Below are 229,966 nucleotides of genomic sequence, written 5' to 3'. Positions count from 1 at the left end.
TGGGGTTGCCCCACCTTCCCTGGGCAACCTGTTCCACTCTCACGGTGAAGAAATTCCTCCCTGTGTCTAGCCTAAATCTGCCCTTCTCCAGTTTATACCCATTACCCCTAGTCCTATCACTACACGCGTTTGTAAACAGTCCCTCCCAGCTTTCTTGTAGCCCTTTTCAGGCACTGGAAGGTCGCTATAAGATCTCGGAGCCTTCTCTTCTCCTGGTGGAACAAACCTAACTCTCAGCCTGTCCTCGTACGGGAGGCGCTCCAGCCCTCTGATCATCTTTGTAGCCTCCTGTGGACCCCTTCCAACATCGTCAGGTTTGGTGCCGTGACTACTTCCCTTAGGACCCTGTTCCAGTGCTCCACCACCCTCTGGGGGAAGAACTTTTTCCCTATGCCCACCCTGTCCCTGTCCCGGCACATCCTCCTGCCATTCCCTCGGGTGCCCTGGCGGCACGGGAGGGGGTGTGCGGGTGCCGGCGGTGCCGCTGCCAGGGAAGCGGCCGCACGGCAGCCCTGTCTCCTCTCCTCCGCGCTGGGAACTCTTCCTGCGAGGCGGCGGCAACGCCGGTCTGGGGCGCGGGGCGGCGCGCGAGGAGCGCGGGGAGCGAGGGACGGAGAGGGGGCGCCTCCTTCTCTAGTCACTGCTCTCACTCTCTGTTCACTCCGGTAAGATCCTGACTGGGGTCTTGTGTCAAGTTCTGGAATCCTCAACATAAGAAGGATGTGGAGCTGTTGGAACAGATCTAGAGGAGGGCTACAAGGATGATCGGAGGGCTGGAGCACCTTCCATACGACGACAGGCTGAGGGAGTTCGGCTTGTTCAGCCTGGAGAAGAGAAGGCTCTGAGGAGATCTTATAGCGACCTTCCAGTACCTGAAAGGGCTGCAGGAAAGCTGGAGAGGGACTGCTCACAAAGGCTTGTGGGGATAGGATGAGGGGCAATGGGTATAAACTGGAGAGGGGCAGATTTAGACTAGACATGGGGAGGAATTTCTTCACCGTGAGAGTGGAACAGCTTGCCCAGGGAAGTTGTGGCTGTCCCATCCCTGGAGGTGTTCAAAGCCAGGTTGGATGGGGCCTTGGGCAGCCTGATCCAATGAGAGGTGTCCCTGCCTGTGGCAGGAGGGTTGGAACTGGGTAGGCTTTAAGGTCCCATATCATTCTATGATTCTATGATTTCACACCTAGAGCATCCAGTACCAAGGATTCCTAGAGCCTACGAAGCAGCAGCTTTATCCCCACTATAGCTTTATCCTCAACTCTCTCAGCCTGTGCTCATAGGCTGAGATCTCTCATCTCGTAGCCTCCTCTGGACACATTCCAAATGAAATGTTGGTATTGGTTAACAAAAACCCTTGAACAAGTCTGTTTATGGAAGACAACCCCATTCAATTTGACACACCCCTGGGACAGGGCAGGTACAGCGATGCTGCTCAGTGCCTGCAGTTTCCTCGAGTATCATGGATGGGCGGTTGCTGGAGATAGGATGGGTGGGGATGAACCTTGGGTGCCACTCGTAGAATCACTGAGGTTGGAAAAGGCCTGTAAGATCATCCAGTCCAACTGTCAGCCCAAACCCACCATGCCTACTAAACTGTGTCCCGAAGTGAAGCAGTGTTTCTTTCATCGCTGAGCTGCCTCCTTTCGGGGAAAGCACCCTTTCCACAGACCCTCTGCAGGTGTCAGAGCAGCATCACTGTGTATTTCCCCAATGACATCCAGGAAATCATACATACCATTTTTTTATTTCCATGCTGAATATTTAATTACATTTGCACACTGTTGCAATCACTTGCGTATTGCCACTTCTCACAGCCCAGCTCCACCTTTATGACCCCCTTGGGTGGCATCTCCACAACATTTTACAAAGTAAACCCGCATCAAATTTCTTCCCACCCCTCCTTTGCTGGCATATATTGTGTCCCTGCAGCTCAGTTTTTGGGAACACGCTCCAGCCTGTGACTGTGCTGCATCTTCACGTTACTGGGCAGCCAGGTATTGGCTGTGTCTGTCCTTTGGGACCCTGAACTTGGCACTGGAAGGAGGAGATCATGCTTAGTAGAGCAAGATGCAGATAGCACCCCTTGTGTTGGTAGTCTGTTGTTCTACCGCAGAGATATAATGAGCAAAAATTGTGTTTATCCTTTCTGGTAGACTGCGGGGGCAGCTGAGCACGGGCTATTGAAAACCATAGCTGTGGTATTTTAAAAGTCTGCTTTATTGTTATTCCTGGAAATATCAGCCTCACATTTTTATTTTAAATCTCATAAATACATTTATACCAATCTTTATTATTCTTTCTTCAATCACTGCTGTTAGCAATATGCGATGAGATAATTGGATATGGCATGTGCTAGGAGCCTTAAGTCTCAACCCACCACATGGAAAGTACCTTTGAATACTTCAGCAACAACAGAGCATTCAGTGTAGGAAAATTTAGTTTGCATTAGCTACGGAAAGTAGTCAGCCTCTTTGCTACAACCAGCTGACAAACAGCCCAAGTAGTTTGATGCTCATGGCAACGGTGACCAATTCCCACAGCCACTTTCTCCACCCCACCCTTCTAGAAAATGAAGCTTTGAGTGTGGCTTGCTCTCTAACCAAGGGAGTTCGGACTGGAAGGGTTGCATTGAGGCAGCCCCCTCTGCTCTTCTGCAGTCATTGGGGTTGTCCTCACCTCCAAACTGTCTCAGACTCAAGTGCATTCAAAAGAGCTCTGGCTATTGGGGTAGAGATTCCTGAAGAAAAACACATGCTGTAGGAAGCCAGGTACTTTCTTCTCCTCAATGCGTGACTTCATGGGATGAGAGCAAGGAGGCTTTTTGCCCTCCTCTGAGGCATCCATGCTTACCCACTGCTGGAAATAAAGCCTGTGGTGCAGCTTGTTGTTGTTCCTGGCAGTGGTATTGAAATCATTCTTGTCTGGCTTGTGGGCTGTGTTCCTATATTTAGGGTTAAATGGCTATCTGTGTGTATATGGGAAGACTGGGAAGACAGCCTGGCTTTTGTCTGTAGCATCTGCTGAAGTGGATCCTGAGCTCCCTGGTTTTGCAGGACGAGCAACACCAGCAATGCCCCTGTCCTCTCCTCTGGTACACGTATCTATTGCTGGGACCAGGGAGGGTCTTCTGCCCGTATGATCCTTCTGTGGCTAATGCAGACTTTCTGCTCACGGTCTTTCTAGTCAGACATGGACAGAGGGCTCCCATAATCCCTTTGTTAAAAGTGCTAATGGGTTACAAGATGCATTTTTGGAAGCTCCCATTCTTGCTATGGTCAAGAAAGAAAGGCCAGTGACCCAGGTGAGTACATTAAGGCCGGTGAGGTACCTGGGACCAGGTGGACAGTTATCAGTATTGCTGTCTTTGACCGTATTTCTCACAGGTGTTGCAGTACACGACAAGATCTTTTTAAAACCTCTGCTCCCTGAGTCATGCTTTTGTGCAAGGTTCACATCTTGTAAGAGAGAAAAACAAGGAATCATTCCCAGCCTATATGGCTAAAGGGAAAACTCAGCATTAGGACTGTTCAAAGGGCCTCTGCCAGAAGAGCAATAAAGGGATGCCCAGGTATAGGTGTGGTTTGAACCTCTAGATCCAAACTCAGGCTTGCAAAATGCTTTGGGGCTGGGGGTGCAAACATGGGACTGTGTGCCTGCCAGTCCCAGCCCAGCCCAGCCCAGCACTGGCATCCAGCTAGCCACGTTCTGCAGCAGGGGATGAGCGGCAGGGTTTGCTTTGGGAGCAGCTGGGTACAATTTGGCTTAACATTTGCACTGCAAATAATAGAGAGGGTACAAACCACTGCTTTACAATCTGCTTCAAAACAAACCACTTTGAGATCCAAAGCAGAATTGCTGCTGAAAAATATAGGGCTATCATGCTAAGGGAGAGCTCTGCAGCTGTGGGGCTGATTTTATCCTCTTTTCAGAATAAACAGAGGAGCGCAGTAGCTCTTGAAGGCTGCCTTTCCTAGGCACACTGCCAGAGTATTGGCTGAGCTTTCAGAAAACCCAGCACCTTTAAGGCTAACAAATTTTAATTTAAAGACTCCCCAAAGCTGGTGCCCAAGACTGCTGCTACTACCACTCTGCCCCTGCTTTGTTGATGCTGTCCTGCAGCCTGAGAGCTGCCTCTCTACCTTCAGGCAGGTGCCCACAAAGCTCCAAGTACAATGTCTTCCCATGTAGAGGATGTGTGGATAAAACGCAGAGCGTCATGAAACACAGTGACAGCAGAAACAGCTGCTTCAGTGATGACATTCTAGGTGTGGAGAAGCATGTGGTAGTTTCTGGTGTCCCTCAGCTGTTCTCCTCTGCCCAAGAACAGGGGCCAGAAAGGGTTACTGGTAGCTCAGGTGTTTTCCTTGCTGCAGCTGGTAGCAAGTCCAGGTGGAGGGTACTACAAAGGAAGCAATCAAGGTCCAGGAAATCAGTTCCCTTCTGAGGAGAAGAGCCAGGGAAAGGAGAAGGTCTCTGTAGACTTCTCTGGGAGAAGTTACAAGCAGGCTGCAGTGTCATGGTTCTATGGATAAGCTGCCCAGGAGAGAAGTAAGGAGGGGCCAGTTGGGGTGGTGGGGAAGGGCTTGCTTGTCCAAATGTTGTTCAATTTAGGAGTCATAAGCAGTTGCTAGGATGGGGCCTGGAAACTGCTTCTTCCTTCCACTTACCTGCCATGACCTAGTGTTAAACTTGCTGACTCTTCCTCAGGATGTGCTGGTGTAAAGAATAACTTGCAAGGACTTCAGGCAGCAATAGTATGAGTGAAGATGGCAGTAACACAGCAGGACCTTGATAAATGTCTCCTATGATCACTGCATTATTAGGCCAGGGCTTATTTTACCTCTGACTGTCCTTACTTTATCTCATCTATGGATCTTGTCCTGCCTGGAGCTTGAGGCTTTCCTAGGAGAGAGTCTCTGTAGTCTCAGTCTCTTGGGCTGCAGAGGACCATGGCCTCATGTGTGTTAATTGTCTAACAGCGTCCTCTCCCAGGGCACATATCCTGTGGTTGCCAAATCCAAGTTCCTGGAAGCCTAGCTGTCCTGGCTAAAGGCAATTTGCTGTTGCCTGTGCACCACTAGGCTTGCCTGTGAATGGGCAGTGAGACCTCCCCTCCCTCAGTCTTGGCTTGGTCTGTTCTGCAGAGAGATCACCTTACCATACCATGGCAATGCATGGCTCACTTCAAGAATCATAGAATCATTGAATCACCAGGTTGGAAAGGACCTACTGGATCATGGAGTCCAACCATTCCTAACACTCCCTTAAACCATGTCCCTAAGCACTTCATCCACCTGTTCCTTAAACACCTCCAGGAAAGGCGATTCGGCCACCTCCCTGGGCAGCCTGTTCCAGTGCCTGATGACTCTTTCCATGAAGAATTTTTTTCTGATATCCAGCCTGAACCTCCCCTGGTGGAGCTTCAGGCCATCTCCCCTTGTCCTGTCCTCTGCCACCTGGGAGAAGAGGCCAGCTCCCTCCTCTCCACAACCTCCTTTCAGGTAGTTGTAGAGAGTAATAAGGCACAGCAGGAGCATACCTGTGAGCGAGTGTGGGTGCTCACCTCCAACAAGAGGAGGTGGATGCCTCCTGGAAGTATAAGCATGGAGGAGGTAGCTGAATTTGACCAGAGGTAACGCCTGTAGCTACTTCTAAGTTCATACAAGATCCACACCGGACTTGATGCAGTCCTGGTGATGCAGGAGGCAGTAGCTGTGTGCCCATCTTCCCCAAGTACCACATTTTCCTGATACGTAACTTGACTAGAGAAGTTTTTTTAACAGGATTTCAGGCACTGCTCTATTCTCACCAGGAGGAGCTCTCCCAGGACCTGAGTGAGCAGTGATTGTGCAGGTAGCTCCCTCCTCTTCCTCTGCCTCAGGTCTTCATGCAACTTCACACTTTTACATTTACATTATTGAGCAGTTCTTGTGCTTTTTCTCTGTATACTTTGGAGCTGAGCTGGGATGAGTTGCACCTGGGATTGCAAAGATGATGGTTTGATGTGCCAGGATTTATGGGACTGAGGTAGAAGGGGTTAAGACAAACCTGCTCATGCTGAAAAACTGTAGGCCTCTTGCTTGCATCCCATGTCCTGAAAGTGGCTGCTCTGAGTTACCTGCAGTTATGTTTTGAGTTGGAAGGGACCTTAAAGATCATGTAGTTCCAACCCCTGTGCCAAGGGCAGTGACACCTCCCACTAGATCAGGCTGCTCAAGTCCCCATCCAACCTGGCCTTGTTTTTGGTTTGTTTGTTTTTTTCTTAATTCCTCTCTCTTTGTTCATGTGGAGGTGATGCTGGTGAACATGCAGGTACAGCTTCTTGTGTTCAGGCATCACAGCCTCATCCTGCTTCTTGCTGTTGCAAAAGCTCTGTCGAATTTAGCAAGTAAATTGTATCTGGTAAGGAAGCAGAAGTCAGGCTCGGGTCTGACTATGTGCATTTTCTTTTTTCCCTTTGCATTCCCTGTAGCATGTTCCCCACATCACAGCTGCTGGCCTGGTAGCTGGTGTGGACAGTTTCAGAGATTTCATGAGCCGAGGTAAGAGGAGAGGTATAAAGTGCAATGGGGCATCACTGTAGTGTTTTGGCTGATCTAAGGGGCTTGCTGTCAAGAGGTGTTTTCTCATTGTATTAGGTAGTGAACAGTAGCAAAAGATACTGCTGTAACCTCCAGCTGGCACATGCCCACAGTGAATATACAACAGCTTTTCGCAAAAAAAAAAAAAGACATTACAAAGCCTTTCTTCTGGATGGAGACTGGGAAGGCAGCAGATAGAGCACATCTCTCCATAAAACACCATCATGGGTCCTGTCCAGAGGGATGATGCCCTTTATGGTCCCATGCTTTCTCTGGAGGTAGCCTGAGTAATGGCTTTTGCAGGGCCTGGTACCTTCTCAGCATCCAGTTTGTAGTTCCTCTGGATTGAGCCATGTGCCATCTCTGTGAGGTGTCCCCATTTAACTTACTGCAATACAGAATTACCTCTTTTGAACTTTGTTCCATCTCTGTGGGGAAGTTCTTCCCATAAATCAGACACTATGAAATAACTTGCCAGATCTGTCTTCCTAAGCTCAGTCGTGTTAGAGAGTGCTAAGACCAGCAGCATATTAAGCACCAGCTGGACCTTCTCCATGGATTCAGCCTTGGCAGCTGACCCAGAAAGGAGCTGGAGGAGTAGCCCATGCTGCTCCAGCTAAGTAGTGTGTGCATGAGTTCATGCATCCACCCACCTCAGACAGGACTTGGAAGATGGGTCAGGAGAAAAGGGGTGCAGATGCCTGCATCTCAAGTACAGATGAAACTCGTCAGAGCAAGTGTAATGTACATTGTGTCCAGAACGTCAGCACAGCCTGGCCAAAGCATGTAGGGCTGGAAGTATTGGAGGCCAGTGGCTAAAGCATAAAGAAGGACTGCTTGCTAATGTGTTGGCTGCTTTGCAAAATGCTTTCATTTCTGAAGCCTGTTGTGAGCTTAACCCCAAGCTTGTGCTATTCCAAATGCCACTTCAGAGCATGTAGGGGGCAGAGTCCGTGTGTGTGCGTGCTCAGAAAGATGTGGAGGTGGCTCAGACTGCTAAAACTCCAAACCTCTGAAGTGAGGGGGAAAGTATCGTTTTCTGTCTCTTGGATCTTCAAAGCTTTTGGTGTGGCTTCCAAAGCTTTTTATAGTAGAGGGGTGGGAGTTCCTTTGTTGTTTTGTTTTTATTTTTGTTTAGAAGAGGGAAAGAACTGGTTAGTAAAGTCCAGAGGAAAATGAGAGGGAAAACCACTCCTGGTACTTGCCTTTCCGTGAACTGCTGGACAGTGACTCATCCCAGCCAGGACAGTAATTTCCTGTAACAATTTCCCCTGTATAAGAAGGGGAGGAGGGTACATGTGTTGGAGGAGATGCTTGCAAGCATGAAGCTGGAAGAGCTGGAAGAACATGGGGCTGATAATTCAGCCTAACTGTGGTTCCCCAGGGAAACAAGCACAAGGCTGCAAGTCTGTGGATAAGTTGCACAAATCTCATGTTGCTGGAGTTTGATAACTGTGGATTTTTTTCCCACGTTGTTTCTATGAAAGATGATGCTAAATACTTGGTCCTGATAGCTGGAACACTGCAATTCTCTTGTTTTGTTGCTGAATTTAGGCCCTGGTGTTTGAATAGCTAGTGCTGACATCTGAATATCTCTGGTCACTTGATTATTTAAGCATTTCATCAGGTTTTATGATGTCTTTAGAGATGTGTCATGTACAGGAGGTGAAATTAGAGCACCGCATCATGTCATTGGCATATTGAGTTTGGGACTCCTTTTCTAAATGCTTTGTCTGATCAATCTCAGACTCTTGGTTATGGGGAAGAAGGATCATCTCTTTTTTTCTTTATCTGAGAACTTAGGCAAAAACATGGGTGGAGGGGAATGTTGTCATAAAGTAAGGGGGCAGTTAAGATCAACTCTTACAGCCCAAAAGCTCAGAGAGGGATGTGGGGTAGAACACAAAGAAGCATGAGCCAGTGGCTTCAGCACTCTCTGTGCAGCCCTACGCAGTTCCTACTGCGTGTCAGCACCGTCAGGGAGACCAGACTGTAGCGTACTCCTGAAACAAATGGTGCCTATGTGCTTCTGCAGCCACCGACCCGGTCCCTGGCACCAGCTTATTGCCAGGCACAAACCGAAACATTTTGAGTGCTGCAGTGCCCCATCCTATTTGCTGTGTTAGCTCTCCCTGCCCCTACGGGTGTGCAGTGAAATGCTCACCTCTAAGTGTTGCCAAGGAATATTTCAATGCAGCTTTGGGACAGCTATTGTCTGGATATGTTGCCAACATTAGTCAAGACTGCAAGCACCTTTTCCACTTATTAAAGAGGAATTCAAACAAACAAAACTGAACGCAGCTGTCCACTCCTCCAGCCTCCTTGCACATTCTTGCATGAGTTCAAGAAGGATCAAATTTTATCTTAGATTATTTCATCTCCCTTTATGTAAATGATATTAAAAGGAACAAATGCATTGTGAGCTGGTTTGATAAAAATGGATATAAGGAAAAAGAATTGTAGGCAATGTCTCCCTTCAGTCGTGCCTTTCAATTAGATCACCCTGTGCCCTCCTTTGTGTGGTATGTGGCTTGCATTTTTGTCTGGCTGGGGCCATGGTTGATGACGTTTCTCAAACGCTAGGTTGGTCTTGTGAAAAGCTGCGGTACCTTTGGTGTTCCCGCATTCCAGACCCATCTGCTCCTCCGTGAGCAGATGCTGCTGCCTCTTCCTCTCGTTGGAACGGGCTTGGAAGCCCATCAGCTCTCCTTGTCCACAGCAGGAGTTGAAAGCCTTTCCTGATAAACGTTCCATTCTGCCTGTGCCTTGCATTCTGCAGAGGTTTGGAAGAATGCTACATAAAATGAAATTGGAAATTTAGTAACAAATCAAACAATTTTGTGAACTTTCCAATGCTAATTATGGTTTTCCTAGGCCAGCTAAAACCAAGTGCAGCCTCTCTTTATGGTGTGGCTGTTGCCAAGGCATGAAGCCACATGTGGAAATTAAATATGTAATTTTCAAGCGTCAGCATAGGTCAAGGTTTGTTTAAGAATGGGCCAAAGGTGCTGGCTGGTTTAATTACTGCTTTTTTTTTATGCCGTGATGAGATGCAGCACTGTTAAGCAAGAGTGGATCACGCTGTTTCCTTGGGCTCTGCTGATAAAAGTACTCCTAGGTGGTGAGAAAGATTAATAGATTGTCTGCAGAGAGTGCAGAGTGTTTGTTATGAACCGCAGTGTGAATTTACAGCCGTCGCGTGCTTGGCATGGGGCAACTCTTGCAGCGTGGTAAACTGTCCTCGGAAAGGCATTCCCTGCGGGCGGTAAATGAAACATCCGTACAGGGACCTGATAAGGAGCAACTCCTGTGCCATATGCTCTTGCTCTGCCCCATTGCACACTGCCTTCCCCTGTGTTGAAAGCCAGGTGCTGCAAGTGAATTTGGGACAGATTTGCAAAGGCTGAAAGAAGTTTTGGACCAGCGCTGTAGAGCTTAATGTTAGACCTGGGTAGGTGTGGTAGCAATTGAGGTTTATCAGAATAAGTGAAAAAGCCCCACAGTAGTTGTATGTCCTTCAAAACTGGTCTTTGAGCAATGAATTTTCATGACTGTGGCAAACAGAATTTGGGCTCTAAACCCTTTGCCTAGATTCCTTTGCTAGAGTTGGGAGGCAGAAGTGATTGCTGAAAGTGGATCTCTCCTGTTAATCCCTTTCCCTTGGCTGCAAGAGGAACAAAAAATTGGAGTTGACAAATTCAATCTGCAATAATAAACTACAGAGAAATATAGGCACCAAGCTGTACTTGTGGGTCAAACTTTGGACTTGTACCTTGAAAGCTATTGTCTGATCCTAGATTTGCCTAGATTTCTCCTGCTATTTTTGTGTAGGTCTATGTGTACAAGTATCTGTGTATTTTGTCCTAGATGAGCCCTTGCTGCTATTAGGACCTGGGGATTGGTCTGGTTGAGTCCTATTTTCTCTGCCCCATGTCTAGATCTGCTGGGTGTCCTACAAGCCAGGGCATTCACTTGTGTGGGGAGACACAAGCTCAAATACTTTTTCTTTGAACCAGATCCAAATTTTCTGCTTTCTGGAAGGGTGTTTGGTCCATGGATTAGCAGATTGAGGGAGAAGCAGCTGAGGGATGCTTGCTGTGCAGAAACAGCTTCCACCTTAGGTAGGGTGATTGGGGTACATTGGTGTGAATACCAGACCCTGGCCCTCGCAGGCAGCTGCTGCGCTGGTCAGGCTTCACACCATTGACTCTTTGGCCAACTTGACACTAAACCACAATGCTGAATACTGATGTATTCACAAGAACAGATTCTCTCGTGCTTGCCGTGGTTTCAGTAATGGATAGGCTTTTTGATGAGGAGGTGGAGGCTCCTAGCTACTGTTGCTAAAATGGGTTTGCTCGACTCAACTGCAGGGCAAGAAAGAAGGTATAGTAAATTTGAGAGGGGCATCTGAAGGCCACCCCAATGGATATCTGGGGTTTGTGATACCTTGCATTGCTGCATGATGAAAGTGGGCACCCAGGGAAGGAGAATGAGAGCCCAGCAGTGAGTAGTTAACGTGTTGACTTCCACCAAGGCATGCTGACAGGAGAGAGGATGCCCTATACTGAGCAGCCCTCCCTCCAAAACAGTGACCCAGTCACCCAGAAGGGGTGTAAACTGGAAGGGGGTAGAGCAGGATTGATAGGTCTCACTTCAATGCACCAAAAGACCACGTGAGCTCTGGATTACAGCCTCGTGGGCTTCACTGAAAGGAATTTTTCCTGATGTATGCAGTTTTTACTCTCATTTGTTTGCATCCCTGCCCTCTCAAAAAGCAAATCTATAGTAGCAAATAGACTACATCGGCACTCTTAAATTAAAACAACCACCATTCCCCTGGTGCTTACGACCTTCTATCTCAATTTTCAAGTATCACTTTCTTTCATTTTCCCAGTGTTAGTATGTGTGTTTCAGGTTTATAGGGTCAAGGTGATGAGGACTGGTTTATCAGGATAGGTTTTAATCAATAGAGGGAACCTTAAAGTCGCACCTTCTTTTTTTATTATAGTTGTCATTTCAAAGCTAGAAAGAGCTGAAAACAGCCCTGCACATGCTGTTTTCCTTGCTCCTCAGGACTATAGTAACAAGTCTGAAGATCCCTGCCTCTCCTTTAGCAGGTCCAAGTGAATCTTCAGGAAGAAGACTAGTCAGCTTAGACACTGGAATAAAGCCATTTAACCCTCACATAGTTTACCCTTACTGGGTAGACTGGGATTGAGCAATCACATCTCTCTAGCCCAGGAAATACAAAGCCTGAAGGCTCTTAAAGCAAAATGTTAAATTTGCTGCCCTGCATTTCCTGTACAGTTCATTGTGTAGGTTAACCAGGAAGTGATATGCTAGGCTGACAAGGAAAACAGGAATAGGGAATCCTGCGTATGCACAATTTGGCAGAATTAGTGCTAATGAAGAAATTTAAACTTCTGATATTTGAGGGATTTATTTTTGAGCCCTAACAATAAGTATTGCTGCTTTTTCCTACCACACAGATTGTAAATAAATGCCAAGTTTCAAAGAGAAGCTCCAGAAAAGAAAATGCAGTTCACGACAAATTACAGTTCCATGTAACACTAAAGAATGCCAAATCCTTAAAAATACTAGAGGAACTTACTTAAAAATGCTGTCAGCTAGCCCTCCCTTGTCACTTAAACTCTTTTAGAGGTCTAATCCAGGCTGCTTTAGTAGCCTAGGAGACAGGAGGCAAAGATGTGCTTGAAGCTGACTGTTCCTGCCTTTCATTCACTAGGCTTAACATTCCTTGTTCTAACACTTTCTCAACTAAGATTGCTTTAGTGATCATTCAGCTTCTTAAGGTCCTGTGTCCGGATCCTTTTCCTACCCATCTATTACTCCCGGAATCAGGTAAAGTTAAGGCATTTTTAACCTCATGACATTTTTTAGGAAAACAAGTATTATTACAGCTCTCTGGTCACAGTGTTAATGTTCTGAGCACCAGAGCACTGCATGCAACACAGCAGCTGTTATATATTCAAGGGTGAAATTCCAATAATAGTATGCTATATAATCTCTAGATAAATATTTATGCTTGTGAAGGTTAAGTGACTCGAGTACTATAAACTCCAGCCTTTTGGGCAGACCACTGCAATTTAAGCCTTCTTGCAGTGACCTACCAATGACCTCTCCCAGGCTACAACACAGAGTTGGTGCTGGAGGTAAAAATTCAGAGTGGATCCTGAGGCCTCCACTGAGCAGTAACACAATGCACAGAACACACCAGATGTTATCTGAACTCAACTACGTATCTCAGGACCGATTCTCATCTCTAACATTGCTTAAATTTCCTTGCAACTTCTCCAGTGTAGCCTTATTCACAAGCCCTGCATGAAGTTGTCTCAACATTAGTGTAAGACGGTGAAAGCCTCTTGAAGATGACAAGCATCACATCACAAGTTCATTTTTGGTATTTTATTCATGTAATGGATGCAAAGCATGAGGATGTAGTTAACCTTTCCTAATGTGCAGGCACATCTTCAAGGCTGAGATGTGTTTTAACTTGTTTCAGAAATGCAAGTGAAATAACAAGCCAGACTTCTACTAAAACAGTTGTACAAGTTAGGTCCCATTTGCTGTTCAGATCTGAAGGTCAGGGCCTTTTAGCACTCATGGAGCAAAGAAAAAACAAAACCCACCCCAAACAGGCAAAGCTATAGTCTTGATGAACTCAGCGGAGCTGGGATTTGCTGCAACCAGTTAAGCCAAGTGTGTTTTCAAAATGTTTTATAATCCTTCTTTTGCTCCCTGAACTACATTCCAGAGGGATAGCAGATATACCCTTACTCCTTTTTCTCCATCTCACTAGTGCCATTATTTCCTACCTAAAAACAGAGAACAAGTCTCATATTAATCCAAGGTGGGATGAATTATTTCATTTGCTGCTTGGAGGCACTGGAATGATACTCAGACTTCTGCCTTCAACTGACAGAACAGAATGCACCCTGGGCCTGTCAGAAGTGAGCCATCCTAAATCACAGCTCTGTTGACTTAGTTCTACTTGCCCAAAGGAAACGTATCACAAAAAACATGTCTTCAAGTAGCTTTCCTAAAAAAGCCTGATTTATTTCTATGTCATTCCACCATGGCTGGTAGCTGTTGTCAATACTTGCATTATCTTTGGAGCAAGAACTTTATCAGCAGTTTATGGCTTACTAATGCCATGTTGAAGATAGTTTATTTTGCCTGGCAGTTGATATCTAGAAAAAGGGCTTTAGGACAACAATGTACATTTCAGTCTGAGGAACTCATTAATAATACTTTAATCCACAGGAGTCTAAGGTTTTATTTTGCTTTGCTCGGAACTGGGAAATTTTTTTTCTTGAGTTGTCCTCTCTGAACTTGTCGAGCACGAGTTCCAAATCCCAGAGTCTGCATTGATTCCGTTAAGTATTTCTGGTCAGGAGAGATGCACAGCATCACCAGTAGTTTGGCATCACCGCCTAAAAGCAGGAAAAAGGCAAAACATACATGCTTATTTACCTCATTATTTTTGGTAAGTTATACGCTGCCAGGGTATAACTGCCCTGCACAACAACAAGCACAGGCTACCACTGCTTTCATGAAGCAGAAGACTACTTAAAGAGGGCTGTTAACATGTGGCTCCTTCAGGGCAAGTCTGTATCTCACAATGTGATATCTACCCCAGCAGGATAAATGTTTCGTAAGTTGTAATGTAGATTTCCCCTCACCCCCTTACAGCTTCATTGGTTAGTGTGCATTGTATGTTGCAGGCCTGAGCACTTCATTAAGCTTTGTCAAATGTTTGTAAATTCAGGGTAATGGCAAAATAGCTTACTTGTGTGACAATAAAACAAAACAAACTTCTTAGAAGTTCACAGAGAATAATTAAACAAACAAAAAAATTCATACTTTCAACACATCACCTAAACATCCAATTCATACACCAGGTGTGGTTAAAACCAGGCTCGGTGCCCATGCAACGTAGCTTCTAAACTCGCTTCTTTCTTTGGCTTTACCTTTTCACAGAAGGGACTCCAGCACTAGGTGAAATTCAAAGTTCAAGCAAAAATTACTAGTCTTTCAGAAGCTTTGAAGAACTGTCACCTCAGTCGCTGTCAATGCCTTGAACTAGAGAATATGAAGCTGATGCTTTCTGGCTGAAGAAAAATGGACTAATGTACAATACAGATAGACACAAAGCTGACATTACTGCAGGAATTACACTTGCTTGAAAACTATTTCTGCATAGATGAGGAGCTAGAGAAGAGCAGGTAATCACAACACAAAAAGAAGTTGTAGCACAGTACATGAATATGTTCCTCCTTTGTCTTACTGGAAACAGGTTTAAACTGCAAGGTTTAGCCAAATTCAGGAGGCGTTCAGAACTCTTACTGTGTACTCACACTATTCCAAAGCCAGAATCTTTGAATAGAGGTCCACATACAAAGGAGGAGTTCAAGACCGTCTTCTTATTTGACACAAGAAAGGCGAGGAAAGATTGGGAAATCTACAGTTAAAAAAAAAGCCAGGATAGACCCTCACCTAAAGAGTCCTGAAGCAAATGTGTAAGTTTGCTGTTTCGATATGGCACATGAGATCGCTGTTCTGCTATTGCTCCCAGAACGTCTGCTAGGGCAGACAAGCTGCGGTTAATATATGATGTCTCCCTGAGTGCTGCACCCGTCACTCCAGACATACCTAGTACAGAGCAGAAAAAGGCAACAGTAAGACTAAGCAAAGCTGCTGCAACTGTCATTGTGAAAAGTTCTGTTGCTGTATCATCTACTTTTGTCACAGCATTTTGGAACATGAATTCTGAACCATGACCTTCAGTCCACCAATGCCAAAAGCAGGATGCAGTGACTGTTTACTCCAGACTGCCAATACACTGTTCAGTGTTTCTGCTCTTTGAAGGAAGCATGAAGAAGATTCAGTGCCTGCAAATGGTCTGAAGTATCTCAGTTAAAGTTGATCTCTTCAGCTGTACAATGCATCTTGGCCCCTTATGTATTATGGAACTGAGAAAGTCAGAACACCACATGGTCAGACAAGACTAAACTGCTTTAGAAAATACCAGTCCACACTGTCTGCAGAGAGAAGCATCTTAGAATAGTCAACTATTTTGGTCTACAAATCAAGATGCAACAATTTCAAGAGGTGCTGCAAGCTCAACTTGTGATCAGTTTGGATGAGTGTGCAGTTGAGAGTAATTAATTCCTCCTGTCCCTACCTCTGCTGTTTGGGGAAGAGAAACTTACTAGTACCATTTAGCATCACATTATTCAAATTTAACCTTTCTTCAGCATAGTGGATGAGCCACAGGCACACCTGAAATGACTGCTCATTATGCAGAGCATAATCCACACTAGGCAGAGCTATTTGTAGTGGGATGGTCAGAAGGGGCTAACAGTTTCTGTAACTGCCTTCTATACCACCTCTACAGAGACAAAGAGGCTGTAGAGAGAGGCTAAGGTTCTGGTTTTCCCTTTAGTCCATAATTTTCCCAAGTGAGAGAACAAGAGAGGTGTTCAAGAAGCAAGTCTGAAAAGGCACAGTTACAGAAAATAAAGCCCCAGAAGCCTGCACAGTGAGAGCTGAAGAAATGTGACTGTAGGACAGGATGGGTCTGGAATGCTAGAGTCTCTTTGCAGAGAAGCACAAAGCAAAACAGTTTGGAAGACTCCACCACAGAGTGTCAATTATCATAGAATAATAGAGTGGGTTTGGTTGGAAGGGAACTTAAAGCCCATCCAGTTCCAACCCCCTGCCATAGGCAGGGACACCTCCCACTGGACCAGGCTGCTCAAGACCCCATCCAACTTGGCCTTGAACACTTCCAGGGATGGGGTATCCACAGCTTCCCTTGGCAACCTGTCCCAGTGCCTCACCACTCTCATAGTGAAGAAATTATTCCTAGTGTCTAGTTTAAATCTTACCTTCTCCAATTTAGAACCGTTCCCCCTTGTCCTCTCACTATATGCCCTCGAAAAAGTCTCTCCCCAGCTTTCTTGTAGCCCCCTTTAGGTACTGGAAGGCTGCTGTAAGGTCTTCACAGAGCTTTCTCTTCTCCAGGCTGAACAACCCACTGTCTCAGCTTGTCCTTATAGCAGAGGTGCTCCAGCCCTCTGATCATCTTTGTAGCGCTCCTCTGGACCCATTCCAACAGTTCCATATCTTTCTTATGTTGGGGATTCCATAAGTGGACACAATACTCCAGCCTAGACTCAGACTAACTTTACTGGGGTCTGTTTCTACAGCCAGCCCCAGGCTTCTTATATACTCAGAGAAGGCAGACTACTGAGACAATAAATATCACCCTAAATCAGAAAACTGCAAATAGGTGAAGGGGTACATGTTTAAACTGCTGATTATCTACATTTGGTCAGATGAACTTCCATAAAGCATTTAGCCAAGTTTTCTAACTGAAACCTAGTTTGCTAAAAAGGGACCACTTAGTAAGTGCTGTAAATGATGCAGGATGGAAGTGGAGCTAACAAGGCTGGATGCTGATGTACATTCCAAGCGTGTGAGATGCCTGCTACTGCTGCTCACTTCTATCACAGTAAATCCAACATCTTCAAGCCTCCACCAGCGTAGCTGATGGCAAAGGTTAGTCTGCTGCATGTGCTAGCCCACATCTGACACCGATGTAAATGAGCTCAGTTCTTCCGGACTTCACTGGAGGATCTGGCCCACCAAGCCATAAACCAAGTAAATGTTAGTCCTGGTTAAACTGAGAAAACAAGCACACACACTCTTGGTCAATTACACATTTACCAAACAGTTTTCAGCACTTACAGCAAATGAAAAAAGTAATGTATTATATTAGGTTACTCTGTAGAACAAAAGTTTAACAGTGAGCAACAGCAAGAATTTCTGGCAGTAAAGTAAAAGTCTCTTTCATAATAGTGGTTCAGTTTTCAAAACATTGTTTCTGGAATGGTACATTTGGCTGCATGGCTTTTCTTGGTAAGAAAGCTTGTCCTTTAGGAAATAATCAAATTTTTGAAATTGTTGTGTGCATAGAGGAGGAGGGAGGAGGAAAATGCTTTGAAGAAACAAAGGAAACAGTATTATCTTTTCAACACTAACTTTCTCCAAGAATTTTTCCACATAAAGGCAGAAAAACCCACATATAGTGATATCAATTATTACGGATATTTGTAATATTTAAATAATTTATGTATTTTAAATATTTCTGTACAAAGACATGCTAATTTTAAGAGTAGAAAAACAGGCCTAATAAAACCAGCCTGAGAAAATAATATACCTATGATATGAATCACTGCCCTGGGCTTATTTTGGGCTTATGCAGTCAGATTTTCAGTTAAACTGTATTGGTATATAACTGGAACAGTCAGGACCACAAATTTTGTTTATGTCTGGATCTGTGGGTTTAAATCACACCCTGTGTGAAAGCAGCACATATGCCTACCTAAAGACGTAAAGGCAACTATTGTAACCTAGATCTGGGAGGATCCTTGCCCATAAACAGATGTGTTTGCTTACCAACACACTCACTACCAGCCAGATCCACCAGCTGCAATCTAGTTTTGACTTTCTTCAGTTTCTCGGTGGCTTCAAGTTGTGTTGGCGAGGAGGCTCTGGAAGAAGAGGTGGATTTATTCTCTCTCATTTTTTGTGGAAAGGTGCAGGAAACCTCTTTATTTAGTCTCTGACTGGTTTGTTCATCTTCCCATGAAGTACCTGGTTATTGGAAAAACAAACAAGGGGAGCTTTTCACTGACACTGGAAATTGAGAAGGGGAAAAACTGGGCATCAAGAGAGCGAAACACAATATCTGCTGGTTTAGACTACTCTAACAGAAGCAATATACAAGTTAGAACCAATGGCACTGGCAGGCTAAATGACTTTTTCCATCATATTTAAGGTTTTATTCATCAAACCAATCGTACCAGTTCATTACAATGCTTGGGTGCAGATTGTGTTGTATCTGATATCTCTATTGTTCACACTTCTATGTGGAAAACAGGAAACAGGAGTCCAGTAATGACTTTAAAGGGTATCTTTTCATATTTTAGATTGACTGCAACCAAAGTGAGATTTTAAATGTTTAGGAGCAGTAAGCTCTTAAGTCTGTTTCTACGTATTTGAAACATCACCTGCTGGTGCTCTGGGAAAATAAAAAAGTTTATCTTGCCTCTTCTATTTTATCATTTGCTGCTATTCCCTCTAGATGTCCTTCAGCCCTCATATGCTACTGCTCCATCTCTAACAGCATGATGAGCTGTTTGCCTCAATAGCGTTACTCCCATTTGTTCAGGACGAGTACCTATTGCTCCTGGCAGTTCTATAGCTGCAATAGACTATTTCATATCCTTCCTCTTCCTCAGCAGCAGCATCTGGCTTTCACTCTGTGCTAGGAAGAAAGAGGAAGATAGATTCTCTGGAAAGCTACTTTGACAGAGTGTAAGTTAGCTTAGCAGGATTGTATGCAAAAGGACTTTCCCAAAACAATTTTGCTTTCTTTCTTCAGTGTTTTGCTTTTCATCCATCTCCCCCTCTGAAAGACAGAAAAGAATAAAAGGCGTGCATTGTGCTACAGGTAACAGAGACAATACTATCCTGGGGACTTAAAAAGTTGCGATAGTACAAAGTTCCCAGCTGCAAAACTTGAGTAAGGAATAGACCGAATCGGGTTGCAGAGCTCTGTACCTCTCCAGCTAGGCTGTTGCTAAAACTGACTTCACAGTGTAGATAGAGCAGCTGTGTTGGTTTACACAGACTAAATGACTTCAGGCCATACAGTGTTAAAAAAAGTGTTCTCGCTCCTCTTTAATTTGAGACAAGGAGATAAAGAAACTGCTGTCCTCAAACAACAGATACTACCGGGAAAAAAAATGCTGAAACCTGAAAAAGTCCTGGCTTGTAAACCCTGGCTTTAGGTGCAGAACTCAGCACAGACTTTACATCTTTTTATTTAGTGACTTACATTTCTGGTATTGACATATTTGACAATTGCACTTAGCATTTAAATCAGGAGTTTCTCCTTTCAAACAGGATAGAATGCACTGTCACACTGCTATGGATTGGGCCCATTTGCATTGCTGCTCTCCCTCTCAATATTGCTCATTTTCATCCATGCACTATGAGCTGAGAGCCTAAGCCTGTACTCAATAAAAATTAGACCTTTCTCTGGAACTTTGCTGCCAGACAACACAGCGCAGTGCGGTGACTGCAAGTGAAAATGGCAAAGGGAAGACTGGACTAGAGAAGATGGCCGGTGAGCTAATGGTGCAAACACTGTTTTGAAAAGTAACATCTGTCTTATTGACAAGAATCTGGAACTGGCTAGAGCTAACATCTGGAATGTTGGAGTTGCAGCTTGTGAAGTAACCGTGTCTTCTGGCAAGGTCCACAGGTGAGCGAGGGCACTGTTTGTTCTGTTTTGCTAATATTGTCAGTTTAATTTCTGATAGCAATCTACGGGAAAAAATGTTAAATATTTTCCACTTTTGAAAACCATAATGTTGTTACAAAGTATGAAGGAGATAGACCACAGCACTGGAAGCAGAGAGCCTAATTACAAGCATGAGCAAAAGTAAACAAAATTAACTCCCCAAAGCTGAAGTTATTCCTAAAGTAATAAACTGTAAGTCTTGGTGTGGTAATGAAAAGTAGAAATATGGGGTTTGCCGTAGTAAATAAGACAACTATGTTGTCTGTTCTTACAATGTCCTATTATTAACAATTCAAGAGACTTTGAATTTAATGGGTATTTTTGCTAGGCAGCAGGTAAAAAAATAATACTCTCTCACTCAAAAGCATATGACAATCCCTAAAATCCATGGTTAGTTCTACCACAAACTTAGCATGACTAATTATATGATACGTTACAGGGAGAGATTTATCTATTGTATTTCAGCATCTATCTCACAGATATCTTTTCCATCTTACACCTCATCTTATGACTTATTGATAAAATTAATTTCATTAATTGTTTAATGCTATAAAACTTCAAGAACTCTGTAAGTCAAGACACAAAGAAAAGTGAAAATTTTTTATCAAAGTGAAAATTTCAGTAGCATTCAGACATCAAACTGGTCAGTTACTAAAGGAGGTAAATGGAAGCTAAACAGTGAAAAAGAACCAAGAGAAATATGGGTAAAAGGAGGAAAAATCAAGATTAAAATCTCTCGGGCCACAGACTTTGTCAAAAAGCAACTAGCTGAAGATGTATTTCAGTAACGTTCTGCTCACCAAAGTTATCTCCAGAGATGATTGTGTTTATGGTCAATGTAACTACCAGATGAGAACGAGAGGAATGAGCATGCACCAGAGTTGGGTGCCTGACTCTCAGCTGTACGCCTTTGTTGACTAAATGCAAAAACTCAGCTGCATTTTCAACAGTCCTAGGAAGCAAAGAAAGAAACAGAAGGTTTAAATGACTCTCAGACAAAATCACACAACAAAGCTGACAACTTAGATGTGAATCTGAGCATTTCTACTTCCCTGCTCTTCTAAGTCCTTATAGTAGTCTCAGGTTTGATCTGCACAAACAACTGTATATAGAATTTTTCAGGTGGGATATAGTCCAAAATGAAAATTCAAGACAAAGATGTGATGTAGTACTGAAAGTATTGAAGACTGACCTTGCCAGCCTTGCAGGTCTATAGGTACTGTAGCTCAGCTGTGGAAGTGACTGAAATTTATTCTAAAGTGTGGAGGTGTAGAAATTATACAAATCTAGATAGTCCTTGAATCTCTGGTCTTACAGAAGTGGAGTCACCCAGTTTATGTTAAGGTATCTCCTGTTTGGGAGGTACAGAACTGGGGGGAGGGAGAGAAGAAATTTCTCTGGGCCTTTGGAAATCGTATTTCACATTTGGAATTAAATCAATAATTTTTGGAAAAAAGTTCTATTCCACTGTTCAATGAGCAGGGACTCCAGCACAGTGTCAGAATAGAGAGGCATAAGCTTCTATAGACCATTTTATCTCATACTATCCATTTTATTTTCCATTTGAAGGAAATATTGTAAATATACCAATCAAAGGACAAAACCTTAACACAGAAAGTGGAATAAATTCATTAGGTAAAGAAAACACACATTGTGATTTCCCCCAGGTTTCCAACATTTAAAACAAATGAGGCAAGATTGCCTACCCTTTCCTTTCACTCCTCTGCCTTCTTCAGTAATCACTCAATTTACATCACCTAAACATGAGTTTCTAGATGGGGTTATAAATTATTTTAACTGCCTATCACAGCCTGCTTACTGAATGCTGTGTACCACCAGCACCACTTATAACCCTCCTGACAGGATACAGGCTTCATTCCACATCACTGCAGTCAGCAAAATCAACGTGATAAAAGGCAAGGCAAGGCCTTAATTACTTAGATTTGGCTGATTTCAGTGAAAGTCACACTGGACAAAAACCTGTTTTATGCTAAGAAGAACCAGACGTGACGAGTTAGAGACAAAAGAGCTATACCCAACTAAAACAATTTCCTCTGAATATAAAACAAGGGGCATCTGAAGAACAGAAACACACTTAACCACACCATGCTTATAGACACTTAAGAAAATGAGCCCCCTAAAAGCCGTTCACTGTGTAAGCAGGGCTGCAGGAGCCAAATGATCACTGTAGTTAGCCTATCAATCCTGAGCCCCACATGCTGGCCTCTCCTGTAATACCTCTGTATCCACTGGGAATGTCTCTCTGTTAGTTTGAGCTTGCACCAGCAGGAAAGCAGTGACTCTAGTTCCTGCTGTCAGAGAAGGCAGAGGCTCACACTGGGGTGATCAGACTATTGCCTCAAGTCCAAGGAGGTAGATCCTACCTTCCTAAGTTTTGAACTGCATCTTCCAGTAGCTGCTCAGCCGGGACTGGACAACTTGAAAGATAAGCAGCCTCTGGTAGGATGCAGCAACAGGCGATCGCCTTCGGCAACCTGCTGCTGTGCACTGGCAAGGGGTCAGTGCTACAAGCTGCTGTCTCCTCGCTATCATTTGCACAAAAAGATATGCCTCAGGGTGTGCTGTCAGTGCTGGTCACCTACTGGGAAACTGCCGTTGACTTTGGAATTAAAAAGCATCTCCTGCCCAGTGCCGCAAGCTTGGCACAGTAGCTTCTCAGCAGGACTGAAAGTAATAATTTTTTAGTATAATCTCTACAACTTTATCACGCTGTATGCACTGCACGTTCCAGGACCAGATTCTGCAAAGAGAAGCCCTGTTGTGGTTAGGTTAAAAACTTGATGCTGAATGTTCTCCAAAGTCAACCAAGAAGAAAGAGACTGAGGTTTTTGTGATTCACTAAGATGTACGTATTAGCAAGAAAGAGACTACTGCACTTTAATGGATATATGGAGAAGCCAATGAGACCCACCAGGCCAATACATTCTAGATGAAATATTATCACAAAAGAGGATGTGTTTTTATTCAAAGCACCAGCTGTTTACTTTAGATTTCAGGCAGCTGGGTGGCCTCATTCCATGATTCCCTTACTTTGTTTGCATTTGCTTTTTCTTATTAACCTTTCTGTGTAATTATTAATATAATCTGTTTATGAATTGGATTTTTTTCACTGCTTGCATAGTAATTGAGCTACAAGCCCATATTCTTATTTATATTTGCATTAGAATTGAGTATTTATCAATTGATTGAGATAAGTGTTTTTTAAGAGATGTTTAGTTCAAGGCATCAGGTTCCTTTACTATAAGTTAAAATTTACAGAAATATACAGAGCAGCCATTTCATTAGCTAGAAGGACAATATCATAGCTTCTAGTTCTTGTGTCTATGGCACAAGTCCAGCTACATCTCACCTTTCCCTTCCCCAAAGCCTAGGAAAAAAAAATGGGTCACCCACTAACTCCGCAAAGCTCCCTTGTGTAGGCATATTTTTAGGAATGAAACCAGGCCAGTATCTGAAATACCATAATTAAAAATTACTTGGATGTTCTGATCAAGCAGGAAACATTCAACTCCCATCATACTCATACTGTATGCACTCATCTTCATTTACTAAGTCATACAGTTCCTTTCTTCTCTAGTCAAAGTAAAAAGGTTAGCTTCTTCAAGAAAGACAGAATACACATAGGTTAGGCTTTGCTCCCAACTTCTTCTTGAAGGAGTTTTTCATTCCCTTTACAGACACTAATTCCCTTAACCAGACACCAAAAGCTGGAACACAGTCACAACTGGGAAAATGCAAGAAGAGTGACTGAAAGGAACCCACCAGTCAGCATAATACAGACAGAGAAGGCAGAAGGATACATCACTTAAACTCCAGTCATTTTTAATTCATTCCATGCTCTTATGGAGCATGCAAAGTATAATCAAGGATGAAGAATTTCTCTGGAAATCAAATTTAACCTCAAGACTGAAGAGCAGGCATAACCCAGATACAAATGTTAATCCTTCCTAGAATATTGCAGTGATTATTATTTCACAGAAAGAAAGGAAGGCTATATAGCCCCTGTGGTGAAGAAAGACACTTCACAATTTCTCTGGGGTCCCACTTTTCTATGAGCAACTCAATGGCTAAAAAATATAAGTCAATAAATGCATATAACTAGGTAGAAATAAAAGCATGTTTGCACAACCCTCCAGTACATTCTTGTACTGTTATCAAGGCTTTCTGGCAATAGCATAAACCCACATAAACAAACAACTACTAGTCTGCTTATGTGATTAAGTCCCACAAGACAAAAATACTGCCTTCAGTTATTTCCACTAAGGGTGCCTTTTATTTTAATTGGGGTGGGGAGGGAATGCTTTTCATATCTGACTTCTAATTCTTCCTGGAAAAGCAGAGATTAGATCATGACAAGCATTATTATAGAGAAGTGAAGAAAAACATCATGTTTCCCCCAGAAACGGAAAACATTGTACTACTGTGCTAAACACGTCAATAAGGCAAGATGTTTCTTTTCAAAAAAAACTTATTTGCTCAAGGAGCAGAACATTTTTTCTAAGTTTCTAGTCCTCTTTGTAGTGCACAAGCAGAAATGCTCCCTTCTGGAATCTGTTCACACGCAGGGCACTCACAGGGAGATGTCCAGTTCCTTAATTCCAACAGGCAATATCACCTCTCTGGTGTCACTAGTATTGCTTGTCATAAATTTTTTTACTAATGTTGATTTAATACCAGCATAAACAACACAGGCATTAATAAAAGGAAGCATTTGAAACAGATTCACTCTTGTTAGTGGATGAATTGTTACGAACATGTGATTTTTCATATAAAATTTTCATACACGGTATTATACATTTGCTTTGTATACTACATGTATGTAACACAAAGAATCATTACTATGTGTACTAGTAATTCTTAGTAAGTACAAGAAGGCATTAAAATAAATATAGCTGTAGCCTTGAATTCCTTAGCTCTCTCTGCACTGTGAAGATGTGTAAAGAATCTAACTTACCATAAACCAGCGTTGGAAAGGTACATATCTTAAAACTGAATGGGTAGAAGCTTAGCTACCTCTTAGCTTTTAGTTTGAAGAACCTGGATTTTCAAGAACTATGGGTTCAGATGCCAGCATATCAATTCCCACTTTAATGCCTTCAGTTAAGAAAACAGAATACTACATGTATGTTGGGAAGGCAGAGGCGATGCAGGAAGTGTTATAATCTCTAAATTTTATAATTTGGTAATACTGCAGGAACAGTTCTTTGTGACTGGGTTAGCTCTTCTTTTTCTACAGCTGACAAGGTGCCCTAGATCCAGCAACAACGAAATACACAGCTATCATCAGGCATTCTGAGTGAAAAGCGCTTACTACTAGCGTGTAACCCAAACTAATTGTACTGTTATTTCTGAAAGTATTTTGACATTTGCAGGCAACTGCAGTCTAATAGACTGAGCTAATAGAAACAGCGAGAACAGCTCTTTTGTATATGGTAAGCACTGGATGATTAGAAGCAATAACTGGTGCCTATGATGTTATTTTGTGACAGCTTTACATTGCATTGACACCAGATCATGGCTGGATAAGGATCACATTGTGTACTTACTCATGCATAAGCAATGGAACATCACTCTTTCCTTCTCTGGTTGTGACAACCTCGCGTTTGACACCAAATACTTTTCCATAATTGTCCTTGGCCAAAAGATCGAAAATTTCATTGTTATACACTTCTACAACAGAAACCTCAACCCAGTAACTTCCTGGTGGTTTTTCTGAAAGAAGCCTGGAGAATAAAAATGGGGGGAAACAACAAGGAAAAAGACAAAAAACATTGAAATCAAACCCCTAGTGAACAATCTGTAAATAAAGATCTATTCTTTAATTATAATCTAATTACACTCTCATAAAAGCACTTATTAAATATCCACAGCTGTGGCTTTGCCTCAGCCATATGCTAATGTTAAGCAGGAGAATCAGAATATACAGCTAAATTATACGTGAAACAGTAAAAAACCCTTCCTTTTCTGAACAGTTGTGCCAGCTTACATTGGTTTTCTCCACTAGCCTCCCTGAAGTATTTTTTATACTATTTCTCTCTGGACATTATTGCATTCAGAGCTCCAAGTATGATAAACTCTGGCAGAGTGCAAGCAATGAACACACAGTGATGGTAAACTGCCTAGCTAGATCTGTCCACAGCCTCAGAAAATTCAAAAATTAAGGGCTTGTCTATTTAGGAGAGTATTTACATTTAGACACAGTTATTCTGGTAGAAGATTGGATCTTTGATTTCTCCTATAATATTCTCCAAAAGAAATAGTCTTACTTGGAAAAATGTCTAGTGGCTCTTCTATTATAGCAAAGCATCAGTTCAAAACATATATTAGGTTCAACTAAAAAAGTATGAGAATTTTCAAAGCAAGAACAGATTGTCTCTAAAAAAATCTACCACCATTCTTCCGGGATACTGGGTTCTAATCTGAATCTTTTTCATTTATTCCAATTGTCAATTTTCACAAAACTTGTAAGAACTTATCTTTTGGACTCCTGCAACTTTGGTTGAAACATATTAAAAAGCTAATTAGAAGTCTGAAAGACAGACAGGTAACACAAAGCAAGACAGGATAATACTATTTTCTTATAAGATCTGACTAAGCAGGAGAAAGACTAGAAATCTATATCAAAACTCAAATATTAAATGGCAATTAGAGAAGCCAGAAATATTAATCATTGGGAAGCTGAAATCTATAATGACAAATACGTTACACACATTATTTCATCCTTTCTATAAAGTTTAAGATGACTGCCACTGAAATGAGCCTTTAATTAGTAGTTACCTGAATACTTCTTGGGTAGCTCGAGGAATTATTCCAAGTTCTGATTCATCTTCTATGGAGAATGCGAAGTTCTCCTCTAACTGTGGTCCCAACATTGTGTATGTCTTCCCACTTCCAGTTTGCCCATAAGCCATGATACACACATTGTACCTGAAAATTAAAAGGGCCTTCATTTATTCTACCATTAATGAATACGTGTGTTAGGTGGCAGGTCAAACCACAAACAATTTGGGAATGCAAACTAAAACAAAAAAATAAATACACTGCCCCTGCAGATTCCTTTCTGGAGATCTCATAATCTGTCGGAAATTAGAGTACTGCTCATAACATTATCTAAACAGATTTTATTTTTAAAGCAGAGTTGAAGGGATGCTTGTCTTGGAATGACTGATGAGGTTAGACCTCCTGTCTGCCCAGCTTCCAGTTCACACCGTACTGAGCTGCTTGTTAATCAGCTCCTGAACCACTGCAGTTTACAGTACAGCATTTTAAAGTAAACCATTGCTGGGTTTGATTTGTCTTACAGTTCTGTGCTGCAAACCACAGTACTGATTTCTTAACAGCTGGGAATAGTAAACTCTTCAGCTCCCGTATTCTTTTTCAGGCTGGTACTTCGGTAATAGCCCTCAGTCGCTGGAAAAGATAAGGGACTCCTAATAATAAGAAGCATAAATCTTACACCAAATGCATTAGTTCGGTATAACTATGCACACAAAAACTGCTCTGGAATAACGGTGGCAGGAACTGCTCTGGTATGGACTCGCAGAAGGTGAAAATGTAGAGGTACAGGCACCTATGAAACACAATTCATCACCTTCTAAGTAGACATGTAAAATACATCTAATGAACAGAACTCTGAAAATGCCCATTTCTCTGCACTGAAAATAATACAAAGTAATTCGCATCTGAGAGCTCCATTGTGCATGTCTCTGCTGCGGGGTTCTGAATTAAGATGTATGAATCCTATCCAGAAAGTGTGTTTCTAACACAGTCGGATCAAAGTCAACATCCTAAGCAAAACAAGTGGGTGGATATAAATACATCCAGCCACAGTACTACTTTGTGTTGAGGACCAGTCTGTACTGTGCAGCTGAAGGTGTTTGGCTGCGCCTGCTCTGCAGCATCTGCCAGTACCTTGGTGTTGACCAGAGCGGTGCCAGCAAAAAATGCAGTTATGCTGACAGGACTGCTCTGTCCCTGGATTCAGAGACATAACATTAGCAGCATCTCCGTATGTGGCGAGCGCTTTGCAGTCCGCTGAAATTTCTCCTCTACTACATCTGCAAGAATGGGCTTGCTCCTCTTCTGCCAGGGAGTAAAATTTCACTGCCTAAGCTACACTTCCTCTGTGGGCAGAACTGAACAGCTGCTTTTGGTTATCCGATGATTTTCCTCATATCAAAAATGTTGTTTCAAGCACATGCCAGCAAATTTCAACGAACGCCCCTCATCTAATTGTTTTAAATTTATGGTTTCATGTCATGAACTACTTACATGACCATTGCAGAGAAATATATTTGCATATTAAACATGCCTAGAAACAATTATTTTTGGAGGATTATTTACAAAGCCTTCTCTTGTTAGAAAGAAATGTGGGCAGATAAGCAACTCAGCAAATACCTGAGTACCCCTTCCAGGGATGTTAAATCAAAGTTGCAGTCAGTGAATCTACAGTAAGTTCCCCTCCATGTTTCAAGATGCAGAGTATAAAACAGAAGTTTAGTTACAGATTTGATAAAATAAAGGAGATAACTATAACTGAAAATAAAGAGCACTACATCTAAATGAAATGTGCTAGAAATTAGGACTGTAAAGCTGAAGCAGGGGATTTCTTTAAATATTCACTGCTGACACAACTCTACTTGCATTTATGTCACTGGAAAGCTCCAACTAATTTTGGTAGTTTTAGCTAGGGTAACAATGAGCAATTTTCACAATTCCACCCCTAAGTATTGTATTGTATCTAAGTAGGAGAATGAATTGTTGGGAGATTCACCAAGAAGACTAGCAACAGACTAGTTTATATTTACCTGGTTTACTTTGTTGGTGTTCTGGAACCAACATAAGGTTTTCCAATACAGCAATCTGAATATTTTAGACTATGATTCACCTATGTGCCCTGGCCCTTCTTCTCCACTCTGCTTCATTAGTTATACTCTTGTTTCAAAAAAGTTCTTATCATTAAGCTAGAATAACAATAGTTTCATAGCATTTCTCTCCTGAAAAGAGTGTGAGTGTTCGGTATAGCAAAGTTTTCACCCGGAGAAAACACTCTTAAAGGAAATCAAAGGAGGAAAAATGTATTCTTTAAAATAAATAAACAAATTTGATTCTTCAGTGCTGTAAAGAAAATAAATGTTATCTTACTCTCTTGCTGGGCCTGTATGGCTAACTGTAAATTTTGAAGCCCGCTGTACTTTGTCTGTTTTGCATATGGAACAATCTTTTCTTCCTGTATATTTATACAGAAAAATGAAATAATTCATTAAGAAAGAAAAATAAAGAAAAAGTAAAGAAAAGGAGTGGAACACTCTTTTCTACTTAAGCTAGAAGTTGTTACAGACCGCTTAGTAGCCCAGACTGAAACAATAAGGAGCAGCAAAAAGGTTCAAGGTTCAGACTAAGTATGTCTGTTTCCCATTTCCAATAGGAAGGCTGCTGTATGCACAGCCTTGCCTTCTCTGAAAATCTGATTCTGTTTAAATGTTGCTTCTGGAAGAACAAGAAAACTCCTTTGTTTTCAATAACAGAACATTTCCTAACTGAATATAAAAGTCCTAGTGTTTAGGATGAGATTCTCTTAATGTGGAAATCAGAAAGTGGGAAGTATGGCAGATCAAGGTATATGTCAGATATGCCTGAAGATACAGAGGCAACATCTTGAGCCTAAGCAAACTTCTGTTCATTGCAAAAGGAAAAGCAGAGAGAAAATAGTGTTTATAAGGACTTCTTCAAACTCCTCCAACATAGCGGGGTCCCTGGGCTGCTTGGCTATGGAAACTATGGTTACTTATCCTTGGTAAACTACAATAATGTCATATCAGCCATGCAGGACTTCCGTTAGGCACAGGCAGCCCTTTCGGGTCCCTCTGTGGCCTGTGTAAAGTGATGGCTGGAATTTCCCAATATCCACAATATCCTGATATGCCTCTTTTAGGCTGCTTTTAAGAAAAGGGGACTTGGAAACTGCAGTGTGCAGACTGCTAGGAACAAGGATTGACACTGTTTCACTATGCCACTCTGGATGGAAAGAGAGTGGCTTTTGGGAGGGAAATGTCCATGACAGCTCTACAACCACCATCTACAATTGACTGGAATTGGAGCAGAAAGAGAAGTTTTGAATGAATGTTCTTTGAGAAAGGAAATTTTGTATGAATCTCAGTTCAGGCCTCAAGGCTTATAACAACATGCACTTCAAGCGTTCTTCACAAGAGTAGATTAAGTTTGCTGTAGCATAATGAAGAATCACTTTATGAACTATAGTGACTAGAAGTAATTACACATATTTGTTAGTGGTTGTTACTGATCAGTTTTGTATTCAAACCAGAATTCTGTTTTAACCCAGTGCCCAAAGAAGTGTTAGAACTATAACTGAGGATGCTCAGTTCTGGTTCAACCAGGAACTGATTAAATCACCTCCCATGGCCTGTGCTGTACACAAAAGCAGAACAGAGGATCAGAGAGTGGTCCTGGCAGGCCTTTCAGATATGAATACGCTGTTGAAAAAGATGCAGGATACTGTGTCTACAATTGAAGAACAGTTATAAAACATAACTTACCAAAATATAAAAAATACGATATTCTCCATTAGAAGCAATGCTTAAGTTTTCCAGAAAGAGACCAGAGAAAAAAATCAAAACCTATTTCATTTTCTCCCAGATTTGTGTGTTCAACTAAATTTTGTAAACAGTGTTTTCCTTGTTTATATGGAGAAACAACATTCACTTGGTGTTGAGTAGAAAGAAAACAGGAAAATGCAACTGCAAAGCCACAAAACTTGACAGAACCACTGCTATTATGTAATTTTTTTAATTGATGGACTTCAGTAGGTTATTGCTCCTTAGCTTTCTTACTCCCAGTCTTTTAACTTACCCATCCAGAAGAGATGTTAGTAAAGGGGCCACATCCGCAAATACTATGTCTTGAGACTCCAAAGCATTGTAAACTCTGAGAAGCAAAACGCGATGATTAGATGAAGAAAAAATATAAATATTTTGTTACAATACAAGAATACAGACTAGGGAAAATGTAGGCTAGTGACATAAATCTTGTGACCTGCCAACATTGCTGTGTCAGGGAACTGAAAATTAGAACTCCAAGGTTCTCACTTACTTTTTGGAAGTGGCTGTAATGGAGGGAATAACCCACAGTTGCACACTCATGGCTCTCTGAGCTCATCCTAATCTTTCTGCCTGGCTGTCTGGCAGATGGGAGTCTTTTTTGAGCCTATACTGGATCCCTGTTACTTCCTCCTACCTACCAGACTCTGAAATATCCCTGCTGCCCGAGTCTCCTTTGTGTCACACTAAAGAAGGGAGAGGTCAGGTTGTGCTTCCCTATATATGCGGATTAGTGTTGGGGAGGAGGGCAGAAATAGGTACAGAGGCTGCAAACTTGCCTCAGGACTTGTCTCAGAACCTTCAGTGGCACAGCAAAACCAGAAAGCCTCCGAGGGCCATTTTTAAGGATGCGCTGTCTCTGTGGGCAGCATCAGCTTTATGTATTTTTATCCTCACTTCTGCTGAACTATCTACTCTGAAACACTTCTCACTCGAGGAAAGACTTTCTTTTATATTGTGATGTGGATTTCAGACTAATTTTCAAACAATATATAAATAAAAGACAACTGTATTCAATGAGTTACTCTACCTCTTAGAAAAGAGCAAAGACAGTACAGTCCTTGGGCCACGACAACGATGTTTAAAACTCCTGCATACATTTTTTCAGATTCAAGGGGAAAGAAAGTTAACACAAGGCTTTCCAAAGAAATTTTTCCTTCAAACCTTTCAACTATCAAGTTTGTACATCATAAAATATCAAGACCTGAAAATAGGAAATCATCAAAGGGAGGAAATTCTAATCATAAAACTTGGACATCCTAACTTATTCTTCTTTAGCACACCATAAATGTAATCTCCTCAAGATTACAGCCTGCAGCAAGTACTGTTTATACAAGATGAACAGTATCTAAACCATGAATGCCATTAAGTATTTGAGGTATGAATGTTTATCTTTGGGAAAAGCTTCCTTTTCTGATATCTTTGTGTTGTGATTCTTTCTGTTGTTGTTGAGCTGTATTTTCCAAGGAGTGATGCATGTTCTTTATAGCTTATAGCAAAACAAATGAGAAACAGGAATTGTGGTAGCAGTAAACATTAAAAAGCATAGTTACTTCCCTCTGTATACAATATATGAATATATTTCACTTAGCAGTTTATATATGATACAAGTTTAACTCAATTAAGACTCTTTGTGCTCTTTAGCATTTACTCCAGTCTATTTGTATATTTGACCAGGATCTGGCACTAGTCTATAGCCTACACAAATGCAGATTTTGTATTCATGTTCTCCATAAATACGACTGTACAGAGGGATCAGTGATAAACAGATACCAAATTAGAACCAACCCACTTAATTCAGCATTTTGTTCCTGACAATAGCCAGGGGAAGAAGTAAAAAAACACTATGGTGGCTGGAAACACAATAATTCATCTCTGTGTCTCATCCTAATCCTTAAAAGCTGTAAACTGGTCTCAAAATTGAAATATGAGTTGCGTCTCTGTTTCAAAAAAAATATTATTAGAATTAGTATTCAGTTTCTTTTTGCATCTCGCTGAATTCTTGGCCTGGAGTAACATCCTGTGGCAACATGTTCCACAGTCTAATTGTAAGTTGCATGAAAATGTACTTTCTTTATTCAGGAAAGGCGCACTTGTCTGGCTTGATGTACAAATACTGCTTGTCTTGCCATTCCACTGTTGTCCTGATATACTACACTGAGAAACCAACACATATGCAGAGATGTGGCACAGTTTGTACTGGGAAGAGACAGAAACTGAGCAGCAATATTCCCATCCTTGCTTTGCATGTGTGTTTCAGTAAACTTTGCACACCAAATCTGTAAGGTCAGTATAAGAAAGAAAAAACACTTCCAAACATTTCTCTCTGCTTCATTATCATCTGCAATTGATTAAATATTCATTAGCATCAAGTCCTCCATCTTAACCAACTAGGGCTCCAACTCAATATGTGTTGAAATTATTTTTTTTCAGTTAACATCTCAAAACACCTCAGAGCTACTACACAAAAAAAAACCCAAAACCCAAACAACCTAAAAAATGTATTTTAGAGATTAAAACATTTATACTGTCTTCACTTGCTTTTGATAGGTTTTACTGCCTAATAAAGCAAATAGATTGCTACCACCCACAACCAGGGCTAGAATCAACCAATCCTGGTAGTCTGTTTGCACTGCAAAGTAGTATAGCCACAGCTAACTATGCCAGCTTCAGGTTCTAGTCGCCCCTCAGAGGAAAGGCACAGGTCTCCATGTTACAGTAACTACTCCAAATATTTACTCAACTTCCTAAAGGAGTTTTACTGCCACTACTTAGCTGTGGTGGTTTAAATGCTACCAGTACCAAAATGAAATAGTTTAAAATTGGCTTGAAATAGTTTAAAATTGGCTTGAACTAGTTTATGCTACACTGTAATCACAGCGCTGGCTGAAGCGTGGACACCCACTTACTTAGCTATCTAAGACCATGAAAGATGTAGCAAAGCCAGAGAATCTCTCTCCTAATATTGTTACCAAAATGATGACAGATTTTTCCCTGTGCAGCAATCAATGTTATTTTCACCTTGAAAAATCTGAATTTGTGTTTTATTTTGCTAACTGATTTGCCAATACAATTTAAAAACCATAACATGCCAAAAGCTGGAATTTTCTTCCTGAGCTGAAATCAAATATTTTGACATTTATTAGTTCCATAAAACTTTGCTAAAAAAATAAACATTTTTGAGTTCATAAGAACCATATGCTCTTCTGTTTATAAAAAAGAGCTGTGCTGGGACACTGAAAAAACACTGCCCAAGAACTGCATTCTTTGGGGGATCTACATTTTTTTAACCCTCTTCCTGATTATTAGAATCTACACCACATGTACAGTCACAGTTCCTCTGGAGTTGTGTGTCAATACCATTAACTGGATTGCTCTACAAGGTTGAATTTCAGCACCATTCTGCATCTATTTCAACTAGTATAGCTGCTCTAGGTATGCTGGAAGGTGAAAGGAATGACATCACAGGTTTCCAGTTTAGGTATATCAGTAATCTTCACTGAGAAGGAGAACTAAATGGGACATCTACATCCTGAAGTGCATTAGTCTGTCCTGGGAATAACATGAATACCACATAAAAAAAAAAAAACCCAAACAAACCCATGAACATTACCTTCTAGTCAATACCTACTAAAAAATTAGCCTTCACTATACAAATCTTCCAGCAATACTCACCTCTCGAACTGAAAAGTCCTGTTTATTGATGCATGACCAGGACGGCTGCACTTTATGAGGACAGTTTCCTAAAAGAAAAACAAAATACTTACAATAATATCGTAGGCACACACACACACACAAATAAATATTTGTCAATGTTCCAGGTGACAGTAACAATTAAGTATGGTGAAGTCCAAGGTCCTTCTCCAGCAGTCACCACCAATACAGGATGCTCTAGAGCCTGTATACTGCAGTGAGCTAGCAAGACCACACGAAAGGATCTCAAAACACATTCAGGTTATTAAAGAACAATAACAAACACAGAATATGAGAACCTAAGTTCACAAGAAGGATCCAAACCCTTACCTGAACTTCTTACGTAACTAGAAATCCACCGAGAAGCAAACCCAACATCTCCAACTGCTACCACAAGTAGAAAACATGGCTAAAAGAGCCCTTTTTTATTATATGGCCAGTTTTCACAGTGCCTTTTCAGATTGATTTCATATATATCTGTGGTTAGAACTGAGCAGAAGATGCACCTTTCATAGAATAACATGCTAGCCCACAACTGTGAGAAAGAACTGCACTAGTACAATTGACAGAATTCCATGAATTTTTAGTGGAATCCACTTTCCAGATGGATTATATAGTAGTTCTGTAAGTCTGACAGATATGTAAGTTGCTCTTTAAACTATTACTAGAGTGTAATGACAGCAGTCTGGCATGCCTTACATAGCAACTTCTGTGCCCTTCTGTTCCTCATAGCATACGTTGATTAATTACAGAGAAAAGTAAAGTGAAAAAAAATATGGGACTTTACAGCACTTTGGGTGGAAGCTCACTAGCACACAAAAGAAGGTTTCCTTGCTTTCCTAGCTTATTAACCTACATTATAGCATTTAATGAGAGTGCTGAAATTTCTACTCTGCTTCAGATAAATAGTTTGGAGTGCCAACCTAATGGCCTTCAAATGAGCATTGCCATGGAAAGAAGTCTTAAAGAGCTGAGCAAATAAATAATGCATAACAGTATGTCCAGCATGCAAACGGCTGTTTTGAGTTTACAAGTTACAGGTATTTCTTCCTCTTTGGAGAAGGCCAATGTATCATTATCAACCTAATGATGACAGCACTCATTCTACAGAATGAGCTATGTTACCCATGCCAGTAACTGGCAAATCTAGCAGCGATCCAGAGGAGTACAACACTTCACTACAAAATGGCCTGACAAAGGAATTCTAATAGGATCAGTAACCAAAAGCCTAATGAGGGAATTAAAAAAAAAAAAAAAAAAATAAAATGGGAAAAGGATACAGAATTATGGAACACATTTGTTATAGAGAGATCACATTGACTTGCTGACCAGCTTTCCCTAAGGTGAGAAACAGGACAGAAAAAACTCCATTTGCATAATACAGAAACAATAGAATTGCTAGTAGGCAGAAGTTTTGTATAAGCACTGTTAATAACCTTCCTTTCTCAGGAAATCAGTGTGGCTTAACATATCCACCACAGCTGCTGATCAACAAGATTTCATCAGGTTTCCCTGTCAATAGTGCTTTTAAAATCCATACAGCTGTCTCACATGAATACTGAAGAATCCTTTTTTCACCCCAGAGTTACACAACACTCCCAACCTGAGTTCTTTCAGGGCAATATGAATCGTGGAAATGACAAAAGGATACATCATACATATTCACAATCTGTCCTGACACCCAAGTCTGAATCTCTTTGCTTGGGGAGAAGTTTAGTGAGTGAAATTCAGGAAGGCAGAGAAATAATCCTAAGTGAGTTATATGGAATATCAGATATAGACATGATTACAGACTCCAGCTGCGATAACTATAATTTCTTATCACTTGTTACTGCATATCTGCTGAAGGCTATGCCCCCTTTCCCAAGACTACTGCTCCACAGCAGAGCCTGCAACTGCTCCTTATGTTTCACTGTCAACTTCAGTGCAGCCAGCTAGCACAGGACAGCTTAAAGGATTCCCCACAGTGGCTAAGCATCAGAGGAAAAGAGATCTAGCTTGGGATGGTGATAAGCAATTGAGGAGCAATAATGGCTCCAACTTCTATAGCTACATCCATCTGATGTATTACAAAATTATCTCCCAGGAAAAGGAGGGTCTTGGCTATGTCAATTAATGTTTTCCCTGTCCTACCTTGAAACAGCAGAATCTTGCACCTTCCCTAATGGCAGCCTCTTTGCCATCCCCTTTTGGCCTCAACTACTCACAAGTGAAAACGTTCTCAAAATGATTTGAAAGGACCTAATCACTTAGAGGCAGACAGTTTCTTTACTCTGTGACAAAGGAAGCTGGATTCCTACATTCATTAGCACATTCAGCACACACTGCCCGAGATGGACGGATAAAATTACAGAAAAGTAAGATGCAAGTGGAATCCTAGATGAGAATCACAGAATTGCTAAGGCAGGAAGGGACTTGGAGATTGATGAGGCCAACCCCATGCTCAGAGCAGAGTCAGCTACAGCAGGTTGCCCAAGACCATGTCCAGCCAGATTTTGAGTGTCTCCAAAGATGGAGACTCCACATTTTGTCTGGACAGTCTGTTCCTGTGTTTAACTACCCTCACAGCTTTTCATGTTTAAGCTGAATTTCCTGTACTTCAATTTGTGCCCATTCCTCCTGTCATCATCATGAAGATTCTGAGCATTCAATATCTCATCTACTCATTTTCCCTGGTAGCAAAAGTACCAGCCCTGCTCAATGTCCTGATTTACGTGAAGTAGTTCAACCAGATGTGTAGTGTCTATTCACTCTCCACCATTATTGCACAACAAACATCAGGAGAAAGGCTCAAACAGTTGTTACTGTTACACTGAGGAGCTGGATGTACGGGAAAGCAAACAGCAAATGTCAAGGTTTTCCAAGTAGCTCAACAACAGAAATTAAATACTCTTCTGTATGTTCAGTAAAATCCTACGCCTTTTTAGGCTTAGAATCGGAATAATGATTCCCTAGACAAGATGAGTGAAATTATAGAAAAGATCACGTCTTTTCAAGTATGTTATATCTCTAAATAAACAAAAGAAAAAACACTCAAAATACTAAATAGGATTCACATAGTCTTAGTCTCGCAAAAAGATACAACACTGTTCTGTCTGTCAGTTCTGCCCATCAACGGACAGTTTAGAGACAGTCTTACACAGCTTCTGGCAGAGGAGAAGCAAAGCTACTTTATACTGCAGTTTCTGTTGTGGTCTTTCACTACGAAACAGATGTTCTCCCTATTCTAGTTAACATGACAAAGTTGTAGCACAGATGAGATGGATCGGCATATTACTAGAGTGCCAGTCCAATTCGGGAATAATATCAAGCAGAAGCTTCTCCAGAAGATCCAACCATAATGCACAATATGTATTCTGGACTGTGTTGTGACTGTAGATCTCAAATGCAGCTCTGGTTTCTGATGCACATTATCTCTAAAATTATCATGTCAGAAAACTGCCCAGTTATGGTATATGTATGAAGTATTTTCAAGGAATAATCTGAACAGACAACTACGATTTAAAAAGTAAAACTAATAAACTCAGTCCTCTATCACAGACAGTCTTCCTTCACCTCGATCTAAAATTTCCTTTAAATCATAAATACTTGTCTGGAAAATGGTTAACCATTTGACCTTGTTAAGAGCTTTGACTGTGTTGCAACTAAAAGCTCTATAACAAATCAAGCCCCATAATTTTATCTGAAAATTGCATATTTACCCTAGCCACAAGTGTAACTCCTTTAGTTGTTAAAAGCAAAACAAACACACAATAATCATTGTTTTCCTTTACTTTTGTTAGATTAGTCTAAATTGACTGCTTTTTGTAAGAAGTCAGCTGTGTTTCTATCCTCCATCATGAACTTGGATACTTGAAGCAAAAATATTTATTTTCTTCTTAAAAATCATTTATATTAAGAAATGAACACAAAGACTTAAGGTGTTTCATGAAGCCTGGAAAACATTTTAACCAAACAAATATCAAGACAAACCAATAAAACATTGGAAGTCAATGCTGTGTTTTCCAAAACCAGGACGATTGTAAAATGAAATTTGCAAGATACTATCAAGTCCAGGCATATATTTCTTTTCCTGGAGTATTTCATAAGAACTTTTAAGCTTGAGAAGAGGTTAGCATATTGAAGGTTACCAGAGTAAGCAAGCAGACACTGCTTTGCCTGTAGACATATAGATACTGTAACCTATCAATATCTCTATGAAATAATCCAAAACCTAAATATTATCCAATTTCATCTTCATGCAATAAACTTTAACAGGTCAAACCATTACAGACCTGTTTTTTTATCTCCTGGCATATTTATCCTCCTTTGCTGACTCTTCATTGTGCTCCTTTAGTTTCCTAATTGCACATATATCTCCAAGTATCCACGTTGTGCAACTGAAATGGGCCTAATGAAGCTATAATTTGGGAGATTTAAATGCATAACAGTGTAGGTCACTTCAGTGATATATTAAGCACTATACTATAGAGGAGAATTTGGCTAGTCACCACATAAGTAACAGGGAGCAGTCGACTAAGAACTATTGTCACTAAGAAAATTAAAAACCAAATCAATACTTTAACCTTAGCGTACACCACTGTGCCTTTTAAAATATGATATCTTGGTAATGGCCTTAATTATTGCTAGAATGTCATCTGGATTTGCAGCCTCAATGCTCATTCTCCTTTCCTCTGATGGATCTAAACCAGGAGCTTGACTGCAGTACCATGTAGGGCTGTTGTGGTTCATGAGGTGACAGCGCATTTCTCTCCTAATGCATTAGTTGTGTTGCAATAATAAAATGAAAAAATCCTGACATAATTTTAGAAATAGCTACAGTAAATACAAGCAGCTCAAAGCTACTGACCGCAGGAAGCCTGCAGCAATTTGACTACTGCAAACACACAACCTCCTGTTCATGGATGACTGCACCAGCTGAAGCTCCAAGCTATTACTACTACAAAGAGTTGGAGTGATAATAGCACAAATCTCCTGCTATTGCACCCTTGGTTGATCAAAGCTGGGCACTGACAGACAAGAGAGTATGTAATTTATTTTTTTTTTAAGCCTATGGTTCACAGGTCCTACTTGTTTCCCCTTCCTAGTATCTGCAAATGTGCTTTTGAATTTCACCACCAAATACTCACATCATCAGCTGCATATGCCACTTTCTCTGGAAAGTTTCTTTGTCTGTAAGAAAAAAAAAAACAATTGGGTAAAAAAAGGTATCTTTCAAACCATGAATGTTCCATTTGTCTCAGGAAAGTCAGTGCTTAAAATGTCTGTGAACTACACACTGTCTGAAAAGCAGCTTTCAGAATTGCCATGATTATTGTACCCCATGTACATACTAACACCACAGTTAATTATGAATTTAAAAAAAAAGTGCAATCAAGCAAAATAATCTTTAAAAAAGAAATTTAGAACAAACCCAATTAAGACTAATTCACATGTAAACCATTTTATTTTAACGTGAGCTTGTAACAAGAGGCTTTCACTTTAGAACGTTAAAAGTGAAAATCACCTTCTTTTTAGGTATTTGGCCCTTACTTTGCATCCGTTATTAGTCCAAAATCTGACTGAGATTTTTAAGGTGTATAAATTCATTCATGTGTGTAAGTGTTCGCAGAATCAGTCCTTAGCTTTACAACTAAGTTCTTGATGAATTAAGAAAAGTTAATCTTAATGACTGCTTGTTTGGCCCAGTCCATCCTGTTTTACACTGCAATTCAGCACCTGATTGCTCTGTTCTATAAAGGAACAAAACCAGCAAGTGGGTTCCTTCCCATGTATATCAAGCAGAGGTTAACGCAAGTTTCCCCTTCAGGATTCTTGAAATTTTTATACTATCTTTGATGTTGCTGTAATGAAAACAAGTCTATATTTTTTAAAGATTTGCCAAAAATTAATAAACTTTAAAACACTGAATGTAGCCTTTTAGAATTACTAGCCATCAAAAGTAAAACAATGCCCCAAATCAGTTATTTACTGATAGAGCAAATGTTAATGCTAGCAGTTTCGAGCCACCCACCTAGTTTTCCCCTTCTTTCTTTCTTTGTGTGTTTCAGTTCCTTTCCTGTTAGTCATTTATGGAGAATTCAGCTTGTTATACCACATACTTGCATCTACTCCCTCTTTTCCTTTTGGATCGTTGAATATTTTGACACTTCAGTTACAGAAAGTGTATTATAAATTAGGGATGCAGAGCCAAATTATACTGAGAGAGAATTATCAGTGTTTGTGCTAGCAGCAAATCTGCTCTACAGCATTACAAAACAACTGTAATGCTGAGTGTGTTTCTCTACCCATGGCTTTTGACAGTCATTACATTACTGTATTCCATAATTTGTATATGATAGCAAATATACTCTAAACTGATTGCTGCTATGTTACTTCTGCCAGGGATAGCCCTGGCTTGGCAGAACAGCTATGGCTTCCTGTTCAGGTAGACATACTTTTAAACAAGGGGAAAAAAATGGCTAAAGCTAACTTAGCAGGAGAAAGAAAAGGAAACAGCAGTTAGTTTTTATGATACCATGATTGTCTCCCCCCACACATAAAACCAGAAATATCAAGAATACAGTTGTTCTCACATAAATATAACTACTTTTTTTTTTTTTTCTCTGTATCATAGAACAGAATCATAGAATAGTTTGGGTTGGAAGGGACCGTAAAGATCATCTTCTTCCAACCCCCCTGCCATGGGCAGAGACATCACCCTAAATCAGGCTGCCCACAGCCCCATCCAACCTCGCCTAGAATACCTCCAGGGATGGGGCATCCACAGCTTCCCTGGGCAACCTGTTCCAGTGTCTCACTACTCTCATAGTGAAAAAATTCTTCCTAATGCCTAGTCTAAATCTGCCCCTCTCCAGTTTATATCTGATCCCCCTGGTCCTATCCCACAAGCCTTTATGAACAGCCCCTCTCCAGCTTTCCTGCAGGCCCCCTTCAGGTACTGGAAGATCGCTATAAGATCTCCTCTGAGCCTTCTCTTCTCCAGGCTGAACAAGGCCAACTCTCTCAGCCTGTCCTCGTAGGGAAGGTGCTCCAGCCCTCCAATCATCTTTGTAGCCCTCCTCTGGACCCGTTCCAACAGCTCCATATCCTTCTTATGTTGAGGATTACAGAACTGGACACAGTATTCCAGATGCAGTCTCATAAGCGAGGAACAGAGGGGCAGAATCACCTCCCTCGACCTGCTGGCCATGCTTCTTTTGATGCAGCCCAGGACACGGTTGGCCTTCTGGGCTGTGAGTGCACATTGCCGGCTCATGTTGAGCTTCTCATCGACCAGCACCCCCAAGTCCTTCTCTGCAAGGCTGCTCTCAAGCACGTCATGCCCCATCGTGTACTGAAAATGAGGATTGCCCCGACCCAGGTGCAGGACCCTACACCTGGCCTTGCTGAACCTCATGAGGTTCTCAGAGGCCCACTTCTCCGGTCTGTCCAGATCCCTCTGAATGACATCCCACCCTTCTGGTGTGGCAACTACACCACTCAACTTGGTGTCACCTGCAAACTTGCTGAAGGTGCACTCAATCTCGTTGTCAATATCATTGATAAAGATACTGAACAGCACCAGTCCCAGTATGGACCCCTGAGGGACACCACTCGTCATGGATCTCCATACAGACTTTGAGCCATAGACCACCATTACCTCTGTATATTAAGTCATCTAAGATCTATCACAGCCAAAATAAGTTACCTGTCTTCTGATATTGAATGTCCAGAAGCAGCATCAAACGGTAGTAATGGTCGGATCCTGCAGTGGACTCTGATATTTCCTCTCAGTTCCTAGGGTTAGAATATTAAGACGTATTTAACACAAACTACTGCAGAGGTCAAATACAGTGGAATTTGTGAAGCAGACATGAACACATTTAAGTAAGCAGGTGTTTAAAATCTCAAAGCTTTAGACTCAGGAAAGAGAATTAGTATCAATATCATCTGAGAAGTTAGGAGAAAGTACTTGAGGAAGTACAAGCTCTTCAGAGCTCTGGAAAAGTGTAGCCCTCTCCAGTCTCTATGGGAAAAATAAGACTTTCACTCCAAGCCATTTTCCCCTCTTCAGTCTCCTCCCTCTTTGCTTGAGCTTCTTCAGACACCTGTATTAACTCAACAGACAAGATTACGCACCCCTTTTCTCTTCCACCAGCCTTGAGGAAGATGTGGAATATAAAGTATTGTGTACCTTTTCCTCGCCACTGTGTTCATACACGACTTAAAAGCCAGTAACTGATTTTTCTCTATGGGCTGTTTCAGACTTTAGTTTATCTAATGTGATGTTTTCCCTTCCTTTCTATTAGCGATCAGTTCTTCTCGTTTTGTATGGTAGTGATTACTGGCATTAACTCCCCACTGCCTTCGGGAACATCTTGTCAGTAAACTGCAACACAAGGCAGAGTCTGGAATTTAAGTACATTTTAACAGAGTTTCATTTTCCCAGGTAGAAAAATATATAATGCTGTTTGAAGGTGGCTAGTGTTTCTGAAAGTCAGGTTCTGAATCAGGCAACCCAAAACTAGTCATCTGGGGAGGTGGGCAGAAGAGTAAAGGTAGAAAAAAAATAATCCCAAACCATCACTAACAACTGAGCAGGATACATGTAGATATGTTTGGAAAAAAAATTAAAAGAAAACCAATTTAAAACTTCAAGTTAATAATTTTAAGAATTCTAAAACATCAGAAGCTGCTAGTTTAAAGAAACTCAAGTTTTCTTCACTGTTCAAAATGGATGATACACCTTAGTGCAATATGCTCCAGGAGTACATTTGGAAGACGCTTGTGTAAAAAACATGGGCTGGGACTTATTGTAAGACAAATCTTACCAAAGAAATGCATCATGTATAAACAGCTGTGAAAAACATGATATATCCATGAAAAGTATATTCATTAGTTTTATTGCTAAGGAAATTATTGGCATAGTTCCGAAACAAGAAAATGTTCTGACATTAAAGATACTTACAACTAAGCTGTTATGTAGAGCTCTCCTCTTTTGCTTTTCTTTTTCATATCTCTCTGTCACCTCTTGTAGAGACTGCTCGAGATCAAAAGCTTTTATCTGAAACACTGGATGAAGAAAGCTCTTTCAAACAACTAAATTCTGTGACTTCACAAAACAAATTTCCGAGTAGCACCTCGTCAAATATAAGCCTTTAAACCTTTTAAACTTCTATCAAACTTAAATTAAGAGGGTTAATTCCTGATTTACTAGACACCTCTGAAAAATCCTATCATAGTTCTGGCTATCAAATAGCTAGGCAAAGTTACAGATAATTACCACAGGTATACATGTGAAATCTTGAAAAACAATCAAAAAGACAAAGTATTTAAAGGCAGTTCAAATGTGTCAGTTTAGTTAGAGCAATGTTTTATGTCAGTGAAGCCTGAAACCCCAACTTGAACCCACCTGCCTCTGGATGGACCTGTCACTTGCAAGGCTCATGCCATATTTACAGATATTCGATTCATTCCAGTAAACCTTACAAGAAGTTAACCTGTCATTTATCTTCAGTCTCATTTACGGTGCTCAAGTGCCAAATTCAGCTTCCCAGCTGTTCATTTAGCTCCCTGCTTCAATAAGGGAAACCTTCAAGTTTATCTGGGGTTAATTTTTCACTTCCTTTTATTCCATTGTAAGAACAACTTGATTAAGCATTTTTTCTACAGGGGTAACACAGTAATCAAATAAATTTTAATCACAACTGAGCATAACTTTAGACTAGACATAGGGAAGAATTTCACCACGAGAGTGGTGAGGCATTGGCACAGGTTTCCCAGGGAAGCTGTGGATGCCCTATCCCTGGAGGTGTTCAAGATCAGGTTAGATGAGGCCTTGGACAGCCTGATCTAATGGGACGTTCCTGCCCATGGCAGGGGGGTTGGAACTGGATGATCTTTAAGGTCCCTTCCAACCCAAACTATGCTATGATTCTATGATTCTATATAACATACAGGGACAAGTTCTGCAAACAGACATCACTGAGAATGCAGCTTGCTGCTATTGACATGAGTAGTCCCATCAAAACCAAATCAGTCCCATAATTAAATATTTCAACCAAAAAGTAAAGCAGGAGAAAAACATACCTTTTAAATGGCAACACATGGCTATCAGAGCACCACCCATGGACTCTGATCATTTGTTGTTAGTTCATTAGGCTGCTAAGGTTCCAAACAATTTAAGCTGCATATGTCTCATATGCTGCTTGGGCCTGGTAGGAGCTCCACCAGAATCAGGAATATTGAAGGCAGGTGCAAAGATCCTTGCCAAGAGACCAGGTGCAGGACCAATGCACTTACTCCTCTGTGATGAGGGCAGAGAGTACTACTGCACTGCAGAGTCTGCTTTATACATACAACGACGGACTTTAATTCCAACACAGTAGTCTGTGGTGTTATTATCGACAGTCTAGCGAGTTAAACTGCTTTTGATTTGGAAATAAAATTGTCTCCATGAAAACACAGAAATATCAAAATTCCAGTCTATCCTAATTTCAGGCAGTATTTTCAGAAATCTCAGAAATCACTTAAATCATTTTCAGGTATAGTCAAAATTTGACACGTTTCAGCTAGAGCAATACATTCTTTATTCAGCTGTTTTAAAACAGTCAAGATATAAAGCCCTAGAACTTCAGATAAAAAATGTTACGGCTCAGCTAACTCAGCAGCAGTCTAATAGCAGCTGCAATCAACACCAAAACTGAATCAGTCATAAACTCTGCAGAGATATTTATGCTCCTTCTAACACTTCAGAACTCCTTGATGGTCTAGTGATGTTAAACAACAAACAAGTGCTACAACTTCAGAGACACATTTCTCAAAAATCAAACTCAACCTTTTAATGTCCCTAATATTTAACAATGATATTGTTGATATTACATGCTTGAAATGTGAGTGCAATGAGCCTTACTTTGCATTGCTTCATTTTCCAGCTGTATCCCTTGGACTGCTGTTAAAATTTGGTAAAGATAAGTCTTGCTTTGACGCTGAAAATCTTTTGAAAGTTCAAGAACAAATGAACGGAGTCTTTTCAGGTCTTGCTTCAGCCTCTTCTCAGCAAGAAGGAAAAATACATTATAAAGATACAAAAACAGTAGTTAAGGAAGAATCAATATAACACTACCACAAATAATTATGGTGAGATATCGCAGTCAGGAAGAAAGCTTCTACTTGATGAAAGGAAGTATTCAGGAGTGTATCTTCCAGTATGTTTTAAAATGGATCCTGCAAGATATGTAGTGATGTAATTTCCTTAACTTCTTACGGTACATACTTCAACAATAACACATCTTCAGGTGTAACCAACGCTCTTTCTTATTTCATCAAACAAAAATAAGAGTGTGTAAGCATGTGCGTGTGCTGTCCACTTATAAGATGTATCCAGAATTAGCGATGAAAATGTGTGATTCATATTGCTTAATGCATTCATTTTCTGCCCTTTGATCAGGAGGTGCTTGCTAAGCCTCACTCTCACTCTAAGTCATTTCTTAAATAAGGCAGTTCTATGCCTTCCTATGAGAACAGATAATATTTTGAAGAGATCAGAAACCTTTATATTTTGGGTATTTGCATTATAGATAAAACTATCTATAGACAGAATGTCTATAGAGAGACAAAAGTTTATAAGAACAGCTTCTATTCACTTAAAAGCCCAAATAAAGTGAAAAAAAAAAATTTAGTATTAGTAGGTTTCTTGACATTTAAGTCTTGGAACAAATATGTAAAGCCATCTGTAAGATGAACTTAATACCTTGTCTCACAGAAGCACCATGAAGTTTCATTAGTCACCCTGATACAAAGTGTCACACATATTACACTTTATTTTACCAACTGTGGTACTGATCTTGAATTGATGACTAGTTTCAATGACAAAACAATCTAAACAAAAGGGAGAAAAATCACTGCACTTCGCACTCTCAAAAGCCACAGAACATAACTAAGAAGAAATATATTTTTTTTATTATGGGTATAGGATTACCATTAATCTAGACTTTTATTTGAAGAGCTTTGCTCTCTCCTGACATTAACTGATCTCTGATAGCAAACCATCTCTATCCACTGGTATTCCATCACAAGCAGTTCTGCCATTCTATCTAATCTAACAACATTGTCACACAGTTTACTGAGCATAATCATTATTATTAAAATATAACAGGATAGTTCAGTTGGAAGGGACCTACAACAATCATCTAGCCCAACTCTGCCACAAATAAGCTACATCCTTCTGCCTGTTAGGAATCAGATTTCTTTCCCGAGATACTTTTCAGTTACTTTATGCAGGAATTCAGTGCTGCCCTGAGAAAAGCTGACATTTGGTAGTGTCCCGAAAACAAACTCACTACTCTAAGGAGTAAGTTAAGGAGTAAGTACTTGAACAAAGTGGTACTGCAGAACAGTTCCAATCTCTGTGATGCAAAATTAAGACAATTTCAGTAAGCATAAACTACTACCTCTTGTGCGGTCCACCAGAGCAGAACTCCTAGTGAAACCAAGAGCTCTCCAATGCTTTTTTTTTAAAGGATCTGACTACCTAGTTAAAGTATATCATAATTACAGATTTTTGAGGGATGTCTATATGGTGTGTATATATATAGAGAGAGTGTGTGTACATATATAGTGTATATAAAGATTGTGAGGTTCTGATCACAAAAATACCCATCTTGGGTGCCAATAGCAGCCTATACATAAGAAACTGCAGCTCAGAAGCAGCCACTTTTACCAGCTTCTCAGGCAACTTTGCAGTCTATTGCAGCAAAACCACTATAAATTTTAAGCAAACTCAAGCATGCTACACTTCACTGCAAGCACTACTGTGAATAAAATAAAGCCATAGATCAGGTTCATATGTAACAATTTTCTGAGTTTTGCTATATTTGATAAGCATGTAAATGTTTAGAGCATAGATTATGACCACATTATTACTAAATGTCTTTACCTTTACTGTTCCATGCAGCTGTGTTACAACAGAAGTCCTCTGCAATTTCTGCTGCTGGCCATGAGCAGAATAGAGCTGCAATACTTCACTAGTGCTTCTTCCAGCCAACCCTTGATACTATTTAAAAAAAAAAAACCACAAATAAACAAAAAAAACCAAAAAATCACCCTAAAAATCACTTTAAAGCACTGATGTTTATTGTTTCGTTCTGTCCCTTTTGTCCCTTTAAACATTTGTAACTCAACTATCTCATTACATGTGATGTTATAAACAGACAATTCCTTTGCTTTTACTTTTTTCTGAGTCATGTGAAGGATTACCTTGAGGTAACTGGCTAACATCACAGTATTCTACTCCCATAGGGTGGTAAACCTCAGCATTCGATTACTAAAATGCTTTCATAGTACCTAAAGCCACTTAATTACACTTGAGGTAGATCTAAATGGTTAAAACTATGCCTTATCTTAGGGAAAAGCGCTGCTTATGTAGCTGTAAAAGAGTCTTCTTTTAACTATGTTTAATATAGAAAGTTCTCTGAAACAATATTGAGCATAATGAGGATGCACATAGGCCTGTGTTAACTAACGGCTGAAGTCCTGAAGGAGGTGGTAGCACACAGCCCCCAACTCAGTCTTCATTGCTCTACCTTCCTGCTAACACTGACTCCATTACATTCAGTAGAGTTGCAAGGGTGCAAAACAGTACCAATAAAGCACTAAACTGGGTCTTTGGAGATCAAAGCAAGCAAAGCAATTTTTAAAGTATGTGGAGAAAAACATTTTCTAATAATCTAAAAATAACTATTATGCAAAACCAGTTTTTATGGCCAAATGTTTTTGAGATGTTGAAATCAAAAGAAAAATAGAAATAGTGCCACTTTAAATGTTTACAGGCAAGAACACACAAAAAAATCTCTGTAGAGTACTTGTGAAATTCTCCACTATGACAGAACCTGCATTATATTAAAACCTGTATTTTCATAATTTACTGACACCCCTGGTGCTTGAAATGAGTTGCAACTTCACCTACTTTCCTCTCCAGCCTGCTGATATTTATCATTCCTTAACCAGTACTAATAGCCTCTTTCCTTACTTTTGGAATGTGTTTGTCTCTAACGAGACATAGCTGCTAGTTTATTCAAGCCATAAATTCTGTGCCTGCAGTTCCCTATTATTTGAGCTAACAGAGCATAAACGAGTACAATGACATGGAAGAGCTAAATCTACTCACATAACAGGCTTGATTTAATTCCAATCATCTGATAGTGATACATAAAAAATAAACATTTAATAGCAGTTTACCTACAAATGATATCTGCAAGAACAACGATGTCCTGAAGCTGCTAGAAGAAAGAAAGCTATTTTCCAAGAAAAATACTTTCACTTATCTAAACTTATCTAAATCAGCCTCTTAATGTGGCTTTTCCACCTTCACAAAGCATGCATCTTCTATTTAGAAATGCAGCCTGAGGTCTTGTACAGCTATGCATCACCTTAGCACTAATACAGAAAGTTCTTATGTAGAAAAGAAATAGCAGGAAGAGATTATTTCAAAAGACCTCTCATTGTTTTGTTGTGGGCTTTAAGCTCCCAGAAATTGAGACCAGTTCTGCACAGCATTCACGGGGCCTTTTGCTCTGAGGATTTTCAAGACTCGTGTTAGTCAGATGTAATATTTACAAACATACTTAAAAAAAATACATACAAGTAATTCACGAGAATTAGTATCTCTAATCACATATGAAAAGTTAGGCATATATATAAGCAATTGCAATACTCAAGCCCTATTACTAAATAAGCTTAAGCCAGTTAAAACCTACTTTTAACATCTAATCCATTTTCTACCATCTGCACAGCTTCCCCGTGACTCCCCCATTTTTCTCAACATGGACAATAAAAGCAGAATGGCTAATTCTACTTTCATTGCAGTTAACTTCTCATCACCTCGCTATCAAGTTTATCTTTATTGCAAAGGTTGCCCTTGGTTCCCTTAAGCCAGGGAGGGTCTATAGCAAGAGATAACATTTTTATTAGACTGATGCAAGCTACAGACAAAGATTTACACTGCAAATCCTAATTTATGGCCATCTTCATAAGTTTGTCTCCAAAGCTTCCTCACTCACTTCAGCCAAAATGAATCCAATTAGCTTTTACAAGTTAAGAATGAGACCTCTGTTAACCCCGGTCACTGTGAGTGACTTGTAATCTGAAGGGTCAGTGACTGATAGCTGAGCAGTAATTTTTTTTCACTAGCATAACTGGTGAAATATTCGGAGATACGGTGCAACACTGCACAACCTTAAATTCATCTAATTAAAATTAGTATTCCTTTTAATAGAGACTCTTCAATTAAGGTAAAACTATTTCATGTCAGCTTAGCTCACGTTTTCAGACTGCTGAGGGAAATTAATCAAGGAGAGGCAGAAGTCTTTTAAACACATTTAAATAACCACCTGAATAGAAGTGGAAGGTTAAAGGCAAAGTATTTTTAGCAATCATTTGCCACGCTCCTCATGTATCTGTAGGTTCTTGTATCTTCCAGCACATTTTGCAATAAATCAAAATAGTGTGTAGAATGTAGAAACATTTTCTCAGAATCAATGTCAGTATTCCTCTATATACCTTGCAAAACTGTTTTCAGATGTACCATCTGCTTCCAGTCAGGCTTTGAAAAATGTTAAACCCACTTTTATCCACAGGTGTTAATAAACCCACAGGAAGGGCAAATGGCTTTCCTGAGGTCACCCAGCCATTTAATGTTTCAGCTCAGATTAGAAACTCTTGGCCAATAGTCTCTATCACAGCTAATACAGCTAGCTCTGGTCTAGGAGTGTAGATCAATGTTCAAAATTCTGTAAATCTCTAAAATCCTATCTTTGAAGACCCCAAACATTATCACAGGCTGCTCCTTGTTTCAATAATGGTCTAGGAACAGCATATTCTTCTGTAGAAGGGTATAAGAGAATGAGAGCATCCAGTAGTTTCTGTATGCTCTTGTGACCAAGTTCTGCAACAGAACCTTGCCTTTTCTAGACAAGCGTAACACAAGCGCGATGCAGACATACAACAAGGCATCTTTAGTAAGTCTATTCATAAGAAATGTCTTTCCTACACTCCATGAAGTCTTTTTTTAAATGATCATCCTAATTAGTCTTGTCTTTTAGAAAAACATTTTCCCTGCAAGCAGAAAGCAATATTCCATATTTAATACTCACAGAGTCGTTCCCTCACTTCAGTTATGAAATTTAAAACAATGGCAAGTATATAAATGTATGTGAACTTCTAGTTACCTAATCAGCCTATCATTATTGCCTATTCAAAAAAAAAAAAATAATAAAAAAATCAACAAAGAAACACACTGAGGCTTAATCCCTTCATAGATTTCCCCAACAGGCAAAGAGTGCAAAACTTGGAAACAGGAAGGTGGATTTCGGTGCCTTTTTTTCTATTTTCATAAGAATTCATTTTGGATAAACAAACAACAGTTACCTCTGCAAGTTTTAGGTGAAGAGCAGCATTTTCAGTTTCCAGGACAACTATTCTTTCTTCTTTGGCCTAAGGAAAAAAAAAAACAACCAAACCCACAAAAGTAAAAATGAAATAAATGAGTCTGAGGAATGTTATTTCATTATAATAGTGTTATTACATTCTCCTGTTTCTCTGTCTCCCAGAATCAAAGGACTGCCTATTCCCAGTCTCCTCAGCGTAATGTTTGTCTATAAGCACACGAAAATTAGGATGAACTTGAACATCCCGTGATCACTGACAGCCTGTACAGACTTCTATCCATGTGTAATAATGATTGCTTAGACTGCTGTGCATCTTTGTATGCTTCAGCTGCGTAGATCAAAAGAAAGGAGTACTTTGTGACTAGAAAGCCAGAATTGGCTGGCTGGAGGATACCAACTTGAATAGAAGACAAGTTGTACAATATCACCTTAACAAGGCATGCTCAACAGGCCTGTGGGACAAAGAGATACTTGGAAGTGATTCCTGAATACCACCAGAGAGACCCTGCTAGTAGAAATGCCAAGCATAACGAGCATGGCTTTATTAAAATTAGTTCTGAGAAATAGTGTGAATATGTAAAACCTTTCCAAGAAATAAGATACATATGTATGCAATGAGAAGATAAAAAACTCTAGTATTAGTACCTGGGTGTGCGTGTCTTAGGAGATGCCAACCCCCGTGTACCTCGTGCTGAATGCCTTAAATTCATCTCGTTTAAATTAGTATTGCCTTTAACAAGAGACGCTTCAAGCAAAGTAAAACTATTTTGTCGGTTTAGCTCACGTTTTCCGACTGCTGGGGCAAATTAATCAGGGAAAAGCTGAAGTCTTTTAAATGTATTTCTATAACCATCTGATAGAAACAGCAGTAGAAGGTTAAAGGCAAAACGCTTTCACCAATCATTTGCCGCCTTCCTCATGGTCTGTGGGTTCTCGTGTCACCCAGCACATTTTGCAATAAACTGAAAGATGCTGTACTTGGAAAGGGCGGCTTCGCCATCCAATACGCAGATAAACACCTGCTACGTCTGAACCGTACTGACTGAAATAACTTCTTTCTCATGTTTGTGAGTGTTAAAAGAAACAACAAAACCAAACAACAGTGGAAATGCTTTTACTTTTGGTAAATATTATGAAGCAGAACAAAAATAATAGACTGGCTGATTTATCAGACACCAAAAAAAGAGCTTTTGAAGGTTTTATTTTGGCCAACGTTTATGGTAGCAATACCTAGGCTGTCACTTTGCCTGCTTACACAGAAATGCACGTGCACAAGCATTTAAACTGCTTTTTCTTTACAAAACCCTCTCCTAGCGTTTCCCAGAACGCCAAGATTGCCCTAATTGTATTTATTTATAAGCCACCACACCGCCCCCCCCCTTCTCCTGGGCGGCACCGCCTCAGCCCTCCACCTCTCATCCCTAGAAACGTGCTTTTAGAGGGAAGCGCGGGGGGGGCGGGGAGCGGGAACGGCCCGAGGACACCGCGGCCCGAGACCCCGCCCCGACACACGCCCCCGCTAGGCCACGCCCTCTTTCGCACCCGCTTACAGCCAGACAGGCCACGCCCACTTCTCCCTTATATACTTGGCAGGCCACGCCCCATCGGCCTGCGTATGGACTGACGGGCCACGCCCCCAGACCGCGGCCAGACCACGCCCTTTGTATCCCTTACCGATCCGGACAGGCCACTCACCCTCCACCCACACTGATAGACCCGGCCACGCCCCCTTCGCCCCACTAACAAACACGGGCAGGCCACGCCCCTTTGACCCCAGCCTATCTACCCGGTCAGGCCCCGCCCCCAGACTCGGGAAAACCACGCCCCCTTCCCCTGCTTACCGCCCCCGGCAGGCCACGCCTCTTCACCCCCCCACTTATGGACCCGGGCAGTCCGCGCCCCATCGCATCGCCCACAGACCAGATCAGGCCACGCCCCTTCCTCCCCGCCTCCATACCTGGGCAGGCCACGCCCCCTTTCACGTTCCCCTTACAGATCCGAGCAATCCACGCCCCCAGATCGGACCCAAGTCACACCCCCCACACTTAAAGACCAGACAGGCCTCACCCCAGATCAGATGTGGCCACGCCTCTTTCGCCTCACTTATGCACTGGCGCAGGCCACGCCCCCAGAGCTGACAAAGCCACGCCCTCTTCGCCCCGGCCACGCCCCGGCCCCGTCCTCCCCCTCCGCCCGTCCCGGCGCGGGGCTCACGCGCAGGCGCTGCTCCAGCTGCCGCAGCCGCTGCGCCCAGACGGAGCCCGGGTCGAGCCCGCGCCGCGGCCTCATCGTCCTCCGCGCCGAGCCCGCTCAGGGATCTGCCTTGGTCGCTGCCCCTCGCCCAATGAAAAACGCCCTTAAGGCGTCTGCCCCGTTGCCATGGTGACAGGGCCCGCCTTCTTCCTCCCCCGGCGTCGCTGCGATTGGCTGTGCCCTCCCCCCTCCCCCCGCCGCCACCAATCGCCCTGCAGCCAAGGCGCGGGTTATAAATCCCTGCGGCCTCAGCTGGGATGAGCGACCCCGGGGGGCTGAGGTTAAGGAGGTTGAAGCCGGCAGGGACAGAAGCGAAGGCCGGAGCAGCCTCACACGTTCAGGCTGAGCGGCCACGACAAAGGAGGAGGAGGAGGAGAGCAGAGCCTGGAGCTCCGTCTGGAAATCCTGTGTGGGATTTCTGCCCTGAGCACTTGGTCTAAAGGCTGCAAAGGTCACAAAGAAGATTAAGGGATAGGAACATCTGTTACAGAGCGTGCGGCGTGGCTCAGCCTGGAGGAGGGGTGGCCGAGAGGGTGCTGATAGTCTTCCTAAAGGGAGAGTATAAACACAGAGCCAGAGTCTTTTCTGTGGTGCCCAGTCACAGAAGAAGGGGTGATAGGAGTAAACTGAGACAAAAATCCCTCTAAACCTTTCTTTTTTCCTTAGCATGAGTAGTCAGATACTGGCAGAGGCTGCCCGGAGCTGCTGTGGAGGCTCCATCCTTGGAGAGACTCAAAACCCAGCTAGGCACAGTCCTAGGGAACTGGCTGTAGCTGACTGTGGAAGAGGTGCCTTCCAACCTCAACTGTTCAGTAACTCTGTGAACAAAGTCAGTGTCTAGGCAAGTCTTCAGAGGTGGACAAAGACTGCAGCTCCAGCTGGTGTGGGCGTGGCAAGAGGCTGCTCAAGAAAGGAGCCCCTAATTCAGGCTGTGGCTGGGGGTCTTATAGCAAGGTTGCCAAGACCAGTGTGTCACACCTGTTAGTAGCGCTACTCAGTGATGTAACCTTATTGTACTGAAAGATTAATGCTATCTCAATTTTTTTCTGAATACTGTTTAGCTACCAAATGTGAAAGTGTGCCAGAATCAAACACATCAGCATCTTGGATGTGGGAAATACTGCTACTTTTGCATGACAGGGTTTGAGTTTTGGGTTTGGTCTTAACTGAAGCAAACATCATAATTACAGAGGAATCCAGTTCTGCAAAACAGCAGTCTCAAGTTACTGACTCCTGAACGTGGTGAATGTGCTGTCATACAGGCAGCAGAAAATCCAAAGACATACAGCAGTAAATCTTGCCATCTTTGGCACAAAAGGGATAGCAATCCTTTACAGAGGAACCAGATAAAGCCCATCTCTCTCAGTCCAAACCAAACATCTCTCTGCAGCTCTCTCTAGTCTTCCATGATGCTGCAGCATCCTCCTATGAACAGTAATCTCAGTTTTTTTAAAAAAACAAACTGACTGGAAGCCCCTCAGCAGTTCATCCTTGCAACTAGTTCTGCATTGGTAGAAGAATGAAAAGTGACAAGTGGATTTAGGCTTAAAAAAAAAAAAACAAACCAAAACCGAAAGAGTTGCAAACTACTGCAGCACTGAGGATGTTGGAAGTTGTTGGCACTAAGTAAGCCAGACAGGATTGTATCAACATTGTCTATTTTTGGGGTAATATTTTGGTAGCTTGAGGCATATGACTCACTTTTTGACACTGAGCTGTGATTTTTATATGTAATGCTTATCCTGCAGCAGCAGTCAAGTCAGAACACTGTTGTTTTCCAACGTAAATCAGCCTAATCTTAGTAAGATCATCTCTGAAGGTTAATGTCTCCCTTGCTGTGGGTTTTACCCACTATGAATGAGATTAAGAACCTGGTTTTCATAGGCTGCAACAGAGAAGACTTAGTTTACTATCACTCTAACTAACCTAGTAACCTAAAACTAAGCATACCTTATTTAGTGTATTTTTCTATGTAGACCTGAAAGTTGGATACTACTGAAAGGTCAGAGCCATCTGTACTAAACAAAAAACACCAAACCCCTCAATGTGATCTGTGACTCGGCATAACAGCATCAATTCTCTTTTGGGAACATCCTTCTATTTCCAGAACTCAGAAGTTGCTTGATGGGCAGGGAACAAAACAGGCTGTCAGTGAGACCTGGGCAAGGAAAAAATGGTAAAATCAAGCTATCTTCTGGAAATGCTGCAAGGCTGTATTCCAGGTCACCTTTCTAAATGATTCTCTGCTTTGAAGAATCTTAGTTTTCCCCCAAACTGCTACCAAGTTGATCCTATCGTCTTCCTCCCCTCAAATGCAGAGCCCTGCCTTACTACAGATCATACTGGGGAACCGGAAAGCCAGAAATTTAATGAAATTTCCGGAATCCACATTTTACTCCATTAATTTTAGTATCAGTGAAATATCATGGTAGATTATAAATCTTAAGATACTATGAAGTAACCACTGTCTTGAATACTTGAGATGCATTTCACATTAACCCCAGTAGTGGAATCAACAGGACTAACGAGGTCCCAGCTTCAGTAATCTGACAGGAGTCATCCATTACAGCATTCCTAAAAGCAGTTAGTAGAAACAAAATGTGTAGAAAAACACTTGGAAAAATACCATGAGAGAAGACTGTTATCCTTCTTGTTGCAGATACGGAGAGACGCATCGCTGTGTGCCTTTGGATTTCTCAGCCGGTATGAGAGCACATTTGCTGTGTTCAGCAGACAGTAACGTGAGACTGCTGTATTGCACACACTTTTATCATCTGAGTTTCCGAAAACATTATTCAGTGAAGCTCTAAATATTTCATTTCACATTTTTAACAAGACATTTGCTTCAGTAACTAAGAGTCAGTTCTAAACATCCATATGTTACTAAGAATAAAAAGCTTCTCTGAGCAGGTGTGTTGCATTTTGTTCTTCTTACAGGAGTTTACCTCCCACTGCAGCTGCAAAAGAAGTCAGCTGAATCTGAATTACCTGTGAGGCTTTGCCTTCTACACCACAGCCACTAAGTGACCGTTTGAGACCGTAACATCATTTGACAAAACAGGAGGAAGAGCCAAATGTTCTCCCATTCTTACTACCAAATACACAGTTACTGTTTTAAGATACTCTTGGTAAAGCTATTTTTGTTATGATTTATCTAATTGAATTAGCAGGTAAGGAATGATCTCATTTGTTCTGCTGCTTGTGTACTCATTGCTTGACCTACAAACAGCAATCTGTACAATCACATACATAATTATTTCAGTAAACAAGTACTTTGACTGACTGACTTTGCCAATTTCTTCATTTCCCTGCCTTTTCCTCAGCTACCAGCAAGACTGTAGTACAAAAAACATGTAAAAGCAGTGTGTGTGTATGACAGGTGCTAAAAGGGAGAATTTGACAGAGGTTTCAAATAATTGGAGTCTTCGCTGGGAGCAGCAGACCTGGCTGCATATGCAATGTAATTTCACAGAATTATCACCACAAGGATAATTATTAGTTGAAGTACAAAGAGCTATGCTACTAAGAATGACAACTCATGTCCCTAAAGCAAAGCAGTGAGCACCTCACTTAGCACACCTCATCTGAACTGTGCAAGGAATAGCTCAAAACTTGTTTTCCCACTTGAAAATGCGTTACTGCTGTTGCAGATCACACAGGTCCTCCCCCCAAACCCTTGGACTACTTTAGTCTGGAAATGTCTGTTTCTGTGACACAGTTCACAGTTGCAACTGCAGTCTCAAACAAATCACTTTTTGCTTGTACCAGTTCCTTCCTCTTGCTTAGACCGAAGGACCACCATACAGAAGGACAGTGGATTGTTTCCTTTTTCTTCTACACTACACATTTTATATTCAAAGTTTCGCTTTAGTCTGTTCTCATAGGCAAAAGCTACAGACTGAAAACATGGATAAAAGAGGCCACTCAGCCATTCCTTCAGGTCCTGACAGTCATTTCCTTGCAATATACTACACAGCACTTCTGGCATTCTGGGGTTTATTTAGCTTCCTCCCTGCCTCTATATATACATCTCACACTAAAATCCAGAATGTCTTCATTAATGATTTTGAAAACTCAAGAGCATGGACTCAACAATTCAAGAGACTAAGGTACTCACCTGGGAAGAGATGTAGGTGACTCTCAGTCCTGGCACCAGTGGACATTGGGCTACAGCGGAAGGCACCTAGAGCTCTTCACCAGGGCCTGGTTCCCACCACCACTCTTCTCAAGCAGAAATGCTGTGTCCCATCAACAGTCAAGTCATCTAACCTTATCAACCCAATGAGAGAACAAGAGCATCACCATTCTTAAGTCCTTTAACTCACCTTCATTCAAAACTACACACTGAATTTGAGTCCAACCCCCTAAACTTCCAGGTCAGCCAAAATGATTTTTTTTCCAGAGATTTGACAAAAAAGTTATCCTGTCTTTGCGTTCAAAATAAAGAGAGCAAATGACTTTTTATCATAGCAATTCCAACGGAGACTCTGGTTGTAATGTTATTTACTTTTCAAAAGAAGCTGTATTTCAGGTTCCTCTTCTCTGTTAGAAATACAGGAGCTTACAAACACAGTAGGACTGCCTGCATAATTCACCCCACCAATATTTACTGTTTCCTGCGTTGCTGGTTAAGCTATAAAAATCACCACTTCTTTCAAGACACTGCTGCAGACACTGAATTCTCCTCTCCCAAGAAATTCTCCTCTCTGATAAATAAGAATCAGTGTCCTCTGTTGACTCTCCATGTAAAATTTTGAAAGGATTAGAAAGGCAAAACACATAAAAAGGAACCCTTTTGGTTATGGCAACACTGTTACAAATGCAGAATTAAATAACAAACAGTAAACATTTAATGCAAAGTTAAATACAATACAAACTTTATTAAAAATAGTTGCAAGTGAAATACAGTAGAAATGGGAAACTACAGCAGTTTTGATGTTTTTCATAATAATGCACAGACAAATATGAAAAGCACTTTTACACATATTCACACTTGACCCGAATGCCCAATAGCGGCCAAATCCACTCAACTGAAGGTTATAGGTATATTTTTGCTAAGCCTTTTTCAGATTCTAGCAGAAACAGTAATTCAGCCACAGCATAAGTTTTTTCCTTAAGAAAAATTTGTAACTGTAAGGCTGCTAGTGTTCTCAAGATAAATTGGGAGAGGCTTGCTTTTCCTGATTAACAGACATAGCAAGCATGCAGATCCTTCATTAACACTTCGAACCAGTTTAATCTTCTACTTCATATTTAACAGGTGAAACGGTAAAAGCACACTTTCAAATAAGAAACCTGAAACACGTAAAAAATATTTACACTCCAATTTTCATTAACTTGCATTTATTTATCATACAGCTCTTATTAAAAGTGATTTCTTTCCTAAGGCAGTGAAAGTCTACCCCTTTGTATTTGGAAGTGTGCACAATTCCCTAAATATATATTTATAAGAGAACAATATGATACAGGAAAAAAAAATCATCTAAAGCCAGTAAAGGGCTTTGTCAAATAGAAAATTTGTTTGGAATCACAATATATACTGTCTTAACATCACACAATGAGAAAAACTCTGATGAGGTCCTTAATCCCAACATCATCAGCCACATACGCATAGCTGAAGAAATAGTGGGAGGAAAAAGAATAAGAATTTAAAATTAAATAAGGCTATTACAGTGTGGAAAAATAGCTTGAACTGCCAAAAAGATTTTCAGTACAACAGTAACAGGATGACAGTAAAGCCAGTGTGACTAAAGAAGAGCTTGCTAGCACTGCTTCCTCAGCTTGAGCAGAGATGGTTTGTTGCCAGCACACCAGGTCTGTTAACGACCTTACTAACATTCCCACTCCCATATAGCAATGCTGTATCCCAGACTTTCTCTCCAGTATGTCAGTTCACTACTCCATAGGGACAAAAAGGATATTGTTGAACTGGTAACAGCAGACTTATCAATACTGTTCCATACCTAATAACTTCTCATCTACCTTTATCAGAAAACGTACGTATCTGTTCTGCTCACCTTGGAACTGGAATCATTACTCCTGTCCTTTGACACATTACTAACATTTTGGTCCTAGCTGATGAAGGGCCACTAGTGTAGCCTGCTATCTATTGCTTATGTAAAACAATTATCCACATGTTTTATCTTCACGTTTTTCAGAGTCTGAAGCACATACAGTGGGGATGCATCAACACAGAAACTTCTCCACAACCACAGATAAATTCTTATGCAACCATTTGAGACCCAACAACTACATAGGACTAGAAATGTTTTTATTCCATGGTTATACCTATAGATTGTGTGTAATACCAGTAGTAAGTAATGGTAAGATCTGTATTGATATGTTGCTCATTGTATGAATGCCATACAGCATGTCAAACTTGCATATGAAGCTTTATTTAAGGTGGCCCAGGTATTGTCTTCTTATCAAACAAACTAAATACTAATTTCTAGTGCACAGTTTACTTTAGGCAGTTCAAGCTATTCTCACTCTCTCTGCTCAGCAGCTAAAACAAAAGTGTGTCTGTAAAACACCAGGAAACAGAACTTATCTTTGACAAGTGCTACTTGGTCTGGTGTACAAGTACTTAGCCCCCAAAACAGAAAGAAAGAAGGAAAAAAAAGAAAAGAGTTACCTTCACGTGATTCATATCTTTAAAATTTTACAGTGCTTTCATTGCATAAACCACAAGCTCCTGGCAAAGTAATCAGTTTTCTTGCTATTGCAACATCTCTAAATCTTAATTAACAGTCTTGGATATAGAGGAATCAAAGTCACTCCTTTCAGAAAACATTCATTTTCTGTTCACTAGTAGTGTGCCCCCATCTCAATCCCTCAATTTAGAGATCTTCAGGTTACATCTGATAAGGTGCTTTCATCTTATTTTGTGTTCAACTCATTTTCCAGTTCCATTAATTTTCTCGAAGCTTTTACTTTATTGGATACATCCTGACCCTGTGAAAAAAGTCGCTGGCGTTCCCTAAATGTCAAGTTTTCAGGTGCTCCAGGTAAATCTGTATCTTGACTGGAAAGGTAAAAAAAAAAAAAAAAAAAAAAAAAAAAAAGAGGTCTTTGTTATAATTCTTATCTACAATATCCTTAAATACAGAAATTCTTAACAACATGTACTAACCAGTAGCTTTTCTGTCTACAGCACAAGATTCTCCATTCAGTGTTCTGCAAGGTTTCGTTCTCACACATACCTTTAATTCTGACGTTGTGCTACCACTTAAGACGAAGTAATGGCTCATAACCACCTGCACATTGACATGAATTAAACTGTTTGCCAGTGTTCAAAGTGAAGTGGAGATGTAAACTAGGGTATCATCTATATTAGCTCAGCACTGCTGTTATGGCTAAATCAGCAAGCCTTTGTGTGGCAGCACGTGTCTAGGAATCTAGGAATAAGCACCGGAATAGAAAGCTTTTATGTCTTGGTAAACAAGGCTAGTAGTACTGAGGTACGCTGTGGCAGCCCTAACACTTCTGTATTTCATTTTATACAGGCAAAGGTTCCACGTGCAATAGTTACCTGAGCTCTTGCACTTATCTCTTACCTTTGTAGCAAACCAGATTTTATATTACAAGTTCCTGACCACCACAGTGAAGATCTGAATTCTTAGTCGTAGCTGTAACAACCCTTTATATATGCAATTAAGCCTCATATAGTAAAGCTTTAATATATATTTGAATTTCTTGATCAGGAGGGGTTTCCCTTTTCGCCCAAAGATGTCTCTGCTCTGCACGCTCCAACAAAACATTAGCTATATTTTAAAATGCAGGAACTGGGCTAAAAACTTCAACAGAATACTAGCCAAGCCCAGTCACATCTTCAATATGCTACACAGTAAAGCTTGCCACTCACATACAAAGTACAGACTGTATTATTTATGCTTCTTACAAATTTGGTAAGAATCTCACTTGAGCTGTACTGTTCAGATTTATAAATACACCTACAGCAGCTGAAGTTGTTCGTTTACTGAGTTGATTCAGTTGTGGCACTCAAATTTGCTGCTGTGAAACAGTCCTCTTGATCACCTAAAGACTTGTGGAAAATGTATTTGTATTTTATAGCAACCGAAAATACTTTAGAGCCATCTGCAGAACTCTTAAATAGCCCGTGGAGATACAACAACAAAAAAATATTGCAGAAGTTAGACAAATCAGGTGTGTAAAAGTCAATGGTCTCCCACATGTCACCTTTTAGATCTTTTGTCTCTTGGATCCCGATAAACTTCATGGGCCCCGACAGCTGCTCCTGTAGATCCAGTGTATGAATTTATTCCTTATGCAAAAGAAAAAGTAAGTTGAAGGACTGCAGTTACAACACAGAATCTTTATACTGTATGTCTTAAAAAAGGTGCAGTGCTTCTTTCAAAAAATAATATCGAACTAAAATAACAAATAAATTTAGAGGGTCATCTGATCTGTAGAATATTTTAAACCCGTATTACTAAATTCCACCTGGTCTCAAAACAGTTGTAATTTTTTTATTCCTAATTTTGAGTCAGAACATCTTTTGTTCAGGCTGTCCAGACCATATGAAATCATGGTCTTCATCTTATTATGGCATACTGTTACATAGCTATTCGAAGTTGTTCAAGGAGACTGACGGAAAGAGCAGAACACTTCATTATCCTGTAACAAGCTCCACAGGAAAGAAGTTAGTTGCAGCTGCTCTTTTTACAAGCACAGATTAGTATATACCACTTTAGCAATTCAGCAGTCAGAATTTTTATCTCTGTTTAAGTAAACAGTATCACACAGAAAGGGCCCCCTCTCCTTTTAAATCTCAATTTCAAGCAAATATCTTGCAGCACTGCACCTTTAGTTTAAGTTGACATAACACACAGGCTTTACGCATTATATTAATCCTTTCTAAAGGCCACAAGACAAAACTTTTTCTTTCCAATCAAAAAGTTTAATAATTTGATGTGTATTTAAGACCATATTCTTTTAATAACTGTCAGGCAAAGAGTAAAAATAAGTGTCAGCACAATACTTGGATTTGTCTTTAGACAGTTCTGATCTCAATATTTTATGCGTTATGTCTTGTGAACCTTCTTTGGTACAGAAGAAAATGTTTGCTTCTTCCACTGGTATATGTAACTTGTCATAAATATTCAATAAAGGATACATATGTTGCTGGAACACACCAGCGAAATTAGCCAGAGTGTTGCAGGCAAAATATTTTCCATCAAAAATCTGTAACAGACCAAATCATGCTAAGTATGCCAGGCACACCAAGACTTTTTTCCTCTAAGACACATCTTACATGCATACAAGTACTATCTTCCCTACTTCAAAAAGTCTGGTTCCACATGCTGTGGCTCATACTTTCACCCACTTTAGCGCAGTAGTTTTGATGTGGGTGTTGGCTTTTTTCTTGGTTGACACACCCAAAGGTCTTAAGAGACCCAGTGGAAGAAGGTACGAGAACAAAATTTGCAGAAGCATGGTTTACTAGAGTTAACACCGAGAACAGAAGAGAGCTGTAAAGGACAGTAATGTAAGAGAGTCAGAGAGATGGGAGATGGTAAACTGCACAGTGAATTCTGCATTTTGTGCAAACGGCTTTGTACGTTACGCAGGCAGTCTTCTTAGAAGCTTGAGCAATCAGGTGAAGTTAACCTGTTCTCATGGCTATTTTAAAAATTATGAAATAAGAGTATTCAAAATTAGTTGTATGGTTTATGAATTAGGTTATTAAAGCCGAAGCATCATACTACAACATTCCTTAATTGTTACCAAAACCCTAATCAAAGCTTTGTAGATTGTGTGCATGTAAAAAGTATCACTGAACGTTTCATTTTCCTGACATTCATTTTTCCATTCAAATTAACAGCAGGATTGCAATTACATATGAAAGAGCATTCCGGGTTGTGGATGATGGGAGGTAGGAAGAGTGGTGGTGACAGTACTGACTGATGGGTCTAAAGTTACTTAATTCATTATATGCACAGCCTCCAAAGTGCCAAATAAGGCAAGGAAGCAAGGGCCTTTGGAAGCCTGTATGTTGTGATGGAAGGCATATTTTACACTGTATTATAGTCAGTTTCAAGTAAGAATTTCTAGAAAAAGAAAGTCCTTTGAAAGCACAAGAACTCAGTACAGACATACAGTTTGATGTCAGATGCCTGCTGTTTCAGAATATTCCTAACACTATGACAAAATAGTCATAGTGTTTAAGGGGAACCTCTTCCACACATTTCCTGTCTTTCTTTAATGTTATTTTAACTCATTAATTGTGTGATATAAGGTGCTCAAAAGCTAGAGTCCTCCTGGTACAAACTCATGATGTGAGTTCACTGGTTGAGAGTTTATCAGTGGACTCATTTGCACGGTATGCAGGCATGGAATTATTAGCATTCCAACGGTAGCACACAGCAAGTAGTGCACAGTGTGTCCGTTCAGACTCCAGTCGAATGACACCACACTGAAAAGCTAAAACTTTCCTTCATCTCCCTTTAAAATTTGGAACCTATGACAGAGCCAGACAGGAGTGATAAGACAGGCTTGCGGAATCCATAGGGACTCCTACATCACAAGATCTCACAGGCAACACCAGGGTAAATAAACACTGTTGGGTTTTTTTCTTTCTTTTAAACTAATATCAGCGTGCATACTTTTTACACAACTTGGGTGCCATATTCACTTCTAACAGTGAAACTGCTAAGCATCAGCTATTATCAATTGGACAATAATTACTACTGAGCTAAACTACCATCCCTGCAGCAATATTAAAACTACACAATGCTGTGCAGTTTGCTTTGACACTGGAACCAGTCCAATTGTAGTAGAAGCTCATTTGTTCTGCAAAGGAATGGATGTCTTGCTGGAAAACGATGACTTAAGCCTTCATTGAAATGGATGCAGACAGGAAGCTCAGAGTATGATGTACCTGTATGGCCTTATAAATACCCTAAATCAGATGGATACACTACTGCAGCTGGATCAGAAGTGCTTCTGATAGATGAAATCTATTCTGAGGCTCATATGCTCCCTATGACCAGGGGCACACCAACACCCCTAAATAAAGAAAGTAAGTGCTTTTCATAATTCCTTAGAGGGCCCAAAAAGGTGATCAGGGATATACCATAATGTAGGCCTCCACATTTGCCAACAAGACTTGAATCTAATAAACAAGTTAGCCATTTGGCTAGAAGCCAGCATAAACACTTTCACTTGCTATCTCCGGTGACTTGCTAGCCCTTGCATTTTAGAAGGACGATTTGATCAGCTGGAGTTGGTTGTGTCAGGCATTTGTTGGCTTCCAGCACAACTAAAAAGAATTAACTAGGGCAATGCCATGGCCATCATTGTCTTCAGAAGATTATAGAAGAAAACAAATGTAGGGGAAGCACTGGAAGATGCTGCTATTTAAAGACTCCTACAAATTTATCAGAGCGAGATCTACACTGACAGCAGTTAAAAAAATTAGCATGGAACTTTGGACTTAAATCAGCTTTAAATTCTGGAGTATAGCTAAACTAGTATTCTGCAGATAAAATATGGTGCTGAAGTTACTAGCCGGTAGAGACCTACTTGAAATTAAACTCCATTATGGTTGCCCACTGGGAGTTATACAAGAAACAAGGTGAGAAGACTAAGAACTACAGGGAAAGCACCGTAAAGGCAAAAAGCACTAAGATGAAATTTATATTATTGTCTTTCTTTGCAAGAAATTGGCACTGTACAAATCTGAAGTACAGGAATGGGCCTAATACACAAAACTAACTGCATGTCCAATACATCTGTTGATACTTGTATATTTAATAACTACATCTACCAAGGCCATTTTTAAAGCCATTTGCACACACTATTTAAGAGAGAACCCCAGCACCAATAATGAAAGCGGAAGATAAGCTCTGTCCGTGAACCCATTAGAAAAGGTTTCCTGTGTTCAAGAAAGGTGCACTTTCAGATGCCCTGAGTAACCAGTGGTCAGTCATACAAAACAAATCACTTGAAAGCTACAGAGTGAAAGCCAAAACCAACAGTACTTTGAATTGATTGAGTAAGAGTTAATATAATTTCTGATCAATTGTGTGAAAGATGGAATTTTTGTAAGGAACAAAGAAATCTGAGAGATAAAAACAATTAAAAATCGGAGGATTCACATTAATATCAGGATTTAAGTTAGATCACCATAGTGAAAATAGTGATTAAGTGGGAAAAAAATAAATCACAAAGTAAAGTGATTCAATCTACAGCACCAGAGTTGAAAACACAAGGATAGTTCTGTAGAGATGATTGATTTCATAGTGTCTACCTTTCGAGCTGCTGGCATGGATGAAACTCTGTTTGTTTGGTGGGGGAGGGGGCTGGCTTTTTTTGGCAATAGTACTGTTGGCATTGACTGCAGATGACTGGAATGAGTTGGAAAGGAAGAGGCCATCTGAAACTGGACGAGGCTGGCGGGAGGGCTGCTGTGGCTTAAGGGTGGCAGAAGGAAAGTCACCATAAGATTTTCTTGTGCTGGAGTACTTATCCTGACCTGCTAGATTGGAATCCTCCTCCTCCTCATCATCATCATTGTATGCAACAAACTTGGCAGTATAAATCGTGTCAGGGGAGAGGACCTGTGTTTTGAGGTAAGAGGTGTTTCGCTGAGGTGGGGGAGGAGGAGCGTTAGATGAAGGGGTTGGGGTTGGGAGTTCATATTCCCGTGGAAGTGGAGGTCTGTACAGACCAGGCTCGTCAGGTTCCAGTAATCTTCGTTCTGCTTCATCGTGCTGCCTGCGCCTTTCAGCCTCTAAGCGACTGTAATACTCCTCTTCCTGTCGCCTCTGTAAGGCCAGAGGAAACAAACACAGTGATCAGAAAGACAGGCATTTCAATTGAAGAGAAATTTAAGTTTTCCATCACCAAGCTGCAAACATTTTTATTTTTTTTGTCTCCTTTTGTGGCAATGAGCAGGACATCTATATGGACTCATACAAAGAATATTTAGTGCTATGAAAAAAATGGCAGTTGTCCTGTAACATGGTGTTGCTGTTATTGATGTTACCACTCCCTGTGGTAACAACTAAGGCAACTGCCTGTGTGAACCAAGGGCAATTCCAGCAGTTATTACTCAAAATGTAACTACAGGTAATACGAGGTAGATTTATTGAAACTGCAAATTAGTGGGAGAAGAAAATAAATAAAATTAATTACCATCTCAAAATAGGAACTTTGTAATTTTGCTGCGTGCTTATGCAATGCAAACTAATCAACAAATCCTTAGAATAGATGACTCCTAAGAAAGCTTCTAGTATAAATACTAGGAAAAGTACTTATACCACTGAAATCAAATAACAAAACTTCTCTAAAACATCAACTAACTGTTTTTAAAAACGATTACTACAAAACCCAACAAGCCTATGCTAATGATATTTGTATGAGGCTACTGACCATTTAAAAAGCCATAAAATATCTCCTATGTATTTTTTCAGTTTAAAAGATTTTTACTGGTTTTAAACTAAATAGCATTTAATTCTGTTCATGTGCTGCCACATCGTAAACTAAGACAAGGGTCTATTCAGTAGCTATTTTAATAAGAAATGAAAACGTGTATTTAGAAAACACACATTACAAAAATCTTTTGTCTAAACCTTGCATGACTTTTGTTGAGAATACATGATGTTTTGGAAAAAAAAAAATCACCTGTGTTTAATGCATGTGTTTGAACAAAAAATCCACCTTATCTGCTCAACAGTGCATCAGTTATCCTAAAAAACCCAAACAAAACTAAAACCTGATCTTCTTCATTTAGAGGAAAGACATGGAACTCGTCTCCTTTTACTACTTCTTTAAAACCACTGCAGAAGTCAGATGGTAGTTCTGAATTGGTAGATGTGCAAGTGTCTCAGTCAAGATCTGTCACTGAAAACCCATTCAGGAAGTGTGAGATCCAAATGTCATCCTATCATCACCCCCAGATTAGCTTCTTTCTGCTCATCTACCCATACTGCTAATAAAAAACAGTCTAAAAAAACCTTGAAAACAATCTAATAGAAGTAATTAACAAGGTGAATATATTTGGGTTTGTTTGTTTTTTTTTAAATATATTTGCTCAAGCTTTCAGGATGAAATTTCTCCCAACAGTAAAAGCTAGTTCTCTTTCTTCATTCTGAAGTCAGTGTTACTAACTGGCAGGTCTTCAACCTGAACAAAAGTAACCGTTCTTTCTCTCGGAAGAAGAGGGTCTTAATACACATGCTAAGAGTCAAACGAGGTGCTTTGTTATCCATTTTGGATTAGTAAAGCTTCTCAAATTCATGTATAATGTTTTGAAGGACCCTAGAAGCCTGAACTTTTAGAATCTGATTCCACAATGACTAATCTGCTGAAATAATTTATTTTCCTTCTAGAAACTAATTAAGCAAGTTCCTTTTCTTCCCATAGTCTAAACATAAAAGATAATACGGAGTATTCCCTCTCCACTCAGCCATTATAACAAAGAAGGGGGGCAAGTCACATTGTGGGGCTCAAGAAAACGAAGAGTTAAGATTTCTGCTGCAACTTTCAGGAAAGGCTCTGAAGGCAAGCCCTTGCCATGGCAGCCGGCAAGCCTACAGTACTATTTCTGCAATAGGAGTCAACTCCAGCCACAACAAACAGGATATTTGTTTAATTGCTTTTTGTTTTATATTGGGTAAACTGAAGCCTTGGGCCATGACTGTTATCACTAGGGCTAGTGCGTTTAACCCCTCCTGACCCAGCACTGGGCTGTTACTAGTCAGGCTGAAGAGCAGAGGCCTGTAAGAATTTCTGCATCACTCAGAAGACCACAACCTTTTCTTCAGCCTCTCTTCTGGTCCGCTCCTCCTCTTGCTGTCGCCGCTCTTCTTCCTGCCTGGCCCTGTCTTCTGCTTCTCGCTTGCGCATTTCTTCCAACTGTTGCTGCCGTCTGCGTTCTTCATCCTGTAACTAACAGAGACACGTGTTTAATATTTTCATTACTCACGTGAGTAAGATCGGTCTAAAACAGTGTAACCAGAGTATTTGCATCTAAAAATAACTAATTTGGTAGAAAATGCTATACTATAAATCAATCGATATAATTTTCAGCTGTTAAGAGTATGCTTTGTTACACTGGTTTCCCTACTCCCCCCAAAGACTAAAAAAAGGAGGGGGAAAAAAAAAAGGCACAGAACGACATAAATAAAAGCACAAAACACACAGGGAGACACTTTTAGCAGTCATATATAAACCCCTAGCAGAAGACTGAGGTGACTCATGTTCCAGACAGCTACAGCAACTATAGTCCCAGGTACAGTAAAATGAAATTGAATACTTGGAACCAACAGTCTACAGCTCCAGCAGCCAACAGGTTTTTCATTTTGGATTAGTATTTAAGCACTAGAAAAATCAGGACTCATTAGTCAAGGGGCCAATCCATTTAAAATAACAGGCTCATTCAGCAAGTCTGCAAATAGTCTCTGGAGATAAATAAAATCTCCCACTGTATCTGCAACAGATGTGTTACAGAAAAAGCAGAGTGAGGCAAAGAAATCTTTGAGTACTGAGATCAAACGGCTCACATGAGCAACTGATGTCCAACAAAACATTAATTTATATATGCCCAAGATAAACACTGCACCCATAAGAAACTGAGCAACAATCCCTACTTTGCATGATTCTCTAAACCTAATACTATCTGAACCCTTGAAGGATAGGAGTATTCATGGGCACAATAATATTCACAAACAGAAATTAATTTGACTACATGCTGTGTTATTTCTTTCTGCAGCATATGTTTTATAGTGACTTTCCACCCCTCAAGATCTTCTGTACTCATTGGTGTATCTTGCTATAAGCTGCATGTAACATAGATACTTCTCTACTCCTGGATTTGTTTTTACAATCCAGCTTCATTTACCGAGAAGGACCCTTGAGAAACAAAGCAGTAATGATATAAGTAGGAGAAATTAAATTTTAATATACTTTGTGAAGACAATCTTCATACTGTTATCTCTTCCCCACAAAAAATTACCAGGAGGCGTGCTTTAAAGCAGTTTAGATTTCCTAATAAATTTTCCAATCAGTTCTAAACCCAAACTTTTTGTAGTTTAAAATAAATAATTTTCTGGTAATTATTTCCCCCCTCTGTTCATGCAGTATTTGTTATGGGTATCTTATGACTTGTGCAACAGGTCATTTTGAAAACATTTACCTTCTGCATCTTCAAGCAGCTATACAAACTAACTGAAGTGAAAACACCTCTAATTTGAAGTGTTAAAACCCACCATTTTGGAGCATGAAGGGTAAAGAACAAAATTCATTTCATTTAGGCAGGAATTTGGCAAATATATACTAGAGGATGCTCCCTCCAAGTAAATTACCCTTATTTAGGGCTAAAACTTCTTGTAATTCCTGAGTGAAAATGACTGAGAGATCAAGCTCAGTATATGGTAGCACAGGGAATAAACAAGTTAACCAGCTCCCTGCTTAGATTAAGACATCATCTTGGTTATTAAAAAGATGTTATTTTAGCAAAGGAGGTAATATTGCTGTCAAAAGGAAAGACAGATAGTAATTCGAGTTTATAGAAGACCAGTAATTTCCTCTTAAAAAAAAGGCAAAAACTGCACAGTGAAAAAAACAGAGGAAAACTCAACTCTGGCCCAACTACACTTCAAGAAAAACTCTGAACATGGCAGTTACTGATTCCAGGTCACAGCATGGGTGCCTTTTTGCTTAGTAGCAAATTTTCCTGTTCAAATGCACTTAAACAAGAAAATATTTCAAACTAAATTAAAGAGGAAGTTTTATTTTCTTGTGAGTTTAACTGAAGAGAGACGGGAAAACTGGACAGGGTGCCCACCTAGGGACTGTTGTCAACATCTGAACCACAATAATTGCAAAGACAACTGTATCCCAGCCCAAGGCTGTTCTAAACATAATACCTAGTAAAAAGGCCAAAAATTATATAAAAGGAACAAGCAGGAAAACAACACTATTACAGAGTGGCATTTCATTTCTTTGTGATTAGTAACTCATTTCTACTTTGGAATATTCCCAGACCAAGGCAGGGAACAGTGGGATGACAAGGCACCCAGAGTGCTTGCAGACATTTGTGTTTGTGAGTGTGTAAAACAGTACCCAGCTCAAACCAGCTCTCTAATTTTCCAGACACTAAGGAAAGCCAGCTTCACGTCACGCTTCTAGTAAGAGGGCTATTAAATTGCCAGGTTGAATATTTGGATTCAGTACTTCTCTATCCCAATTAGTTTTCCACCTAGTTTAAAAATCATGTTGTCTTGCGATTTACTGTACTTCCAGGGCTGCTCCAAAGCGGCACATGTTTCTGTTGTAATATGTAGAAATAACAGAGCTGTACAGCCAGAATGACAGAAAAGAGTGTTCTTCCAGCTGTAACTGTGCAAAGCAGCTAAGCACAAAGTGCTAATTCTTTCCCCCCGCTTTGTCCCAGCTCTACTACAAACTGCCAACATTTTGCTCAGCTGTAGAACTGTCTCTCTATTGCCAACATATGCTTGGAGCACTATTCCTACCTAGAAGGCCAAAAAAAGGCCATCTTTCTTCTCAGCTATTGCTCCTTGTAAAGGAGCTGAAGGGCTGATCCATATCAAAAACGTTAAGATATTCATGGGACTGGCAGGCACCCAGGAAGTCCCAGATAGCAGAGAAAATTAAATTTTTCCGAGCAGTGCTTAAAACTCTTCAAAATATGTTTCAGAAGAACTTCAAATTTATACCTATTTCAGACATCTAAAGCTGGCTCAGATCTGTTAGTGACCCAGGGAATTTAAGAAGACAAGCACTACCCAAGTTCACAATTCATCCATTAACTATTCACCAGCTTTCACCAGCTTTGTAACTCTCTATCACCAATGCTCACATCAGACACACGTAAAAAGCACTGAGCATTCAGAAGCGTATTCTTTTTTTTCCTCGAGAAATAAAGACATAACTGTCATGGTATATGAACTGGTAAAGGATAGAGGCAACTATGCCCAGAAAGTCATGTGAACAGTATGAATAGAATGAACTTAGGAAAAAGAGGTATTTGCTGGGTATAGCATTCAACATGACCTATTTCAGAATTAGCTTACCTTTTCTTTTAAAGCTAAATTTATGAACATAATAAATCCTCGACTGATTCAGGCCATGGATCCATCCAATGCAGTATTCTGTCTCTGATCATAGAATCACCAGGTTGAAAAAGACCTCTTAGGAATGGCTGGACTCGATGATTTATCTGCCACTAAACCATGTCACTGAGCATCTCATCTACCCATCTTTTAAATACCTCCAGGGATAGGGACTCCACCGCCTCCCTGGGCAGCCTCTGCCAGTGCCTGATGACACTTTCTGTGACAAGTTTTTTCCTGATATCCAGCCTGAACCTCCCCTGGTGCAGCTTGAGGCCATTCCCCCTTGTCCTATCACCTGTCACTTGGGAGAAGAGGCCAGCTCCCTCCTCTATACAACTTCCTTTCAGGCAGTTGTAGAGAGCAATAAGGTCTCAGCCTCCTCTTCTCAAGGCTAAACAACCCCAGTTCCCTCATCTGTTCCTCATAAGACTTGCTCTTGACCATGTCAAGACGAACTGCACACAAGCCTGACCGTTTCCTCAGCATTCAGCACACTAGAGATATCAGCTAGTACAGCCTTGTGTAATCCTTTGAGTAGCTGTTTACAGGCGTGATGTCTATGAATCTGTCTAATCCATTTTTTAAGCTGACAATACTGTCTGCCTTCACAACTTCCTGTTGCAGAAGATCCAGAAGTCTACAGCCTGCTTGGCAAAGGTCTTTATCTACCCAGCTGCAGCTCCAAGGGCCAAGGTTTAAGCAAAAAACATAGAGCAGTATTGATTTGTACTACATCTGAAAAATCCACGACTCACGGTTCATCCACTAATTGAGAAAGCTGGCACACTGCCTCTGGTTCCCTGCCGTCAACTGCTTAATGCTCATGTGCCACACAGATATAAAACCTAACAACTTAGGCATAATAAGTTATCTAAAGTACGCATTTGAAAAGATTATTATTTTTTAAATAAAGTGGTGCTGAATACCCAAGTCCGTATTTTGGACAGACATGCTTATAGCTTTTTCCAGTAGCACAAATTAATTATACGAACAGGACCTGCAAGCATTACCTTTCTCTCAAACTGATATAGTGATTATCTAGAAATACACTTTGAAGCAGATGTATTTTTCCTAGAGAAGACTAGAGAACTCTTTTTCCACGTACCCATTTCCAATGAGAGCAATAAAATAGAATATTAGTTTGAGTCATAGCAATTACTGCTCCAATTTGAAAGCCTGTCATGTTTTAGATGTAAGAGAATATTATTAACCAAGTGAAACTGAAATTACATGGTAGCTAAATTACTGCATGTTTCTGTGATCTACTTGGAAATATTATTCCAGAAGTCATTTCTGAGTTTACAATCCATTTTTAATTTAATGAGAAAACTGTAACACCTGTAATCAACAGGGTTTCATCATGTGCTGAAACAGTAGGCTAAAGTATCAGCATCTCAGGACAATTTCAGTTCAAATTGGAAAGGAATGGTGTTGCTAGAGCTCTTCTAAAACCTCCTAGGGTGGAGGAAGGGGGAAATCTTACCTCACAGCCTATTAATTCAAAATTATTAGTAAGATTTTATAAACACAACTGGACAAAACATCAAATACACAGTTATATATTAGGCCACTGCTACAACAAACAAATCAAGCCTGCAAGCAGAACACAACATCTAAGAGGAAGAAAACACAAGGAAAGGAGTCACCACAGCAGGAAACATTCAAATGCATGCTTACTGTTAACTTACTGCTTACGGTATCACAATGGTTTTTGAACACCCAAAGATGCCAAACCATCATCCAAAGCACACAGGGTGGTTAATAATATCAGGAATTGAAACGGGAAAGAGATATTGAAGAGAAAGAAACAAACATACCAAATCTAGAACAGAGATTGCTGGCACAGCAGTCTGCTGCAGGTAGTAAGAAAGGGGAAAAAAAGAAAGATGCACAGTGAAAATAAAGATAGGTTAGACTTGCACTATTTCAAAAGCATTTTCTTTTATTTGTTAAATCAGCTGCTTTAGAACGAGGAACTGAATTGATGTAATCCTGAAATACAGAAGTGAAAACAATCAAATAATCTGAAGGTTTTATCGTATCAATTTGACTCATTCAAAACCTTAGTATTTCTCCAGAGATGCTGCTTACTGCATCTCCAGTAGTATAGACAGTGAAATGTAACTAAAATGCAAATATTACTTCAAAACAACTGTTAGTTTTTAGTCTCAAAACGTTGCAAAATGATGCAAGAACCTTATGCACAAGTAGTATTTTAAAACCAGCACTTGCAGAGAAGACTAACTTAATGTTATGCAATACAATTAGCTTTCTATTAATGACATATGGCTTTTTAAGCCTTGCTACAGTAAAATTTTAAAGACATTGCTTGTTAAAATTACAGTTTTACATGGATATTTTTATGCGCATAGGTAATTGCCTATGTGCTACAAGTTATGTGTTAGCAATGCTGGGCTTTAACATAACCTGTTTGCCAAAGATATATTTAGCTTTTCCTTTCTTCAGTTTCCAAGTTTGAGGTATCTATTGTTTTACACAGTAGTAAAGTTAGCCACAAGAAAAAATGAAAGCAATACAGACTGCAGTAAATACAAGATGAGTAAGTTTAGGAAATCAAGATGTCAAAACAACCTTGAACACAAATACTACTCAAGCCGATAGCTATTTCCGAGTGTCAAAATAAGCACAAGCAAGCATTTCAAGAATTAAAACCTGCTTATCACAGAATTAAGTCAACTTTTGAAGATAAACAGAATACAGTCAATACATGACAGAGCTAGCTTTTAAGCCTTTCGAAGCATAGCTACTGGGATGTAACTGGTATTGTGCTATTATCCAGAACAGATATTATTATGGAAATTGTTTCCCGGTAACAATGCATGTAATAGATTCTGAGAGACAACAGCCAACAGCAGATTGATATAAACTTTATCACACTTTTCAGTTATATTATCTTATTACAGATATTATACCTTTTCAGAGTACCAAAACTAAGGTAAACAAACCTCGTCAGATACCGATTAAATTGGACACCATACAATATCCAGGTATTTAAGCCCTGGACAGGATATATCCAAACCACACGGCTCAGCCTAACCCCTCCCCCAACACTGTTGGGATCACCACTGCAGTGGTGGCAAAGGTAGACGCAGCACCTGCCTTACGCCCTAGTGTCTACTTGGACAAGACTAGCAAAGCAGAAACCTCGATTCAGTTCACTGTTCCCTGGAAACAGTGTGCATTCAGTGTCTGTGTTCAGGATCAAGACTGTAAATGATAACTCTTAAAGATAAATATATTGGTGTTGTGGAAAATCACACTATGTTTTGTTCCCAGAGTCTTCCTAGAATCTTCTACAATTTCAAATGTTTTTTGCTTACTTTCCTGTAAGCAAATTCCTACTATATTTAGCTTTCTAATCCTACTCCAACTACGTGGCAAAATCCAAAGCAAATTTCTTTCCCCACCACCAGAAAACTAAATTCAACTGCCAACTTGGATCCTAGAATAGGTAGCTATGATACTTTCATAATACATCACTTAACTGGTACACCTACTGCAAGTGAGCAATTTCAAAATTCAAGGTATTTTAGAACAATACTTCAGCCTCCTCTACCCTAAGAACATCAACAGACTCAGAAGAATCCAGAGAACCCACCAAAACATGTATTTACTATACTTTTCTTTAGAAAGGATTATCCTGTTTTACCCTTGCTCTCCTTTCTGCCTCCAGTCGCTGCATGATGAGCATAGTATCCACGTCATCATCCTCCTCTTCATCATCATCTTCATCTTTTTGCTTTGATTCTTGAAGTCGCTTTTGGAATTGCCACTCAAGCATGAGTTTGCGTAGGCGGTCATTTTCTTCCGCTGTGCGATCAGGCTTGTTCTGAAGTTCCTGAATCTCTTTACTCAGCATATCCACAATGTGCATCTGTTGCTGCTTCTCCAGTTTCTCCTTAGCATCCCGTTTCCAGGGATCTGGAGAGAGGCTGTCACTAGAGGATAGTTCTTCCTTGCTGATAGTAATGTACTGCAGGTCCCTCCGCTCAATAGTCCGAGGCTGCTGTTGGGGCTGCAACTCTCTAATGACCGTTTCTTGAGACCTTTGCAAAGTTGAAGGTTTTTCTGATTTCACTTGCTGAAGGGAAACAGGAGGAACCACTGGTTGAGAAGGAATTAGTGGCTGAGAACGCATTTGGCCCAGTTTTCTCTCCTGCTCACGACGTTTCCTTTCTCGTTCTTCTTCCAAACGTGCCTTTTCCTTTTCATACCACCTCTGATGCTCTTCTCTTTTTTTACGCTCAGCAGCAGCTACCTGGGAGGATGCTTGTGCTCCTATCTGATTTGGAGGAGGAGGAGGCGGCAGAGGCATATCCATTTGTAGTTCATCAAATTCAGCTGCATAATGCACCGGAGGAGGTGGTGGTGGAGGAGGAAGATCTGTTCTGATGGGCTGGGAAATGGCCACCGGAGTCGGCTGGCTAGTAGCTGGAGTTTTCCAACGGCCAGGTCCACTTTTACTTAAACAAGAACCAGGTGAGACCGGTTTGGATGAATGGTTCAGGTGTTCTTGGCTAGATGTGCTAGAATCCACAGATGAATTCATCCACTGATCGCTGTCTGACTTCCGATCAATGTACTCCACATCCTTCCGTATAACAACTTCCAAACGATTCCTCTCTGGCTGGAAAACTTTATCTCTGAGTTCTTCCTGGGAACGAGCTACACGCTGGAAAAAATTAAACAAGGCACATATTTCATAGTCCATCTATATTAAAACATATTTGAAAATGGCTCAAACTGCATTGTTTTCACCGAAGGTAATTATCTTCAGTGAATTTCAGGATTTTCACACCCAGTAAGCTTCCCAAAACCAAAAATAAAATATTTATTCTCGGTTGTCTTAACTCATTTGAGAGACGGAAGACTTTGCAACCTCCGAAATGCCTAGAAACCTGGAGTGGGAGGAAGGATGAATACAAAATGGAGTTGAAGCCTGAACTCACACAATTTCTCAGGACTGACACTCCCTCCCCCACATGTGAGCAATGGAGTCCTGCCAGCTCTGAACAGCAGCTCAGGCATACCAGCTCTGCCATTCAAGCTTCCAACTGGCTTGACTGAACGTTTCTCCTATTGGGAAAGCAAACAGAACGGCTGCTGAAGACAAGACAGCGGAGCCGCTGCCCACACTCCTTCACTAACAGCAAGCTCACCCGCGGAAAGCTCTCATTGCTATAGTGTCATTCACTAACATGGAATCCAGGCAGTCAGGTCTAATTCTACCTGCTCTTAGGGCACGGCAGTCTGTGCTTTTGTCACTTTTTTAGTGTGTCAAATGCCAAGTCTTTTTTTATACAAGCTCAGGATTTCATCTCCACTGTATGAGCATTTGAAAAGGAACACTGGATCATAAATTAAAAGCTTATCAAACCTGTTAATGATTTTCTTGAAGCAAATTTTCATACTCTGAATGTCAGGAACTACTCAGCACTAAACACAATGTACCAATTATCAACAACTGAGAGACGACTAACAAAGCAAAATCCTTTTCTTTTTCCTCCATCAATGACCTTAACCATGACCTCCAAAGAATGCCTTCTTTGAGATGAACAAGTGTATTTTTTATGCTCTATTAGTTCAGCAGAGCTGAACACACAGCTATGTGTGTCAGATTTGCTGTAAAGACGCACCTAGCCAAACAGTTTGCTAATGCCTTCAGAACAGAAAACAGGAGTTTAACGTCAGTCAGTAGCTTATGGCAACTTGTTTTGCAAGCTTAGTGCTCACTGTAAAAATTAAAAGTAAAAATATTTATTTTTAAGTATATTTTCCTCTAATTTTCAACTAATAAAAAGAGCTATTGTAGAGCAGAGGAAAATTGTGTATGCTTTCAATGATGGTAGGGAGCTAAAGCTTCTAGTCATTTGCTTTATGCAAATGCTTTTCTGCCCTGCATTCAGCCTTAAAAACATAGCTCAAATTCTGCGTTTATCAACAACTTTAACAGATGGGGTTCATCTCATCAGTTTTAACCCCTTCAGCTAAGCTACTCACTTGAGCTTGTCTTAAGCAGGGTAGAGACGCATGTCCAGGCAGCAATTCATCCCATTAAGATAAATAGGTAGGAACTACTCTCTGGAGATATTAGCCTCCCCCTGCCCCACCATCTACAGAGAGAGCCTAGATGTTGACTATGCAGCTGAGGTGGAATGAAATTACAAAACATGAAGGAGTTAATCAAGGAAATTCAGCAAAATCTTCCCATAACTATTTGCCACTATTATTTAACTTAATTCTCCTTCAAAATTAGCATAATGCTTTGGGTATAACATCTATTTTCCTAACAGCTGGCATAATTAGGATTTGCTAGCTATAACACTCAATTTAAAAAATAAAATTACACTAAGCTTTTATCAAATTGACTTTTCACTGAATTCACTTGACAATATAAGTATGGGTAATCGATAATCAATCTCTACTTTCTTTCTGTGATGCAATCTCAAGATAATTTAGATGATACTGCTTTTCCAAAATTAAAACACACTGAGTAAGGCTCTGCTTTTACACAAACAAAGAAATAGCAAAAAAAAAAAAAAAAAGCTTTCTGTTTATATTTAAGTCTCTGGTGGATTAGAGCAAAAGCTGATCCAGTCACTATATTTCATAGATCTAGATTTAATTTCCTGCATGGATTCGTCCTCAATTACAAAGAGTGGAAAAACCTTATTTTTTAAAATCATAAAGGTAAGAGGGCATAAATTCATTTCAGGTCAAGAATCATCTACACTTGAATAACAGGGAAGTATCAATGCAAGCAGGAAAATAAGTAACTTTATTATTTGGTTTAACTGTGAGAAGGAATGTTTTTCACTGAAGACTTTGGATTTGTCTCAGAACATAGTTTTATTTCATTTTTAATACTTCACTCTGTCACTTAAACAATGCCCCTGGCAGGCAAAGAGATTTTTTCCATGTAAAAGTTCTTGGAAGAGTGAAAGATTTAGTTTGCTTTTCAGTAAACCACAAAACATTTTACAAGACAAGCCCTACTACTGCCTTCATACCATCACCTCTAATGCGGGATTAGAGCATCCCAGATAAGTCTGCAGAACTTGATAATATAAATTCTTCAGAGGGAAGAGGTAGGGAATTATAGTTGACTGTTCTACAAAAATATCTCTGGCAGTCTGATAGTAGAAAGTGAGCAGTTGCTTTCTGGTTTGTTTTTTTTGGTTGTTGTTATTGGCAGGGTGCGTGTGTATGTGTTTCCCTCTTATACTGAAAGAAATTACTTTCTCACCTGCATTGTAGCATTGATCGAATGATTACTTTCTGCCTGGACCTGTGGTTTCTCTTCATAATTTGGCCACTGACCCTGAGCTGGACCCATTCGATCCTGTGACTTTGAAGCTGGGAATGTGAAATATTCTCTAGTATAGGTCTGTGTTGGGATAGGATAAGCTTCAGGTCGTGGGGGCAAAGTCTGTTCCTGAAAATGGCAGAAAGAACATAAGGTAGGATTTTCTAATCACACAGATCTGTAGAGAATATTATTCTAAACATGCATTTTTTCCAAATGTTCTCATTTGGCTCATAAAAGCATTATTTTTCCCAAAGAAGAGATACAAGAGGTTGTCTAGTATCAAATATAAATTGTGCTTATGAATCATTTTTTTATGGCCCGAAAACAAGTATGCCGTATCTGCACAAACCTAAGAAACCACAAGGACAACTTCTTTAACAAAATTTAATAAAATCACTCAAAGCTGTCTCAGTCTTCCATTAGCTCTAATAAGCTAACCCCCCCATTCAGTCACTAACATCTGCATTATGTTCAAATAGTTAAGCAAGACACTGCTTTGACTCAAGCACACTGACGCTATACATAGCTAAGGAAAGTTTAATAGCCAGCATTTTGCTTGCCACTTCTGACCTCTGTACAAAGATTTCCAGTAGAGACTGAGGTTATTTTGGTGGTAGTTCCAGTTGCATAAGCATTTTTCCCCCCGGGGCTTGGAGGCTGATCTGTTGGAAAGTTAAAGGAAGCATTTACATAATTGTTAATAATAATTTACACAACTTAATAAAATAATAGTGTCCACAAAGTAACTATGATTCTTCCTTTGAAGAGGTCTAATGAGGCTTGCTCCAAATGTTATTAATACATCGGCACTTCAGACTTAATTTTTAAAAACTATCATATCCTTTTCAATTCAACAGCCCCTAAAGACAGTGGAGGAGGCACCTACTGCTAAAAGAAGTATAATCTTTCTTACTTGCTACATTGGGACTGGAGCGATGATCGGCTCTGTTCTTCATCAATCTGTCATCCCCTGGCAGCTTCTTTGGTTCACTGTACTCCGTCCACGGCAGTTGAGGACTCTCAGGTGACCCATTTTGAGTGGAGTTGTTATACAGCTCAAAACCTTCACTCTTTGGTCGCGGTTTACCTGAGCCACGGCGGTCAGAAACTGTAACAGTTGGATATGCATTTTCCCCCTATCACTTATATTCTCTACTGTCTAGCATATTCTTTTTCAAACCAGAGCTACCTTGCATTTATAATTAAAGATGATTTCCAGGTAAAGCAAATGCTAAACTTTAAAACCTTTTCTTCCTCAGACACACTCCCACTCTTCTATCAACTCTATAGGATTCCTTTGATTTGTGGTATTCAAAACAGCTTTTGAAAAGGTACCACAGTATCTGGAAAAGCCAAATGTGCTTTGCTGAAAAATCTCTAGCTGACTCTCGGAGGCATATGGCATCTGGGATGGTGTTATAAACTGCGATAATAAGGATTTATTCTTTTAACCCATTCTTTTCTATACGGCAGTACTACCCTATATGTAGAAATGTCCTCCTTTACAAAATTATTTCCTTCACTACATTTTTTTTGCATAAAACTTAAAATTAAGTATATCTTTTGGAGTTAGTTCACTAAAATAGGATGACAAAACATAACACTGGAGAAACATCCAGGAACTCCTTACGATCAGACACAGAAGCGGAAGAAAATACGTTTCAATATTTCCAGTTTGAAAAAAAATATCTTCTAGTTTGAGAAAAACTATAAACAGAAATTAGTTTTTATTTATTTCCTTCTTAGTAATTACATTGTACTCCCTGGTTACATAGAAGTCATATTCCAAGAGCAGGAGAAGCTTTTATGATAGGGATAAAAAAGTCACTTAACACCTTTTGTATTTATTATATTCTACTTCTTAAAATAAAAATTACTTTAAACCAAAACTGTGTTTTAAATGTGTAATTTAATAATTAGACTATCATAATTTCAAATAATATTTAAAAACATGCACTTTAGATAAGAAAGGAAATGCTTTTCTGTGCCATTGTTTCTTTTCTGATTTAATAATTGGGTAATATTTGGAAACCTAGTGTCAACTATTATATTTTCTGTGTTCTAAGACTTATAAAGCTGTTATTAACATAAATAATATTAGCATTTTTACCTCTTTGCATCATTGGGGATGGCTGATTAAGCAGGGTTGCCAGCCCATGGTAAATTGCTCCTTGTTTTGCTACTTCTAGTGTTACCACAGAACCTGTCCTGGTCATAAGTTCTGCTGCCCTGCAATAAAAGCCAAAGCAAATAACCAAAATAAAATAAGACGCTGTATTACTTGGTTCTCCTTATTATCAGTTTGTACATCATGATTTCTCATGTTTATTCCAGTAATCTTTTGTTTGAGAAAACACTATTTCTGATTAATACTTAAAACCAATTTAAAGAGAATTAGGAGATGATGACTAGAAGAGACACTTATTAAACATACAACACCCACAGGCAAGTACTATTTCCAGTTTCTGCAGTTAAAGGTCAGAAGCCAAAATATTTTAAAAAGGTAGCTAAATAAACTTTGCTGAAAACGAAAGCCAAAATATGTAATACTATTTCTTCTAAACAGGTACCCATTTTTATACACAAACTGCCACATGAACAGTTGAAATTTCTAGTAAGGTTATTCAAAGGTAGTTATAAAAATCCACTACAAAGCCTAATATGTAAAAAAAGAGTTTTTCAGTGAAGTATTACTCTAGTATTTTCTTCATGTACAGATATCCAAGGAAAGAATTTCCTACCTCTCCTGGGACAGACCCACCAGACTTCGACCATCCACACTGAGCAGCTGATCCCCTGCAGCCAGACGACCATCCTAATTACATATTCAAGAGAGAAGCAAAGTCATACCAATGCTAACATGGTCTAAATGAAAACAATTATTCACTCATAGTAGTAAAAAAAGGATTTAAAAGCCTTTCCAAAGGATCTTTCCACTTTTGAACTTGTGATATTTAAGAGTATTACTAACCACATCTGCAGCACCTCCTTTCACAACAGACTTCACATATATTCCAAGTTTGTCTTGACCAGCACCCTAGAAAGAAAGAGGCATTACTTTATTACATCTACACTTAAGCATCCCACAAGTGTCAATCAGAATTTTACATGGCTGGGTAAACTTCTAAGTTCTCGTTACTTTTATATATTCCTAAATTGGAAAAAAATGATTACACAGAAATTCATTTAAAGTCAAAAGAAAATTTTAATACTAGGCCTATAGACCCTACAAGCACTATTAGAAGCAAAGAATATTTGGTCTTAATGCAAGTTTGAATACAAAAGAAAATACATTAACTAAAACTTACACTTTGGAAGTTTTTTCTAATCTCCTTCTAATAAGGAATACTTATTTGCACTTTTACATTCATGTTATTGTTTTTTATATCTCTATGTATTACGTTCCAAAAGACTCCCGTTTCCCCTGCTAATACCCAAATGAAACAAGATAAATTGCAGATTACAAGAAAAAGGAATTGAAATGCTTTTCACGTTCATTAGGACTGTAAAGAAGCTAGCATAAAGGAACAAACAGTGCCCCCAGTTTTACAATAAACAAGTAAAGTAGACATTATAATTAATAAGTCTTTTAGAGTTGACAGAGCCAACACTGAAGTCTACTGCAAATTCATGCAATGTTTTACAGAAAACATCTGCCTCAAAGTACGCCGCTTAAATTTTAAAAGGACTGTTAATAGTGAACTTCTTGCTAGACAACCAATAGCTTTAAGACATGAGAACATGAGCATCTATTCAAGCCATGCTGTTGCATCACCCGCATGCTCCACTTTACAAGACACCATACAAATCGCTCTAAATGTTAGTATCAAACCTCTCAATTATCACTTATGATGCAAGGCAATCACTTGTAATTGCATTATCTATTACAGCAAAATGTGCCATTTTACTCTGCAAGTCGCTTGGAAGAAGAGTGCCAAGTAAGTTTTCAACAGAGCACTGTTCTTAACGTAATGTTGTTTTCTAAGATAACTCCTCAAGTCGCTTTGATATTGAACCTGCAACTTCCTGCTCTGTTTTTTCCCCAGCTTTTCCAGCTCTACTTTTGGCAGCAAAAGCATTCATTGCTCCCATAATTATAATAAAGTAAAATAAAAATTAAAGTGCAGGTTATTCAAAAGCTAGTGTTCTACAGTCTTCTAAGCAAGTAAAGGACCTATTTTAATTCATTCAACCTAGAGTTAATCCCAAATGTTTATTCAAAAGTCATAGAAAAAGAATTACTCCCAGTCCCATGATTCTGGATTAACATTCCACATGTACAAATTTTTCAAAATGATTGCTTAAGTCATATATAAAGAAAAAAAAGAAAAAAGTGCAAGAAGTAAGTAAGGACGCTTTCTTTATCTGGAAAGAATATAAAAGGTAATTAAAAAAAGGTTTAGCTACTCTTTTATTTGTCTTTTAAAAGGCTTTATAGAAACATCAAGCTAACCAAAGAATATTTTAAACTTTATACCAGAAATATCAGTTAAAGTTGTGGAGAAACGCAAGTCAGAAGACAGTTAGATAAATATAATGAAAAATGAAAACATGCTTTGCAAATCTTTTTTCCCCCTATGGCAAAGGACGATCTGGTTGACAGAACACCTAGACTTCTAGGACACACGTGGCAAGATCTCTTACTGGGAGCTCAAGACTTGAAGGTGACACGGCATAAGAAGAAACTTGACCTTGTGTATTAATAACTGATTCAAAAATGGAAAAGAAGTTATTTGTCCTCACAAGGAATGGAAGTTATCAGAGAAGCCCTAAAGGAATAGGCTATTCACCATGCTCCCAAGTGTTCTAGAAAAAGGGCAAACAATTTAACTGAAATTGTAATACATAAAATTTATCAGGTAAGTCAAAACCAAGGGTTGGAGAAGGATCACACGATACTGAATACTGGAGCAATGATGGGGAGAAAATGCATTTCACTGGTCCAAATATGCAGCAATGCTCCAACCTTGTAAGGGACCAGTCCCCATCAGGGCACTGTGGGTAGGACCAGTTACCATCTCCATGCTGTTGGGAACTGAAAATTAAATGTTTGGGTTTATATACTCTGAGGCCACCTGGGATTACTGCTGCTTTTATTCAGTCCTAACTTAAAAGATGCTAGCAAGAAACTCATCTCCCTTGGGTCCAGTAAGTCAGGCAAAGATTTGCCTAATACAGTCAAATATCAGGTAAAATCAGCAAGCCTCCGGAAAAACACTGACACTTAAACCAGTGCATATATTAATCAAACAATTTTGGGATAATTTCTTTAGTACTCCTCAATTACATACACGCCACCTTTCATATGCTTGATTATGATTGTTAGCGCACACTGAATGAAGCTAAATCTTCTGTTTAAAGCCTCATGGTATATGCACTTGTTTGCAGACAGTGATAAGAAACAATTGCAATTGCACACATATCCATATAGTTTCTAAACTGGCTTTAACTCCTTCAGAAAGATCTTTTCAGTCACCGTTTTCAGAGCCATCTTCAGGTATCAGCTCAAATAGCTGGAAGCCAACATTAAAACTATTAGAAAAGAACAAACAAAACAGAAACCAGCATGGTCGCTAAATATCTAAAAGGTTCACGTTTGGAAAGTATTTTATAATTCTGATTACTCTGAGGCTTAGAGGATAACAAGGATGATCAGAAAACATGGAATAGCTTCCTTGAGACAGCTAACCAGATATGGACTTCTCATCTTAGTAATAACCAAAGAAGTGAAGGTCTAAGGGATTATGACTGGCATGGACTGGATTATTCACCATCCCTCTAATCAGCCAACAGACAAAGCTTTGTTATTCATGCTATCAGTGAGCATGTTTTAAAATAAGTAAAACCAAAACAAAAACAAAACTAAAACCCATCACAAATCCACCACAAATGAGCATTCCCCATGGGATTTCACAATTAAATTGGGTAACTGCCAGGAACAAGAATGCTGTCAATGCCAAAGTGTAAGCATGTACAAAAATGATCACCGATTCATGGTAAGCCCCTCAAGGGCTTTCAGAAAAGAATGATACAGATATAATACACTTTGAAAGAAATTCTTAAGTTGCAGAAAGCTAGAAACTAGGAGGGATCATCTTACAGTTGTTTTACGTTCTTTGGCTAAATATTTCACAGCTGGAGGATACCAGATCAAATGGATTTTTTCTCTGAGTACAACTGAGTAGAAGCCTTACAGTAATTCTTCATTATGATTTGAAGGAGCTGACATTCTACTCCTTGTTCCTTCTTATTAATATTAGCTTTTATGAAGCCTATAAAGTTTGTCTATCCCTTTCTAGTGCTTTTAAGAAAAGTTACAATCAGATGTGTCAGCTCCAAGTCATCCCACTCAATACAAAACTAATGCATTTTGAAAGTATAAAAAAAAAAATCTAAGTTTTCATTCAGAGTACATAAAATAATATTTATCAGCTACCACTTCTTCTCACATATTAGCAGGACAAATTAGTTCCTTCTCTAATTCACGTGCCATTTAATAGGATTCTAGCAACATGCCTGTACACGTTCTAACACATTCCCTTACACTTGGGAAGACCTCTCACTAAGCATCCTGAAAGGTAACTCCCCATCTTCCTTCAATGTTTACCCTAAACTCTATAGTCATTCAAATTCAAATTATTAATTTCTATTAAAAGAGACTTAATTTGGTTTTGGTTCCACCTTCCAGGAGACTGCATTAGAAGGAAATGTACAGTTATTAAGAACACAAAGAGGATGTTAATATATAGTCAGACATGCATACTGAACTCCAAAGCGAGTAAAATTCTCACACACACCACATGAATTTTTATCCTATCATTTATTGATATGACAACAAAACAGGTTTCTTTATAAACAGCTTGTTAATCTGCTTTTTTTCAGAAGGAATGTGAAAGTCAACATAACTAGAACTATTACCCCACAAACAAAACACAGCAATGACACTGGTGTATCAATAATACAGTAAACATTCTTTTCAGTTCATTTATTTTCTCCAATCTTGAATACTAAAAGCACATGTATCTGTAAAGTTGTTAGTCTGAACAGAAGAGCACAACTGTAGGGAAGTTAGAGGACTGTGGAAAGTAAGAACGTAGTAAGCATTAAAAGATGAGGTATTCCGCCAGGATGAACGTACTGAAACTTATAGCACATTTTCTCAAGTATAAAATGCCAAATACAAAAACCCCAATCATCTAAAGTTTTTTTTTTTTTAAAAAAAAGCAATAAATTCTAGAAGAGGAAAATAAACCCTACCCTCGTCTATAGTAGTAAACTTGCTAGTGCTGCCAATCTACCTGTTATATTTCTGCAGCTGAAACAACTTTTTCCCCACAATACTTGCAGAGAGTGAAGTGATAGTAGCCTTTTGAAGAACTATTTGGGAAAACCTGACCCTTGAGTAAAGGAAAATTTTCAAGTTGAACTGAAAAAAAAACCTAAACCTACTACTGCTGCTTCTTAATGCTTCCAAATTAGCAGTGACACTTTTTAGTCACAGCTTTCAACTGGAAAAACCACCTACAGAAAATGAGCACAATCATTACATCAAAAGCAATCAACGCAGGCTTCAGTTCATCTGGGTGACAATACTCCTGAAGTGAACTGCATGAGCATAACACTCTACTTTGAGGGCATCCTTTCTTTAGTTCTAAATGTTATGTATTGCAGAGAAGCATAGGGAAAAGGTTTTATAAGGAAGATACTAGCTATTCAGAATTAGACAAATAGTGAATTGTGGACCAAAAGAGAATTAGAAGATATTTAAAAATTCTGATACCTCAAGTACATTAGGACTAAACTTAAAAATGAGAAGCGTCTCCAATCTGTATTTTTGCAATACAGTCAAATAATCAGTATGAAAGAACAATCCTGTTAAAAACTGCATACAGCACAGAAAACCAAATTTGATGCCCAGCAGTGGAGCACTGTTTACGCATTTCAGTACTTCTTAAAATGACGTTATACTTGATTGATTACAATGACACTAGCAGTGAACTCAGAGTGACAGAAAGAAATCCATCTGCCTGCTCCCATGCTGTCTTGTGCTTTGACCTGCACAGGAATTAACTACTTTTTTTATGGCAGATCATACAATAGACCTGGCTGAAGACTAGGCTGAACTTTGGCCCAGCCTCTCTCTTTCCATATAAAAACTTTGTTTTCAACCATATCAGCTTCCTCAAATTGCTTACAGCATAGCATGACTGTTCATAGGGTAGATAGGAAGGGCCAGGATAAAGAAGGAGTGGCAACATTATTCTGGTTAGGCTGTTGTGCCACTTCTATTGGGTCACAGCAACTGTGTACCTGTGCCAAATGCACAATACATCAGGGGTTATGAAGATATAGAGCAAATATCAGGTAGGCTTATCATATTAGACCCCAAATAGGGTTTTTACTGCTAGAAACCCAAAAGTGCTCTTTAAGAAGGAGAACAAGAGCTGGGAATTATTCACCATTTAAGCATAAAAACAATTTACCCGTGTTTAGGCCACAGCTGTGGGTTTCCAGTAGGGAATTCTACTTTTTAACAAGCAAAACAAAAAAAACACCAATGAAGCTCGACCTAACAGAGAATGTTTCTGTTTAAGCATTGCTCATGCAATTCCCAAATGGGTTAAACCAGCATGATGTAAAATAATGAGTGTCTCTGCTGCAGGCTCAGACTCCAGTATTTGGTGAATGGTGTTATTTTTAACCCAATATTTAAACCATTTCAAATTCTAAGCTCTGTTACAGGTCACCTATTGACTTGTCAAGCAGCTCTGAGCAGTGTCTGCAGAGCGGAAGTATTCTAATAGAAACTGAGTTCCAAAAAAATCACAAAACTAGAAAAGCCACATAGATACAGATCCACACACCAGAAGCAAACTACGCAGGGGGGTGAAGTGATTGGGTGGGTAAGGAAGTTGTGAACCTTTCAAGTTTATCTTCATTCTAAACTTTTTGTAGTCTGCATGGCAAATGCACCCAAAGACACTTCTCAAATCTGCCAAGGACCACCTGTTGGCCACATAAACATAAAAAAATTCAAATCAACCTAACTTTAGCAAACAATAGAGATTAATAGCATATCAAGAACTGAACTTAATGCATCCTGTTAAAAAAAAACCCAACAAAACACCATTACTGATGTAATGACACAAAGGGATAAAAATGTTTCATTTTTTCTTCCAAGAAGCTTAATTACCCCTCTGAGTAAAAATGTCAACGATTCCTGAAAATTATCTTCTCCATGTTGGAGCTTATTCATCTTTAAGATGGATTTACACAGTCATCACACAGGGAAAAGTGACAAAAACAATTAAGTCCAGTTCTTAGAATGAAGCCACACATTCACATGAGATAAAATGCATCTGTATCAAGTTTTTCTTATCATCTTACACTTAAGTAATTTAATGCTTTCAAACAGCACAAGTTGAAAGATGTTAACATACTGCACTTGCAAGTTTTGCATGCACTTAAGTTTAGTCAGAGTAGGAGAATAATTAATCCTAAATTTGCTGTGACTTATAGAATTTCTACAGCAACCTGTAACAATAGGGAACATTCTCTCACATTTAGATGGAATTTTAATAGATCTAATCCTACTTGGGAGGTAAAGGTAAACACAGGAGGTAATTTCTGGATACAGAAGTCTGCTTAGAATGGTAACTGAGGGCTTTATCCTAAATCTCAATGAAGAAAAGAACAGATGGAAAAATGTTTAAAGGGATTAGACTACCTTGTAAAAAGTAAATGATCCATGAGTCTTTCTCATCGAGAGCAAGAATAAAAGGAGCTACAAGTCTAAGATCAGCAAAAAAAAATGAGGTATGAGGCATTATCAATAAATCCAGCAATTAAAACTCCCTAGATGCTCTCTTTTCCTTAGAACTGGCGTTATTGCATCTGTGAAGCCCATATACACTGTATAACAATATTTAAAGTGGGACAGAAGAAATATAGGTAAGCTTTCAGAAAAGAGGACTAGCTTTGTTTTCACTATATTATCCTAGCTTTTCGTCATATTACCCTAGCTCTTATCACAGAACAAAAACATGTTTAGAAAAGTCTTGGGAGATAAGAGTCTAAAATTACAATCCAAGGATATAAATAAAAGCAAGGAAATAAAACATAGAGTTTATAGTTAGGTTTATTACACATTTGGATGATGATGAGTATTGGGAGTTTTACATCAGTAATCTTCATAGGTTACGGGTTGTATAGCCCATGCAAACCTAACTCTTCATTTGAAAATAAATGAAAATTTTAAATTACTGAAGTTGTACTAATTAGGTCCTAGTTTAGTGTAAGCATTATTCAGCATGTTCTGTTATGATCTAATCTGTCTAATACGTATAAGAAAAACAAATTATAAGAGATGCTTATTTTTCTGGAGGGTTGTGGTTGAACTATCAAGAGACTTTTGCAAATAACTGAGCAGACCCTACCCAGGAACTGACACTGAATCTTCTGCACCTGAAGTCTACACATGCAATAAATATTGCAGTTCAACTCCCAAACACTATAAAATACATAAATATTCTATACGCAAATCCAAAATGCTGTAAAATGATCAGGAAAAAAGTTTATGTGCCTCCTCCAGTACCTAAGTGAGTATTTTAGAAAGTAAATCTGAAACTTCCTAATCAATTCTTTTCAAAGCAAAAAAACCTTGACCTGTTAGAAGAGACTAAAATTACAGACTATATTCCCAAACCATGAAGTAACACATATATTAACATATATATTAAAATAGCAGAGGATTTAACGAACAAGAAAGAAGTAGCTTATACCAATGCTGATATACTTAAAATACCAACAAAAGAACTTCATCTGAAAATACGGCCCCTTTCAAAAAAAAAACCTGTCTCAGAGATCAGAATTCAGACAGACAGCAGCCAAAAAACAAGGGTCAACATGAAAGTATATGCTGATGTATACGTTTTATATACACATACACATATATGTTCTTCTTTACTTATTCAGAAAAAGTATTTGTTAAGTACTTACACTTGGAAAATTAATAAGTAAGAAAACGTCTCTAAACTTTCATTTAAAAATGTCTTCTAAAGAAGAAATAGGACAACTGGAAAACTTAAGGTAGTATGCCAGGACATATCATCTAATATAAACAAATTTACTAAAGAATTTACAGAATAAACAATCAAATTAATTGAATAAATTACTTTCCTGAAGGGCCTGAAAGATAAGAAGAGTTCTGAAAATTCATTCAACTATGGCAATCCTATAATAGAAGTTAAAGAGCAAATTTTGGCACCTCTGGACAGCACAACTTAAAACATACTTTATCAACATTCTGGAAATACAAGAGTCATGGCACTGGCATTGGGGGGGCGCGGCAGACACGGGACCGCAAACAAAAACTGCCGAACACTGGAGTTCCTCATTAAAAGAGAATCTGGAAGGTGAAGAAAATACCCTCCCCCCTCAAGATTTACTAACTTTCTGGAAGAGAGGAAATTCTGTAAAGTCACACAGACTGCAACCTCAAGAAAAATCTGGAAATTTGCTGGGAGCAGGAGGATGGAAGGAAAACAAAGTTAATACAACAGAGTCAAGTCAATCACACATTTAATGTGACAAAAAAAAAATATAGCTAACTACAATATATGGAACACAAAGGCATATGAAGATTTCATACCTGTTGTCCAAATGGGTATTTGCCCCTTTTGAGTCTGGTACAATACTCTGCTTGACTACAAAAATTCTATCACAGTAAAGAAGTCAAAGGACCAAGTTAGATAATGCAATCTAACCTTGGCTTTTGAGAGCCTAACAAGAAACAAGTCATTTTCCATCACATCTGCTTATCATCTGGGCCATCTATCAAGTAAGACATCAGTGCACAGCAGTCCATACTTGTTTTCACAATTAGCATTATTTTGCAAACCCCTCCTTGTTCTAACAGGACTGGGCCCAAAATACTGTAGTTGCTTAAAAAATTATCTATGAGAACCATAGACATAAAAGAGGCAGCACTGAAAAAAATATTTACAGCTACCTCTACAGAGTAATCAGAACAAAAAAGAAAAGAACAAGATAACTACAGAGATCTGAAAAAAGAAGTACTCCTACATCAGAAGAATGTGAAATAAAGCATGTGCAAGACTACAGTAGCAATGAATTAATAAAAATGTCAAAATTAAAGAAGGTATTTAAGAAAAACAGACTTTACTGGTAGTGTTATGTTGCAAATGAGTTTCGTAAGACTTCCTTGTCTTATGAACAAACTGTTTAAATGTGTAACAAACACAGGAAACTTTGACTTACATACATTACATCAGTCATAAAATTGGAACATGCCATATACCACAACTCTACACAAAGCAGCAGTTTGACTAACAGGAACATCAGATAGAGCCTTCCTAATGGCAGCATCACAGCTAGCCCACAAACTGGTGACTCAGTCACCACAGAAGCATTAAAAGTAGTCCAAAGAAATCTTTCCCATTTGGTATTTGCCAGGACAAGCAGCTGTAATGGCATGGTGGAAACAACAGGCAGCTCCTTCCAGTGAGCGTCCACACACAGCTGGGTTTCCAGGTGAGCCACCCACGCCAGGCCACATGGGGACTTGCCACCAGCAGCGTGATGGGCTGGAGATTCTGAGACACCATGCAACTCTACCAGCACCCCAGTGTAAAGGTATGAGAGTGGGAATAAAGTTCTATCTGTCGATGAGGTGATAACCTCTCAACAGTTAAGCTATTCCCATCCTCAAACATCATGCCTTGCAACTAGCCTACGTGGATCACAAACTAGCTGTACCTTCTGCAAGTTTAGTAATATTCTGGCAGTTTCAGTAGATCTGTAGGATGACCTAGTTACTTCAATACCTATGATTAAAGTTAAAAATATGAAAACTATTACAAAAACACTTTTCCAGTTGTTAGGAATGACAGCAAAATTGCAGTATTAGGTAATTAAGAAAAAAATATGCAAGACATATCTGCAGGCACGGCACCTAACCAAACCGGTAATGCTCCAGTGAATTAACAGTAAAGTCTTGTCATTACTTGTTATAAACCATTATTTGCCCATACCTGCTTAGCTTTGCATACTTTGTTTATCACTTCAACACAACTGAAGCAATGAACAGCTTCCAATAAAGACTAGCAGAATTATGTTCGATTAAATTAAAAAACACACTTCAATGTCACAGGTATTAAAAACCATTTTTATTTAGGTAAAATGCACAAAAGCCGTCCTAATGACCTTTCAACACTGATTTGAAGATTTCTGTCTTAAATACATGAAAATTTAAATGGTTTCAAGTTTCACTTAACTAGCAATATGAAAAAGTAGTCCTGAAGTGAAAGCATCTTCCCTCTCCAATTATAGTTTGACTGAATCCACAAGAAAGTATCATATAGTTACCAAGCTTTTCAAAGTATTATTCCAATTTAAATGGCTCCAGATACCATGATTACATGTCAAAACATCCCATAAACCACTAAAAATTTCAAATAAATAATTTTCAAGACTTTCTTGGATTTTGCATAACTATGCAAACATTAAAAAATATATCATTGCAAGAATGTAGATATCATATATATCTATGTGACTACACATAAACAAATATATCTTGCTGAAACATTAGGACCTGGCATCTCTCATAACATTTCAAAGATGACACTGTCTCCACAAGTCGGCCTTTTTCATTAAGTTTCTGTTTATTTTACCTTTTTTATAAAAATTAAAACAGTTTAAAAGCAGAATTACCCCCTGCAACTAAATGTCTTTAATGAAACAGCTACATTTCTGTCCTATCAAGCCTGATACTAGCCATGAGGCCTGAAATCGTTTATCTGCCTACACTCAGAGTAGATTATACTGATTTTTATCAAAGCTGATAATTTCTCCGATTCCAGAATCTTAGGTTTACAGAGAAAACCTCTGTAAGTTTTTATAAACATCCTTAAAGGCAAGTTTATGCAACAGAATCAAGTCTCAGTTTGACCTCCCTGGCAAGTAACTAGTCTAGAAGTATTTAAATAACCCAAGATTCTAAGCATTTTAAAGAATACCAGTTTACTGATCTATGCAGTACAAATGTACTCTCTAGAAGGCAAAAGCAAAGGTTTCTGATCACCTAAGCACTCATTCCCCAGAGCTGCATGCATTTTGTAGGCTGTATCTGGATGGCTCCTATTTGCCTACTTTATGTACCCAACATATGCTTACGAATTGAACTACTTGCTGTCAGTCCAGAGGAATGAGAAAGACCAACTTTGTAGCTACTTGATGATTACGAAAAAATCCCACTTTGCAACAGGAAGTGAAGATCTCTGCTGCCTAAAGATGTAGAGACTTTGGAAATCTGTTGTTGAAGAATACTTCAGAACACACCCTATGTAATTTCCAAATATAAATGAGGTGAACCAGCCTACTGTATGTAGAACTGGCTGTTAGTTGTGGCTACAGCTGCTGTGTCACGTCATACCCTGACTCAAGACGAAAACTGACCCATGCTCCACATACGTAAGCTTCGGCTTTTCCCTCTCAAATTCTCCTCCATGTTGGGTGTGCGAGGAAATAAATATTGTTGGAGTTGGACAAACTATAGTCACAAGTGGACAAAACCAAAACAGGCAGTGGAGAGTCAAACTTTGTTGACAATCAATACTATTCACAGTCAAATAAATATACAGCATTTAACATCTGTGAACAATTCTGTTGTAGCTTTAAGTTACACTGGGCTGGAAAAAAGATTAAAAACAACAACCTTCCCATTCAGCGGGGAAAAATCTAGATTGCAAGCAGTGCAGTATCACAGGACTCTGAAGCATGTGACAGCTTGAAACTTCACATCCAGTATATCCAACAGCCCTATCTGCAAATAGCTTCAAAGGGAGCAAAGAGAAAGGACTAAAGAGTTTTGTTGTTCTCTTTTACAGCATAACAGCTACCTGTTACTTCTTTAGAGTCACAAAGAGCGCAAGTGAATATACCCTATGTCTTCCTAAAGCTTCTTCCAGGACGTAAATGACCAAAGAACCAAGCATGTTCTGCAATGGACTTCCTGAAATGGCATTAATAAAATATGCAGCAGTGTAGCCATGTGTGTACGTAGTCTTTTAAAATAAAATAAAAATATGGTAGTTAGAAATCTTAATAATGCAGTTAGTTAAACACGAAAAGCAGGCATGCTGACACAAACAGCCATGGTGTCTTCTGTGCTAGACAGAAGCATATAAATTTGTACCAATTTCGAGAGTGTGAGAGAAATTGAGTGTTGCTGATAGATATCTTCTTTGATGAAAACCACGGCAACTGAACAAACTAGCTAGAACAACTGGCCTAAAGTCTCACTCTGAGACTGGAATCAAGTATGCAACAGTTCATACCTAACTGTCCTTTAGTCTTGCTCTCATGGAACAGGAAAAATGGTCAATAAAAGGAAAATCCTTAATGGATGACATTGTAAAAGACTAAGTAAGTTTTATTCATTAGTCTTTCTTAACCTTTCTGAAAAGGAAGCTTCTTTTATTATTATAAATGCCGCAACTTAAGATTCAGATAACATTCTACAAATGCATAAAAGTATCCTTAATTTTTGACACAAGAAATTAGGTACATGAGCCTGTGTTCTTCCATTTCTTTTTTGTTTCAAAGGAAAAATATTTTGCTGAGCTCAAGGAAAATACATTGGCTGAACTCTATTTCTCCAAACAAGGGGTTAATTTTTTAATGTATGTTTCCTAGAAATACTTTATGAGCAGTGACACACTAAGGGATATTCAGAGTTAGGTACAATTTACAAGTACACTGTAGATCTGCGATGCTCTTTCCTGTTACGACAACTCTGAACTTACATCTCATCTTAATTAGGTCTGTAGAGAGGACTTTATGAGCAAGACATACCTGAGCAATCTGTTTTGGAAAAAAACCCACCATATCTCTGCACTTCTTCCATGAAATGACTCTTGGCTCTGTAGTTAAGGACAAATTACAACCAGGAAAAAACCCACCGCGCAATCTTCTACATAGTGCTGCTCTGCACTTTCATATGGATAGAACTTCACTCGCCATCAGCAGGTACACTATCAAGTATTACTAAGCACTTAAATTTCTACTCCAATCAAGAGTATTATTCATACACAAAAAAGTAAACACAGAATTTGTTAACTTCTGAAAGCCTTTTTCATTGATAGGAGTAAAAAGCTTAAAATTAAGATACTGTATTGACTGGTATCTAAATGGAGTCTTGGAAGTTCTAGAACGACAGAATTGAATGCAGTCTGGTAGAGCAATGCTAGCTAAAGCCTATGTGCACTTTTGTGGGCTTGCTAGCAATTGCCTGCATTCAGAACGTATTATTGCAAAGAGGAATGCACACATCAATTTTAAATCTCTCTCTGTTCCAGAGGGCATGGAATACCAAAGTCTGGGTGACCCATTTGCAATATAAATCCAAATACAAGCCAGTAAAAAAAGACGGGGAACACTACTTCAGCAGAGTTGCAGTCTCAGCTAGTGAGAAGAAAAATCACGCTGTGCTGGCATAAGCTTAAGTTTTTGCACTGCATATGAAAGCATTAGCAAAGTTTTATGGAACATCTACAAGGTACCAAAGTCTAACCAAAAATGCCACTGGAAGTTATGGATCAATAACAAACAAGCAATTACTAACACATTGCTACTTATTTGTTCATGATTAAGAGTAAGCTGGCAATTTATATACTATCTTACTCCTGTGGGACTGAGAAATCTGTGCTGGAAATTACAGTTAAATACTACATTGTTAGTTTAAGTTCCTCCTGAGCAGCACAGACCACTGATGATAATTAGAAGCAGATATAAAAAAAAAAATTAAATTAAAATCTGCTACATCACCTTACTCAAGCATTTCAATTACTCACATTACATGGAAAGGGCAAAGATTTCCCCTAAATACATAGAAAGCACAGACTCAAGAAGACTTCATATACTGAGGTATCTGAAATCTTAAGATCTTGAAAAGGAGATTTAACAGTTAAAAAATCCCCAAACTCTCAACTGTTTGCATTTGCAAACTCAGAGCAGTGATAATCAAATTTCTTTGTTATCAGTATTTTTTGCAACTATCAACCTAACTTTCAATTTTGGAAAGAAAAGTTATGGTTTTAAGTGAATATTTAAGCCTGCTCCTTCTACAAATTACCTACAAGACAGTTGTAGAACTAACTTTCAGAAAAATTTTACATCAAAATTGATATTCCTGGTAGTCTCAAAGTCTTCCTAAATTTAATATCTTAAACTGACTGTTAGATATAAAACAACAAACAATGGTTTAGAAAACATAGCAACTTAGAATGATTTAATTAAACCTTAGGAGCAAAGCAGGTTGCTGAATATTACATATTTTTGTGGCTAAGATACACCACATACTTATTTCCAGAAAAGTAAGCCACTTCGCCAGAATATTTATTGATGAACTGTGACACTCAAGACTTCGAAATGCTTCTATTACAAAAAACAAACCCACCCAAAACAACAAAACAAACTCCTCCCTCCCAAAAAAACCCAAACCAAACATCTTTTCACCATTTCATCTTATTTTAGCAAGTGCTATGAAAATATTTAATCTATCTTCTAAAAAATCCTAGAAAATATACTCTGACTTAATGCTGATAGCAGCATATACATATCTATCGTAAGGTGACTGGATGTATTTTAAGGCAACTTCTTCTATTATAGTAATAAAAGATGACAGAACAAGAAGTAGAAGTGTGGCACACTTTAAAGAACTAAATCATAGCATACTAGTGAATAAAAGCAGTATGGGAAGATTAATCAACAAAAGCTGTTCTATGTTCCTTGCAGAACACAGGAATCCTTTATTTTGTGCAGCAGCAATCTAAACAGAATTTAAATGCCTCTAGTCTGTGAATGTGTTGAACATAAGATATCCTAACTGCAATGTATTTACATGTTCTGATCTTTTCAGGAGGGTCTAGTGAGTATTAAAAATCTTATACGTACTGTTCGAGATGTCAATTACAATTATTCTACTAAGACTTTATAGGGGGAAAACATACTTTTAGAGGAACCTGGATTAAAACCAACTAATATGACAAGTAAACAGATCACAGCTCATGCTATTCATGCTCTGCCACGGTAAAACAGTAGTTATCACACCTGAAACTTTAAATATTAATAGTCACTTCCACAAATTTGAGAAGTGCATATGAAAAACAAGCTAAAAAATTAGTTTTCTTTCTAATTTTTAGACAGTTAGCTACTAACATCTGACTATATTTAACTGCATGCTGTATTACGTTGTTGCTACACGAACAAATAACTACTGGCAGGTTTAAACAAGCAAGAGAGCAAGAAAAAGTACAGGGATAGTATTTAAAACTTCAGAGAAAAAACAGTCCCAACAGAAACCTGAACAGACTTACCATGGATTCTGTTCTTCCAACAACAGAAAACCACATTTTGGTCTCCGGGACTACAGATCCTTGAAAGAAAAAAAAGAATTCTCCACTTCTCTTTCAGCCCTCAACAGAAACCACCGCTCTAGTCTGCTGGATTTTCCAAGATACCCATCAAGATAACTCGGAGCTGGGTGCTATGACACAGTGTAGTGTTTATCAACACCAGCTATAACCAATACAATATTCAGACTCTTACGTAATCAGTTATGCTGTTCTGACTTTCGTTTACTTTAGAGGCTTTATTAAACTTTGAAAACTGCTAGAAAAACCAAAAAGGGAGCCCTTTTGTACAAAAGACCAAAAACCCTCCAAATTAAACAGGAAGCAATGTGCTGACCCACAGATGGCTAAGAAGTCACATGCAAAAGCCCCCAAAAAGTGATATATTTTTAAAGTAAACTGCATGCACACGCTGCTTCCAAATCATCTGGATTTCATAAAAACTTAACCGCAACGTGGTTGGGAGTCAGGCAGCTTTTAACATCAAAACATCTTTCAGGGTTAGAGCAACCAAATTCTGCATACAACCTCAAAAAGCAATACTGTTCGCATTGCCCGACCACTCCTACCAACTACATTTCCATATACCTATTACAAAAGCTACTGCTAATAAAGCTACAGGAGCATTACTGCAAAAAATCATGCAACACCTACAAAAAGCTAAAACAAGAAGTTAAATTTGTGTCACATAACATCTGAAGCTATACAATTTAAAAAGAAAACAAAATCTATGTGTATTCAGTTTAAGAAGTGCTGTTAGTTTTTTTCCCCATTTGAAAAAAAACCAAACTAAACCCAAACAAACACAACACTGTTTACAGTGCTCTGGCAGCCAGCAGTTGTTTCATAACTAAACTTGTTTTTTTCTGGTATGTTTGCCTGTAGCATACATGCATACTACATGGTTGCTCAAAGCGTCTGTCCTGCCTCAGAAAACAGCTTTAGAGCAAAGTGAGGTGAACTAGGTGATGTACAGCATTTCTGCTCTCTCTGGCACTACTGGCAGGCCTTTAAAACTGCTGTTTCACAGCTACTCTTATTTTATTTAATTAGAAGTAATGCAATTAAACATTTTACCTGTCATTAGGTCAAAAGAGGATCAAATACAGGGTTCCCTAAGGACGTAACACTTTCAGAAGGGAGTAAAGCGGTCAGTAGGAATTATTTTTCTTTATGATCTCTAAGAATCTGCCCATGTCATCCATCTCTAGAATAATACCCATCTACTTTTGAACAAAATTCATCCAAAGTCAGGGACAAATATGAGGAGCCCATTAAGATTTAAAAAGAGGCAGGTCAGCACTGACATGCAAAGGGAGAGCAACTATTTTGTCATATCACAGGAAAAACACCAACTTTTCCTAACCAAAGCGCAACAGTTTCAGGGTTGTCTTTCACTGGTTGGAGCAGGGCAACCTATTGACCAGGCACTGTGTTTCTTTTACTACAGTACTTTAGAAGCACTCTAGAAACCAACAGTTCAATAAATGTAATTGGGTCAGCAATCAAACTGGGATTTTGCACATGGTGTCAGCCTGAAACTAAACACCAGTTTAATTTCTGCAGCTAGAAGGTATTTTCATGTAAGCATCTGATAGCCAACCTTTTACTACTAAAAAAATTAGAAAAAACTAAACCTGTTCTCACAGTTGTCTCTCCTCATTTTAGGTATTCTATCCTGTCAATGTTTAGAAGATTTCAAACAACAGACTACTGGACTTCTTCCTCCATTTTTCTCCAATAAAGGATAAAAAATGAGAATTTAAATTCATTTGCTGGTAAAAGATACATGAATTGAGATGTGTTGGAAAAGTTATTTGTAAAAGACAATAAGTTAGAAATAGAAAGAAAAAAAATCACCCGTTATTGCTAGCTTCTCAGTCACACTCGATCAATTTTCTAAACTGTTCTGCTCTGGCCAGATTGAGAAAATTAATGTCTCTGTATTCTTCCTTATTCTGTTTGTTTTATGAAGCCCATTATGGGAAAAACATAATATTAATTACTTAAAATAAGCAACTTTGAAGCCCTTGAAATAACCCCATTTAACTACTACAGTAACTTGTTCCAACACTTAATGCAAGACTATTATTTCTATCCAATGAAAACTTTGCTGGCTTCAAGTTAAGCAAAAGTTTCTATTTTACATACATTGAAACTAAAATAAAAATCTGTCCCTTGCTTATTTGAGATCAAGATTTAATACAAAGCCATTTTAAAATCATAATTCCAATACTGCGGCAGGCACCCAGCAGCAAGATGAAACAATTGCTGCCTGAACCAATGAGTGTTTCGGCAACCGTGCCAAGATGAAGACACTGCTTCCATCACTGATCATGTTAAAGAAACTATGAACTTGCAGAAGAATCTTTCAAATCAAGCTTACACACTGATAGTAGCACTGTTACGTAGTACTAAGTGAAATGTCAGTTGTTAAAAAGAATGTATAGAGGCCAGCCAGCTCGAGCGAAAATGGAAATTTTTTCCCATTTATATCCTGCTTCTCTCTGCATCAGACATCACATTAAGTGAAAAAACTCTTAATTTCCACTGCACAATTTTAAACATTTGACAGAAATGCAGACGGCAGTCAGAAGTCTGATACCTCTTTAATCTGGTGTATTGCAAGATCTAATATTTGCTTCTCAAATTATTAGCCCACTCCGAGAAAATAAGAGCAGAACATCGGGTTATATTTTTCAAATCCTGAATAGTTCCCTCGATAACTGCAGATTGTTAGCAACATACACCAAACACTTGGTATTCCTTTACAGATATCATAAATGAATCCTACGAGGTGACATCATGCAAGATTAAAATTTCAAGAACAGACTATGAAATGAGCAAAGTTGTAGGAAAAAAAAGTGTTGTTTAGAAGCAATTAACTATGTAAGATAACTTAAAAGCAGTAAAACAATCCTGTTTTCAGCCCATGCACTAAGTGCTAAGATGGACTACAGCATTCTGAAACTTCATGTACTACATAGTGAAAAGGCATTTAGACTTGTTCTATCTGTTGTACATCACATAAATAAAAGGACTTTTGGATATCACCGTTGCATAATTTATTACAAGCTTAAAATTCACAGAATATGTCTGTTATGTGAACCAGTTGATAGAGCAGAACCAACCAGCTAGTAGAGTCCTCCATCTGGTGGCTGGAGTTGTATATGCATTCTATACATTACTATCTAGTGCTACCAAGAGCAGCATACACGCACAATTTCAGTAAGCCAAGCAAGCGGTATACCCTTTTTCACCAAGCTACTTAATACACTGAGGCTCTCTACCACATACAGGCAAAACTGAAGTCATATATGATTCTGGACACCCTGCAAAAGATAACTTATCTTCATAGCAGAAAGTATACAAACTTTCATGTATATATGACTTATTCATCAAATTTAAAAAATAATACACATATTTAATACTATATATTTAGTGCTTTTCTTTCCTAGATACATCTGCTACTTTCCAGAAGTGCTAAATAAGTCTGTTTACTAATTCTGTTTAATAACTGCCAATTTTTGGTTCTGAAAAATTAATAAACCTAGAGTAGAGGTTTAAGCTTAAATGTCACAGTAACTGCATCCATATTACGTTTCCTCTTGTATTGGTCACATCTATGTATTTTACAGAAACACTCCCCAACAAGAATAGAAGTATGATCAACGTGACGTGACAATGAACTTGAAGGAAATAGATTTTTCCATTAGCATTTTCCATGGTAGGTTGACAAAAAAAAATAAATTTAACAACACTTAAACTGACTTCCATACCTTGGCAGCAACAATGCTCAGGCCCATTCCATTTTGTTTTTTAAGTGTTACAGTGATAATTTCAGGTTCTTTCCTCAAAGGCTGAGCCTATCAAACAGGAAAGGGGAAAGAAGAAAGTCAACAAGAGTTCATATTCTTTGCCAGTGTAGGAAAATTACTGCACAAAATAGTTCATCTACAATCAAAACTAAGTTGTTAGTGCAGCAGATCTCACACCCTAAGTAACATGCCTGGTACTCCATTTTAAAGGGAGAATCTCTAACACTTGGCTAATATGCATTCAGATTATCAAGTACAGCTGTGTTATGAACACTGACGAAGCTTTGGAGTCTACCAATTGGTTTTCCTTCTCTAATTCAGTAAAAAGATTATTAATGAAGCACAATTTGAAGCGTAGCAGGTCTATAAAACTAGTCATTTTGAATGAAAGCTGAAGTTCAGTCCCAGGAAGTCCCTATTAGCAATGTGAGGGTGATCTATACAGAGCTCAGTTTTCAGTGTTGCATCTACAAGACAGTAATTCTGCAAAGATATTGACAGGTCAATTAATTCCAAAGGAAGACTTAAAGTCTGGAATGAAAGTACCAAAAGGTGAGCCACTGGGCACATAACTTTGCTATTAGCCTACAGTGAATTTCTCACTTGGTCTAAGAATAAAAGCAATTCTTTGGTGAAAATTTGAGGAGGACTGCCTAGCCTGGGCGATTCCCCAGACTACTGACAGCAGTAGAATTGTGGGAACAGTTTTGGCTTGCAGAAGGGGGAAAAAAAACCACACCAGACCTCACATATATAAAATGGAATATTTACCTAGTATTTTATATTATGTAGACAAGTTGCACCAAGAGATGATTTGTTTACCGGCATTTAGAACACTGCTCAGACATCAGGAGCTTAGCACATTCAATTAACATACATGCACCAGAGAGAAGGATGATTCTACCAGATTTATCTGAACAGTTCTGCACAGTAATAATTTCCATGGATGAATGAAATCATAGCATCCACTCATACTGCATTTTTCCACAAAGCCTTTTTAAGGAAGGCTGGCCAGAATTCTACTACAGTTTTTCTTAGTGTAAAGAACAGCAAGCATAACTCCAGATTTTTGTTTAAACCAACTTCAAAAAATGCATTTCTTTAGAACACAAAAGGAGGAGGAAGAGCATGACATCTCAAGAACATCTCTGCTCTGTTTTCCCAAATCAAATGCCCATTACCAAAATACCAAGCCTGCAGAGCCTGGCTTATCATTTCATAGAATTATAGAATCATTAAGCTTGTGTCCAACCATATCTGTCTATTACCAAATCATATCCCTGAGCACCTCTTCTACACTTCTTTTAAATACCTTCAGGGATGGTGACTCAACCACCTGCCTGGACAGCCTGTTCCAGTGGCTGACAGCAGGCCTTTTGGTGAAGAAATTTTTCCTGATACCTAATCTGAACCTCCCCTGGCACAACGTGAGGCCATTTCCTCTCATCCTATCACTTGTTACTTGGGAGAAGAGATCAACACCGACCTTGCTACAACCTCCTTTCAGGTACTTGTAGACAGCAATATGGTATCCCCTCACCCTCCTTTTCTCTAGGCTGAACAATGCCAGCTCCCCAGCCACTCCTCTTAAGACTTGGGCTCCACCCCATTCACCAGCTTCGTTGCCCTTCTCTGGACATGCTCCAGTGGCTCCATGTCATTCTTATAGTGAGAGGCCCAAACCTGAGCACAGTATTTGAGGTGCAGCCTCAAGAGTTAAAGACTGGGTTGTGCCATACAGATTTAGGAGATGCTCACTTCTGTAAACACATTCTTTAGGCCACTGCAGCAAGACTGCACAACGTCATCTAACAAATGTTGGGTTCTGAGCAGAGTAAATGAAGTTCTCCAATACCCCTGAATAGCGAAGGGCAAGCATTTTTCATATGAGGTCTGAGGAACATAGGTAGATTCTAGTTTCACGTTGGCCCTGCAACAGGAAAAAAGCCACCTCATACTGAAGTGAAACCCTTCTTTAAGTAGAATGAAAAGGAAATCTAAAGAATTTTTCCTGAAAACCTAGCAGAAAAAGAAGTACCAGTTTACAACCCGATAATAAACATTTATAGTTGGCAACTGCCAGTTTATATATAAAAGCAGCCTGCTGCTCCATTCACACTGCAAATCGTTTACAGGTGCATGCCCATTTAAAGTTTTGCCCATGTTTAAAAGAAACTTCATCACTGTTTACCTCCAGGGTGGGGAAACACAACAGAAAGTTTACATGAGACCTGTATCATTCTGCAGCCTAGAAAAAACCTGACTTCCAAAAATGTGCTAACAGTTCCTTAAATTCACCAGACTACTAATGAACTATATGTTCATTATGTTCATCATATATATGATGAAGACTGTGTTTCCTAATAAAGGATTAAAACTCATCATGTAAAACACAGTGGCTAGACAAGAAATCACTTGACAGTTGTGACAACTATTCACTGAATCAATACTTACTAGCTCGGCATTCTCATGTGATAGGTGACTTTCATAGTCTGCACCTTCAAAATATATTGTCCATGTGCCTGGTGACCGTGGATGAGGTATTAGTCTACAAAAACCTAAAAGAAAAAGCAACATTAACATAGTCATGGTATTTTCTCAACAGATTAAATTAAATATCCTGCCACAAGGAAATACAAAATAACAACTATCTTTTTATATTCACTGGCCTGTTGAACTTTGCATCTTAGATGCCATTATGCACTTTACTGCCATTTTATATCTACAGAAACCTACGAGTTCTGTAACTGCTACGTATGGGAAACGTATTTAAAAACATGACAAGCTCATAGAAAACTCTCAGACTGCAAAATATTGCTTGTACAAACCAGACTCAAAAGAGACATGAAAGATCAAATCACGTTTTAACAAACAAATTATGAGAACTCTGAATAAGACAGCACCACAGAAATCTGCTTTGCAGAGTCTAGCTAATCAGTCTCAGCATACATTTGGCAGAGGTGAAGCTTTGCCCAGACGCATTACTTTTTTAATGAAACTATGCAATTAAAAGTGGGGTTTTGTTGAGGTATCCAACATTGTCTCCTAAATCAGCAACACTAAGAAACCACCACCACAGTCAAATTACACAATCACTCCATCCAAACAGATGAGATTCTTCTCCTCACAAAGACCATCTTTCAGCAATTCAGTCTGCACTGATTTACTGCAAACCAGTCCCTCAGCATAATTTAGGGGTTACCTAAAAAGTGAAATTTGAATGTATGCATTTACAAGGCCTTACCTGTAATAACTATATGTACATTTCAATGGCAAATGAATTATACCTACTGATTAAAGAATTTATTCTACTAGTCATCTTTAGTCTCAAAGCTACATCCTCTGTAACCCAGTGTGCTTTCCAAACAGTTTCATGCTGCTTTTTTTAAATGCAAGAATATAGCTTTTCTACAAACTAAGTTGAAACCAACAATTGCAAAACTTCACAGTAGAATTAAGTAAGCCTGCTTAGTCGATAGCCTCTGTTGCTGTCCCATGATACTCACGTGGAATTGTTTAAACTGCATCGTAAGCAGAAAATTATGTAAAAAAAAAAGCTTCCAATTAAACTGAGTAGCACAAGATAAGAACCATAACTTGTTCATTCACTCCCCATGCTCTGACAGATCCACTGCTTTACTTTCTCAAGTTTAAGTCACTTTCACTAAACAAGAGCTCTCCACTTGTCCTCTGAAATTTTGTTGATTACAAACGTCCAAACCACGCGTTCTTACACTGATGAATATTAAAAGAACTACTTTAAGCTTGTTTTTAAATATATGGAAGCAGCTGATGAATAAAATCAGTCTCTTAACTGTTTAATTCACATTAGCTTTAAAAGTTGACTGTGAAATTGTTCAAATACTGCGAAACTTATATTTTTGTACATTTTTGCTACTTTACCATAAAAATAAAAAACAAGTTCTAAAGTGAAGGCAAAATAAAGTTTCAGTAGGCACTAGTAATTCAGCACTGCTTACCTAGAACTTTGAAGGCGAATTAAAGAGACAGGGAGAAAGGGTAAAGATTAACAAATCCTACATACTTTTCTCAGTTGCAAAAGTAAACACTTTTACACTGTGTTTTTTGAAGCATACATAAAGAAAAAGTAGTGTAGATTTAATTAACAGATCTTGCATTCTGTGTTCCCAACACCAAAGAAAGAAGATAACTGTAAAACAACAGAAGAACCAACCTCTCTGACAGAGAGGATCTAAAAATTCTTGTAAACCACTTGGAACGTTTCTGACAACATCACAGGAATAGCCATCTTCTGGTAAAAGAAAAGGTAGCTGTAAGTCAGGATCCTCTTCCAGTTGGACTTCTCGGCCATCACTGCGAGCAAGTTCATCAGCCGTGTTTTCTGCAACAGTTACTACATTCTCTATCAATTCCTGAACAGAGGGCAGAAAGATAATGTTACTATAAGGGGATAATTTTAATTAAGGAAAAGAAAAACAACATTAAGAAAGCACTAAGTCTGACAAAAAATAAATAAAAGGAATCGAGAAAACACATCACCAGATTTCTTTGGCTCTACTGTGCACAGTCAGTATGCTGCATGGTTTTATATGATTAAACTCATTGGATTATGTAGTCACAGAATATAACAACAAAATTTACTTTTCCCTCAATATATTCAAAACTTGGGCTGCATCCTTTTACTTCATATGAGAATTGTATTAAAAATACATAGCAGAGAACATTCATATGCAGAGGAGGAATCACAGGGAGCTTTACAATTTAGACACTTTGTTGAATGTATATAAACACTTCTGTAAGACTATGTATGTAGAAGGGGAAAGGACAACTTGTGTAAAACAGGATTTTCAGCTCCATCAGGACACAAACACAGAAGAACACTGGCACATACAGTTCCCTCATTTAGAAGTTCTATAGATCTAATTTAATTCTAAACTTCCTGCGAGCTCAGCATAATGTGAAGGATCGCCTAAGGCAGGTATCTGCTTTTTAAATAGCACTGCAGAAGCACAGAACATGAGCAGGATCACTCAAAGTGCAGGAGGGAACTTTTTACATTTGGTACACAGCTGTTCCAGGTAGTATCACAAAATGCTCTATGAAACCAGTATACTTTTCACAATGTAGCGACTGTGGTTGCTTGTAGCACACAGTAGTGTTTCTTCTGCATTTTAGAGAGATCTGAAAGATTACAACACAGTATCTTTTGCTAGATTGCATGAACTAAGGAAAATTAATTCAGAAATTAACAAAAATCAAATTCCTAACAACTCCCCAAAAAGTAAAGGTCTAAGCAGCACTTCGGGTTCCTCCATTTTTCTGTTACCTTATATGTCATAGGTTGGCCTAAGTTTTAGCATGAAAATATTAAGGAGTCAAGTGAAATAAAAAAGTTACAGGTAACTTCTTAAAAAGATGTAAGTAGTGAGCACTTCCAACTTGCCTTAGGAACCAAGCTTCACCCCATGTTTGACTCATCACTACATTTGAATGAGCAGGCAGCACCAATGCTTGTAAGTACCTTTAACTCTAGTTAATCAGCATTCTTTCTGGAAGACAACTCATGCCAGAGATGTATAATTTTGCTGGCATCAAGGCAGAACTACTACAATTAATTTATCTGAAGCCGCTACAAATACTACATATCGATTCCTTTACTACAAGTATTTGCTTCAGCAAAGATTCAGAAGTGATTTCCAGTCTCTTTCTACAGATTCTAATTGGCTTCCAAGACCATCTTAGCCATTTGGTCTTAATCTCATGTCAGTTACACTAAGGTGCAACTCAGAATCTGTAAGCTATTTTCAGTTAGTGTTTTTACTTTAAGTCTATATTCCTCAGGCACGTTAAAACAGCACAGTAAGTGATAGAAGAGACTTACTGTTGGGATGAGTGGTTCATCTGGAGCACAGTGATAATTCTGCAACAAAGCTTGCAGCTGAAGAGAATTCAGTTTAAAGCAAGTACTGTTAATATTTGGAACATCTGCGTGTGAATATTTGTCCATGGTGAGCAATGTGGTTGCCTAGGAGAGGGGGAAAAAAAAAGTCACAGGAGACAAATCCAAACCAGAATGAAAACTTAAGCCTTATTTCTGAGTTTTTTCAGACGAGAGACAGAAAAAGACAAAACAAGAAGCCAGATTTGATACAGAAGCAACATAAATATTCCCAAAACACCTGCTAAATATACCTCCTAGATCTACAGGATGAATTATGCTAAATCTATCATAAACGAGGCACAGCAATTTTTCAGCTTCTCCTTTTGTCTCTGTTCAGCACAGTTATAGCTCAATCTTATAAACAGAAGCTGAACAGCATGTTTGCTAATTCACTAATATTTAATTCTATATGTAATAAATATTAATGATGTTGAAAACACATTTTATGTTTTTGCATATTACCTCAGTGTTCCAGGACTGATTCACACAAACTACTCTTGCTCACAGGCTACTGTCTAGGAACATAGAACATACAAATATTCTCTTCGAATATACAATCACAGGAGAAATGTTAAACAGAAATACACACACTTACCTGCACTATTCTGCTCAGGTGGCAATCAGCAGCCAATTCTAAACCTTGTTTTTCTGCCCAGGCTTCAATATGGCCCAACTGCTGACGAACAATAGCTCCCCAATAATGTGAACATAACCCCGAATCTGGGGCTGTAACTAATCTGTTAAAAAGCCACATGTTGATAAAATGAAACAGCTGGGAGAAGAGCTGAATAGTCAGAGCAGCATTCACTCTACACCGTCGCAGCAGGGACATAGCTCCAGTTAACGTATGCAGCACATCATCTACAGAGATAAAACAGAAAGTACACTATATTCACATTCAGTACACTATATTTCATATTTCAGTGTATAACTGGTTTAGGTCATAAATAATAATACAGGGACAACTAACCCATGCTGGTGAATGCTAGGCGAAACCTACGTGTATTTAAGTTATACAGACTTTCAGAAATAAATATACCGCTTCATAGTGTTCAGGATGGAGCAACATTAAACCAATAGCTGAAACATGGTTTTTAATTCCCGAAATGAAAATGAATTGTTTTGGGGAAATATTTAGTATACAAGTACATAATTGGTTTTCTGACACCTAAATCGTGTGCTTACTTGAGTAAACCGATTTTTCTGTTATTTTTAGTAGCAGGTTAAAAACTATATTCCACCGTTTCAAACACATATTGCAAATATTCCATAGCTCCTTGTTGTTAAATATAAAACTGTATTAAAAAAAATTAGCAAAGCTATTTACATTGCATCAGGTACTTAAACTGCAGAACCCACCTCCTGTTTACACATTAGTTTTTAAAAATATTATTCAAATTTCCTTTCTTCCATTAATTCACTGTAATATTAGGTAAGAAGCAATAAGGACTTCCTGTTAGCTTCACCAAGAGCCAACAGCCTTACACGTGTCCAGGTGGAAAATATTAATGCAAGTTGTACATTTATCACCAAATCTTCTTTTAAGGCCATATTTTCACCCGAAATATCTATTGAGGAGAACACCAAAATAACTTCTTCAGCACTGAAGCAAAGGACTGTGACTGAAAAAAGTTACTGCAGCCATCTATAAAGCAAATCAACACCATCTTTATTCCAATGTCACTGTGCTACTTTTTCAGGGTTTGTGTGCCAGAAAGCTCTCTTCTAGAGTACAGGACACTAAAACCAAAATAGTACGCCTCTACATTCTTCCTTCAATGTTCAACACAGTAAAAAAGCAATTGCAGCAAGGTTAATACCCAGAAGACCAGGAAGTATATATGGATTTTGTATAAATGTTCTTTGTAGTTGAACAGAATGAGTGTAATTAGTAGCTCTGCAGATCATTTTTACTCCAATTATTCAGAATGCCCCTATCTTCTTAACTTTCCTAACCTTACATCCATGGTTAATCCCTTCAAACTTGAACATTTATTCATTTTTCCATTTTCTTCTTTAGTCATCAGACTACACAACGCAGGAGGCTCTTGCACCTTCCCCATGAAAAGCACAATTGGGGATGCTATCTCAGAGGCCCGTGTGTGAATGCGTTCAGCATGGAAAACAAGAGGCATTAGAAGTCTGAACACAGTCACTGAAGCTGGGATTACAGGCAGTAGGATAGAACATATGACCAGAATGCTCTCATGGACAGGAACAGCTCAGGAACGCTGACATTTGCTGTGAAGCATTACCATATTTTAAGTATCATGGCAGGGATCTTTGGTAGGACTCTCCAAGTCCAGTCAGCTTAACCTCACTAGCTGGTAAATACTTTGTCTGATTCTCCCACAGCATCGCTATAGTGAAACTGCTGAGGTAAGGACTGGATAAGCAGATGATAACACAGGTAGAGATCTGACTGGACCACTGGACTTGGTAGACTTGTAGATACAAAGGTCACTTGGCAGTCAGCTAGTGGCCTCCCTCATGGATTGAGGCTGGGACTGACACCGTTTCTGACTATTAATAACCTGAGCAACTGGACGGGGCTGTATTCTCAGCAATTTCACAGATGATACCAAGTTGAGAGGAAATATTGATATACTAATATACAGTGTTATTTTTCGGAAGGGCTGGAGAAATGGGTTGATGGGGACTTCACGAAGTTCAAAAGTAACTGCATCTTCCTGCATCTGAGAAGGTATAAGCCTATGCAACAGCATAGGACCGGTGTCACCTGGATAGAAAGCAGCCCTGCTGGAAATGATGTAGAGACATTGGTAAGCATTACACTGAATGTGATTAAGTAGCATAGGTAGTTGTGCTTGAAAGGTAGTCAGTTGTAAATTAAGCTGTTAAGTTAGCAGTAGTAAAGCTTGCAGAAGAGAAGGAAGCAGTTCTTCCTATGCATTCTGCACTCGTGAGACCTTATCTATAGCACAGCATTTAGACTACCAACGCAAGGAGAAAACTACATAAAAGAGGGACAAGTAAGTGGATTTGGTTCATCCTGGGGAAAGAGAAGGCTGAGGTCATGGCTCATTGCTGTCTTCATCTACCTCATGGAAGGGTCGGAACAAGATCCCTCTCGGAAGTGCACAGTGCTAGCACAGAACAATAGACAAACCAACACAAAAATTGCAACACAGGAAACTCCAATCAGACAGACGCAAATTATTTTCACCACAAGAGTGGTCAAATATTAGAACAGGTTACTCAGATTTATTTTGGCATTTCCATTCCTCAGTGGAGATTCAAAGCTCAACTGGGCAATACTCTGAACAACCTGATGCAGTCACACTGGCCTTGAGCAAGACAGAAGATCAGATGACAGCCAGAGGTTCCCTTTCAAACTAAATTATTCCGCGATTTGTAAAGCCAACACAGATCATTTGAATGTCATTCTCCCTTCTTACTATCTATCCAAAATCGATCCTAACAGTTCTCAGGGTTAGGGCAACTTGTAAATGTCACATCACTGTTAAGAAAAATTCTATTTATTACTAATTAATTGTATGGTTTAGGAGACAAAATAAAAGATCGAGTAGTCTAACCTATTTTAGGCCTCTGAGGATTATTTTCCTCTGGATCATCAAGGAACGCTGGCATGTAGTTATTAAGTTCTGACTGCAGACAATGAACCAGGTACCTGGAAGGGAGGGAGGTGGGGAAATAAAAAAAGAAATTTTAAAATCCTGTATGTGTTCATTAAGAAGGCTTCTAAAGAAAAGAGATCTATCAAATTACAAGATTCCTGAAATTGCAGTGTTACGTATATGACCACAGGGAACCAAATACTACTTCCTAAAAGGCCGCAGAGATCAGTTCTCCTACACCTTTCCTAGAAATATTGGAAAAATAATTAGGTTGTCCGGGAAGAAACGCAGCCACTTAAATGCAATACTGATATCACACTTCTAAGTGAAGGTCATATGCTGTCAGCCAAACTTTGGTTCTATAAGATTACAAAACTATTTTTTTCCAAACAGAAATAGTTTTCTCCAGTTTAAAATCTACCAAGGATAGTATTAAAAAATAATTTTCCTATTCTGAGCCAATGCACAAGATCCTGAAATGGCTCTAGTGTTTTGTGTAGACAGGTTTTGATTCTTGTATTTCTCTTATCTTTAACAACAATGCAATAAGAAGCCTGGTCTAGCATTCTTTCTCTTCTAATAATTAAATATTTTTTAACACTGTCTTTGATCATTCATTTATACATTTACCGTTAAGAACTGAAACTAAAGAGGAATCAGATTCTAATTGAATATATAAAAGAAAATATTTCATGGCTTTCTGCAACTCCCTTTTCTGTTTTACTGGTAACACTTTAAATGAAATACTCTCAATTGTTAGCAAACAAAAGCCATGTCAATTTCAACCAATTCAGGTGTATGTCAGTTGTCACCATCAAATAACATTTTTACAGTAGTTTTCTTTTTTATACTTCTTCTGTGCTTTACCTGCTTTCTCATTATATATTCCACAGTTCTGTTATCCAAAAGTTTAATACATTCATTTGAAATCTTCCATGTTATAGCATACTTGGGCGAGAATTCACACAGAGCTAAAATTCAGAAACACCCTTTTGCATTCAGTCTGCTCATCGTGTATAGGAAAAAAAATAGTGCCATTCCTTCCTAGTCACAGAAACATTCTGTCTTCAATAACTATCTAGTAAATTGAAGTAGCAAAGACCTGTTTCAAGACATCAGCCCAAAACATTGACCTGTAGCAAGAAGGCATAGCTTCATTAAGAATTAGTAATTCAGAGGTGCTGTAAAAATAGAAAGACTTCGCCAAAATAGCTACTTGCTACAGCTATTTGCCCATAATTCACCAACAGAGAAAAAAATGTGGGAGTGCATACAAAGTGATTTGGTGCTTCTCCGATACCTTTCCAAAGTTCATAAAGCAATAATAAGGTTTCACATACTGTATTCCCATACTAGATATTGCTCTCTAGAGCAACACAGCCCCCTTTAAAGTTAAACAGTTAAATCATGGCTACGTCTCCCAAAACTTTCACGCTATAAACAGAGGAAAGATTTATTCTGTGCTATTACAGGAGTACGAAAAGACTATATTTAAAATAGACATCCTGCAAGTGGAGGAAGGCTGGGTATAAAGCACCCAAGCTACACCAAGACTTCTCTAAACGTTAATTTCAGAGACACAAATTTGCTGAAAAATACTTGTTCAACACTGGCTTGTGGGAGATCTAAACACGTACAAAACATAAGCCTTCCTCTATTAGCACTGTGCTCAACGTTGTAATCTTTATTCGAAGATCCTTTCCTCAGACAACATCCCTTCACACTGGATACTTCATTCAATTTTTCTTTTAATCAGTATTGCAGTTGCTGAGCTGACTAGCATAGGCTCAATTTACCCCAAGCCAAAGGTAAAGCTTTTACATTTTTAAGAAAAAACTGTGCAAAACAGAATTGTGTAAATTGCTAAATTTAGGCAAACTATGAAAGCAGTAGATTATGAATATAATTAGAAGCGTCTAAGAGTACAACATTCACGACTTTAGAGACTCATAAATATTTATGCCTCTGTATTTATATATTAACAGCAAAAATAACCTTTCCTCACATCTCCACAAAAACCTTAAATGAAGACAGCCAAACTAATCTAAATAAGACTTCCCTACAATTTTTTTTTATTTGCAGACTCAGCTAGCACAAGAACAGTTAACAGATGAATCTCCTGGCATAGCCACCAGTGATCCATATTCATAAAACAAAGTATGTGTCTAAAGAATTAAGCCCAGCCTGTGTTATAAATCATCCTCAGACACTTAAAATGCAAAAGTCATTATTGCTGTACCTAAGATCTGGCAAAAACTTAAGTTATTCTAAAACCCACATAGAGTATGTTAAGTGAAACAGAAGTTTGATAGCCTTACTTGAATGCCATTTGAACCAAATGTGCCAAAACATCTTGTGCATCCACAGTAATTCGGCTAAGATCTCGATCTTGCTTTATGAAATTCAGTAATTCAGATGCATTTGCCATCCAAAAGGCAAGTGCCCCAGCAATATTCTTTTGTTTCTGTAAGTAGAAAGAAGCATGAAATAATACAGGGAAAAAAAAAGTTTTGTGATAAAGCAGATTAAAAAGGCTCCAAAAGATAGACCAGTACCTTTTCCCATTTCACCAGACACATCTCAGATACCAGATATTTGCAAAATGTTTATATATAAAATTGCAATTGCTGTAACTCGTAAGTTCAACTTTAACATGTACACTGAACATACAAAATTCCGTTAAATTGCCAAAAGCCATATGAATAAAGCCACGGCACAAGTATCTCATTATACAGTGCCAAGAGCTTAGCAAAATGCAGTATCTGGTAATCTGTGCACTTTTAAGCGCATATTCACTACTGCCCACTGCCACCCTGATACTGTGCTCACTGGTTCTGAAACCAGGTGATTCAGTATCAAGTACTGATCTATCTCACCATCTCCCGACCACAAATGCCAGGCCAGGCAACCTCAGATGAAATCCAAAGAATAGGAACCACAAACAACAAAAGAAAATAAAGGGAAGAAAAAGAACTTTTGTCATTTCATATCCACATTGAAGTGCGTTAAGCAGAAATTATGGAATGCCGTAAAAGTTGCCAAGTCAAAAAAGGATTTTAGTACTGCATGTTCCAGTTGCTGAATGAGTGTTATGAACCGTTCAAGTCCAGCTGTTTGAGTATTGTATTTTGATATGGAAGCAGCATGAGAAACTGAGCTAAGCCGACATAGCTAGGATCAGTTCCCAGCAATATATCCTACCTGATCAACCTGGTCTACCTCCTGGAGAAAAACGGACGAAGGAAATCAAACAGAATAGAAGAAAGAAACTTGTAAACAATCATGATTGCTTTAGAAATTAAACACTAAATATGAAGGTACAACACATGTTCACAGTTATACACAGATAAATTAACCACTAGCTATGATGCAACTGAGCCCCTTTTGAAAAAGGAATTCTTTTAACAGGACTAGTAGCACAGCAGCCAAGAACTGAAGTGCCCACATGTCACAATCAAATCCAGGAATGCCCTATACTAATTGACATCCCAGACTAGTTAGTTATTCCACACTCAGTGCACCTCAGAAATCCCACAGAACTTTTTGCAGCCAGTGGGGTAAGTAGTCATCCAAGTAACTGATCCAGGAGCTATTTGCCCACACTGCTGCAGTGAACATGATGTACAAACACACAAAGGGGGGCAGAAAAAAACCACACAAATAAAACCAAACAAAAACCAAACCACCTAGGACATACTTCACATATGTCTTTTTTAATTAAAAAAACCAAAAAGATTGTTTTGAACAAAAAAAGACAGTAAAATGAAATACTACACTAAGCTTCTTAAATACTGATACATAAAAGCTACAATGAGTTAAGCAAACAAAAAAACTCCACCAGATCTGTTTCTCTGATTATTTTAAAAAGAGGCCTTAGTTGGTTTTGGATTTCTATTCAGATCACTCTCCCTGACCTGCAAAAGAGTGAGCTTACATGCAAAAATTTGAGACGTCTTTTGCTCTTACTATTGTAATTTTAGTTCAAGCTCAAAAAACCAATTTGTCACTGCTTTTTTGTTTCTTCCACCTTTCCAACCAAGGCACTGACTGAAGAGATGTTGACCTTCTAAAAAAACCAAACGTTAAGATTTGCAGAGGATCAGAAATGCCACAATTAAAAAAAAAAAAACCAAACAAAAAACCCAGGACACAAAATTTGGCTTTTTAAGAGTCACATTTGTATTCCTAGATTTTTATTGAAAGTATTGAGCCTTCTTACAGATCTATCCCATATGAAGTCTTCTATACTACTTACATATTCTAATGCAGGGACTACAGTCACAGACATCATGTATCATCAAGTACTCCCTGAGTAACTTCAGAAAGCTACCAAATTTCCTTATGATCTAAATTGGCAAAATCAGAATCTAAAGAACTTATTTCATTCCCACTACAGCACAAGATTTTGTGCGCCTGCCCTCTACTTCTTTTGGGCACCTCTCTCCTCTTGCCTTCCATCTGCCTTCCCCATCTTTCACACCTTCAGACCCCTTTCACTGCAGGCATGTTTTACAGTCAAGGCAGACAACAAAGCTATTGTGATACAGCGAGTTATGACATGGTAATTTAAATGTGACAACCATCAATATAAACACACTTTCTACAGCCTAGATGAGGTAATTTGATTTAGATTAGCTAATAATGTTTATACTCCACTAACAGGTCCAAGCTAATGACATTTTCCTCATTAAGCTTTAGAATCAATGCGTTTCTTTGTTTCCAACCCATCACCCTTCAAATCTATTGACGTTTACTCTTTCATCACACGTGTAATTTGCTTCCTTTCCTCCAACTCCTTCAGCATGGCATTTAGAAGAAACTAGTCCCAATTCTCTTTGATCTCCAATCTTCTTCAGTTTATCTACTGCAACTACAGAATCTCTTTCACAAACCACAAATGCAGCTACCACTTCCTTGTCAACTTCTTCCCTAAACTTTCAGTTGGAGATCAGATTGCAACTACAGAGGGGCAAGTCTGTAAGAAATGGCCTTTCAAAGAGGACAGTCCAGACAAACACTGGGCTTTTACAGTTTCATGATATTATTGGCAAGATTATAGAAATTACACTTGCTTGTAACAACCACCAGGCTGGACTTGATTTGAGAAGCCCTTCACAGTAGTGTAAATAAATATTGTCATAGATGATCTACTTCCTATCTCCGATTTGTTTTCTTTTCTGAAAACTGATGTTTTAAGCCTCCCTCTTCTGGCAGCTATGTGGTTATGCATTTTAGTTCAACACAAAGCTAACACTTTATCTTTGCTCTCCCATTGTACTCATCTCTTCACCCTAAATCTTTTGGGGATCATTGTTACTGGTTTACATTAATTGCATAAACTGAGTCACTTTCTTCGATGTAGTCCTGTAACTTCCAGATCCTATTTGAAGCCTATCCTTTCATTGTTTACTTTCCATTCTCCCAAGTAACAGCTTATATTCAGGTTCTTTGCATTTCATGTTATCCACTACTGCCACAGCGTCCCCTTTGAAATGAAGAACCCACTCTTCCACAACCTGATCATTTTAATAGCGGAACCTGAACATTAAAATTTTGATACCCTTTCAATTTTATCCAATACGCATTTAATCCAGCATCTAGACTGACAGCACTGTGCTAGCTCTTCACTTCGTATTCAATTCACCTTTCAACTGCTCATCAGCTTCACAATGTACCTGAAAGACTAGTCTTTGTTTTCTCCCTGAAGTAAGTTCCACACTAGTATTTTCTCCCATTCTTTCTCGTGAAAGGTGGAAGCTCGTTGTACCTGTTTATAGAACTGTCAAATTATAACATCCTCCCTACCAAAAACTCCACTAAATGTTTTCAAAACCTGAACAAAAGCTGAACAGTTTTGGTTTTCTGTGACCTTCCTGACATTCTTGTTGTTTACCTTCCTCTTCTCCTTTAATCAACTTGTTGTGCAACACTGGTATCCTAAATTCTCTAAAGCAGGTTTGATGTGTTGTGCTTGTACAGTCCCTAGCACAGAAGGGTCCTTGCTGTGTACAGGCTCCCATGGCAGTACTTTTTTGCAACAAATGTGTGTGTCTTAATAAATATAGAAATATATGTCTCCCTTCTTCCTCAGAGAAAAAAAAATGCAGACAAACAAGTTAGAATAATTAATTATTTAGTAAAGATACCTGAACTAGCACGCTGTTCTCAGGAAATGACCATTACAGTTTAATCAACAGTTAAGCAATGCAGCATACTGTAATTTCAGAGGCAACCCAGTGGATCTTATTCTGCATTCCTACACAAAACAGTAATATACACATCCCCGTGCTTCTGTGTAAATCTTCTATAATTAACAGCAATAGCATCAGGATACATATAAAATATTGGAACAGTTGAAAACTCATATTTCTTTTTATAAAGCACTTGTGTCAACCTCTTTCAAAGTTACTGAAGATGTAACAGGATCAAAATTTAAGTCACATTTCTTTTTACTATGATCACATCAAGACTCAATCACTGCAAACCACTGCTATCTATACAGTGTTCTTTAATAAGCACATCCAACTCGTTTCACAGGAGCTCAAAGCCAGAAATGCTTGCAAAGACCTTACCGTCTTGAGAACAGAAGACTAAGTTCTTGTCAGAAAACCTATCTTTCAGAGATACAGCCCCTTCCTAACCTCCCACATTGCTCAGAAGAGTTTCTTACCACTCGCATTATCCACTCAACAAAAAGCAAACCTTCATATGCGTAATCAATGCCCTTAACAATAATTGGTTAAGCACCAAGAAAAAGACCAAGAAGTTGACTGGATAATCTACAAAATGTATTTAATTCCCTTCACATGTTTTTGCAGAGAAACTCACCTGTATAACTCCTTCCATCATGTTCACCATCTTGTTGACTATTGCAATGACTTTGTGAGTACGCTCAGTAGGAGTGATGTCAGGTCTGTACTGGCTTGACAATACATACCGACACGTCATATACAAAACATATGTAGGTGACAGCTTGAAATGAACTGTTGAACTATTTGTGTAATTTATAATTGCAGATAAGAAGGCATCTTCAGCTATAGAGAAAGAGGGGAAAAAAACCACAGCATAAAGCCAAAGTCTGAAAGAAATGGAAACAATTTAATAACATGGATCACAGAGCATTTCTTTTTGGAGGAGGAGTAAGGGAGAGGGGAGCAACATACAGGAATTTGAACTCTAAGTGTCTATTATGCACTCCAGTTACTTTGGCACAATAACAACACACTTCTATACAACGCAAGAAAAACTGGCCATCAGGGAATATTTCTGTACTATTCCCTGTCTCTGCTGAAAATTTACATCTTCAAGGCAACAGGAAAGTGCAAGGTTTCTCTTGTCCATTCTATCCTTGCAAAGCTCTCTTATTATAGGAAATTTTATACTAATAAAAACATGACTTTGCTTACTCATAAGTCTATTTAGTTTCCAATATTTGAAGCCTGGACAAATCTCTGGTAGGATATTTTCCTGCCAGATCTGAGACCTTAAAAACATGGGGACCAAGATGACAAAAAATTCTTAAATGCAAATTTAAATTTCATAAGATTTTATATAAAAAAGGTTTTGACCAAGATAAAATCTATCATCCAAGGAATGGAGAACTGTACAGAAGTGAATGAATTCAATGTACTGCTATAGCTGCAGGACTAGCAATGTTTTCACAGATAAATTTGAACATCTGAAGAGATTAACAAAGAGCTTAAATCTAATTAGAATTAGATAAGTATCAACTCGCCTCAATATCTGAAATGTCTCTTCACCCTGCCCAACAAAATCAGTTATATTAGTTGAGTAGCTATCATCTGTTCATTATCCTCTTCAGTGTTTACTTGAATTAACTTTAAGTTCTCAAACCAACTAGAATATTACGCTACAGAAAAACCGTCAGCAGGTTAGTGTTTGTAACTTGACAATTTACTCACAGCTTTCCCTGAATTCAATACTGGCAGGTAGTATCAGTTCTGGTCCATGGGTATCCTGAGATCTGAAGAAAGAAGACAAAAACTGAAACACGCAATCAACATGGGTGATATTAATTCCACTGTAAAATGACAGATTTCTTCAAATACGCTGGTTCCAAATGCTGACACAGCATCTTTCCCCAAAGTGATCTTTTATCTTCCCTCTAGAATCATTCAAACTGTATTTGCCTGCAATACAGCAGATCAAAATACAGACTTGAACTATGGAGTCTGTTTTATTAATGAACAGCCTCTTCTGCTCTGTATGGCAGACTGATAGGACCAAGTGGTTACCCACCATTCACAGGATTCAAATAACAAAAGATGGACACATGAAAAAAAGCGAACAAAGCTTAACCTGAAGTAGTAGCTCGGTTACAAGAAAAGTATTTTGTTATCTTTAACACACTCAAAACCAATGAGACCTTGGTCAACTTCTTCATCCTTTCCTCTGGTAAGGAGAAAATGAGGTAAAACCTAGCATAGCAACAACCAGGTGAGGGTAGGGGCTAGATTAAGAAACAGCAGTCGTTCCATGAGCTCCAGAACTATGCCCTTACAGAAAGTGACAGCAGCAATTTTTCTTATCAGTACCTATCAGATAATTCATAGAGGAGCAAAAACAACACAACAGACAATTGATTTTTCTGTTGTTCACGAAAGGTTAAGCACATATTGCATTCCTCCCTCAGACAAAAGCATTAATTAGGCTCTTCTCTGTAGTTAGGCACCTTTTGTCAGGAAATATGTAAAAGCGTAACATCTTCTGCATGCAACAGCCATTTGTAACCACATGTAACACTATAGGTAGCTTTCTACATTCCCAAGCAACTTTGATAAAGAAAAGAATGTAATATGATTATATAAACATCCTTCTCCTGAGAAATCAGTCTAAAAAGCAGCAAAAATTTGTTACGCCACAAAGCATAAATAGGACACTGAAGGCATATTCTTGTTGTGTTTGACAATCTTTGCCTTTATTCTGCTATCTCCTGTAGTAAAAATCAACAAGAAAACTTAGAAGGCTGACGTCAAAAGATCTAACAATATAACACTAAATTTAATGACGTTCAAACAAAAAAAGCTAAGGGTATGTCAGGATTCCGTCTTTTAAAAAAAAAAAAACCTGCAAAAATCTAACCTAACAAAACTCAGTTATGCTACCAATCTAATGCTTTATACTTACAAAGAGCTCAGCAAAACAGAACTTTTTGTGAGGAACGTTAAAATTAGGAATCGGGTGTCTGCATTCCATTATCTCCAATACCACTAGTCTCACTTCCAAACAAACTACTTTTAAGAACTCCCAAAATGTACCCAAGGCAAAAAATTATCTGCTTTGATTTCTTATTATATAATCCCTCATGCTAATTGAGGTCTGCTATCTAACAAGCAAGTATGACCATAATCTGCAACTGAATAGTCATCATCTTTTATTTCACAGAATCACATTTGCATCAAAGCAACCATATCCAGTAAGTAAATTGGAGCTATGCTCTCAGATTCAACAAGGAGTTAAATATTCAGCAACCTTAATAACAGTTCTGAAAAAGACACTCTAAGCCCAGGCACTCTAAAAAGAGTGTGGACTACAACCAAGTTGAATTCTACTGTAACTTCACTGAAAGCATTTGGAAGGTGTCCCTGCTTTATAAAACACTAAAACCTCAGGAATTCAGCTCAGGTGGGAAGCACTGTTTTCTGCCCTTTTCAAAAGGCTCCACACCCTCTCTGGGCAATCTGTTCCAGTGTTCAATCACTCTCATAGTAAAGAAGTTCATCCCATCCAGTATTTACACACATTGGTAAAAGCTGCCCCAGAGTCTTGTCTTCTCACAGCTATGTAATTCGAACTCTAGGTACCCAGTCATTCTTCCGATAAATACGTTCTTTTTATCAGAACTGATCAAGACATTGGACTCTGGAGAAAAAACACAATCACACAAAAGCCCAACTTGAAAGGGACCTTCAGAGATCATACGGTCCAAAACATTCCAATGAAAGCAGGGCTTTATCAAAGGTTATCCAGCACCCTGTCAAGCAGAATCTTGGAAATTTCCAGTGAGGAATCCTCTAATCATCTTGGTCAAGATGTTCCTCCATAGTACTATTGCCAGTTTTCAATCTCTCTCTTGAACTGGAACCACCAAAACTGACACAGTATTCCAGGCGTGGCCTAGCAAGAGACAGAATAAGTGGATAATCGCATCCTTTGATCTGTTCTAGCTCATGCAGCTGTGTTCTAGGCGATGCAGACGAGGACATACCTTGTATTTACTGCTACACTGCTGACTCAAGTTTAGCTTGCTGTACACCAGGACCTCAGGCTCCTTTCAGCAGAGCTACAATCCAAACAGTCCGACTTCAGCCTACATTCCTCTTGGCATTTTCTGTCTCCTGTCCAGGACTTTATTTTTGTTAAATTTCACGCATTTCTTGTTGCACGTGCCTCTCTTGCTGTCCTTTGAGTTTGGTATCACCCATAAAACTGGTGATAGTACATTCAATCCTGCCACCCAGTAACTTTACAGTTACTGAGGAGTATCATATCCTATACTGACCCTGAGAAACTCAGCTCACCATCAGTTCATCTTTGAGCCATTTACCGTCACTCATTGGGCCTGGCAGTTTAGACAGTTTTCCACCCATCTTGTGGATCCACTGATCCAAACTATATCTTATGATCAAGAATATTCTGGGAGATTGTGTCAATGCCTTGCTAGAATGAGGTAGATGGCAAGATGCCCACAGCTCTCCCCCTCATTATTGTCCAAGTCATTTCATTATGGAAGCCATTTGGGTTGGTCAAGAACGATTTATCCTTAGTCTTTTTCAATCACTTTCTTGTCCTTCATGTGCCTTGAAAGAGCTTCTATGAGAACTTGTTCTACTCTTCCCAGGCCTTAGTTAGTGCTGACTGGTCTGTATTTTCTTGATCATCCACTTCATCTTTTCTGCATATGGATGTAGTATTTGCTGTGGTCCAGTCATTCAGTACCTCTGATCTCCACAAACTTTCAAGGACCAAAAAATGGCTTTACAGTTACGTCAGCTAACACCCAGCAACTCTGGATGCATCCCATTAGGTCTTCTCCATTTATAATAGAAAAGAGACAATCTTTGAAGCAGTGTTAGTATTAAAATTCATTGTCTAACAAGCAGTTGAGTCCCTTTGGATTGAACTGAATTTCAACAAGGTATTATGAATACATGGAGACTGAATTACAAGAAAATGATATACAACTGGAAGGCGATGTTTTGCACTACAGTTTTGGAAACAAACTTGAATATGCAGGGCATGAAAAGTGCTATTCTGAAAAAAAATGGCCTATGAACAAAATGGGATAGCATTCATCTGCCTAGTAACACCCACTGTATCATAGAAGCAAAAACCAAGGAGCTGCTGTTATATCTATTTGCAAGTTACATAACTTTAAAAAACAAGTATTGAGAGGTAACTAAAATTCTTGCTCACAAGACTTGACAACAAAAGTATTGTAGAAATAGGAATGACTAAGTTATTTCCCTCTCCAGAGTAAATCACATTATCTTGCACTGACAAAGGAAAATTTCAAATTACATTTTTTCGTTATTAAAGGCACTTCATATGACATGCATGACCACAAAGCAGCAATGGTGTGACTTGGCTATCGGCTTGGCTTTACAAAAAGAGAACTGCAAATAACAAAATATTGAAGCGAATGCGCATATAATTCTTTTAATATTCTGAAGCTTTTTGCTTTAATTGTTAATCCTGAATTCCATTTGGAGCAAGATCCCAAAGAAAATCTCATTTTCCACAGGGAAGACCAGGTAGTTTAAAATATTTTAAGATACTGCTTGATTGATCAGAAAAACATTTCCAGATTGTTCTGTTACAAGTAGTAACGGCTTACACATTTCCTACCTGCTTTCCTGTCTGCGGTAATCTTGCTGCTGTTCTATTCTAATCATCGGCTTCACCATTCCTCGTTCAGCTGTGCTAGATGCTGATGATGCCCTATCACCATCAAGACGGCTGGTACTCTAATTCAAAACAACAGGACAGGTGCTTAGCATGCACATATTGCATTAGCCAGTATTTTTTCTTGGCAATACTAAAATGGAGTGTCAATGTGAGACTTGAAAAGACATGTGACAACAGAAGAGAAGAACACAGAACCCAAAAGCTCAGCAGGTGTTTTCATCACAATTACACATTGAAGAACACACTTGAAATTCAGAAGACAAGAAAGGCCAGCTAGGAGCAGCTACTTGTTAACGGGCTGCCAGAACATAAAAAAATTTCAAACGTCTTTAGAAGTTGCATAGTTATAAATACAAAGTAAGAATAAATCGTTAATGAAAACTTTGGCTAAAAGACAAAGTTAAGTATACAAACAGATTTAAAACTGGCTATACTCCCCGTACCCTGCTTCTGCAATAGCTCCAAGTGCCTACATTATTGGTCCATGCCATAATTTATACTGTTCTAAAGGAAATTCTGATCTGTTACTACACAATTTTTCAAGACAGAAAGTGGCAAGTCAAGTTATGCATTTTTTTATGTAAAAGTTTGTCTTCTTTCAGTGTCTCAAGCCCCTTAATAAGAAGGTTTTAATTTGTGATTTCCAACTATATCAACCCTATCAGGAAGGGGAAATCCATGTTGCTTTAAGCAGCAAAATATTTAGCAACTATTTTTCAGTATGAACAGCGGAAAACAAAACACCAGTAAAATATGAAGTGCTTCCATGTTTCCTAAGAAAAGTCTAGGACTAAATAAATTGCTTTAAAGAAAGAAAACCTACCAAAAAGTACACCTCAAAACAAGAATTTGAACAAATTATTTTTTCAGTACTGACATGTCAATCTAGTACTTCTCATCACCAAGTCTCAGAAGGCTTTCATTAAAGTCACTGTTACCCCCATCAAATAGAAAAGCAAACAAGTGATTCACCAGTGATTTAAGATGTTATGCATATTTTGAAACAGTACAACTCAAAAAAAATTCAAAAGCTTTTTTTTCCCCCTAGATCCACTACACATTTACCTAGTGAGTCTGAAAATAATATGAGGTATACTGTATAATGTCAGAAACTCCAATTCCGAGCAATTTTGTGGCATTTTAATAGTTTACAAATGCAAAATGTCACTAAATAAATTCCTGTCAGAGGTAAAGACTGCATCCAAGAAAAAAGAAAGCATTGTCACAAACAAAGCTACAAAGAAAGGGGAAAAACTGAATCAGAAGTCTCTGGAAAGAAAAAGAATTTGAAGACTTACAAATATATTCAAAAGCTATCAGAGTATTACCAATACCGACACCAACACATCAATATAACTATATCTCTTTACAAAGACTTCAATTTGGTAGTAGTAGTAAAAAAAAATAAATAGAAATGCATTTCTGGGAGTACATTTCATTCTGCTGAAATAATTCATTCGCTCCTTTCAGCAGAGGCATGTGATCATAGCACTAAGAAAAGCATTAAGCATTGTGTCATTTTGCTCCGCTCTTGGAAAATGCTAGTCTGGCACAGAATTTATTAACAGAAAGACAGTGCATAAAGAAAGCCAGAATATATTATCACCTCATAAAATGTTTATAACTATGACTGCAGTGACAGTTTGTTTAGTCAATGTATGTACAGGAGCTCAATTAAATCAATAGTCACATCCATTAAATTTTAAAAGCAATGTTAAATTGCAATTGAACACCCTGCCACATTTCATGCAAAACATTTATTTACTATCACATAAAATAATGACATATTTTGCCCAATATGAATTTCTACCTGCAAGTAATATGCCTTCAATAGGTCACTTTGGGGAGAAACTATCCTGGGCTTGAGGAGTTTATCTTTCTAAAAAAAACATTACTATTCTTGGCAGCAAACGCATGTCAAATGCTAATGCAAAGTTAAAGAGAACGGTTTGGTGGAGAAAATAAATATGTACCTGATATCCAAGCCCACCCACAACAGGAAATGGCTGTTGTTATTTATCACTGATTTAGTCATAATATAATACCTTGCTTGCTGGCAATGCTGTTCCACTGTGAACATCTCCCTCCAGGTCAAATGTGGTTTCTTGAACAGCTCTAAAAGCAAGATATTTCAAGTACTTTTTAGAAACCACTTTGTTCAACATTTAACAAACAACACACACAGTAGCTAAAATTAGTAAATTAAAATTCAAGAGGTAATATATCATGCATTCAGTTAACAATCACTTTTTAAAACACTGTATCAATTCTTTATTTAAGAACACTACAAATATTTATACAAATTTCCTTTGGAAAAGCATATTAAGTCACATTTTTCCCCAGTTTAGTGAGAAAACAAATGCACAAATATAAATAATATCAAAACATAAAAATGTGCTCAACATTGTATTTACCATAATAGACTTGCACAATTTTTTTTTGCTCAGCTCTTCAGTACTAAATGTTTAACAATCTTGATAATGTAAATCATTAATACATCATAGCAATTATTTTTATTATTTGACTATGTAAACCCGTGAGAGCATCTGTTTATTGATCTGCAGGCTAGAGGAAGAATGAACTCAAGACTTAAGCAGAATGATTACGTGACAGTTAAGTGTCCGGACATCTTCCTGCAGACAGGTCACACAAAATGCACACTGTATTTCCACATTAAAATGAAGTGGGGGAAAAAAAAAAAGGGTAAAGTATACATATATATTAACTCAGTAGATTAGCCAGAAGAGCCTCTTTCCTTAGGTGTATTTCCTTCATTCGTCTCCAAGGCAATTTGTTTTCTAAACCACAGTATGATACAATAGTACTTATCATTTGGACCCAGAGAGGATGGAAATCATGATGTATTTATTCCACGCTATCGAGTCCGAGTTGAAGATTATTTCTCATGATTATTTCTATATCCACTGAATAGAACACCAGAGTCCCTACAAGCCACTAAATCCATAACCTTTTCGGGTTTTATTAAGGACCTATGATTCTGTATGAAGATACAGAGAAACAACAGGATGGACTTGCAACACAGAAACTAGAAAATATGCAATCACACTGTAAAAAAAATGGTTGCTATATCGAGGCATTTTGTTCCCTATTTTGACAGGCTCATTTTGTGACTAACCTACTTAATTTCCAAAAGCTTCTAATGGAATTTTAGAAGTTAGTGTCTGAGAAAAAAACACAAACAACCGAGCCTAGGTTGAACTAGGCTCTCTGCACAAACACTCAGCTAAATATTTACTTTTCCTGGAGGTTAGATGAACTTCTAGACACATTAAAATAAGGCGTTCCATTATTTTTAACACAGAAGTGAACTTCAGGAAAACTTGTCTGAACACTTCATAAAGAGACACTTGCTAATCCTGAGAAAAAACACAAGGTGGAGCTCAAGTATTAAAATAGTTATATATTTAACACTTAAAAGCAGCTGCTTAGGCTAACTCATTTAAAGTTATATTCTAGTCACAGACGATTTATAAGGCCTCTCATTCTCTTTTTAACAAGGGCTATCCCCTCCATCTCAGTGGGAAGTATATAAGTTGTACTCACCCAGTTTTGTGTCTTGGACCTTTGACCATAAGACTTGCATCAACAGCTCTTTTAGGAATAATATGGTCTTGAGTGGGATCCACAAACTTAAATACATGAGACGACCCAAACTGAACCTTCATTCCACTCTGCAGCATAGTAGTTTCTGAAATACGCTGACCTTCCACATAGGTTTCAGCATCAATGCTTCTTGGGGTTACAGTAACAACTCCATCCATGTTAGTGAGATCACAGTGATGAGGCTGAATTCCTGGACCAAATAACTGGAAAAAAACAAAATAAACTAAATCATACTGCAGTTTAAACTAAAACAAAAAGATTGAGCTTCTGCTTAACCTATGAGCAGACTAGTAACTCAACTTTACCTGCTTATGAATTTTAAGGAGATCATTGGTACTAAAATGAGTTGAGATTTCCTTGCAACAGATATAATAAGGCACACAGTTAACTAAAATGTGCAGCAGAAATCCCTTACTGAAGTGTTTTTCACTTTTTTTGGCTATATGCTGTTCAGAAGTGTTCTCCTTCCACTTGCTGTTCTGATGCGAAATCACGCAAGTATTTACAAGTCCACTAACTGTACTGATGTGTACCCAGAGGGCTATATAAGAGACTCCCTGGCATGAACTTCATATAACTATACCTGTTTTATACATTTAAAAAATCCTACCTCATTCAAAGCAGTTCAGACTAGGACTTGAAAGCCACTAAGCAGTTATTATAACACTGACGTGTACCATTCAATCCAGTGATGAAAAAAGAATACTATGTTTTAACTAATGAAATCCTACTTTCCTCGTAAAGCAAGAGGGAGAAAAAATAAAATAAATAGCAGAGTTATGACTATTAACATGAAATTGCAGTAACATTTAACCCTTCAATCTTTGAACAGTATTCACATAATATTTTACTAGCTTCCATAATTACACATAACTGACCAGAGACTGGATCAGTTCTGACACCTGAGTCTGCTTGTTTTCTATACCTGAATGGAATTGTCATCAAATTTTTCAGTTCCAACTTCAGTGACACTTAATTGTAGACGATAGAGCTTTGGTTTATCTCTGGAGTCAGAACCATCTGTAGAGCAAGCGACAAATATTAATTTGCAAGTTATTGAAGTTCAGGTACTCACACAATACTTCTACATTACTTCAATTTAGTTAAGAGTAGCAATGTTCACCAAAGAATTGACATTGAGTGACATTCTTTCAACCTTTGTTGGGAATTTAGTTGTTCATCGCAGTGTAAAAACATCACAAGTAGACAAAGCGCACTCAAAGTGACTGTTATCTCCAAGTGCAAAGAAAAACGTAGTCAAGAACTAGCATTCTGAACATACTTCAAAAAACCTTCTGTATTCTCTTAGTAGTTTAAGCAATACAATTTTTGTTAATCAATAAGATTTTATGTATACCAACAAGGGGTTAATTACAAAATAAGATCTCTGCAAATTTCTGTACTAAAAGTATACACTTTCAGTATTATCTACTGTGGGTTGACCCTTGTGCCAAACTTTCCTATTGATCATATACTGAAATAGGGCAATATTAAAAGCGAATCTTCAAAATGGTTTACCTATGACAGCTTTAGTCTTGATATACAGGACTGTAGCACTACTGGCCTTATCATCAGCCCCACTGACCTATATTTTCATTTCACAGAAGATAAGGTCAAAGGCAAATTGCTCCTTCCTCCTCCCACCAGGAGAGCACATTGTCCAAATAAGAATAAAATTTCACAAGACACACTGGATGCAGCACAGGATTTAGCTGCTGCCTTCAAAGGGTAACACAGATGGGTTTTGGCATACATATAAATCCTCCCCACTTCCCAGAAAATACTATAACTTTTAATATTATCATCAGATATTAATCTGTAACTGTCGCTTCTGACTTCTCTCCAATTTGTCCCCCAAAGGGAGGATGAAAAAAGGGAGGCTGCAAGACAGTGAATGCCTTTTCTGTGGACATGAATAATGATTTCAAGTTATCCTCAAAAAGCCTTATGGTATTGCAGACATGGCGCACACAGTGACACTGTCTTCAGTAGGATACTGGTCATCTTCAAACGTTAAGTGAAAGTCAATAGAAACAGAACCTCCGTAAATTTAATTGTAAACTCCTGGCATTACTTCAAGGACCTATTTACTAAAAGCAGAATGCAAACCATTAAACCATAAAATTCCATTCAGCCTACGATGTCCTCTATCAATCCTTCAATAAACAGTACTTAAAGGAATTTTAAGTCAACAGCACAGAAAACAGTTAAGTCTGCACCAACAAAAAGCAGACAACACAAAGAAATGCAAGCAATATAACAAAGAACAGAAAACAGAAAGTTGAGTGGAGATCGGAATAAGCCCGGTATCAGTGAAAAATACTGACAGCATTTTACATGATTTTGACATTAGGAAAAGTACAAAGCATGGCTCCAGCACTAAGTTTCTCTTGGAGGTGCTGTAATATTACTGGGACAAAGACACACAGAGTCCATAGTCTAGTACTACAAACAGCCATCACGGTTTTGAGCTCCAGCTGGCAACAAGGCACCACAAGGCCACTAGATTCAGCAGACAAAGGACCACACAGCTGCTTGCTCACCCCTCCCCCGCCAAGTCCCACCGGGGAGCAAATTCAGAAGAAAGAAAAGCAAAACTCATGGGTTACGATAATGAAAGGGAGGGATCATTCATCGATTACCATCACAAGCAAAACAGACTTGACTTGGGGGGGGAAAGAATAATCTAATTTATTACCAATTAAATCCAAACAAGATACTAAGAGCTAAAACCAAATACCAAAAAGAATATCATCTTCCCACTTCCCCTTCTTCTCAAGCTTGACTTTTACTCACCTCCCCCATAGAAGGGATGGGCAATGGGAGTTATGGTCAGTTCATCACACATTGACTCTGCTGCTTCTTCCTCCTCAGGAGGAAGACTCCTTACACTCTTCCCACGCTCCAGTATGGAGTTCCTCCCTCAATTATTTATGAATCGAAAAGTCAAACATTCCCCCTCCTGCCTACATCCCAGTTTGTTAAAACTGGCACCCAAAAGATAAAAGGTTCAGTTTGGAAGCAAAGATCATTACTCAACATGCAAAAGTAGTGGAATTTCAAAAGTCAGTGGCACAAAAGTCAGGGTAAATTAGCTAGGACTTCTTGATTTCTTATTGCACTTTCTCCTAAGCCCTTTATATACACATTAGTGAATAGGATTTATGGTCTAGTGATTTCACCCCTATACTAAATATACTTCCCCCAACCCTGTACTTGTTCATTTCTGAGGTCTTATTAAATAAAAAATCATTTAAAATATTCCTAAATATTTCTGAAATAATCTGTAAAATACCTGATGAAGCATTATGTTTTCCAAGTGTTTACTCAAGGTAACTTCTGGATCTCATTCCTGAGTTCAGCATTTGTAAATACTCAATCAATACCAAATTTCTACTTATAAAAGCATAGCCTCAAAATAGCTGCATGTCACATAAAATGGGTTTTCCCATAAAACATATATTTCAGTATTACAATGTTTCTGCTGAGGCTAACTAGGACTTTTGTATCTCTGGTGTGTCCCGTGTAACAAGAAAAAACTTACTTTAAAACCACAGCACAAGGATACAAACACTTTTTTGTACCCAGAAAAATGAGAAAAAAAATCATGGAGTTACTGAAAACTATTCAGAACACCCACATAACCACCTATCAGTAAGAGCCGATTTCTATAGTAAAAGGTATCTTAATCTTCAACAGATTTACTACATATTCTAAAAAAGATAAAAGGCCTTTTTGTTTTAGGAGAGGGATGCAGGAGGAAAGGAAGGCTGCATTATACTGCAATGTAAAGTCTTGTATTTCCCGTTTTTCAACAGCTGGAAGCTCACTTAAACGTTGTTTGGAATGCATTCCTCCTGACTCACTGCAGCAGGGGACAGATTCTGCAATACCCATGGCAAAGTCCCTGCTCCCCAAACATGACAGTTTAAGAAGGCCATTCTTCACCTCTAAGGACCAAACTTTAAAGAATTCTGATGGCTCAGAGGTGGTACATATAATTGAAGTAACGTAACTTAAGGTCCAGAATTTGGGAGGGGGAGGGAGTAATGTATCTGTGTTTTTCACAAAGCAGTAATTTTCTTTCAATTCAGACATTTGAAAGGTCAAAGTTCTCAGAAACACGGGCATTAACAAACAATACAGAAGAAGTAGCAGGCTCCCTTCATGCATTACTTCACCACTAACAGGCAAACCCTACACCACTTTAAAGATAATTTTAAACTGATTTTGCTATTCCAGTGCAGGGAAATAGTATTGATTTAAAACTGGACTAAACCAGATTATGAAGATCAGATCATGGAAAACAGTAAGTCCAAAGCTGAATAAAAAGCATACACCCAAAGAACTGGACCTGTTAAGAATTAGTTAAATCCACATTTGTAAAGCAGCGGATTTCCTACACAAGTTCCTGAGTGCTAAGAGTCATGAAAGTAAGAACTTTAAGAGATTGGTAGGGCAGATTTAAAGACCATGTCGAACTTGGGACATAAGTCTGGTCTTAAATTTCAGACAAGATGTGCATTTCCAGCAGAAAGAAATAGGAGTAAACATTTTTGGTAAAGGAAGATTCAGCAAGAAACGTGACAGACAAAGATTCTACAAACTAATGTGTAAAAGTGTTACTACATACGATACTGCAATTCTGTTATCAGAAAACACTGGTCAGGGAAGCTGCCCTGGCCAAGGCTTTCAAGCTTCTCTAATTCTTTGAGTTGTTATACCTGAATGTCCCCAGCGTCAGCTCCACAGCTGAGAACTATTACTACGTGACAAAGTAGGGAGAAAAGCCGAATAGCCTTAAGGTTTTGCCTTTCCCCCCCTCCCCCCTCTTTTAACACTTTATTGCTTTTATTTCAGGCTTCCAGAATAAATCTCAGAGGCCCACATCCTAAAAAAATGGCTTTTTGTCATTTTCTCAGCCTTTAAATAGTACAATTGAACAACTGAAATTAATAACACCACCTGAACTTATCAACAGCCATGTTCACAGATAACCTAGGCAGTATCCTCTATTCAAAGTGCTGCAATATCTCACTCCAGTCTATCCAATCTATTTCTATTACTATCAGATTCATCTTAGTTTTTTGGTTCATTTACATGACATGACAGAGACAACTGCCAACTAATACATTTACAGCAACAAACTACTGAAGTGCATCCTCTACCATACTGTGCAGAATCTGATCTTCACTCCATAAAACAGTCATACAACCAGCAACTTCAGCAGCTGAGGATAAGTGGAAAAACAGGACATACTTCCAGCAGCCAACTTACTGGATTTGTGTAATTGCACAGGACATGAAACTGAAGTCTACTAGGTTCTTCTGCAAGAATATAAACAGCCAATGTTTTGACAGAAGTACACTTCTACAGGAGTTATTCCTACAATAAATAAAAGTAGCCTGAAATTCCTTGTTCCCAAGAGACAGACAAGACTCTAGAACGCTATGACATCTTTTTCACACTCTAAGATCAAGATTCAAGAAATCTTATTTTTTTTTTCCCCATAAGATGCAACTAGACTTTAAGCTTTCTACTTAGTTGTCAGGTGTTCCTGCAGAGCTCATCTATCTTAATTAGACCAGCACACTCTGCAGAAATTTTCAGCTCTCTGGAATAATGACATTAATGAAAGGGAAGTCCAAATTCATCAGAGTTGAGCACTGGCAGCGTAAGTTCGAAGCGTTCCTTAAAGCTCAGTATTATACTCCATAGTCAAGAAAAGGTGTGAAACACCAACAGACATATAGTACTTTTACAGTAGTCTACAAAATAAAACGAGGAAACAGATGCTTAAAAACTAAGAAAATGAAAAGTTGGGTTTTTTTTTTTGTATGCATTTCACCACAAAAAAGGAAGTGGCTTTGTATTCTTGTCAGTTGGGCAAAACTAGTGCATATCTGAACATTACCCTAAGGAGAATCAGAGATCCACAAGGACTCGAGGTTAGGTTGTCAACTTCAAATGCTACAGACAAAAACTAAACAAAACTTTACTGTCTAATGAGGCTAAATCTTTGAGGTACACTGCTAGACAACATGAAAACCAGGCAGCAGAAATAGTGAAGGATGCTATGGAACACCACAGAGCAGAAAGTGAGGTCACTTTAACAGCGGTCCAAACACTATTTCCATAAAAATCATCACTGATTTCATCCACTTCATCAACGTAGTCAAACACTGAAAAGCATGTTTAAGTTACATGTCATTTACCCAATCCACTTTTTAACTATGAATTCGGAAAGCAGATGGATCAAAGAATATTCCTCTTTCTACCACAGCACTGCTCGTTAACCTTAGCTGGAAGGTTGAACTCTTTGGATGGTAGCACATTCATGATGTATTTGATGCTTGTTCACAGGTAGAATAATTAAATGGCAGCTGACAGAACAGATAACTACTTCACAGAAGTTGTCCCTTGGAAAAAAAGATAAGCAAGACAGCCTTTCATTTGTCAAAAAGAAACAAAAGATTTACAGCCAGCAATGTTTTTAGTGACTAATGAGAGAACAGTATTAAATATAGCATTACCTTCGTAAGCGTGATAGTTGTAGTAGGCAAAGTGATTCCTTCTCCCTGGGGTTAGAAACACATGCAGAGGACCCAGGTGAAGGCAGCACCAGCAGAACAGATACCATGCAGAACATGCGGAAGAGGGCAGGAAAAGAAAAGAAAAGACAGGAAAGGGTGAAACTGTTGCCTAACAACTCATTCAGTCTATAAGGACGAAGTGCATTAAACTCTTTCATCTTTAGAAACCGAACAGAATATAAAGGCATCAGTACTAAAAAGCTACTGAATGAAACAATCCTTATTGTTTAGAAAAGCGACAACAAGCTGTTAGAAGAAAAACACGAACAATAGGTCAGTCCCACAGGCAACCTACAAAGGCTTAGTACACAGCATTGCCACCTGTGGCACTTCAGATTGTTTTTCCTCTTTCCATTAATGGATGTCTTGCTTCACTGCCCAGGCACAATGTTTTAATACTAAAGCAACTAGGCTCCACAAAGAGTAAGAGTTTAGAGCACAGGAAATCAGAATTACTATTCAAGGAACCCAAAATATTAATATGCAAATCCAACCTCAGCATATAGAACACAATACAAAATACACAATATGTTCTGTGTACTGCTAATTTTATCTGGCCTTTTTTTAAAAGGAAAAAAAAAAACCCACACACTATCTGACTATGAATTTAACCTCCTGTTTACAGTTCTGGTCAAAGTTTTCAGGTTTTGTCTTTCAGTTTTGTACCTTGCTTCCCAAACGTTAAACAACCAACCTCAAAACTGAAATCACTTGTTTGGATACCTGCATGTATCCAAATTATATTTAATAGAAAAAGAGCTGCAAATAACAAAATCACCAAAAATTAAAAGACGATATCCAAATCTTTAAACACGAAGACAACAGAAATTAAGAGAAATCATATACGTTTTATTGGTTGTTGTGCTATAAACAAACAAGCTCCCCTGGCTCTTCCCTAGGTCATAAAATTAACTGTAAATTACAATGAAGCTCAGAGAATTGTAATGATGCCAAAAATAGAAGCCAGTGTTTTGAAGGTTCAATATATGCTAAAAAATGTTTAGCAAGCGTTTGATTAAAAAATTCATGCTCTTGTCCTTCTAAAAATGTGTTTTTCATGTATAGCACTGTCAAATACATCTTACCAGGGATGCTATAGTATACATCTGACTGTAAAACAAACTAGATTTCAGCAGTGCTTTTCTGGTCCATTCCAATGCACGTGTGCACACACTCACACACCACCACCAGATGACATGTTAAACTTTCACTTATTATCAAGTTTTTAAACCTCAAAATCCAAAAGAAATTGAAGACTGAATGATTTTCTTATTTTTGAAACGCTTAGAACTTCATACTTGAAACCCTGCTAATACAGAAAAAGTCTTAGTAAATAATGTTTCCCCTTCTTTTAACTCCCAACACTTGCTACTAAAATTTTGATATTATAACAATATGCAGTTCTACCTCTAGAAAGCTCCAATTCAAAATCTTATGCGAGAAGAACAGCAGATGTGGCATTCACATGCCAACTGACTTTCTGTGCTTCCAAGAGAAGTCTTATTTTTCTTGAAAATCAAAATGACTATGTAGTAATGTAATTTTGGTTATTAGATAACTGGAAATTCTTACCTGGGCTTAGTTCTACTAGGTATGGTAGTTTCTCAGGAGGAAGGCAAGAGCCATAGCCAGACCCGTCAACTCTTTCCTTCCCCTTTAATGGCTTTCCATCAGTTAACTTCTTGGATTTCTTTGGGATGTAATCAGGAGGCCGCCTTTTCAACTGAAAGACTAGTATTCCTAAAACACAGTATTACACATCCTTTGAGATGCAGTATCGGTGAACAAGCACACATCTAGCATCTATTAAGTGTTTGTAAGTGTTCTATGGAATTACTTTCAGCTTACTGAGTTCCTGACACTTCTTTATGTAGCTATTTTTAAGTTAAAACTATTTGAAAGATTAATAGCATACTTCTCTACAGTAGTTAATTTAGAAACTTCAGAATGAAACGTAAAACCCATTTGCTGGCTAAAGATGTATTATTACAAACAGTGCTGACTGAAATAGTAAGTAACACTAAAAGCACCTAGTATTAAAAGTGCCTAAAAGCAAAACACTTAGAAGTATATGTTCTATTTCTTTACAGGGGGTCCACAACATGCCTGACAACACCAAAAGCACAAAAGTCTCACAACCTTTTAGACATACCTTTATCACTAGGCCACTCCCTGAATATCTGCAGTGGACACTCATCATCATCAAGAATAGTTTCTTTAGCACCTTTATCATCAGAGTGCTGAGCACCAGGAGGCAGCATGACCTAGAAAAAGACCATTATCAGTTTTCAGAGCCGTTAGTAGACAATTAGAACAGGAATATATCTTCCTATTATTTTCTTTTGTTTATAACAAGAGATAAAATAAAAGAATTCAGTAATCTGAAATGCATTTCACTTTCCAAGACTTTTTTTCAACTCTCTTGCTTCCACTTCAGTTAAATTGCATTTCCCAGAATACCAGCTATACTTAAAAAGAAAGGGAACACAAGTTACACCTAAGGTAGACAAGACCACCTTTCAGTAAACAAAATTGTTCAAATTTCTTAACGGCTGCGGAAAAAAAATGGATGTGTTGGTTAAAAAATAAAGCTTAAGTTTCTTTTATTACCCCCCACACTGGAATTGCTGCAGAAGAGAACGTTGTGACACCTCCTGCATCCTCGTCTTTCTCAACCTTTACCTGACCAACACAGATACTATGGGCACAAAATCGCTTCATGCTCTCTAGGCTTTAAGGAAGAGCCAAAACCAAGTATACTTTGGTAACAGAACCACAGGGCTTTTATAGCTATTACAGATATATATCCTTACAAGGCAGTGAAGGGGGAAACCTTGATTCATGAGTTCTGACTCTAAACAAGACACAGCCTATGATTTCATGCACATTTGCATTACTGCTCTCCAGAGTGATCAAGCATAAAAAACAATGTCAGGCAGTATTACAACGTGTGAGTACCTTCCAAGTTCAAGGCAAGCCTTCCAAAGCTGAATTAAAAAAAAGTAAAATAAAGTACATTTTACTTCCCCATTTGTGATCCAAGTATCACTAATGTTATTTAAATTCATAGACAACTCTATTTAAACAAACTACTCAAAATTATGCCTATTTCTAACCCATGACCTAGGAAACACCTTCTGAAGTAATGCAGCCATTGGCTCCTGCACCCTACTGCACTGCAGCCCTCAAGAGGCCTTCCGCTCTCATTTGTCACCTCCTCTCCACACCCATTTCAGTGTTAACTAAGTTCTCACAGATCCACCTCAAACACCCTTTCATCTTCTTCCAAGCAGGAAACAAGTACGTTTAAGATCAAAAGTATGTAATCGAGTCATTGGCCTTTCCCTGAAATATTTTCTATGCAAAACCTGGCTAAACATAGGACTAATTAAATTATCTTTAATTAGATATTCAAATAGACATGACATTATAAAATGACAGAAACATTAAAATGTACAAACTGAAAGGAAACAGAAACGTATCTATACTCAAATCTTATCTTGCTAAACCACTCTATTTCACATCTCAGATTTTAAATAAATTACACCTACAGGATAATTTTCATTAGCTAATTAAGCTAACACTGTTTCAAGCCTTATTCAAAAGGCAACAATTTTTAGATCCCAAAGCCCTCAAGACAGAAGACACTAGTTGTAACACAAGAACTACACGCTACAGCATGCATACCAGGGGCTGACCAGTACCAGGGACTGGGCAGCAAACCAAAGAATACCCAAATGCACTGAAGTTAGAGAACAGATGAGATATAAATACCTAGGATCTGCTACTTGACCCGGATATTACTTCTGCCTTTGAACCTGGATAAGCACCTGTACTGGGTGTTGGGCTTAATAGCAGCAACGATAAACTAGACAACCTAGAGAAGAGGGATCACAAAAACACTGATCTCCTTGTCCCTCCAGCCACTTACTGTTGCTCCCACCTCTCAGGAAGGGTAAGCCCCAATATTTCACTTCAAAAAATAAATATCAAAAACATGTGACCTAACCTTCTCAAAGACAATGCCACATCTGAGCCCATGCAGGCCAGGGGCTTCTAATCATGATGAAGACATTTTAGAAAGCATGTTTATGTTTTAAGTGAATGCTGCGTGTGTCACCCACAATGCTGGAATTCCTGTGTTTTCAAATAACGGAAAAACACAGGAGAAAATCTATATTATAATTTGGTTTTGGCTCACAGGTAGAGATTTGCTCTTGTGTTGAAACACAGAAGATGCAGTTAAATAACCTTTCATGAATTTGTATCCATACAGACTGCTGAGATCAGGCACAAACATTTCCCTGGTTTCTGCAACAGCATAGGGAATTGAGATGGGTAAAACTAGCTTAAGATCACAAGTCTTGGAAGCAAGTTGTCAGCTGACAATCTATGAACTGAAACAAATTCATAACAGATAATTAAGAAGAATATAGTCTGCTTCTTCATAATCGTATCTATTATCATATACAAGTGATCATAAAGTCATTCCAATCTGTACTTATTCATTTAAAATGCAGGGAAACGTGCAGAAAATACAAGCTAATAAATTTAAATTTAGCAACTTAGGCATTTGCTGGGATAAACCAGTAAGAGAAGGCAACACCCAAATACTTTAACCTCCTGTGGTAAGTAATTGCTACAAATCAAGTTACCAGATCTATCCTTAGCAAAAAGTTCACATAAAAAAGCCCAAGCTATAATAGTTCTTCAATACGCCGTTTTGTCATTTTTATGTTTATAAAATGAAAACCTCATATCTACTATACGTTTTAATAGACCTACTTATTCAAATTAATCAATCGTGAATTTTCATTACAAGTTGCAAACACAGATTGCACATTTCCATCAAAAACAATGAACCCTGCTAAAAAACACTTAAAGACTCATGTCTGCAGTATCTATTTCTTAAAAAACAAAACCAAACAAAAACTAATTAGCATGAACTGCATGTTTTTTCTTGACATTATAATAAGTTATGTACACCTTATCCTTGAGTAAAAAATAAGAGCATGCTAAAACAAAAGTCTAATCAAGATTCTACTTCTATGAGTTAAATGGTTTGCTTCATGCCTCAAGCCTTATGCCCTAAGTGAATATGCACAGGTAGCTTGGAATACTGTCTAATTAATTTGACATCTGGAGAGATGTGCAGTGAACCCTGTATGATTCACGAAGACTCATACCAAGTAAACTGAAACAAATAAAATGCATATGGGTACAAACTTGTATTTAGTCAACTACATAAAAAAGCACTTTAGAAGTGCGCTAAAGGTACAGCGCAGTACACCACAAACTACAGTATGAAAGCAAGCAACTAACAGGAAACTGCCATTTACAGTAAAAGTTGTCAGTGGTGTTAAGAAAAATTCTTATCATTTTCACCTTTCAAATGAAACTTAAGAAGCGAGTGAACTTTATTGCAAGTAATTACTTATGCAGCCTTATAAAGGTCTTGTCATAAAACTTAATATCCATTTTAAAAGTTAAGTAAAAGAGAACTGCTTAAGTCTTCTTAGAAGACACTTCACCTGCCACTCAGAACAAGGCATTTTTAAATCCCAGCCAATAAGAAACTGAAGTTATACGTTTTAAACTCAAGAAGAAGTAAAGAATAGAAACACAGGCAAGACAGATTTGTATTTTACAGGATACTGTAAAGTGTCAGGAGAACAGAGGTATAAGGTCTACCAGGTATAAAGAACTGCTATGAGACTTCAGTGTAATGGAGTACCAATGGCCATTACACTTATTTAGCATTGTATTTTTGAGTTTCCAAAAAAGAAAGCAGCAATGAAAGACACAAACTAAAGCTTGGGCATTTTAATGTTTCAAGCAAGGAGAGCAACTTCATAAAATATCTGGCAAAAAGTTGATTTTAAAGTCAGTTTTAAAATACTGAACTTGATGAAAACAGGAAGGATTATCATATTTTAAACCCAAGCACTAGATCAGCAGAGACAACGAGAAAGGTCAAGTATATTTCAACCAATGACAATGACTTATTGTTAGCAAACCAGTAAGGTCTTCTACACTTAAAGATTATTATTACTAATTATTAGTATTATTATGGTATTAGCCAATGTAGACCACTCAAATATTTCAAATGTAAACATAAGCATACAACTTATGTCAGTATAAAAACTTAGTAAATCAAGAAGATGCATCGCTCAAAAAAGTAAAAATACTTTCCAGAAGTGCTTTCCAGAAAACTAATTTAAATCAATTTGCTTCGCAGTAAAGACTTTGCTAATCTTTCCCAAGATCAAAGCAACATTCCCCAGACTATTTTCTACATTAAACAACCCTACAGAAGATCAGAGAACAAAGGGAGGTGAGAGAGAACACCACCACCACTGTGACTTGCAAAAGTTTCCCTAGTAAGTGTACAATGAGCTCAATAAATTTCCTAACATATAAATATTTTGTAATATATCATAACACCCTCTAACTCTGAACTAAACAGAGGCAAAACTATTTTCCACATTCAGTCACAATTCCTCTGCTGTAGCCTACTATTCTCACAAACCAGGATAAAAACGAGCATGTCAACTCAGCAGCCCATTTAATAAGATCAATGACTGTGAATGATGAATTTCATTTACAGAACCCACAATATAAAGATACTTGTCATAATTAGAACTACATACAGAAAATACTCTGCAGCCAAAACTGACAATCCATTTTTAATATGGTACATCATAAAATCTCTCATTACTTATAAAACTATTCATTTCTATAATAAAAACCTATGTAAAATCATGCTGAAGTCAAGTAAAAATTAACTTTCGCACTATCTCCATTACAGTTCAATGAAGACAAGGATAAAGTGCCCAGAACTTTATTAAAATTATGTCTAGAACTAAGATTATAATGTTGAAAGAATAAAACAAAGATCAGTTCAACATTATGAAACTACAACAGTACTACCATTGTACGGTTTCCTTATTACTAATTACAACAAAGCTGGAGCAACACATCAATTCCCAGCTAATTATACCACTGGAGGCTGTAAGCACAGCAAAAGTAGACACTAAGGTTACTCAAAGACACTAATAAAAAAAAAGGCCAAATATATTTCCACATCCTTTAAAGCAGCTAGAAAGTGTGAGGAATAGCAAATAAAAGCTTCCTTACTGTTTTCTAGTGGCACTTTAAGCACTGGAGAACGAACAGAGAAAAGAATACAACATGATGAGACAACCATTTTTTCCCTGTCTTTCATCATTTTAAGGAGTAATAAATCCAAGTTTATTAGCCAAATAATAGCCAGAAAGGTAATCAAAGATTGGACTCAAACAAGGAACAAATGAACAGGATTCTCCTTCAAAAGATGATATGGACAGAAGTTTGCAACCCTTAATCAGTACTGCTGCCCATGGGACTCTTTGATAAAGCCATACCTCTAAGAAACAGTAATTCTATGCCATTCATTTAGAACTCCTAAAATAATTAACTTCTGAAAGTAAGACCAAGTTTCACTTAAATGTTTAATCTCTTCTGATGTGTATTGAGGGTAAGCTACCATTGAAAGGCATAAGGCAGCAGCATGAAACATTTACCATTCATAATGGAATTTATACTAAGCACTCTTGCTTCTGAACAGACACTCTTAGCCCAGGGGAATAGTTATGTGCACAAATAGGAAAAATTTAGGTATCCATAGGATTAACTGTTAGTTACATCTACAAATCATAAGTCTACTTACTGGTATAAAACCACAGTGCCAAATACAGTAATATATTACCTTCATTATTATTGCTTATCTACATATCCAGTAGCAATTTGGCAAGATTGGAAGATTCAGGGTTTAAGACCAAAAAAAAACTGATAAGTCACTTCAGAAGTCCCGAAGCTGTTAAATAAAAGTTTGTCACAGAACTAGCAAAATCCTTCCATTTACTTCCAAAGCTACTGCAAAGAACAAAATCAAATATGAAGCATGAGAAAACCGTGAATTTCACTTACACGAGCAATACAATAATCCTTGGGATTTTCCTTCTCCAGACCGTATTTTTCCAGTGCTTCGATAACTGCAAAGTCTGCAGTATCTGTAGTGGACAGCAGGATTGTCTTGTACGGTATATTTGGTCTTAAACTGTCTGCATAAATTCTCAATGTCCCACCTTGGAAAAGATATTTAATTAGCAGTGCTACCAGACAACATGCAGCCATTTATTATATTTCTAGCAGAATATAAGAACAAACCACTTCAGAAATCATTTAGTCAATCCACTACTACATGAAACTTACAAGACATCCCAGAAATAAATTTGTCTCAGTCACTGGTAAAAAAACTCCAGTGATGCCTTCCTAATTTCTCCAAGCAAATTTTTTCCCCAGTGCTTCACAACTTTTAATATTCCCCTAAATGAAACAGTGACAACAACTGGATGGAAAACTTATCTTTCCTATCTTGACATCAAGTTTGTGCAGATTTTCAAAAATCTCCCCTCTCTTTAAAAGGCCATTTAAGATTTCCCTCATGGGTGGTGTTTTATACACTTCTGTCTCCTCTTTCACTACTTTTCCATGGACAAAACACAAAAACATTTGATGTTTTACCAGTACTAACATTGCTTTCTTCATTCATTCAATGCTGATTTTCATACAACCACTATGACCTTTATTCCCACCCCTAAAAAGGCAAAATAATTCATCACCGATATTCACAATATCTACCAGAACTCTTTGTGCAGATCTGATCATTCCTTGCCATCTCATATTTGTGCTACTGATTGCACTTCTATGTTCAGGTCATTCAGCTTGTTCTTAGCGGAAGGAATGACATTTATTTCAGAAGACTTTCTCACTTCGTCCATTTAATAAGTATAATGCTGTCCCTCTTTCTTGCCTGGTTTTAGCACTGTTCACAAGCGCAATGAGCATATTCCCTCCCATTAATCTGCCAAAGAAATCAAAGTACCCGAGTCTGGTCTGCCATCAGAACTGCGAAATTCCTGCATTCTCTTCTCTAGTTTTTGCTGTCGCCGCCGTTTCATAACCACCTCGGGATTGGATATTGTGCGAGTAAAGCTGGTCTCAGGCATATCTTTGTAAACCTCAGCTGCAAGGCGAGAATTCTCACTGCCAAGATAGTTTAAGTACAAAGAAAAAAAAAGTCATTAAAAGCCTAATATACATCTAACTACATCATGTCATATGTGATAAAACATAAGTAATATAGAATCCATACACACAGGAGATCAATTAAGTTACGATTTCTACATGAAGTCCTCTTTAGTGAGGATTAACACTGTTCATATACTCACACGCATCTGAAATAACAAGCTATTTAAGTACTGAAGGTCACTAGTTTTCAAAGAAAGAGGCCTTCTACCTCTCAGAAACAAGAGGAGGCATTGAAGAAACTTTACATTACATCCCTAATTTTATTCTGATTCACAAATATTGCAAATCATGTGGCAGTAGAGTTAACACGTGCTTACCGATCATGCTTTTTCTTTTACTAATGCACTTAAAGACAACTTATTTTAATTTAAAAATAAGATCAAGCTAAGTTATGCCACAGAATACTGGAAAGATGATGCTGATGCCTGAAGAACACTGCAAACATACCCATGCAGAGCAGCACACACAAAAACCAACCACAAACTAAAGAACAGAAACAAATTAAAAAAAAGAAAAAATCAAGCAGCAAAATCCTCTATTATATGTCAACCAGTCAACTCATTTCTTTCACCTCTGTGAATCTGTTATTAATTAATAAGCTTTCAGAATTTATTTTCTTCCCGGGCGTTTTAAAAATCCACCACTAATGATTTTTTTTCTCGTGTATTACGTATAAATCCTACAGAAACTGGCAGAGAGACAAAGTTTAATTTAAGGTTAGACTTTTCTCAGCTTTCTAGTTCTACACACAGTTATCAATGCCCGACTCCTGTGCTCCTTTTGTTTTCTGTAGAAGGAATAAAGCATGTTCTGCCCTGTCTCAATGAATAAGATGCAGATTTGGCAGCACGAGTTGAAGAACCCAGAAGACTGGCCACCAAAATACACATCAGAAAATAAAAGTGATAGTCAGGTGGCAAGTCAAACAGAAAACCTCTACACACATTACTTTTTCTGGGGAAAGACAGAACAATCAAACATAGGGAGAATAATAAACCCACTCTAGAGTAAATGCTCAAAATAAAAACAGTGGGCAAAGTCCACGTCACCAAGCCTGTGCCAATTTCTGCAGAAGGATAAAGAGCAGGAAAAAAGCTTATTTCATGGTTTAGAAACAAACCTTTCAGCACAATATACATACAAATCACTGAAACTGACAGAACTTATTTTGGTTTTTGATGTTATTGCACCCGTGTCAACTACCTACTTCGGAAAGAAACAACAATTTATTTGGTAAAGAAGGAAAATTTAAGTTATATGGACTGATCCAAGTTTAAACACTTACATATCATCCCCATGAAGAAGTCTATCATCTTTATCTGATGCATGTCGCAATGCCTCTTTTTCACGCCTCTTTTTTTCTTTTTTTTCTTTTTTTGAGAGAGTTCGTTTGAAATTCTGAATTACTCCCTCTTTTTCTTGCTTTTCAGGGCCGTTACTCTGAGCTTTCTGAAATAAATGAATTTAAAATAGCTTCCATCATTTTTAGTCCAATGAAAAGTTAGTATTGGTTTTAACTCTCCAGATAAATCTGATTAAGACACGGTATCACTAACAACAACCCAGGTAACAATACTGCATTAAAAAGAGATGGGACTAATACTCCCTGGGAATAGCATAGTATGCAGAAATAATTTCATATCCCGATGCAGGTATGAACTGATTAATCACCTTGTACTCAAGAAAGTGAAGGAACAACAGAATTTTACTCAAACAATGCTAACTATCTACTTGGCCTCGAAGATTAACTGCAGGCTGCAAAAGAAATTTCTGCCTTCCCATAATAATACTTCACCAAAAAAGGCTGCACTTTATCTGTTTTCCAAGACATTTCAGTTGGAGCATCAGATACAAATAAGCTGCAGAAGGAAGAATATTATAGAGGACATTTCCCCTATGGTGTATTTTTCCAAGTTGTCCTTCCAGTGTTCTCCAATTCCTGCTTCTTGCATACACAAGATACCTGTAATCCTAGGCTCATTTGCCTTCTGTAAAGAAAAAAGAAGATAAGGGAAAGAAGATACACGTTTTTTTGCTTCTACCAGGAAGTGCAGAACATGAAGAAGGAAGACTGAAGATAATTCAATGAACAGGAATAGCAAGTCTGGTAGATGTAGCACACAATATCATTAATTTTCTCTCCTCACCTCTCCCATGGATGTGTCCTGTAGTCAAAAGTGTAGTGTAACATTAGGTCAAGTACCTATACCTAAAGCACCTTTAAAATTAACAAGGTCTAATTCCAAGTGTAAAAGAAAGTAGCGCTGAGCCCAAGAAGAAAAACTTGTCTGAAAACAGTCCACGCTGAACAGAATGTTTCCCATAGCTATAAGCATCCAAGTTAGATATAATATGTAACTATATGACTTAAGGAGTCAAAGTCTGATCCAATTTAACATTTGAATGACTTATATAAAAAAGGTTTTGTATGGCTGATGTTCCCATATCCCTCATTTTGCATTTGGAAGGAGGGGAAAAAAAAAACCTCCTCAAAAGGAAACAATCTCCCCTAAGTTTTGTTAAGAAACAGAATGTTACTTAGAGAGGTAACAATTTTTAGTTATTCAACTTCCTCTGGCATCTCCTTTTAAAGGCTCTGCAAGAGGTAGGATTACCTCCTAGGTATTTGGCATCATATACTACTTCAGTGAAATTTTAATTCATCATATTAGAACAAAGCAAACTCCAAGCTCTCTGGGCATTACATGCTCGAGTACTAGACAGCTACATGGATCAAAGCATCGCAAGTCATCTGAAAGATCACAAAAACGCTGTGTTGCAAAGATGCATTTTAAGTATTTAAAAATACTTTCTCCAGATATCAAAGGTGATCATCATCAGTTGTCATCAGGAATTGGAAAAGCAAAAATTATGTTTTAATATATAAGCAAATCACACACATTTTGAAACTGCTGTTACCACCAGCATATTCCTTTAAGACTCACCTTTGGAGGAAGCGTATCATTTTCATTCTTGAGAACAAATCTTCCCTCTCGATCATCTTTGTTCCAGTTTAATTGTACAACAAGAGGCTTCTCATCTACATCCAATCTTCTTTCTTCTTCAAAAAAATGAAAAAAAATCAGTAACAGTTATTTGGCACCTCAAGAGCAAAGATACTTAGAAACAAGTTTATCTAAGTAAAGATACTTAGAAACAGTAAACAAAAGGTTTACTGAATAGCAGGTCAGTTCACGTTTCCTTTTAAATACAGGGACAGAGAGCCTGTGGATGTAGACCTGTATGTCCCCTTTCCCGCAACCAGCCCAAGCGGATTCCTTGTATGTATACAAGCTAAAGGTCCACATAAAGTAGTCTTGCACACCTCCTTTGTCAGAGCTGAAGTCTAGGAACACAAGATTATCACTCAGGAGAAGTTGCATCTACAGTTATAACATTTCATATTTTCATGAGCCTTTCAAGTATTCATTTTCCTTATTTTAAATTTAAGATGTCCGATTGTGGCCCAAGAACCACTATGCTGAAAAGACTGCCCAAAAGTAAACCAGATGATGAAAAAAAGAATTTGTTTTGCACGTATACCAGATGATTCCATTTAGCATATTATACCTATTCTAAGTATATCAGAAAAATCTGAGTGATTAAAAGAATTAAACAAGTTTTGCCATTTGATCTCCCTTCCAAAACTAGGAGAGAGTACATATGCATAGCAAGATAATGATGCCTTTGCAGTTACATTTTACCAAATAAGAAACACTCCTACTGAATAAGGTGCCTCTTGTGAGCCATGTTTTAAAAAACAGGAACTTGATCTGCAAAGGAAATAATCTCATTTTTACTACAGACCTTTAAAGAAACCTAAAGCAGAAAACACACGTACTATTCATTGCTTAAATTAGTGATGACACATGCACTTTTCTCTAATTCTATGGAATTCACATTGTCATTCATAAGACTATGAAAAGAGACATGTATCCCAACAAATTTCAATTGCCTATCTCAAATTAAATTATTTTCAGTCTTTCAAAAGCAAAATTTAAAGTAGCTAAACCACTTCTGTAAGCCTCCAAAGTGCAAAAAAGAAAAAGTACAAGATAAAGTTAGTTTTTCCTATTCCTGTTTCTACCACCACCTTCCAATCTGAAGCCTTCTGCTGGGGAAGGGAGACACAAATGTCAGCAGTATCAAAAGGCCATTTAATTATCTAAGTTCTTCACAGGAAACATTAAAGGATCTTTTAAAGAAATACAGTGGCCTCAAACAATACTATATGTTAAGCTTCTGCAATTTAGCAGTAAAGGAATATGCATTATAAGGCTACCTATCAAAGGCGCGCAACACAGAAGCACTGAGGATATATAAATGCTTCAATTTAATATTTCTATTCTCCCTTTTTAAATTTATCCTTTATGTACTAGTCCTAAAAATAGCAACTCCACAAATGTAAACAAATTAACAGGATGCCAAGCACAGCGTTTAATAGATCATAATCAAAACTTACCTAAATTGTAGGCCTCATATGTGTACTTGCATTTTTAAATACCACTCTCCCATGTGGCAATTAGTAACAATACACTTAGAAACAAAACCGACCAAATTTTATGTGGTTCAAAAGCTGGGGCAAATCTAAAGATATTTTGGCTGTGGGTACATAGGAAGGAGGTGTGGATGCAGGAGAGACTTTGTGAATAATTACTAACCTCCGCTGACATGCACCTCATAAAGTGAGTATTTAGGGGATGACAACATTCGCATGTCTGGTCGAAACTTCTCTGCAAGAGTTTCTATCACATCTTGAGTTGTGGCAGTACTAGAGACACGGATACATTTTGTTGCAAAATTTCCAGCTGCTTTGTCTTGAAAGTAGAATCGCATTACACCATGAAATTCCAGATCCTGCAAAGAAATAAAAAAACCAAATCTGAGTGCTGGCCAACAGTGATAAGGTTCAGAGTTCTTTTATTATTTATTAGTTATAAATATGCTATGAAAACATAAGATATTCAAATATTACACTGGTTTTCAAAATTTTGAGGACAGTAGAGCTTACTAACTATGACACCGTAAACTTGAAAAAAACAAGCATATTCTGTAAAAAGTATTCAAGTACTCTATTTCCAGAAACAGTTAGAACTTGAATCTTCGAGTATTCAAATTTACAGCTACTGTCAGGTTTACCTGAAGATGAATCAATAGAAACTATTTTTTTTTTATTCTGCTCTCAGAAACATGTCCTGAAACTGGTCTCAATATTTTGTTACCCAGAGTAGGACCCTGCATCCTGTGTCTGCACAGACTGCAGGCTAGATATGCTCAAATGACAGCAACGTGTCTGAAATGGAACAGCTTTCTGTCCCAGCAGTCTTAAGTGTCATCTTACCCCTCCTTTTTTGCCCCTCCTTCATACGCTCCTCTTTCTTACGTTAGTACCTATTTGGACAGGCTGGAAACAGCCTGTTTGGGAAACTAAATAACTTGATTTATCTTATATATCCAGAAAGGTTAGCCTTTGGTACAGCTCCCTAAACACCCTGTGAGGGAAGAAAAGCTCCAGTACCAACATTAGGTGAAGTGGAGGGACGAAAGCAACTGCAAGTGTTAAACATGTAAAACTATTGTAAATTCATATCCTTAAATATTTTCCTTAGCCATTAGAGTCCTGTCCTCCACTCCAGCCTACCAAACAGCAGGAGGATACTGGCTGCTCATGCAACTTCATTACTGGCCTGAACACCAAATCAGAATTTAAATTTTAGTTCCCCAGTGGTCTCCACGTGGCTGACTCTTGCCCCCTGCATCAATCCCAGCACTCGCACTCAAGCAGCCCTGCATTCAGGGAGAATCAAGAAGACTCAAGTGCCCTAGTTGACTTTACCAGGTTTACTCTACAGTTTAATCATCATTGCTCCTGTGTTCACTTTCCAGAGACTCTGAAATAGATACACCCTTGAGTGTCAAGTGTAGTGGCAGATTTCACACAATGCACCTCCCTTTCCAGTACAACACCTGATCTCATGAAAGACATCACAATGTTCCTTTGAACAGCAAAGAAATTGAGATATTTACTGAAACTATCAGCCACCCAGATATACACAGAACTAAGCACTATTTTTCCAGGGCACTCCCAAGCATTCAGCAGTCAAATGCAAAAGCACCGTGGACCTATGACGATGGTCAATTTTGTTTTATTTTCTGTTGTTCAACAACTTATAGAATTAATCTTCCTGAGCCTAAAGTGGTGTTCCCACAGAACTATCTATTGTAATCCCAAATCGGTGTTCCTTCCTGCAAGGAGCAACAGGTTCCACATACCTCAACTTCAGCTTAACTGCCACCTCCTCATCCATTCTGAACTTAACTGCAATTATTGAAAGGTGGTCTTGAGACCAAAGAATCATAGAATGGTTTGTGTTGGAAGGGACCTTATAGCCCGTCCACTTCCAATCCCCCTGTCATGGTCAGGGTCACCTTCTACCAGATCACGTTGCTCAAAGCCTCAAACTTGGCCTTGAACACCTCCAGGGATAGGGCACCCACTTCTGTGGGCAACCTGTTCCAAGTCTCAATTCTTGTACCCCGAATATTTTAACAGCTACCATACATCCTGAAAAAGCATCCTCTCCGCTTCATTTCTTGTCTCTATCTATTTCTAATTATTAACCAATTATCCATATGAGAATTTATCCCCATTATGTAGAAGGCTATCAAATGACTTCTGCAAATCCTACCTACTATAATAAATCGGAGCCTGCTTACATTTATTCTTGCTAACACCTTTGATGAGCTCCAAAATGTTTAAGGAACAACTTCCTGCAAAGCTCTGTTGACCTTTCCACCATCTATTACAATCAGCAAGTGTCCATGAACTCTGTATGTTACTGTAGTTTCCAGTCAGCACAGACAACATCTTGTGCAAATGTCTTTTTAATACTGGCCTCATACTGCATTTATATCCAATAACCTAAGTGTGTCCAGATAAAGGGGTCATTATATGCCAGTTAGTAAAATTATCGCATCCCTCACTTTCTAGAGCGTTATTGGATGAACATTGTCTGGTTCTAGCAACTTCCTTTCACGTTGTCCAGTTGTTGTCTAACCTCTTAGATGCTGATTTGAGAGAGTTTCTCTAATAAGTTATGCATAAAAGGGCAAGGCAAGATTTTCAACAATGAACACAGATACAAAGCAAAGGTTTTCTGCTATCATCTTATCCTCTGAGATTTCTTTTACAAGGTGATCACCTTGTGGTCTTACAGCTTGTGGTGAGTTTGTTCCTACTAATGTCCTGAAAGACAGTTATTAAGGACTTTTCAAAATTTATTCCTCAGATTCTTCTGTTCTATCATCCTATGCTTTTATATTCTACCTGCCAGATTCTATATCTTTACAATTGTCCTCATTTGGATACCACTTTAGCTTTCTATTAACTATCTTTGCTTGATGTTACCATGCCAGGTTCCTTTCACACTTCCCTTGATAGCTGGCATGCTTTTAGTCTGTACCTCCAGCACGGCATCTTTAAGTCTTGGCAGGTGGTAAGTACTTTGCTACTACTTGCCTCTTCTAGCTTTATCAGGCTTCCCTAGTGTAGCTATACTCTATTTCCAATCAAGTTGGAAAATTGTGCAGTTCCTGCAAGAAAAATTAATATAAGCATGTTATGATATCTAGTACAGAAAGCCTTCTGACAGGTAACAGTATGAACCACATCCCACATACCCTTTCCAACCAATTTAAATGGTTGGCTCTTTCGTAAATACTCCTCAGTTACGACGCTTCACAGAAGAGCCACGACTATTTTTATAACCAACTTAAGGTTTAGATCTACTTGACACATGAGCTTTCTGCAGAAGCATCATGAAGGATAATCATACTGAATTTATAACATTTATTTCCCTTACACAAAAGCGTTTTCCCACCACCACCTCAAGGTAGTGCTGACGCAAGAACTAAGAAAGAATAACACCACTGCAAATCTCTTTTTTCAGGCGTTAGGTATTCTGTGAGATCCTATACAAAGAAACGGTTCCAGCTGACTTTTTTTGAAAAGGAAAAAAGGTTATTTTACTGAGAACACATTTCACTATCAGACATGCTTGTAATCCTATAGATTTTATTCTCTACAACACAGCATTATTGGCAGAGATCCACTAGCAAAGAAGTGCAAAATAAATCCGTTCAGAGACAATCTAGGAAAAAGTTCAAGAAACTTTCTAAACTACCAGGGGTTTACTACTACTATTATTATAGTTCTATTACTAAAGCTCATTTCTGCTTTCAGATACTAACAAAGCAGAAGAGACAAAACTGTATCATGTATACTCAAGATACCACCTCAGTGTAAAGCGAGTTTTGTTGTCCTTTTAGAAAAGAAAATAATGTGTTCCTCTGAAGGATTGTAATTTTGGTTTTGTTCCATTGCTTTGACAATCTGGATGTGAAAATAACTGAATACATCAACCACTGGCTGTCCATTTCTCCCCATCTTCTAGACAGCTTCTCGTGTTGTGTCCCCACAGTCCATGTCCCCTCCTCATCCAATTTTCCTAAGTTTTTTTTTTTAAAAAAAAAAAGAAAAAGGATAAGACTGCACAACTGCATCACAATGCTCTAGCACTTCCCAGTGTAGTTAGTTAAACGTTTATTTGCAGTAGGTTTTAAACTGTTCCTTTGGGCCCTACTAGCATATTACATTATATTTAAACACAAGTGTTCAGTGACACGGAAGCCATTGGTTTCTGATTTCAAAAAATTAGGAAAGGAGGTGGTGACAAGAAGCCAAAACCAAAACAAAACTGAAACCACCAACACACACACAGAGTCTTTATCATTGTTATATATCATATATATGTATGTACCTCCAATTCAAGATACATTTAACTTTCTGGCCATGTGCTCAGCAGACCAATAATAATACACATGGATACCAAACCCACAGTCCACATCAAGGCAGCAAGATAGACACCATGCTTACATTTCTACTCTACACTCCAACTCTGCATTGAAGTATTTATTTTTGAGAGGTACAATTCATCTTTAAACTCGCTCACCTCCTAACTTCTTTGTTATGTCTGCCAAGTAGACTCACTGCAGTTTATAACATGGACCTGTGTCAAGTGAAGAGACTAAAGAATAATAATTACTTGCCCTAAATCAAATAGATGTACAAATATCTGTTACTGCCTAACACACTCTTCAAGTGGAAAAATCACTCCAAAACATTTGCAAGTTTCTTTAAACTAGCTTTCTGTAAAGATAAGAACTGTCAATTATAAATTGCCAAAAAGAAGTCAAAATGTTGTCTTGGTTTCTAAAGTGAATAATTACTTAAGTGTACTAAAGCATTTTTAAGTTCCTCTTGGGCATTTACACTCAACATGAGCAATCTTAGCTCTCTCATCTAATCACATTTTAGATATTTCACATATCTGCTCTGCAAGTCCATGGCTCCTTAGGAAGGAATGTAGGTATACAGGACACCCTTTGGCTACACAGGTACAGTCAACTGTCACAACATCTTAATCCTGATTATCTAGACTGCAAAATATATCTTTTAAAGCACTTAAAAAGTCAGCTCTTTTTAAGTCTTCCATAGCATAAAGAACATTTTAAATGCAAAGCTTAACTATGCTTTTTTAATTACTATCAGAAGAACTTACATTAGTTTCCAGGAGTATATCCTACTCAAAAGGCTTATAAAAAATTGATAGTTAGCCATTGTTTCTCGCTTTTCCAAACAAGAGTAAGTTATATCACCTCTTCATTAGGCATAAAAAAGGAATCATAAAAGTGTTCAACTGTTTAATTATGACTTTTTACATTAAGCCAATGACAGGCAGTAACTGCTTCACAGCCAACAGCTTAAACATTCCAGATATGTGTCTTTAGGAAAAAGGAAAAAAACACCAAAAAAACCCAATAACCACACCAAAGCATCAGAACAGCACACTTAAACAACACCTTTCACAACAAAAAATCTTCAAAATTCTACAAAGTCTTTTTAAAAGCTTTGATGAAACATTCTTAGAAAACATCTGTGTTATTAGCACTATCACCTTCCTCTGACATACTCCTCAATGACCTCAGACCGTCAACCGAAAGAGCACTAAAAAAGCAGGAAACAAGCAAACGTCAATACATAACAGAGTCTCACAGATAATTTAAGTAACATTTAAAGCGGAAAATGTGAATATAAGTTTTCAAATCTGTCAAAGTTCTCCATGAAGCTTCAGAAAATTCTGTTTCTCAAAATACTTTCTTTGATCTTTAAATCTAGCTCCCAGTTGCCTACTATCAAGCAGGCATTTCTGCTTTAAAGCAGTAACTGGTAATAATCAAGATAATCACTCATTTGAAGTTACATTATACAGAAATGCAAGTAAGTCAGAGAGGCAGAAAAGAGAATCTCAAGCTTCAGTCTTCAATTACGAAAGCTGGTTGCATATACACACAAAAAGTGCTAACAGTTACGAAAGACTGATGTATTTAATACTTCGGTTATTTTAAAATCCCGACAGAAAAACAGCTCTTTTTTCTTCCAACAATCCCTTTCTTTTTAAACAAGGAGAACATAGTCAAGAAAGAACATAAAAAAAAAAGTAGAAAGAGGAAAAAAAGCCCATGCTGTTAAGTGAGGTATGAAAAAAAGTCTGCCACGGGACACAGTGGCATTTATAAGCAGGGAAACCTGGACTTCCTGAAGAATCAGAGGCGCTTCTGCAAACAAAGCAGTAATATCCAGGAACAGTATCCACAGCCAGGCTCATTTATGAGGAAGGAAACTCCACCCTTAAAGTGTCAGAGGAGGTAATGAGGGAGTATTCTCCCGGTACACGAGACACAGCAGTAATCAACGTGAAGATGAGGATCACTATTTCCCACAAATCCAGCAGAGAATACTCATAACCTGGTAAACTACTATCCCCTCCATACCAATCACAAAGCAAAACATACTTCAACACTTCAGCATAGCGTATACTATCCATTTTGTAAACTATTCAGTCTCTTGAGTAGTAGAGAATATATGTTTCCCTTCAGAAATGCTCATCTGTAACTCCTCCAAGAGTCTTTGATCTTTCTTAGTTGCATTGATAACACTGCCATTCAAGCAGCATTCTGCATGACTACATATACAAAATACTAAACACAAGCATTAAGAACGCCACATTCTTCTTCCTTCACCATTCAAATTCTACAGGCAAGAACCTAGAAGACTAACTCCTAACTAAGCTGTGATTATTATTCAGTTACACGTGCTTGTTGCCCAAGAGTTCTGCTAATAGAATATAAACCATAATAAAACCAATCCACAGTGCAACAATTAGAATTAAAACAAATACTAGTTGCTTCCAAATGAATACAAGTCACAATATTGATAAAACAGGCCAGTGTAACAATAGTATTATCACTGCAGAATATTCTGAAATGCCTTTGTACCTGACCCGTTGTCAGTCTACAGAGTGAAATGGAATTGCTTTCTTTGCCCCTCCAAAAGCCATAAGTATAGAACAAACCCATGCAAGTCTAATGAATTATGAATATTAAAAAAAAAGAATTCCTACAAGATTTTAAAACTGAAGCATATTAAATCACTAAGGGATTATGCAATCAAAATATGAGGGTCAGGTTTCCATCATATATTCCCAGCAAAGAATTCTCAACATGAAACTAAAGGATAGACAATATTTTCATAAGTAGATTCTACATCCAACTATTAAAAAGGAATACCAAATAGTCTTAAAAAAAAATCCTGTTAATTCTTATAAACTGTTTTCCACATAGAAAAGTAATGTTCTTGCTAAGCTACTTTTTGAGATATCTTCAAAAACTGCAGATTAATGACTGAATACTCTGAACAGTTCCAAGTGAAGAGAGGGAGAGGACAGTACAGATGAAAAAATGGCTCCTACAAAAATCATTTTCATCACCTTTATTTCCTCTTTCAAACCTCTGACACCTGGATCAACAAAGACTTCCCACTACAAAATGACTCAGCCTGCCACAACAATTTACAAGCACCGCAATGTTCACAGAAGCAGGACCAACAACTGTGCTTTCTATCAGAGAGAATTATCAACAGCCCACAACACAAATCAGCCTAATTAAATGAAATCCCCTCTTTATTTTCCTGAGGAAAGCTGCATCTTTGGAACCAGCCCCACTACAATAAGAAACAAAGCTTTGAGATCAAAAAACCAAAAGGTACTACAAACATCTTTAGAATACAAATGTAATGCAAAATAAAACCCACTGCAGTATATGACAAATGCTACAATGACTTTAGTTTAAGATGCTACTAAGATTCACGTCTGTAAATATAACTAACATATCCTAAAAAGGTATTTACTTTCATAAACGCAGCTTAAATGCCCATGTGAACCTTGAATTATGACTGATATAAATACTCTACTGCATACTTCCTAAGCATTCTCCCTACACCCCATTACCTTTCTACCCATACGGCAAGACAGATATAGTACAGTAACTACTGCAATCTTGAATATGTTTCTGATGATTCATATGTCACAGTTCAAAAAAAATTAAACTTCAGAACAGACCCCTCTACATAAGGCAGATGAACCAGAATATTTTCCATTTACTTCAAAACAAACAAACAAAAAAAATCCCAAAAATTTGATTTCAGATTAGTGTTTTGCCAAGGCCCGGAGACTCAGTATGCAGCCATCAACCACACTTCATGCTGAAAACACTTAAGTTCTCATAATCTTCTACAAAAGACATTGTTGTAAAAGCAACATGAAGTGTCTTCAAATACCCAGAAGCAGTCACCATTAAACACAAACAAAAATCTGCTAAGGGTGGTCCCCAATAGCATTACGGGCTTAACCTTCCAACTCAAATTTTCAAACCTATCAGTAAATGATTGGGAAAATCTTAACATCACGTGCAACACAGCAGCTGTCTGCCACCTGCAGGATATTTTTTGTTAAGCTGCAGTGGACATCATTACTTAACCTTTCACAATTAAATTGAGAAAACGTATACTGTTCTTACAGAATAAGATCTACGAGAGGTAACCAAAAAACTAAAAGTGCTACCAACAGTTCTGTAACTATTTAAGCATTCATTAAACTAGATTGCTTAAATTCAAACTGCAACAAACAAAGCTACAGGAGACTAAATCATATCCCCCGATTAAATCAGACCTGCTTTATAAACCATATTGATGCCAATGCAACAGCCATTCAGTGATTCTCCCAGTATCACAACACTGAGGCTCTGGTAGTCACTGTCGATAGATATTCTGAAAACATGCACCCCTACCCCACCCCTGCAAAAAAAGAAAAGTTTTGGAAAATGGTTTGAAGGAGCTGACATGACAGCAAGAAAAGTAAAAGTAATTTACACGCATTTGCCCTATGAAAAATACCCTGAAAGTCTCTAAAAAAATAGAGATAAGGCAGAGTAGAGTAACATTTGAAATAAGGTAAAAAGCCAGTCAAAACCAAAACAAAGCTTACTTTGAATTAGTCATGACATATTTAAAGGCAAGAGCAAAAGTAACAACGAATGATGGCCTTCAAGAATACATAGCTTACCTTTCTACTGTTTATGTACAACCTGTCATTGTTGCTGAACCAAAACATAACAGAAAAATTCTAAGAGGGACATCAGAAGCATGATTTTTCACTGGCACTGCTGTTTGCCAACAACCTGCAGAGCTGCAACCCTTGTATTTAAGCACCTTCAGGCACCAATCAAGACACAAAAAAAAAAAGATTGCCCTTTAACATTAAAAGCGTAGGCAACAATAATTTTAAAGCAACAGAAATTCTAGCTGCCACAGAAAGCCATTCCTCATACCAAGACACTTATTCCCATCTCCTCCCCTATGCCAGGCACCATCAACCTGCAGCTATACAGCAACATGAGTCAGATTAACTCTGGAGATAACTTTTCCCCCCATTTCACTCAATGTGGAGGAAGCTGTGAAAGCTAGCAGTTGGATGAAACCATCCTCTACTAGCACCTTGCATTAACTTGAAGGAATCATGAAACAGCAACCTCTGCCAAGCTAGGCATTTTAGTCCCACTTTCGCACTGGCATCAGCACACCAGACCCCGCAAAGACACATTATGGCATTATAAGCCAGCAGGTACTTATTTTCTTTGTTTCAGGTTATGCTGACTTGGCATGCCCAAAATCTTTGTACAGATGAGACCAGACAAGCACCAGATTAAAAAGGGAGCAGAAATGCAGCAGCCAGCAGCTCATCCAATCCAACCTGACTGCTCTCGCTTTCACACCTCAACAGCGTGGTCACAGCAGCGCATCTGGTTGACAGCACCTAGGCAATACTTAATTGTATTTCTGTTTTCCCATGCAGTGCTTGTAAATTACAGAAGGAACAGTTAAGAGTATAACACCACAGCAATATGCCATTTCTACATACAGTTGCAATTCCGCTTTCAAAGTAGAGTTTAAAACCTTGAGGCAAGCAGGTTTTCAAAGGTACATTTCAAATGTTGTATGTGAAAACTGAAGCCCTGAATGGACATTTTTCAAAGAGAAAACTAGTTTGAGCTCATTTATACAGCAGTATCATCACCAAAAAACATCCTCTCTTGAGGATGCAGACACTGATAGGGTGGAACTGTGTGCTAGCAGAGACTGATAGTCCAGAGCTAAGTGTAAATTATGGCCTGCTACAGAAACAGCAAATCTCAAAGATTTTAAAGATTATTTTCAAAAGTGCATGGCATTTAGAAAAAATAACCAGCTTTTTAAAAGCCACAAAATAAAGTTTAGAATACTGTTGTTTTAAGGGCATTTCCACAGCACACATACTGCAAGAGTTGTGGGATACTGGAGTTACATGATAATGTCTCTACAATTTAAAAAGATCAAATTGTTTCCTCCATACTAGAACTTTGGTAGAGAGGCTTATTAGGGATCATCTTAAACCCATAAAAAAATGACATTGCAACTAGTTTTCAAATTTGTCAATGAAACTACTAAAAAATGAAAAGGTTTTTTTTTTTTTTCACTCAAGAGAGAACAAAAATGCTGATCTACCTATGACAGAAAGCTGCATTATTGAAACAAGTATTTCCACCAGCAACCAAACTCATGAAGCCTAATTTCTTCTTGTAGGTGTCCTTCCCAAAACTGATCACATTTTGTTACAGGTGGCTCAAATCAAATTACTGCCAACACTTCCCTCCTACGTGGATTCTCTAGTGTTCAGAAGTACACACACTACAAACTAGAAACTAAACCCAATGTCTCTATCTGACCACTTAACTGCAGCAACTTCACATTCCTAATGTGGTCTGAAGGTTCAGTCTAACAACCAATGGATCACTTAAAAACCACATTTGACAAGCTGGTACCTACTGACAGGCTGACACCAACCAATACACAAGGCAGATCAGAAACCATCCTCACTTCAACCATTTAACATTCACTTGACAAATCATTCATTTTTATTTACTCTCACAATAACCTGTACGCTGGAAGTAGAGGAAATAAGCTCTCACTGCATTACAAAAAACATGCAACAGCAACAATCTTTCAAGTAAACAGCTGTCTGGAATTTCTTGTAATCAGCACTGCATTTCTATTCTTTTAGTATCAGGCTTCAGTATGATGCAACACAGTATCAAAAGAAGTCATAAAACCAGGTAATTTTTACATAACGCAACCAGGGGTTATGTCGTATTTATTGTTCTGCTGACACAGCCAGGAAAGACTGACCCAACTCCTACTCTGCAATGATGGACTTGATTGTGTTACATTAGCTTCTCAGTCCTGTGGGATGAGCTGGAATCTGCCCCACGCAGGGTTAAGATACCTAGCTACACTGACTGAACTAGAAAAACGCGGGTGCTATCTGATACTCTGCATGCAAGAGCTCTGGCAACCAGGCTAATTAGTCAGGAGTTTAAAGCAAGAATGCTAACAAGCCTAATAGGAAGCAAGCACCTGATTCTGCTGGAGAAGACAAAACTGCAGCAGCAGTCTGCTTGAAAAAAAAAAAAAAAAAAAAAAAAAAGACGACTTTAAACAACAAAAAAATAAAACTTGTAAACCCACAGGACACCAAAATGCACTTAGAAATCTATTCTTGACTGGACCCAAATGTCCTACTCTATCCTCTGAGACAGGGTAGACCCAATTTAAAAACATTTTAAAAGGAGCCAAGAATTTACTTCTTTTCCAGGAGACTAAGCTTAGAGTAGCTATGGATGTTAAGCAGTACATAGCCAAACATGATGTAAGAGGATGCAATGTGGCAAAATGTAAAATAGGCAGGCCTACAAGGGATTATTCTGCACGTAAATGTGATAACAAAAGAGTCTCAAATGCAAAAAAAAAACCCTCTCAATCTGTGTTCTCTTGTTTATGTACTGTCAAGAGCTCACTGCCAAACTGACATTGCTAAAGGTTTTGTAGCAGGTCAAGATCTTGCCAAAAAGCAATATGATAATACAGGAATTGCAATGGACTATTGCCAGCTTCATTAACCTTATTACTCATTTTACTACCTCAAGAGACGTTAATGGGCAACATTTAATTTGTTCCAGTTGTACAATTATTGTCGCACTGTTTTGGAATTTGGTCCACAATCATTAAATCCGTACATTCCAGATCATACTGACTCAAATGCAACATTTGACTGCACTTCAAAAAGTTATTTTCCATGTAAATTAGGTTAACCAAGTAGGTCTGAAGGAATACTATTTCAAAATATAGCCTAAATGACAATTTCATCGTTACAAATACTATGGAAATATGCAAGAAGGATCTCTTTCAAGCTATTACTTTTCCTCTCAACCTGAAAGACTTACCTTCCTCTTTCCTTCTTAGGAACAAAACAATCACACTTCAGGATGTACAATCATCGACATCTACAACAGCACTTTTGCAAAAGAAACCAACCCATATCTAAGTTCTGCACTGTCAAATGAAATTTAGTGAGATCAGCTGTGTCATAGCCAAAGATGCACAACCACTGTGCATTTCATCTTGAGTACACACACAGACAAAATCCTAAGACATCTTTCTAGCTACATCTACCATACATCCAGGAAAAGGACAGTAATTCACTACAAATACAACCAAAACACTTAGCCAAATTTACAAATGAAAATAGTACACAATTTTAGACATGATTAGAAACATTAACTGAAACCTTTTTGGACAGTGAAAACAAACACGGGGTCCATGTTGCAAATTACAAACAGGAGAGTCTCCCCAAAAAAAAAAAAAAAAAGGTTTCTAAAAACTCTGCCAATCAAAAACACTTCCGGTAATTATAATTTTGAATTATTTGCTTACTTTTTTATTTAACGAATCAAGCCATTTCTTAAAATCTATAAAGTGGCTTATTAAGGCCACTAGTTATGTTAATGTTGCTTGACAGGACTACCAAGGGTCAAGATATGCTTTGAAAAAAATCTTTTCTGTAGTTGTAATACTTCGGTAAAATTTGCCTGTCCATAGCTGCACCTCTGCAAATCCTACTTAATCCCGTTGTATAATCTTTGGCAACAATTTCATCAAGCACTCTGCTTGGTGAACGACATTCAGCTTCAGTTTGTTGCATTTTAAAACAACTGCTGACAAGTTAAAAAATGGCTCTCTGCAGTAACACCATCTACAGTATTCTCAGACTGACTGATTTTGCACTACTGTTTTGTGAGGCTGGTTTTTGACTATTCTCATACTACAAATTCCTCCATTCTAACACAAAAACTAGTTCAAAGTTGTCCAAAACATATAAACATATTTCTTACCAAGATCCTTGCACAACCAAAATATTGCTTTGGTTCTGATTTCATTCCATCACTACTTTATTTACTTTTAAACAGAAGATACCCTGTAGCTATCAACATAACAATATACTTCAATGCTTTGTACTTCAACTGGCACCCTTCTCAAGAAGCAGCATTTTACATCTTCCAACCTCTACCTACCAGTTTCCTTTACTTCTACAGGGTCCCACGCTCACTACCCTCTACAATACCATCTGTTTTGCCAGACTGGAAGCAAGTTCATCGGCACAAAGGTCATGCTCTGTAAACAGGTTCATTTAACAAGAAAACCTCTATACCAAAATGCTTTCTTTTATGTATCCTCCATGCTATTACTATTATTAGAACAGAACACGGAACGTACTGCTCACATAGACCTCAAAATAAATTCCCCAAAAATCCCTAATTGTCCATTACTGGAAGGTTATGTAAAAGGAGAAAAATTACTCCACGTGTCCTGTTTGTACGTGGCAGCCAAGGAGAGTATGGTGACATTAAGCTAATCCAACAGCAACTAGCAGTTACATTTCAAGGAGCTTTCCCTATCTACCTCCCCTCCTCCAACTACATGCCATTTCAATTGCTCCAACACAAGCATTTAGCTGAACTCTAATGAGCTAGTTCAGAGAGAAAAGCCCAAGGAGAATTAATCCTAGTCCACCAGCTTCTTAAGAACTTCACTATGGAATCACATAAAACCAAATGCCAGCATAAAGGAGGGATTAAAAAAACCCACACAGCTGAAGAAGGGGTGAGGGGAGCTCTCTTTTCCTGCTAGAAAGCCGTTTTACTAGCTGAAGTTGTAAACGTGAATTCTCATGCTCATATTCTTCCCTTGCATAGCTACTGGCATGCAAAATAAAACGAAGAACAATAACATACAGAAGCAAGGAAAGTCTGCAGATCCAGAACCCCAACCAACCAGGAATATGTTACAAACTGGCTTTAGCAGCATCTAGCTGTTACATAACTTGGTTATGTATGGGAATTCAGATATTTTGTCATTCTGTCTAAGGCTCAACAAATGAAACATTATGAAATTAAAACAGTACTTGAAACTCAGTATAAAAAGCCTTAAGAAAGGTTACATAAAAATCAGGCTATACTTTTGAGAAGTCATATTTTTCTTTAGAATACTAGGACACAGCATCTAATGTCTAAGAGTAGCACTGCGTGGAAAAAAAGTACAGCCTTTTATTATTTCAGCCAAAATTAACTAAATAATACATAACTAATAAATAGTAAATAACTAAATAATAACTAACATTATCAAATACCAAGGTGATGTTATTTTCCCCTGGAAATAACATTTTCCACAAAACATGAGGAGCCACTGAGTACAGAGTACATTACAGCTACAATCATTGGCTGCCAACACTGCCCTACGAGATATCTTTCATGCCCTGGGCATCAAAAGACAATACTGACAAGGGTTCAGTTAAAGTAGGAATTACACAAATGGTGGAGGAATTACTCAGTAATGCCAAGAGACCTTCTGCAACACACTGCATCAGATGTTGTCTCAGATGTTCAGGCACAAACACTGACAGTTTCACAGTCCTGAGAGTCTCCCATGCCCTGCAGAGTTGACAGTAGCATAATTTCAACAGAAGAGGAAAGCAAGAAAAATTTTTAAAAGAAAACAAAATTTGAGGAAGCGGTTGCAATTAAGAAAGTGAGTCAGAGATAGGGTGGGTTAAATATGTTTAAAAAGCTCAAAATGTTACTTTTAGCAGGTTTCATTAACTGTGCCACAAAGCAGTCATTAAAACAAAGGAGCATTCAAAAGCACCTCATAACAATGGGAGTAAAAAGCTACTCTCTTTACATAATTGCAGTATTTCAGCCATAGCCACCGTATTTTCTTTTTCCCCTCCTACTGCTTCAGTGTCTCTCATTCCACAATCTGGACAACAATGCAAATGCAGCGACTGTGAGTAATCGCCAACACTATTCCCGATGCAGGAAACAGCAGTTGACCACTTGATTACATAGGAAGCTCCTCATTTCCTTTGCAGTTCTCTTCATAATAGCATCAATAATCCAGAAAAAGTTATCATGTGGTACAAGCATAAACCAATTTCAGTGACTTTTTGTCAAAAGGAATTCAGTCAGAAATCATCATTATTTTTTCAAACAATGGAGCTGAGATACACACCCAAGTTAAAAAAAAAAGTTTCAGTTATTGTAACTGTTGATCTTACCCTCTCAAGCCCTCTAAATAGATGTGTTCTGTGCAAGATGGTTCATATTTTACGAAAAATTTCTAAACAGTAGCAAGGCAGCTCTTTTCCCACTCATAATCACCAATCTCTCATTAGTTCTTTAAAATTATATAAAGCATCTTGAATTAACATTTTGCTGCAATACTAGGCGAGATATAAATCTGGCTTCACCTTCAGTTATGATGAAGGGTTGAAAGATAAGTTTGGGGTTGATTAAGGTGGTTAAATGCTCAATATTTTAAGCAGCCAGTCACTCGCTCACTTCTTATCTAAGCATCAGAACAAACCCACTCAAACAGGTCAGCAACTAAACCAATACTGCCCCATCATTTTGTAGCTGCTTGTTCCTGGTTTCACAAGGGGCTGCCACTGGCTCCTTAAAGAAGAGTGGGGAAGTTTCAGAGGGCAGGTTGGTCAGATCAGCAGTTACAACACCAGGCATGTGGCATTGGGAGGAGATAGGAACAACATAAAAGACAACTGAAAAGCTGAATGCTTAATCTTCACATAAGCATCCTTCACATTACTAGTTTCTTCCCCACCCTTCCTATCCACCCCAGTCTGGAATAACACGCTTAAAAATAAACAATACATTTCTGTATTTGTACACTGCTTAGACTAGGTGTCAGCTTCATTCCTAAAACTGAGACACCAGATGGTTACAGACCTTACCGAATACAACTCGACAGCTCCTTCAAGAGTGTTCATTCTATGTTAAGGCTTCATATTGTCGTACCATATGCAGCCTCTCTCCACTGTGTACTACCGCAGCTGTCGCCAGATGAACAGCTTCCATTTATGAAAGCAGACTTCTAGAAGGACACTTATCTTCAGCAACTCTAGGTTGTGCTCTCTGAACTTCTTGGACAAACTGGTCCCAACCTACTGACTTCCTAGAACATGTAACAAACTTTTTTAAACACATTTTTTAGGTGGAAATCCAAGAACAAGCATCTAGTCCTCTGATCACCCTGAAGTGATCAGCTGAAGTGGTGACTTAGTTCTTTAAGAATGGGTAGCATGTTTACATCAACATAACATGCAGGAAAGGTGATTAAAAGCTTTGTTTAAATTTAATATCAACATATAAAAATAAATATTGAATTTTGGGGATTTTGCTTGCTTGGCTTATTTTGGTTTTAAATTCTTGCTATACTGGCCTTGGAACATTTCCAGAATTAACAGATAAATATTGCCCAAGTTTCAAAGTAGTAATTTAAATTTTAATTGTAAAAACACTCCATTGAAGCAACAAAACTGTTAATATTAAACATCTGTGGCCAGGTGAGATTACAGACTACTTTCAAACTAGTGCTTCAGCATTTCTTTCACCAAAAATGCTGCGCCATTTATATAGCTTTATTTCCATGCAATTGCCCTAATCTCCATATCTAACCAACTATACCAGATGGTTTTTAAATTCTACACCAAGAAAAAAAGACTTTTCTGTCATTATTATTAACATTCCATAGATAAAACTTTTCCTTTTTAAGCGTCACAAATGCAATGCAGCAACCACTTGCCCCAAGCAATGGTGTTATTTTCCAGACCTTTTTTCAGGCATCACAACGGAGACTCATATCACAATGGCAAAATTCAAAACAAAAAGAAGGTTCAGTGTGAAGAACTTAACTAGTCAACACTCTGCACAAAATACAGCATTATAAAGCTAAAAATGATCAGGAGCAAAACCAAATATTAATTACAATATACACATACCACCAAAAGTAATCCAGCATAACTCATTCATTGCAAGCATGTATTCCAGTAACTGATACAGGTATTTGATCCAGAGAAGGAAACATACGAGAGAAAAAAAATGCAAACAAAACAGAGTGGAATTTAGTCAACTTGCAATCACTTCTTGTCCTGCAGGATGAGGACCTCATCCAACCTACTGCCACAATCTATCATATAAGCAAAGTACGTTCCTTCAGTGTGTGCCCAAGTCAAAGGATACATCAAGTGATCCTGAACCATTAAGGTACTTTCAGTTCTAAAAGTTGAGTAGGATGGGGTAGAAGAATGCTGTGCTCAACTTCTGAAAGGATCCAAGCATTTCAATACTCAAAGCATTCAAGCACATGCCTCAATGTTTTGCCAGAGGAAGTTCTACAAGGTGGGGTTTGGGTTTTGTTACTTTGTTTTTTGGTTTTTGTTTGGATTTTTCAATGTTTTTTTAATTCCATGGAATTAAATGAGGACAAATGCAAAGCCCTGCCCCTGAAAGGAATAATGTCTTACAACAATACAGGCTCAAGAATGACTGGCTAGGGAACAGGTCTGCTAAAAATGACCTGGAGAGGATCCTGCAGGATAGCAAGCTGAAGATGATTCAGAAGCAGGCCCTAGTGGCAAAGGCAGTCAATATCATCCCAAGTTGTATGAACAGGAAGAATATAGGCCTTATATCAAGCAAAATTATTATCCCCCTCTACCCATCAGCCTAGTTTTGGGCTGCCAATACAGGAAGGAGAGAGATAAAATGAAGCTCAGAGGGCAATAAGACAGTCAAGAGGCTGAAGAACTTTCTTAGGAGGACAGATGGAAGGAACTAGGTTTGCTTCTCCTGGAGGAGAGGTGGCTTTGGAGAGACCTACAAAGCCAACCACAGTACCTACAAGGAACCCATCAAGAAGATGCAGCAAGGATCTTCATAGTAGTGAATGGTGGGAGGACAAGAGACAATGAACACAAGTTGAAACAACAGAAGCCTTTAAACTGGATATAAAGCTTTTTCACTATTAGGACAGTCAAGAAGTGAAGGAGGGTGCCCAGAGATGTTTTGTAGTACCTCACCATTAGGGGTTTTCAAGACCTTACTGAGGTAATGCCCTAAGGCGCCTCAGGGCTGACCTTGCTTTGAGTGGGAGATTGGACTAGAAACCTCCTGAGGTCTCTTCCAAAACAAAGCGGTTTTATTTGAAGATATATGGAGAACAGGCTGATTGATTTTCCAAGACTACTCTCCTACAGAAAACACTAATTATTACACTAACCAGGCAGGCAGATCCTTCATTTACACAAGTTGACCTCCAAGCACAGAATAACAGAGGATGAGACTAACGAGAGCCTTGATACTGAGATGTTACAACATGTATGTCACAAGAAGGGCCATGACAAAAGAAAAGATGCAAAAAGCTAAATAAAGCATTAATAGTTTAAATAGCAGCATAACATTTAAAAATTTCTCTTCAGGTATGAGTCCAACTGGTAAAGATTAAAGAGAGTAAAACCTATATAAGTGGTTCTACTACACATAAAGAACCATTTCTCCAACTAATGCAATACAATCCATCCCAGATGAAAATAAATTAAAATGGACACACACACCACTCAACTATCTAAGATCACAGGGAGGACGTGACCTCAGGACTTCACAATTCAGCCTCCAGCTGAAAGGTAGTTCATCTCTGAAGTCAGATCAGGTTGTTCACAGCTTTCTCCAGTTTGGTCTTGAAAACCTCAGAAAGTGCACAACCTCCCTGAGCAACCACATTCCACTACTTGATTATCCACTGGCATCTGGTAAGTTCTATTTCGCAGAACACATTTGTAGTTAGTGAATTGCATAATTATTTACTATTAATATGGATAAAGCAAACTGTAAGTCTGAAAACATTTTTTCAAATATTATCAGGTGAATCACTGTATAGTAGCTCTAAAAAAAAGCTTAATTTCTCTTATTAACCAGTGCAAATTACTAAGGCCAGCTTCTAATTAATTTTTGCTTTAAGAATACAAAGTGATATTTTATAACACAAATAGGTCACCAGGAATTTTCAGAATGATTCTTTCACCATGTAATCCTGTTCATTCTTCAAGAAAGATTATACAACCAAAATGCAACAAAAGATCAGAAAGCGAGACAAACATAAGAATACAAGGCAAGGACTCAGAAGAAGATGCTTTTTAGATATTTCCTATCCCTCCCTATATTCTCAGACCAGTGAGATTACCTTAGGTTGTATATGTTACTTTTGAACATATTTCAGTTCTGAAGTTCCAGTAAAGGATCCAAGTGCAACAATAAAAGTGATTGACTACCATCAATACCAGTTTGTTGCTATCTTATAGTTACTACAGGATATGTGGGGCACAGGGAGGCAGGACTGGATGGTATTATTATTATTATTATTATTCTTCACATGCTAATCACAGCAGAACACCTTGATTTTGAGGAGAGCACCATGAAGCAACAGAACTTCAGAAGAAAAACTCAGAAAGTAGGATGAAGGAAAGAAGGGCAGACCAAGACAAAAGACAGATCAAGACAGGAACAAAACTAATTACATTAACAGTCTAGTTGCAAGCTTCTCAGTCATTCACTTCATAAAAGTATACATACAGGGGGCAGGAGAAGGGAAAGAGGCCCACACTATCTGAACTTCAGACACTAAGAGAAACCTTTTTGTTTCAGTATTCTCCTGAACAACAAAACAAAAAGCCCCAAATCCACAAAACAGTAGGAGCGTCAGACTTCCTCCTGCACACTTTAAAAAAGGAAAGAAGGTAATGGCTTTATTCTAAAGGAAAAAAAAAATGCACTTGTGGTTCACTTCCTCAATGTCAAAATACCAGTTCAACTTTAAATCCCTCCTTAATTTCAATTTTCAGATGAGAGATCTTACTTTCTGAACTTAATTTAGCTGGCACACCAGTACATAGCTAATAAGTTTTACGTAACAATAAAAAAACGTTACAGCCTTATTTGCTACATGCCACTGTATAATTCTAACTGTACGACAATGGAGATACTGTTTATATAATACAGTTCTAGGAACTGTGTAACGTGAATTTGTCACAGTGCTGTCACAATTACACTAAAAATAAGGATTTTCCTAATCGTTGCCATTAATTTTATGATCAAAAATTCTCAACTACATATTCACCCCCGCTGAGAGTACTAGACTACCAATAATTCACTGTAAAAGCTACATGGCCTACATCTGCCAGTAATGAGTTGTTTTCAAACAGTAGCCTTGACTGTAACCTGGACTGCACCTCCACAAAGAGCAAGGTAAATCACGTCACTTATACTACTTTCTTTTAAAAGATGACAAGACAATCCACATGTTAGGAACAATTTGATATTTCACAGTTGTTGTCAGATAATCACTAAATATCTGACAGATATGCATGTCCACAAAGTCAAATGGATGAGTCTCTCCATAGCAGTACTATAAAAATGTAGTCTTAGTTGCAGAGGTTTGGAAATTGTCAATACAGAAAGCATATTGGCAACTATCAAAGCAATCTGTATCAGCCTAACACAATAATTAAATAAGCTTTTTCTTAATGCTAAGTGAGCTACCTAAGCACTGAAAATGTAGGAAAACTAGCTCTGAGGTTTTGTTCATGTCAAACAGAGAAGCACATTTGGTTTTGTTCATCTTTTTCGTTCATACCTTTCAAATGCATATCCAAGAGACAACAGCATTTCAGCCCCCAAAAGGTACATCCAACAAACTATTCTTTTTTAGGAAAAAAATAAAATTACTTAGGGAAGAAATAGGTAATAATGAAATTGACTAATTAGTTTGACTAATTGCAGAAAAGAGTAATCACATTTTTAGTCTTTTGTCCTGAAATCAAACTACCATATAGTAAAAAACACATTTGGGTCTTCACAAATTGAGATATATGACAAAACCACACGGAAGTCTTGACCTACTATAAACATTCTTCCCTCTTAAGCTGCGAATTTTCAATGATGTCACCTCTACAAGGTCTTTAGCCTAAAATTTTAAGGAATATAACATCTCAGATTGCTGAATGTAAACAAATAAACAAAAATAGAATGTCTTTTCCCCAAAGCCAAATTTTCTAAAGGTTCTGCCGAACAACAAAGATGCGCAAGTCCAATTTTCTCTACAAGGATACTGGTCTCCCTTTTGCAAGTTGTTGTGTTTGGACAAACCCATACTAAACCATCAAGATAGACAGATTTGCAACATTAGCGTCAAATGATAATTCCAGGATCTATTTTTTTTTAAGCTCTGATCAAGAGCTACTGAGCTGAGACACGCAACTCCTCCTTGTGCCACAGGCTGTGCACTCTTCATCATCAGTAAGGTCTATACAACCAAGCAGAGAAAATTTTCATGCTTGTTTCAAGAAGGAAGTGATATTAAGGAGCAGATTTTGACAATAATCAGGCCCAGATTAGGTATATGTTTATCAAAACAACAAAAATATATATTAACTAAAATTTGTTCACTACTTAAATTCCAACCCTCCTGAATACACTTCAGCTTTACAAAAGAGAATGCTTTTCAGTCTAAAATAACAATCTAAACCTTTCAACATATTTAAGTAACATTTATTTTGCAATTCACAGCATTTTTATAGAAACTGTCTCAGATATACAGAAGAGATACTTACTTTTTTTTTTTAAAGTGTAGAATAACAAAATGAAAAGCAATTTCCCTGTCAGGAAAGTAACTTTGCACTAGGGAATCCACACATGAATGGGCTCGTTTCACCCTTAAAGTGGCACATATGATTAGTAAAGGAGCAATGTTTTAAAAAGCACTACCAGTTCTATTTTAAGGACTTCTAAAGGATAACAAATGACTGTTTTTATCATGTAGCACTGGTTAACAAAACTGGCCTCTGCAGCTGTATTAATCAAGAACCATGAGAAGAAAGTGTCTGCCAGTGTACTGTGCGTGAATTGTTATTCTCAGCAACTTGCGCACTTCTGGGCAGTAGGTAGATTTGCTGCCAGTGACGTGACCTGTATGTTTAGTTAACTCCATCTAAAAATCCCCCACTTTTCCTTTGTCATCACAACGTTGCAAGAAAACTGTTAGAAAATTAATTGGCTGCTTACTTTCAAGCATTTTCTTGCTCTAAAACACAATTCTATCAAATAACTTCAATTTTATTCTTATCAAGGTGCTGTCATTTCAGTGGCACATGGACCAAGGACAAGTTACAATACAAACATTAATGCAGATGATTAACCAGGAACAGGAGTATTTCAAGTTTAAACAGGCTCAGATTACAAAAGCATTTAGTAACTCCGTTTAGCTTACTCAGATATTCAAACATCGTTAAGGAAGGCATTAAGTGATACTACAATGCAAGATTTCAAGCATATTCTGACTCATCGCGAAACAATTCAGCCTTTTAACTGGTGATATAACCCAAAGAATCTTTGCAGCAAATCAGGATTAACGCAGCCAAAAAGTTATGCCAAATAACAGGTCTATCCTCTCATTAGTGAGGGTGTATGTCACAAAAATAAGAAAAGAGAACCTGAGAAAAAATAAAAACTGTCAAGAAGTGAAGATTGCAGTATATAGAAGTGGAAAGGGATTTAAATTTATGAGGAGTCTCTAGTCTCTTTTCCTCTTTATTTAATTAACAAATAATAATCTCCCCCGTGTAGTTGTGTGCTTGTTGCTGTTTTGTTGCTTTCCTCAGTAGTAGACAAAACTTTACAGGCTTATTTGTACAGAAATAAAAACAAACAAACAAAGAATCCAAACAAAAAGTATGCACATTTCATATATCCTTAGTTAACACCGCGTTATGTGTGCCATGTATATATTATTACCCACAATAAGTATCAAGCTTTCTTCAAGAATTTTTGTTTAATTATTGTAAAGCATTTTGGGATGTTGAATGTCTTCTCTACCCAGTATTCATTTCAAGAATGTTAATAGAATATACATACTTGCCTTCATTAAGTAACAGTACATAAGCCTCCTATCAGCTTGATTATCGTGAAGTTATACATATGGAAAAGATAAATTATTCATGAATTTCAAAACTTAAGTTACCTATTTAATAAAAAGAGGCAGTTTCATGTAGATTTGCTATTTAAGTATTTTTGAAACAATAACAAAGCCAAAGAGTAAAATTATGCAAGTTTTCTATGAAAATACATAACCTACTTCTCACTGTATGAAGTTACCAACTACAGTAAAAGGAAAAGGACATTCTTTGCTAAACCGTACAAGTTAGATTAAGATTTAAACTGGGTGTGATATGATGACAGTATACACCCTATGTGTAAGTAACTGCCCCCTGTTCCATATTTTGTAAATTGAAATCTCAAATTAGCACGAGCCAGTGAACAGCAAACAGCATAAATGTATCAAAATCTGGCTTCTCCTTCTGGCTCTGTAGTAACCAAATTTACAACATAGCTTTCAACACATTACTTCATGTATCTGCATCTCTGTTTTCCCATCCCACTCTCCCGGAGACATTTTAACAAAGTGAGAACACTAGATGTCTTTTAAACAAACACAGGACAGCTTAAAAAGAGGCTACAACTACGCAAAAATAGAAGTTAAGTATGATTTAAATAATCTCATCTTGCTTAATATCTTGCAGAAGCACTCTAATAAAAAAAAAAAACAAAAACAAAAACAAAACCCAAACAGTTCCATGTAATATCATTGGTTTCCACAAATTTTGATTGAGCATTGCCTCCTTTCAAGAATTAAGACTCAAAAATTTTGAAAGTTACAGTAAATACCAAGATACAAATGTAACCATTACTATTCAGTACTTCTGGATGCCGTAAAGTAGTAAGCTCAAAGCACCTGCTAAAAAGCAGAACGCCCTGCCCCATCACTATCTTCAACACCACAGAGCAGAAGGAGCATCAAAGGTGGACAGGTCCATACTGCAGAAGATAACTCACATGATGGCACTGATGGGAAGAAAGCAGCCAACACTACCAAACAACTTCCAGTGCCTCAGAAGGGCTGAGAAGTGGGCGTAGAAATGGCTGCAGAACAGAGTACGTACATACACATGAAACTATTCATCCTCTTCCACAGCTGCTGAAGTTGGAAAAGACTTCAGATTCCTTAAGTATCTATCAGCCACGTCGAAGAACTGTGCTCTTTGGTATTTTACTTAAATTAAGAGTATAAAGGAAATATTCTGGTATGTCACTCTGCTTGCAGACTTCTACTAATAATAATGTCATGGTATTACCTTGGAAAGAAGGGAGTTTGAACAAGGAAAAAGACATGTATAAAGGGCCATTTTCCACCATAAAGAAACATCCTGTTTATCCTCAGGATTTGACTAAATTTAGCTTTACGTTAGCTGCTGTGAGCATCATCCTAAATATCTTCGAGGTGGTTAAGAAGGAACTTTTCCCTTTAGTGCGAGATTCTCTTCTCAGCACCTGAGGAAGTCAGTGCAAGGTTAATCCAGAAAACTCATTCTGTCTCTACCTTGCAGGTACCCAGAACAGATGACGCTAGAGCTCAAAGCACATTAGAGGAAAGAACTCTCTCCAAAATAAGGAAAAAGTATGTATGGTTAGAATAGTACAGCAAGTAAGAAAGAAACACCTTTTCTCCCCATTCCCTTAGAACAAAACCCCAGTCTCGGACACTATCAGCACAGGGACTAGTGGGTTATAGCGAGGCCCCACTGCAACCGTCCAGCCACTCGAAACTCCAAAGTCCACATGGCGCATGCCAGAGGACTGGCTGATCAGTAACCTCACAGGAAGCTACGGATGAACTGCATAATCGTAAGTTATGCTCCTGGGGTCTTCCTGAAGCCTATGTAGCAGGACAAGCACAGATGAGGACTGTCACAGCCGGCATTTTTCACCCATAGTGGAAGACTGTAGTGTCCAGTTTGGGGTTGTGGATTAGAGATTTTTGGGGAAGAGTGCGTGTATGGGTAAATATGGAAGAGAAGACTTCTATATAGGCAGGTTTACTGAGAATACTAATCAGTGCATTTATAAGGATATACATGGATACTTAAGAGCATCCATGTACGCAAGGATGCTTAAAGACCTGGAGACAAATGTGGAACACTGAAGATCAGACAGACACTTAAGGTAAGTGCTGAGTTTCAATAGGTTTTTACAAACTTCAGACTACCATTATCGGTGTTGTACAATACCTTGCTTCAGTACAGGACTGTCTCAGATCGGTACAGTGCTACTCAAGTTTTGTGCTGCCACTTGACACTACTCAAGATGAATCACAAGATTACTTTGAGAAGGCAAAGTTTTCAGATTTGGCTAATCTCTCGTAAATTTGATGTATTAATTCCTTTCCGAGTTCATCCTTAATACAGGCAAGAAAGGAACATGTGAAATAAAAGCATTCTGGAGCTTGCAGTAGATTCAAACAATTTATTTCCAACAACAAAAACCACTAACTCCTTCAGAACCACTAAAACTCAAGATACTGGGTCAGTACCAAATTGCTAAGAGATTTTCTTGATTACTACTTCAGAAATTCGCACTAAGATTTTGAATACTGTAAAATCTGAATACTATAAGGTCACCAAAGAGTCTGTCCTACAGGCCAACTTTTGTCAAAAGCTACAGACAGACAGAGAGAAATCAGAAGTTAAGAGAAAACTGTTTTTTCATTGTAAATTCTGACAAAGGCTCTAGGATAGATAAGAGGTACTATCCCTTGTTTTCCACGATTTTGCCATTAAAATGACTAGAACACCTGAGCGAGACTGCAAACCTAGCTCATATCTTGAGTACTTCCTGGGACCATAATCATTTCATCACTCTGTGATGGTTAGGTCTTTAGATGCCTGTAGGTAGCTTCAGTGAATACACCAACAGTTAGTCCATAAAATTACTTCATCATTGTCTATTTTTGGGGGTTTTTTTTGGCACTCCACATATCAATCCTTATCTGCCTGAAAACAATTTGTTACTGGCAGAGCAGCTGAATTTATTGAAATAGTCCTTGTTGCACTATGGCAACAACTAAAATGCTCTTGTAATACTAGATAGTCTCCAGAAATACTGAAATTGTTTCTCGAAAGTATTCCAATACATGTCTTGCACGAAACAAAGAAGGTCTTTGTTGGAGCATTTCACCAATTTTTGAAGAACGAAACAGTTGCTTGGCTTTTTTTAAGGCTTCAACAAATCTATGGAATTAGACTGCAAAACGTAGTAATCCCAAGTAATTCCACTTTTGAGTTTCCTCACTATACAGTAAACATTAGGCATAACAGGCAATCCACTAAAACCAATTAGCAAGATTGAGCAATGTTTTTATTAGTAAACATTCTTTTCATCATAATTTTCAAATTATTTTCCTTTTCCAATTACAAAACCAATCTTTCAAAAGTCAGAATAAATACAGAAAATGTTAAACTCTTTAAACTTCCATTCTGCCTACATCACAAATAAGTAGTATACACATTCAGTAAGGTTATCAGTTCAAAGGGAAACAATTTGCATGTTTCCTAATAAAACATCCTGCATTCTGCAAGTATTCTATGCCTGGATATAATCTGAACGCAGTAAATATTATTGAACTACAAATGAAAGGTGAATACAAGACAGATTTCTCCATGTTTCTTAACATAGAGGATGACTTTATCAATGCAAAGCTTTCTAAAAGACAACCTGGTACAATTTTTCCCCTTTCCACAAACATTTTCCTGTCCAGGAGGACACTGCACCACAGACAGCACTGTCTTGAGAACAACAAAATGGTTAAAAGGTCCTTTTTAATTTCAAACTGATGTACTGCTCAAAGCAGAGCACCTTCCGGGAGCACAGAGGGAAGGAGAGCTTTTGTCGCCGTAGACACTGGGGGACGGTTCCTTTGTTCGAATTCTTTCCCACAACCACAGACTACAAAATAGCCACTAATCTTCCTTAAGAAGGGGGATTCTGATCTTCCACTGGGTTTGGAGAGCAATGCAACTTGGGTATAAAAGCATGACATTAAATTGAATATTTTCTTAAAAAGCAGATACACGTGTGGACTGACAAGAATCATCTGACAAAGAGAAAGTTCTACTAAACAGCTCATAGAGTGCTTGAAAAATGTAGACACTGAAACTTTAGCTCACAGATACTGCTATGGGCAACATACTTTGTTGGCCAAATAAATATTGTTGCCAGACAACTCATTCTTTCACTTTTCCCGCATTATAAAAGGTGCTTCCACTACAGAGTAGACCAGAAATTCAGCCATGCTCTGAGACACAACTCACAAAGAGCAAGCCTTGAAACAGTTCACTGAGAAACCGTAAATTGAGTACTAGGTATTAAGTTAGCCTGAAAGCTTTCATATTCCTCAGTTTTAGTTACAACAGAGTACAACCTACTAAAGTAGCAATGAAACCAACGGACAAATAAAGCCAAAAACCCCACCCTGGAACCATTAAGATACATCAGCTTTGTTCCAGTTTGCAACCTCTCTGTAGCAACTACTGCTGTATTACAACAAACCTACTACAGAATATTTTCCCAAGAGACGACCTAGCATTAGGAGTCATGTACTCAAACAGATACTCAATTTCCAATCACGCTGCAAAACAGCAGGTTTTCTAATACTCTTGAAAAGAATCACTGTATTAAATTCCCTACCACCCCCCACATACAGTGTATCTTATACTCTTGCATTAAATGAGTAAAATTAGAAATCCATTGATAATTATTCTTAAGGTACACCAAGCACCACTGAAAAAAAATAAAAATCTTAAAACTTGCAAAGTTGATGATATATATTTTCTGCTCTTGACTGGAACAGATGACATGGACAAACTTACTTACAGAAGAGTAGTGTACACAATTTCATCAGTACAATCATAAACTCTATAAGCAGGCTCTCCTATTCCTAGGATGAAATTCAAAGAGAATTAGATGTATCAAGGGTATTATTTGCATTTCCTAGTGTCTCATTTGCACATGCAACTAACACTATATTCATCTTCTAGATGACAATCCTAGCCCTAGGACTTTTTTTCCAGTTCTTTCAGGATTCAAACTCTAAAGACATTTCCAGAAGTAATCTACATCTAAACTGTCCAAGGCAGACCAGGGCAATAAAGAGCTCTGTCCTGCTCAGCGTGGATAGAAATGAAGAAATCAGCATCTCGAGAACTGGCTTCTTCATCAGGAGACAAGAATGAAGGTGATATTCAGAATGGCAGCTCCCTAGTAAGAACACCTGGGCTAGAAGGTGAGCTGAAAAGTTCAGTGAAGGGTCTAACGTACTGGTGAGCACACAAGAAGAGAAAGCAGCTTTAGAAAATGTCATGAAATAAAACATTATAATACTAATCAGTTGATAACCTTGAGGCTAAAAGCAGATGCAGATAGAAGCAGATGGCCATAATTCTGAAGTATTACAAAAAATGTTTTTACTAAGTCATACAGACCTAACCTAAAGGAAATAAACTAGAAGTCCCTTGGATTAAGAAGGTACGGTCAAAACAGGCAAGTACTGAAAAAGAAGCAGCAATGAATACTGGACTTCATGTTGAAGCAGATCTTTTAGTCTTACTAGAAAACCAAACTAGAAAGCAATGAAAGGCAAAACTGTAATTTGATGATTGAGGGCAACCAATCACATAGAAAGTCTATCTTTCCATGGCAAAAAGTTATGTAATGACCTTACGAATTTGTTCATTATGCAGAAGCTCACAAGGTACGATATGGTCCAGGAAGATAGCTATAATGATACTGCTAGACCTGCACTACTACTGATGAGTTTTATCTCTGCAGTCTCCTGTTTTCATCTTGGATTATCAAACTTCTAGACAGAGACAGTTACCGCAAAGAAGGAACTAATCTTACCTGCAGTTAAAGATAGGGGGTTAGAAGTAGAGGGCCGAGGTGGACCTCTGCGGAGTGTTTAGCTAGAATTGAGAGCTAAGTCATGCATGCATCCAGAACAACTAGTTAACATCTGGTTTTTATAATCCTGATAATATTCTGATAAATATATCTGACAGATAAAGATAAACAAAGACAAAGAAATAGCTGGCTGGCTCTTATACACACATTGACTACAGGAAACACCAAGTAACAACTTGTGAAAAAAAAATATAAACATTGCCTTTATGGCAGTCACCAAAATGAATGAGAACACCAAAAATCAGTGCTGTTACTGTAAATTTTAGCTTCAATTTCCACATTCTTGATTGCTTAGCAAATAATCAAAATGAAAGGAGTATTTTGATGCAGATCTGTAAAGTTTACATTTCCTCCCTTGAAAACAAAAGAGGAACATGGAAGGAGATAAGGAAATAAAAAAATGGAGAGAAAAGAGAGCAAATGAAATACAACAAATTAGCAAAAACAAGGGTCCTCGCGCATTTTCACTTTTGATGATCTGGATTCCACCCAGAAAGAGAATGTATTGTGCTCTATTTTCACACAAACCTCAAAAAAAAAATCCAGGGAGATGTGCATTCAACATTATTTACTTCAGATTTTTAGGTATAAAACTTGACAGCTAACAGTTGTCAATATAGCAGTTCTCAACAGTGCGATGGTCTGGACCTAATGCAACAGATTGCCCGCTTGCCTTCACCTCAGCTGCTTAACAAACATGATGTTACTACTTAACAGTAACTGAAATCCTTCATGTGTTGGGATTTTACATTCACTTAAAAAGAGACATCCCATACATCTCTATTCACTGAAATAAGCATCACTCAATATATATTTTATACATACATATTTTTCCTCCAAAAATCAAGATTTACTTACGTAGTGCTTCACTCAAATACTCTCCAAAAAAGGCTTCTATTAGTGTGAAGTTCATTTTGAAAGACAGAGCAAATACACAACTGCTTATCAGCAATATCTGCTAAATTTTACTTCAAGTAAGTTTATCATAACATTCAGTTTATTCCTTCAAACTGTGATTTTCAATTCCACCTCCATCAGAACCACTGGTCAAACCCAGAAGTTATTCTTTATGCAATGCTCTTAATATTACAAACCAACAATCCTTTTTTCCTTCATTTGTAACAAAGCAACTTTTTAAACAAACATAGACACAAAGACAAATTCAGAGTGGTTTCTTATGATCTATATATATCCTTATCACAAGCACCAGGTCATTGCAACTTTTAACACTTTCCAGCTAAGTTTTAATTTTTCTTACTCTGCTTAGATGCCAAAAGCATTTACAGACAAAAGTAAAATTTCATGCATTATAAGGCAAGGTTTTCCTCAAAATCCTAAAAGTGTATTCCATTCATTCTGGCTTAACCTTTTTAAAAGAGAAATAGCTTTGTCAGAAAAAAACACACTTGTGCAAACAAAGTAAATCCCTAACATATCCAGAGAACTAAGGGGTTTTTCAACTGAAAAATAAAACTCGTCAATGTCAGATTCACACATCAGGAGGGAACTCTTAAAGCCAGTATATTTCAATTGTATGGACCTTATTAGCCACTAACTTTCATAACGAATATTAAAAGCACCACATAAAGCTTCTTGCAGGAAATATTTTCATGGCAAACCATTTTCATGGTTGTCTGTAGATTGCAGTCAAGATCTTAATTCAAACTTCTTAGTGCTCTCTAGATAGCAGCAATTGTGTTTCATTTGTAAAGATGGACTATTCACTTATAATCAGTTAAAGGAAAATTGGTCTCCAAATAGTCCTTTTGACTCAGACAAGCAGACCTGTGTCCCTGACATCTACAGCCATTTCAATGCAGAACCAGAACTCAAGAGACTCTGTAATCAGCAATTAGAAATCGCTAACCTCTAACTAACACGTCAGTGTTTTTACCTCCCATTGAACTGTGTTTGTTTAGTGGTAGTAATTAGTGAAAAATATTCTACTCACTAAAAAGGGTGGCACCGGTCCTTAAGGATTGTAAGACACCTTTCCCGACCGTCTAAATATTAGCTTAAACATTTCTTGCAAAGAGAATTTATTTTCCATACCATAAGTTTATCAAACTTAAAGATAGTATTTTCAGATTCTTGATATTACCAGCTTCTTGAGATCTATACAGTTTGCAGAGTCGCACTAGTCAAAACTACTGGAAGCTGTGGAATCTAATGTGTGGATAAAGCACAAGTATTTCTACCACTTAGATGATGTTCCCCTACCTTGCACTTCCACTACTAGCATCTCCCATAACAGATTCGGCGGAGTCACTGGTAATCCCAATCTTGAAACATGAGTGAGCAACCATGCAGATAGGAATCTGTAGGCAGGTTAAAAACTAAAAAGTTCCTAATTATTATTGCTTTAACTAGACTAAAGTAACAAGCTTGTGCAAACACTTCGAAAAGACTACAAAGTTATGCCATATATCATTCTTTCCTATGACACTTACATGAACCGGAATCAGATCTGAACCCAATAAAGACAAAAAAAGCAACAACTTTAAAATATCCTGTCATCCAGTGCATTGTACAACATTTTCTGTAAATAGATTATTTGCAGTTAAAGTCAGTGGAAAGAATCTAAGACATACTGACCAGACCAAACATAACAGACACCAGAGAAGTCAATATAATAAATGCAACCAAACAAAACACACCAAACAAAAAAACCCCACCCTCATTCTGAGGTTATTTGTAATACCTTGTTGTTAAGCCTACACAAGTTATTTCAGACAAAAAAACAATTATCAGTTACAAAAACATTCCTTATTTCACTTAAACACAGCTATTTAAATGTTGAATACTCTATTAAGAGTTAATGCAAAGCATGTTATTTCTCGAAGTTTTTTTTATTAGACCCTTCTATTTTTGTTAAGTAGGTATATTAGATCAGTTTAGAACAGCTCAATCCATCAGAAAACAGAACTACAACCGATCAATGTTTCTGACAACAATCCCCGAGCCCTTGGGCAATTATTAAAAAAACCCCACCTGTTCTAAAAAGTACATCACGAAATTCACATTCCTAACCCACAAACCATTTTCAGGAAAAACACAGGCTTCTCTTCCTCTTATACACAGTTATCAAAACATACGTTAAAGATGAAACCTTATTTTGTCATCAAGATCAACAATAACTATACTGTGTAGTTCACATATGGCATCTTAAAGAAATCTTAAATGCTTTCAGGATTTATATTTATTCTATCTGACAGTGACAAACAGTGTACAGTGCCTTTGCATTCCTTGCTCTCCCCCCAAACATCCATATGCAATTACTTTACATAATCAATCACTTCAGTTCAGCAAGTACTTTGGGGGGGGGCACGTGGTGACACACATGAACGTGTATAAATGCAAATCATTTATCTATAAAGCTTCTGATCAACTCTATGCACTTGTTACCAAATCACTAATTCAAACTTATTCCTTTTTGAAAACTTCGGTACTATAGTCACCCAAGATTTAAATAAAGAGCAAAGTATCAATTTATCGCCTACTGAAAAAGGTTTAAGTCTTTTTTTACTGTGTTTTTATCCTTGACTAAAAGAAAGGGGAAAAAAAAAGAAGAAAGAAAAAAGGAAAGACAAGTATTAAAAGCATCCTAAAACTTGGTTAAAACTTGGAACAAAGGCAAGGAGAAAGTGGAACAGAAAGGGAAAACAGATTTAAAGCAAAAAGGTTAACATACTGTTCAATTTTGAATTGCACTATTGGTTTATCTGCACACAAAAACATGATTCACCTGCGTTTCCCCAAAATCTTCAGTATCGTCTTTAGACTTGCAAAAGAGAGTAGCTCCCTCAATATCTGAGGTACACTAAAGCTTAATCTAGTTTAAATTCGTACCAGTATTACACAGCTACTTAGCAGAAGTCTGTACCTGGCACCACTCTTTACACCAATAGAGTTTAACTAGCATTAACTAAAATTTTGAAAACCAGAGCTTTGGGTTTGTTCATTTATAAGCTTCTCAAGCCACAAAGCTTCTCTCAGCTACCTTCCAAATAATAAAAAATATAATGGAAAATATTAACAGATCTTGCAGAATAGCAATGAGGGTTAAAATAAGTAAATACCTAACGAAGTTAAAATTACCACCTTGGTCTCAAGCATGAGTTCATCCGTGACTTCAGTGAAAGCATAAGTGAATATATGAAACCTTCAGTCTCAAGAAATCTTCAATCTTCTTCACATGCGATATAGAGGAATATCCAACTTTAAGCATGGAACAGAAAGTTCCCTTCATCCCTATCTTGCTGGGGAAAAGTAACACTGAATGACTTCAACTGCTAATATCACACAATAGGTTAGGAAAAAGCTAGCAACAGAATTCTACAGTATGCCCTACCCAAAGCCCTTGCTTTCCAGTATTGTACAGGCTTTAAGAAATAATTTGTGCCTAAATCTCAAAGGAGGCAAAGAGACAAGTGGATCTCTAAGACCTCAGGACTAGCCTACTCCATGGAATATTAACAGGAATTCAAAGAGATTCATTTCATGAAGTACTTCTCTGAAAAAAAAAGCGCCACATATTTAAATTTTCAAAATCCTTCTCTATATATTCAAAACTAAGCCACATTTTATACTTTCCATTAAAGTCAAGAGGACCCAGTAGAGTTAGATCAACTGTGTCACCAGAGAAGCAGATCTTTCAAACTAACACTGAGATACATCAGTAGGTCATGAATGAATACCTTTCACCACATCTGCCTAAGCTAAACTGTCAAAACTCTAGTCAATTTACACTAGATTTCACTCTTCCTTTTCTTTTCTGAAACCCTACTATTAAGGAAGTGATTAGCTACTCTGGAAATCCCTACTGTATATGGCAAACTTAAAAGTCACTTAAACCAGACTGTTCACACTGAAGAAATGCCTGGAGAACCACTGTAAGAGATCAAGCCTCAGTATTTTAAACATGATATATACAACCAGAAGCTCCTGGGTGACAGTTTTGCAGTATGGGCATGTGGTAGCTGCCAATGACCATATCTGAACAGTTTAAAAATATTTAGCTGGACCCAGCACAGGCACATCCAACCAAAAGCTGTATCCAGGTTACTGCATCTTCACAGATGTCAACCCCTATAATAAGCAAGACTTGCCTTATGTTCAAGCTGAGCCTAGAAAAGCAGGGAAAACAGAGGACTGCCAGCTCTCTAGTAGTCTAATAAAAGAGCTTTCATTTAAGCTGATAAATAGTACACATGTGAATCACACCATCATCTGGGTCGAAAATATTGCCAAATTTGGGTCATTTGGTGATAGTGAAAAAAACTGAACTTTTGTATTTGTAATTATCTGGGAAGAAAACATTACTTGATCCGTAAAACTGTTACCTACTGTGAGGTTGTAAACACACCTAAAGTCTTATCAAACATTTTTAGAACAAGTAGTCTAAAAAAGTCAACACGTTCAATGAGATATGCATGCACACAATTTTTACTTTGAGTATTTCAACTAAATGTCATCGTTGACAGTGTTTAAGTATGTTCCTATACAGGTTCAGAAGCTTAAACTGTAGAAACATGGAGCTAGAGCAAGTAAAATTACTTCCTTTCATAATAACTATAATAAGGCTAGTAGCTTTTGTGCGAAGTCTAGTTAAATATCACAAATGTGTAAGGCTGACCTAAAACCTGGCAAGATTTGTTAAGCTACTTACTAAGAAAACTGCAGAACAATATCCCATAAACACAAAGAAAACAGGTTGGGGTTAGAATGTATTGGGAATGGACAAATGCATTAATCAGCCAAAAAATAAGCCACAGTTAACAGTCAACCTGCAATTCCAGAAAGACTGTGCTATGTTCTCAAACAGAAGGGTGAAGGCACCTTCATACTCGCATCAACCCACTTTTTCAAAGAAGCAACTGCGAGGCAACAGCAATACTGTTAAAACCTAAGCAATACAAGCAAGGAACCCCAATTACGATAAATATTGCGAGAGGTAGGAAATAATCATGGAAATGCCCCGCACTGGCATTCAAGAAAAGGGTCTGTAACGAGCAGAACTGAAAATGCCCCAAACAATTCTTTTCAAGCTGTCACAGACTGAATAATCTTAGAACTGCTTTCAAGACTTCTTTTGTGGCAACCCTAACAGTCAGCACCTGGTTGCAGAAACAGAAGCAAGCTCCAAGACAACGTGACTTCTCAGAGGCTCCTGCTAATAAACATCCAGGACCGGGGCCAGCCCAAGAACAAGTGTGAATTTCCTCCTTTTCCCCAGGAACACACACACATGACCGGCCTCCACCCTGGGAGCAGGGAGCGGGCTGTCACACACAAACAAGGCTGTAACCTGCCTCCCCAGCCCTTCCCCCCCGCGCCTCTTTCAAACCAGACGCACAGCACCAACCAGCCAAAGGGAACATGACAAGGGGCAGCGGCAGGGTGTGGTTTTGACTGCGATTTAATAAAAACACCAAAACCCAGCCTCTCTCGACCATCAGAAACACCCTTTTTTTTTTTTCATTAGGAAGAAATTACCCGCTGTGTTTTCCGGTACAACATCTGAACTCGGGACTACGAACCTGCTCCTGGTATTTACTTTGGGCTGGAGGCCGGGAGCCCTCGGTCAGGGCGAGCCAAAGGCTCCGTCCCTTCACGCCCCGGGAAGGGACTGCGCCAGCGGCCCCGGGAGCCGCTCCAGGACAGCAGGTTGCTTCCCAAGAGGCGCCTTCTGCACAAAGCTTAATATTTAAGGAAAACAAACCAGCAGCAACAAAGGAAAAAAAAGAAAAAGAGAAAGCCCACCAGCCCTTCCCTTCCACTCAGCCGCCTGTTAAGTCACAGACAAAAAAGAAAGCCCGGGTGGGGGTCGGGGGAGGATGGGGGGGAGAGGGGGCTGGCTTCTCCCTAGCCACCCTCTTTCGCCAATCTCCAGCTCCCAGAGGGGTTTCCCTGCGCCGGAGCCGTCGGTCTCGCAGGGTCGGGAGGGAGGAAAGGAGAGGAAGGATCCGGCCCTGCGCTCCCTTTCTCTCCCCGCGGCCGCTCCAACCTGCCTTGCCCAGAGCCGGCCCGGGGGCGGCGGTGCCCGAGCCCCAGCGTCCCCATGGCGGGGGACACACGGGACGCACACCCCCTCGGAGGGGCGGGGGGGTCGCTCACCTCGGTGGGGTCGCTGATCTCGAACAGGTCCAGCCGGTTCGCGTTCCAGTGGTTGATGATGTCGGCGAGCTTGCGCCGCTCCTCCTCCCGGCTGCCGCCGCCCGACATTCTCGCCGAGCCCGGGGAGCCGCCACCGGGCCCCGCGGCGGAGGCGGAGCGGGTCCCGGCCCGGGGGTGCGGGGTCCTTCGGCCCCGGCTAGGAGCGGGGGGAGGGGGGGGGCGGCTCTGCCGGCACAAGCGCCGCCGCGAAGACCCGAGGAAGGAGAGAAAGAAAAAAGGGGGGAAAGGCGGGGAGGAGAAGGGAGGGTGGCCCGAGTTGGCGGCGGCCGCGTCGCCCGGCTCGGCAGCGCCTGCCCGCGCTCCTTCAGCCGAGCGAAGCCTCTCCTGCTGCTGCTGCTGCTGCCGCCGCCTTTCTCCGCCCCGGTCTCGCCCTCCCCTCGCTCTCTCGCACACCGTCCCGTGCGCGCCCCCGCCCGGCAGACCGCCCTGCCTCCCTCCTTCTTTCCCGCGGCGGGCACGAGCACGCGAGTGCGCCCCCGGCGGCCGCGCGCCTGCGGAGGGCACCCCCCCTCCCCTCCCGCTCACCCCGCGCGCGGGGAGGGGCGGGGCCAGGTGCGCCGGGGGCCAACGGGGGCGGGGGGAGCGGCAGGGGGGGCGTGCCGGCAGGGGGGGCGCGAGGTGGGGGGGGCCGGCAGGGGGAGGGTGCGGCCAGGAGGGGCGGGGGGGCAGGAGGGGGCGGATGGGGGGTAGGCAGAAGGAAAGTGGGGGGAGCGAGTGGGGGGAGCGGGTGGGAGGAGTGGGAATGCGGGTCGGGGGGTGGAGAAGTGGGGGTGCAGGTGTAGGGATGCGGGCAGAAGGAACGGGGGTACGGCTGGGAGGGTGCGGGTGGAGGAATAGGGGTGCAGGGTACAAGTGTGGGAATGTGGGTAGGGGTTGCGGGTAGAGGAACCAGGATGGGGGGTGCGGGCCGGAGGAGTGGGGGTGCGGGTCGAGGTGTGCCGGCAGGAGGAGCAGGGGTGCGGGTGGGGGGATGCGGGTAGAGGAGGGGGAGGGCGGCCAAGAGGAGCGGGGGTGCGGGGGTGTGGATGCGGTGGGGGTTGCGGGCAGGAGGAGCGGGGGTGCGGGCGGGGGGTGTGAGTGGAGGAGCGGGGGTGTGGGTGGAGGGTGCAGGTGGGGTGTGCAGGCAGGAGGAGCGGAGGGGCGCGGATGAGGTGTGCGGGAAGGAGGAGAGGGGGTCGGTGCGGCCAGGAGGACTGGGGGTGCGGGTGGAGGAGTGGGGATGTGGATTGGAGGAGTGCCGGCAAGGGGTGCGGGAGTGCGGCGGCGGGGGGGTCCGGCAGGAGGAGCGGGGGTTGGAGGTTGCGGGTGGGGAGGTGCAGGCGGGACGAGTGGGGGTGCGGGTGGGGGGTGCGGGGATGCCCGCAGAAGGAGCGGGTGGGGGTGCAGGGATGCGGGCGGAGGGCGGAGCGGGTGCGTGTGGGAGGGGTGCCGGCAGGAGGAGCGGGGGGTGCGGGCAGGGTCACGGCGGTGCCGAGCTCCCCCGGCGGCAGCGGGAGCAGCAGAGCATTGGCTGCCAAGGCCTGTGCCGCCGCGGGGACAAAGCCGGCGCGGGCGGAGCTGCGATGGCTCCGCTTTGGGCCCCGGGGGGCGGCCGGAGCGGGGGGCTGCCCGCCCGCTTCTCCCCGGGAAAGCCGGGAGAACGGCTCGGCGGTGCTTTCCCCGCGCGCTGCTGTGGCTAATCGTGTTCATGGAGTGTTTTCAGAGCGCTGCGGGAAAGGAATTGTCTAAAAAGGCTGTATTGGCAGGAATTTCCACGGCTCGAAATGAACCTGAGGTGGAGTTAAAGCGTCAGATATGTTTTAATGGGTTTTAGATACATAACTTATGTGTGGTTTCTGACAAAACGTGTCTGTTGGCTGTAAGAGGCATCACCCATTGTATGGACTCTGGAATCCAGTAGAGCTGTGGGATTTTGGCTTTGGTTTTTAAGCCACTGAAGTGCATAATGTGTCCCGGTACTTCACCAGTCGCGTTTGTTTTGCACTGGGCATCCTCTGAAACCTTGTCCTATATGAACTCAGTTATCTGGTTGTGTATCTTTCTTGGTTTCTTCAGGTTGGTTAAAAAGGGGGAAATACTTTTTTTCTTTTCAGCATACCTGCCAAAAAGTATAATATCTCAAAGTATAATATCTCAAGTTCCTCTTTGCAGAGGGAGTTCTGATGAGTGGGTTTTGCTGATGGAAGTTTTGGTAGGCTGGGTTATTTGGAGAAGAAGATTCCTCAGAGGCCTTGTCTACATTAAGCAATTAAATTATTGTTTTTATCCAGCAGTATAGTTCCTGTGTAAGTACTAGCAGTTCTGGTTTTACAGGTGAAGGTCAGTTATACTTTTGCCCTACATCTCTAATCATGCCATATTTAGAGCTTTACAAGGACAGAAGAGATCCTATTTCTTGGATCCCGAATTCTGGTAGGTGTTGAAAGCCCTTCTGAGAGCCCTTGGAGAACTTGGAGCGGTGGACAAACCCTCAAGTTCTCGTAATACCGTAAACCTAAAACTATACTATATTCCTTTTAGAAGTAAAGTGTAGAGAGGAGAAGGGAAAAGAACCAAACATAACTCTTCTTATATAAAATGAAAAGAATATGCTGGATTTTTTTTTTCATATCCAGAAAGAATATGCTGCCAGATAACTTTGGATGTTCTGGCAGTGCCTGCAAAGATCAAGAAACCAAAAATCTGTGTTGTGATAGTCGACAACCCAGGGAGATAGCTCTGTGCTGTCACAGATGACATTTGCAGAGTGGTTTGCTTGGCTCTGAATATTGGTGAAACGGGACTGCTCAAGACACAGGATGAGAAAAAGCAGCCGTATTACTTCAAGATTAAGGAGACTTTTAGGTACAGAATGTGCATAGATCACCATTTTATTATCACAAGCTCCATAGATAAAATAGGATTTCCTGGAGAAAATAGGCAGTTGCTGTGGGCAAACTGGCTACCAAAAGTAGTTGATTTAGTGTTGCTGGCATGCCTGGGTTTTCAAATGCCGGGAAGCACCAGGAATAAAATTATCACTGTGCTGGAGCCACGTGGTGTATATAATCAGCTGTGAATTCATTAATTTCTATTTTAACTGCAGCTAGTCAGCATTTCTAAACCGTAGCTAGACTCCAGTCTGAATACAAACAAATCCCTGAAACAGAGCAGAATTGGAGCAGGCTGATGTTTGGATGTCATTTCTCAGAAATCCAAAGTCGCTGTATTTCTGTAGTGGCAGGAGCAATGGAAATATCCCTCATGGTCAGATACCAGCAGTGACCATGCTGCTGATAAGCTCTGCACTGGGCTGGACAGTGGTGAAGCGGTATTGAAAGAAACCAGGCCCACTTGTACCTGCAGAGTGAGTCGTTGCCATCAGTAGTCAGGAGACAGCAGCCTTAGTAGAGCATTAGGGTTTAAGAAAAATCATAATGTAGACAGGAATTTAGCTGTCTGAGTGAACCAGCAAGACAGTGTGTGTATGGAGATTGTACTGTGGGAGATAAGGCATAAGCCCTGATCTCCTTGGAGAAGCTTGTGTACAGAGAGCTAAAGCATGAAATTATAGTGTACCAGCTTATTTACAGTGGAAAATGAGTGCTGCTTCACTTTCAGTCCTTATGTTTTTCATAGGGCTATTGCAATGGGAAGTAAAACAGCTGCTGTAAAGCCTAGCAAGTGACATGGTTCCTGTGAACAGTTGTAAAAAGAATTCAGATATATTTATGAATGGAAAGCATTATACATGTAAAATACATCGTAAACAGCATCATGTGTTTGAGAGCACATCAAGACATATTCCATTTAAGATATTGCATAAAGTTACTCAAAATCATTAAATGAAATTTTCTTCTATATTCTTTCTGAGTTTTTTTGTCATTTACGTAATGAGAAGACAGAATCCTTTTGAAGGAGTTTCCAGTTCAGCCCAGCAGTCCTGTAGGTTGTCCCACTGCAGCCAGTGGCAGAGTTAGATTTACCTCTGTAAATGATTGCATAAGATAGATAAGAAGTAATAGTGTGAGGGAGGCAAAATAAGGGGGAACAAAATCTGCTTCACTTGCAAGTGATAATGAAAAATGTTTTTTTACTGCTTTCCTTACTGAACAATTTTCTTTTCTTTTTAAGGTGCTGAAGATAACTAAGCTACTGTAAGCCATTATTGTGATTGTTCAGCATACAAAGTATATTATGCCTTTTACAGAACGAATAAGATAAATGCCCTTCCCAGGAGAGCTTGCAAGCGAAATTTTGTCACAGGTGATAGCACCAATGAGAAGAGAGATGCATGAGCACAGATATACAATGAGGCCTTTGCAGTTCTCCCTGTTCCCGGAGACATCAAGAAGTGCGGTGCCCATGTGGTTACCTGCCGCAAGGGGGTCGTGTCTGTGCGGCTTCTCTTATTAATCATGTTGGAGTGCATCTGTCCCTGAGGAATCTGATGATTATAAGCAACAACAACGTACAGGAGCCTTTTATTTCTGCTCCTTGGTCAGTGCAGTTCATGCAGACTGTTCTCTTGCACGGGGAAGGTTTGCATGAAGGTAGGGTCACGCTTTGCTGGTCTTCTGGCGACTCGCCAGCTGCCCATATGGTTGCCACAATGCAGCAGTAATTTTCTGAGGCAGCACGCTTCTGATGTATAGTGCCATGCTGCATAAATCAGCACACTATTGGAAGTAATTAATTCATAGATAAGATTGAAATTAAAAAAGTAACCTATCTCAGGGCTTTGCAAGTGTGCATGCATTTCTAGAGCAAAGGTGTCGGAGCTGTAATTTTGCATCACGCAGTGCAAAAGCTTAGTTCAGAGCAACATTAACATTGCAAACCTGGGTCATCAAACTGCAGTCCTTACATAGACAACACACCCACTCAGGTAAATAAATTAGCCGGAATAAGTATTGCAGCTTTGGACGCTATAAACACACATGAGTCAGGAAAGGGAAAAGAAGTTTTTCATTGCACCATCATCTCACCCGCATGAATTGCACTCACTGTGTACATCAAAGTATCAATTTCATAGCCTAATTAGTAAATAAACATGATACATGTAGGCTACGTGGGCAAATTCATGCCACGTGAAAAATCTTCACTGTATGTTTGGATTCCACTTTTCTTACTGTGTGAATGTAGAAACTTATATTTAATAACCTTGACCTCTTTAAAAAATAGGTAAAGTAGGCGGGGAGTTGAGGGGAAAACAGGGCAAATATGGCAAGTTATGTAATTGGTTTTTGGAAATCTTTAGGTTTTCAATTCAATTATCCTTGCTCTATTTTTAGGGTGAGAGAAGCACAAAACAATATAAATGGTGGCTATCTTAATAAATGTATCTTGCTTTTCATTTATATGTGAATGAATTTCAAAAACCGTCAAGAAAATCCCCTTAAGGAAGGTGCTTGATTTTTATTATCCGTAGGAGATCTTTCAAAGTAATTTATTGGTAAATCCCTCAAGTTATATTTTTATTAATAAACTAAACAGTATGAGAACCTTTCTCTAGCCCTACAGCCAACTGACCCAGCCTGGCCCCCTCCATGGTTTTCACAGAATCACAGAATCACAAGGTTGGAAAGGACCCATTGGATCATCGAGTCCAACCATTCCTAACGCTCCCTAAACCATGTCCCTCAGCACTTCATCCACCCGTTCCTTAAACACCTCCAGGGAACGCGACTTGACCACCTCCCTGGGCAGCCTGTTCCAGTGCCCGATGACTCTTACTGTGACGAATTTTTTTCTGATATCCAACCTGAACCTCCCCTGGCGGAGAGCTTCAGGCCATTCCCTCTTGTCCTGTCCTCTGTCACTTGGGAGTCCTCTGTCACTTGGGAATCCTCTGTCACTTGGGAATTTTTTAAATTGTTTTAGATCTAAACAGGATAGTTTTGTGCAAATTGCTTGCTGGAGTGGTCCCTGGCATATGCTGACACCTTGTCTGTGCCCAAGAGTTGTTTAGTGAGCTACCCAGTTCATAGCTGGACCATGCTAACAGTTTAACTTGCAGATGGTCAGTAACAAAGGAGTAGATCTGGGTGCCGAGATTGTCTAGTGGACCATTTAGCAGTGGAGAATGGGCCTGGAAGCTCTTTTTATGCAGCTGGCTTCAAGGCATTGTCAGCTGCCTGGATGGAGGCTCAGACATACTTGTGTTTGTAGATTCAGAGCACACACAGCTTCCATCCTGTCTTTACTGAAGCACACTCTTTGATCCATGTTCAATAAGGTGGATGAGAGTTTAACTGTCCCGCAGCATGCGAGCATTCATCTGGACTTCAGCAAGATGTTTGTTTGTCTTTGGGTGAGCAGCTCCTGGAAATCAGAAGCACACGGGAAGAGAGTCAGGTTGCAGTTGGAGGTTTGCAGTTCATGTCAGCCTAATATTGGAATCCTTGATTCACCCTCAGATGAATACTGAATGCTTTTCTGGAAAACACTTTTTATCCAGGGACTGCTGCTCTCAGATATAGAGATGTTGAGAAATGTAATGGTTGGTATACACATTAGATTATCAGATGATCTCTCCTGGCCTTATCCCATATAATTTAAAATGCGATCAGATAAAATAAAGTTCAGAGCTGCTGCAGGTACACAAAAGCTTTCTGATAGTTTTTAATCACAGATCTCTAAAGTATTTTCTCCCAAACTGCTGTGTTATGAAAGAAGCTGAGAAATCGGCCAACTCTAAGAAGGGAAAGGAAGAAATGGAGTCTCTGTAAAATTGTCGAGTAGACAGTGTAAATACACTGACATCCACTGTCACTAGAAATACAGCTAATTTCTGTGTATTACACATCATTATTTGTAAAAGTGGTGAAGATGCTTAGATGGAAGTTATGTATTGCTCTTAAGTTGAGGGTAGCTCTCCAATCAGTGGTCCAAATCGAGCCATTAGTTACAGCTATGTGTAATCATTCCAAGGCTCTTTGAGAAAGATGTTGTGGGTGTTTGGTCTTGTAATTAACCTGCTGCCATTGGCCACACATTCTCTCCACCCTGTAATTACTTGACTAAAAAAAATAATGCCATTCAGAGCGTTCATTGTATAGAAAATTAAAAGAGCATTCACTTTAATCTGTTTTCACACGCAATGATTATAACTCATACGTACATTTCACATATGGGCAGAGGTAGTATGGCCACATCTGAGTAGTTTTTGTTGGAAAAGTTGGATTTGGAAGCAAACTAGGTCAGAATGCCATTGGCTTTTTGTTTTAATTTTACTTATTAAAACCCATCTGAAAGTACTGAAAGTATTTTTGCTTAAAAATATCTTGCCACTGAGCTAAGACTGTAATGGATGTTCAATTATTTACTCCAACAATCGCTGTTCTTTTAAGTCATATAACATGCTGAAGTCCTGTATGTGGAGAACTTTAGCCCCCCGAAAACCCAAACCAAACCTCCAGGAAGCTTACAAGTGAAAACATTGGTGTAAGCCTATGAAATGAAAGTTCCTGCTCAGCAAAAAAACCCACTCCTACCCTTGGTGATTTTTCCTTAGTAATGTTTCTGTGTTCTCGAGGTCTTTGCCCAGAACAAGTATAGAATAGACATGGGGTTTGTATATAGGAGTGAAAAGCAACGGAAAGCAAGGGGACACCCCACTGAAGAAACCTGCAGTGGAATTTACTGTAACTAACCTGAATTGTCTAAAAATTGACCCAAGAGGGTGAGTGTAGACTGCCTTTAGGTAGTGGAGTGAAGCAGCCTTTTCCAGAATGCAGTTGGCACCTATTGTGCAGCAGGATTAAACCCTAACTTTTAGGCCTTGAAGAAGTGAGATGAATCCCTCCGTGAGAGTAATGTTGTGATCTGTCAGCTTCTTCAAAGCTTCAATCTTTTGATTGTGGCATAGGCTTCACTTCCAAGCCCACCATTGCTTTAATCACCCACTTTTGTATCAGCTATGATACAGCTGTATTGGTCATCTCATTTATACAAGCCCAGGAGTTCATCCACCTGCATTAAACTCACTACATCAAACTTGATGGAGCACCTTCTTTTCAGTTTATGGATGCCACAGATCAGTCCTCCACAACTGGGTAAAGAAGGCAGTACCTGCAGGGGGTAGCCTGTTAAGGAGTAAATTTACATTACCTAATGTGAAATAGAGATACTTGGGCTATGTTTAAAAGCGCATTGTTTTCAGGTGGCAAAACTTGTCCATGTGAAATTCTCTCCTGCCTCACCTCCTAGGCAGCTGGCTGGGATATCTGCACTTGACACTGCATCTACCAGCATGGGAATACCTGATAATTACTCTTTGAAATAACTGAGTCCTGACTCTTCTCTGTGAGATCAACCTTTAATACCAGGTTGTGTGTTTTTTCCTCAAACACCCTCACCTTTCATCCCATGCCACTCCTTGATTGTGGGAAAAGACCCAGCCAAAATCACAAAGGTACTTCCTTCAGATCATTCTAAATTCACTGTAGGCATGAAGCTTGTGAACTACTAGCCTATGAATAAGGTACTTGGTGTGCTGTGACCTCTACTTGTTATGCTAGCTACAAGCTTCACATTTTTACGCTGTTTTCCACATCTTTCCCGTGTCTGTCTGGTCATTGTACTCCTTTCCTCCTTACTATATTTCGTTACGTGCTGGGGTTTGCATATTACTTTGAGGCAGGGACCATCTTCTTGTGCGTTTCTGCAGCGGTTAGCACAGCTGAAAAAGGTAAGGGCAAGATGCATCACCACCTGATAAATATTAAAGCTTGCTAGAAAGCAAGTGTTGCTACCTTGTTGTAGAAAGCAAGCCTGGTACAATACTCATCAGCAGTTTGTACCCTTAGCTCCTTCCCATGAGAGCAGTTTTGTACAACAACAGGGAATGGGAAAAACAGACCGTCTCCTGGCAGTGCTTGCAGGTTCACACAATGGCTGCTAGAGACTGTTGCTAATGACCTTGTCAAGCACAACATACAGTCTCATAGGTAATTTAAGAAATGGGTAAGAGTGTCTTTAGTTAACGTTATCCAGCAAGGCACTGTGGGATCCATTTACGCAGATCCTCAAGACAGCATACTGTACCTTGTAAGTACTTTCAGGGTCAACGCCTCCCAAACAAACTTTCCTGTATACAGTGTTTCTAACTGCAAAATTCATCCTTACATTTTTTTTTTTATATTGTAAAAATGCATTTAGATGCTACCAGACCAAAAAAAAAACCCAAAAAACCAAATAAACAAAAAAGAGTTTATCTTACATAAACAAAGTACACTTCCAAGGTATATATCTGAAGGAAATTTATCCAGGTCCAGCACTACAAGCCAATCAAATGAGAAACCAAGAATTAAAAGATCATTGTGGGCAAAGATTATGAAGGACTACAGGTCTCTGGGTGAAGGATCTCCTGAATCATATTACTTCTACACTTCAAAATGGAGAGATTGCTGCTTTCACTCTTTCTGACTAAAGTTAGAAAAACATGCACAAAAATAGGCACCTAGATTAATGACCTGTTTTCCAAAACGCTGTAAATTCCCAGCCATCGAAGGCACTTTGAAACTTCAGGTACAAATGTAGACCACGCGTCATGAAAAACGTGTCCTTTGCCTCCCAATTGCACTTATCCAAATATGGGAATTAAGCAGAAAGGCTCTGCCAAAAAAAAAAAACTTCACCCAACATGATTGCGTAAACTGCTTAATGTAGCAAATCACCGGAGTCTGGAGGCGCTGCGCTGAAGCTGGGCTGTGCTGTCAGGTTGCAGGATTTCCCTGTCAGGCACTCTGCTTGCTTAGCCCTCGCCCCCAAGTGTAGCAGAGATCAGCCACTGGACGCTTTGTACTCACTGCAATGTATTTGCGTAGGGTTGCCCTGGCCGCTACGGATATCACTATAGCAAAGGCATCGTGGCAGCAGGGAGCTTAGCAAACCTCACCCAGCATGCTGCTGAGTCAAGGAGTCAGCCTGGTGGGCCTCTCTGCTGGCAAGGTTATATTGCCAGTAGCGTTTTAAAGCTGGAATAGTCTTCCCAAGACACAAGCACTTTAAATTTGATAGGGTGTTTTTAAATCCCCAGCCTTTGCTGGATTTCCTTGTGGTTATTGACCCTAATCTGGCCATCAGAATGCCATCATGTGAGAAGGCAATGGGGTGAGATTACAGTTTATTCTCACTGTAACTTTTGATTGATAGTGGGCTAAGAAAACATCATTTCCTAAGGGGGCATAATGTAAAATGCCCTGCTGCAGACACGAGCCATGACACGAGTGTCCTGTGCAGAGGAGGCAATGGGAAGTCTGATTTATATTCCAGTAGATTATGAGGCGGACTGAGCAGCAGATCTGTTCTGGTTTGTTTAATACAAACCATAGAATTTAATTCAGCCAGTCTTTGGATTAATTCAGTGGCTTGTGTTCGGTGAAGACCCATCTTTGGAAAAGGCTTGAACTGAAGATGGCGAGAGACAGAGGATAAAGAACCTCATGGGGTTTGTTCTAGTCGTTAATCATCCTACCCTCTAAAAAGCATGTCGTATGTAATATGTCGCCATTCAACTCCCAGGCAGTAGCTCTTGTCACACTTCTCTGTTTCATTCAATAGCCCTTTGGTACTTCGTATTTTCTCCCTTTAAGACATGCATATCTTACCTGCTGGTTTATAAAGATACCACTGTATCATCTTATTTTTTAACTAGCTAAACTGTTAACCCTCTCTCTCATTGTAACACTTCTAGCTTGAAAGTAAGCACTAAGACTGTTCACTGTGCTTGCAAGCCTATCTTGAGTTTTCTGAAAGGGGATACTAGCATCCAGCAAAACAACAATTTGTCATTCTGCCTGTAGGAGTTGGAGCACTCACTGAATCCTCCAGGGCCTCCTGGCGCAAAAGGTTACCTCTGCATAAATCAGGCCGTACTTCTTGTATCAAGTTCTCCCTGAATCTTTGGGCTGTATTCTATTGTTTTAATTCAAAGTACAGAGCATTACCATATTAATTAAAATGGAAGTACATACTAAGACAACATTCCTTCATGTGTACAGTAGTGTTCTTTACAACTTTTTAACAAGCATAAAATATTTTAAGGAAGATTTATTTATTTATTTATCTGCAGTAATGCAACTAATTTCATTCTTTAAAACCAAGCTTTTTGATATCTGGAAGTGCAAAGGAGCTTCTAATTACTCACAAATCTTTCTAAATGGAAGTAAATAATATAGTCAACACTTCTTTTTTTCCCCATGTCATGCTTGTAGTCCAGGAAGTGATGTGTTAAGTTACGTCAAGGATGGTCAATCCTAGTGATCTGATGGGTTGCTGGCAGAGAAAATGCCAAGAGTTCCTTAAGCAATGAAGTGATGGTTGTTTTCAGTGAATAACAGATTGCTTGCTCTGAAGACTGTGTATATGTATGATAACTCTTCTTTTGTTAAGGATTACGGACTGTCCTGTTACTTGTTAAACACAGTACGAGTGTTACTGCAGGTCAGAGAGGACTGACATTGGTAAAAATTCCTGTGATTCATAGCTTTGCTCAATGGCCAGTTTTGGGGTTTCTGTCTCAGAACAAGCTACAGCACATACACTTCAAGAAGGAGAAAAAAATATGCAGGGATGTGAAATGTGCTTTCAGAATATTTGCAAGATCTTCCAAAGTCCTAGTTATTTGCATTTGTCCATGGAAAGTAGATATACCAGTGTTACAGCCCTCAGCCTTTCAGCAAATGTAAGAAATTGAAACAGATTTAAAGAAGAGAATAATTTAATACTCTCATATACAAATAAAGGGTTGAACTCAAAAGGTTCCATTAGACTCAGCAGTGGAAAAAAAAAAAGTTTTCATTAGTTATTGTTCCTTTTAAATAGAATTATTTTGCGTAAGTAACATCTTAAAGAGACTTCAGCTGCCCAGCCTCACCATATTATCTGTACCGCAGCCTGTTGGATTAACTGTGTAGGAGATTTAAAAGGGTTATGCCAGGTTTCACACCAGTGCTAGAAAAAATATAATTCCACCAGACCCAAACTGAATTAAGTCGTTAAGAACCTAGGCTAACATGTTAAAATTACCTTCTTGCCACCAATGTAATGTTTTTCAAGGAAAGCCGTGATCCTTAGCCACTGATGTAAATGGATTTGCTATTGATTGTCACAAAACCAGAATTAAGGCTCATTTATGGTTCAAGGCTTCTTACAAAAGGTTTTGGCACACTTAATGCAGACTGATAAAACAAAAGCAGCATTGAATGTGTTATAGATACACAGAGATAGGACAAGAGTAAAATAAAATAAAAGGTCATAGATTTTAGAAGAAGGTCCCCTTTCCCGCTCTACCTTTTCCATTTTTCCATTTTTCCATTTTTCCATATTTCCTTCCTTCCTTCCTTCCTTCCTTCCTTCCTTCCTTCCTTCCTTCCTTCCTTCCTTCCTTCCTTCCTTCCTTCCTTCCTTCCTTCCTTCCTTCCTTCCTTCCTTCCTTCCTTCCTTCCTCCCTCCCTCCCTCCTCCCTCCCTCTTTCTTTTGCCTTGCCCATTCTAGAAGGCAATTAGATATTTGCTGAGTTCCTTCCTGCTGAGTTCCTTACTTTACTCTTTACTTAGGCTTGTGCTAAGTTATGCGTATGCTTATATATCTTTCCAGACTGCAGATATTTAGGTGAAGTCAGACCTTAACTAGGATCTTCAAGGATATCTCTGATGGATAATGAGATGCTCACAGAGGATGCCTTTACCACAGGAAAACCACACTCAACTGCAGCTTCTCTGCTGCTAAAAAGAGAGGCTCTTGCCCAGTGCGCTTCAGAACAGGATCCTCACCTAGCTGTTCTGAATCAGCCCCTGGAAATAAATCTCTTCCTTAATTTTGGAGCAGCAATGAGAAATCCTAGCTTGCTGCTACCATGGCTCCAGGAGCTGAGGGACACGCACTGTCCCCATGCTAATGCTGACCACAGCAAATATCTCTTTGATAGCCCTTCCTGAGGAGAGAGTGCTGGGTAAAATCTGAAGTTGGCAAATCCATCACTTTTATCATACTGTGTTTTCCTTTAGGAGAAACATGGCATGCACATTCGTGAACAATGAGAAAGGGGAGAAGACACAGCTGTGTGTACCAATGACTCAGGTCATGTTGTGGTGGATCCTCCATCATTTGATATTTTCATAGCTGTATTGCAGTCTACCCTTGCTTTGACACCCACCTCATTCCTACGCTTAAGTACCAGAAGTATCTAATAACATAATTTTCCTGAACAAATGCCTACACTGCTCCTTAGAGAGGGCAGAAGGAAATTCACCTACTGCAGATGGAGATCCTGTCTGACAAAATTTGAATATCCAAGTTAGGCAGATGAATTCCATTGTGGGAGTGCTCTTCTCCTCTGACACCCAGCTGGTGAGTTTGCCGACATTTTTGAATCTACCATACCTCAAAGAGCAAGATAGAAACTTGCTGCATGAGAAGGTTTGGTATCCACTGACTATTGAGTCTTTCCAGGTTTTGAGAAGGAGTCAGATCATGATTTCAGTCTGACTTTCTCTTTGACAAAGCATTTAAAAATCTAGAGCAAGCCTAATAGCTGCTTATGAAAATTAAAGTATGAAAATTAATCATAACATGCATCACCTCTTTTCATCCCGCTATCAAAACTGCGAATGAACTTAGAAACTGACATTTTACAGAGGAGGAAGCGAATGCTGAGTGAATTGATAAAGCAGAAAGAGGAGGCAGGCTCTGGACTCCTCCTTCTCCTCCCTACTTGCTCACTGACTATGCCTTCCTTTGTTTCCTGTCATGCTGCTCTTGGCTGTCATTTGTGAGTGGTGGTAGTCAACACAGCTGTTCTTAACTGTCCTTGGGCAGAGCCCATGGATGTCTTCGCAGGCTGAAGTACCTGTCAAGTACACTGAATACACCCAGGGACCTGGGCAAATGCTGGTCCGAATGGCTCCCATGCCTTGGGGACTATGAAGACAGTTGAGGGGAGGTGCGAGTACATTTCCCATACTCAGCAGCATCAGCATCAGCCTCAGCATGCCACCTGCCTGTCTGTCGTCACATTTCTCCAAAAAGGACTGTGCATGAGGATCTCCTCACTTACAGTCTGTTCCTGAGTTATAGTACTCCCAGGTGAAGTTTTGTTGTAGAGGATGGTCACAGAATCACAGAATCCTTTAGGTCGGTAAAGACCTTTAAGATCAAGTTAAACCATAAACCTCACACTGCCAAGTCCACCACTAAACCGAAGTGCCACATCCACACATCTTTTAAATCCCACCAGGGATGGCAACTCAACCATTTCCCTAGGCAGCCTGTTCCAGTGCTTGACAGCGGATGTCATGCATGTTTGAATCTCAGCAACAGAGGCTCTGCTTGCACCCTTCTCAGATCAACTGTTCAAAGGCAGGACTCCACCACTCTGTTGTGACTTACTGAGTAAAAGCTGTGTTACAATCAAAGGAAAAAAACCTCCTATTTAGGCACCAAGCAGAGGCGAGATCCTAGAAGTTCAGATTATGCCTGAGGGATAAGCGCTGAAAGATGTCTGGAAGAGGAGGAAGTAGTCCACCATGCCAACATGCCAGCAAGAATAGCTTGCAGGACTCAGAGAGAGTTTTAAGGGTTACTTAGATTACACACTTGTGTATCATCAGTACTGGCAATTTGCCTTCTACATAGCAGCAGTGGGTATCAGCTTAAATCTACTTTATAGCTTCCTACTGAAAAAAATGAATTTTCTTAAAGAGTTTTAAAGAAAAGCAATGCAAACTCAATACAAACTGACCTGTTTTTCAGACAGGAGGAAATCAGCTCATTATTTGTTACTAAGTTCAATAAAAATAATTACTTTACCAATACCTAATAGTACCCTGACTCTAGCTATCAGATAAGCAAAACCTTAGCCTTGTGGATGAGAACTGGAAAAAGTCAGTAGCAGCTGAGAGGCAATTTTAGCAGTTCTGTGTTTGATTGCCATGGAGAATTTCATATATCAGTCACATCTCTTAAAAAATTTTTGGCAGTACTATATATACAGATAGGCTCATTGGCTTGCTTTCACCGAAGTATGTTTCGATATGAGGAGATAAATACACTAGTTGTTTTGTAAGGGTGGTTTTTTTTCATTCAGATTTTTAGCTGGCACAAGTCAGTGCACCTTTAGTGATTCAGGTCGGAATTACATTCACATCAAAGTCAAGGCAACACACTTATGCAGAGCTACACTGATTTACACTTGCTGAAAACCTGATGAATTTTTAAAAGCCTCTTTTGTAGTGATATAAATACTTTGCAAAGTCAGTGTGATATCACAGATACATAAGAATTTTAATATTTGGCTGTAATGTGTGTGTATGTGGCTATGTAACTAAAATTGTAGGAATACACATTTACTCCCCAGTGTTTGTCATAGGATTAATGTAATGGAATACAACTGAGCGACACAAAGTCTGGTCGTTCCTTATGGGTGCTACTCCTGGTACCACCACATCTGTAGGTAAAAGTGGGTCCTTATACAATACTCATGTTCCCTTTGTACTGTTATGGAAATTATAATTCAGCCAGGTGTGAAAGCTCACATAATTATGACCTCCAGGTACAGCAGTTGTCCATCAGCCCAGGCTTACCTCTGTTGTGACCATGGTAGCAGGCCTTGGCAAAACTTCAAGGGGTACCAGACCCCTGGAGTATCAAATACTTCACCCCCAAACCTTCTGGTATGCAGAATGGGCAGGGTGACTGGCGACACAAAAGATGAGAGGAAGAGGAAAGACAAATATTAAGAGTAAAGGATTAAAAACGTGGTACAGGAGGACAAGTATTAGTGCAGGCAAGAGGTGCGAAGTAAAACATGTAAAAAGAAAAAGAACCAAAGAGGAGTGGGGAAAGATAGAGGTTATGATAAAACTGTGTCAGGGCAGAGACCAAATAAATAAGAACAGTTTCTAAGTGATTATAGGGGAAGGTTTCCTCTCAAATCCAGGTATCATAGCTTTGAAACCATCTCTGATTTGTAGCTCTCAATGGTGCCTCTCTGATAATCTACCTCTGCAGCCTGCACAGTTGATCTTTCTCAGTTTTGCAGTTTGTGAATGGGTTTTCCTGTTTGATCTCTTCTTATTGCGGATAAAGGACAAAATGTGCCATGTGGAGAGTCAGTCACAGGAACAGTTTCCCTATAAGAGTACCTGTGGCACAAGAATGCTGCCAGCAGCATGGATTAGCTCCATTTTTCAGGACATACAAAGAATTAGTTGGCATCTATGCTTCTCTTCTCATCCAGGAGTTATCAGAGGTGTAATGTTTCATGTCTGGTTAATCAACTTCCCCAGCACGATATGTATTTTCTTCTGCTTGCTCTGACTTCATATAAAAGGTGGCTTGCTATGGTATGCAAAGGCAGTTTCTCTGGGACAAAGTGATGTAAAAATCTGCCTAAATTCATGTGAATAATGATACCGTCTACTGACAGTGGTATTGGGAAATGGTGACGTTCTCATTAATGCAGTTCCTAGTGGAAATAACACAATATAAGAAACTTCTACAGCATTTGCTATGGATTTTCGCCATTCTCTACTTTCAACAACAGAGAGCTGTGAAGCCCAGATTTCCTGCATGGGAAGAGCAGTTTAAGGAATCCAAATTTGTTATATACAGTTTAGTGCTTTACATGAATTTCCCTACTGAATGGCTTTAAAATAGCTTTTCCCTTGCAAGGTGAAATTTCTTCTTGACTAACAGCTTGACTTGGAGCCCGTTTATGTGTTAGGAAAATATTGTATATCAGTTGTTTCTGAGAAAAAAAATCACCATAGTGAAACTTTTCTTTTAGAATAACTATGCAAAATAGTGCTGGTAGGCAAATGCTTAGTGATCACTGTTTATCATGGTGCCTTTTGAAGTAGTGACTTCTAATTTTATGCTAAACTTTCTATAAATTGGTGACACAATGTTAACTCAGGACCTTTCAGACAGATAAGACCATGCCAGTTCTCTGAAAAATGATCTTCTGTCTATGGATTTTGTATATATTTAGGGTAGAGAGGCACTGTGGGAAGCAAAACACTGAGTTTATTTAGATTGCTTTTTAAAGTAGAGTTCCCAACAGTTGGTGTTAGTTAGGGAGTTGACTGGAAAGTTTTTGGTAACTTGCGTAACAGCAAGATAGGCCTTATAACCAAATTTGCCAAAGACTTTGGACAGATGCTCTGGAAAGTAAAAATAATGGCCCTAAAAAAAAAGATAAAGGAAATTATTGTTCCAAAAGTCTCTGTGACCATTCACCTTGGGCAGAGAAAAGTCACAGCACTAAAAAGTATCCCCTACCAACATGTGACTAGTCATCTTGAAAAACGCAAAAGTCTGTTCAAGAGATGTGATGGCCACCAGATCACCATCTGGCTTATTGGCTATGTTTTACTTTGTACAAATGCAGAAGCCTGAAAGAGCTGATATGTTTTCAGACTCCAGCTATCTTCAGAAATGTATTATTCTTTTTTCCCCCCTTTATTCTTCTATGCTGTGAAATACCATGGTCTTCTTGACCATGCCTGAAAGAAGACCATGGTCTTCTTGACCTGCATGAAAGCAGGCGTATCGAATGCATGCATCTGAGCACTTGTAGAGTCAGTCTAGAGAAGAATTTACTGTTGAAATCTTACTTTATAAAGACAGGTTTTAGACCATATTGTATGCTTAAAATTCTGAAAAGAATCAATTATCTACAATCCTTGGTAAATAAAATTTCATATTTCTTATCAGATTGATAAACATCAGTGAGGGTGGAAGCAGGGAAAGGTAACCAGATTTTCAAAGTTGTCAATATGATTTTCAAAAGCACCAGAGCAGGCTGGCTCTTTAAGTACTCAACTATTCAGCAACATAATTCTAAGAAGAAAGCATTAATAATCATCCCTGAGGCAATCAGATTGTCAGGTAGTTTTATTTCAGCACAAAGAAGGTTAAGAATTTCAATCACAACCTGACAGGTTTTGCCAAAATTCTTCAGCTGTACTTTCGAAACAGAGGACATCCCTCCTCTTAGATTATTTTTAAAATTAATGAGGACTGATAATTTTGAAAGTAATTTGACTAAATTCTTATATAATATTTGGGCTCGTCTGACTTTGGTATGACAGTTGTAATGAGTTCTAAATTAATTATATTAGTCAGATTATAACAATATTTAATTTTACTATTTGTTTAAGTGTTTGAATTAATGAAGAGAATAGAACTCTCTTCATTAGAACTTCAGTAGAACGGAGCTTCATTTCTCACAACACTCAGGATGTATGAGGCTGTCAGCTGATCAGCCTAAATGCATGAGCAGCTTTCCCCATCCAATTTCCTAGGACTTTCCGAGCTACTGAGTTGTTCTGGTTGAACTTAGTTTTTTTAAAGCTGATTAAGAACAGCAAAAAGCTGTGATTTAAAATATTTAAACTTAGAATGTTCTGCATCAAGATGAGGTTTGACCAAAGCACTCAGGAACCAACTGAAACTGAACCTAAGCTGTGGACAGACAAGATATGTCAAACTCACCAGTGATTGAAGATAGCATCCCAACTGCTTGTTTATGAGTCCACTGACATGGCAGTCAAATCACTGGGGACAAGCAGGGATGAATGGGGTTAGCTTAGCCACTTACTTTGGTAAGACTCACAAAGTTTCTTCCTCACTTCTATCCTGTTTGCCATGCAAATGCTGGGTCTGCTCATGCAGCAGTCCCTCAGCTGCTGCTATTGACAATGGAATGTCTTGAGCAAAATCAGTGAGGGCTTGCTTTCTGCTGCTCAACTGGAAATCCCAGAAGCTCAGACCTTGTTCCTGAGTAGCACAGGGCAGGTACAGTGGGCACAGTGTAAGACATCTAGAGCGTTATTATTTCTGAGGCCCATTGTCCTGACTCTGCTGTGGGAATGGTGATGGTTGGCAGAGAGGTGGCAAGAAACAGAAGGTAAGAAACTCTCCTAGTGAACTGTGAGGTATACATGAATCAAAGACCTCAATGAATCTTAACTTGAAGAAAGAGTCTGTAGGTAAGTCTGCATCTGCTGGATTAAGTGACAAAGACAGGCTACAGACTGCCTGTTGCCTAAAGTGAATGAGCTTGGACAGGTTCCTCTTGCTCACTCAAGCAGAACTGTGTATGAGCACAATCACACGTGTGTTTAGTGGTCTCAGCTCCTACAGTGTGTTGTAGTACAGGACTAGACATGAACAGCCAGATCCAACAGAGTTCAAGTGACTAAAACCAGAGTGTTGCATGTTTCCTTGCGTATAAACCAGAGTTTAGGCACTTGATCACCTAGAGAGAACACAGAAAAGAGACAGTGACTCGGAACAGTATACAAACAGACCATATGTTGGACGAGGTGGTAACCAAAGTCAATGTGCTGCTACCAAGTGTCCCCATAGAGAAACACCAGATGCAGCTGCTTTGGCATATTCTGTCAAAAGTATCACTGTTCCTGTTTCTTGTATCGATATGTTGAGAGAGCGTGCATCTCCCATGAGTATAATGAGTAACTATGAAAAGACAGAAGTCTTCTCACAGCCAAGGGCTTGCAAGTACAAAAGCAATGCATTACATTCTGCTTAAAGGAAAATTGCTCTACTTTTGCATTGGCATGTTATTATGTCAAAAACTTGTAATTTTGGGGGTGAGTATGCGAGTGTTCATTTGATTTTATCTCTTTGTTGCTGATTTCTGGGATGAAGTCTAGGATAGTGTTTCTGGCCCGCTTTATGAATTCTGAATACCATTTGTATTTCAAAATATCCAAGCATGAACTGTTCATTAGATGTAGTAGGAAAGTGTTAGTATTTTCCAGAAATTTTTGCATGCATTTCACTGAAGTGACAGGCAGAGCACACTCCTATTTTTTGGTCCCCATATGTCAGCTGCTTTGAGCCACACCGGGGGGGACTAGAAGGTTCGCAGAGGTTCCTTCCAGCCTCGGCTGTTCTGTAATTCTGGCACTTAGTGATTTTATGCATAAAACACTGCTTGAGAGAAATGCTGTTTTTTTGCTATATTTCATTTTAGCTTTAATCCATTTGAACAACTGGATTCGCTTCTGAATTGACAGCAAAATGAAGACGCTCATATAAAAAGAAACACAGACAGGATATTTTTACAAATTCTGAGAAGGGTGAAAATGAAAGAAATCACAGTTGCCTCACTTTCACCAAAAGGAGAAGTAAAAACCACAGGGGAAACCATCAAAACCAATTGTGTCACATCTTCCTGTATGTAATTGTTAGCTCTCTTGGAGTGAGTACCTTGCACATTTATTTCATCCGATCACCTCTTGGAAGACAGCTGTCAAATACAAAAAAACACAACCACAAGCCATCTTTTGTTTATGATGGACTTATCTTCTTTCCTGGTCAAAGTTTAACCAGTTTGATTAAAAAAAAAAAGATCTTTTTCAGTTGAAGGAAGATGAAAACAAAGTTAAAGGAAGAGTGGTTTAAAGCACTATTGTATCGCACCTGAACTTTGTCATATGTCTTTGCTCTCTGGAGAATTTTGCATCCCTCGTAATGTGAAATAATAGGAATGATTATTCATGTTTTGAACAAGCCTAATTTGTCAGAACTGAGAGTCTGAAACTGAAATTTGTGTCATGAGCTCTGTTTCAAAAGATGTGGGGTTTGTTCTCTTATTACCTTTTACCAGCAGCTCACAAGGGGATGACAGTTAAATTCATCCACAACACACTGGTACCCACTGGGTCTGCTCAGCAGTGCCAGACAGCCACAGTGGTCCCCAGCCAGCAGCCACCCACATCAACCTCTTCACTCAAACAAGCAGGACCTGCTTGGTCTGAGCAGCCCTTCAGGTGCCACACCATCCCTTCCTGTCCTGGGAGCTGCTGTGCACCAGGAAGACGTGGGGTTAGTACAGGGAGGCTTTTACTCTTCCCCTGCTGCTTACAGATCATCTCAGCACCTGCCCTTGGGTGTCTTACACTTTTCCTCTTTCCACACCTTTCATTTCAACAGCACTCTCCGTACCATTTCTTCATTAGATGTAATTTTTCCAGCAAATGAACTGAAAGTAACGCTGTTCATTTGTGCTTTTTCTGGCATGTGCTAGCAAGAAAGGAACGACTATAATTTTTTCATCTAAAAAGCCAGCCAAAGCATTATCTTGCAGCTGTGTGTTAGTATGTGCAGCACTCACAGCCAGAGGAAAACTCTCAGCTGTCTTGTTGGTCACCCACAAATATTTGCTTGAGGTCTGAGAATTTGTAGCCCTGGCTGGAATTCAGTTCTTCAAGCTTCTGCAAGAGAAGTTGATCTCCACGTGATCTCCTTTCATCACAGGTCAAAAGGAGGAGTAAGATGTGCGTGGGCTTATGCTATAGATGCTCCACCACATACCATCTGCAATATCATCACACTGCACAGGTTGGGGTCCAAAGACATGACATTGCTTGCTTCAGATAAGGGCATACGAGCAGGGAAGGTGGCTGGATCCGCATACCTCCAATCCACAGCCTTCTGGAAGAATGCCATCACAGTCATGGGGATGGTATGGATGAAGAAGTGCTGCACTGAGACATGAATGCATCCAGGAGGAGGAACAGCTTAGATAGGAATATGCCAGTCCTTTTAATATAGCGCTTCTTATTGACATGTCTCAAAGTTCTTCCCTGCCTTTGATTCCAGATCCTTGTCTGCTATTTCTTTTTCCACACCTTGCTATCAATCCTCCAGTAAAGGATCTGCACTATGATGATTTCAAAACACAGACTATTTTTAAAGATTCAGATAGGAGAACAATAGAGCTCTTTCTAAGACATGCAGCAGTGTAAGGCTTGGAGTTACTAAAATGAACCTTTTTTCAATGATTTTGGTCAAGTATTCTGAATGTTCCTTTTAGCCTTCCTTTGAAGCCTGTAATGTGGCTGGGCCTGAGTGGGAGCCAGAAGGGAGGGCTGAGGGTATCTTAGCCTTTTACGTGTGCTCCTTCCTACTGCCTGTGAAATAACATCCATGCAGGGAAGGACATACACTCTTGCTACTGAGCACACCTGGGAGGAGGAAGGCAGGCAGGGAGGTGCTCGAACATCTCCGGCCTGATCCATGAAATGATAATGTTCTGGGCTGTATTTGAATATGGTGTCCCCAGTGTCCCTCTCTCAGACTTCAGCTCCTGAAAGCCATGCCCTGCTGTGTGGAAGTACCTCTTTCTGCATGCTAATGAGCAGTTCTGAAGACAGATGTGCCTGTTCTCAGGCTGCGCTCCATCTGGACTTGTATCAAATGCAGCAGAACACGCTGAAGGCTTACTGCTCTCAATGGACAAAAAGAGTCTCCACCAGAATGCTGCTGCCCACAATCACACTGGCTGTCACCCACTGAGGTTACACATATCCACTGTCAGCACGGAGAAGACTCCGTTCACACACACCAGCAAGAAGGTCACTACCCAACAGACAAGACGTCTGCTTATTTGTCGTTTTCCCTACAAGAAACACCCACTGGGACTTGTGCCTCTACACCGAGAGCCACAGGGCAGATCAGCAAAAGCATTGTTGAAAACACTACCACCCCAAAGCACAGACACTGGCTGTCTTATTCCTTGTACTATAGGAAAGCCTGCTTTTAACTCTTTGGTTTTTCTCATCTCCATCATCTGGAGCACTGCGAGCTGCACACCTCCTGAGCAGCTTCCAAGGAAGGGCTCAGGACTGTGCGTCACTTAGATGTGGGCTCAAGTCTTTATGTCCCTCTGGGCTGTCCTCGGTGCCAGCCCATCTGTTCCTCCTCCTGGGAAATGCTGAGGGCAGGAGACGCTGGGGGTAAGGAGAGGCCTCCCCAGCACAGAGCATAGAGAGAGCAAAGACAGGTGACAGTGAGAAGGTGGACCATGACAGGCATAAATTTCACCAAGACCACAGCAGAAAACATGTTCATGATGTTGGAGAGCAGGGAGGTAATGGAAGGAAAAGGAGAGACACTGACAGGTGAAGAGATGGAGGAGCAGGGGGCAAAGGGAAGAGGAAAAGGACAGGAGAAAGAGAAATGCTGATAAGAATGACGACAGCGATAAATACTAATGTGTGAAATAAGTAAGTGACAATTAATAGCAATCTGCTCAGCGTGCTGGGCAAAGGATGATAGACTTGCAGTCAATTAAAGGCTGTGAACAAGCTATCTATTAGAGTCAGCCAGCCAGCACACGATCAATCAATCTATAGCAATGCAGAATTTGAAGATGGGGAATAATACTAATAGCAGATGGATAACACATGCATTGCCCTCTTGGTGCGATGCTCCTAGAAGGACCATAGACCTGCATATGTCTGGAAGTCATGGATACACAAGAGGAAGCGTGCTGGTGGAGTGCTTCTGTACATCAAAGAGATATAAAACTGGAATGGCTGTCTGGATCCTCATAGATTCCCTGTCAGATTTCAGATGTGAATTCATGCCACGCCTTGAGGAAGAAGACAGGGGGATGCCAATACATTTTTCTCCCTCCAGAAGATATTGGCAGGTGAGAGGCTGAAGCTGTTTGTGACAAAGTGGTGCTCTGATAAATGGCTGGATTGTAGCTGGTATTTAGAGATTTTCCTCCACCCTCCCAATACATTTGCAGAGAATTGCAACTGCCTTTTTTGCTGCTCTTGCCCACAAAAAAAGTGTTCAGATATTCCATGTAAGGTCAATCAAACTGACATTGGCCAAGAAAGCACAGCCTAGATTTCCCTGTAATCTCATTATTCCCCCACCGCTTCCCTAAAAGTGCTGGCATGCACCCTCCAAGACTCTTTCTGAATCTGGATGTAGAAGTCCCCAGTAGCACACAGGGAGGTCATAATCTGAGATTAAATATCTGCTGATCAAGGTAAAATACACATCATCATTAATACAAGAAAAATTAACAAAATTATATGCAGAAATGTATTTTTAGTCATCAATTTTACCCAGATGGCCTGACCTGAGTGCCTGATGTACATCTTTGAAATGAACAACGACATCCTATCCCATTTTATCTTTAATCTGCGACTCTGCTGGATTCCTGCCATACTCCCAGAAGTGTGCTAGGTGGCATATGTGTCTGTTGCGCTATCTCCCAAAATATGTCAAAGAGAAATACATTTTATGGAACATGCCAAGAGCAACCCTGCATCCTATGCCATCCTGTCCTTCTCCCAACCTGTGCTTTCATGCTGTGGGGTTTGCCTGCTGCTTTCATAAGCATGCCAGTCCACAGGCAGGCACCTGAGCACAGCGCACCCACCTCCTCCCCACCCCTTTGTGCGCCGAGTCTTGCCAGATATACCATGCCCCATAAATTAACAGAGAAGAGATGGGATATATTATCCAAGAACAGGAAGAAAACTCAGCCCAATGAGCAATTTGCCATATAACCCGTAACACATGGCCATGTCCTGTGGAAGAGCAAACCTCTGCAGAAGAGAGCAGCAGCAGTCTTCTGACAATATGCTTTCCTTGCATCGACCTATTTCAGCTCATGCAGATGATGGGGTGACTGAAGGCTAGATTGAGATTTTCTTGTGTGCCATTCACATTGCACGGCTCCTTTGCATCTTGTGCATGCCTACAGGGGTGCTTGTCTTTTGCTTTTTTGCCTCCTGAAGCACTGAGAAATGCTGCCCAAGTGCTGAGCTGTCTGTGGCAAAGGAGCTGCTCCGTCAGACTCTAGGATGCAGTAATGCTCTTTATCGTGACTTGCCCTTAAAGCTGCATAAAACAGCTGCTGCAGAACAGCTTCTCAAGATCCCGGCTCATAGAATCACAGTGTTTCTGCCTTGGCACCGGCTCTGGCTGACTCTGGGTCAGCAGCTTTGGCATTTTAAGCTAAAAAACTTTCAAAACAAAAAAGCCTGAAATGATGCTTCATAAGTCACAGCGTAGATGCTGCTAACCACAAGTACCAGCTGTGGTAACCACAAGTACCTGAAGGGACATTGGTCCCATGTTACATGGCAGACCTGGGAGCTCCCAGTACCATTACTATTTAGCACCCTAAGATGATAACCTGAGAAGCTGTGACAGCAGGGAGAAAACGTAGTCTCCGTCTCTGGGTGCTCTCAGGCTGCCAAGAGCCTGATCCTCGCAAGCATTGAATGACATGTGAGATCTATAAGGTGCTCTCTAGTACTTTGTATTCCATGAATTTTGTAGATAATTACAACCAAAAGTGCACATCCGTTTTTTTTCTGCTCCACACAGTTGATAGCAAACATTGTTCTTGCTTTTGGAAAATAAATTATTTCTCTTTGAATTCATAGTTTATTTTTGTTGGTGACTAGTCCTTTAAAAGTGTGCCCAGGGAAAAAGAAGTGGGGGTTTTGTCCTGTTCCACTGTGGAGCTCTATGATGCTATATTGCTCATGAATTATATCTAAAGTGTCTTGGCACAGTTAGCTGAAAGGACAGAGCATGGCCCTGAGTGGAAAACGTGCCTCTGCAGAAAACATCCATTTTTTTGGATTATATTCTCCTTCAGAGTTCCTCGCAACAGGGAGAGAAAGAATTACAAAGAAATATTCTGTTTTCCTTATTAGAGCCTTGATACATCTCCGCAGAAAGCATCATCCCCCTTCTTGGCAGTCAGATCTTTTTTCTCTCCCAATAAGAGAGCCTCTGGAGAGCAACTAAGATGAACAACTTCACTAGAGCAGCTTAGGACAGCACGTGCTGCCCTACACGGCCAGATTGAAATCTGAACTTCTGCCCCTGTCCATGTGAATGAGTTCATATTTTGGCAAGTCCGTAAAGTTTCTAAACAATTATATTTTTAGTTTACTGGTACAAAAGCGGAAGCCACTCCAGACAAGTAAATAAGATACAGAGATAAATTTCTTGAGAAATTAAGGTCTCAATGAACACACAAATATACAAAGGATGTATAAATAAATGACATTTATAAGTAGTATACTTAGTGTACCATTATTCACTCTAACTTTCCTCTCCAGTTAATGCTTAAAAGAAAATCATTCTGTAAGGATAGTTTTCTTAATTGTATTGAAGATGGCCATCACAATGGCTTTAAGTAGTTATAACCCACAATATGATCATGCTGCTTCATTACAATAAACATAAACATTCTTGTATAATGTCTCTCATTTTAATGCATTCGATGAGTTATTAGTCTCATTATGATAAACCAATAATTTGTCCTGTTTTCCTCTTACTAATAGGAGGGAGTACCTCAGTCCCCAGTGCAGTTGTGCTCTCACTGTCCTCAATACTGGAGTCCATGGCTACTGCGGGAGCATACACAAAAGGAGAAACCAAAAGAAACTGCAGCCCCTCCGTGCTTTTTTGCTGCCCCATTAGGAAGCATCACTTAGGACTGCTATTCCTGTTATTTTATACAGTTATTGAAATATAATCTGGAAAAGAAACATCTATGTATTGTAAATCCCTGTAGTCCTGCTGTACAGGTCTCCCTGGTCTGTTTTACGTGTGGATGGTGCTGTACTCAGAGTCACGCTCACAGTGCTCCCCTGCAATAGGAGCTTTGATTGTGCAGACAGTAACGCTGAGACACAGAAAGCTTTGTGGGTCATTTCAAAGGGGACTGTAATATCCTTGGGATGAGGTCAGCAATGAACACCTCTGAGAAGCCTAACACCAATGACTTGTTCAAGGCACACAAGAAATCAGTAGCAGAAATGGTAGTGCAAGTTAGAGGATCAAACTCACATCCGTCTTCCTAAATGGTCTTCTACAAATAACAGAGAAATATATCATTAATTGGAAGATGTTGGCTGGGGATTTTCAGAGTACACTGTTCATTCTTACAATGTTTAATGTTCTGAGTTGCAACTTGAGAGAGAAGTTCCAATCTTCAGAAAAAATAAGCTCTCACTTCCTGACAAAGAGGCTTCTAAGATTCTGTTAAAGTGGATACTCCAAATACAAGGCAGCCAAAATCACTAGTCAGTTTTGCAAATCTTTCTGCCATGCAAGATTTCAGCTTTCATTTGCCTTGAAAAAAAAAAAAAAAAAAAGAAACAGAATTTCATTCATTTTAAGAAGCTTATGGTGTCACATATGAAATGTCAACAGATAGCAACTTAGACTAATCCCTAAAAGATGACCTACTTGAAGGTGTTTGACAGGCCAGGCAGCCTCTCTATACCACATCAATGAACGACATTTTTATGAAGCTGCATTTTAAAGACATCAGATTTTGTGCTAACCAGTTGATTTACTGTTGGATCTAACTTTGATTTCCTAGTATAGCGGTTAAGACAGAAAGTGTTAAAGACACAACATATTCTCCATTAACTGCCTGCAAACCTGAAGTTTTCATGTTCCTTGAATTAATTTTTATCCAACATGTTCTCTTTTCTTACCATAGATATGAAGTTAGAATTGCTTTTCTTTCCACAGAGGTCTAACTCTCTCCAGATTGAGAGCTTGCTTTTGCTTAAATCAAGGGAGTTTTAGCCACAGACTCTGGTGTGAGCAGAACTATAACCGTAACAGACATAGATCAAAATTATGGTGCAACATATGTAATCTGGATAATTTTAGGGAAAAAGAAAATTCCATCCAGTCTAGACTTTTCAAAGAAACAGTGTTTTTTTCTCTCAGCAGAGGTATTTTTCCACATGGCATCAAACCCAAGAGGTTGAAGATTACTTCAAGATAATAAAGATGTTGGCTGAGTAAAATTCACCCCTGCCCAGAAGGCCAGCCCAGGGTCTTAAATGATCTATAGGTTTTGTGCTGGCCTCTCATGCGGAAACCCTTTTCATCATCTATGCAAATAAAACTGGCAGGCTTGCCTGTGCTGAGGCTAGGAAAGGGCAGAGGCCAAGACAGGTTGTACTGACAGGACATTCATTTAATGCTCTTGTCTCCTTAAATTCTTTGTTTCATCAATGCTTTTTGGTTTAAATATAATGTTGCCTGGACACGCCTTTAAGAAGTCTTCCAAATAAGAGATATTTTGTCAGGAATGGTTGCAGAGAGCCCCTTGGAGGTGTGGGGAGAGGGACCCCGAGCTCAGTGAGTGCAACCTGAGCACAGCAGGAGAGGATGCATGGGAAATCAAACATCATTACGTCACCCCAACATAGTCCCACACCACAGGGGCAAATGGGACAAGTCCTTGTCAGCGTGTGAAGGAGATTCATAATTAGCTTCAGGTTATTTGGTATGGAAACCTGTGTCTCTGTGTGCCGCCTGGTATGGTGAGACCTAGGAAAGGCCAGGTACTGGCCAGGACCAGAGAGAGCATCTGATGGTTGAGTTAAAACGGTAACGGTTGGCAAAAACAATAGTGCTGAGGTAATGGGGCCAGCACTGCAGAACTGGGAGCTTCCAAAAGGCCAGATCATTTTGTTAACATTTATATGACAATGTTATATGACTAGCTTATTTTATAGCATTAAAAAAAAAAAAAAAAAACAGGCAGTCACAATAAAGAGGATCCAGTAAATAAAGCATAATTAATATATGCAAAATGGCTATATTCACAGTGACTACTTAGGAGGCCAACTTTGTATTCAGGGGCAGCTCCTGTATCGTAGTAAGAAGCCAAGGATGTACACAAGCCTTGCAATGCAGTCAGATTTATGCAGGTTTAATTTCTTGCCTGTGTCTGTTGGCTTCAATCAAAACTAAAAAGCTAGTGAGAATGGATGTGATTTCTTTTTAAAATGCAGGAGGAGTACAAAAAAAAGAGGCCTTCTGGAATGTTGCTAGCTGTTGTCCACCTCCACAAAGAGAGAATGCCTTTTATTACACATCACTACTACATTTTTCAATAAAAGCAAAGCTTGGCACTTTTGTGAATGGTATATATATTTTATTGATCTTATCCACCCACTGTAGATCTGATAGAAATATCTTTTTTACCAGAAAAATATTAAAAGAAGAAAAGAAAAATTGAAACACTGAATAAGCAACTGTTAGGAAAACTGGGACTTACGTGCTTATCACATTAAACTAAATTATATTGGGTCTTTACTATGACATGTAATTATCAAGGTAGTCCCACCTGCACCTATTTGGATTTTGCACATTTTCTACAGTCAGCATGTTCATAGTTTACAGGCAGTTTGCTGCATACAAAGGAACAACGCGAATGGGGGCCAGTGGGATAGGAAATCTTGTAAGCTTGTAATAGCGCAAAGTTCAACAAAGCTTACAGTGAGCACAAAGTCTGGATGAGAAAACAAAGCAGCCTGTTTATTGTAGCACTGCAATTATCCAGGCTGCAGGATCAATTTTAGACAGGATAGCTGGTTATTTTCCTTAGGTTTTCACATAATCCTTAGTTTGACTTTCTGTGGTATGAACTCTGACTGTTTGAATGAGCCAGGGAAAGCCTGCTTACCTCCTGTGATGACCTGTGTTCTGGGAGACCATCACCCGCGGCGCCCTCTTACTACTGCAGGCACAGTCAAGAAGAGAGGTCAGATTATTTTCTGTCTTTTAAAATCGCAGTGTAATTTGTGGAGGGAGAAATCATTATGACCTTATGTGAACTCAGATTTTACTGACACCTAGCTTATTTTGGGAACAGCAGGGAAACCTGTTCTGGCAATTTTGCTCAACTGCAGAACTGTGTTCACCTTTGAGTCTTCTTCAGCAAATATGAATATAAAGATTCAGGTGTGAGCAATGAAATGCTATGTTTAAATACTTTTTAGTAACAAAAGTCACTTAGATAGGAAGGAAATATTACTTTAAATTGCACTCTTTGCTATAAATTACTATACAAACTTTGCTGTGTTATGTTTTATATTTCCAGTGTAAAAGGTAAGGTTTTGTTTACTGTCATGTATACTGACACACATTGCTTGTGTTAGGGATGTGTATGTGCATATATACATACACAAACACACACGCGTACATATACCTACACAGTGTGCATGTATGTTCATGTGTACGTACACACAGACAGTGGCAAAGTGGTCTACTCTTCCTTAGGATATTTGTTAACTTTTTAAGTTGTTAAATGAAGACAGAAAATACACGCTGTAAGAAAGGGTGTGAAATGACTCAAACTTAGGGTTATACCCAAGTTTGGGCTAGACAGCTTAGAAAAAAACATATGTTTTGATGAAGAGACTGGTTTCCAAAATCATTCCATGACCTGGGAACTAGTGAAATGAAACCTTCCTCTCAGGTTTCCCGGTGTCTGAAACCTAGGTCGGAAACAATGAAAACTGAAAGTCATTACTCTTTGGGGTTGGAGCCAAGATGGGAAATGTTACTCACATCTCTACTTGCAGCAAACTGCATGAATTATAGCCATGGGTGAGCCTCTGAGGACTTTCTGCATTTTTTAATCTGCTTAGCCACTGTCCTCTCTGAGCAGGCACAGCCTTTGCAGAACCAGAGGGCAGAACTATGCTCCAAATTTGTCAGTGAAGAAATTTTGTTAGCAGATCAAAGCATGCTAAAACATAAACTTTTTTTAACATATACATATACATGTGCATATACATACATGCAATATAAGTAATAATTATATTTATACATAGAAAGTTATTTCAAAACCAAGCTTTGCATGGAAACATGAAAGACATTCCAAGGGACATTGTAGCCCAGCTGATCTGGCCACCAATGTGTTTTATGAAATTAGTATTTCTTAGGTAATTGTGGAAAAATTTTCTTCAAAAAATCCAAGGATTTCAGAATTAACACTTGGACAGATGAATATGGAAGGAAAAAGGAGGAAACAATTTGCAAAACAAAGTGAGCATACCTTGATTCATTGACCTGCTTTGCTGTTTGCTTCCAGCAGCTGCTTTATTGCTTGCTGTAAGATAAATGGCCTAAATATCATAGAGTCATAGGACTTGCTCTGTAGTTAAGGTTAGATTTTAGGCCTATTTTCTACCTTACAACTTCTCCAAAAATAAAATTGTTCCCAGTAAAAATCCCAAATGGCATATCCCAACCCAAGAAGTGATCTTGAAAGACACTGGGTAGCAATCCATCTATGGCATTTTAAACAGAGGGAGTCAGTTTTGAAATTTCCCTTTCCAGGGTTTTAAACTCTAACTTTCTCGGCATATTATGTCTTGCTTGCGGTTTGATCCACAGGGTGCCATTTTTTGTTGACTTGGCTGGGACATATCTTTTACAACTGTTAGAAGAATGGAGATGATTACAAAGACCTGGTATATTAAAATCTTTCTAGCTTTACTATAGTAAAACAGGCAGTGTGAGAATTATTTAAGTGAAGGTAAAAGGTAACTGGAGAAGAGCTATGTTTTCTTGCTTTATCTTGTTTTGTTTTAAAGGCACACTTCCAGTCCATCCGTTTAATTAAATACTGTGGAAGTTTCTGACATGTTCACGCCAGGTGTGCCAGCTAAAATTGTGCTCCTAGAACCTTCTGCAGCTGGGAAGATGGGAGCCTTGCAGCAGCAGCTTGACTCCATCTTTTGTACAAGTGTGCAGGAAGTAGAGTGAAATGGAATGGCAATTATTGATGAAAGGTTCCTAGCAAAGTAAAGATAACCTAAATTTTTGAGGAAAATCAAGCTGGCAAAGAATAACCAGAAATGTATGGGTGAACATCAATGTGAAAGGCTGATTTATTCTGGACAGAGTTGGAAAACTCCACATGTTGCTGGCTAATGTGAATATTCTCAATTTGGCCTACAAACAAGGCTGAAGTACAAAGTATCTTGATTGTTTCAGAGACAATAAATGAGAGACAGGCTCCCTAATTGGATAAAGGTAATGAAAAATGCCTAAAATTGAAATTAATTTGATTTTCTTGCTTCAAGAAGAGAGGCGCAGCCACACTGCATCAGATCAGGGGTCATCATAGCCCAATGTGTTACCATGAACAGGAGTCAGTGGCAGGTGCCTAGGGAGAGTGCAGAAACAGGACTTGCAAATGGTGATATTTTCTTGGTGTACTTCCCCAGCTTCCAGTGATTTCTGGCTCTGGGTTTCTATGAGAAAGAGGAGGTGTGTTTGTATAATAGTACTTAGTGAAAAATTCATGGAAGAAAAATCACTTAAGGCCCCTTTCCCTCACTCAAGCCATACCATTACTCAGAGAGTTGGACATAAGCGTTTGTGGCATACTTTTGTTCTCACGGTGGCTGGAACATTTGAAGTTCTTGGCAAGGGCCATTTACTTACCAATGTTTCTTCAGCAATCAGCACAATGGCAAAACTACACTGTGGTCTTCAGCAATCAGCACAATGGCAAAACTACACTGTGGCAACTCAGGGACTGTCTTGCAAATCCTGCCAGCATCTCCCTTCCTTGTCCATTTTCTTCTTTTTTTTTGTCAGGTGGGAGCAATGCTATTAAACCTCCTTCTGACATTTAAATACATGATCTGATGAGTTATTTCTGAAAACCACTCAAAATAAGAAGGATGTTGAGAATACACTTGATTCTTCCTGCAAATCAGCTGTAGCAACTTTTTGTCTCCTAGCCTTTTCCAAGTTTCCATATTAATATTAAATCGCCTACTCTTAGCATTTAGATTAATTGTCTTCTTTGTGGTTAACATTTATATTACTGCATTTTGCTGCTGTTTTTGACTTTTGGGAGAGTGAAGTGTCTGATTTCTCCTTGTAAAACAGAAATTTACTTACATGCAAAGAGTCCAAATCAGTTATTTTGGATTGCCCTTGGCCCATGTTTCTGTGATTCTAGAAATGAAATTTTGGACACCTGGCACTGTGTCAAAAACATGACAGCAGCAGGACATTACTCCATTTATTGGTCTGAAGACAGTCTGCTGATTCAGATGTGCTAATGTTTGATAACATTTTCCCAGCAAATCTGCAAGGCTTACTGTCTATAGGCCTTTGACTGGACCTCCCATAGTCTTTTCTTGCCACCTGCAGACCAAGAGCACAGACTCTGTCTGTTGCTGCTCTGTTCTGTAAGCAGGTTTGGACCCAAGGACTCTCTCTTCTATCTGCATGCTCATCAGGCGTGAACTGTGCTCAGACTTCTCCTTGTCTGCTACCAATGTTCCTCAGTTTCCGGTCCTGTTAGTGCCTGGACTCACTTGTGCACTGCACTACCAGTATAGCTCCACAGCTTAGTCGGTGCTTGCAGAAGCAGAATCCACCTTCCACAAGTCCTAATTGGATCCTAACTTGACCCAAGGAAGGGTACTGGCATGAGTGTATCAAGACACGTGTCTTGCACTTGGCTGTCACTGGCATCCTATGGAATAGCACAGTCCGTCATACCATCCTTCACAATTATTTCAGTACCTTGTATAGGTCCTTTTAGATTAACTCAGATGGCTCTACAAAAAGCCAATAACAATTATATGTGCTACTAAATGTTTTGCTCTTCTTGGGACAAAGCAATTGAACTGCATTACAAGTTGTGATATAAGCACAATCCTTGAACAGGACCTTGAAATCATACTTCGTGGGAATGTCTCTTACTCCTTTTGTTTGGAGACAGCTGATATTTTCTGAAAAGAAAGGGGAGGCCAAGAGCATGAAAGACTACCAGCAGTGCACTGCCTCCATTTTCCTCACTGCTCTCTGTAACAGGAGCACACTTGCTGGTTTTGCATGCTTTGGCCAGGCAAGAGTTGTAGAAACCCAGGTGTTATGCAGTCTGCCAGACCAGCAGAACAAATTACCAGTTGCCATCCATGGTGATCCTGGCACAGAACAGAGAAGGACGGAGAGATGCAAAGGGTGGTCATCTGCCTCTTCTCAAGAGCCCCAATCCTGAACTTGCACACATGCCCCCATACTAGCAAAGCTTGCCATACTGTCCATGTATTGTCCACCCCTGCAGACACTGTGAACAGAAACTCTTCTGGGTAGCATAAATCAGCTCCAGAGTTATCTTGCTAGATGTTCAGTTTCCTTGCCAAAGCAGAGTGGCAGTGTGCGGTGAATAATTCTTCCCTTAATTACTTAGGCTGGCCTTATTCATCAATAGGCAAGAGATTAGGAAATTCAGTTTAAACAACAGGGTCTATGTGGATCAGCTCTGTCAAGTGTAAGGATGCAGCTAGGTGTGGATTAATCCTGCTACTTTATGTGATTTGGAAATAGCTTACTGGCTGTAGCACTGAGCTTCCCCTGAACACATTTTGCAGGACCCCTTTGGAAACACATAAGCTCTCCTTAAAATTGGAACTCTGGGGTTGGTACCTTGGGGTGCTATCTCCAAGCAACCTCTCAATTCAACTGAGACAATGTTCCTCAGACATGCAAAGGCAGCGAAAAAACGAGGGCAAATGCAACACCAGGGCTGCCAGGTCATGATTATGGTGCAAGATGGCACAGACTCCCTAAAGCACACAATTACTAATGTGATAGAAATGCAGCTGAGGGCTTTTTTCTTATCTGTATTAAACTGTACTGCCAGATGATCTGATAGATACAGAACTGGTATTAATGAATGTTGAATCACAGATTCAGTGAACAATACCTGGGTCAGACTCTGCACTCCAAACCCATATATTACTCCTGCTGCTGAATGTACTCCCTTCTCCTTGTCAATGAAGTGATGTGATGAGATGGAAAACATTTTTATTATTGATACTGTCTCATGCAAAAAAGGAGATACAGGTGAGGAGAATAAGAACAGCTAGAGTGGCAATTAGAGCTAATATTAATCTGACTGATCTGCCTTGATATTAAATGCCTTGGAGAATTAACTCTCATGTTGAAAAGTGTGCTTCTCTGTGTAAGATGATTAAAAGGGGGCAAGTTTTATGCATATGCCATTAGAAACTTGTAAGGATATCTCAGAATGGTCCAGGCTGATCCTGGAAGTGGCTGAACCACCGCTTTCAGGTAGACTATAACCACTACCTTCAGGTAGACTATGACCACTGCCTTCAGGGAGCAGCAAAGAGGAAGAAAAACATATTCTGTATTAGAAGCATGTGGGCCACTATTTAAACTAAGGGGAATAGGTAGCTAAAGTCTAATTTAATTTAGTAGTTTAATTTCTCTCCTAGGTGACAAAACAAATAGTATACGGCAGATAAACATGAGACAGGACATACTCTGGTCATTCAAACCAGTGAAAGGATGGGATGAAGTAGTGGAAAGAAAAGTATCCCTACACCTTCCAGCATTTGATAAGACATGCATTCATCTCTGCCTGACAATAAAAATCAGAGCTCACCCACCATATCGGAAAAAAAAATGTTTTCTATTGCAAAGCTTTAAGAGTGACACTATCACTTGCTTGCGCATATGGTCCTGTCAGCTTCTGTGCCTCCAAGGAAACAATTGGACTTACTACCACCAAGACCATCCCCAGAGAGTAAGGTTCTTCTCAAGGTCTCCTCTTGGCGAGGTATGTGGTGTAAGTAAGTAATGTGAGTGAAGAACTGCACAGGAACTGAAAGAGCTCTCGGACTCTGCTCTCCGTTTTGTAGCCCAGCAAGATTCCCTCCAGGCTAATGGGGTATTTGGCAAGTGGTGGTGATTGTATATCATCTTGTTTATCATAACATTTAGATTTAGCTGGTTTAACATGGTGCATATGTTTGCTGTTAGGCTCAACTGATACAAAATACTCAGTATAACTGATGTGCTGGGTGTCAGGACACAGGAAGCAACAAACGGGTCCAGACTCAGAGAGTGTATAGATGTGTATAAAGAGAAGCAGGGCAAACCACTAAAAATGAAAATTACTCACCAGACTAGATCCAAAGCACTTTTTCTCTGTTAGTTAATTGTTTTACCAGCTCATAGTGAAAAATGCATTAGGGTCAAAATATACCTTATGATAAAAAAATAAGGAGTTAAAGCTCATGCTGAAACAGAACACCATACGACTTCCATAGCCATAACCCTGGAAACAATATAATGCAGATAGAATGGGTCTAGCTTAAACACAGCAAACCTCCCAGGTGGGACACATATTCCTTGTCTACACTAGCAAACTTGATACAGATGTCTTGGCAAGCCTTCGTGCTTCTTACAGCTCTTCAGTATTTTTACAGATGAAGAAGAGGTTGCAAGCAGGGAACACAGCATGAAGAAAACTAATTATAAGTGATAATAATCCAGCAGACCTACACTGAGATTAAAACATCTCATGGAATCATTCTTGTCCTTGAAAGGTGGACACTGGCTTTTTTGTGCATTCTAACCTAGAGACATGTAGAAAAAAAAATCTCCTCTTGCAAGTCCCACAGTGAGACAAACAGTATCAACAAAAGTACTTTCACCTTAGCAAAGGGCCACATGGCATCAGCTAACGGAGCTGCAACAGTTTGTCTGCAGCCTTTCATCACTGCTGGCAAAACTCAAAGATGGACCAGGCCCCAGATATTTCTGAAGGTTTTTCACAAATGAAACTTTGGCTTTCCAGTCTCTTGGCTAGCTGTGCTATGAGGATGTTTTTGTCTGAGTATACAGTCTAATCAAAGACAATGGACTTGGTGAACTATGTACTTTATCTAAGCCCATAATAATCCCTTCATCACCTTGCCAGAAATTTGGGAGACAATAGATATCAGCAGAGTATGATGACAAAATGCTCCTTGTGCCCAGGTATTGCACCCAGATGTGACCACCACGGCAATGCAGGTACCACACAGCATAACAGCCTTTTCTGCACTGCCTAACACAACCTCCATCCTGTATGAGACCTGTGTGCGGCATGGCAGGGTTGCACGCTCATAGCGACTCATGGTAAGTCCTGCTGTGGATGCTGCATGATGGCAGGCCATGGGGAAACATGGAGATGCTGGCCCTGAGCAGCTGGCCCCAGACCAGAGCAAGCGGGCGGCAGATCCTGGTGCTGAGCCCTTGGCTGCTGCTGACTTGACCTCTCTGTCTCTCCCTCTTGTTTCCTCTGAGGCAGGCTATGGTTTGACCTTCCAAAAGCTACAGTAGGGTGCTGGGGATTGTGGTTGAAAACTGTTGGTGATTTCCAGCTCTTGTTATCGTCAGTGCTTCAGTGATGACAGAAGCTGCAGAGATAGAGCAGATCATCCGCACCGCATGACATATAATCTAAAGCTGCCCACCTGCAGATTTCACCTGCTCTCCGAAGCAGCACACCGCAAAGAGGGACCTGCCACTACTTCTCCTTGCTAAGATGAGTCTACTGAGCATTGCTGCTCCAAGATTTCTCAGGCTTGCTTTCAGCAAGGTATTAATCTTATATTAATACTAGCAGCTGCTGATTGTTACACTGGGATGATGCATGTGTTTGTGTTTCTTGCTGAATAGGAATCTTAATGCATTATGGGGAAAACATTAAGGAAATTGGCTCCAAGGCTTGGAAAAATCATTACTGTATCTGACCAGACTGAAAATACAAATACAAACTTCTTTTTCAGGTAATTAATAGATACTACTACATGATAACTTACACCCAAGCTGTCAAATCTAACACTGGCCATTTTTCCTATTAATTGAATATTGTAACAGCAGATGGAGTTTTATAATAGATACGTTTATTCAATTTGGGACAAAACAGGATTTTTAGAGGAAGTACCTTGTATGCTTGTTTGGGGATGGTGATGAAACAGTGCTTAATAGTCTCCTTATCTAACCTACTCATCACAAAACAATCCAGCAGCAATTATCTTGTATCTTATGGGAAGCTGTATGAGCTGCCCAACTTGCTAGGCAAGTCTCTTGGCACCTGGACAGATGACAACAGGCTGAAAGTCACAAGGTGTACTGGGACATTGTTTCTCCCACCCAGGGCCAGGAGAGCAGCAGTCTCCCTATAGGGCATCCAGGCCTGGGCTCTCCTTGTGGGGGATTCTGTCCATGCTGATGAAAAGCCACTTCTGTTTCAGAGGCCATAGGCAGGCTAAAAACCTCCAGCCCTCACAGCCCCAAAAGTGAGAGTCTCCTTTATCTTCTGTATTAGCTTTGGCTTCTCAGCTCCAGTTCTAAACATTCTCCACATATTCATCCTGCATTTACATTTTTCTCACTATCTTCACACTCCCTGGAGGCATTGTGGGGGAAATGAAGAGTGGGTAGTTCATCCTCTGTGACTGAGCCTCCTGCTCAGGCTGAGGTGGCATAGGCATGAACAACTAGAAAAAAAATCCTAAAATCCAGATAGCTGCTTAGCTGCAAGACATAGCGTTCCCATTTACAAAAGCCAAGAGACACACCTAGAAGCGCTAATTTGGAAATAACAATAAGAAGACAACTTGTGCCCTATATGAAGGGCAAAGGCAGATAGAATGCTTAGGGGAAAAGCAGTTCTGAAACCAGGTTGTTACCGTTGTTTTCCCAAAACAAAGTCAACAGAGAAAGATCAGCATGGCCATGGCAATTCTCAGGCTGCTCAAGGAGGCACATTAAGGCTTCAGACAAGCAGAGATCTTGATGTTAGCTCTGATGCTTGGGCTCTATAGTGCTCAGTGTTGTTCCGCTCCACATTCTTCAATCTGCAATGCAAATGGCATCTGCTTTCAAAGAAGAGATCAAGGAATGGCTCTGGTTTTGAACATGTCCTTCTACAGTAACAGCTTTCCACCGTCAAGTAGCAGAATTTGGCACGGTTTGCCTGTAAAAACTTTGTTTCTGTTGCAAATCCAATCAATAGCTTTCGCCACGTTAGCCCTAATGTTTAAAATGGCAATTTGCAATTCCTCATAAGCATCTTTGTTTTGCTCACTGATCACCCTCTGAGGGAAAATATGTCCTCCCCCTAAAAGCTGAGCGTGGAAATTTGCAGCCAGCAGGGCAGATATAACAGATAACTTTACAAGAGCTTCATTCAGCTGCTTTCTGATTTGCCAGAACAAGGGCCATACAAAGCATGTTTTTGTTTTATCAGGGGACTTGGTTTTTTTGTCAAGTTAGTTGGTGAGTTGTTGGATTTGGAAGCTCTGGTCATGCCAATGCTGCGGGGTGGAACACAGGCTGTGGTCCTTATGGAACCTTAGGGGTCCAACTGTGCTGGGGCTGTTACCAACCCAGGTCCTAATTTAGTACAGCCATTACTGAGCAGCAGACACAACACATCCCAAGATTTTGCTTGTGAATGCAGCAACTGTCCAAGGACTTCTGGAGGCAAAGCCTTGCCGAAAAGCCCACTGGTGCTGTCAGAAACACCAGAAGAAGAATGGGTTTGGAAGATGTTATTTGAAATCCTGGAGTTATGAGGGATTACCAAACAAGTTTCTCACTGACAGAACGAGACCTGTAACTAAATTCCTATCCACGTAGTTTTCTGCTGCCTCACGTAGTTGTGCAAATATGCAATTATGTGCCACCACCAAGGCAGCGCAGTTGCGTACCTTTGAAATTGCCAAAGAGCTCAATTAGCTAACTCCATCATAATACACTTAGCACTGTTTCGCTTTTGCCTTTTCTTTTCAACTAAAAGGGTGGAGGAAATTAAGCAAGTGTTCTGTTTATTAGCAGTTGCTATCTCCAGGTCACAGATCTCGGGAAATGAGGGTTCTTGTTGATAACTGGCAATATGAGTTGCAGATTTGCCTGGAGTCCCCTGCAGTGCCCCTCCACACCGTGTGGGCTGTGGGGTGTATGATCCAGTGGAGACTGTGGGAGACGGAGGTCAGTTGGGCAGCTTGGCCACAGGAAGTTGGTGCATAGTTGGTGTAAGACTCTTTGTGTGTGTATACAATGACTTTGGAGTCTGGTTGAGAAAAAATATTTGGAAATACAAATCTGTTAAAAGTCCAAATTATTATTTTTTTTCCTCATTTGGACAAAATTTTTATGCTGAAAAAGAGATCATGCTCACATAAACTCAGACTTATTGGGCCCTAAATTCAAAGTATTTAACTCCCCTGAAAGTTCTTATATGGGAGGGAAGACATTTTAGTACTCAACCCAGCTGCTCCCATGGAAAAAGGAAAATTGTACTTGCTGAAGCTAGTAAAAAAATGTTGTGCTGGCTACAGGTGGTTCTCTCACACACCTGTACTGCTCTGTTCAAATTAAGTTGCTGGTGATGGATGTGTAATTGTGCTTGCAGATGCATATCTGACGGCATCTTGGAAGTGTTTGCTCAGGAACAAAAGGAGCAGCACCCAGCCCACTCCTCTTTGGCTGGCTTGGCTTTGCTGGGCGAACTTGAGAAAAACAGCACTTCAGACTTGTCTCAGCCCTGACAGTGATGGGGATAGTTGTATTACCTGCTTTGCATTCAGCCACCCCTTTGGGTTTGAAGGGCTCTGACCGTTTGGGGAGATTTTAAGAGGCAGCTTTTGACTTGTCAAGCAAGCAGGGTCGGTGTGGGAATGCCCAGCAGACAGTGAGCTCACAGCCCTGCTGTACCTCAGGGAAGACATGCCCACAGCTCCCCTTCCCTCCTGTCCAAGGCCTAGCTCTGAGATCCTGCTACTGCCCTCTTGCACCCAGCCCACCTACTTGTCCCTCTCTTCCTCCCAGCTTGACCAGCTGCCCCTTGTCCTCCACTCCCCGGCATTCCTCTTGGCAATTTCTCACACATGGGTCGATGATGCAGCCAGCCTTGACAGGATGTGGTGGCGGGAGGGAGAGGAGTAGCCCAGGGCTACAGAAGAACAATCTGATGTGTCTACAAAATTAATCTCTTGTGTCAAGGCCAGTTTTAAACTCTACCCCTTGTTCTTCTTCTCCTTGATGTGTTGGTTGAGTTGGGCTATGCCTCCACTCAAGCAAGTTCTGCCTATAGGACCCCTTCCTGCTCCCTCTTTTTCCTTCTAAAATGGAGAAGAGATGTTCTTAATTTATGAGCTGTGACTAGTCAGTAATCTCATCAATATATTTTTCAAGAGGATAAATATATAATAGATTCTTGGCATGTCTGCAAAATCCAATTGTCTTTAGTTGAGAAACCATAATTTCTATTTGTTATTCTCCCTTGAAACTAGATACTTATTTTCATCTTATATTTTATTCTACTGCTATGTACTGATTTACAGCAAGGGGGAACCTACCAGGTGAAATATCCACTGTCACTAATGAATTCTGGATGAAATACATGATTAATTGCTATTTAATTTTTTAATAATATCCATAAGTGTATATAAGTGTTCTCCAGGGAATATAAATTTCCACGCAACCACAATGAGCAATAAGCTACTCAGAGACCTGATGTACTAAACAGTTCAGACAGGTCAGATGATCAAATGTGACTGTTCCAGCTTCAACATTTATAGTTCTGAAGAACAGAAACAAGCTTACCACCCATAAAAATAAATCCTTCCTTTTTTTCATTTTGTACTACAAGCCTCACCTGGCAACTTGTTTGTAGCCTTGCCTCTCATCTGAGTACATCCATGCTGAACTCTCCTTTGCTAAAACATTATGCTTTTTACCTTGCTACTGATCTACCTGCCAAGGATTAGCATCCTCTTAAAGCTTTATCATATCTCCATAGCAAAACCCATATAAGTCCTTCTCTGTTATGACAGAAAAGTCCATATCGCATCCCTTAATCTGTCAGCCTCCTGTCAGAATGAAAGATGTAGATATGATTGCAGATTTTGAAAGTCCTGTTCTAGGCTGGTCCAGCTGCCTGAAAAAGGTATCTAAAGAAATATCTACACATCCCACTTGCCTCAATCCCTTTTTCAGAGTTTTGTAATGCAAGATGCCTGCACATTCTGTTTTAAATACCCAGTCTGCAAGCGTATAATTAGGTGCATTCTGTGTCACCAAAAACACACTGATAAAAATCTCTTCTTAAGATTGATTTTACACCCCTTTACCTAATGTGTACTCTCTAAAGCAAATCTTCTACATGAAATGGCATTAACAATCACAAATACTGGTATTACATTGGCATAACCTAAAGATCAGTGAAACAACTTTCACATGCTGCTGGAAGACTTTAGGTAGGTAATGATGCTAGAATCACATATGTGACCCTCTGGCTTCTTTGCTAAGCCCAGTATTTGTCAAGGATTCCAGGAGCAGCATTTATTTTCTTTTTCACTGCACTTTTCTGACCTGTCTTATGCACCAGTACTATATTGTTACAGCCAATCGAGTCAGAGTAAATTATCAAACTATTCCAAATACAGTAAATGAAATGCATGTGCTGTTATAATGGCTGAAGTATAGATTGCAGAATTCATCTCTTGTTTTACCTTCACACACAGCCAGGGGCTCTGCTGCTTTCTTTCCCTGCTGTCTTCCCCTCTTACTCAGGCGTCTCCTCCAGTTTGCTCTTTCCAACAGCTGTTCCTCTGAACTGGAGAAGTCAGAGGCAGTGAGATGGGAAGCTAGTGGCATCATTTAAATCTTACTGTATAACAACTGTGTTCAGGATGGGCTTCTGACAGGCCCCACTGCCCTCCTCTCAGACTTCACTGGAAAATGAGCATCTCGAAATTTGAAAAGTGGGGACTATATGTCTGAAACTTCTAAATACATGTGGTGGTTTACTTGTGTGAGTGTCTAGTGAAGAACTAAATGGGGTACTGGCCCCTACAGGCATGCTGCAGTGCACAGACACGGTAACACACAATCCCATAGACTTACTTGGGTGGACTTTGATGAATTTTCTTTTGGTTAACTGGAGATTGAGTCTTACAGAGAACAGAAACTGCTCGGGTTAAGATCACATAAATAGTTACATTCCAGAGTCCCTTATACAGATGCTATCAACTTCCTTTTCTTTAATATGTGAACAGTTTTCTCCTGCTGTTCACTAGCATCTTTCCTTATTTATGGAAAAGACAGGATCACAAATCAGGCCCCGCTCAAAGCCATCATCCTTTTTTTCTCACCAGGACATCCTATGAGTTTGAGATTGACATGCTGAGATGGCCCAGCGTCACAGTGATACTGGTGCTCATCCACTGACACTTCCATGAGAGGTGAGAAAGCTGTTTGCAGACTGACAAGATTGGGATAAAAATAGAAAAGTCCCCTGCACTCTTTGCTTCCAGTGGCTGATAATAGTAGATGACATGTCAGCCTTTCTCTGGGTGGGCTCTGCAGAAGCTGGCCAAGAGGCAGATAAAAGATAACTGTCTCAGGAAGAACGAGTGTATGCAGGGAGCTGTGCAAGGAGGGAGGGGAAAGGCAAAGCCCTGAGAGAAATCGACCATCCAGCAATCTTTCCTCAAGACCAGGCCTTTTCAGGTACTGCTTTAACATTTACCACTATCTCAGTGGAGAAAGCTTTCTATGGCAAACCTTTTCCATGGATCTGACTAAACATTATACTGGCAGATGAGTATCTGGAGTTAGAAGTCCTAGCCTTTCCTTGTAGTTGTTTCTGGATGCTCGTTTTGTGCTCTCCTGCATCTCCAATCTCTCTCTCTTCCTCTGGAGCCTTTGCCCACCAGCCTGCATCAGGCACATTGGCTCTCTGGTGACTACTCCCTCCCAATGAGTTTGTGGGGAGTATCTTGAATGGGGGTTCCTCTGACTAGGTATTCACTTTACTGGACTAGAGTCTCCTGTTTAAGTATCCCCGGCTGAAACTTACAGAAACCTTTTGTGGCAGTCTCACAACACTCCTTTTTCACTGATGCTTTTGCATTGGCCAAGCCTAACAGCTGTAGAAACACCATTAAATAAAATGTCAGGACCATGCAGCTGAAGGACTGTAGGGAAACAGGAACAGCTTCCCTCACACATTCTGTGGTCCCTTCAGTGGTAGTCCCTGTCCCCCATTTTAGCAAGAGGTCAGACTTAGCCAGCCAGTTTACTTGCCAAATTGTTTGTAGATCCTAAGCTAAAACCTCTGACATAAACAATAGCAGTATGTGACAATATGATACTTTAGCATTCAGTGGGTTCCTATTCCAACTCAAGATAGCAGAGGAATAATAAATGATACAAAATCCCCGCTTCTCAAAACATTTGACTATTCTATCACAAAATCCCGGCTTCTCAAAACATTTGACTGCTCTATCCCTTTATTTCTGGATCTAATCAGTATTCCAAAGTAATATGCTTGTAGTCTTGCATTTATACATCCAAATCTCTGGCTCTGCATATCTGGAAGCCACTTTGCTCATATACCTCCGCAGGGATGGTGACAGCTGTCCTGGGTCTGACTGCTGCACCCTGTCAGCTGGAGCTTTGAGCAACGGGAGTGGAGAGCACAGTGAGAGCTGCAGGCATGAGAGCTGAATTTTGCCTCAGGGTAAAAAAATGGGGGAAAATAAAGGCGAAATAAGAACACAGAGTACATCAAAATGAGACTGGATCATCAGCTTACAGCAGCTGGGGGAAGGGATGGTGCTGGGCAGCTGCTCAGCAATGCTGGCTTTGCTTGCCAGCACTCTGGCTTTGAATATTTATTTTCATTTTGAAATCTCATGAAGGGTGAGATTCTAAAGCACAGTGAACAAATGGATTGAAAATCACCAGTCTGTCTGGCTGTAATGATTTGAGGACATGATGCTGCAAGGTCTTCCCCATCTGCATCCCCCACATGGCAGGTGTCCCGACTGTGCCATGTGGTGCTGTGCTATGCTGAGCTGAGCCGTGACCTAGCTGGTGCAAGGAGGCCACAATCCACCTTGCAGCCAGTCTTGGCGTGAAGGGAAAGGGGAAGCCAGTGCAAAACCTCACTCATTTGCTGCTTCATACTAAAAGCCTGCGGGAAAAGGAAGGATAGGGAAGTCGACGGACATGTTCAGTAAATCCCATTAGCATCACAGCAATCCCAGTCGGGAAATGCCTTGTGTACTCTCCAAGATCCCTGGGCAAAGTGAGGGATTTGTTTCTAAAGGGAAAGTGAGTGATCCACTGAAGCCAGCCTTCCTTCTGGCCACTGAAGGAAGGGAGCAGCCTGATCACATACCCCGAGACTGAATGGGATCCACTCTCTCATGCATTCAGGTATTGTGTCTTACTCGGAGGCAAAGCAGAATAAACATGTGACTGTTTTTTAAAGCTGCCATTGCAGAAGCTTTCAAATTAGTCAGACATGGAAATACTGGGCATTTGCAGGTATGCATGAGATACATCCGACATCCCATCACGGTGAGCAGGCTGCTGCCAAGGCAGGGTGAAGGAGACTCCTCAATGTGGATGCAAGACTGGGGCCTTTGCACTTCAAATACTTTTTTCACTGTCTTTCTCGTGCCGTTTTGTTAGCAGCCAGTAAACTGCATCAAGAGAGTGCCACAGGGATGTGACTGGCACGGCTCCAGCAATGTTGTTCTTTCCGTCTCTGCAGGCTTTAGATCTTCTTGGGGCTCAGCCCTTTGCTCCCAGGGGGTCATGGTGCTAGCTCACAACAGCTGATGTGGTCTGGGAGTGGGTGGCAAGAGGGGCTTGGGGTTTCTGCGACTGTCAGACGTGGTCCTGCCTCCCTGGGAATGGTGAAATCCTTAGAAACCTGCTATCAGAGTGCCAGGGTACATGGCAGGCAGGAACAGCAGGTACAGGCACATCAGTAGGGGCTCAGTCTAGAAAAAAGTTACTACAGCAGCTGAAAGGAGGACAGGAGAAAGGCTTCCATCTGTTTTATTTAAGGTTGCATTTAGTTTCTTGGCAAGGAAATCCACAGACAATATTTTTGGAGCCCTGGTTACCCTGGAAGATTTGAAGCTGACTTGGCCTCCACTTTTTTTCTGCCGTGAACCACAGGAGGAAAAAGAAGAGAGGATATCTGTGAGGCAAATCTAAGCTCTGTGGCTCATACTTATCACCGTCCTGCTAATGCATCACATTTGGACAATAAAGTTAAACTTGGTGTTAATCTTCCCCACACTTCTTTGAAAGCACAACAAAGTTTATCCTGGACAGAAGTACGTAATTATCAGCCTTACCATAAGCAACATCAAAGGGCCATCGTGCAGCTTAATTTGTTATTGGTTGCATGATATGTTGAGACCACATAGAGTGGTTGTAGTGTTGGAAAATATATAATTAATAATGAATAGCTCCATAATCTGCAGCTTTCCTCTCCTTCTTGATGTATTCTCATCCTAGGCACTAGCACAATACCCCAAAAGTGTTCCTTTATGTCATCTTAAAACCATCACTCTAATACTTTACTTCTGTTCATTATTTCTCTTCAAGTTATGGCTACATATTCAGATTAAAAACAATATCAGATAGAGACCTTAAGCCCAGAATATTTGAAAAATGTTTGCAATAAAAGCGTTGCTAAGAAAACACTGTAGCAATTAAGTATTCATTGAATTTTAAGACCCAGCAGTAAGAGTAGAGGCATTAGTTGGACTGCAGACACAAAGATAAGCACCAGCCTGCTGCAGCAGATATGATGCCCTGCTGGGACATTAGAAACAGAGGGTCTAAAAGGGATTGCCAGAGACATGTGATGGGGAGGACAAGCTGGGAAAGACCAGCACAAACTCTGCTTCTTCGTGGGAGGCAACTGACCCATGGGAAAGGGCATACCCATGGCTATGCCAGAGGAGTTCACCTTTGGTGTTTTCTGGTATTAGCACTCCTTCCACTATAAACCTTATTATTATTTGATATTACCATCCATTCACTGTAGATACAGCACACAGCAGTCCAATTCAAGCAGCAAATCGCATAACTGCTCCTTCTGCAGCCTAGCAGTTCATGCCTGTGGACTGCAGTGACACTACTGCTGCAGCTGGGCCTGTGCTGAAGAAACAGGGAGCAGCTGAAGGCAGTCATGTCTTCTGCTGACGCTGCTACTTGAGAGCTTCACAAAGCCATGGGCTGCAGCATCTCAAACTCTTGCAACTATATCTTCCTATATGTGTTCCTCAGAAGCTTAGATGCCCATCTCATCACGTCATATTGTGCTCTGCATCCAGCAGCATTGAAGGATGTGGTCCTACTAGTTGCAAGAACTTTCCCCTTGCCCTACTGAATAACCTTTTCTGACATCATGTCTAGGATTATTAAACAGTTCCCAAGGTGTTTCCCCTCTGAACCAAGCAGGAGCTGGGGGAATAAGGGGCAAGGATGTTTTTTTGTGGGCCAACAAGTGCCTTGAGAGCTTGTCACAACACCCTATCACCATTTTTGTTCAGCATCCAGCAAATGCAGAGCCATTTATTGTCCATTGAACAGTCTACAGAGCTCTGCTTTTGCTGAGTTGTACATGGAACTAAGCCAACAGGAGAAGAAATAATTAACAGCCTGCACTGTCCATATGTTTAAAATATACTACAAAATGAAAACAGTCCTGTGGAGAGTTCTCTGCATTAGAACTTTTCTGTCATATGGAGCTGGAATATTTTCTCTGTTCCTTAGCGGAGGACTTAGGACAATATTTGAGAAACCAGAGTTAATATTAATTTTCAGAATCTTTTTTTCCACTTCTTTCAATTCATTATTCATACATTTTGTGTCTGTATGAAAAAAAAGAATTAAATTGCAGTATGTACTGAAACTATTTCAGATGTTCAGAATTCATGAGAATACTAAGGAAGAACTGAAATTAGTTTAGACCTTGATAATACAATCTCAAAACCAAAATGATTCATGTTTAAAGCCAGATTTTTACTCAAAATTCATGGCCTAGACCCATTTATTTAAAATAGATCTGACATGACCAGACCAAATCTGTTTAAAGCAACTTACTGGGTTCAAATTTCTTAGGAAAGAAACATCGCAAAAAAGCCTGTTCATAATAAGGAATCCTTGTATGACAAAGGAGGAATTCATGTCAATCCCTATTGAAATTAAATGTACCTCATGAATGTTTGCCTATTCCTGTTTAAATGACTGATTTCAGAAAATCTCCTTAGGAATCATGATAATAGCTCCCTTGCTCCTATCGGTGCCCGCTGGCCTCATTATCAGACTCATTGCAATTGCCTTCTGGTGAATCACCAGTGCGAAGCAAACAAGATCCCAGCAAAACCAGCCAGCAAAAGACCCTCACCTTACTGAATAGTCATGGCTGATGCCATCCAGTTCCCTACCATTGTCACTGAAGGTTGTGACAATGGTCAA

At 39.3% G+C, this 229,966-nt stretch overlaps 2 protein-coding genes across 26 annotated transcripts; both read right to left on the bottom strand.

Annotated features, from left to right (window-relative positions):
* Positions 1–11,759: 11,759 nt before the first annotated feature.
* KIF25 (kinesin family member 25) lies at positions 11,760–53,088 on the bottom strand. 2 transcript variants are annotated; one of them, XM_054063871.1, is made up of 15 exons: positions 52,579–52,672; positions 50,718–50,783; positions 47,230–47,346; positions 45,205–45,343; positions 43,261–43,364; positions 42,001–42,089; positions 39,440–39,482; positions 34,293–34,360; positions 30,871–30,945; positions 26,779–26,928; positions 25,548–25,724; positions 20,781–20,932; positions 18,069–18,266; positions 15,102–15,257; positions 11,760–14,038 (listed from the first exon to the last, which is right to left on the bottom strand). In XM_054063871.1, the coding sequence occupies exons 1-15, from the start codon at positions 52,639–52,641 to the stop codon at positions 13,881–13,883; spliced, it is 1,755 nt and encodes a 584-aa protein (XP_053919846.1). In that variant the 5' UTR covers positions 52,642–52,672; the 3' UTR covers positions 11,760–13,880. The 2 variants fall into 2 exon arrangements, with proteins under 2 accessions (XP_053919846.1, XP_053919845.1); XM_054063870.1 differs by lacking the exon at positions 52,579–52,672 and adding an exon at positions 52,952–53,088 and having other exon boundaries at positions 11,761–14,038.
* A 4,764-nt stretch (positions 53,089–57,852) lies between these two features.
* AFDN (afadin, adherens junction formation factor) lies at positions 57,853–182,593 on the bottom strand. 24 transcript variants are annotated; one of them, XM_054061396.1, is made up of 35 exons: positions 182,174–182,591; positions 146,134–146,329; positions 144,418–144,533; positions 142,758–142,921; positions 141,267–141,427; positions 140,309–140,466; positions 134,493–134,604; positions 133,913–134,080; positions 132,281–132,325; positions 126,673–126,767; positions 125,688–125,950; positions 124,169–124,238; positions 122,064–122,182; positions 118,118–118,179; positions 117,024–117,229; positions 113,397–113,417; positions 112,514–112,659; positions 110,154–110,248; positions 107,192–107,457; positions 106,537–106,680; positions 104,869–105,067; positions 103,128–103,231; positions 100,635–100,721; positions 81,396–81,461; positions 81,166–81,239; positions 80,535–80,653; positions 79,338–79,532; positions 78,995–79,086; positions 78,362–78,550; positions 74,765–75,787; positions 72,912–72,947; positions 67,769–67,903; positions 65,262–65,778; positions 61,190–61,274; positions 57,853–60,014 (listed from the first exon to the last, which is right to left on the bottom strand). In XM_054061396.1, exons 1-35 carry the CDS (start codon positions 182,279–182,281, stop codon positions 59,870–59,872), a joined length of 5,781 nt encoding a protein of 1,926 aa, XP_053917371.1. In that variant the 5' UTR covers positions 182,282–182,591; the 3' UTR covers positions 57,853–59,869. The 24 variants fall into 24 exon arrangements, 23 of the variants coding, with proteins under 23 accessions (XP_053917371.1, XP_053917373.1, XP_053917372.1 ...); XM_054061398.1 differs by having other exon boundaries at positions 67,769–67,897; XM_054061397.1 differs by having other exon boundaries at positions 144,418–144,530.
* Positions 182,594–229,966: the final 47,373 nt, after the last annotated feature.

The sequence above is a fragment of the Cuculus canorus genome, chromosome 3 (assembly GCF_017976375.1).
Source record: "Cuculus canorus isolate bCucCan1 chromosome 3, bCucCan1.pri, whole genome shotgun sequence".
Lineage (NCBI taxonomy): Eukaryota > Metazoa > Chordata > Aves > Cuculiformes > Cuculidae > Cuculus > Cuculus canorus.
Note: the sequence above shows the minus strand (reverse complement) of the source record. Positions and strands in the feature narration are given on the sequence as shown.

Excerpts from the sequence above, each read along its gene's own strand:
- AFDN (XM_054061396.1), bottom strand. The coding sequence starts at position 182,281 with ATGTCGGGCGGCGGCAGCCGGGAGGAGGAGCGGCGCAAGCTCGCCGAC. Across the intron at positions 141,428-142,757 it reads CTTCTTCATGGGGATGATAT|TGAGAATTCTCGCCTTGCAG; the intron begins GTAAGTGTTTAA and ends CTATCTTGGCAG. Across the intron at positions 60,015-61,189 it reads AGAGACAAAAGATCTAAAAG|TCAAGATACAGATTTACCTG; the intron begins GTGACATGTGGG and ends TTACCTTTCCAG.
- KIF25 (XM_054063870.1), bottom strand. The coding sequence starts at position 53,026 with ATGAGGCCGCGGCGCGGGCTCGACCCGGGCTCCGTCTGGGCGCAGCGG. Across the intron at positions 26,929-30,870 it reads CTAACATCTCTTCTGGATGG|GTACAATGTGTGTATCATGG; the intron begins GTAAGTTAAAAG and ends TTTAATTTTCAG. Across the intron at positions 14,039-15,101 it reads TTTGCTTCAGGACTCTTTAG|GCGGTGATGCCAAACTACTG; the intron begins GTGAGGGTCTAT and ends TCCTGCTTTTAG.